General features: G+C 44.3%; 1 protein-coding gene across 8 annotated transcripts; it reads left to right on the top strand.

Annotated features, from left to right (window-relative positions):
• Positions 1 to 145,139: 145,139 nt before the first annotated feature.
• Positions 145,140 to 288,000, top strand: ADCY2 (adenylate cyclase 2). 8 transcript variants are annotated; one of them, XM_053397529.1, is made up of 25 exons: positions 145,140 to 145,401; positions 161,774 to 161,971; positions 178,820 to 178,981; positions 191,485 to 191,634; positions 203,420 to 203,568; positions 205,411 to 205,522; positions 208,283 to 208,410; positions 211,864 to 212,022; positions 213,166 to 213,298; positions 218,555 to 218,731; positions 219,482 to 219,525; positions 222,880 to 222,960; positions 232,138 to 232,207; positions 232,970 to 233,067; positions 234,944 to 235,028; positions 241,631 to 241,768; positions 242,686 to 242,808; positions 243,641 to 243,825; positions 245,650 to 245,734; positions 273,641 to 273,799; positions 275,498 to 275,644; positions 277,331 to 277,438; positions 279,276 to 279,390; positions 286,317 to 286,441; positions 287,227 to 288,000. In XM_053397529.1, the coding sequence occupies exons 1-25, from the start codon at positions 145,162 to 145,164 to the stop codon at positions 287,377 to 287,379; spliced, it is 3,324 nt and encodes a 1,107-aa protein (XP_053253504.1). In that variant the 5' UTR covers positions 145,140 to 145,161; the 3' UTR covers positions 287,380 to 288,000. The 8 variants fall into 8 exon arrangements, with proteins under 8 accessions (XP_053253504.1, XP_053253508.1, XP_053253506.1 ...); XM_053397533.1 differs by lacking the exon at positions 161,774 to 161,971; XM_053397531.1 differs by lacking the exon at positions 191,485 to 191,634.
• The last annotated feature ends 358 nt before the right edge of the window (positions 288,001 to 288,358 follow it).

Below are 288,358 nucleotides of genomic sequence, written 5' to 3'. Positions count from 1 at the left end.
ATATGAAATAGACAGGAGGTTGGGTCTTTAATGTTAAGACCAATATATGTTTTATTGTTTGCTAAGAAAATTATGTGGCTATGGTTATTCTTGTGTGTAATTTGGTATTTGTGGTTTTTTTCTTTTTTCTTGTTGTATCAATAATATTTTTTTTTTAAAAAGAACACATTGTTCTAGAATGTACTACTTAGTTGGGCTTTCTTTTAAATGCAAATTGAATTGAATTTCTCCCTCTCTATCTGCCCCTTTAAATTCCTTCCAGCTTCTAGCTAATAGGTACAGTTTGGGCACTCAGCAGGCCTGCTTGGCTGTTTAGGTGCTCAGTTGAGTTCAGTCAACTGTTGAAACAACATCAATCTCACCTTCAGGGCTCTCCAAGCTCCAGCACAATCTGCTTCTCGTTGCTGGATGACTCCTGTTCAAAGTAAGTTTTCCCCAGGCCTTGCTCCTCATCCTGTGAATTTATAGCTTGGTTAAGAACGGCAGACATAGAAAGGATGAGTTAAGCAAATGGGTTTCCCCCCCTTTGACAGCTCATCAGATTCTATGAGTTGAAACTTTCGCAGAAAAAAAGAATTGGGGAAAGAGGAGACAAGGGATGCTCAGCTACTAGTTCAGTAAATTCTAGCAAGGCCTTTCTAAATAACTGTTAGGCAACTTATACAAATCCTCTATTTCCCTATTCAACCAAGCTTGGTATCTTCAGACTATCTATATTGCTATTATCATTATCATCATTATTATTTTGATTACAGTACTTACCATAAGATCCCAGGGTGGGTTACAGCAATGTAAAATCCAATATTAAAAACAGTACAAAACAAATTACAATCACAGGATAGGTCTCAAATATCTGTGTGTGCGCGCGTGTGCACGCGTGCACATGCACATGCACATCTATCTATCTATCACCCAAGTGGGTCTGTAGGGAAGGAAGCCGTCTTTCAAATAGTTGAGGTTTAAGTCGTTTAAAAACTAAGGTGAGCACTATGTGTCTTAGTCGCCAGAAGCCTGCAAATACGTGTTGTTCCATCTTTAAAGGTGCTGGAGTCTGTAATGTGCCTGCTGCCTCTTCAGGCCTTGCACCAAAGCAGACTAACATGCCGTTTCTTTAAAGACATTGGGCCTGATCCAGCCAGAACCAAATTACAGCATTTTAAACACCGTTGCTTTCAGTGGAAGAGATTTAAGCTGTACTTCTTACCATAAATTGAAATTAATGGGACTTTAAGGATGGAACTGTATGCATTCTTAAATGGGAACTGAATCCCAGTGAACTCACAGGGGCTTGCTCTGAGTAAATATGCATATAATAGGCTGCACAATACTTTAAATTTGTTCGGGTCATGCCCATCCTTTATACAGGATGGTTTTGTGACGGTGGAATATTTTAATTGGTAGTACTATTTTATGCTTTGTTTCCTCTTGCTTTTTATGTTTTGAAGAAGAATTGGAATACATAACTTGCATTTGCCTTGACGCTTCCATTTGTCATCCCGTTTTTCTTCTCCTATTGTCACAATTGTTCATTTATCAATGTTGCTTCTCTGCCTACAACAAAGCAGAGAAGCTCTTTTTGAAGCTCCTTTCTTCCCACATTCCACAGCGTTATAAACTCCTTGACAGGTTAGCTTTAAAAGAAGAAAATAAAATATTTCCCTCCCCCATGCATAATTGCAAAAAGAACTGTGCTTAATGAAATCCCGCAAAGAGTGTGGCGAGGGCGCATCCAACCTCCCAGTGGCATGACGGTTTGCTTGACAGAGATAGCACATGCCACACCGCTATTTCGTCTCCTAAATCTTTTTGAACTTGTTAGGAAGAGAGTTTGTTGTGTCTGAAAGACAAACTGAGGAGAGGACCTAGTGAAGAATTAAAAAACTGAGAAGACAGCAAGCTGGGAAGTGAAGGGATGGGTTGATTTGGTTGTTTTGGACAAAGGACAATCTTTGAACTTGTCACTCATAACCAAACTAACAAAATGCTTTTCATTTTGGCAGAGGTGGTCCATCCAGTGCAGGCCTCCCTGGAGGACAACTTGTCTCTACGTTTTGTACATGGACACCTTGTGCCTTCCTTGGAGATGCTCTCCAACATCTGATGTTGCCCTTCCGGAAGAGTCGCACTTTTCTTTCTCCCATTGGAGTGAGCGGTGGTTATTTGTGTATATGGAAGAAACATAAAGTAAGTATATTTGGGGACACTGTTGGAACAGGAAGTAACTCTGCCTCATCCTGGCCCTGGTGGCAACAGCACCTTATCATAGAATCATGGAATTGTAGAGTTGGAAGGGACCACAAGGGTCATCTAGTCCAACCCCCTGCAGTGCAGGAATGTTTTGCCCAACATGGGGCTCGAACCCATGACCCTGTGATGAAGAGCCTCATGCTCTCTCTACTCTACTGAAGTAGTGTAGCTTCTCCCCCCCCCACCTCTCCAGCTGTGTCCACAAGACTGGAGTAAGAGGCATGAAAATGTGAGTTTCCCTGTTTCTGCATATTTCCAGCCCAGACTTTGTTTCTTGGGGTGATGGTAGAATATGACAGCACTCCAAACTAGCATCTGTATATGATTGATGAGTTGGATTATTGAATCACTCCTGTGCCATTCACTATGCCTAGTTTTATTTTATTGTCTCCTGCCTGCTTTTGAAAATCAGTATAACAAACAGTCCAGATGTTATATGCAACAAGGAATGGCATAGCTATCTTTTTGCTCTCACTGCACTGGTTTGAGTGTATACTTCACCTAATCACTTGTGATTATTCTTCCCCTGTGACTGAATGTAACATCCAAAGGAATATATGGTGTCAGCAATCGTGATGACTTATTTGTTGTGTTGGTGAAGCTAATCACAATACAGTGGTACCTCGGGTTAAGAACTTAATTCGTTCCGGAGGTCCGTTCTTAACCTGAAACTGTTCTTAACCTGAAGCACCACTTTAGCTAATGGGGCCTCCTGCTGCCGCTGTGCCGCCGAAGCACAATTTCTGTTCTCATCCTGAAGCAAAGTTCTTAACCTGAGGTACTATTTCTGGATTAGCAGAGTCTGTAACCTGAAGCGTCTGTAACCCAAGGTACCACTGCAATGAATGATGCTTTCATGAGTGAATTTGTCAACCAAGTGCTGCTACCACATGAGGCAAAAGACACAGCTGTGCATCCTTCTGTAATACTGAACAAATACTCATTATGAATCCAAGCAAACCGTGACACATGTTTAGGAAGCAAAGCAGGGCAGGTACGAATGGCAACCTGACATCTTCTGGAAAAAGTGCCAGGTCCAGTGCCGAGGGCCTTCTAGTGGTTCCCTCACTGTGAGAAGCCAAGTTACAGGGAACCAGGCAGAGGGACTTCTCGGGGGTGGCGCCCTCCCTGTAGAATGCCCTCCCACCAGATGTCAAAGAGAACAACAACTACCAGACTTTTAGAAGACATCTTAAGGCAGCCCTCCTTAGGGAAGCTTTTAATGTTTAACATACTGTATTTTAATACTTTGTTGGAAGCCGCCCAGATTGGCTGGGGAAACCCAGCCAGATGGGCGGGGTATAAATAATAAAATATTATTATTATTATTATTATTATTATTATTATTATTACTACTACTACTACTACTACTACTACTCATTACAGTGGTAACTCAGGTTACATACGCTTCAGGTTACATACGCTTCAGGTTACAGACTCTGCTAACCCAGAAATATTACCTCGGGTTAAGAACTTTGCTTCAGGATGAGAACAGAAATCGTGCTCCAGCGGCGCAGCAGCAGCAGGAGGCCCCATTAGCTAAAGTGGTGCTTCAGGTTAAGAACAGTTTCAGGTTAAGAACGGACCTCTGGAACGAATTAAGTACGTAACCAGAGGTACCACTGTATAGAGCTATGCTTTTCCTACTCCTGAACACTGAGAAGTTCCAGAAAGCAGCGCTGCAGTGGATTTAGCTTTCTTTGTATGACTTAAGGCATTTTTATTTATTTATTTACAAATATAAACACAGTATGTTAAGTGGAGGTGACCAGCAGATATCAGTGGTGGAGCTTCCAGCCCCAGCAAGGAATTCAGTGTCACACTAAGTGATTGTTCTGTCATTGCAAACATTTTCCACTGTGCACTTCTGTGGATTCTCCCGACTCTCCTGAGCCAGTTTGCACTGGCTTCTGCATGACCTCACTATTCTCCCAGGTTTTAAAAATGACCAGAGCTGCTTTTAATTATCTGGGATAGCTCAGTTGGTTGAGCATGAGACTCTTAATCTCAGGGTCGTGGATGTGAGCCCCACATTGAGCAAAAGATTCCTGCATTGCAGGGGGTTGGACTAGATGATCCTCATGGTCCCTTCCAACTCTACGATTCTACTATTGCTGTTGGTGTTGGTTCTTGTCTTCAAAATGAATGTTGGCGGTTCTTGGGGAGGGGGCGGCATTTCTTCTATTTGTCTATGGCCCTGAAAACTGACACTGGAGGGTAGGTAGATTTGTTTGTTTTTAATACCCCCAAATAAATTGTGTGTAGCTTATTATAGGCTCCTTACTGAATACTTCCAATCTCCGTAGGGGATTGCAAGAAGCTGGGTACCAAATGAAGTGTGTGGGGAGAGGTTGGAATTTCTGCTGTTGTGCTTCATTACAGCATTTGCTCTGCAGGACTTCAGCAGAATGAAATTGAAGCTGGTCATTGTTGTGATATGTTGGAAGCAATTCCATCAGCTATTACTCCAGAGGTGGCTCCTGCTGCTTTAGTTTCTAAGATGAGCTCAAAGAACAGAAATAAAGGTATGGGGGGGCTCTTTTTTTTTTAAAGGAAGCAGTCTTGCTTTAGTGAAATGAAATGAATTTGTGAATCTACCAGTGAGAGCAATCGCAATCTTTTTCTCCCCATAGAGCAGTGCCCCCCAAACCTGATGCCCAGGCAGGCTGAGGCCGAGGAGAGCTGTAGCGCAAAATATCTGTGTGGCACCAGGCTGGGGGAGGCTGCCAGAGGCAGACGGAACAAAACCATGGATTGCCCATTTCTCCATTCTCCCATTCCAGGACAGTACGCAGGCTGCAGATGTGATGAATGTATTCTAGGCCCTTATTGGTAGAGGACCTAAACCCTGAAGAAGTAGGGATTAGTTATTCTTTACCATATAACAGATGATAATGGAAAAAGAGTCTGCTGGTACCTTAAAAACTGCCAGATTTATTATGACATTATTATGGACTAGAACTCAGTTCCCCAGATAAACTTAATCAAGGCTCTAATTCATGAAGTCTCTTTCTACAGAAAAACTTTTGGTTTTTAAGATGCCACAAGACTTATTCATCTTCCTGCAACAGACTGCAGAATTTTATCGCTGGGATAAAACTAAACAAGCAAATTCAAGACATAAACTTAAGAGGGTGAGTGCGCGCTCTCTCTCTCTCTCACACACACACACAAACGACTGACTGTGATACAGCACTACCAATCAGTGTGGAGTGTGCAATGACATTTTTATAATTTTATTATAGAGATATTCAACACAAGCACTTAAGTATGTCTATTAACTTGCCAATAACAGCACTTGGTGATATCCTGTACAGAAGGCAGAATTCAATCATGTTCCTCTTCCCACAGCCATGAACAAGACACAGATAATGTGTGAGAACACTGGATGTAGCTAAGCAGGGGTGCCAACTTGCATAAAATATTGGGTGGGGGAGGCAGGTGAGCTCCACCACACAGAATCGATCACATGACATGGTGCACACACACCATTTGAAAGGCAATGCCCATCAACTTGAGGTGGGGCCCCCTCAAATATTTTAGGGGGGCCCAAAGCCCCCTCAGGCCCTAGGATCTGGTTCCTGTACAGCTAAGAATTTCACTGCAGCACCCCTTGATAATGCAGTTCTGTAATCCAATCGGGAATCAGCCACAGAAACGGAAAGACCAGCATTCTAGAGCCCTGGGCATTTGAAGAAAGAAATTTGAGATGTTAAAAAAAGAGTGATAGAGATGAAATTACATGTACTGAATTTTGTGTACTTTCTCTCTGTGTGTGTGTTTTGCAGCACAACATTTATTTTGAAGTTTGATATCCATATTTATAGCACAATTCTCTTTCATTGGTCCCTGCACCCATTTTCAAGAGGGCCAGAAAATAAAACACCCTGACCCAGTTCATACATAACACTATGCCCAACCATAGCTTAGTGTGAATGAGCAAACCCGTGGGTTCCTAGATTGTGGCTTTGATGCAACTGCACCACTTGGGACTAAGCAATGGTTTGGCTGAGTATTGTGTCCAAGCTTAGGTTCATGATTCCCCCCCCCCCCCGGCAAGCTACAGATGGCAATCCTGGAGGAAACTTTGGTTACAGCTCATGGTTTGCCTGGAGTGACACAAACCATGAACCCAGGTTCAGAAGTAATACCTAGAAACCATGGGTTAGCTCTGGCTAGAGTGGCAACAGCAGAGCTGTGATTTGTTAGTGTTGCCATACGTCTGTAATTTCCTGGACATACTTAGAATACTGCAGTTGGAAGAAGTGTCCAGGTGGAAATCAACAAAATCTCTGGGAAAATCTGGACGTATGGCAACTCATGTCAGCTCAACAACTTTGGCAAAAAACAAAAAAAACCCCAAGCCCCCATGTTTGTATTTTCAGCCTTGAGATTAATGGATATATCTCAGTGCAACTTGGCATGTATGATTCTGAAGCAATTATTTATATAAAGTTCAGATAAAATCAACATACCCATTTTCATGTGGGGAGCAATGAATGATGCAGAGATGAAAAATTATAATGTGAAATATGTGCTGTAATACAGCATCTGAAGCAAGGCCTCTTGGACCTGGTGCTTTGCTAGTTACATGAAACAACAACAACAACATCACCTCCTTTCTATCCCAAGTCTCAGGCTGGGTTTCAAAAGAAGAGGACAGAATTCCACTTCTTGGAAAGGTATAGAAAGCTTAATGTGAGCATTCTCCTGAATATAATGAAATCCTGCTTGGTGATATTGTGCTTTGCAGCCATGTGTGTTTGGTTGTCTTATCAGTATCCTACAGCTGTGCAGTTCAAGATGAAACTGACAGCATTTTGGAGTGACAGGTCTTGTGGGACATCATGTGCAGAGGCACTTAAGCTGCTTGATGGAATAGACTTCATAGCAAATAAACTGTGTAAACAGAAAAGTGGCACCTTTTAAAAATAGACTTTGGAATGCAGGTGTCCTATGCAACATTGGACCCACTTTGTGGAAGAGAAACCACAGTAGATTTCTGTATAGTAATGCTGTAACTAATTCAATATACAGTGGACGCTCAGGTTGCAAATGTGATCCGTGCGGAATACACGTCTGCAACCCATATCTGCGCATCTGCGCATGCGTAGTGTCAGGGAAATGACATCGTACAAGGGGGCGCTGTACGTACCGGGGGAGACCTTGAGGGGAAGGGTACTCAAACAACTCCACGACAACCCACTTTGGTCAACACAAAACCATGTTGCTTGTCACCAGGCAGTTCTGGTGGCCAAGGGTAAGGGAAGATGTACGGGAATATGTACGGGGGTGCGACCGCTGCCAGAGGGCAAAGGGGGAGAGGGCTGCCCCCGCAGGGTTACTGGAACCCTTACCCACGCCGGGAAGACCCTGGGAGGTGGTATCCATAGATTTTATGACAGATTTGCCCAAGTCAAGGGGGAAGACAGCAGTCATGGTAGTAGTCAATCTACTGACAAAAATGTGCCATTTCATAGCTTGCTCGCATGCGGTGACGGCAGAGGAAACAGCCAGGTTGTTTGTGGATCACATCTTCAGGCTGCATGGAGCTCCCTCGAGGGTCATCTCAGATCGCGGGAAACAATTTACTTCCCGGTTCTGGAGGAAGCTCATGAGCTTGCTGCAGGTCGAGGTGGGCTTCTCGACGGCGAGACACCCGGAAACCAACGGGCAAGCAGAAAGAGCGAACAGTATACTCCAGCAATACCTACGCTGCTACGTCAGCGAGAGACAGAACGATTGGGTAGAGAAACTAGCGCTGGCTGAATTTGCGTACAATAACGCTGAACATGTGTCCACGGGAATGAGCCTGTTCATGGCCAATTATGGGTGTCACCCCAGGGCCTTCCCGGGGAGGGGGGAGGAAGGGTGGAGCGTACCTGCAGCAGAGCAGTTTGTGGAAGAAATGGAGGCCTTGCACCAGCAACTTAAGATGAACTTGGAACGGGCCAAGGAAATTTACAAGAGGCAGGCAGACAAGCACCGTCGGGAAGGGGAGACCATACGGGTGGGAGACCGGGTGTGGTTGTCAACCCAAGGGTTACCATTTAAGGGAGGGTGCAAGAAGTTGCGGCCAAGGCGGCTGGGACCTTTTGAGGTAACACAGCAGGTAAACCCCGTGGCATTCAAGCTCAAGTTGCCTGACAGCATGAAGATACACCCGGTGTTCCATAGGTCCCTACTCTCACCGTACAGGGAGGGGCGGGAATTCCCGGGGCGAGAGGGAGAAGTCACCACACACCCGCAGGTAGAGGAGAGGGAACACCACAACCAAGCCACGGAAATACTCGATTGAAGGTGGCGAGGGCGCCAGGTGGAGTACTTGGTAGCTTGGGAGGGAGAACCCGGGTCAGAAAACACGTGGGTTCCCGTGGAGGCTATCAATGATGGGTATCTTGTGGAGGAGTTCCACAGCCTGTTCCCAGATAAACCTAAACCACTAGCGAGATTCTGGGAGGAGCAATTTGGAACCACAGGCGATGAAGAGGATTTTGTGGGTTTTCCTGCCTCCGAAGAGGAGGGAGGAGAGGCGTCAGAGGAAGAGGAATCAGACTGGGAGGCCCACCCCGCGGGAAGAGATCGGAGCGGGTGGGAAGCAGGTTTTGAATCCTCAGAGGATGGTGACAGCTCCTTCCGGGGATTCCCCGCATCGTCGGCCGAGGAAAGGGACGAAGTTGGGTTAAAAGGTCGGGCCGGGGGTGGAGGGGGTCCTGGGGTGGGTCCTGGGGTGGATGTCAGGGAAATGACATCAGAGTCAGAGGTGGAGGCAAGGCTCCCAAGGGATGCTGGAGAAGGGCCCAGCAGGGAGAGAGGGAGCTCATCGGCTGGGGAAGGAAATCAGCGTAACACCAGGGATAAAGGGGGGCAGATGGGGGAATCGGCGAGGGGGCTCCAGGACTCCTCGCCGGAGACCAGCGGGGAGAGCACAGGTCCTCCGCTACCCACACCCACCCTGCGCAGAAGACTTCCGCGCAGGGAAAGTAGGCGTAGACTTGGCGTCAAAGAACTTCTTTGCTGGAAGAAGTTCAAGAAACACCCACTGACGGATTCTGCTAGCGACTGAAACAGCCACGAAGTGAAGGGCTGTCCAGCTAGAAAAAGGTTTAACCAGGCAACCTAGCCAGGAGTGGCGGCAACTTACGCACGAGCAACCCCATATAACCAGTACACGTAGGTTGCGATTTGGCGCTTCTGCGCATGCGCGACCACTGAAACCCGGAAGTAGCGCATTCCGGTACTTCCGGGTTTCGGCGGTCCATAACCTGAAAAAACGCAACCTGAAGCATCTGTAACCTGAGGTATGACTGTATTTAAAAACTGATCAGAATCACTATACGTTCACACATACTATGTTTTTGTTTAAGCTTTTTATTTCTTCATTCAAATGTTTGTTTATTATTTACATTTTCCTGCCACCAGGTAACACAAGTCCTCTAGGTCAGTGTTTCCCAAACTTGGCTCCCCAGCTGTTTCTGAACTACAGTTCCCATCATCCTTGACCACTGGCCCTGCTAACTAGGGTTGATGGGAGTTGTAGTTCAACAACCATTGGGTGACCCAAGTTTGGGAACCACTGCTCTAGGCGACATCTCTTGTTTTGGACTTGGCCACGATGATCGTTCGACATTCAAGTACTTTATTACAGTCATAGACCAGCATAAGCAAAACATCTAAATAAATAGCATAACAGTATGAATCTAAGCGAATAATTATTAAATAAATAGGAGCAAGAACCAAACGTAGATGTAAACATATACATAGAATACTTAATTAAGCATAGATAATGGGTGAGTAAAAATTTATAAGAAAAATTAAAAGATCTGTTAACACAGCTATATGGAGTAGGCTTCAGAAGTGCAGATCTAACAATATGTGCCTTTAGTTTAGGATTGAATTGTAGCATAGACCATTCTTCGTTGAATATTTATCATGGCAGTGCAAAATCTGGCAACTGAATATGTGACTTCTGGGCTCCGTCCTGTAGTAATAGGAAGATGTTGTGGTGTTCTGAACACCCAGGAAACTTATATAAGGTGGGATGTATAAACCTAGTTCGAATGTCTATGTAATACTGGCAATGAAGAAGGGCACGCTCCGTTGTTTCCTGCTGCCCAGAGCCACATGGGCATTTCCTCTCCTCATAAGGTGTCTTCCTATAACGGCCTTCCTGAACTCCTGAAGGGAGGGCCTGACAACGGGCCAAAGTGAAAGCCCTTTGTTGTTTTGGTATTTCAAGATTAGCTATGTATAGCATTTGGGAAGTCAAGTATCTTCTAGTTTCGCTAATTAAATTTTTTGGCTAGGTCTACCTGTCATTCTGTGTCTACCACACGCTGTTTAATGTTGTTTTTTGCTTGTTCGTGCCCCATGTTGAGTAGGATCTGTGGAATGAATCCTAAATTTGGTATTATATTTTCCACTGCTCATTTCCATGTAGACTGAAATTCATCTATAATAGTCAGGGAAGCAAGGCCACTCAGAAGGAAGGCTAGTCTCAGCCAGTAATTAAGAGTGGCGAGTCACACTCTGGCCTCGATTATTATGAATCCAGTTTCGAGGTGTATAGTTGTGTTGGAGACATATTTAGGTACTTGTAGAACAGATCTTAGGAATTTAGATTGCACTAATGGAGCACAGTTGGCGAAGGGGCCTAATTGGGCACCGTATAACAATTGTGCAATCAATCTGGCCTCAGACAGTTTGAGGGCTGCTGGTATGTAGTGTCCCCCTTTGGACCTAAAGGTACCTAAGGATGGTATTAGCACTGCATTCCCTGCAACATAGTCGTCATGGGTTTTTCTGATTCCCGATGAATGAACCCAGGTATTTAAAGCAGGTGACCTGCTTGATCTTATGCCCATCAATGTACCACACACGTAATTTAGGCCTCTTAGCAAAGACCATGATTTTGGTGTTTTGGTAGTTGAGGTTCAATTGGTTCTCTTTGCAGTATGTAGTGAGTGTTTTGATAGCTCTTTTAAGGCCTATCGGTGTTCTGGAGAGGATTGCAGCAGCATCTATGTAAAGCAGCAATGAGATGTGATTTCCAGGAAGTTTTGGAGGATGGAAGTTTATATTGCGTAGGTAAGGGATCATATCATTTACAGCAGTACCTCGAGTTACAGACCCTTCAGGTTACAGACTCCGCTAACCCAGAAATAGTACCTCGGGTTAAGAACTTTGCTTCAGGATGAGGCCCCATTAGCTAAAGTGGTGCTTCAGGTTAAGAACAGTTTCAGGTTAAGAACGGACCTCCAGAACGACTTAAGTTCTTAACCCAAGGTACCACTGTATATAATAATTGAACAAGGATGGGGCCAGTATGCATCCTTGTTTGACTCCTTTCCAAGTTTCTATTGCATTGGATAAGTGGCCCTGGGAGGTACAACACACTTTTAGTGAGGTCCCTTCATGTAACATGCGTATTAGGTATAGGAAGCGTTTATCTAGTGTGGAGGTCTCTAGTTTTTCCCATAGTTTTTTTCTGGAAATAGAGTCAAAGGCTGCTCTGAAGTCAATGAAGGCCACATAAAGAGAAGCGATATTGTTGGATGAGTACAGTGGTACCTCGGTTTAAGAATTTAATTTGTTCTGGAGGTCCGTTCTTAACCTGAAACTGTTCTTAACCTGAAGCACCACTTTAGCTAATGGGACCTCCCACTGTCGCTGTGCCGCCGCCGCACGATTTTTGTTCTCATCCTGAAGCAAAGTTCTTAACCCGAGATACTATTTCTGGGTTAGTGGAGTCTGTAACCTGAAGCGTATGTAACCCGAGGTACCACTGTACTTCTCTATTAGATGTTGAAGAACTAAACATTGGTCAATGGTCTAACAGCCTTCTCAAAATCCCGCTTGCTCGTGTTTGACATTTGTTTACTTACTGTATTAGCCCCTAGGGTGCCTGCTGTATTTTGTTCTTAAATCTTTAGTTACCGTATATAGAACCATAGAATCATAGAATTGTAGAGTTGTAAGGGATCACGGGACGTGGGTGGTGCTGTGGTCTAAACCACAGAGCCTAGGGCTTGCCGATTGGAAGGTCAGTGGTTCGAATCCCGGCAGCTGTGGCCAATTTGCTCTGTCCTGCTGCAGCTGTGACCAACCCACACACAGAAAATTTACAATTTTTTAAAAGGCATGATGCCGTTAGCCCTGCTGGACCCAACATTTATATTGGTATTGGCTATTCTATCTTTGGCTCTTATTCTTGGTTCAGATTTCTGGTAAGGTATATATTAAGACTGGGGACGCGGGTGGCGCTGTGGGTTAAACCACAGAGCCTAGGACTTGCTGATCAGAAGATGGGCGGTTCGAATCCCCGCAATGACGGGGTGAGCTCCTGTTGCTCAGTCCCAGCTCCTGCCAACCTAGCAGTTCAAAAGCACGTCAAAGTGCAAGTAGATAAATAGGTACCTGAAATATACTCGGAGTCGCAAAGTGATTTCATGCTCTTTATTCAGCTCATAGTGGTGAGGAGGAATGAATGAAAGTCCCCTCAAAGTATCTGCTTTATATACATTATTTACACAATGGGCTGCACATGATTGGCTAATTCCGGAATTCTACTGTAAGCCAATCAGGTTGTGGATTCACTTCTATCTGGAGCATGATTGGGTAGTTCCTGCCAACCAATCATACTGCTGCATTGTTCTAGGACCAATCAGACTGCTGCATTCTGAATCCTATTGTTCTAGGACCAATCAGACTGCTGCCTTTTGGATCCTATTGTTCTAGGACCAATCAGACTGCTGCAGTTTGGATCCTATTCAACTCAGTACATAACACCCCTCCCCTCTAAGTTCCAGTCCTGCCCGGGAGGTCGCATTCATAGTCCTCGAGGTACGCTGGCGGCCTACGTGTGCGTTGCGGCCTGGGGTGTTCCCTGGTCCGGGGTTCAGGTTCTGGCTCGTGTTCCAAGGATGCTGGCTGTGATGGGGCTATTTGGTCTGGCGCAACCGGCTCGCTCAGTCGTGGTTCTGGTTCCGGTGCCCTTTTGGCCTCGCAGGTCCTCTCTGTATTTACTGATTCTGCCTCTCCTGCTGGCCCCTCGTGCTCTATGGGCCTCACTGCCCCTCTGTTCCCTTGGGACTCCTCTGACCTTTCCTCCTCCTGGTTTTCTCCCGGGAATCGTCGCCGTATCTGGTCGCAGTGGCGGCGCCAGCATTGCCCCCCATCTGTTAGCACCTCGTACGACACGGGGCCAGTGACCCTGGTGACTGTGGCGGGTACCCATGCTGGGCCTGCCCCAAAATTCTTTGCATACACTGGGTCCTGGGCCTCGAAGGTCCGGGGGTTCCTGCCTTCCCCCACCACTACCTCATCCTGAGCTCTATCGGGGTGAAGGCGGTCCAATCTGATTGCAAGGCGCCGACCCATTAGTAGTTCAGCGGGGCTCCGGCCAGTCGTTGAGCTGGGGGTGCTGTGCTGTGCTAGAAGGAATGTGGCAAGGCGGTACTCCCAATCCCCTTGCGTCATGCGGCGAAGGGTGTCCTTGGTGGTCTGCACCATGCGTTCTGCTTGGCCATTGGTGGCAGGATGGAATGGCGCCGAACGGATGTGGCGGATGGCGTTCTGCGCTGTGAAGGTTTGGAATTCTCCTGACGTAAATGCAGTCCCGTTGTCTGAGACGAGAGTGTCAGGGAGCCCGTGGGTTGCAAACAGCCTGCGTAGTACCCGGATGGCTGCGGACGTAGAAGTGGACGGTACCAGTGCGACTTCCAGCCATTTGGTGTAGGAGTCCACCACTATGAAGAATGTTTTCCCCTGAAAGGGGCCAGCGAAGTCCACATGCAGGCGTGACCATGGTGCTCGGGCGGACTCCCAGGACTGGACTGGGGCCCTTGGGGGATCTGGGTGGGATTCTTGGCAGGCCTGGCAGTGTTTGACCCAGGCCTCTATTTCTCCGTCGATCCCCAGCCACCACACATAACTCCTGGCAAGGGCCTTCATTCTTACTACCCCTGGGTGTGTCTCGTGTAGGGCTGTGAGGACCCTTTTGCGGAGGGGCTGGGGAACAACGACCCTGCTTCCCCATAACAGGCACCCCTTGTGGGCCGACAGTTCATGTTTGCGGGTTGTGTAGCCGGCGAATTCTGGCCCGGGGCTGCTGCTGGGCCATCCCCTCCACACCCAGTCCAGGACCCGGGAGATGACCCTATCTTTCTTGGAATGGTGTGCAACTTCTTGTGCCTGAATGGGGCGGTCGGGAAGCAGCTCCAGGCTCATAACCTCTTGTGCAGGTGCTGGGTCGGGGCCTGTTTCCGGTAGTGGTAGCCTGCTGAGGGCATCCGCATGGCCCATCGCCTTCCCCGGAGGGTGAATCAGTGCATACTGGTAGCTGGCAAGGAAAATTGACCACCTGAGGACGCGAGGAGACAGCACTTGGGGGGTCTGCTTTTCAGGGGCAAATAAGCCAAGCAACGGCTTGTGGTCAGTCACCACGGTGAAGGGCCGCCCGTACAAGAAATCATGGAATTTTTTTACTCCCTTCACAATTGCCAGACCCTCCTTGTCGATTTGCGAGTACTTCCGCTCGGTTACGTTGAGTGTCTGGGAAAAGTATGCCACCGGTACCTCTCTTCCATCCGGGAGTTGGTGTCCCAGGACAGCGCCAATTCCATAGGGCGAGGCATCGCATGCTAGCACCACCGGCAGCCTCTCGTCGAAGTGTGCCAAGACCGAGTTTGAGACAAGCAAGTCCTTGACTGCCTGGAATGCGGCCTCCTGGCGCTGGCCCCACACCCAAGGGGCCCGCTTGTCCAGGAGTCTGTGTAGGGGCTCTGCTACCGCCGCCTTGTGGGGAAGGAAGGAATGGTAAAAGTTCAATAGTCCCAAGAAGGCCTGAAGTTCAGTCTTGTTCTTGGGCGCTGGGGCATCACAAATGGCCCGTACCTTGTCCCCAGTCGGGTGGACCCCTTCTGCGTCCACCATAAATCCCAGAAAGTCCACCTGAGGCACTCCTACTAGACATTTTCCCCGCTTCACCTTGAGACCCGCCGTCTGGAAACGGTGCAGAACGGTGCGGAGGCGGTCCTCAAACTCCTCTGGTGTGGGCCCGGCAATCAACACATCATCGAAGAAGGGGGTGACGCCAGGAATCCCTTTAAGTAGAGAGTCCATTAGATTCTGGAATATGCCTGGTGCCACGCTGACACCGAATTGCAGCCGCTTTACCCTGAATGCTCCTCTGTGCGTCACAATCGTCTGTGCCTCTGCTGTGGCCTCATCTACTGGCAGCTGTTGATATGCTTGGGCCAAGTCCAGCTTGCCAAAAATTTTCGACCCAGCCAGGGTGGCAAGAACATGGCTGACCACTGGCACTGGGTATGCATGGGCCGTGAGGGCCTTGTTTATGGTACATTTGTAGTCTGCGCAGATGCGGACTGAACCATTAGGCTTGACGGGCGTGACGATTGGGGTTTCCCAGGGGGCATTAGGCACTGGCTCCAGCACTCCTTGCTCCACGAGCCGGTCCAATTCCTCGTCTATACGGGGTTTCAGGGCGAACGGGACCCGGCGGGCCTTGAGCCTGACCGGTCGTACTGCGGGGTCAAGCTGTAGAGCAATGGGGGGGCCCGTATACTGTCCCAATTTCCCATCGAAAACCCCCGGAAATTCCTTGCATATGGCGTCCACGTCCACTTGTAAGCTAGTGTGGTTCACCCCGGTGACGGCTAGCCCCAGTGGTCCAAACCATGCCAATCCCAGTAAGCTAATGTAGGGGCCCTTGACCACAAGCAAGTCCAGTTGCCGCGTCCGCCCTCGGTATTGCACCCTGAAGGTCCCCACCCCCATTGTGGGGACCTTACGTTTTTGGAAGTCCCGGAGGGTGAATGGGGCCGGCCTGAGTTTGGGACCCCCAGTAGGACACAGTTTCCTTAAGGTCCTTGCCGAGATTATGGATAGAGTTGAACCCGTGTCAAGCTCCATGCGGCATGGGGCCCCCTCTATCTGTACGTCAACATAAATTTTCTCTACGTTGGGGTGGGGCAACTGGTATACCTGGAAGTCCGTGAGCTCTGTCGAGTTGCCTTGGTGCGTTGGGCCCCGGGACCTGGGGCTCTTGGATTGGTCATCTGATGCCTGGCGTCGGGTGGGCCGAGCCCGACACACCCGGGCGATGTGTCCCAATTTTCTGCACTGCCTGCACTCTGCGTTGCGGAAACGGCAGGTCCTCCTCTCGTGACTTTCTCCACAGCTTGCGCAGCTCCCTCCTTCTTGTCGAGGCAGCTGTGGTATGTGGGCTGCTTGAGTGCGCTGCTGTACTCGGTGCACCTCCTCCCTGTCGGATCCTGAGTCGTCGGTGAGGTCTTCGTGGTGGACCCTCGGTTGGGACAGCTGGCTCGGCCGTGCCTCTTGCGTCGACCTCTCGGCAGCCTCCGTTGCCAGGGCCTCCTCCAGAGCGACCTGGAACGTTAGGTCCTTCTTAGCGTAGAGGCGTCGTTGCAGCTTCTCATCCTTCAGGCCACCGACGAGGCGGTCACGAAGCATGTTCTCCAGCTCTGAGAAGTTGCAGAACCGGGCGGCTTGGCGGAGAGAGGTCACAAACCCAGTTATGGTTTCCCCAGGGGCTTGCCGCTTTGCGTAGAAGGCATTTTGACGAGCCACCACTGAGGGCTGCGGTGAAAAGTGCCCCTTCAGCTGTCCCATTATTGTTTTGTATGGAACAGTAGCGACGTCTTCAGGCGCAAGGAGAGCCCGGGCGATTTCAAACGTCTCCTCTCCGCAGACGCTGAAGAATATCGCCCTCTTCTTGGCGTCTTCTTCGTCGGTGACCCCTTTGGCTTCTAGGAGGAAGGTGAAAGGGGAGGCATACGCTTCCCAGTCTCCCGATTCTGGGTTGAACGGCGAGAAGCTGTTGTCGGTTGCCATTCTGAGTTCCTTGTGTCCCGGAGCTGAAGCCTGGATACACGGTGCGAGGCAGCGGTGCGGCAGGTGGCGGTGCTGCGGTGCTGTGTGTGGCAGTCAGCTCAGCGGGATCCCATCCTCGTCGCCAGTGAAATATACTCGGAGTCGCAAAGTGATTTCATGCTCTTTATTCAGCTCATAGTGGTGAGGAGGAATGAATGAAAGTCCCCTCAAAGTATCTGCTTTATATACATTATTTACACAATGGGCTGCACATGATTGGCTAATTCCGGAATTCTACTGTAAGCCAATCAGGTTGTGGATTCACTTCTATCTGGAGCATGATTGGGTAGTTCCTGCCAACCAATCATACTGCTGCATTGTTCTAGGACCAATCAGACTGCTGCATTCTGAATCCTATTGTTCTAGGACCAATCAGACTGCTGCCTTTTGGATCCTATTGTTCTAGGGCCAATCAGACTGCTGCAGTTTGGATCCTATTCAACTCAGTACATAACAGTACCGCTCCGGCGGGAAGGTAAACGGCGTTTCCATGTGCTGCTCTGGTTCGCCAGAAGTGGCTTAGTCATGCTGGCCACATGACCCAGAAGCTGTCTGTGGAAAAACGTTGGCTCCCTCAGCCAGTAAAGCGAGATGAGCACCGCAACCCCAGAGTCGTTCACAACTGGACTTAACTGTCAGGGGTCCTTTACCTTTTTAAGGGATCACGAGGGTCATTTAGTCCAACTCCCTGCAATGCAGGAATCTTTTGCCCAATGTGGGTCTTGAACCCACAACCCTGAGATTAAGAGTCTCTTGTTCTCCCAACTGAGTTGCATCTCTTGCACCACTGACGTTCATTGTGCTTCCATCAACACGAGTCATGGCTCCTTGACAGAGCAGTAGAAGTGAAAGGGCAAGTTCCTTCCCAAATGAATCTGCAATTTAGTCTTTGGGGGGGGGGGCGACAATAGAAGGTATCTACCAGGAGTTCCTCTGCCAACAGGGGCATCTGTGGAAATGGAGGCAAGCGTGACACCATCTCACTCTAGCAAATCTGAGGAAATTGTTTCCCTCCTGTTCCATCCAGGAATGCCTTCAGTGAGCAGTGGGGAAGTGCTGGATACTACCCAGGGGCTGAGGTCCCTTTGACACCCCCCCATAAAATATTTGAGGAGGCTCCCCGTTCTCCAGTTGATGGGCATTGCCCTTCAAATGGTGTACATGTGCCATGTCATGCAATCGATTATGTCAGGTGGGGCTTACCTCCCCCCATATTTTAATCAGGTGTGCATCCATCAAAGCAAAAGAGGTGCAAAAAGCAAGGGATGAATGTGAAGAAATGTGGGGACATGGATTTGGACTCCCTCAGACGAGGGAGAGGGCTTGGATGAGATGTGATGTAACTGATTCTTATAGGGCATTACTGTTGCATTACAAAAGTTTTTTGTGTTAGCTGGTCTGATGCCTTCTTGTGCATTGTCACAGTCTTATTTTATAATTGCAATAATAATAAGTGGCCAGGATAATAAAAAGTGATCTGAGAACTTTCCTAGATACCTTTTCACACTATTTTGCTAGTGTGTCCTTTCCCAGGATGGGAAATAGTTTAATAAGTGAAACATAGTTCCTCATAGCTACTTGCTTTGTAAGCCAGAAATTTTGACTGCAAACCACCAAATCTTAAATACCCTCTTTCTTTTTTGTAATCAACAGTATAGGAAGGTTGATTTGTGTGATCATTTTAAATAAGGGTGGCTTCATACCAGAGAGGTTAAGCAACAACCATGAAATATGCCACTCAACAGACGATGCAGCACTGATGAGCACGCAAAGCGAACCATTGTGGTGCAGACCAGTAGCAAGAAAGAAGCCAGACATGTACTGTTAGAGGAGGTGAATTGCATAATAGTCAGATCTTCAGTCTTGTAGCAGGGTTTTTGGATGCTGTTGCATTCTGATATTTTGTATGGAATGCATTAGACATGGATTCCCGTAGTGCAGGGATGGGGGGCATATGGCCCTCCTGGTGTTATTGGGCTACAGCTCCCATCATCTCTGACCATTGGCCGTGGTGCCTGGGGTAGGTGGGGGTTTGGAAGACCATCCATATCTAGAGCATCCCAGATTTGGCCCCTGATTTCCCATTATTGCCGCCAGTACTTTTCTTCTAGAAAAAAAAGGTGCTGGTGCTGCGTACCCTTGAGTACCCACAGAAAAAAGTGTTGCTTGCCGCAATGTGAAAGTTCATATTGTATTGCCAAATCATCCACTGTTTCTGGAGAAGTCAAGTGTGGTGCCTGCTTTGCTTAGCTCAGCCCTGCTTTGTCCTCTGCAATTGCCAGTGCCAGCCTTCAGGGGACAGAGTGGGACGGCTGGGAACAGAGGCTTCCTTTTAACCCTTAGTAATCTGGGTTGGGAAAATGGTGAGGGAGGGAAATTAGGATTGCCTTCCTTTTTTGCTGGATAAATTATGGCCATCTGTTACTTAGGGCTTGTGCATGCTCCCGCCTGTCCCGTACCTACAAAGCACATGACCAAGAGATTTTCTGCTTGCCCACCTCCTTTTCCAGGGAAAACCCCACTTTTTAGCTCCAAATTTCAATCTGGAGAAAACCCAAATTGCTGTTTGCTCCCACTGAGAACTAAAGAGTGGTTTTCCCCAGGGGAGAGCAGTGAGACAAGTGGGGATAAGCCCTCAAATGGTAGGGGTTTTATCAAAACTTCAAAACACTTTTGAGCATCTAGTTACAAATGCATCAGTCTCCAGCTATAATAGTATAACATAAACTACCCTATGAGGTAAAATGTTAATGCAGGGGCATAACTTTTCTTAATCATCCATAATTCAGGAGGACGCCTCTCTTCCAGTTGGCAGGGCCTAGCAGAGCTTAATGCAAGAGGATCACAGTCCTTTCTTTCTCCCTTCAGAGCTTTCCCAGACCCCGCAAGTGTCCCAAATTATCAGGGACATCCCAAATTGGCAGAAGATGCCTCTGCTTCTCCTCCCAATCCCCAGTGTCCCAATTTTGCTCCCCCCCCCACTGGTTGTGCCAGAGTGAGGGACCAAAAGACAGGTGTTTTTTGGTTCTGCTGTGGTGAGAGTCCAGAAATGTAACCAAAAAACAGAAAGAAAACTTGCCTTGACCTGACCTCCTCTTCCAGAAGTTCATCTTAGGTGCCGGAGGAGGCGGAGGCGGGTCCAGTCTGTGCCACATCAGGAGATGCAGGCCAGGCCAAGGTGCCCTCCTGGCAAGCCATGGGGCACAGGCCCAACACAGCCTGCCGGAACATCAGCCCAGCCAGCGCCACATCTCCCGATGCTCCTGGAGGCTGCGGAGGAGGGCAAATGGAGAAAGGGGGGGAAGGGGTGTCGGCTGCAGGGAGGGGGCAGGGGACGGTGTCAGTGGGGTGGTGGTGGGGTGCCCCAAATTCCCTCCCAAAAGGGATATGCTTTCCTTCCAGCAGTGGTTGCTGTGCTTTCAACTTTCCCAGCCACAGGTGCCTTGAGTTTCCTTCTGTGGTTCTTCCTGTTCTGCCCAAAATGCCCACACAAGGCTCGCTCGCTGTGCCTTCACTTCTCCTCTAGAACTGCACTTTTCCCGCAAAGTCTTTGGCTTGACCTCATGGTTCTAACCCCCAGATAAAACACATCACAAGAGAGCAACCCTGGGCATGTCTACTCAGAAACAAGTTAGTCAATTCTATAAGCTCAGTGGGACTTACTCCCAAGTAAGAGTGTGTAGGATTGCAGCCTGAGTAAGTATCTCTTGCACTTGCTGCCATTTGTCCGTTGTTAACTTTGCACCAACATCTCCCCCCTTCGTTGGGCTCCTTCATTTTCAAAATGAATGTAAATTAGTTTTGGGATGTTTTGTGGGAAGTGATTCATAAATGAAATAAATAAATAAAAATATTGTACTGACCTTCCTAGAATGACTGAGGAGGGATATCAGCATGGCAGAAAAGTCAGTTGGTTATATCCTCCTAAAGTTGGGTTTTTAAGGAAATTCTTAATATTCCAAACAAAAATGTTAAGAATCCCTGCCACTTTGAAGGTCAGTATAATTCAAGATAAATTATAACTAAGACAGAATACTTACCTAAAGGGAGCCAGGGGTAGTGGAGAGCACAGTTTGCAGTTAATATCTGTGCACAAAGAGTAATGGCAGTTAATCTTGCTTTACACTTTTAATGTTCAACAAACTTTAACGAATATATCACTTTGAAGTGCATTTGTTTGGATCCACTTACGGATGGAAAACTTTAAAAGCATCAAGAAGCTTGATAGCATGTGGTAAAGGGGCACACAGAACAGAGACAATTAATAACTTGAAAATGAAAGGCCAGGCTCTGGGATTTTAAGTTTAATATCAAGGTAGCAGGCTAAAATTAGTCTGAAAACTTGTCAAGTTGTTGGTCTGAAAACATTCCTTCCTTTAGCTTACCAGCGGGTGGGGAGGGGCAGTATTCCATCAGACTCATTTTCCCCTCCAGCTGTTATGTGCAAATACGGATTTCCAGATCCAAGTTGCTTAAATAGAAAGATTGTTGAATTCTGGAGGTAATCCAAAAGTACTTACCGTACCAGTTTTCACAAACTTTTTCAGCAGTGTCAATCACACTTGTTTCTAACCATTATTATTTTATTTTACTTTTGGTACTTTTTATAAATAACATCCATCTGTCCATGTACCTTTGCTTGCTTTCACACTCAGTTGCCCTTGGTGATGAGATTGCATAGCCATAATATTCACTGTATGGCAGGGGCTACGATCACCCATGTGACTAATCCAGAAATAACTGGTAGTTGGATGGCAAATGGTGCAGAAGCAACAGCCCCCCCCAGCAGGTGAAACAGTGGCACTGAACAATATATTTTGCAAAAAGATTAATAGTCACTCTATCCGTGTTTTGAAGGGGAAATGCTGTCCTGTGGAAATGGATACATTTGACCCATGAATGAAAACATTGTGAATATTTCTCATAGTACTGAATCTTTGGGCAGACCAGCAAATTTCTATTTGGTATGCAAGAATCAACTTGAATTTCTTTGGTTTTGCAGACTTCCGGTGCTGGTCTGCCTTAATGGATGCTGCTCCCACGACAGTGGGAGATTGTTAGCAAAGGTAATAAGGATGTTTGAGGGTAATTGTCCTTGTAAGTTCCCCCCAGGGCCTGGGGGAACAGGCTTTACTCATAGATCGTCTCGATACCTGACTTTCGCTCCAGGAAGGAATATGGGAGCAGGGAAGTGCTGACTGCAAAAAGCACATCGCCTATCAGTAACCCTCCATTACGACACCATTAAGAAGCAGAGGCTCTTCTGTTCATTAAAAGATTAATTAGGATTAGAGCTGGCTGGAGGAGTCAGGACAAGATTACAAACTGTTGAAATGATACAGCTGCGAGGTCATTAAGATTTGAATCAGAAGGAAGACTTTATTCGGTATGAATATAGTATGTGGGGGGAGCCTAAGAATGGAGAGAGAGGGGGAAAAAAACTTCCCAGAAGTGGTAAACTTCCCAGAAGTCTATTTAATATTTTAAGAAAACAAGGGAAGATAAAAGTGGACTAAATTATATTATGGAGTACAAAAAAAGAAGAAAAAGAACTGTGTGTAAGGAAAATAAAACAAAGAAAATAATCTTAAATGGATGTGGAATTAACAAGCTGGTCTGGGCCAACTATTTGGTGAGAAGAAGAGAAGGTGTTATCTTAGAATGTAAGAGAAATTGGATTTTGGAGATTCGCCAAGACTTTGGCAGGGAACCATCTTTAGCTGTATGGACAAAGAAAGGGAAATGGAGACCCGCTAGAGCTCTGGTGGGCTTCCAGTTAACTCTTTCCCCAAGCTGAAGCACTTATATTGTAATCATAATTGAGAGGAGAATGACTGGATCAACACAGAACTTTTGATGAAGGAAAAAAATGGACAAATAATTATTATACGCAGGAAAAAGGGATATAGATCTTTACTTGTGGATTAATAAATTACTGAATATGTTAATATGAATGGAAGTCACAAACATCACAGCTGTTGAACAAGGGACTATGATTAAGATTGGCATACAACTGGAATAAATAAGACTTTGGAAGGAGGAAAAAATGAATATTTGATTAATTGTTATTTGATTGGTATTACGATGATATGCATATAATGAAGTTTATTTAGGATTTTTGTAATTGAAAACTAATAAAAATTATTGACAAAAAAAATTGTTTTTGCATCTAGTACTGCCACTTTCGATGTGTTTAGACAGGTGTCACTGGTAATCAGTTCTGCTGATGCTTCATAAGGAACAATTCCTTGTTCACTTGTTCACTGTTTGTTCTATAACACTTTGAATATTATGTCCAGCAGGTACCACACTGAATAAGTGGATATGTGCAGAATTGGATGTACAATATTTGCCTATCACTTTCCAGGGCTCAGTTCTCACTGTACAGGGCATGGAAATGTTGGTTGAACATTCAGACTAAATTGGTGTATTCAGCCATAAAATGCATAATAAAGGTCCTATAGAAAACCTTCTATCTTTGAGTGTTTTCCTACATCTCTTCTGTGAAAAATGATCTGTCCAGGCTTAAGCATGGGATGGATGCTTACAAAGCAAATTCTTTCTCAACCTGACAGTAAGTCTCAGTAACCACTCTGGACCAACTTCTGTTTGCTTTACCAAAGTTTGTACAACAGTAGTGACCAGACATTCTTGTGTTTGCGTGTTTATAAAGCCACTTTTCGAGAGAGCTTCTCCACAACACAGCTTACAGCAATATGGAAGGTGTGCCCCCACATGATTAAAAGCAAATGGGAAAGGCAAGTGGCTGCTAAGTGGGCCTTTTTCAAAGGTGGCACCACAAGTGTGCAATGCCCTTCTTACTCAAGATGTGGTCTTTCCAGTGCCACGTGAATATATTCTCTGAGGCCTTTTAGAAAGTGTGTTTGTGATGCTTTGTTATCATTGCACTGCTGTTTCATCTGTAAGAATTTTTTTCTGGTTCTATGCTGTGTTGTTTCTTTCTTTTTTTAAGATTTTATTTTTGTGGTTTAATTTTTTTGAGAACATCAGCTACTGGATAGTATGAAAATGCAGCAAAGAAGCATTTCCAGTGTCACTCTCCTGTCTTTCATCAACTTTCATCAACTCTTTCATCATTTCCGCCGTTCTCCTTTTGGAGGATTCTCATAATAAATCTTACAGGGAAGTCTGGTGGAATGGCACACACGCCAAGAGTCCCAGCTTCATAAACTGGAATCTTGTCTACAATGCACCTTCTCACCCTCATCAGAACAAACACAGATAGACTTCTTGCAGTCTGCTGAGGTCTTGAAGGGAGCTTTCCTGGTTCTTTGCCTTGCATCATGTGCCTTATGCAAGGTGGATGCCAGAAACCTGTGCAGCCATTCCCCAATTGCCTATCTAAACAGAGGGGAGTTTAAGAACTGGCACCACCAGACCAGAAACAATACCCTGTGCCCCCCAGCTGATTAAACTAGTGAACAAGATAATATTACCTATTGGGTCAGGTGAAACATCACCATTTTGAGAAACTGGATGCTCTCTGCCCCAAGGAGAATGTGGAAAAGCAGAAGGGACAGTATTTTTCCTAACCATTTCCACCATTTCCACATCACAAACAGGGATGCATAACTGAGACGGATTTTCAAAGGCAAGTCAGAATCCCATCTCTGACCATAATAGAACTCAAGGGAGAAGCCATTCTTGGATGACTTCCCAGAGTTAGCAGCTTCTGACAGATGGCATTATGTTGATGAATCAATTGTTAGTTTATTTTGCTAACTAGACACTATACGTAGAAAACACTGCAAGGAAAAATACCAAATATCAAAACAGCTTGAACCAAATTTTTTTAACAGGGGGCCGGTTCACTGTCCCTCAAACACTGTTGGGGGCCAGACTATAGTTTTTTTAAAATGCGTATTTACGTGGAAGTCGCTCCCCTATTTTTTTACTCAAGAGTAGACCCGTTGACATGTGGCCATGCCTAGCCCAGGTCCATTCATTCCAGTGGGCCTGCCCTCTGTGTAAAAGTTAAGTTGACATCACATCTCACCAGAGCGCAACAACTCCTGGGTAAGTGCGCACCATGCAATGGTCACAACAATATTGTGGCAAGGTCTCTCTGTGTGTGCGTAAATGCTGGCTCCGTGCAAACGCCACACAAATCTTCTTGCAACAATCATGCCCTCTGCTTTGCACGCTCCGCTTCGCCATGGGGAGGAGAGCAGCCCTCTGCCTGAGGCCCAAGCCAGCGAGGGGTCCGCAGCGCACGGGGACTGACCGAGCGGGCGGCAGGATCCGAGGGCTGGATTTGCGAGCCTGGGGGCTGCATCCGGCTACCGGGGCAAAGTTTGCTGACCCCATCAGGTCTTGCAAACCATAGACATTTGTAGAATCAAACTTCCAGATTTGATATTATTCAGTGTTTCCCCAGCCTCACAACTTCTGGTCTTCTGCCTCAGTCTTGTTATACATTTGCCAAGTTTACAGATTAAACACATGCTACATTTTAAAACAACATTTAAGCTTGTATCCTACTGGACTGTTTCTGAAACTAGTCCTATTCAGAGAAGACCCATTAAAATTAATGGACACAGCGAACTTAATTTCATTAATTTCACTGGGTCTACTCTGAGCAGAAATTAGTTGGAGATAACCTACCCTGAGGTGTGGATGTTTTTAAGGAAGTTCAGTCTTAAATGTTTTTGTATTGGATATTTTAATAAATTGAGGACCATGAAGGGATGTAAGTATTGTAATCTCACTTCTGCATATATATATTTTTGTCACCTGTGAATAGAAGAGATTGTTTTGATTATCTGCTGCTTTAAATGCATTTCCCCTTAGAGTGTACACCTTTGGGATTGGCTTTTTCATGCTCCATCCCTCTTCCTTGCACTGGGGTGGGTGGGTGTGCTTCGTTGGTTTCACCAGTCTAGGAACACTCCAGTTGTTCACCCCCTTTCCCCTCTCCACCTCCCCTTTACACAGGAAGAGATCATGCAGAACAAAGAAGAGGAACGCTCAGAATAGAATAATTTTTCAAGGGGGACTTCCGGTCGGCGCCAGCGATTAATGGCGGGTTCCCTCTGAGCTCCAGAGGGAACCGGCTCCGCGAAGCTTGGTTCTGGTCGCTGCGGCGAAGCGGAGACCCGAAGAAATCACAGGCTTGGAGACTTGGCGGGCTCCATTTGCGCCCCCCCGACTGCAAAGGAGCCTTTTTAAAGGCTTCTGAACAGAGCGGGGGTGAGCGGCGCAGAGCTGAGAGTCGTCTACCCTCTTCGCGGGGTGAAGCCGCAAGCCATTGTCGGAGAGCGCCGATTTCTTTCTGGACAATTGGAACTGAAAGCAACTACCCGTGAGTAGGAGCAAGAAGCCAAAATTTTAAAAAACGATTTAAATTTGGTACCGAAACAGGAGAAGTATAAACAGGAAGTCTGCTTCTCCCGGCTTGTAGATAGAGCAAAGCAAAGAGATTGTAAAGCAGTAACTTTGAAAGATGCTTTTTTAAAGACCTTAAATCCACCACCAAAAAAGAAGTATTCCCCTCCTCTTAGCAGGGGTGGAGGGGTGAATTTGGAGCATTAATTTCCTGCAAAGACAGTGAGAAGTAAAGTTTTATCTGCTGCCTCTAAAATCTGGGAACGGACTGCGTTTGACAGCTGTCTAAGTGCTAAGGGCAAAGAATATTGATACTCTGTGAAAGGATACAATTGCTTTCAGAACGGATTTGGACTTAAAAGTAACTTTTGATTGAAATTGTGTATTTCTAGAGAACAAAGGGGAGCTACTAGGACTTTATTTGTTGCAACTGAAATTGGAAGTGTGTCCCCCTAGAGGAGATTATGTTGTAGCAAGCACCAAGCTACTAAACAACTGAGCCTGGAAAATTCCTTTCCAAAACAAAGTGACTAGGCGTGAGACTGACCTTGGACTGTTTATGGGAGTGCTATGGCAGATGAGAAGGGCAAGATAGAACAGACGGAAGAAAAGACGCTCAGGTCTGGTAAACAATACAAAATAGATATTGCTCAGCAGAGAAGGGCCTCAACATCCGGAGCAGTAAGTTCAGTAGGAGCTGCGGCTTCACAACTAAGGCCAAAGGCTATGTCATCACAAGATCCATTGGCTCAGGCACTTAGTAAAATTAATGCATCTCTGGAAAATCTAGCCAAACAGGTTGCAGAGACAAATAAACAAGTAGCTGAGGCCTCAGCAAAAATTGATTTGAACACTACAAGTATAATTGAACTGGGAAAGAAGGTGAACTCTAATACACAGTTTATTGATAAGTTATTGGAGGAATCGGCCTCGACTCGGAAATTAGCTGAGGAAGCGAAGGAGATTGCAACTGCTGTCCAGGAGAAGATACCACCGGTATACAAGAAACTTGAGGACCATGACTTGACCTTGTCTATGATCGAATTGCAAGGGAAAGAGAGGAACTTAAGACTCAGGGCAGTACCGGAAAAGGAGAAGGACAATTTGGTGGACTATCTTACAAAGGAATTTACAGACTTCTGGCAAAAAGACCTGGGGAAGGAAGAATTCAAGATAGTGAGTGCATTTAGGATTGGCAGAAGACAAAGAAAGAATAGAGCAAGGGACTGTCTGATCACTTTAAGATCAAAAGAAGAAAGAGATAAAATTTTGAATCTACAGTATCAAAGAACCCTGGAAATTGAGGATTCTTTGGTGGAGATTTTCAGGGACACACCCAAACTTATACTGGATGTTAGGGCCCACTACAGAGATCTGGTGGACCTATTGAAAAGAAATAGAATTCTCTTTAGATGGGAATTCCCCCAAGGCCTATCTTTCAAATTTAAAGGAAGGAAAATAAGAATAAGGACAGTGGATGATAAAGACAAATTTCTGAACGACCACAAGGAGGATCTACAGAAGGGGGTGGAAACTGGAGAGGAGCCAACCGCATCAGAAGGAATTGGAGACATAGCAAACCTATCATTTGGACTTCCTGAACCGGGGAAAGATACACCACTGACAGAAGAAGAACAACAACTTGGTGCAGTTGGTGGGAGGAGTAAGTAATTCACTATGGCTCTGCAACTTCTAAGTTGGAATTGTAATGGACTGAATTCCCCTCGAAAGAGAAAAAGTGTTTTTCACATATTAAGAAAAGAACAATTGGATTTGATCTGTCTACAGGAAACACATGTAATGAGGCTACACAGGAAGATGCTTATTAATAAGAGATTGGGACAAGAATTTATTTCATCTGATAAGGTCAAAAAAAGAGGAGTTGTGATATATGCAAAGGAGAAACTTTCACCGAAACAAATTTTTAAGGATGAACAAGGAAGATATTTGGCTATTGAAATTCAACTTCAAGGAGAGACATTTCTGATTGTAGGGGTGTATGCACCGAACGAATGCAGATGACACAACCTTGATGGCAGAAAGTGAGGAGGAATTAAAGAACCTTTTAATGAGGGTGAAAGAGGAGAGCGCAAAATATGGTCTGAAGCTCAACATCAAAAAAACGAAGATCATGGCCACTGGTCCCATCACCTCCTGGCAAATAGAAGGGGAAGAAATGGAGGCAGTGAGAGATTTTACTTTCTTGGGCTCCATGATCACTGCAGATGGTGACAGCAGTCACGAAATTAAAAGACGCCTGCTTCTTGGGAGAAGGGCAATGACAGGCCTAGACAGCATCTTGAGAAGTAGAGACATCACCTTGCCAACAAAGGTTCGTATAGTTAAAGCTATGGTTTTCCCAGTAGTGATGTATGGAAGTGAGAGCTGGACCATAAAGAAGGCTGATCGCCGAAGAATTGATGCTTTTGAATTATGGTGCTGGAGGAGACTCTTGAGAGTCCCATGGACTGCAAGAAGATCAAAACTCTCCATTCTGAAGGAAATCAGCCCTGAGTGCTCACTGGAAGGACAGATTGTGAAGCTGAGGCTCCAGTACTTTGGCCACCTCATGAGAAGAGAAGACTCCCTGGAGAAGACCCTGATGTTGGGAAAGATGGAGGGCACAAGGAGAAGGGGGCGACAGAGGACGAGATGGTTGGATAGTGTTTTCGAGGTTACCAGCATGAGTTTGAGCAAACTGCGGGAGGCAGTGGAGGACAGAGGTGCCTGGCGTTCTCTGGTCCATGGGGTCACGAAGAGTCGGACACGACTAAATGACTAAACAACAACAACAACAACATGCACCGAACGAGGGGAAATCTGAATTTTTTAAGAAGTTGCATGAAGTTCTTCTGGGTTACATGGACTATAATATAATCTTAATGGGAGATATGAATGGAGTTGTTTCTACAAATATGGACAAGGCACAAAGACAGGTAATCACCAAAGATGGTAGACTACCAAAGACTTTTTTTGAATTGACTGACAATATGGACCTGATTGACATCTGGAGAACTAAGAACCCCTTAGGGAGAGAGGGAACTTTCTTCTCTGAAGCTAAAATGACCTGGACTAGAATTGACCAAATTTGGATTACTAGAGGAATGGCTCCAAAGATAAAAAAAAGTGGAAATCTGCCCTAAAACTTGCTCAGACCATAATGCAGTAAAGATGGAGATGAAGCAAATGACACCCGGCTCCTTTAGATGGAGGATGAATGACACTCTATTTAGAGATGAAGAAGTATATAAAAAGGCCCAAAAAACTTTGAGAGATTATTTTGAAATAAACATGACTACTAATGTTGAAAAAAGAGTAATCTGGGATGCCAGTAAAGCCGTGATGAGAGGGTTCCTGATTCAACAGAATGCAATACAGAAGAGAAGCCGAAATGAGAAAAAGGATAAAATTCTGGAGAAAATAAAAGAAGGAGAGAAAAAACTGAGAGTAAAGCCAAAGTCACAGGAGATCTTGAAAGAAATAAAGTTACTTGAGGTACAATACATGGAATTGATGAACCAGGAAATAGAATGGAAAATTAAACAAATGAGACAGAAGACATTTGAATCAGCAAACAAATGTGGGAAACTACTAGCTTGGCAACTGAAAAAAGACAAAAATTAAATACAATTACAAATCTGGAAGTGGAAGGAAAAGATATACATAACCCAACTGAGATTAGAAACTGCTTCCAGAAGTATTTTAAACAACTATATGCACAAGGGCCACAGAACGAAATGGACATAGATCGATTCTTGAAGATAAATGGATTACAAAAAATTTCACAAGAAAGTAAACTTATGTTGAACTGTAAAATATCTGACCAGGAGATAGAAGGTGCCATTCAAAATATGCAAGTAGGCAAGTCTCCAGGACCGGATGGGTTGACTTCCAGCTATTACAGACTCTTGAAAGAGTGGCTATTGTAACCATTGAAGGAAGTCTGTAATGAAATCTTGGAGGGGAAAAGGGCACCAGAATCGTGGAAAGAGGCCTATATTACACTAATACCAAAAACAGAGACTGAAAAGACTCAACTTAGGAACTACCGTCCCATATCCTTATTAAATGTGGATTACAAAATTTTTGCTGACATTTGGCTAAGAGATTGAAAAAAATACTGATTGAGGAGATTCATAAGGACCAAGCGGGCTTTCTTCCGGGTAGACATCTTTCTGATAACCTGAGGAATATAATTGACATTTTGGAAAAACTAGAAGTGAACATAAACACTAAGGCAGTTTTGATATTTGTGGACGCGGAGAAAGCCTTTGACAATATTACTTGGAGTTTTATGAAAAAGAACCTGCAGGGTATGGGGGTAGGCCATGGTTTTGAGAATGGTATAGGTGCAATATATTCAGAACAAACGGCCAAATTAATTGTAAATAATGTGGTTACGGAACAATTTAAGATAGAAAAAGGAACACGACAGGGATGCCCAATTTCCCCTCTGCTCTTTATATCGGTCCTGGAGGTTTTGCTGAATATGATTAGAAGGGACCGGATGGTTAAAGGCATACAGGTCGGAGCTAAACAGCTCAAATTGAGAGCATTTGCAGATGATCTAGTTTTGACATTACAGGAGCCAGAATCTAGTACCAAAAGAGTTTTACAATTAATTCAAGAATTTGGTCAGGTTGCTGGGTTTAAATTGAATAAGTTAAAAACTAAGGTTCTTGAGAAAAACTTAACACCGATTGAAAGAGAGAAGTTTCAGAATGAAACAGGACTGACTGTGGTTAAGAAAGTGAAATACTTGGGGATTAATATGACAGCCAAAAATGGGAATTTGTTTAAAGATAACTATGAAAAATGTTGGGCTGAAGTGAAAAAAGATTTAGAAATTTGGTCAAATTTGAAGCTTTCCTTGTTGGGTCGAATTGCAGTTATAAAGATGAATGTATTGCCTAGAATGTTGTTTTTGTTTCAAACATTGCAAATTTTGGACAAAATGGACTGTTTCAAGAAGTGGCAGAAAGACATTTCTAAATTTGTCTGGCAGGGCAAGAAGCCTAGAATAAAATTTAAGATATTAACTGATGTAAAGGAAAGGGGTGGATTTGCCCTGCCAGACTTTAAACTTTATTATGAGTCAGCAGCATTCTGCTGGTTGAAAGACTGGCTGCTTCTTGAGAATACAGACATTTTGGATCTTGAAGGTTTTAACAATGTATTTGGGTGGCATGCATATTTGTGGTACGACAAGGTTAAAGCACATAAAGCTTTCAAAAACCATATTGTCAGGAGAGCATTGTTTAATGTTTGGACTAGATATAAGGATCTATTGGAAAATAAAACTCCAAGGTGGTTGTCACCAATGGAGGCTAAGGCTCAGAGAAAACTTAACATGGAGGCCAAATGGCCAAAATACTGGGAAATTTTGGAACAAGAAGGGGACAGACTGAAATTGCAGAGTTTTGAGAAACTGAAAGATAAAGTACGAGATTGGCTTCATTATTACCAGATAATGGAGGTTTACAATACAGACAAGAAAGTTGGTTTCCAGGTGGAAAAATCTTAATTGGAAACAGAATTGTTAGAATCCAAAACTAAGACTTTGTCAAAAATGTATAACTTGCTGTTGAAATGGAATACTCAGGATGAAACGGTTAAATCTGTAATGATTAAATGGGCACAAGACGTTGGACATAATATTATGTTTGCTGACTGAGAACAGTTGTGGACCACCAGGATTAAATTTACGGCATGTAATGCCTTAAGAGAGAATATAATGAAAATGATATACAGGTGGTACATGACCCCAGTCAAGCTTGCAAAAATCTATCATTTGCCCGATAATAAATGTTGGAAATGTAAGGAAAATGAAGGTACATTCTTTCACCTTTGGTGGACGTGCCCCAGGATTAAGGCTTTCTGGGAAATGATATATAACAAATTGAAAAAGGTATTTAAATATACCTTCTTGAAGAAACCAGAGGCCTTTCTCTTGGGCATGGCCGGCCAAGTGGTGCCAAAGAAGGACAGAACTTTTTTCATGTATGCTACAACAGCAGCAAGAATACTCATCGCAAAGTATTGGAAGACGCAAGATCTACCCACTCTGGAAGAATGGCAGATGAAACTGATCGACTGTATGGGATTGGCAGAAATGACGAGCAGAATCCGTGACCAGGGAGAAGAGTCGGCAGAAGAAGACTGGAAAAAATTTAAGGACTATTTACAGAAATATTGTAAAATTAAGGAATGCTGAATGATGTTGGATTGAAATTGAGTGGTTTCTAGCTGTAATGATATAAAGGAACATGGATGAAAAAAAGGGTTTGGATAGAAAATAAGGTGATATTATAAGCTGTAATGCTTTAAGTTAAGGATTTGCTGAACAAATAATCTGAAATGGAATACAAGAAGGGGAGGTATGAGGAGGTCAGAGAAATTTGTTATTGAAAAGTATGTTTTATGAACTATATGTTTTTTTTAATCTTTTTGTTTGTTTTTTGTTTGTATAAAAAATTGAAAACTTTAATAAATATCTTTTTTTTTTAAAAAAAGAATATTTTTTCAAGATACTTTACGTAGCTTCCAGCCTACCCACAAAATCCAGTTCTTTCTACAACATCCTACCAAACAGAGGTTGAAAGCAGAAAATACTATGAAAATGGTATATAGATGGTATATAACACTGGTTAAGTTAGCAAAAATATTTAAAACATGTAATAAGTGTTGGAAATGTAAAGAAAAAGAAGGATCTTTTTATCATATGTGGTGGGAACGTAAAAAATTGAAGGGTTTCATAGGCCGCACCTAGTTTTTTTGGGGGGAAATAAAGGAATTTTTTTTTCCTTTAAAGGTAAAGGTAAAGGTACCCCTGCCCATACGGGCCAGTCTTGACAGACTCTGGGGTTGTGCGCCCATCTCACTTAAGAGGCCAGGGGCCAGCGCTGTCCGGAGACACTTCTGGGTCACGTGGCCAGCGTGACAAAGCTGCATCTGGTGAGCCAGCGCAGCACACGGAAACGCCGTTTCCCCCCCTTTATTTCCCCCCAAAAAAGCAGGTCGGAGAAACCAAACCAGGTCGAGGAACAGCGGGATGGCGGCGCTGCGCCTCCCTGCTGTCCCCCGAGCTTGTGGGGCTGGCCGATGTCTGCCCAGTGCGAGGGGTGCTCTGATTCAGGGCGCCCCGCCTGCCAGGCGGCAGGCTGCTATCCGCAGCATGGGGAGCCCTGCGGGGAACTCCTGCAGGGCTCCCCACGCTGCGGATGTATGCCCGGGACGAGGGGCGCTCTGCTTCAGGGTGCCCCGTGCGCCGGGCGACAGGCTGCTATCCGCAGCGTGGGGAGCCCTGTGGGGAACTCCTGCAGGGCTCCCCACGCTGCGGATGTATGCCCGGCATGAGGGGCGCTCTGCTTCAGGGTGCTTTGCGCGCCGGGCGGCAGGCTGCTATCCGCAGCGTGGGGAGCCTGCGGGGAACTCCTGCAGGGTTCCCCACGCTGTGGATGTGTTCCCGAAGCGCCGGGCGCCCTGAAAGCAGAGCGCCCGACGCTCCGGGAAGCAGGCTGCTATCCGCAGCGTAGACATCCCTGCGGGACCTCCCACAGGGCTGCCTAGGCTGTGGATGTCTTCCTGAAGCCTGGAGAGTGAGAAGGGTCGGTGCGCACCGACCCCTCTCACTCTCCAAGCTTCAGCGAAAGCCTGCATTCACCCCATAGAATGCACCCAGATTTCCCCTTCATTTTTGGAGGGGAAAAAGTGCGTCCTATAGGGCGAAAAATACGGTATAATGAATTGAAAAAGATGTTGAAATATACAACAAGAAGCCTTTCTGTTAGGAATAACAGGATGTGAGATAAATAGAAGGGACTTTAAGCTTTTTCAATACGCAGTGACAGCAGCAAGAATTTTAATGGCTCAGAAATGGAAACAGGAGGAACTACCGACCCTTGAAGAGTGGAGAATGAAGCTTATGGACTATGCAGAGTTGGACAAACTAACTGGGAAGATTAGATACCAACGGGATCACAAGTTCATTGAGGACTGGGGAAAATTTACAGAATATCTGGAAAGTATATGTGATGAACAAACAACGCTAGTGGGATTTAAAGAAGCTTTGAGAAAGTCAGAGAAATATTGTAAAAAAGAAGCAGGATAGTAAGGGTATGCTAAAAGGCAATACTATATATGGGAATGCGTAAAGTATGTAAAAAATATGGATGATTTGCAGAGAAGCTGATGGAAGTCCAAAAAGTTGAAATTTGTGGAAAAATTGTAATATGCTAAATTTGTATAATGGAAATTTGAATAAAAATTATTATAAAAAAAAAGAAATGCTGGTGGACTTTCTAAAAAAATCTGAAATTGATGTGGAAATGTGGAGAAGTGAATTTAATTTAAGAGTAGGGGAAAATGAAAACACTGAGAAGCCTGTATGTAGTTGTCACAAGCCCAAACCTGACCAAACAATTATCTGTCCATGACAAAAGAAACAGGTGCAACCTCTTCACTTCCACAGGAGTTTGAGCTGCATCAGTCAGCAGGCAAAGCTTTGCGCAGCATCTAGCTACAGCATCCATTTCAAAAGCTGGCAACCTGGCAGAGCAAGTAATGACATTGTGAAATTACTTTTCAGCTCTCTTAAAAAGGATGATCTGTCTACAGCCTCTGCATTTCCTACTCAGCCCCCCACTTGCCAAATCATTATTATCTCCCACCAGCGGGGGGGGGGGGCATTTTGAAAATGGTAGGTATTTGTTCCAAGCTACTTTACTAGGAATCAATAGGATACACTCTGTTCTTTGGGCTTATTCATGCAGCTGGGATTCCCCCCAGCATATTCTGAATACCACTTCAGCAAGAGCTAACTGTGGCATGTTTGTTTTTTTACAACCCGGACTATCCCTTCTGGGGAGCGCATGTCTCCTCCTAAAGCTCAGCCTGTGCCAAATACCTGCTGTACCATTTCAAACCTGAAAGTTGCAAGGGGATTGCAGAGAAGTGCATGGAAGCAGTTGAAGGAGCAAGGAAGACAGTGTGAGGCCTTTTGGTGCCAAATGGCAGCAGACAGACATGGAAGAGCCAGATGCAGCCGTGCTGTGCCACTCCCACCAGAGTGATGGGCCAGGATGCTAGACCAGTTTTCTGGGAAATGCTGCCACTTCTTGACTTTGGCATCGTTCAAAATACTAGGCAGATGGTCTGTGGGTGTATTTCACCACAGTTCCTTCCTTGCCCTGGCTTTCATAATATAATATAATATAATATAAATATGCTGTCTGGGACCACAGAGGTCTGCTCACTGGAATAGGGCTAAAGTCTGCCATGAAATGAGAGCATACCTTTATCTAACGTTTCCATTTTTTCCTGGTACCAAGTCTGGGCCTTTTTTTCCCTTCAATTTTTTTTATTAATTTTCACAAAATTATAAACAAATAAAGCACACAAACAAACAAACAAACATAAATTATAACCTTATTGAAATTACACTTATTAACATTGTTAAGTGACTTCCTTGCTTCCCCTTGGTTGAATTTCCATGCATATCCTTATAACGGCTTTCCAAGTCCTAATTCTTATAAACCTAACTTGGTTCATTAACATCCTTATATCTTTTCAATTCAAAATTGTACATGTTAAACATCACTTAACATATAAATTCCTAAGCCAATCTGTCACCTGCAAGCTATTTCCAATTAGTTTAACTTAACAAATTTAGCTAAATAATCATTAAATTTTCTCCATTCTTCCTGATACTCCTCCTCCTTCTGGTCGCGAACTCTTCCAGTAAGGTCGGCTAGCTCTGAAAACTCCATCATCTTCATCTGCCATTCCTCCACCGTTGGTAATTCTTGAGTTTTCCACTTTTTAGCTAGTAAAATACGAGCAGCAGTTGTGGCATACAAAAATAATTTAACGTCTTTCTTGGGCAATTCCAAACCTGTTAATCCAAGAAGAAAGGCCTCTGGTTTCTTTATGAATGTATATTTCAACATTTTCTTCAGTTCATTATAAATCTTTTCCCAGAGGTCTTTCACCATGGGGCAGGTCCACCACATGTGGTAAAAAGTTCCTTCCTTTTCTTTACATTTCCAACATAAATTATCACAGTTATGATATATCTTTGCTAATTTAACAGGAGTCAAATACCATCTGTACATCATTTTCATTATATTTTCCTTTAACACAGTACATGCAGTGAACTTTACCCCTTTCTTCCACAGTCTTTCCCAATCCTCAAACATTGTATTATGTCCTACATCTCTTGCCCAATCTATCATCACAGATTTAACGTTCATCTTTTGTATGCCACTCCAACAATAACATACATTTTCGACAAATTTTTACCTTTCACTGGTCAACAACAAATTTGTTGTCTGCGTTTTTTCAGTTGATTTAGGATGAATCTGATGCACTGAATCCAAAAATCACTTTGGTTTTGCTCAATCAGGTCAAGTTTTTGCGCAATGGCCACATGTCGTTTTTTTACGTTTTTCTTCACATGTACACTTGTGTGGAGCATTTTGGAATAAGTTGGTGGGGGTAAAATGCCATGTCGAATAATTGTTTTGATTGGAAATGATTATTTTAATGACAAGAAATATTCAGGTCCGATAGTTCTGGGTGATTATGTCAAAAAGGGATCAGTTTGAAGTCACAAAACCTCTAAATCTTCCATAAATTGGTGCGGCAAAGCATAAAGTTGGGGGATCAAAACTAAGTTAATGGGACAGACGCCCCACGAAGTGTATAGAAAACTCCACCCGCGCATGCGCCAACTTATGACTAATTTGTACCTAATTTTGTTTGGAATTCCCATGGTTTGGAGGGAGCCGACAAACCATGTCACTGACTGCTATTTCTGCGCTGTTGATGTGACTGGGATCAACAGAAAGAACCGGAGCAGCCTCAAGTATCCTGATCTTCAATCAGCACGTCGTCCTGTAGCTCATTGTGATGAAATTCCAGTGCCTATCTTCGGAGAACTTCCTGACATTAGTGACGAAGATGCCTCCAGTGTTGAAGGACATGAAGAAGAAGAAGAAGTGGTTCTTGAAGTTGATGCTCCACATCCATTTTCCCAAAAGGAGTTGAATCATCTAGTTCGCGACCTCAGCTTGTCAAAGGACTCTGCCGAACTGTTGGCATCCAGATTGAAGGAAAAATCCTCCTCTCTGACAGTGCTTGCATCAGCTTCTTCCGCAAGAGGCATCAAGAGTACCTCCGTTTTTTCTCGAAAGAGAAGGACTTGGTGTACTGTGCAGATATTGCGCAGCTTCTGCTCAAGCTTGGAGTGCCACAGTACAAACCCAAAGATTGGAGACTGTTCATTGACAGCAGCAAGCGATCACTGAAATGTGTTCTGCTAAACAACAGCAACCAGTTTGCCTCTATACCCCGGCTCACTCGACTACACTGAAGGAGAACTATGAAGCGGTGAAGTATGTGCTGTAAAAAATTGGTTATGATCAGCATAAGTGGTTTATTTGTGTTGACCTGAAGATGATGAACTTTTTGTTGGGACAACAGTCTGGCTTCACCAAGTACCCATGTTTTCTGTGCATGTGGGATAGTAGGGACCGTGCTCAGCATTACACGAAGGACTGGCCTGTGCGGGAGGAATTGGTGCCTTGCAGAAAAAGGAACGTCATCAACGACCCTCTGGTGGACAGAGATAGAATACTCTTCCCACCGCTGCACATCAAGCTTGGCTTAATCAAGCAGTTCACCAAGGCTCTGGACAAGGCTAACTGGGCGACCAACCAGATATCGTACTAAAGTCTGGGTCTTTAATGCTTGTGTGGCAGGCAGAAATTCAACAAGTTTGGTTTCCTCATCATGGAGATGAGGAATCCCTCTAATTTATTTTGAGGGATTTACCCACCCTGGAAGAATGGCAGATGAAGGTTATGGACTATATGGAACTGGCGGAAATGACTGGCAGAATCCGAGACCAGGGAGAAGAGTCGGTGGAAGAAGATTGGAAGAAATTTAAAGATTATCTACAGAAATATTGTAAAATTAATGAGTGTTAGAATGATGTTGGATTGAAATTAAGTGGTTTCCAGCTGTAATGCTTTAAGAGAATATGAAAAAAAGGATTATAAATAGGTGATAACACAATGGTAAGGATTTGCTGAACTAACAATTTGGGGTGGAATACAAAAAAGGGAGGTATGAGGAGGTCCGGGAAACAAGTTAAAAGAAAATAAGTAATTGGAAATGTATGTGTGTGTTTTTTCTTAAAAAGTTTCTTTATTCTGTATTTTTGTTATTCTGTTTTTTCTTTTTTCTTTTATTGTAATATTATAAATTTTTTTAATAAACATCTTATAAAAAAAAATAAAGTCTGGGTCTTTAATGCTTGTGTGGCAGGCAGAAATTCAACAAGTTTGGTTTCCTCATCATGGAGATGAGGAATCCCTCTAATTTATTTTGCTATGAGTAATGCAGTTTATGGTTAGGCAAAATCTTTTTTGCTGCCCTGCTTGCCATTTAGTTGTTCATTCATTCCTGAAAATTTTGCATAAATGAGGCTGATCAAATTCTTGTCCTAGATCAGGCTTCCTCAACCTCATCTCTCCAGATGTTTTGAGACTACAATTCCTATCATCCCTGAGCACTGGTCTGCTGTGGGAATGTTCAGGGGTGCAGGAGAGGATATATTGTGGGATTATATCCTAATCCAACTTGTGCTAACAAGTTTCCAAAATATCAGCAGAGTTTATAAACATTCCCTTTTAAAGTTCACAATGATAACATCTGCACAGGTTCACTAGAACCTCTATAATAATTACTCTGGTAATTTCCCCTTTTGTTCCCTCTTAAAATACAAGATATGACACAGTCTTTATAAAAGTATAAAAGAGTTTACTTACGTTCTGTTCACAATATGATCCCAGAAGGCAGACAGGCTTAAAAATGTAAAATACATTACTTATAGGAAGATAGTCCTTTCCTCCTCTCTTGGCTGAGAGCCAAGAGGGCATGTTGCTTCTTCGAAGGAAGATGGCAGAGAGAGAGAGATGGCTGCCTGCCCTGAGCTTTTATCATTTACCTGCACAGGTGAGGCCACACCCGCCTCTGGTCACATGCGGAGGAAGTCCGTCCCCAGGAAGTTTACCTGCTTGCTAGACAGACATCCCTCCCCATGTTCTAACATGTACACTCTAGGAATGTTGTCATTGACTGCTCCTGTGTTTACATCCCACATACCCCTTCTCAGGCAATACAACATACACAAAACATAAACAACTTTATTCAACCACCCAGAGTCCCAGCTTGACACGTAGATTCTGGAAACTCTCTCTTGGTAGGGGTTTCGTCAGGATGTCAGCAGTCATCTCTTGGGTGCTGCAGTAGGATAGTTCCACGTCCATCCTGGATCATCTGGCGTATGTAGTGGTATTTAACCCCAATGTGTTTTGTTCTGGCAAGGAACTCACTCTGCGTCAGCTTCAGGCAACTTTGATTGTCCTCTAGCAAGCTGACAGGCCCTTTTCTCACCAACCCAAAGTCCTTTATGAGTTGATCAAGCCAGGCGATCTCTCTGCAGGCTTCTGTTGCTGCAACGTATTCTGATTCTGTGGAAGATAATGCTACACAGCTCTGTTTATAACTGCCCCATGCAACAGGTCCATCCCCAAACATAAAAACATGACCATTTGTTGATTTATAGTCAGCATTATCCCCAGCCCAATCCGCATCAGTATACCCAACCAACTTAGGGTCTCTGACGGCTGGTAACCTTAATTTACAATTCATGGTACCCTTCAAATATCGCACCACCCTCTTTACACCTGCCCAATCATGCTCAGTGGGAGAATTCACTTTTCTGCTAAGAATCCCCACAGCATTAGCTAAGTCAGGTCTACATGTGGTAACTAAATACAAAAGTTTACCAATCGCCGACCTGTATTCACTGTTGTCTGGCAACTGCTTCGAATCCTGCTGATTCTTCAGGAAGTCAGTAGCCGTCGGTGTAGCAACTGGATGTGCGTCTTGCATCTGCATATGCTCAATTAGCTCGTGGATCTTCTGTCTTTGGCTGAGAAGAAATGAGCTGTCCTCTTCTCTTTCCACCTGGATCCCGAGGTGTTTTACTATCTGTGTATAGTCTTTCTCACTTGCTGTGGCAATAATCAGGTCATCAACAAAAGCTAAGATATATGAGAATTGTCCATTATTTGACTTACTGTACAAGCACTTGTCAACGTCGCCTTGCTTGTACCCAAGTTGCGTCAGCATTTTATGCAATTTCTGGTTCCAGGCTCTAGCAGCCTGTTTAAGTCCATAAAGTCCTTTCTGGAGTTTGCACACTAAATGTGCCTCATGTGGTTTTACAAAACCTTTGGGCTGTTTCACGTAAATTTCTTCAGAAATCTGCCCATGGAGAAAAGCAGTAGCAATGTCAATGTGTTTCACTCTCATTTTCTTGGAGGCTGCAATGCTTAAAAGCATTCTTACGCTGCTGTACCTCACCATTGGTGCAAAAACTTCATCATAGTCTTCACCAAAATGCTGTGAAAATCCCTGTGCTACAAGTCTAGCTTTGTAGCGCTGCACTTCTCCTTCTGACCCCTTCTTAACCTTGAAAACCCATTTACTGCCAGTGGCCTTCTTACCGGGAGGCAGCTCAGTGAGTGTCCAGATCTTGTTTTGATGCAGTGCATCCACCTCCTCCTGTGCGGCCTTCCTCCAGAGACTGGCTTCTGCAGCTGGCATCTCCTGTATCTCTTCCCAAGTGGAAGGTTCCTGTGGAAACACCGACCCTGCAAAGTAGGGCAACCGTAATGGTGGGACACCTCTGTTGGTTCTGGATGAGCGCCTGACCTCTGGTTCTGTGACCGCATCAGCTTCCTCATCCTCCTCCAACGCAGGCATGTCCCCATCTGAGTCCTCCTCTTCGTCTCTGGTGCCGCCAAGGTTCTAGTCCTCTGCGTCTTCTGGTGCGTCGCCTGTAGGGCGAAGTACTATAAAGTACTTGAAGGCAGATTAGTACTTTGTGGGGTCTCAAAAGGGAAATATACAAACTCTTGAGTCCTTTCTGACTCATCGGAAGAGTCCACAACAGTGTTCTTAGTGTCTACTTTTCCATACTCATCAAAATAAACCGCATGGTGTGCATTTGTCTTACCAGTTTGTAAAGTCCAAAATTCTGTATCCTTTGCCTCCAGAAGCATATCCCACAAGGATACCTGCTTTTGCCCTGGAGTCAAGCTTGTGTCTGTGTTCCTTGGGCACATGGAAGTAACACAGACTTCCAAACACACGTATGTGCGACAGATTGGGAGCTTTCCCATGCCAAAGTTCAAATGGTGTGCGCTCTGCTCCTTTAGTTGGCAGTCTATTCTGCAAATATACCGACGTGTATACTCCTTCAGCCCACAGCTTCTGTGGCAACCATGCATCCTTTAGCATGCACCTTGTCATGTCCATAATGGACCTAAACTTTCTCTCAGCTATGGCATTCTGCTGTGGTGTGTAAGGAATTGTGGTTACGTGTGCAATTCCTTCCTTGGCCAGGAGAGCCTGCATTTCATTTGAGCAGTACTCACCTCTATTGTCGCTCATTAACACAGCTGGAGCTCTTTGGAATTTATTCTTGACCATGGCAATGTATTCCTGGAGCTTGTCCACTGTCTCACTCTTCTCTTTGAGGAAATATACAACACAAAATCTTGAAAAGTCATCCAGAAATATTAAAATGTATCTATTCTTTCCCAGTGAGGGAACATTCATGGGTCCACATATGTCAGTGTGCACTATGTCAAGCACTTTGTTGCTTCTTTGTTCTGCACATGGAAACGAAGGTTTTACAGCCTTCTCAGTAATACAGCTTTGCTGGAGCTTTGTTGCTCTGCTTTACCTGCAAACCTCTTACAAGATCTCTTTTCTGTAGATCCAAAATGACGCTGGTATCTCTGTGTCCAAGCCTTCTGTGCCATAGGTCCAGATCTGCCTCATCCTTCTGGCTGGAATGTGCCACTTTTGCAGACTGGTTCTCTGAAAGATCACACCATTTATTAGCTTTGCTTGAGCAAACACTTTGCCATTTTTAGCCACTTTACATTCTCCATTTCCAAATGTGATCTGGAAACCTTTTTTTTATATAAGATATTTATTAAAGTTTTTTAAAAGTACAAAAAGAAACATCAAGAAAAACATCCTTTTAAACAAAAAAAAAAGATGAAATACAAAAAAGAAAAAAGAAAGATCAACAAGAAAAAACAAAGAATTAAAATCCATTAAACAAAAAGAAAAATCAAAGAAAAAATACAGCAACTCTTCCCATTTGTTTTCTTTCATTAGCTTATTTCCCTGACCTCCTCACACCTCCCTTTTTTGTATTCTAAGTCAGTTATCCATTTCAGCAAATCCTTTCCCTCTTTTCAAATTTTTGTCCTGTAAATTTATCTTGATATTAATATAAGTTTACTTTCCCTCCTTTCATCAATTAACAGTCTGTTTTTTCTAAATCTTTGTGACATTTCTGCTAAAATCACATAAATTCATTCCAACATCATTCATTAATCTTACAATGCTTCTGTAAATAAACTTTGAATTTCTTCCAATCTTCCTCCACCGACTCTTCTCCCTGGTCTCGGATTCTGCCAGGCATTTCCGCCAGTTCCATATAGTCCATCACCTTCATCTGCCATTCTTCCAGCGTGGGGTGATCTGGAAACCTTTCTTGTCCAAAGTGGACACGCTGATTAAATTGCAGCTCAGCTCTGGTATATACAAAACTCTAGAGATTGTGTTCTCAATGCATTCATTGTTTATATTGCATTTCAAGCTCATGGAACCTGCACCTTTTGCTTTAACAATGTTGCCATCTGCAATCTCAATTTCAGATCCTTCTTCATCATTTATCTCATTAAAATAGTCCCTTTTATGACAAAAGTGGGAAGATGCACCTGCATCCAAAATCCATTTATTACGTTTATTTTCCCGATTCTGGACAGTTAAATTCCTTTCTTGCAGCAACTATGTGCATTCACATTTCCCCTTCTTTTCCCCTTTTGGCTGAAAGGGGTGGAGTTTCTTTGCTTTAGGAGCTTTGCAGTTCTTTGCAATGTGTCCTTCTTTGTTACAATTGAAACAAATCAGTTTCCTAGGCATCTCTTTGGACTTTGTAAATTGCCTAGATACATAACTACTGTCCTTGCTTCTAGCATTTCTCACTGGAGATTCAGCTCTATCTTCATTCTTCTTTTAAATAACCAATCAAGTCTTTAAAAGTCATAGAATCATAGAGTTGGAAGAGACCACAAGGGCCATCGAGTCCAACCCCCTGCCAAGCAGGAAACACCATCAGAGCACTCCTGACATATGGTTGTCAAGCCTCTGCTTAAAGACCTCTAAAGAAGGCAGAAATGACTGGCAGAATCCGCGACCAGGGAGAAGAGTCGGCAGAAGAAGATTGGAAGAAATTTAAGGACTATTTAAAGAAATACTGTAATATTACTGAATTTTGAAGGGAGTTGGATTGAAATTAATGGTTTCTAGCTGTTATGGTAAAAGAATATGGAAGAAATATTTTTTCTTTTTTTCTTGTTTTAATAAGGTTTAAGTTACAATAATTTAAAAAGGTGAATAGAAAATAAAGGGTTAATTAATTGTGAAGTTAGGAGATTAGGATTTGCTGGATAAATAATTTGAACTAGAAAACAAGAAGGGGAGGTTCGAGGAAGTCAAAGGACGATGGTTTGGAAATTAGGTTTTGAAAATTATGTGCTTTTAATATTGTCTTTTTTCTTTGTGCTTTTTTTCTCTTTTTGTTTGTTTGTATAAAATGGAAAATCTTAATAAATATTTATTAAAAAAAAAAAGACCTCCAAAGAAGGAGACTCCACCACACTTCTTGGCAGCAAATTCCACTGTCGAACAGCTCTTACTGTCAGGAAGTTCTTCCTAATGTTTAGGTGGAATCTTCTTTCTTGTAGTTTGGATCCATTGCTCCGTGTCCGCTTCTCTGGAGCAGCAGAAAACAACCTTTCTCCCTCCTCTATGTGACATCCTTTTACATATTTGAACATGGCTATCATATCACCCCTTAACCTCCTCTTCTCCAGGCTAAACATGCCCAGCTCCCTTAGCCGTTCCTCATAAAGCATCGTTTCCAGGCCTTTGACCATTTTGGTTGCCCTCCTCTGGACACGTCCCAGTTTGTCAGTGTCCTTCTTGAACTGTGGTGCCCAGAACTGGACACAGTACTCCAGGTGAGGTCTGACCAGAGCAGAATACAGTGGCACTATTACTTCCCTTGATCTAGATGCTATACTCCTATTGATGCAGCCCAGAATTGCATTGGCTTTTTTAGCTGCCGCGTCACACTGTTGGCTCATGTCAAGTTTGTGGTCAATCAAGACTCCTAGATCCTTTTCACATGCACTGCTCTCAAGCCACGTGTCATCCATCTTGTATTTGTGCCTCTCAATTTTTTTGCCCAAGTGCAATACTTTACATTTCTCCCTGTTAAAATTCATCTTGTTTGTTTTGGCCCAGTTCTCTAATCTGTCAAGGTCGTTTTGAAGTGTGATCCTGTCCTCTGGGGTGTTAGCCACCCCTCCCAGTTTGGTGTCATCTGCAAATTTGATCAGGATGCCCTTGAGTCCATCATCCAAGTCATTGATAAAGATGTTGAATAAGACCGGGCCCAAGACAGAACCCTGTGGCACCCCACTAGTCACTCTTCTCCAGGATGAAGAGGAACCATTGATGAGCACCCTTTGGGTTCAGTCAGTCAGCCAGTTACAAATCCACTGAGTGGTAGCATAGTCAAGACCGCATTTTACCAGCTTCTTTACAAGAATATCATGGAGCACCTTGTCAAATGCCTTGCTGAAATCAAGGTAGGCTACATCCACTGCGTTCCCTTCATCTACCAGGCTTGTAATTCTGTCAAAAAACGAGATCAGGTTAGTCTGACATGACTTATTTTTCAGAAATCCATGGTGACTATTGGTGATCACAGCATTCCTTTCTAGGTGCTCACAGACAGTTTGCTTAATGATCTGCTCCAGAATCTTCCCTGGTATTGATGTCAGACTGACTGGGCGGTAATTATTTGGGTCTTCTCTTTTCCCCTTTTTGAAAATAGGGACAACATTTGCCCTCCTCCAGTCTGCCGGGACTTCGCCTGTTCTCCAGGAATTCTCAAAGATGACTGCCCGTGATTCTGAGATCACATCTGCCAGTTCTTTTAATACTCTTGGATGCAGGTCATCTGGCCCTGGAGACTTGAATACATCTAGACTAGCCAAGTATTCTTGTACTATCTCCTTAGTTATTCTGGGCTGTGTTTCCTCTGCTGAATCATTTGCTCCAAATTCTTCAGGTTGGGCATTGTTTTATTTATCGGAGAAGACTGAGGCAAAGAAGGCATTGAGGAGTTCAGCCCTTTCTGTGTCCCCTGTTTGCATTTCACCATCTTCTCCTCTGAGTGACCCCACTGTTTCTTTGTTCTTCCTTTTGCTACGAACATACCCATAAAAGCCTTTTTTGTTGTTTTTAACCTCTCTAGCAAGCCTGAGTTCATTCTGTGCTTTAGCTTTTCTGACTTTGTGTCTACACGTGCTGGCTATTTGTTTGAATTCCTCTTTGGTGGTTTCCCCCCTTTTCCATTTTTTGTACACATCCTTTTTTAATCTTAACTCAGTTAAAAGTTCTTTAGATAGCCACCCTGGCTTCTTTAGGCACCTTCCATGTTTCCGTCTCATTGGTATTGCCTGAAGTTGTGCTTTTACTATCTCCCTCTTAAGAAACTCCCAGCCATCATGAACTCCCTTTCCTTTTAGTATTACTGTCCATGGGATCTGACCCAGCACTTCCCTAAGTTTTATGAAGTCGGCTTTCTTAAAGTCAAGAAATTGAGTCCTAGTATGCTTGGCTGCTCCTTTCCGCTGTATAGTAAACTTCAGAAGAGCATGATCACTCGCGCCTAATGATCCTTCCACTTCTACCCCACTAACCAGGTCATCAACATTGGTTAGGACCAGATCTAAAATGGCTGTTCCTCTTGTTGCTTCTCCCACTTTCTGGACAATGAAGTTGTCTGCAAGGCCAGTGAGGAATCTGTTTGACCTTATGCTCTTGGCTGAGTTTGACATCCAGCAAATATCCGGGTAATTGAAGTCCCCCATTACTACTATCTCCCTTCCTTTTGCATGCTTGGCCATCTGTTCCAGGAAGGCATCATCTATGTCCTCCGTTTGGCTTGGGGATCTATAGTAAACTCCCACAATGAGGTCACTGTTATTCTTCTCTCCCTTAATTTTGACCCAAATGCTCTCACTTTGGCTTTGAAGTTCTAAATCTTGGATCTCTTCACAGGTATACACATCCCTGACATATAACGCCACTCCTCCTCCTTTCTTGTCTGGTCTGTTTCTCTGAAATAGATTGTATCCCTCCATTATTACATTCCAATCGTGGGACTTATCCCACCAGGTTTCAGTGATGCCTATTATGTCATATTTAGTTTGCTGTACCAAGAGCTCAAGCTCATCTTGTTTATTTCCCATGCTTTGCGCATTAGTGTACAGACATTGAAGTCCATTAATCATTCCCCCGTGTCTCTTATTTAAGGATTTTTTCCTCCCACCACTAGGTCTGCGTGCTGTTTGCTCCATTTGGTCTATGACATTTGGATGATCATCTTCATCAATTGATAGACTCCTACCTTCAGGAGCACTGTCTCCCTCCCCCACACTAGTCAGTTTAAAGCCCTCCTGATGAGGTTTCTGAGATTTTTTGCAAAAACATTCCTCCCAACCGTTGTGAGGTGCAGCCCATCGCTTGCCAGAAGTCCATCTTCAAGAAACTGCAGTCCGTGATCTAAGAATCCAAACCGTTCCTGTTTACACCATTTGCGAAGCCAGTTGTTCACTTCCACTATTTTCCCCTCTCTCCCTGGGCCACGTCGTTCGACTGGGAGGACAGATGAGATGACCATTTGTGCATTTAATTGCTTCAATTTCCTGCCCAGAGCCTCGTAGTCTCTTTTGATCTTCTGGAGGCTATTGCTTGCAGTGTCATTGGTTCCCACATGAACCAAGAGGAAGGGGTATTTGTCAGTGGGTTTTATGATTCCTTGCAGTCGTTCAGTTACATCTTGGATCTTAGCCCCAGGGAGACAGCACACTTCCCGAGACATCTTGTCAGGCCCACAGATCACTGCTTCTGTTCCCCTCAGTAGGGAATCCCCTATCACCACTACACGCCTCCTCTTAGGTCTGGTCGGGGTTCTTCCGTGAGCTGTCCGTTCCAAGGTCGCCTGCACATTCCCTGAGGACTGACTTTGCTGCTCGTCTTCATATACCTGATCGACTGTAATGAGGGAGAGATCCTCAAATGGAGTCTGCTCTTCATCTTCCATGCTAGGGGAGAGGACCTCAAAGCGATTGTGTATTTCTAAACAATCAGAGCGAACCCTGGGCTTCTTTGAGTCACGTTTCTCCATATATCTGGCTCCTGTGTTGGTGAACTAGCCTCCTTCTCAGGGGAGTCCCCTGTCTCCTCCTTGGTGGAGACGGTGTGCTCTGTTGCTTCCAAGAAGAGCTCCAGCTCTCTAATTCTTTGGAGCGTAGCTACACGTTCCTCCAGTTGCTGGACTTTGTCTTTTAAGAGGGCAATCAACATGCAATTGCTGCAGGTAAAGCTGCCTGCAACCTTTGGCAAGATGGCAAACATTGCGCAGGAACCGCAGGCGACTGCAGCTGTTCCCTCACCCTCCATCTTGAGAACGTGTCGTTGGGGGTGGCTACAGCGGTCCTCCATCATAAAAAGCGTGAAGACAGGACAAATAAACCCCCCAAAAAACCTAGGTCTTCCCCAACAAACTTTTGAGACTAGCTCCCCTAAATCTAAAAGATGGATCAAACCGCTGCCCTGCAAGCTCTGATAAGCTCCTCCCACAGCTAATCACCTACCTCAACAGAAACCCTGCCCCCTCTGACCTTTGCACAGGGAGAGCAGCTAATCAGCCACAAGAAACACACACAAGAAAACCCTTTGTGCTCCTTCTTCAGCTGCTGCCCTGCAAGCTCTCAATGTCTGTCATCACTTGGTTTCCTATTCTACCAGTGGGGAACATTCATGTGTGAGCCAGCTCTTTAAATCAAAACTGCAAAGTGTGTAAAAGTCCACAGGAGAGAAAAAAATGAGGAGCCACAGAGATGTTTGGAGCATGGCTTTTGCCTGCCAAATCACAACCGATAGCCACAAGTGAAGAACACTTCTGCAAAGCAAATGATACACATTAAATGCACATTTGTTCCTATCATCTAGGGCTGCATCTTGTGCCTGGAATTAATTGGAAGGTCTGTATTTATTCCTAGACCTTCATTATTCCACCCAGCTCAATGATTTAGAAAAGTGCCATGTGACACCAATTTAGTCGCTGGCAGGGTTCAACTGTGGCAAACTCACATGAAAGAGCATTAATTTCAGCAAATGAATTGTCAGGTAAAAATAAAACAAGAAATAGATGGTTTCGTCTCCCCATCCTGCAGTCCTGATCATTTAATAATTATGGGACAAAGAAAGATGCCCTTATCTCAAACTAATAAAATTAACCATGTATACGGCTAAATTTGGTCAACATCGAACATTCATTTCAAAAATACACTAAACCTGCACTATATTAGTCTTAATTATGTAGTGCAATATTAGTAAAAAAAATAGTGTACTTTTTGTTCTTGCTGCATGGCTGCTGCCTTGTATATTTGCATTGTAGTAGCCTTCTTTAGAATGGAAAGGGTGCTGTGGCTCACCAGATATTGCCTCTCATAAGCCTCTGGTCAAGGATGATGGGACTTGCAATGCAGAAACACCTGGAGAGCCACAGGTTCCCTTTCCCTGGTTTAAAGAAATGGGAAGCTCTGGATTCTAGTTTATCAGGTGGTGTTAGTCATACTGCTATTCTGTCAAGCTCCAGTCCCACAACTACAATATAGGCCAGAACGGCATAAATTACAGGGTTGTTGTACTGATACAACATTAACATACAACTGCCCACCTTGGCATGGGGCCTCTGGTAGATTGCCCAGAGTGGAATGTAGCCATTGAACTGAAAATGGTTCCACACTCATGGTTAATGGCATTACTAAACTTGCCCTTTCTGTATCTATTCACTTTTGTCACTAAAAGAAGAAAAAAGGTCATTATTGAGTTGTGGGTGTGGTTCAGCTGTAGAATGAACCATGACTCTAAACCCTCAAATTATGGCTGAAGAGGCAGATCTTTTTTAACCACCCCATCTTCTTAATAACAGGCAGGTTCTAGGGCCAGCCTGAGTTCAGATCCGCATTATAATGCCCTAAAGGAGGGTCCCACTGCCACCCCCAGCTCAGACTGGGACCCACTGATGGTCACTTCAAGGCTGCCACCCCACTCAAAAAGAATCAGGTGAACAAAATTACTCAACTGGTTCCTTTCCCAGTTTTGTACCTTCCTCCAGGAACCCAAGAGCAGAGTCAGCAAAAAGCCTGAGATCCAAATGCAAGTGCACATCTAGTGTGTGCAACCTGCCACCAGCTCTGGAACAGGAGCCAGCTGGTGCTCCAAGAAGGGATGGGGAAGCTGAAAAACTACTCTGTTGCAGTCTGGCTGGTGCTGGTGCTCCTTGTGAACTTGGACTGACTCATTGGCTGCACAGGTAAAAAGGTAAAGGACTCCTGGACGGTTAAGTCCAGTCAAATGAGACTATGGGGTGTGGCACTCATCTCACTTTCAGGCTGAGGGAGCCAGCGTTTGTCCACAGATGGATTTCCGGGACATGTGGCCAGCAGGACTAAACTGCTTCCTTCTGGTGCAACAGGATCGTCTGAGGAAGCTTTAGCCAAGATAAGTGCTTGGAAGCGCATGAACAGCGAAGCTAGACACATAATTTTGACTGGACTTCGTGATGAGCATCTATCATTAGTAAATAGTACAGATGATGCATCTCAAATCTTAAAAAGATATTGAGCGCGTATATGGAGAATCTAGCATAAACTGCTACAGAAACTTGATGTGTAAATTAACCAGATTGAGGATGAATTCAAAAGAGGAATTCACAGAGCACATCAACAAGTTTACTGAGATTAGAGGATTGATCTGACTCCCAAAGCTTTTGATGATGATACAAAGATAGCATTTTTGTTATCATCACTTGGGCCACGTTTTAGCGCTTTTGTAAGCTTGATGGACCATAGAGAAGGTCTGACTTACATGTCAGGGATGTGTATACCTGTGAAAAGATCCAAGATTTAGAACCTCAAAGCCAAAGTGAGAGCATTTGGGTCAAAATTAAGGGAGAGAAGAATAACAGTGACCTCATTGTGGGAGTTTACTATAGATCCCCAAGCCAAACGGAGGACATAGATGATGCCTTCCTAGAACAGATGGCCAAGCATGCAAAAGGAAGGGAGATAGTAGTAATGGGGGACTTCAATTACCCAGATATTTGTTGGATGTCAAACTCAGCCAAGAGCATAAGGTCAAACAGATTCCTCACTGGCCTTGCAGACAACTTCATTGTCCAGAAAGTGGGAGAAGCAACAAGAGGAACAGCCATTTTAGATCTGGTCCTAACCAATGTTGATGACCTGGTTAGTGGGGTAGAAGTGGAAGGATCATTAGGCGCGAGTGATCATGCTCTTCTGAAGTTTACTATACAGCGGAAAGGAGCAGCCAAGCATACTAGGACTCAATTTCTTGACTTTAAGAAAGCCGACTTCATAAAACTTCATAAAGCCTTCATAAAAAAGGCTTTTATGGGTATGTTCGTAGCAAAAGGAAGAACAAAGAAACAGTGGGGTCACTCAGAGGAGAAGATGGTGAAATGCAAACAGGGAACACAGAAAGGGCTGAACTCCTCAATGCCTTCTTTGCCTCAGTCTTCTCCGATAAAGAAAACAATGCCCAACCTGAAGAATTTGGAGCAAATGATTCAGCAGAGGAAATACAGCCCAGAATAACTAAGGAGATAGTACAAGAATACTTGGCTAGTCTAGATGTATTCAAGTCTCCAGGGCCAGATGAACTGCATCCAAGAGTATTAAAAGAACTGGCAGATGTGATCTCAGAACCACTGGCAGTCATCTTTGAGAATTCCTGGAGAACAGGCGAAGTCCCGGCAGACTGGAGGAGGGCAAATGTTGTCCCTATTTTCAAAAAGGGGAAAAGAGAAGACCCAAATAATTACCGCCCAGTCAGTCTGACATCAATACCAGGGAAGATTCTGGAGCAGATCATTAAGCAAACAGTCTGTGAGGGGAGAGCTTTTAAGCTCTCTGTCTTGCTTAGTGGACTCTTGGAGGCAATAATTTTGTGAGGCTGTCCAAGATCTAACAAGAGCCTCCCAGAGCCTGGCAAGCAAGTCTGAGAGCTTAAAATCTATTTCCATGCTTGGAGAGCCCTGCACAAAAAAAGCTTTGAAGCTCTCTGCCTTCTGTGCATTTAATTTCTGTTATTTCAACTGGCCAGCCTTTCAACTGTGTAAAGTTGATATCACGCGTGTTCAATGTGTGCAAGATGTGATATTGCATGGTTAAATTGCACGTGCCATCCCCTCCACAAATTCTGCACTGCTGGCAAGACCTTTGGTGTCACTTTTCCTTTTAGTTAATGCATGCCATTATTTTTGTCAGCAAACAGAAAACTATTTTTGGTTTTCCTCTGGGGCATGGAAATCTTAGTAACTTTTAAACTGCTACTCAGAGGTTCACCAAATCAGTAAGAGGGCAGGCTCTGCAACAATTCTAAATAAAAAAACAGCAGTAAGTTTTTTCAAAGAATTATGTAAAGAATTATGTGATATGGTTTGTTTTGTGGTAGATTTGTATTTGTGGCAATTTTTATCAGGTAAGTTTTTAATTTGGCTGCTGGGTAGACCTCATTAGGTCAGTCATATACATCAAGCCTTAAGTTATTAGCCTCCGAGATCCTATTTTTATAAACTGCTATATAGAATTTTGAGGCTATAACAATGAAACTTTTTTTCTGATACTTGCCTTAACTATAGGAGCACTCCTGTGCTCCTATAATACAACCTTTGCTTGTGTTATCAAATCCTAAGTGATTTCTTTGGATCAATTCTCATATTCTTAAGTATTATACAGATTCAATCTGTGACAGAAACATATTGCTTCTTTGTCAAATCAGAAATTGTTTGTCTATTCCCTGCAGCACTTACCATTTAAGTACCTAAATCTGGATTTATCTCAATAACCTGAGGCAGAGTTTTTAAATCTTTGACTTACTTAATTAGAAATTATCTCATTTTTATAAGGCAATTCTGCTTTATACTCTATTTGCCTGGATTTACATTCAGACCTGAATTAATTTAATCAGAACAGTTATTTCCAAATGTTCAGTGTCAATGCTAACGCAGAAGCATCACAGAACTTACTTTTTTACCAGCTTTCAGTGCTTTTGGAGGACATTTTATTTATAAGTAACAAAATGGTGAGCAGAAGAAATGGGAGCAAGGTGCCTTGGGAGGGCCACATAATCTGTGAACCCAGTTCTTTCAGCATTTATCTTCTTTCAACGCCGTGGCAAAGCCAGCATGCGTGCTCCTGAAGCCTTGCTACCTGTTAGCAATCTGTCCCCTGGTGAGTTTTCCTGGGCTCTGTGCTAGATAACACCCAGCATTCTGTGTCTTTGGGATTATATGGCTTTCAACAATTCTGAAAAATGTCTTGAAGTAAATTCCTAAGCAATGTGATGGTCCGCTGTAAACAAAATTAGTAGAGAAGAAGCTTAATGCTATATATCAGTTACAAAAAAATAAAAAAAATAAAAAAAATTAGTTAAGTCACAAATAATCTTACAAAGAAAGAATCCACACAGGAAGGGTTGTCTGGTTGTATTTACACAGTTCCACTTGGCTTATGATGATGAAATAGCTTGCCTAATGATGGGAACTGGTGTTCATACAAGACATCCTGTTGTCAAGCTTGGTTCTCCTCAGCCTGTTCTCAATTATGAATAGTTTGCTCAGTGAATTGTCTTCTTGTAATTGTGAAAGTTATTAAGGTTCGGTGCATAAGAACAAAGTTGGGAGAATGGTTGCATCTGTATTGTCAGACACACGGCAAGCATCAGATTTCAGTGGAGACCTCAGCATGATTGATTGATTGAGTTCTTATATCACATTACCCCCTGGGCCTGAGGTTCACCAGCCCTGGCCTAAAATAAATATGAGTGCCCTTAACATACATTTTCACCATTAAAACCCTCTCAGCTGATTTTAACTAACTTAATCAACAGATCAATTAACTAACTTTTTAATTATTTAGGATTAGTTGAATCAGTTGATTCAGAGTTTTCTTGTTAATAATGGCATTAGATTAAAATGCACAAATAGAAGCAAAGTCCTATATTGGACATATATCTCTGTTTGTTTGGGGAACATAATTCTAGTATATTCTCTCTGTATGCCATATTCTTTTCTTCTCATCTCCATCAAAATGCTCTAGGACTAAGTGCCATTGCCGCTTTGAAGCTCACGAAGGCCAACATGAAAAACAAATCCATTAGCAAAAGCAATCGAGCATCACTTGATAATCACACAGCAACTACATGTAATTATCAAATGGCTATCGAGCTGTAGAGTCACTGGCACTCTAAATTAAGAGGCTGGTAATGAACCCAAGCAAGCCATGAACTCTTTGGAACATGAGAGCAAGAGGCAATGCAGATGGCTGCAAAACAATGGTGGGCAGCTTGCAGTGAGTGCTGCGTGTATAACGCTGAAGTCTGTTCATTTTGCAAAACCAGAACAGAAAGGAATGGTGCTTTTAAGGCTGCAGTCTCTACCCAGTCCTGACCTACTCTTGGGAAAACAATCAGCTAAAATATATATCTATATTATGCTCTTATATAGAGAACGGTGAGTAAGCTTGTTGAGCCTTGGCAAAAAGACTTTTGTTTGGTTTGGTTTTGTAAAAAAATCCTCTATAAAAGTTTGACCTACCTTCTTGCAAATCCTGTTCATATTCTGCAATATTTTGCATATCACACTCCTCTTCCTCTGGCCACAGGAAGGAGCAAGGAAGTGTATATCCATCTTCTCTGACCACTGGTCTTAGTGGGCAATTACAGTGGTACCTCAGGTTAAGAACTTAATTCATTCTGGAGGTCTGTTCTTAACCTGAAACTCTTCTTAACCTGAGGTACCACTTTAACTAATGGGGCCTCCCGCTGCTGCTGCGCCGCCACCAGGCGATTTCTCATCCTGAAGCAAAGTTCTTAACCCGAGGTACTATTTCTGGGTTAGCAGAGTCTGTAACCTGAAGCGTCTGTAACCCAAGGTACCACTGTACTCTGGCTTTTGATATTTCACGGGACGTGACCCACAGAACATTGCAATAATATTTTCATGCCCGTAAAGGTTAGAAATTTGAGCACAAATACTGCAACATCTCATTGATGACAAAGGGACAGAGTGTTTCATTACTCTTTCTTTTATCCATTCAAATTGCTACCCAGGTCTGAATCCTGCAGTCTGTTCAGATGACACCTGCTAGAAATATAGAAAACTTAGTCTGCCATCCTCTACTGACATAGCTGGGAGTAAGCCCCATTTAACTTAATGGGACTTACGTTCGAGTAGATATATATGGGGTTGTGCAGTTGGAAAATGAAATGCGTAGTTCAGTATGTGAACTAGAATTCCTCAGTTCTGCAGCAACTTGCCAGGTGCAAGTCTCCTTGCTGCCCATTTTCTCTCCTAAGTTCCCCCTTGGATTTCTTCCTCTGGTCTTCACTCCTCTCCCCATGTTCAGGTGGGCCCAGCACTCTTCCAACACAGGGATGCTTCCAATCTCTCCCTCTATTTTCAAGCCACTGCATTTCTGTTGCTCTGTTTGTTTTTCTTTCAAAACCTTATATCGTGCCTGTGCATCTTGTGGTAGATTTGAGTCCCTTCAGTACCTCTCCACCCCCGCCCTGCCCTAATACCATTCCATACATTTCAATAATAATACTGCAAAAAGCAATATTTATGTGTGATCATACATATGGCCTTTTTTCTTTGGTGTGTTACCATCTTGATACAGAATCGCATGTGTGCATGTCAATGAAGCACCACACAAAAATAATTGCATCTAGATCACTTTCTCTCTCTCTTTGGCACAATTTGAACAGTACATATGTGTGCATTGACAGCATGGGGAGGGAACATGCAAATGAACTGAAGGAACAGAAAGCTGTGGCAAACCGCACAATTCTGGAATTGATTTTAAAAATTAATTAAGAATTAAGAAGGAGAGGAATGCGAAAGGAATGGAATCTGGGAGGGAGGCAATTCTCTTGTCCCTGTTCTATCAGTGTTCTATCACTCAGTGTCAACTGACCTACTGTGTGTTTGTGCCCCTGCCTCCTTTCCTAGACCACCCCCTTCCTCTCCTGGGAGTCTTCTTTTTAAACCTGTGCCTCACAAAGGCCTGAGCAACTCAGCCAATCACTGCCAGAGCTTTTAGCACCAGCACAAATTCCTTTAGTGAAAGAATACTGGGAATGGCGGAATATCTCGATTTTGGTTTCTCTTGGTTTCTCCTTTTCCCCATTTTAAGTTCAGTTCTATGCATTTCTCCATCAGTTTGTAAACTGGGGTTGTTTTTTTTAAGTCCTTATGAAAATTCACTAGCATTTTAGTGCAAATTTTGAACCATTATGCACATTTTATATGGAATTCTACCTAATACATATGGTTTTGCAAAGCAATTTCACTTAATGTAAGTGAAATTTATGTGTTTATTTTCACCACCATATTTTCATCCCTGAAAACAACGTAGCTTTTGCACATTGACCAAGTGCCACCACCTTGCTATATCTATGTTTGATTACACTGTGACTGGTATTATATTTCCTAGTACATATAGGCTTGGGGTTAGGGACATAGATTGCAGGAAACGTCATCTTTGCTGTTGGCATCCATCTGTCTCGAGACAATGGAGTGCGCCTCTGGGGGTGAAGTCAAACTGCTGCATTAGCAGCACCGGAATGACCTCCCCAGGGAGCAAGCCTGAGCAGTGTGTATGGAGGTCCTGGGCTGCCCAGATGACAAGACCCCTCTCTCAGCCTTGCTGAGCAAGACGTTTGGCCCCAGCTTGGCTGCAGGAGTTGTCAGGAGGAGGTGTACAAGGCGCCATCCAACAATCTTAGGGACCACTCAGGATTTGTGCTGGGTTTCCTCCTTAGACTTTTCTTCTCCTGAAGATGTCCCTCAAGGCAATGGTTTAGGATTCGAGTTGTCTTCTCCTTGATGGACTCCCCTCCCAGGTGGACGAGCCCCATCGGCCCCTCACTTCCCTCTACAGCACATGTAGAAACTTGACCATTGGACCCACAATTGGCTTCATCCACTCAATCCTCCAGAGCCTGTCTTTGCATACAGGGGAAGTCCCTAGTTCACTGTGGATTTGAGACCCGTTGGCTACCCTCACCTGGTTTAGCAAGCCAGTCAAAGCAGCTCCCAGGATTGTGGCCACTGTCACCTGCTGACAGCTTCTAGGAGCCACAGGTGAGAGCAGGGTGCACGGTGGGGACCAAAGGTGGACAATGTATCCAAGAAGAAGCACAAGGTGTCCCCCACCAGAGGAACTACCCCTCCTCTAACTCCCCATACATCCCAGGGAGCATCATCAGCCTTGCAAATATGTTGGTTCCTTCTATATTCCCATCAAAGCCACTTTTTCTGTTGCCAACTTGTTATTTTAAATTTGTCTGGAGTGTTTTACAGCCAAAGAATATTTTGAGCACATTCAATTTTAATATTTACCAGTGTGAATCCTGAGGAGTGTTTCTGAGGCTTTGTAAGAAAATCTATTTTATTTTATTGGTTTCAAAGCTTAGATTTGAAGAAAACTTTTGCAACTTTTCAAACTAGTTCATCCCTCCTCCCAACCTATTAACTACTATTTTTTCTCCTATTCCTGCTGCTTCGGGACAATTTTGTATCTAAACCTGTTTTCTTCTTGAATTAGTGACATAGGTGATGCCAACCAATTGGGGATTATGTAGTAAATATATTGAGATCACAGTGCTTCATAGCCAGTCATCTTTGGCTATGAGCTGATGCCAATGAAGTTGAGCAGAGTCAAGTCAATGCTTCTAGTGAACACTTCTGAAAGACTGGCTGAGAAATGGCCACAAGAGTGAGTACTTTTCAACCTGACAAAATATTCATGAAAAGCAGTTGGTAGTACTTTTGGCTAAGTCATAAACGCAGAAAGAATCCACAGCAACTTTGCTGCATCAATATTTTATGTGGGCCCCAGGAAAGTGTTGTGTATTCAGTGGTCTGTGTTTGCCTGAGCTTGGACTAAGGATTCTGAGTTCCTGTGTTCTGATTTGATACATGATGTCCAATCACAGAACACAGGGTTTGGGCCTCTGCCATTGGCTCTTGAATGCTGAGTCATGATTCGCAGCTTGGAAGTTTAGCCAATCACGTTGGAAGTGGGAGTGGCCCAGGCTTTCAGAAATGTATATAAGCAGTTGCTTTGCCCCTGTTCTCAGTTATGTAGTTCAGTAAAGGTTCTTGCCGTTATCACTATGTTTTGCCTCGTGGGAACCAACCTACACTTCAGAAAGGGTGGGAGATGTTAGCAATTTCACTCCTCCGATGCTGCAGATGAGATTGTTGTAAATCACATGCCTGTCTGGGACGACTTTCCGCTGTGGGTACTATTACACTGTACTTTCGCTTTTATTTCATTCTGTTTGTTCTCTTGGAGCTGGAGAGAACGGATGCCATTATGCTTTTGTCTGTACATAGTGTGTAAATAAATAGTAGATTAGATCTACGATGTCTTGCTCTTTTTGCTGTGTTTTGCCAGAAGTTTAGTATGCCTTTTCCAGTGCTGTGCATACCAGAGGATGCTCAGAGTTTTGGGGGCTTGCAGCCACCCCCAGGGTGTTTTTCCGATAGGAGAAACTTCCCTAAAAAATGATATAAATTTAAAGCTTTTCTTGCCTCCTGCAAAATTTCTTGGATTCTTCCCCCAAGCTGGAATGTTTTCATATTTGCCTTATTATTTCTGAAGTGGCAATTCTATTCCCTGTTCTTGTCTGACTTTTTTTGTTTGTTTGATAGGGGGGAAAGGGGAAGAAGACGAAATAATGAGCAGACATTATGTAATCTCATGGTTTGCCTTCCTCTAGATTTTCTAATAACAACTAACCTCTCAGTGTATTTTTGGCTTTCATTTAACATAATCTCTGAAAGTCTTTAAACTGGCAATTTCCATTTCTCATAGTGTTTCATTTTCAAGTTGAAAGTACAGTGGTACCTCGGGTTACAAACACCTCAGGTTACAAACACTTTGGGTTACAGACTCCACTAACCCAGAAGTAGTACCTCGGGTTGAGAACTTTGCTTCAGGATGAGAACAGAAATTGCATGGCGGCGGTGCAACAGCAGCGGGAGGCCTCATTAGCTAAAGTTGGTACCTCAGGTTAAGAATGGTTTCAGGTTAAGAACGGACCCCCAGAACGAATTAAGTTCATAACCAGAGGTACTGTAGTGCTTTTGGAGGGGATGGGATTTAAACATACACACGATTGTAGGAGTGTTTGTTGAGGCTGAACTTCCAAGTTGGCATTGCCAGTTAGCATTGGTTAATGCAGATGAAGTCCATATATTGCAGAAAGTATATCAAATTTGAAAAATGGACTGTAACTCTACACACTCAATTTGCCAGTGGTAATTGACTTGTCTTTATAAGCTGCTGAAATGTATGCTTCCTAATGCAATACAGAGCAGGCATGAGGGAGCTGAAGAATGACAAATTATATATTATACATATTTCTTTTGCATATTTGTGCAGAAAGTTGATACACTTGAATGAAACCTGTCTGGAACTTTCCAACATACGAAAGCTTTTTAAAAGAACATTTAAAAGAACATTCTGAAAGCAATGGTAAAAGTGTGGGTGAGGTACATATTTTGTAATAATACACTAATGACACAATGCACACCCAGTCACAGGGTCCAGTGTGCAAGCTTGTGCACAGAGGATAATACATAAAGCAACTTGTTATGTTTTAATGCATGTATTAGTAGATATTAATGCTGAGAAATTATCACAAGGCCACAGGCCATCTCCTGGTCATATACCCGATTCCTGTCTGCCCCATTTTCTCCCTCTTCCAGGCCTCCTCACCATTTCCTACCATTTCTCGGTTTGTGTGTGTTACTTCTTCTGCTTTCTTGTGGCATGGCTAAGTCTTTCCTCCTACCTTGAGTGAATGAAATCTGCATTGTGACCTTTTGAATTCACAGCTACTTCTTGGTGACTGAAATGCTGTGTAGAAAAGCCTCTCGCAGTTTCCGTAGCCAGTGAAGCCTCTGGCACCTATTCTTCAATTTGCCAGATGAAATGTGCTGCCTGGCAGATTAAGTTCAATTACCGTAGTTTATATTGACACACTGCTGAGCTCAGATGCCACACACTGAGCATAATCTCAAATAAGATTAAATTTGAGAGGAGTGTAGAAAGAGAGCATCATCTACACTTTAATCTACTTTAATGACACAGACTGAGGAAGAAAATGTAACTTTGTTTCAGTTGCACCTTGTAATTAGACTAAGGTGCAGTCATCAGGTGCAGGAGCTGATGTTTAATGATTAAAGAGAACTACTACTCTCCAGGTTATCTTTTTAAGGAAAGAAACTTCCACAAATTTAGGGTATTCTTTCAGATGGTGTCTCAAAATACTCATCACAAAGTTAAATCAACACCAAAACCATCAAATGCATTATCTGTGCATTCATAGGACAGTTCTTCACACTGACATTCAGTAGACTTACATTTCATAGAATCATAGAATCATAGAATCATAGAGTTGGAAGATACCACAAGGGCCATCGAGTCCAACCCCCTGCCAAGAAGGAAACACCATCAGAGCACTCCTGACATATGGTTGTCAAGCCTCTGCTTAAAGACCTCCAAAGAAGGAGACTCCACCACACTCCTTGGCAGCAAATTCCACTGTCAAACAGCTCTTACTGTCAGGAAGTTCTTCCTAATGCTTAGGTGGAATCTTCTTTCTTGTAGTTTGGATCCATTGCTCTGTGTCCGCTTCTCTGGAGCAGCAGAAAACAACCTTTCTCCCTCCTCTATGTGACATCCTTTTATATATTTGAACATGGCTATCATATCACCCCTTAACCTCCTCTTCTCCAGGCTAAACATGCCCAGCTCCCTTAGCCGTTCCTCATAAGGCATCGTTTCCAGGCCTTTGACCATTTTGGTTGCCCTCCTCTGGACATGTTCCAGTTTGTCAGTGTCCTTCTTGAACTGTGGTGCCCAGAACTGGACACAGTACTCCAGGTGAGGTCTGACCAGAGCAGAATACAGTGGCACTATTACTTCCCTTGATCTAGATGCTATACACCTATTGATGCAGCCCAGAATTGCATTGGCTTTTTTAGCTGCCGCGTCACACTGTTGCCCCGGGTGTCTTTGCTGAGGGGGGGTGACATTTGGTAGTCGCGGGCAGGTGGTGTGCTGAATGTCCGCCACTGCAGCCAGGGCGGAGTGAGCCGCTGATGGCGGACATTCAGCACACCACCTGCCCGCGACTACCAAATGTCACCCCCCCTCAGCAAAGACACCCGGGGCGGTCTACCCCACCGCACCCCTATTCCTCCACCCCTGGACATAACTTGACTTCACTGAGCTCTATGTACTTCCTCTACAAGCACCAAGTACCCAAGATAGCATGCTAGATGAGGTCTGATGCCACAAGGAGATGTTGCCAGGCCATGTTAGGCCTCCCCCTTTATTTTGTTCCTGGATCAGATATCAATCCTACCAGAACTTGGTAGAGGTAAAGTACCCCTGGGTGGTTGTCCAGTCAAAAGTGACCATGAGGTTGTGGCGCTCATCTCACTTTCAGTCCGAGGGAGCAGCCATTTGTCCACAGACAACTTTCTGGGTCATGTGGCCAGCAGGACTAAACCACTTCTGGCACAACGGAACACCGTGACAGAAACCAGAGTGCACGGAAACGCCGTTTACCTTCCTGCCACAGCGGTCCCTATTTATCTTCTTGCACTGGCGTACTTTTGAACTGCTAGGTTGGCAGGAACTGAGAGCTCACCCTCAGCGGGGAGCTCACCCTGTCGCGGGGATTCAAACCGCCGACCTTCTGATCATCATCATCAACCTTTATTACGGTCCACGGATTCTGGAATCCATGACCAAGGAAAAGAGACGGTGGAAGAAGATTGGAAGAAATTTAAATTTTATCTCAAGAACTGTTGTAAAATTATTGAGTGCTAAAATGTCATGGGTAAGGCAAAGCAGATTTGCAGCGATAAATGATTGGGTAAGAGAAAAAGGTTAAAGAAAGTGAGTTATAAGTAATTGAGATTAGGGGTTGCTGAAAAATTTTAAAATGGGGATGCAGAAAAGGGAGGCATGGGGAAGTCGTTGAAATTGGGTTTATGAAAATAAGGTTATGAAATTATACATGTTTATATGTTTGTTTGTCTTTGTATTGTAAGTTGTAATGTGTTATAATTTATGTTGGAAAATCAATAAAAATTTATAAAAAAAACCAAAAACCTTTATTACGGTCCAGAGACCCAACAAATCGTTACAAAGTAATACATAATTCATACAGCCTACCTCCAGGTTAAACAAGCATTTTGTTCAGAATATAGGGATCATTGGTTCTTGCAACCACCTATAAAAACTTGGCCACTGCTAATGTTCTAGCATTTGTCCGGTCTTCCAATAGGAACCTGACATAGTGAGCCTCTGGTTTCCCTGGGAAAGGTACCAGCAAGGGTAATATCAGTTCAGCCCTGGCTTGCTCATATTTTGCACAGTGCAACAAAATATGTTTTATGGAATCAATGTCTTGAGCACACGAGCAAAGCCTTTCCTGGTAGGGAACTCCTCTCAATCTGCCATCCAACACTGCAGAAGGAAAGATGTTTAGTCTGGCTTTGGTGAAAAGCCTTTGATAATTTGGTACTGTCAGGTTTTTAATGTAAGATGTTAACTTAAAGACATGCCCATATTGTACTCCTACTGCCAGTGGACTACAGACTGCGTGTGATCGAGATCGCAAGTCACTGTGTGCATTATCCCATAATCTTTGCTTTAACGTCTTTAGGGCGCCTTCATAACCCAGGTAATACAGTTGGGGGGGTGACAGACCAATAGAGGTGGCTTTTTTAGCCATGGTTTTCTGCCACTTGCTGACAAATTCCTCATTGGTCAGGTGTTGGTACAAACCCTTCCCTAGATCAAACATTGAAATCCTGAGCCAGTGTTTTAGGGCAGCCCACCACTCTTTAGTTGAAATTGGGCGTTCACCAGCTTCTAACAGAAGTATGGAGTTGGGGACACAGTTGGGTACCTGCAGCAGAGATCGTAGAAATTTTGCCTGAAAGCCATCTAGCTTTGGCAGGTCCCCATTATGCCAGACATTTGCAGCGTACAGGAGTTGGGAAACGGGTTTTGCATTGAAAACCCTTCAGGCTGCTGGAACATATTTGCCGCCCTTTGTGAAAAAGAATCTAAGTATGGCTAGCTTTGTGATCTCCACCTTTTGAAGGGAGGTTTGCCAGTGGTGCTTCCAAGATCCTGTATGATGGAATGTGAGTCCTAGATAACTGAAGTATTTGATCTGTTCAAGGTTATGGCCATCCAGCACCCATTTAGACCGGGAGAAGCTTCTTTCAAAAACTAAAATTTTAGATTTTTCATAATTAATGGATAAACCATTTAGAGAACAGTAATCAGAAAATTTCCTCAGCAGATAATTCAAACCCGGTCTGGAACGTGAGATGATGGCCGCGTCATCCGCATATAACAACAAGGGGGTCCTTCTCATTCCTATTTTTGGAATGTGTCCATCTGGGTCCATTAAGCTCTCTTCTAGGTCATTTAAGAATAGACAAAACAATGTGGGGGCCAAAATGCATCCCTGTCTCACCCCCCTAGTCATCTCAATACTGTTCGATAACTGTCCCTGCCGACCTCATCAGACCTGCAGTTTGGTTCCATTGTATAGGGCTTTTATAAGCAAGAGGAGTCGTTTATCCTGCAAAATCAGATTTAATTTGGACCATAGCTGGGATCTGGGGATGGAGTCAAACGCTGATTTCAGATCCATGAAGGCCACGAAGAGTTTACCCTGTAGAGGCCTGGTATACTTCTCGGCTAGGAAGGACAGCATTAGACAGTGATGTTGAATGGTTCTCACGAAAGGCTGCCTGGGCTTCAGATAGTATATTATGTTTATTTAGAAAAGTTGTCAGTTTGCTGCTGAGGAATCGGGCATACAGCTTCCCAATTATTGAGAGCAGGCTAATTGGCCTATAATTGGAAGGTACATTTGGGTGGCCTCTCTTAAAGATTGGGACTACTATAGCATGTTTCCAACTATATGGTACTTTACCCGAGTTATTTACTACCATAAAAAGTGCTGCCAGAAGCGGAGCCCACCAGTGCTGGTTTGATGTAATCAATTCCGCTGGGATAAAGTCTTTCCCCGGAGCCTTTCCGCTCTTCAGATTCCCAATTAATATATGGACTTCACAGTAACCGGCCTCCAATGAGGGAGCAGTGACAATTCTGCCCTGTCATCATCCTGGAAGCTGGAAGGGAGGTTTGGATTTTCCATAAATATATTTCTGAAGTGGTTCTCCCAAACCTGAGCTGGAATGGCACAGCTGGGGGCTGAAGAACTATTTTTCATCAGTTGCCAAAAGAGTTTGGTTTCATTGTTTAGTGAGGCATTCAATAGCAGGGACCAGGAATTTTGTTCGGACTGCCTTTTTTTTTGAGGCCAAAAGGGCTTTATACTCTTTTTTGATTTTGAGATAAGATGGAGGTAAGTAATTTACTCCAGCGTTTCTATAGGCCAAATAAGTGTTCCTTAAGGCTTCCTTCTTTGTGCGGCACTCTTTGTCAAACCAACAGCGCCCTTTAGCAGTGTGTGGCTTGCTGGCTGAGTTTATGTTGACAGAGACCACATCCTGCAAGGACTCAATGAGATTTTCATAAGCCGTCAGGGAGGAATCTATTGATAAATTGTTTATTATAATTGATCTTAACTTAATTGCAGTTTGTGAATTCAATCTATTCTCAACTGCAATTGCTATCTCAGGTGTCCATTTTTTTCTACGCAATGCTAGATCATTTGCTTTATCTATTTCCTCATGTTCTATGTAAGAGCGCTGAATTGAATTTTGGCCAGTAGTGGAGACGATTAGAGTTAGGTGGTTGCTTTCAGTCCTATTATCTATGTTGAAATTTTTAATTGATTTGAAGGCCTCCCTGTTAGTGAGACAGTAGTCTATTGTGCTGGCTCCATTTGTATTTATGAATGTGTACTCTCCTTCCCTGTCCCCGGGGAACGCCCCATTAGCAATGATAAGGTCAAGACTTATTTGTTAAAAAGCCAGGCAGAAGCCAGCATAGTTGATTTGACAATCTTTCGAATATCTGCGAGGGGGTGGGTTTAGAAAGAGGGAGCTATTTTCCTTTAGATCTCTTAATATTGGGAATTTTATTTCCAGGCTATCATCATTTGAGCCTATTCTGGCATTCATATCTCCTATTAGGTAAAATGGCGATCCGGGGTACTTACTTTGTAGGGAATAAAGGAAACTATGGAATTTACGCCATGTGCTCTCGATCTGTGTTTGCACTGTATATGGTGGGATATAAGCTGAAACAAGAATGATACTCTTGGATTCCAGATGCAAAGTGATCCCCAGTGCCAGCTGCTCGAAAACTGAGCACCCAGTAACTTGTGATGCCAATTGAGTGGAAACCAGAGTTACTATGCCCCCCTCGGTTGTCCCCTTCTGATCAGCAAGCCCAAGAGGCTCAGTGGTTTAGACCACAGTGTCCTGACCGTTTTACCTTTACCTTTAGAATGTGGTGGAGCAGAGCTCTGAAAAGATGTCAGATTAGGAGCAGTATTGTCAGAGCAGCAGGTTATTTGACAGATTCTCCTTGTTACTGCAAATGAGTGAACCAAAGATTCCTACTGTGTGACAAATTAGCATAAAGAAAGTTAGACACTGAAGGTGTCTTGCTCTTCTATGACTGTCTGATGATTCTAATAATTGGGTATTTCTGTTGTGTCCTGCTGCTCTTGGTTTGTGTGTGGTGGATCAGCAGAACTGCCAGAATTTGGAGGCTCTTCTTCATGGCTGTCAAGATGAACTCTCACACTTCAAAAATCAACTCTCCAAGACTGGAAATACAGAAATTGCTCTGTCACAACTATAGCAGGTCAGTTCTGTGTCCAGGGCAGCTGTTTACCAGCTCCATCTGGTACACAGGCTGAGATCCTACCTGCCCGCAGACTGTCTCGCCAGAGTGGTGCATGCTCTGGTTATCTCTCACTTGGACTACTGCAATGCGCTCTATGTGGGGCTACCTTTGAAGGTGACCTGGAAACTACAACTAATCCAGAATGCGGCAGCCAGACTGGTGACTGGGAGCGGCCGCCGAGACCATATAACACCGGTGTCTTGAAAGACCTACACTGGCTCCCAGTACGTTTCCGAGCACAATTCAAAATGTTGGTGCTGACCTTGAAAGCCCTAAATGGCCTCGGTCCAGTATACCTGAAGGAGCGTCTCCACCTCCATCGTTCTGCCCGGACACTGAGGTCCAGCGCCGAGGGCCTTCTGGCAGTTCCCTCACTATGAGAAGCCAAGTCACAGGGAACCAGGCAGAGGGCCTTCTTGGTAGTGGCACCCACCCTGTGGAACTCCCTCCCATCAGATGTCAAAGAGAAAAATAACTACCAAACTTTTAGAAGACATCTGAAGGCAGCCCTCTTTAGGGAAGCTTTTAATAGGTTATAGTATTTTAGTGTTTAATTGGAAGCCTCCCAGAGTGGCAGGGAAACCCAGCCAGATGGGCGGGGTATAAATAATAAATTATTATTATTATTATTATTATTATTATTATTATTATTACTATTATTATTAACAGGGATTTTCAACCAAAGCTCTGCTCTGGGTAGAATTTTACACTTTGCCTGTGTCTCTGAAATGAGTGATTTTGCCAAGCACACTTTATACTGCACCTAAGTACAAAGTAACACAAGAAATAGCCTTGCCTGCAGAATGTGAACTATGTGGAGTAGTGGGAGATGCTGGGAGATGTTCTGGAAATGTTTGGTTCTCATTAAATAATGTATTCAGTAGCCATAGCTCGAGGGGGAAAAGAGTAGGTGGAAGCCTGACTGAATTATGAATGTTAAGGATAAGCAAGCGGGTATTTGATTGACGGGGCTTGGCAAACATGAGGATTCATTGCAAAAGGTAGTTCACAAAAAAGGAGGCTATTCCTAACATGTCGGTTGCGAGTCATTGGATTAATGCCACCCTGGATATGAAGGCTGCAAATATCAATGTTATGCAATATCAAACATAACAAGATTTGGTTCCACTATTCCCAATGATTTATGGCTTGGCAAATCTAAAGGTCTTTTCTCAAACGTTGCCTTGCCTGCTACCTCTGGCACTGTCAATCACACCCTGGCCCTAGACGGAGCTTCCATGATGCTGTCCCTTTCTGGACAGCCCATAATCCCTTAGCCTTCTCTGATGTCCTTCTGTATCCCCCATGCTCTCTGTGGAAGACCTGCTGTCCCACACTTCCCTGGTTTTCCCCATCACCTTTCATTATCTTGTCCTTAACGTTGCTGTTTCTCTTGCTTTCCAGAAGTCTGTTTACTCCCATATAACAAAGTGCCTTTTGGACATTTTTTCCTTGATATGCCACCAACGATTCGGTTTCACCCCAATCCAAAATCCCTTTTACTGTTAGGGATACAGGTGTCCTCCCTTCTCAGACACACTTTACACATTACAAGAAGAAATGAAGACCCAATGTACAATTCCACTTTTGTACTACTCCAACTTAAGAGGGACGGCTTGTCTCTCCTTGGTCCTTTTGCTCAGGAGCACAAAAGCAGATATTCAGAGACCCATTTCAAGCCCATAGGATGTGAAGTTACTCTCACTAATATGAAACTAGCCTGGCAATTCAGACATTCCTGAGATTTGGCCAGTTTTTCCTCCTTGTCATCTCCATGATTGGTCTTTTGCTTGCTGTACCTATTGCTAAAAACCTTGTGTGGATTTTATAGAAAATAGGCTTGCCTTTCCCCCTCCCCCCTTTTTTTGCCAAGTTGAGCATTTTGCTGATTTCCACCCGGATGCTTCTGCCAGATGCAGTATTCTGAACGTATGGCAACCCTATGAACATTACAAAATTTTTAGTCGCATAACACCTGCCTAAATTGCCTGATTTTTTTTGAGCCAGGCTTGCAATTTGATGTTCAACCATTCATGGACATGTCATGTCATTTTGCCAGTAAAAGGGAATGTGTGTGGCATCTTCATTCAATGATAGTTTAACTCATCCAGCTCAATTTAGATAACTGGGAAGGATGCCCCCAAAGCCAGTTCCCTTCTCTTGTGTGTAAGGGTTATTCTCCTCTGGTTTACCACTTACCTTCTCTGTCCTGCGATGAGATACTACAAGATTTTATCATGCATTATCTGTTCTAGAGGTGCACTAGGCCATGACCTTGCTGAATCTATGCAGAACTGGATCTAGACGCGTCAAAGAAGTGTTCCAGTTAAACACATTGTAAACGTTGTATGAGAAAGCTGGCAAAAACAGAACTGCACAGTGACATCTGGTGTCACAGTGTTATAGTGCATATTCAATGCATATAAAGCGCTTTTTCTTTGCCGATGTAGCTGAGTTCTAGGAGTCCAAGAGCCATCACAACTCGGAGTGTCCAGAGTCCCCAGCAAAGAAGCTGAACCAGGTTCAGGACTCTGTGGCTGCTGCTGGAGATTAAGAGACCAGGGAGACTCAGGCTGACAGAGATTGAAGTCCTCAGAATAACCTCAGATGGACCCAGGGCCCATAGAGTCAGAGCTGGGAAACTTCCCTGAAGCCAGTGGAACCAAATGCCTGCCATAGCACCTCAGCAGCCAGAGGTACAAGCAGACCAGGCAGGAAGCCATGGAGCATAGCTGGAATACCTGTGGTCAGGACGGGGGGGGGGGCATATCAGGGTGTCCACCACTTCCAAGCAGCTTTGATGCCTCAGTTTTCCCCAAAACAACCCCCCCTTATTTTTTTTTATTTTTTTTAAGAAATGAAAATCAAACTGACTGGGGAAACACCCAGTACTTGAAAAGGGAGGGAGGGGAGAGTTGGGGAGTGATCTTTCATTTTGGTGGACAGGTCTATATTTTCATTTCAGTGAACTATTTTTAGAGGCCCCTCCAGTTACAGGTAGTTTGGGGAGTGATGCTGAACTAAATAAACAGAGTTCTTCTTCACGTAATTTGCGTGGACAGGCGGAGTCCCCAGATCCCCCGCGGTCCCCCCGTCATGCGGAATAACGACTCGAGACAACGTGCTATGGGATTAAATTGGCCACAACTTTATTGAATTTTAAATGTGGGTAGACCTTGGCTCAGGCATTGGGCGTTCTCCCTCCCCAGCCGGGGACCTAGGGAGCATCAGGGTTATCCAGTGTGTGTGGGGGGGATGGGCCGGCTCTGGAGAACATATGTTCAAGCAGCCGCCCCCGTTACGCCGCCGCCGCAGGGGAGAGCAATGACAACCTTTCGGCGCACGGCCAAAGCCTCCCTTCAGAAACCCCTTTAACGGGGAACCCTGGTATCGCCGCCGCAAAGAGGAAGATGGACTAAAGGATTCCGCCCAAGGCCTGATACCGCCAAAGTTGTGACGTTTTGCTACGGGAAAGGCGAAACCTGCCAATGCAGGGAAATTCCTTTCCGGCCCTTTAACAGCGACCTTACGTAGCAGCGCCCGCATACCTGTGAAGAAAAGTTAACCTGCGAAACCTGTGAAGAAAAGTTAACCTTCAAAATAAGACATTAACTGAGGGTGGGTAGGGTGGGAGAAGCTCTGGAGCCAAGTGAGGATTCCCAGGTAAGATCCTCCCTCTATTGTGTGGGCAGGTAATCCCTCCCCTACCTGGACTGGTCTCCTTGGCAACGCTTCCCCCAGGTGGGATTGGGCAAATGACTGAGGTAGGCGGAGACCCCACGTATCCCACCTGAGGGAAGGCAAGGCCAAGCCTAAGTTATTGGAGCCGCTCCAGATCCAGGGGCTGCACGCGTCCACGCAAAGGGCGCCCCCCGTTTTTAAGCGGGGAGCGGTCATTATCATTCTTCAAGTCTGAGCTGTGAGACAAGGGCGTAAGTAGCAGACTACCGAGTGGTCTCCTTTCCCATTCCTCCTTTTTCTTATCTGCCTGAAATCTGGCAGGCTTAATCCACTCTAATTTGGCTGCAAATTTCATCTGCTTCTGTGTAAAAAAAATGTTATAACTGTTTTTATATTCCCCAATATAGTCAACGGGGGTGAAACAGAGCTTAAGATTTATCCGATCACATTGGGATCAAAATAACTAACCTAATCAGAACAACATGGAATGGATCTGAAACAGAATCACCTGTTTCTAAATGCTACAGATGCAAGGCAAATCTTGTTGCACACCCCTATTTTATATTCTCCAGCTGCTGGAAAGTCAAGGGTGTAGAAGACAAAGCACTTCTCAAATAATAATTTTCCATCCTAAATTTAGGACACTTCAATTGTGTCTGAGCTGCCAACAATTTTATATCAGTTCCAGAAGCTGGATGAGTTTCTGATAAGTTGTAAGTTATAATTGATTTTTGCAGCTTCTATTTTTCACTCCCGAAGGATCACATAGCGCTCATTTCCAGACTTTGGGTGTGGATGTGCTACAATTGTCATGATTTCCAAGTTATTTATTTCTGACAGATTCAGAATCCCTGTGGAGCTTTCTTTTCTCTCTTTTTTATTTTTGGTTGGTAGCATGTGCATATTTGAGGGGTGATGGTTTTTTTGTGATTTCATGCCTGAATATTTTCTCTAACGTAGTCCAGGACCAATACTTGTCGGAGTCATTAGTGTGCTCCAGGGATGAGAGTCCTCTGAGGAGACTCCAGCCAGTTGGATGAGATCAAACTGGCCCTGACTGATTCTGCTGAACCATCCAATAGATTTTTGCTTCGGTTGTGACCTATTGTACTTACTGAGCAGACACTAGCCTTGGAATCTCTATGTGCCTGATTCCACAGGCACCCAGGTCACTGGTCTGAATAAAGTTAGGATCAGGTCTAGTGTGACATCAACACCACTGTCAGATGATAGCTCAAAAGCCTCATGTAGATCATGCTACATAAAAAGAGAACATCATGTGCAAACAGAAATAACTTGTGGATGGACAAATGGGTCCCTTCTGCAGAATGCTATCCTCAAAGTCCTATTATTGCCACTTTGGAAACAGCATCACTTCATTTTTGTCAGAGCAGTGGACCAAGGCAAAAGTTAAAACACTTTGACAACGAAGAGCAACAACAACTTTGCTAGCATATGTTTCTTGGTCTTCATCATTGATTGTTCAAATTCAGTCATTTCTCTTATATGTTTGTTAGATCTAAGATATTAGAGCTGCCATACATCCAGATTCCCCTGGGATTTCAAAGGCGGAATTGGAGTCCGGTGGTAATTTCCAAAAGGTGGCTGTCCTTTGTCAATCAAAAAATAGTGATTTTTTGGCATACTTTGGGGTTTGTCTAAAAAAATCCCAACAACTTTTGGGTATTCCTTTAAAAAGTTCAACAACTTTTGGGGCTTCCTGGTTTTTACTTTTTGAAATATGGCAACCAAAAAGATATTCCCAACACAGGACTGAACTAGGAAGGGCTCACACCAAAGAGGATTTCTTACTTGCAATTTACAGTGCCTATGGTTAGCTGAACCCAATTATGCCAAACACAGCAGTCTGCTTAACATCTGATTTTTTTACACCGCCCCTTGCCCCCTCCTCTAGAGTAGAAGTGAGAGTTGCCCATAGGGGCTTGGACTAGATGACCCTCATGCAGTGGTGTAGCAAGGTCCGGTGGTACCCAGTGCAAAAAAATTCTTGTCACACCACATTGAAATTATTAAAAGAAGGAAAAATAAGATACTTACTCAGTGATGTAGCTAAGGCTTTTGCTGCCCAGGGTGGTCACTGAGTTTGCCGCCCCTCTTGCTGTTGGAGTCCTGTCAATTTGCCATGGTCCTCCCCTCCGACTGTCCTTCCCTTGTCTCCCCCAAGGGGTGGAAAGGAACTCAGTTCCTGTCACCTCAGACTCCACCTCTTCTTTGCTTTACTTAGTGCTTCATCATGTTCTTTGTTTCTCTTGCTTCAACCACAGACAGAGCTCAAGCACCTATTCCTGCCAGGCAAAAGCACCCAAGAAGAGTGCAAAGCAGGAGCAATAAGGGAGGATGTAATCTCTCATGGCTGCATGCTGCTTCTGTGAACAGCCACAAGTACAGTGCTCAAGTACAGTGGATTTAGGTGGTGTCACAGGTGCCCTCATGCCTGCAACAAGCCCCAGTGGGCCTTTTCGCAGCCCACCACAGGCGTGGGAAAGCCCAATGGGGCTCGCCGCAGGTGTGGGAAGGCCTGGCGAGGCCCCCCCACAGCAAGGTCTGGCCCCTCAAGGTGGGTGGGTGGGCTTAGCCCCATCTCAATTTTGCAAGGGGTGGGGAGGTCCCCTCAGCCATAGGGAGTTGGTGTCTATGGGTGGTGTGGTCAGATGAGGACTGCCTTCTTAAACCTTCCCTAATAGAGGTAAGTGCTTAAAAAAATTCCATGCTTTAAAAAATCCCCAAATTCAGCAAGTGACGCTGGAGCCCATTAGAAGGGATTTCCCTTTCTGTTCTTCTACGTCCCACCAGTCCCTTTAAGCCTGAAAGGTTCTACACTTAGGCAGGAATAACCGGCTGCACCAATATAAGATGGGGGACACTTTGCTTATGAAATATACTCAGTCGAGTTTGAATTTCATGCTCTTTATTCAGCTCATAGTAGCAATGAATGAAACTTTCCCCAAAACATCTAGCCCGTGTGATTGGCTAATTCCGGGCTGCTCTTGTAGGCCAATAAGGTTGCGGATTCACTTCCTCCAGAAGCCTGATTGGCTGCTCCTGCAGGCCAATCAGGTCACTGATTCACTTCCATCTGGAGCTGGATTGGGTGGCTCCTGCGGACCAATCAGACTGCTGCATTCTGGATCCTATTGTTCTGGGATTCAGCTCAGTACATAACAGTTTACCAGCAGTATGTTAACAGGATCTAGGTGTCTTAGTAGACCACAATATGATTCAACAATGTGATGCTGCAGCAAAAGAAGCTAATGCTATTCTAGGCTGCATCAACAAAAGTCCCATCTCTTGATCAAGAACCACTCTATACTGCCTTGGTCAGACCACACATGGAGTACTGTGTCCAGTTCTGGGCACCACAATATAAGAAGGACATTGACAAGCTGGAACGTGTGCAGAGGAGGGCAACCAAGATGATCAAGGGTCTGGAAAGCAAGCCTTATGAGGAGTGCTTGAAGGAGCTGGGTATGTTTAGCCTGGGAAAGAGGAGACTAAGAGGAGATATGACAGGCATCTTCAAATATTTGAAGGGCTGTTACATGGAAGGTGGAGCAAGTTTGTTGTCTCCTGCTCTGGAGGTAGGACACAAAACAATGGCTTCAAGTTAAATGAAAGGAGATTCAGACGAAACATCAGGAAGAACTTTTCTGACAGCACAAGCCCTTCAACAGTGCAACAGACTCCCTTGGGAGGTTTTGCACTCCCCTTTCTTGGAGGTTTGTATTCGGAGGTTGGATGGCCGTCTGTCATGGATGCTTTAGTTGAGGTTCCTGCCTTGCAGAGGGTTGAACTAGATGACCCTTGGGGTCCCTTCCAACTGTACAATTTTAAGATTTTATGAAAGGTCCTTACAACATAATGCAATTTAGTCCCATATGATTAAGCAATTATAAATAAATGAGTCCCCCCACCCTGAGAATAATACACTCAGATAAACTGGTTTCATAGAATCATAGAATCATAGAATCATAGAGTTGGAAGAGACCACAAGGGCCATCGAGTCCAACCCCCTGCCAAGCAGGAAACACCATCAGAGCACTCCTGACATATGGTTGTCAAGCCTCTGCTTAAAGACCTCCAAAGAAGGAGACTCCACCACACTCCTTGGCAGCAAATTCCACTGTCGAACAGCTCTTACTGTCAGGAAGTTCTTCCTAATGTTTAGGTGGAATCTTCTTTCTTGTAGTTTGGATCCATTGCTCCGTGTCCGCTTCTCTGGAGCAGCAGAAAACAACCTTTCTCCCTCCTCTATGTGACATCCTTTTATATATTTGAACATGGCTATCATATCACCCCTTAACCTCCTCTTCTCCAGGCTAAACATGCCCAGCTCCCTTAGCCGTTCCTCATAAGGCATCGTTTCCAGGCCTTTGACCATTTTGGTTGCCCTCCTCTGGACACGTTCCAGTTTGTCAGTGTCCTTCTTGAACTGTGGTGCCCAGAACTGGACACAGTACTCCAGGTGAGGTCTGACCAGAGCAGAATACAGTGGCACTATTACTTCCCTTGATCTAGATGCTATACTCCTATTGATGCAGCCCAGAATTGCATTGGCTTTTTTAGCTGCCGCGTCACACTGTTGGCTCATGTCAAGTTTGTGGTCAACCAAGACTCCTAGATCCTTTTCACATGTAGTGCTCTCAAGCCAGGTGTCACCCATCTTGTATTTGTGTCTCTCATTTTTTTTGCCCAAGTGCAATACTTTACATTTCTCCCTGTTAAAATTCATCTTGTTTGTTTTGGCCCAGTTCTCTAATCTGTCAAGGTCGTTTTGAAGTATGATCCTGTCCTCTGGGGTGTTAGCCACCCCTCCCAGTTTGGTGTCATCTGCAAATTTGATCAGGATGCCCTTGAGTCCATCATCCAAGTCGTTGATAAAGATGTTGGTTTGTGCAGATCTTTTTGGGTAAGATACTTTGGTCATAATAACAGGCTGCAGTAGTACCTTGGTTGTAACCTAAGGTGCGCTTTTGCCAAAGGGGCCTCCCCCCCAAAATGGGTTGTAATAAAAAAAAGGGGGTTGTAATCCAAAACACTTCCGGGTTTGACGTGGTTGTAATCCAAAACAGTTGTAACCCAAAGTGATTGCAAACCAAGGCACCACTCCACACCCAACTAAATCCTACTTAGGGCAGACCCTTTGAAATTAATGTTTGGATTTTTAATTCATTTTAGTGTGCCTACTCTAAGTAGGAGTAGCATCTGAGGCAACCATGTGTGTGTGTGTGTGTGTGTGTGTGTGTAGAGAAAGGGGGGATATGTAATTTTTTGGGGGGGGTTCTGAAAACTCATTTTGAATCTGACTGGACACGGGTTAAAGCTCAAAGTCGAGCCTACCAAGTGGCGATAGCGATGGCGAAGAGGACTTTCTTCACCACCTCTATTGCATCTGCAGAAAACAGCAGCAGGAGACTCTTTCGGGTGGTTCGCAATTTAATGGAATCACCTGTGCCATCGGGGCTCAGGAAGGGCCCCAAGATCTCCTGCAATGATTTTGCCAAGTTTTTTGCAGATAAAGTTGCTCAGATTCAGAAAGAGGTAGACTCCACCGTGGGAGCAGGACCGGGGCTGGAGAGTGCTAGAATCCTGTCTAGTCAAGTTGCATGGGATCAATTGCAATCTGTTACCTCCGAGGATGTGGACAGGCTGCTTGGACGAGTGAAACCGACCACCTGTCTTCTGGATCCTTGCCCATCCTGGCTTATAAAAGTGAGCCGGGAAGGGCTGGGTGATGGGCTCCGTGGGGTGGTGAATGCTTCTCTCTGTGAGGGAACCTTCCCAGACCCGCTGTAGTGAAGTTAGGAAATTTCAATAGACAAAGAACAAATAATTCTGAATGTGTCTCTTTATAAAAGAAAGAAAAACACAGTCCGGTTGATTCATGAAGAGATGAGCAAGCCTGGAATCCGATCTAACATTTGAGCTTCTGCTAAGTAGTTTTGGAGTGCAAGCTGTGATGCTACGGGAGAAGAATTGACACTGGCGCCTCCTTAAATATTGCATCTCACTTCAACTGAAAACTTCATGAGAAGATGTGAAAGGAAGGCTATAACAAATCCAATAGCCCAAATCTCGAATGTAACAGGAACTCTGAAGGACAACTCTCCCATTCCACATTCTGAATTCCTTCTTGAGATTTACCCCTCACAGAGCTACAATTCCCAGCACCCTTAACAAACTACATTTCCCACAATTATTAGAGGGGAGGGAGAGAGGAATGTGCTTTAAAGGTGTGGTGTGTACTGCTTAGCTCAGCCTCTGACAGATAATTACACCCTTTTTCTGAATCCATTTGCTCCATTGGTGAAAAATGAATAGACTCAGGAACCAAGCTTCCTTTGGAAGGGTTGACACACACTCACACCTCATCCAGTGCTGCAGCCCTGATATAAATCAGGACTCATCCAGAAGTCTAGCTGTTATTTCTTACCACTTTTGGTCATTGGTTTAAATAATAACTTTACTCAACCTTTCAAACATATATTGTGATTTTATGTCGTGAATTGTCCTGAGATCTTTGGGTGTAGGGCAGTATGCAAATTTAATAAATAATCATAATACGCATTACTCAAGGACGTTCATTGTGCTTCAAAGCACAACATCATAATAAAATAATATCAAACAAGACACAACAGAAAAGAAAAGAAAAGAAAAGGAAGAAATAACAGAAAAGCGCAATCTTCAGATAAAGCATTACCCACCTTCCAGACTAAAAGCCAGCTGGAATAAAAAGGTATTTACTAACTGGTGGAATATTTGGGTTCCCCCCCCCCAATATCTGTGTATATTCTTGTGCATTTTTAGGCTTGCATATTGTTGTTGTTTGCAATGCCCATTCCTTCTGCCGAGATAGCAGAAGGTCTTGCTTAAGGCAGTTATTTCTATTTCCTACAAAATTCCATTCAGCTCAGTTGCAGGGCTAGATTTAGGTTTGATGAGGCCCTAAGCTACTGAAGGTAATGGGGCCCTTTATATAGCAGGTGGGGCCCATGACTTACATCATAGGAGCCTACACAGCACAAAACACTTTTGCTGTATGTAGGTTTTATTTTATTTGTTTTTTATCTTATATTTTGGAAATGTACATCCAGTTTTTTCCCCCTTAAAATTTTTTTTGCCCCCCCCCAAGAGAGTGGGCCCCTAAGCTATAGCTTGTTTAGCTTATACGTAAATCCGGCACTACCCAGTTGTCAAGGGTTTGGTTGTGTGTTCAGACCTTTAAACCTCCCCCTCAAATAAATTCAGACAAGACTCAAATTTTGCTTTGGTTTTTGGCAGAATTTAGGCCACAATTTATTGATTACAGCAAGTGAGTGGTTGCATAGGCTCTGGTTTGACTAGCAGGTAGCGCTTGTCAGTGTTTGAAAAAGAAAAGGTTCTGACCTCCTTTTTACTCCTTTGCCTAGTCCTCAGACCTTAGTTGGCACAAAGAGTCCTTAAGAAAGAATACTTTGCAGAATGCTGCTTTTATTCTTAACTCATCTTCTCCAACCACGACCACCAGCTTTATACATATCAAACGCAACCAGCTTTCTACCATCCAACCAACCCACACCTAACACTAACATTGACCACTCTATATATACAGGTACAATTTGGTGAAAGGTTGCATGAGTCATTGTAGGCTGCTGACTCATGCTGACTTCTTTTAGCATTAAAGAAACAGCGGCCAATTTTTAGCCGTGACAGCGCTGACCCAGGACACCAGCATAGTTCAGCCTAGGGTGAACACCTGGATAGGTGGAAAGCCAGGAACAGGCTATGTCCACCACCCACATGTCCCCCTGGAGTCAGGCACGGGCACAACTCCCTCACAAGGTTGACCAAACCATCGAGTCCCTGGATTCCTTTAACGGAATACACTTCACATAGGGATGGCAAGAGTGTTCCCCCATCCCTATCACCTGAACCAGAGTCTATCCACCACACGAGCACCTGCACTCACCACCAACCACTCACACCTGTAACCAATCCCTTAACCCCGCTGACACGGCAGTCAGCCACAAATCATTCCCAATCACAGACAGATGAACCCAATCAAGCCTGTAAAGGGACGCATCTTGGAAGGTAATGTCCGGGTGACAGATCACCAGAACCTTCTTGGCCACTGCGCTCTGCACGCACCTCCTGGCCCTCTCAGTGGCAGCTGGGCAACGACTTCCTCTCCATTCACGTCGCTGCAGCAGTTGCAACCAGAATATTTTGAGTCCAGGAAGAGCTGCCTTCAACTCTTCCAAGTCCTCCTGCATGCGGGTCCGCAGGCTTAAGTCGGGAGCTTCTGGCAGGTCATTCTCGCCTAGCTGCACCACCATTGCCACAGGTGTGCCTTCAGCTGACACCTTCGCCAGCACCGTTGGAAGAAGCTCCTCCCAACGCATTCCTCGTCTAGACACCCAGGAGACGCTCATGTGGCCGGTGAGCCTGAGCCTGTGTCCGAATCCAGACTCCTCCGCCTCTTGCCAGCCCAGTGGACAATGCTGTGCCCAACTATCCAAACGTGCAAGGTGGGCAGACCTAGGAATGAACAGAACAACATTAGCAACTGCACCTCAGCACTGCTTCCGAACATAACCCTTGCATGCTTCAGATTTCCAGTGGCCCAGATCCTTAATCCTGTCAACGGACAGGCCCCAATGCGCAGCAGTGGTGGCTGCCCCAATACGAAAGGAATGAGGTGCAAACTCACTGGCCGACAGGCCGCACGCTGCCAATGCCTTGCGCATTACTGCAGCAAATTGATGGCTCCTTAACAGGGACCCATCCTCATGAACCAGGAAGGGACCATCCCCAGAAGGGCGAAGGAACAAATATTTCTTGGCCTCCTTAACTGGACAAGGGCCAGGCTTACCAGTGGCAGGCAACCTCATCAAGGCGCCCCTGCCCAACTGGTCAGTTTTTGAGTTGCAAATGGTGAGCACCATCTCAGCAGTGGACAGCTGGACATCCTGCAAAAGCAAGCCCATGGGAGCCCTTTCCTGTGTTGGCTCCTGCAGCACTTTGCCACACGCAGTGCACCAAGAAAGGCAATTGAAAACGCTGCCGAAAAGAGTCTCGCCTCATAAGTAGACCAGCAAATTAGTCTCAGCTTACTGCACATAGCGTAAAGAATGTCAAATGTGACCGACCTCCTGCCTGGCGCCCTAGATGGCTGCAATCTAGTCCAGCCCTCAAGAGCCTTGTGCCCCACAAACTTTGCACAAGGGTCTCTGGAATAAAGGACTTACAGAAAAACAAAATGGCAGACGACTGAATTCGGATGGACTTCACCACACAACCCATAAAATGCAGGTGGACCAAATACTGCAACACCTGCTGCATAGATGGTGACTCTGTGCTAAGGCTGGTCATGAGCTGCACTCTGAAAGGCTTTTTATAAGACCTCAGGGTGGAAGGAGAAATAGAAGCTCCCACTCCCTGCAAAACTAGCTGCTGCCAAGGTTCCAAAGTTGAACCGGTAAATATTCCAGAAGCTGCTGTGCCTCTGGAGCCAGGGATCTGAAGTGCTCCATCTGAAAACAGGATAGGGCATCAGTGATATCATTATTGGCACCAGGAATAAAATGGGCGGAAAACACAATATTAGGGCTTCCGGTCGATCGTGGAGAGAAAATGCAAGCGGGAATTTTCTCTTGGGAGAGATTCTGAGCTTTAGGAGGAAAAATGGGGCACTGCAAGGGCGCAGCAGCCCCCATATCCCCCCTGGAGGGAAATCCAAGGGGTCAGGTTCCTGGTGAAGCCTTTTTGCGGACCACCTGGCCCTCAGGTAGCCCCCTAAAGGGGTGAAGGGTACGGCGGAGTGAAGAAGCAGGCTACGGGAAGCCATTTTCTATCCTCCAAAAGCACAGCCCCAGGCTTGCACGGAGAAGCGATCGATTCTCAATCAATAAAAAATTCGGACCTAAACTGAGGTATTTATTGAAATTTATTGAAATTTATAATTGGGAAAGGATTTGGACGGATGAAGTGGTAAAAAGGAGGTCAGCTTCATCTGAAATCTGAGCTATACGCAGGAGGTATTCACAGAATGCAAGGGAGTGGAGTGTGATTTACTGCAAGCGGTTTTAATGCGATTGGACATCTACTTAGAAAATAAGGATTGAGAGATTAAAAAGAGGAACAAAAAGATATTAATTAATAAGTTTTGAGGTTTTTCGGTGGAACTGGTGGGACCGTGGGAAAAGGATCGTTAAGAGTTTTTTAGTTTCGGTTTTAAAAGTAACTGCGCAACAGATATAAAAGACTTTTGTCTCTATTTTTTCTGTGACAATTTTTCTTTTTCTGGCAGCAACTGAGGGTAAGGAGAAGTTAAAGAAAGACAGACTGGACTATTTTCTCTACTATATATAGTTTAAAGGGTATTTGCTGAAGATATAAGAATTTTAAAAAGGCTACCCCCCCCTTTCTACCTGTAAGGTACCACGGGATATGAAAGGACTGTTTATTTTGTTTGGTAGTTGCTGCTTTTCTGGTGTGGCCTCTGTGTTTTTTATGTTCAGTTGATATATGCCTTGGGCACGATAATTTAAAAGGTTTAAAAGGTTGCACTTGGATCTGTTTTTATGCGAGACATACTTTTTCCACTCCCTGTAACTACTTGATGGATTAGCCAAATAAGTGGCAAGAAGACTAATTACAGACCTTTAAGCTTTAAACTTTTTGATGAAAATTTGGCTTGATTTGGATTGACTAGCCATCCAAGAGGGAAGAAGATATTTTTCTTTTTTTTCAAAGGGGGCGGTTTTGAATTTATAATACTCTACTTTGTTTTTATTTTTTATTTTTGGTTTTACTTCGGGTCTTGTTTTAAGAGTGGAAATAGCCAAGCAAGTGGCAAGGAGATTTATTTGAACTGATTGACTTGGGATTTAATTTAAAAATGTCTCACTCACAGAAAAAAACAAGTGAGGGAGTGACACCAGGGGACAGGAAGGGCTCAAGACAGGAGTCAGAACTTAAAGGGGATATATTGAAAATGTTTGCTGAGATTTAAAAGGACATAAAACAAAGTGAAAAAAATATAGAATCTAAATTAGAACAGGTGGACAAAAAAATAGGACAAATGGATAAAAAAATAGAAGTGACGGTGAATGAATTGAAGGGAGAAATAAAGGAGGTTACTAAAAGGACACAAAGCTTGGAAGAAGTGATGAACAGAACAAAGTTAGAAGTGAAAGAGGTTAAGAGAGAGGAGGAAAGGATTAAAGCGGGGATGTCAGAAATTAATAAATCGCAAGAGGAGGTTTGGGATGCAATTGCTATGAATGAACTGAGGCAGAGGGAAGTTAATTTAAGGTTGAGGGCGGTGCCAGAATTGCAAGGTGAAAATATTAAAGAGAAATTGATCATAGAGATAGCACAATGGTTAGAGATGGAAACGGAGCAGGTGGCAAAAACGGTGCAAAATGCATTCCGAATAAAGACTGGAACGACTAAAGCAAGGAAATTCCCAGGAGATTGTTTGATGATATTCAAAGATAGATATATGAGAAATCTGATATTACGGAAGAATAGAGAAAAGAGACTGAGTATAGATGGAAATTACATAATTATTTTTAAAGACATTCCACTTCGTTTGTTGAAAAGGAGAGACCCGTTTAAACCATTGGTGCAAATATTGAAGAAAAATCAGATTGAATTTAAGTGGGAATTCCCACAAGGGATTTCCTTTTTTTATAAAGGCAAGAAGCATAGACATACAAGTCCAGAGGAGACAAGCAAATTTTTGAGAAGATACAAGGAGTTAGGAACAGGAGAAGAAGAAGCAAGAGGTGCGGAGGCAGGAGCAGCAGCAGGAGTTGGAGATCAAGCGGAACCTGAAGAGGAGGAAGGGGATGATCAGGGAAAGAGCAAAGAGGAAGAAGAAGAAGAAAAATAGGAAGAGGAAGAAAGGTTATAAAATTTTAATATATTAAAATTATTAAAAGGAGGACAAAATGGCGCTGAAATTATGGACATGGAATATTAAAGGGATGAACGAGAGGAAAAAACGCAATAAAGTTGAACAATTTTTAAAGAAGAAAAATTTGGACATTATATGTTTACAAGAGACACATGTGGCAAGAAGACACAGAAAAGTTTTAATTAATAAAAGATTAGGAAATGAATTTATATCATCCGATAGAAATAAGAAGAGAGGGGTAGCACTGTATATAAAGAATAAGATTGAAGCTCAGCAAATCTTTAAAGACGAAGAAGGGAGAATCATAGCAGTCCAGATCAACAGGCAAGGAGAGAAATTAATAATAGTCGGGATTTATGCACCAAATCCCCTTCATGGATCACTGCCTTGCCGTGACGAAGGAGCTTGAATAACTCAAAGAAACTATGAGCTATGCCCTGCAGGGCCACCCAAGATGGACAGGTCATAGTGGAGAGTTTTGACCAAACGTGATCCACCTGGAGCAGGAACCGGCAAGCCACTCCAGTATCCCTGCCAAGAAAACTCCATGGACAAAGACAACAGGCATATAAAAGTTATGACGCTGGAAGATGAGCCCCTCAGGTCGGAAGGCGTCCAACATGCTACTGAGGAAGAGCGGAGGACAAGTACAAGTAAATCCAGAGCTGATGAAGCGGCTGGGCCAAAGCCGAAAGGACGCGGATATGCCTGGAAGCGAAAGTCCAATGCTGTAAAGAAAAATATTGCATAGGAACCTGGAATGTAAGAACCATGAACCTTGGTAAGTTGGATGTGGTCAAAAATGAGATGGCAAGAATATTGACATCCTGGGCATCAGTGAACTAAAATGGACAGGAATGGGCGAATTCAGTTCAGATGACCATCATATCTACTACTGTGGGCAAGAAACCCGGAAAAGAAATGGAGTGGCCCTCATAGTCAACAAAAGAGTGGCGAAAGCAGTACTGGGATGCAATCTCAAAAATGATAGAATGATCTCGATACGAATCCAAGGCAGACCTTTTAACATCACAGCAATCCAAGTTTATGCACCAACCACTGGTGCTGCAGAAACTGAAATTGACCAATTCTATGAAGACTTACAACACCTTATAGAAATGACACCAAAGAAGGCTGTTCTTCTCATTATAGGGGATTGGAATGCTAAAGTAGGGAGTAAAAGGAACAACTGGCAAGTTTGGCCTTGGAGTTCAAAACGAAGCAGGGCAAAGGCTAATAGAGTTCTGCCAAGAGAACAAGCTGTTCATCACAAACACTCTTTTCCAACAACACAAGAGACGACTCTACACATGGACATCACCAGATGGGCAGCATCGAAATCGAATTGATTATATTCTCTGCAGCCAAAGATGGAGAAGCTCAATACAGTCAGCAAAAACAAGACCTGGAGCTGACTGTGGCTCAGATCATCAGCTTCTTATAGCAAAATTCAAGCTTAAACTGAAGAAAGTAGGAAAAACCACTGGGCCAGTAAGATACAATCTAAGTCAAATCCCTTATGAATACACAGTGGAAGTGAGGAACAGGTTTAAGGATTTAGATTTGCTAGACAGAGTGCCTGAAGAACTATGGATGGAGGCTCGTAACATTATACAGGAGGCAGCAACTAAAACCATCCCAATGAAAAGGAAATGCAAGAAAGCAAAGTGGCTGTCCAACGAGGCCTTACAAATATCGGGGGAGAGAAGGCAAGCAAAATGCGAGGGAGATAGTGAAAGATACAGGAAATTGAATGCAGATTTCCAAAAAGTAGCAAGGAGAGACAAGAAGGCCTTCTTAAACGAGCAATGCAAAGAAATAGAGGAAAACAATAGAATGGAAAAAACCAGAGATCTGTTCAAGAAAATTGGAGATATGAAAGGAACATTTCGTACAAAGATTACAATAATAAAAGACAAAAGTGGAAAGGACCTAACAGAAGCAGAAGACATCAAAAAGAGGTGGCAAGAATACACAGAGGAACTATACCAGAAAGAAATTGATGCCTCGTATACCCCAGGTAGTGTGGTTGCTGACCTTGAGCCTGACATCCTGGAGAGTGAAATCAAATGGGCCTTAGAAAGCACTGCAAATAACAAGGCCAGTGGAAGTGATGGTATTCCAGCTGAACTATTTAAAATTTTAAAAGATGATGCTGTTAAGATGCTACACTCAATATGCCAGCAAGTTTGGAAAACTCAGCAGTGGCCAGAGGATTGGAGAAGATCAGTCTACATCCCAATCCCAAAGAAGGGCGGTGCCAAAGAATGCTCCAACTACCGCACAGTTGCACTCATTTCACACGCTAGCAAGGTTATGCTTAAAATTCTACAAGGCAGGCTTAAGGAGTATGTGGACCGAGAACTCCCAGAAGTGCAAGCTGGATTTCGAAGGGGCAGAGGAACCAGAGACCAAATTGCAAACTTGCGCTGGATTATGGAGAAAGCCAGAGAGTTCCAGAAAGACATCTACTTCTGCTTCATTGACTATGCAAAAGCTTTTGACTGTGTCGACCACAGCAAACTATGGCAAGTTCTTAAAGAAATGGGAGCGCCTGATCACCTCATCTGTCTCCTGAGAAATCTCTATGTGGGACAAGAAGCTACAGTTAGAACTGGATATGGAACAACTGATTGGTTCAAAATTGGGAAAGGAGTACAGCAAGGCTGTATATTGTCTCCCTGCTTATTTAACTTATATGCAGAATTCATCATGCGAAAGGCTGGGCTGGATGAATCCCTAGCCGGAATTAAGATCGCCGGAAGAAATATCAACAACCTCAGATATGCAGATGACACAACCTTGATGGCAGAAAGTGAGGAGGAATAAAAGAACCTTTTAATGAGGGTGAAAGAGGAGAGTGCAAAATATGGTCTGAAGCTCAACATCAAAAAAACGAAGATCATGGCCACTGGGCCCATCACCTCCTGGCAAATAGAAGGGGAAGAAATGGAGGCAGTGAGAGATTTTACTTTCTTGGGCTCCATGATCACTGCAAATGGTGACAGCAGTCACAAAATTAAAAGACGCCTGCTCCTTGGGAGAAAGGCGATGGCAAACCTAGACAGCGTCTTAAAAAGCAGAGACATCACCTTGCCAACAAAGGTCCGTATAGTTAAAGCCATGGTTTTCCCAGTAGTGATGTATGGAAGTGAGAGCTGGACCATAAAGAAGGCTGATCGCCGAAGAATTGATGCTTTTGAATTATGGTGCTGAAGGAGACTCTTGAGAGTCCCATGGACTGCAAGAAGATCAAATGTATCCATTCTTAAGGAAATCAGCCCTGAGTGCTCAGTGGAAGAACATATCGTGAAGCTGAGGCTCCAATACTTTGGCCACCTCATGAGAAGAGAAGACTCCTTGGAAAAGACTCTGATGTTGGGAAAGATGGAGGGCACAAGAAGAAGGGGACGACAGAGGACAAGATGGTTGGACAGTGTTCTCGAAGCTACAAACATGAGTCTGACCAAACTGCAGGAGGCAGTGGAAGACAGGAGTGCCTGGCATGCTCTGGTCCATGGGGTCATGAAGAGTCGGACACGACTAAACGACTAAACAACAAAGGCACCAAATGAAAATAAGACTGATTTTTAAAAAAATTTGGAAGAAAAACTGTTTGATTTTATGGATCAAAAGATGATAATAATGGGAGATATGAATGGAGTGATTTCAGTGGAGATGGACAGATTGAGGGCAACGGGGAAGACTAGAGATGGGAAACTTCCAAAGACCTTTTTTTATATGATTGAGAATTGTAACCTAATAGTCATTTGGAGATTAAGACTCCCGTTAGAAAAACAGTTCACATTGCATTCTGAACCAAATCAGTCAATGTCAAGAATCGATCAAGTATGGATCTCCAATGAATTAACACCAAGAATTCTAGAAATTGAAATTCAACCAAAGGTAATCTCAGACCATAATGCAATAAAATTGGAAATAATGGGATTTGAGGAAAAAACGTTTAGATGGAGAATAAATGAGATCCTTTTCGATGATCAAGAATTTTTAATGAAAGCACAAAAAAATTGACTATTTTGTAAATAATTGTAATAAAGAAACAAAAATGAATATAGGATGGGATGGCAGCAAAGCCGTGATGAGAGGTTTCTTTATTCAGCGGAATTCGATTAAAAATAAATTTAAAGAGAAAGGGAAAAAAGAGATTTTGAAACAAATAATGGAAAATGAGAAAAAACTAATCAAAAGACCAAACAATTTGAAAATAAAACAAAATATAAAGATTTTACAAACACAATTTGCAATGATAATAAACAAAGAAGTGGAATGGAATATTAAAAGAATGAAACAAAGAAATTTCAAATTTGCTAATAAATCAGGGAAATGGTTGGCTTGGCAGATTAAGAAAAGAAAGGAACAGAATACAATTAATAAAATCATCGTTGAGGGAACTGAAATAGATAACCCGAAAGGAATTAGAAAAGGATTCTTGGATTTTTATAGACATTTATATAAAAGAAGAAAGAAGAGTAATATGAAAAAAATAGAAAAAATTTTAAAGGAAAAAGAGGTGCAGAAAATCCCAACTGATAAAAGAGACAGACTGAATGACCCAATAGAAACTGAAGAGATAAAAGAGGCTATAAAGGAATTAAAAAAAGGAAAGACACCAGGACCAGATGGATTTACGGCAAGGTATTACAAAGATATGAAACACATCCTACTAGTACCATTGAAAGAAGTTATGAATAACATTTTAAAGAAAAAGGAAATTCCTGAAACCTGGAAAGAAGCTTTTATCACGTTTATTCCAAAACAAGACTCTGAAGCTCTGGAGCCAAGTGAGGATTCCCAGGTAAGTTCCTCCCTCTATTGTGTGGGCAGGTAATCCCTCCCCTACCTGGCCTGATCTCCTTGGCAACGCTTCCCCCAGGTGGGATTGGACAACTGACTGGGGTAGGCGGAGACCTCCAGGTATCCCACCTGAGGGAAGGCAAAGCCAAGCCTATGCTGATGGAGCCGCTCCAGATCCAGGGGCTGCGCGCATTAACGCAAAAGTTGCCCCCCGTTTTATGCGGGGAGCGGTCATTATCACGTTTATTCCAAAACAAGACTCTGATCTAACACAAGTTAAAAACTACAGGCCTATTTTGTTGCTAAACAATGATTACAAATTATTTGCAAATATTTTAGCTAAGAGGATGAAAAAGTTACTACAAGAAGTTATTCATAAAGATCAAGCTGGTTTTCTACCTGGCAGACAGATGAAAGATAATATAAGAAATATATTTAATATTTTGGAATATCTGACAGACAGAAATGAAAAACAAGCTATGTTGATATTTGTGGATGCAGAAAAGGCCTTTGACAATATATCTTGGGACTTTATGTTGAAAAAATTAGAAGCTATGGATGTAGGTCAAGAGTTCTTTAATGGTATAAAAGCTATATATACGGAACAAAGAGCAAAATTGTTTGTAAATAATGTGACGACAGAAGATATAAAAATAACTAAAGGTACAAGACAGGGATCTCCTCTTTCGCCATTATTATTCATCTTGGTGTTGGAAATCTTTCTGAGATCTATAAGGAAAAATAAATTAATAAGAGGGGTAACAGTCGCTCATAATGAGTATAAAGTTAAAGCCTTTGCCGATGATCTGGTATTAACTGTGGAAGAACCGTCAAGAAGTGTTAAAGAGGTATTAGAGGAGATAGAACAGTTTGGTCAAGTAGCAGGATTTATACTAAATAAGAAAAAAACTAAAATAATTGCCAAAAACATGGAACAAGGTTTGATAGAAACAATGCAACAACAAATAGGAATAGAAGTGGTTAAGAAGGTTAAATATTTGGGAATTTGGTTAACCCCCCCAAATATTGATCTGTTTTAAAATAATTATACGCCAATGTGGAATGGAATTAAAAGGGACCTGGAGGTGTGGGGGAGGATGAAGTTATCATTTTGGGGAAGAATCTCAATGATAAAGATGAGCGTGTTACCAAAGATGCTATTTTTATTTCAGACAATCCCAATAATCAAAGGGGCAGTAATATTTAAAGAATGGCAAAGAACAATTTCAAGGTATACCTGGCAGGGTAAGAAGCCAAGAATACAGTTTAAGTTGCTAACAGATGCGAAAAAAAAAGGAGGCTTCGCTCTGCCAGACCTGAAATTCTATTATGAAGCATCATGCCTCTGTTGGTTGAAGGAGTGGATGAGATTAGAAAATGGAGAATTGTTAGACTTGGAAGGATTTGATAACAGATTTGGTTGGCACGCATATTTATGGTGTGATAAGAAAAAAATTCATAAAGGTTTTGAAAACCACATCTTCAGAAGATCTCTTATAGAAGTTTGGGATAGGTATAAAAACCTACTAGAACCAAGGATACCACACTGGTTGTCTCCATTAGAGGTGACGAGTGTAAAGAAGATCAATATGAGGGGGAATTGGGTAACATATGGGAATCTGATTGTTAAAGAAGGAGGTAAATGGAAATTGAAACCCTATGAGGAAGTTAAAGAATAATGATTGGTTGTATTATTATCAGGTTAACGAAATGTTTAAAAAAGAACTAAAAGAAAAAGGTTCTATCTAAGATGTATAAATTCTATCTAAGATGTATAAATTGCTGCTACCAAAGATGAAGAAATTAAATCGGTTATGATCCATTGGGCTAGAGATTTTGGATATAATATACAGTTATGTGAATGGATAAAACTATGGAATGAAAGGTTAAAATTCATGGCCTGTACTGCGTTAAAAGAAAATGTTATGAAAATGGTATATAGATGGTATATAACACCAGTGAAGCTAGCAAGAATATACAAAATGTGTAATAAATGTTGGAAATGTAAAGAAAAAGAAGGGACTTTTTATCATATGTGGTGGGAATGTAAGAAGGTGAAAGGCTTCTGGGAAATGATATATAATGAATTGAAAAAAATGTTGAAATATACATTTGTTAAGAAACCAGAGGCATTTTTGTTAGGAATGGTAGGAAATGAAATAAACAGAAAAGATTATAAGCTTTTTTTTATACGCAGTAACAGCGGCAAGAATACTTCTAGCCCAAAAATGGAAACAAGAAGAACTACCGTCGATGGAAGAATGGAGAATGAAGTTAATGGAATACGCAGAACTTGATGAATTAACAGGAAGGATCCGAGGCCTACGAGACCACAGATTCACTGAAGATTGGAGTAAATTTGTAGACTATTTGAAAAGTATATGCTATGAACAAATAACGTTTGTAGGTTTGCAAGAGGCTCTGTGAAAAAAAATATTAGAAATATTGTAAAAAAGGGAATAAGAGGGAGGAGGTTTTTAATAAAAGGCAATATTAAATTAAGAAATGCGGAAGAAGGATTAAAACGGAGGATTTGCAGAAGAGCTGAGGGAAGTCCAAAAAATGTATTTGTGAAAAACTTTGTTATGTGTTTTTATATTTTTGTATTGTAAAATGAATAAAATAAAATGGCGACACTAGGGCTCTCCCAGTTTGTTTCGGGCCCCACACATCAAGCAGGCCACACGCTGGATTTGATCTTTGATGTAGGTATAGATGTGATCATGTCTCCTTCGATGAAGGTGCCATGGTCTGATCACTACACTCTGAAAGCCAGGATTGACTTTCCACCCCCACCCTGCTTAGGTGCCGAGCCGATTTGGGCTCGCCCGCAGAGGCTGATGGACCCTGATAGATTCCGCCAAGCCTTGCGGGACCTTGCTCCCCCTGGCGACTCATTGACTGAGCTTGTTGAGGGCTGGAATATCCAGCTCCTGGCAGCCATCGATGAGATCGCACCGAAGCGCCCTCTGCGACCCCGCAGAAACCGGGCTCCCTGGTTTACCGAGGAGCTCCGGAAAATGAAGCGGGACCTCAGACGGCTAGAGCGAGTATGGCGGGGTGCCCGTGACGGAGCCTCAAGAAGGGCTTTTATGAAAACCTACGAGATGGCGGTGAAGGCTGCTAAGAAGTCTTACTTCTCGGCCTCCATTGCATCCGCTAGCTCTCGCCCGGCGCAATTATTTAGTATAATCAGGTCTTTAACGTCCCTTGAAGGACAGCCAAATTTAAATAACAATTTGACACACGGCTGTGAGGCATTTGCGAGCTTTTTTGCAGAGAAGGTCTTGTTGCTCCGCCATGACCTCCCTGCCAATTTGGATACAATAAAGGAACTGGAGGCCCCTCGACTGTCCTCGGGTCCAGTATTGGACCATTTTGACCGGATATCCCCAGCCGATGTGGACAGACTTCTCCGAGCTGGAAAGCCCACCACCTGTCCTCTCGACCCGTGCCCATCTTGGCTGATTAGAGCGTGTCCAGACGAGGTGCGGGCCCTCCTGGGGGATATCATCAATTTGTCCCTTGGCACGGGGACATTCCCAGGGGAACTGAAGGAGGCAGTGGTGCGCCTGCTCTTAAAGAAAACATCATTAGATCCTTTAGATCTATCCAATTACTGCCCGGTTTCGAATCTTCCGTTCCTGGGTAAGGTGATTGAGAGAGCGGTTGCTGAACAGCTTGGTGGGTTTCTGGATGAAACATCGGCTCTGGATCCATTCCAGTCTGGCTTCCGCGCTGGTCATGGGACCGAGACAGCTCTGGTTGCCCTAACAGATGATCTTCGTAGACAGCTGGATCGAGGCGGGTCGGGGCTGCTGATTCTTCTAGATCTGTCAGCAGCTTTCGACATGGTCAATCACGAACTTCTGGACCACCGCCTTGCCGATGTGGGGATCCAGGGCACAGTCCTTCAATGGCTGCGCTCGCTTCTCTCTGGTCGGGGACAGAGGGTAGCGCTTGGGGGGGAATTGTCATCGCGCCACTCCTTGGTGTGTGGAGTACCTCAGGGTGCGATACTCTCCCCAATGCTTTTCAACATCTTTATGCGCCCCCTCGCCCAGCTTGTCCGGAGTTTTGGGCTGGGTTGCCATCAGTATGCCGATGACACCCAACTCTATCTGTTGATGGATGGCCATCCTGACTCGGCCCCAGACACACTGACCAGATGTCTGGAAGCTGTGGCTGGATGGTTACGTGGGAGCCGGTTGAAGCTAAATCCTTCGAAGACAGAGGTCCTGTGGCTGGGACGGGACGATATTGGATTGGGGGGGCAACTCCCATCTCTTGCGGGGGCGCAGTTAGTGCCAGCACCGTCCGTTAAGAGTTTGGGTGTAATCTTCGACACCTCCCTTTCCATGGAGGCGCAGATTGCAGTTATAACAAAGGCGGCATTTTTCCATCTCCGCCAAGCTAAGCAGTTGGCTCCTTACCTCTCTCGCCCTGACCTAGCCACTGTGATCCACGCGACGGTCACCTCCAGACTGGATTATTGTAACTCGCTCTACGTGGGGCTGCCCTTGAGACTGATCCAGAAACTCCAGAGGGTGCAGAATGCCGCAGCGAGACTCCTTACGGGGTCTTCGCTGCGAGATCACATTCATCCGGTGCTATATCAACTGCACTGGCTCCCGGTGGAGTACAGGATCAGGTTTAAGGTGCTGGTTTTAACCTTTAAAGCCCTATACGGCCTAGGACCCTCGTACCTACGGGACCGCCTCTCCTGGTATGCCCCACAGAGAAACTTACAGTCTTCAAATAAAAACATCTTGAAGGTCCCAGGCCACAGAGAAGTTAGGCTGGCCTCAACTAGAGCCAGGGCTTTTTCGGCTGTGGCTCTGACCTGGTGGAACACTCTGTCACAAGAGACTAGGGCCCTGCGGGACTTGACATCTTTCCGCAGGGCCTGCAAGACAGAGCTGTTCCGCCAGGCCTTTGGCCAGGGCACAGCCTGACTCCCTCCTTCGGCAATCTTCGCGGAGCTCTGGCCCAATGGTGGCCAGTGGCTTGAATTTAATTAATTTTATAATGAATGATTTTAGAGTGTTGTTTGTGTTGTACTTTTGTATTGTTTTATTGTTGTTAGCTGCCCTGAGCCCGACTTCGGCTGGGGAGGGCAGGATATAAATAAAATTTATTATTATTATTATTATTAATAATTTATTAAAATATTGAGAAGGAAAACACAATAGTAAATTTGAGGCACCGCAGCACAAACGTGTGCAACAAGGCAGAGACTCTGCTGGAGCGGGATGACTGCTTTGCCAAAACGCTTGCCACAGCCTGGTTATCGGACCAGAAACAGACCCGCTGGTCCTTGAACTCCTTGGTCCAGATGTGCACTGCTACTACAATGGGGAAAAACTCAAGAAAGGTTAAATCGTGGGTGCTCAGGCCACATCTGAGCGCACCAACAGCCACGGAAATAGAGCCCAAAGCCCAATTAGCCAGCAGCATCCGAATGGACCTGAAAATCAAATTGCAGATTCAAAGTATTCTGCCGCAAGGATATGCCATTGAACTCCCTCAGGAATTCCAACCACATCTGGAGGTCTGCCTTGACCTTACTGGGCAAACGCACCCAATGATGGGGTGAACGCAAGCCTGCGGAAAGCCTGGCCAAACGTGCACAAAAGGGGCTACCACTCTACAGGCGAAATTCAAGTGACCTAGGAGGGACTGAGTCTGCCTCAAAGTAACCTTTTCTCGTGGCAAAAACTGCATAATAAATTCATGCAAAGCCGCCAATTTTAATTCAGGCAAAGCAGAATTCTGTGCCACAGTATCCAGCTGAATTCCGAGGTAAGACAACCTCAAGACTGGGCCTTCAGTTTTATCAGCCGCCCATGGAACACCTAACTCTACCGTTAGGTCATAAAAAGCTTGCAATAAAAGCAAGCATTCATCCAAATCGGCTGCAGAAATTAATAAAAAATCATCAAGGTAATGGGTCGTCCCCTAAAACCTGTTTTAGTGTGTAAGGCCCAGTCCAAAAATGTACTGAAGGCTTCAAATGCTGCACAAGATATAGAGCAGCCCATAGGCATAGCCTTATCCACATAGTAGGTTCCATCAAACTGGAACCTAAGCAACTTAAAGTCATGTGGATGCACAGGAAGTAGGCGGAAGGCAACTTCCACATTGCACTTCGCCAAAAGAGCACCTTTCCCAAAGCTCCTAATTACTGGTAGCTTGACCGCCCGGTCAAAAGTTGCATATTTAACAGAAGACAGCTCAGCAGGGATAGCATCATCTACCGATGAACCCCAAGGGTAAGATAAATTATGAATCAGGCAAAATTCACCGGGGGCCTTTTTAGGCACCACGCTCAAAGGGGAAAGGTGCAAATCAGGGTAAGGGAGGCTGTCAAATGGACCAGGATTCCTTCCTGATCTTATGCCTTGCAACCTCAGGCAATTTTCTGACAGATTTCTGATTTTCTACTTTTGACACCCTTGGCGGGAACACCACTAGAATACAAAAGCCCTCAGAAAATCCAAGCCACAAATATGAGGCAGCCACCGAGTCAGGGTACCTATTAAGCCACACCTTCAAGGCGGGCAACTTAATGGGAGTACGTGCCAGGGTCAATAAGACCTCACTTAACATCTCGGGCTGATTGAGGAGAGGCTTCCTTCTGTTCTTGCTGAGAGCCCCTCCTCGTCCCTCAAAAGGGCCACTCCATACCACAAGATGTAGCAGGGTGACTTCCGGAACATTTATTGCAGGTGTGGGAATACCTACAACCCTGCCGCTGGCAAGAACCCTATTATATTCCCAGAAAATAAGACACCTTGCTGGCTTCTTAATCTCTTGCTTGGATTTCTGATGCTCAGTGGACTTGCTCTTGAAATTAGGGGAAATGTAAGTAGTCCACACATCAAGATCCTTATGATCCCATCAAGCTGAAGGGATCTTGGCGGCTCAACAATAAAAACTCTCATTGTAGCCTATGGCTGCCACCTCACTGGCTAACGTAAAGGCCTTACATACCAGAGAGAGATAAATCCACAGGTGCAAGCTTCTCTTGGGATAACCTGCAGAAATAACCCCAGCAAATACTAGAAAGGCATCCAGCCACCTCTCAAAGGTCTTCTCTACTTTACTAGAGCTGGCCTTTCCCTTGCCTGAAGCAGCCTGCTTATCTTTATCTGGGCATTCGTTAGGGGGAAGGAGTTTGAAAATATACAGATAGCATCTGTTGAGTATCCTATTCCATAGTCTAGAAGGCAGATGCACACCAGGATAATATCCCTCACAGTATTGGTTGAAACTTTAACGTCTTTGACTGGTGTGCCATCAATGCATTCCAAAGGTAGGCCATACCTAGCCCTGTGGGTATTGGCTCTGCGCTGCCACCCCCACCTAGGAAGGCCCAAAGCCCCCTCACTGTGACTTCAATACAATCCAAGGGCCACATCAGATTCATCCTCAGAGGTCTCAGAAGATGTACCAGTAGAAGAAGAGGAAAGATCATCTCAGTGCCTCTTAGCCCTGCATTTGGAGCGACAACTCTTCTGCTGCTTGCCACCTGAGGAAGGGACTCTAGGCACCAGGAGATCCTTTTCTGAAGACTGGATGCTGAACACCTCCCTTGAAGGAGCCGATCGAACCTGCACAGAAACATAAGCATGCAAGGAGTTAGGCTGGGAAGAAGAGAGGAGTGTAGAAAGAGAGCATCATCTACACTTTAATCTACTTTAATGACACAGACTGAGGAAGAAAATGTAACTTTGTTTCAGTTGCACCTTGTAATTAGACTAAGGTGCAGTCATCAGGTGCAGGAGCTGATGTTTAATGATTAAAGAGAACTACTACTCTCCAGGTTATCTTTTTAAGGAAAGAAACTTCCACAAATTTAGGGTATTCTTTCAGATGGTGTCTCAAAATACTCATCACAAAGTTAAATCAACACCAAAACCATCAAATGCATTATCTGTGCATTCATAGGACAGTTCTTCACACTGACATTCAGTAGACTTACATTTCATAGAATCATAGAATCATAGAGTTGGAAGATACCACAAGGGCCATCGAGTCCAACCCCCTGCCAAGCAGGAAACACCATCAGAGCACTCCTGACATATGGTTGTCAAGCCTCTGCTTAAAGACCTCCAAAGAAGGAGACTCCACCACACTCCTTGGCAGCAAATTCCACTGTCAAACAGCTCTTACTGTCAGGAAGTTCTTCCTAATGTTTAGGTGGAATCTTCTTTCTTGTAGTTTGGATCCATTGCTCCGTGTCCGCTTCTCTGGAGCAGCAGAAAACAACCTTTCTCCCTCCTCTATGTGACATCCTTTTATATATTTGAACATGGCTATCATATCACCACTTAACCTCCTCTTCTCCAGGCTAAACATGCCCAGCTCCCTTAGCCATTCCTCATAAGGCATCGTTTCCAGCCCTTTGACCATTTTGGTTGCCCTCCTCTGGACACGTTCCAGTTTGTCAGTGTCCTTCTTGAACTGTGGTGCCCAGAACTGGACACAGTACTCCAGGTGAGGTCTGACCAGAGCAGAATACAGTGGCACTATTACTTCCCTTGATCTAGATGCTATACTCCTATTGATGCAGCCCAGAATTGCATTGGCTTTTTTAGCTGCCGCGTCACACTGTTGGCTCATGTCAAGTTTGTGGTCAACCAAGACTCCTAGATCCTTTTCACATGCACTGCTCTCAAGCCACGTGTCACCCATCTTGTATTTGTGCCTCTCATTTTTTTTGCCCAAGTGCAATACTTTACATTTCTCCCTGTTAAAATTCATCTTGGTTGTTTTGGCCCAGTTCTCTAATCTGTCAAGGTCGTTTTGAAGTGTGATCCTGTCCTCTGGGGTGTTAGCCACCCCTCCCAGTTTGGTGTCATCTGCAAATTTGATCAGGATGCCCTTGAGTCCATCATCCAAGTCGTTGATAAAGATGTTGAATAAGACCAGGCCCAAGACAGAACCCTGTGGCACCCCACTAGTCACTCTTCTCCAGGATGAAGAGGAACCATTGATGAGCACCCTTTGGGTTCGGTCAGTCAGCCAGTTACAAATCCACTGAGTGGTAGCATAGTCAAGACCGCATTTTACCAGCTTCTTTACAAGAATATCATGGGGCACCTTGTCAAATGCCTTGCTGAAATCAAGGTAGGCTACATCCACTCCGTTCCCTTTACTTGCCATAACCAGCGATAGTGTGCTCCCAAGGGGGGCAGGGCGTGGAGGGTGCCCTCCCAGGTGAGAGATAGCCACGGGTGCACAAAGCCTAAGTTCCTGTGAAGCAGAACTCAATGCCCTGTCATTTTCACTCATGGATTGTGAATGGTTGATGCAACTGTTTCAGGACATCAAGATTTCTGTGAAATGTCCTATACAGGTGTATCAAGACAATAGATCCTGTTTGGCTTTGCTGAACTCAGAGAGTTGCAAGCAAAGAACCAAATACTTGCAGATTACGTTACATTGTGCAAGAGAATGTATTCAGAAAGGACTCATTCAGGTGTCCTACATGCCAGGAAACGAAATTCCTGCAGATCTGTTGTCTAAGGTTGTTAACAGAGAACAACTTAAGGTTTATGTACAGAGGCTGCAATTGGGTTGAACCACAGGTACTACAGGTTACACAGAAAGGGGGAGGATGTTAGGATATAGTTCCTTTCCACCTTAAAAGGGGCAGGCATGACTGTTGTGTGTCACATGCCTGTTTACTTCCAGCGCAGTCTGCTGGGAACTTCTGTCTATATATTGCTTTTGTGTTACTGCTGTTTTGCTGGACACGAAGGGAAGCAGACATGTTTTTTCCTTTGTTCCTGAACTATGCTGAATAAATGCTGTAAATATGCTTACACATGACTCTGTCCGCTACTTCTGTTGCGAGAAGATTTATTCACTCTGCTAATAGAGCGTGCACAGCTTCTAAACGTATCTGAGGCTTGTGTCGCTGTTTGATGCTGTTCCAAAGGAGACCGGTGATTGCCCAGCTGCCGGCCTGCCTGATGCCCCCGTCTCCCGGCAGTATCCCAACACATATTGTATTTTGTTTAGGATAAGAAATAACAGGGGAAAGAGAGAGGAAGAGATTGCTGGAGACTTCTTGATGAGTGGTGCCTGGAATAACACTATAGAAAATTAACAGTGGGTCCACTTCCTTTTCCTGCCCAGTGAGAAGTCCAAAGACAACCCTGAACGGGTTTAGAGTGTGTGTGCATTAGAGAGAGAGAGAGAGAACTAAAGAATTATGTTGTATCTTTGTAGTATCCGTTTTCTTTGCATAGAGCCAAGTAGCACATAATGGAAGCAAGCAGACTCTCCTTCAACAATCAGCAAAACGGCTCCACACGTGTCCATTTCCAGAGCCTGCCTCCCGGAAGGTTCTTCCCCTTCAGACCTCGACTCCAAACTTCCTTTCAGTTTCTCAATCACCAGACGCAAAGTGCTTTTCCTCTGCTGCCACCATCGTGCTAGCCAGAGTTAACTTCCCAAGTTCTTACAACTATTACCTCAAGATTAGAGACTGATTTTCAGCCCTGAGGATGACATCTTGCACTAATACTTACTATTGGAAATATCAGTTAGTGAATGTTAATTCTAACAAGGTAAATTAACCACATGGTGATATTTTTACTACATCAATTTCATGTGGCAAAGACGTTGTTTCAGTATGTTCTCACTTGGTAGAAGCTGACTAATGGTTAGGTTCCTCCGCCCACATATGTATTCAAACAACATATTTATTATATGAAAATGATAATGGTCAAATGCACATTTTGATAATTTAATTTTGATAACCTTGTGGTGTTTTACATATAGTATCTCAGTAATCCTTGCAACAACCCTTTTAAGGTGGCAGCATGGTTATGATTGCTAGTGAATCCATGAGGTAAGTGCATTTTTAAATGAGTATTTCTGGCCCATAGCTTCAAGTCACTAAATTTGTGCTGAAAAGTAGTTTGCATATCGTACCTGCTAATTTTGGCAGCCCTGTAGATTCTAGATTTGCTTAGAATTTGCACCCCTCTTGGACCTGAATTCAGTGGCCACAAATACTAGTTTCTATAAAGGCTTCATGGATCACTTTCTACAAAGGCCCCTTCATGGATCACTGCCTTGCCGTGGCGAAGGGGCTTGAAGAACTCAGAGAAGCTATGAACTATGCCGAGCAGGGCACCCAAGATGAACAGGTCATAGTGGAGAGTTTTGACCAAACGTGATCCACCTGGAGGAGGAACCGGCAAGCCACTCCAGTATCCCTGCCAAGAAAACTCCATGGACAAAGACAACAGGCATATAAAAGTTATGACGCTGGAAGATGAGCCCCTCAGGTCGGAAGGCGTCCAACATGCTACTGAGGAAGAGCGGAGGACAAGTACAAGTAGATCCAGAGCTGATGAAGCAGCTGGGCCAAAGCTGAAAGGACGTTCAGTTGCGGATATGCCTGGAAGCGAAAGGAAAGTCCAATGCTGTAAAGAAAAATATTGCATAGGAACCTGGAATGTAAGAACCATGAACCTGGGTAAGTTGGATGTGGTCAAAAATGAGATGGCAAGAATAAATATTGACATCCTGGGCATCAGTGAACTAAAATGGACAGGAATGGGCGAATTCAGTTTGGATGACCATCATATCTACTGCTGTGGGCAAGAAACCCGGAAAAGAAATGGAGTGGCCCTCATAGTCAACAAAAGAGTGGCGAAAGCAGTACTGGGATGCAATCTCAAAAATGATAGAATGATCTCGATACGAATCCAAGGCAGACCTTTTAACATCACAGCAATCCAAGTTTATGCACCAACCACTGGTGCTGCAGAAACTGAAATTGACCAATTCTACGAAGACTTACAACACCTTATAGAAGCGACACCAAAGAAGGATGTTCTTCTCATTATATGGGATTGGAATGCTAAAGTAGGGAATCAAGAGATAAAAGGAACAATGGGCAAGTTTGGCCTTGGAGAGCAAAATGAAGCAGGGCAAAGGCTAATAGAGTTCTGTCAAGAGAACAAGCTGGTCATCACAAACACGCTTTTCCAACAACACAAGAGACGACTCTACACGTGGACATCACCAGATGGGCAGCATCGAAATCAGATTGATTATATTCTCTGCAGCCAAAGATGGAGAAGCTCAATACAGTCAGCAAAAACAAGACCTGGAGCTGACTATGGCTCAGATCATCAGCTTCTTATAGCAAAATTCAAGCTTAAACTGAAGAAAGTAGGAAAAACCACTGGGCTGGTAAGATACAATCTAAATCAAATCCCTTATGAATACACAGTGGAAGTGAGGAACAGGTTTAAGGATTTAGATTTGCTAGACGGAGTGTCTGAAGAACTATGGATGGAGGCTCGCAACATGAATTCCTATGCCCCACAAATAACCCAGAGATGCATTTTAAATAAAAGGACACATTCTACTCATGTAAAAACATGCTGATTCCTGGACCGTCCACAGGCTGGATTGCGAAGGCGATTGGGCCGGATCCAGCTCCTGGGCCTTAGGTTGCCTACCCCTGATCTAGCACATGACAGCTGGTTTCTGGGAAGCAATATAAATTTGGTTTGAGGTGTTTTAGAAATAATGAAGAACATTTAGTTTGAATTTTTTTTGTGACACACCATACTGTATTTGCCATTCATAACCAGACCTAAAATGGTTTTATTGTATGATTGCCATCTTTGTGATGAACCAAAACAAATAATGCTAAGAGCTGAGTTAATTAAGCTGGCATGCCAAGTGCCCAGAGTGGAATCTCTTAGCATAAAATAAATATAGCATTCTGAGTTGTCTTGGGTTTCTAAACATTTATTCTTGTTTGAAAAGCATGTGCCATTCTGTTTATAGTCAGAGTTTCTGGTCATAGGAAACTGTTTCTGAATGCTGGGCTGCAGGCATGCAAGATATTGCCAGACTAGAGTATTTGGTGAATTAGGGGGCAATATTGACAGAGATTTTAAGGAGCTGCTGATCTGAGATCCAAACGTTGCCTATTGTCCACCACAGCAGAGCTGTTCACTGGAAGGCAAAGTTGAGGAATTTGTCCAGACAAAGCAAGAAGTGAGAGCAAGTGTTATCATCGGTGCATGCAGAGGATGGGGTAGTACCAGGAGGAAGAGCTTGAGAAAGTTTTTGCCCAGGCAGAGGATGGGCCATCGACTGTGAGAAAGGGGGCTTGTAGGGCATGGGTCTGTAACAGTGGGATGGAGAGCGAGAGGGAGGCTTTGCAGGGGCCTGGTCTGGTGCGGGAGAGAGAGGTTTCACGCAGGCAGAGGCAGGTGGTTGGAGAAGGAGACTTGGAGTCAGAGAGCGTGAGAGAGTAATGGATTGCTTTGAAGTAATTTCTGCACCAGGTAATTTTTAGCCCCTCAGTCTGCTGCCTCCAACTGTCCCGTATTTTGCCCAACCTGTCCTTTATTTGCCCAACTAAACATGGCAGCCCTAACTATGACTACTGTCATCCCTGACCATTGTCCAAGCTGGCTGGGACTGATGCAACCCAGCGACATTTGGAGGGCCCCCAGTTGCCTACTCCTAGGCAGGCCCAAGCCAGGCGAGGGAGAACCAGGGATCTGTCTTGGACGGGTGGGAAGATGGAACCTGAAGTCGGCAGTACTGTACTTACGCTCTCCTCTGAGCCCTTTTGCTTTCCACTCTGCAGCTTTGAGTAATTCATGATACACAGCACTAGTGATGTTACCAGAGGTTAAGAATGCACCAACCTGAGGTGAGCGGGAGAAATACCCTGACTTCCTCACTTTACAACCCAGCCACTTAATCTGAAGCACTTGACTTCACCCCAAAATGGATGAAATTCACCTGGTAATTTCAGAACAAACAGTGTTGGGAAATCATCCCATCCCCAACTTTCTTCCAGTGTATCAATTCACTTACAGTATTCCTCAGCGTGCTTCCTTGGAGTAAGTTTTGTTGAACTCATAAGGTGAGTCTTATGCAGGCCAATGACCCATCTAGATGCGCAAAGCATTTGATTAATAATAAGCAAAATTTCTTGCTCTCTGCTCTGCTCTCCCTGTCCTCCCACCCAGAGCAGCTCTGTCCTCGGCCTGCCCCTCAGAGCCTGTGCTTCATGTGGGGCTGGGCCTCAGCTGTGACAGCCTCTCCCCCATGGAGAAGCTATGGAATGGTGCCTTGCAGCCGCCAGGCTGATCAGCTCAAGTGTCAGCTCCTCCTCCTCCCCCCCCAAGCTCAGGAAAATAGGGACATTTGGGGATCTAATCAGAAGCCAGGATGTTGCTTGGGCTGGAAAGGGAGCTCAGTCAGATGCCCGCCTCGTGAGAAGTAAGACATACTGAATTCAGTGGCGCTTACTCCCAGGTAAGTGTGCAAAGGATTGCAGCCTACAAAACAGATGGCTCTTATAGATCTGTCATGGTAATCTACAATAAGTTCTTCAGCAAGTTTAATGTTGTTCCACTTACGTTTTCTAAAACATCTTATGAATATGCATATTCAGTTTCACAAGAACATCTGAATAACATTTGTGCATAGCTTTCTTTAGTAATGCTGATTGTATAGCAACAGTGTTTGCCATTTATATACAAGCACTTTGAAATCTGCATGCTAACAGGAAATTTCTGAAGGCAATTAAATGTATTTGAATGTATTAACAGGCAGAAGGTTTAAAATAAAATATGGGCTTCCCACCCCCACAGTGCATAAATAACTTGAAAAATCATTCCTGTGTGTTGTTGGGAAGGTGAGTAATTTTAATTGGGGTTTCGTTTAAGATAAATTCATGAGGGATTCTTTGTATTTCTCTTTGCTATTAAGGAAGCAAAAATCTCCAAGGACAGTTTGGGGATTTTTTGTTGGCATCTGTGTGTCTCGAGAAGCAATGGAGTGCACGTCTGGGGGTGAAGCCAAACCACTCCAGGGCGCAAGTCTAGGCAGTGTGTATGAAGCTTCTAGGAGCCACAAGTGAGAGCTGAGTACAGGGTAGGGACCAATTATTTTATTTATTTAACTAATTTATAAAGTACAGTGGTACCTCAGGTTAAGTACTTAATTTGTTCCAGAGGTCCGTACTTAACCTGCAACTGTTCTTAACCTGAAGCACCACTTCAGCTAATGGGGCCTCCCGCTGCCGCCGCACCACTGGAGTCCGATTTCTATTCTTATCCTGAAGCAAAGTTCTTAACCTGAAGCACTATTTCTGGGTTAGCGGAGTGTGTAACCTGAAGTGTATGTAACCTGAAGCGTATGTAACCTGAGGTACCACTGTACTTTATGAAGGCAATTAAAGTCATCAAAATGGTGTGCCACAAGTTTTTTTAAATAAATAAATAAATAAATACAAAATCCACAAATTCTAAATGCAATAAAACCATTCCTACAGAGAGCAATATTATAATATTTTACTAGTGTCTGCAGAATGAGCAAGAGGGAAATGATCACATTCTGTTCCATTTCCTGTAACCTGGAAAACTCATTTTAATCATTCTGCAAGTTTAGCTTGTTCAGCTCCTGCTGAAACTTAGCCCTGTAGGAGATAGTTTTTAGGCAGAAATCATAATCAGAGGTCAAATGGCAGGTGAGCTGAAAGCTGGAGTGATGTGATCTTTACCATTCTATTTATAAAACAAGCCTTTAGCTCAGCTCCCTTTTTAAAGTATAAGTTACAATTATAATTTCATGATTTTGACACTGGCATCCTCAAAGTCACGCTGAGATAATCAAGTTTTCTGGAGCATTCCTATTGAGAGAATCGGTTGAATGTGCATTACAGAAGCATTACAGAATGTTATTTCCATTATTTGCTGGTTTGATGGGGTGGGCCAGATGTTTAGTATAACATACAGAAGTTAGTCATGCTGCTTTGAATAGCATTGGTGGGGAGTCATATGGCTCTATTCTGACATGCTGCATTGAAAGCATATCTCCCCCGTAATTAAATCCAAGCAACTAACTGAACAGTCTACCTCCTTTGAAATTAGTACCCACATTTTAGCTGTGCATGGTTGTGGGCTAGTAAGTTTATACTTCTTGGTTTGGAAGTTAGCACAATGTGAGAGGCTGCTGAGCATATTTACTGCTTACCTGGTGCTAGTGCTGTGAAGAAAATGTCTCCTGAATTTTTCTTTTTCTTTTACCACTCTCCATCAATTAAAGGAGAAAATTATCAAAAGAGAGAGAAACATGCCAGTGAAATGCTCCTGGATGGAGTTCTGTCAGGGACTGGCTGGACACTGAGGAGGGGGCACGGGGAGAAGAGAAGGGCTTGGAAGAAGGGAGCAGAGATCTGGGAGAACCTGCACCATCCAGGAGACAAGAGGCAGAGGCAGGAGAAGCTGCAGGATTGGCGAGTGGGAAAAGGTGCCGGAGGAGGGAGAGAGAGGTCAGGCTGGGGCAGAGCCAAGGGCTCCCATCACCCTGGAGATGCATGCCATTGTCTCTCAAGACAGACAGATGCCAACAACAGCAGAGAATGGGGCATCAAGGGAAGAGATAGCCACTCTGTTGCTTACTTCAGTGGCCACATTGATGATGGTGGCAGCCAGTGCTTTTTCTCCAGGGGGTACTCAAGGGTACGCAGTACTGGCACACCTTTTTGTTGTTGTTTAAAAGTGTGGCATTTACTGTAACAACTTCATGGTGAGTACCAGAACCTATGTTTCGGGGTGGGGGAGCACTGGCTACAGGGATTTGTGTTACGTCCACACAAACCCTGTTTGGGTGCAGAGAAGAAAGAAGTTGTTTGAGAGCTGAGATGGTGACGGCCCTTGCACCATCAGCAATTCCTGGTCGTGTATAATAGACCTGTGTGGTGCAGCAAATTCTGGGCAGGAGCCATCAGTGTAGACCCCCTCACCACCCCCACCCCCAGCTTACGTGAGGAAAGAACAAATGGAAGGGGCTTCCGAATACCTCAAACTGGCAGAAGAAACATTCTTTCGTCTCTGAGCATCCTTGAGGGGGTTATGAAATTTCTTAAGAACTGGGGATTTAGGGAAGGAGAACATTTTAACCAAGCTTTTATCTTTTAGGTGCTGGATATTTTCCAAAGGGCAGCATTTTCTGTGATGACAGGGAAGTCAGCAGAGATGCCGTTTACTTCTGCCTTCTTGGGCTTGCTTTTATCTTAAGTATTATAGATTCATAGAGCTTCAAAGCACTTTGCAAATGCTCCAGTAGCTGCCAGATGTGAATGTTGGCCCTGTCTCCAGCATTTGGGGCAGAAGCAGAGAGCACTTTAATAGGCTCCTGCATCTGAGCACAGTTGCAAAGCCTCGCCTAAATGCAAGCGTGTTCAGAAGCCAGCGCAGAGGAAATTCAATACAGAGTGTGAAAGTCATTCAGTGGCAATGCCAGCTGGCAAACACAAAGCTACTTTATAAAAAGCTCCTATTAAGGCTAAAACTCTGTAATTTCCCATGGTGTCTGTACTTACATCTGCTGGGTGACAGCAGCCATAACACACATTTCATGCTCAATTTGCTCTCACTTTCCCCTTTGAGTTATAAATATTGTTAGAAATCATCCTTGTTCTAATAAAAAATACCTCATTTCACAAGACTTTCACATTGGATGAGAGTTATTCCCACAAATGTTATCTGCACCTTTTAATATATAAGGTAAAGGTAAAGGGACCCCTGACCATTAGGTCCAGTCGTGACCGACTCTGGGGTTGCGGTGCTCATCTCGCTTTATTGGCTGAGGGAGCTGGCGTACAGCTTCCGGGTCATGTGGCCAGCATGACTAAGCCGCTTCTGACGAACCAGAGCAGTGCACGGAAACACCGTTTACCTTCCCGCCGGAGCGGTACCTGTTTATCTACTTGCACTTTGACGTGCTTTCAAACTGCTAGGTTGGCAGGAGGAGGGACCAAGCAACGGGAGCTCACCCCATCGCGGGGATTCAAACCGCCAACCTTCTGATCAGCAAGTCCTAGGCTCTGTGGTTTAACCCACAGCACCACCCGCGTCCCCATTTTTAATATATACCTTACCAGAAATCTGAACCAAGAATAAGAGCCAAAGATAGAATAGGCAATACCAATATACATGTTGGGTCCAGCAGGGCTAACGGTGTCATACCTTTTAAAAAAATGGAATGAAATTTTGTACATTTTCTGTGTGTTGGTTGGTGACAGCTGCAGCAGGACAGAGAAGTGCTGAGCAAATTGGCCACAGCTGCTGCCATCATTACTACCCCAGGAGGCCTCTGAGTCCCAACGGATGCTCTCTTGGAGCTCAGGAGCATTCTCAGGTCATGTCAGGAATGGTGGGAGGAACCAGCCAGGGCAGACGGCTGGGGGTGGGATGAGGGGCCAGAGGGAGAAGATGGGGAAGAGGAGGGGTCAGAAGCTGAAGAGGGAACAAGGCTTAGTGGGTGAGGAGAGTCAGAATCCAGGGCAGACGCTGAAGCAGGAGAGTGCGAGGAAGGGGGCCAAGAGGCAGAGAGGGGCCAGGCTGGGGAAGAGTCACAGATGTCTCCCTCTCCCCTCTTCTCCCAGAACCAGAAGAGCCATGAAAAGGGCAGAGGAGAGGTTGGCTGCACATAGGTGCAATCTCTGATTGCTTGGAAAAATCCCTGGAGAGGAGGGGACTGTGGGGAGGAAGGGGCTTTTGGCAGCTGACTTTCATGGAGTAAGACCACCGAGAATGAGCTGCTGTGCTCATTTGGCCTGACTCTCAGCCAAGTCTGTGGAGATCATGCTTTAGCTAATCATGAGTTAACTCCAACTTTGAATTGTGTGATTCCTGAATGGACCCCTCCTGTGAGAGGCCAGAGAAATGGGTGCTTTGGATACTTCCCTCAGTGCTTGGTCTGACATATCTGCTTCTGCTGACCACGGCCCCACAGGCTTATGGTGGGGGGCAGAGGGGCTGTGGGAAGCAGCAGCGGGCATTGGCCGGGGGGGGGCTGGCTGATCAGATGAACACCAACTGAATCAGCCTCCATTTCCCTGGGGAGGAGAGCCGTTTCCCACTTCTTTCATTCACTGAGGCAGAGGATCCAACATGGCGACGAAGGTAGTTACCAAGTTATTTCGCTTACCCTTATCAAAGTCTTAAGTGGTTTTAAGCGGCTTTTATCCTCCCTTGTTTTTATCCGAGAGTTTTAATGATCTGCTGGCTGTGCTGGCTGTCTTTTAATATCTCTCCACTTGTGTTATCTTTGTTTTTTATCTGGGTTGCTCCGACGCCCCGGACTCGCCGCCATGGCTGCCGCCGCCTCCCTAATTGGGAGAGATAAGTGAAAGGTTCTCCTGGGCATAAATCCTCTGCCCTGTCAACCAGCTCTTTCCTTTTAGCTTTTAGCTTACTGCATAGTGCGAAGTGAAGTTTGCCCAACTGCTGGAACTGGGCTGTCTCAAAAATCCTAGGAACAAGGAAGAGGGGAAGGAAGAGGCTTGAACTGGCTGCCTTACTGTGAGTAATTTTATGGCATCGCTCTCCTGGAAGTGGTAGTATTCTTGTGAGGAAGACTAAAGGATTTAAGGAGCTCCCCAGCACAGTGCCCACGATGGTTCCCCTGCAAAATTGATTTATGGGCCATGGAAAACGCCCAAGAAACTCTGACGAGGCATTATCCTCTCCAAGGCCTAAGCAATCAAGGAAGGGTTCACCTAAAGGAGGGAGAGGCCCTGAGGAATGTACCTACTCAATAGCAATTCAAAATCGTTTCGATCCTCTAACTGCCCTTGAAACAACATCAAAAGATGAGGCCCCTGAGACGCTACAAATTGGAAACGCTAATGGTAACACAAATGGGGATGGTCCCTATCCGAAGGAGGTGTTGGTAGCCGAATCTGCGGACTGCACAGGATGCGAGCAACTCCATCTAATAATTAGAACGCTAAACTGTATATTTAAGAGAATTGACGGCCTATCCTCTCAGCTGCATAGCCTTCAGCAAAAACTGGATGACCAGCCGGTACAGACAGCCCAAGATGGGGCAGTAGATGTTCCATTGTGCCGGCAGAAAGCTCCACCAAACACTGATCGTATGAAGAACTGCAAATACAATCTCAACCCTTCACTGAATCGCCAATCCCTGACTCTACATCCAAGGAAGATTTCCCTAACCTTCCGGGAAAGGGACCCAAGTTGGGCAACGCTACATGGGGCTAAAGAGCACCTCAGATGGCTTCTAAAACTCGAGACATCACAAATAGATCTTTGTGCTGTGCTTCCCTTAGTCCGCCAGAACAGATATCAGAGAATGATGCTGGCTTTCCACTCTGCAAAAATCCCCTCTCTTATTATGAAGCAAAAAGTGTTTTTGAATAGTCTTGGCCTTTTTCCAACGAGAGTTTTCATGGATTCCATAATTAGACCCCTCCTATCGGAGGGATTAATCAAGGAGACGGTACAACCTTCCCGTCCTGAACCACAAAAGAGGGCTGAGCTGTGCACCCCATGTCTGGGCCAGTCCCATAGTACCTCCACTCCTACAACTAAACACTACGATTGTGCCAGTAACTCTTTGACACCCCAGGAGGAAAGAGAGCTTATCGCCTCCTTTGGAGAGTTACCAGCGATGGAACAACAAGAAATTATAAATAGGCTGGACTTACTTAAACTTCAGCTCCTAAGTATCGCCTGCAACGGAGTTCCTACGAATAATACTCACTCTAATTTAGCAGTGCCATGCCCCATGGAGGTGGAAACAACAATTCCCCAATACCCAGCATATAAGGTGCCTTCTGCATTGGATGGGAAGGTCTCACTGCTGGAGGCAGACTCTTCTCCTCCCCTTCACGCTGGTAATTCATCCCTGCTTCTAATAGACTTATCTGTTCCCTCCGTGATTAACCGATCAAAGAATGGAACTCAGGATAACACCCCCCCTGGATAAATCGTTGTCCCTTCACCCCACTTGGAATCAACATACATTGAAGACCATCCACGACCTGAGACGGTAGTGGCCACTCCAAGTCAGGCTTCTCCACCAAAAATCCAACAATTACGTGAGGAAGACACTACAGTGTCGAGAGTCACCACAGAGTGGATTGAAGACCCAGCAGGACATATAAATCAAATGATCACAAGTGTATCGGTTAGATCCCCAAAGAGGACGGCTCCAGCGGACTTGGCAGGAGCCTCTTCAGAGCCTAGTTGGGCCCGACAGCTAAAAACGCCAAATATTATCTCTACTCACCAGGATGCTAACTCTCTTCTGCCCCCAAAAAATTCTGGCCCTCACGATTTGATCGTGCCACAACCGGCTCGCACTAGAGCAAAAGACTCACCACAACCGGCGCGCACCAGAGCAAAAGACTCACCACCCCAGGACGACAACTTTCAGCGAAGGAAAATAACGGACTTCTTTAAGGGAGCGTCCTTGCCGCATAAGAGCCCCCCACAAGAATTTAAATGACGGTTAGCCGGACAACCCAGAAAACCACCAATATCGATCCTCTGTTGGAACATCGCTGGCTGGTGTAGGAAAAAATGTGACCCAGAATTCCAGTCGTATATCAACTCGTTTCATATCATTCTATTGCAAGAAACTTGGGAGGAGGGTGAAATTGTCATAAACGGATTCGACCTACTATCCCTTCCAGCCTGCCCCTCCCAGAAAGGAGGACGGCCGAAAGGTGGTTTAGTAATTGGTATCTCACTGAAGCTGCATTTCAAATTTTCATTAGTTTTGACTGCTGCCCCTTATGCTTTATCCGGGTCGGGGGGGAAAGTATCACTGTTAATCTCCAATGTCTACCTCCCGCCAGGGGGTTCGTCCCTTGAACTGCATGATAGATGGGAAATATTAGAAGATCATCTAGTATCATGCCGAGTCAAATATTCCAATAGCCAATCCTTAATTGGTGGTGACTTTAACGCACATATAGCAGCAAATTGGGTCCATTTAACTAAAGCTAAATGGTGGACTGCTCCATGCCTCGACAATTATGATTTGAGACATGCCTTAGGGAGAGCCTCAAAAGACTCTAAAGTAAACGAGGCTGGAGTACTTCTTTACCAAATGGCTATTTGCTTAAACCTAGTACCCCTGAATGGTTACTGCCCTCCTGATATACCGGGGGAGTATACCCACCTAGGTATAAAATCAAACAGTGTACTAGATTACCTTTTAGCCTCGAGTGACCTGATTTCGAAAGCTCTCTCTTTTAAGATTGGCAATATTCAGTTCAGTGACCACCTTCCACTTGCTGCTATGTTTGACCTAGACTGGCATGGGGACGAGCACAGTCATCCAACTCAATTAGATACTAACGCAGAAAACCCGGTAGAGGGTATTAATACGGCATTACGAGTGATGGGTATAAAGTGGTCTGTAACGCAGGCTCAAAAATATTCCGAATTTTTTCAGCAGGAGATCATACAAACCTATTCAGCCCTTGGCATAACCTCATATGAACACGATCAAACTATTAATCTATTTGCCAATCTGTTGAATGACCTCACGTCATTCTTTACTGTCCCAACCCACCAGGCAAATTGGGCCCACTTCAAGACAGGTGCACTGTGGTTTAACCGTAATTGCAAACAAGCCAAACAACATCTCTGTGCTATTTATAATGATTACAAATCCTCAGGGGCGACTACGCTTCCCAAGGAGTACTATCAGGCAAAATCAGCTTACAAATATGTGCAAAAAAAGGCCAAACAGGAATGGCAACTGAACCGCTGGCAAGCACTTATAGCGGCCTCAAGTACCCGTAATTCCCGAAAATTCTGGCTGTTGGTTAACAGAAAATTGAAAAGATACCCCTTAACAGTTATTCCGGCCCCAGTTTGGGAATCCTTTCTAAGGAACTATTTTGCTTTACCAGACCTTAATATTAATACAATCAATGGATTCTATGAGCAGCTCCCTCTTTGGCCACCCACTGACCCGGAAGAAATCCACAGACTCATTTCTAATCTTAAAATCGGAAAAGCCCCCGGTCCTGACCTAGTCCCTGCGGAAGCTATAAAACTTCATGCAGACTGGTGGGCGAAAATCCTGGCCGCTACTTTTGATGCCGTAAACAACAGTGGGAAGGTACCAAGAATATGGAAGGATGCGATTATTGTTCCAATTCATAAAAAGGGCTCGACAGATGATCCGGGAAATTACAGGAATATCAGTTTATTGTCATTAATTGGGAAAATATATGCACGGTTCTTGTTAACTAAGCTTACTAAGTGGGCCGAAGAGAACAACCTGATTGGGCCTGAACAGGCTGGTTTTAGACCGAATCAGTCAGCGGTTGATCATGTCTTAGTTTTATACCACCTTGCCCGGAAATATTCCTCCCCAAATAGAGGCCAACTTTGTGCGGCCTTTATTGATTTAAAGGCCGCTTTTGACAGCATCCCCAGAGGATTACTTTGGGGAAAATTAGCCCGATGGGGAATAGACAAAAGACTTTTGTGGCTAATAACTAAATTGCACGACGGATCGGCCGCTAGGGTGAGAATCACTCCAGCCGGCGACCTCTCAAATTCAGTAACTATCAATAGAGGTGTTCGTCAAGGATGTATCCTTGCTCCGACCCTTTTTAATCTATTTATAAGTGATATGATGGCGCCTCTGATAGATTCTCAAGAAACGATCCACGCCCCCCGTCTTTCCCAATATCGTTGCCCCCTTCTACTCTACGCAGACGACGCAGTGATCCTATCCTTCTCAAGAGTCGGCCTTAGGAGGGCATTAAAAATTTTCGATGTTTACTGCAAATCAAATTTTCTTACAATTAACCATGTTAAGTCCAAAGTCCTAATTTTCACCAAGAGTCGAAAAACCTATAATTGGAGAATAGACGGAAAAGCTATTGACCAAGTCTTTAAATTTCAGTACTTGGGAGTCCTTCTCCAACACAACATGGGCTGGAAGGTCCATCTTGCATATGTATTAAACAGAGCTAAAGCCCTTTCCTTTGCGCTACTGCGTTTTTTCTTTTCAGATGGGGCTTTCCATATTCCATCAGTGTTAAAAGTTTTCAAGGCAAAGGTGATTGCAACAATAGCATATGCAATCCCAATATGGGGGTCCTTTGTTAATCTAACCCATTTGGAGGTAATCCAAAACCAGCTTCTAAGAAGGTTGCTAAAATTACCCAGGTGTGTAAGCAATACTGCTATACGACTGGAACTAAATGTTACATCTCTAGAAACCACATTATGGAAATGCATCCTCTGTTACTGGTTGGCATTATGGCATAAACTTCCAAATCTCCACTTGATACAGTGTCTCTGGAGAGATGACTTCCCTAGCCCCTGGGCAAAAATAATACATGGGAAACTTGTGTCCCTAGGACTATCTCCATCTGAACTATTAAAATTGGATTTAATTTCTGCCAAGAGAATTATAACTCACAAATTAGAGGAGATGGATTTACAATTTAATATTGTGACAGGTGGTGGCACCTGTTCGCCAATAAACCTTGGCTTAACACCACCAACGAAACTTCCATCTTATTTAACTACCTTATCTGTGGTGACGCACAGGTATGCCTTTATAAAGGCTAGATTCAATGCTTTCCCATCAAACGTGTTGGGTAACAGACTCTCCAACGGACAGATCTCACTCCTCTGTGACTGTAAAAGTGGATCTATAGAATCGTTATATCATATAATCTTCTGTTGTCCATTACATTCGGCTTCACGGTCCAAGTTTCTGGCCCCATATTTATCGAGAATTGTTGACGGTCCTCAGGAAGCCCAAATAATATACTTATTAAATGACGAAGATACAAGTAGATCCCTTGCAGTCGCTAGATACCTGATTAATGTTTTATTTCAAAAGAGGAGAAATGGATCACTGTATGACTCTGACAGCTTAGCTAAACTTAAGAACCATCAATAAGTGCCAGAACTAAGACGCATACCCCCCAAAATCTGATGGATTTGAATTGCGGTTTACATAGAGGGAGCTTATTGTGTATAGTGTTTACTTAACTGAAGTAAAATTGGTTTTATATGGGTGTTTTAACTTGGAACTGTTTAAATTGTATTGTTTATGGATAAATTTTGATGTATTGTTTTCGATATGGGCCAATGGCCGCAATAAATAAATCTATCTAATCCTGGGGAGGACCCACCAAGGTGGCGCTGGGGGTGCCCAGAGAACAGCTTGACCAGGGCTGCTTCAAACATGGTGCTTGGCCTGCTAATAGCAAATGTAACCCCCTTCCCACAGAGCTGACATGCTAAATCCAGTTTTATCCAGCTGCTCAGATAGTAATAATGCAAACTGTGTGCCATTTACAAATTTAGCTGGCTACTTCACAGCCCAATTTACCATGCAGAAGCACCTTAGTTTATCTGATTATCTAAAGGGCAATAGCAGCCATGTTCCGATGCATGCCAATAAAACATTAGAATCACACACAGGAACAGCAAAAGCAAGCCATCACAACAACATTAATCAGTCAAGCTGATGCTTTCCTGAATCAGAAGATTTTAAATTATGTGTAGGCAAACTAAGGGCCAGGGGCCGGATCCGGCCCAATCACCTTCTAAATCCAGCCCATGGACTATCCGGGAATCAGAGTCTGTAATCTGGTCAAAGGACCCTCTCCTGATAGAGAGCTGCTCAGTGAAGGGGCCATTGCAGAAAAGGGTCTGCTTTTCATGCCCATAAGCCTTTCTTAATTCAGGAGGCAGTGGATCAAAGTCCCATCGGAAGAGCTCCGAATTCAGGATATGGTCATCATACAGGTGTTTGCTCCTTCAGGTTCCTGCCGTGCAAAAACCTACTCAACCAATCTTCATCCCTAATTACCGGTTTGTTTTAGAATCATAGAATCATAGAGTTGGAAGAGACCACAAGGGCCATCGAGTCCAACCCCCTGCCAAGCAGGAAACACCATCAGAGCACTCCTGACATATGGTTGTCAAGCCTCTGCTTAAAGACCTCCAAAGAAGGAGACTCCACCACACTCCTTGGCAGCAAATTCCACTGTCAAACAGCTCTTACTGTCAGGAAGTTCTTCCTAATGTTTAGGTGGAATCTTCTTTCTTGTAGTTTGGATCCATTGCTCCGTGTCCGCTTCTCTGGAGCAGCAGAAAACAACCTTTCTCCCTCCTCTATGTGACATCCTTTTATATATTTGAACATGGCTATCATATCACCACTTAACCTCCTCTTCTCCAGGCTAAACATGCCCAGCTCCCTTAGCCATTCCTCATAAGGCATCGTTTCCAGGCCTTTGACCATTTTGGTTGCCCTCCTCTGGACACGTTCCAGTTTGTCAGTGTCCTTCTTGAACTGTGGTACCCAGAACTGGACACAGTACTCCAGGTGAGGTCTGACCAGAGCAGAATACAGTGGCACTATTACTTCCCTTGATCTAGATGCTATACTCCTATTGATGCAGCCCAGAATTGCATTGGCTTTTTTAGCTGCCGCATCACACTGTTGGCTCATGTCAAGTTTGTGGTCAACCAAGACTCCTAGATCCTTTTCACATGTACTGCTCTCAAGCCAGGTGTCACCCATCTTGTATTTGTGCCTCTCATTTTTTTTGCCCAAGTGCAATACTTTACATTTCTCCCTGTTAAAATTCATCTTGTTTGTTTTGGCCCAGTTCTCTAATCTGTCAAGGTCGTTTTGATGTTGGGAAAGATGGAGGGCACAAGGAGAAGGGGACGACAGAGGACGAGATGGTTGGACAGTGTTCTCGAAGCTACAAACATGAGTCTGACCAAACTGCAGGAGGCAGTGGAAGACAGGAGTGCCTGGCGTGCTCTGGTCCAGGGGGTCATGAAGAGTCAAACACGACTAAACGACTAAACAACAACAAGTCAATACAAATAATGACAAATCAAAAGGCATAAAATACCACAAAACCATACAAAACCATGCAATAGGATCAAACTGAGAAACAAGAACACACAACTTATACAATTTTTTAGAAAAATATATCCCTGAACTCTTCCCAGCTGCTTTTGCTGTTCTCAAAGTCATGGTCTGGGAAAGGATGTGAGGGCTGGAGGGGGGCCATGGCAGGTGGAAGAAGCCATTGCCTGCAGAAAGTCTCTCTCCCCTCGGTTCATCGGCACTCCAGCTGGATTTTTTTAACGCTGGCTTGACAGTGTGTGTTGTTGGGGGGTACGCTCTGGGGGGGGGGTAGTCTGTGCACCACTTCTGTACCACGTTTACTTCTTAACTCAGACCCAGGCCTCTTATCTCCTGTGTCGCTTGTTCCAGATCCAGCATCTGCTGCTTTCAAATCAATTTTTCAAATCAATTTTTAGTTTTAAAACAACACACAAATCTGCAAAACCTGTTGATCGCTGGCAAAAGCGGGGTGAGTGTAAGTTCACTTTGCTTTAAAAAAATCAGTTTATTGATGTCGTTCTTTGTGTGCATGTTCTTATTTTAATTTTATTAATATTACATTGTAACAATATGTGGCAAAACCCATTATACCTCAAAACTCTTGCTTCTCATGCAAAAGGGGGGAGGGAATAAGTGAAACAAAAAAGAAAAGAGAAAGCAAGGAAATGACATGTGAAGAGGGAAATAATGTTGAATGTTGTACTTCGTTAGCTGCCTTAAGGCTACGGGCAAAAGATGAATTTACATAGGATGTCCAAATTTCACTGCATCATTGAGGCCACCCTCAATAAAAGGTACTCTGTAAGTTGTTGTTCTTTAAGTTTTGCTTCCAAATGTCCATTTGACTCCCTCCACTGCCAGCCCCCCCCCAGTGGATATTCAGTATAAATTTGCCAGGCAGGCATGCAAATAGCCCTCAATGCTGATTTCATGGCTTCATTAGAATTCTTTGTTGTCGTAAGGGTGTTGTGCATGGCAGTACAAGCTCAGCCCATGTGCAGGAGTATTCGAATACACAAATTGGAGACCAACAAGACAGCTTAATTACGGTAGCCCTGGAACTACAGGGAAATCACCTGGCTGGAACTCTGCCTGGGCCTCAGTCCCACCTTCAGCAGCCAGAGCAGTCTCAGACACACCACCGCGAAGCCGCTCCCCCGGGCTCCTCTTTCTTCCTTTTCCATGGTTCTCTGCAAAGGCTGATGACCCCAAACCATCAAAATGTGATTGTCTTGGAATGTGCGGTAGCCTTTTTTGTTTCCAGTTCACTCAATTCTCTGGCTTCGTTTAAAAACAAAGCAAAACAAACACAAATAAAGCACACCATTATTGGAAATGGGGTTTTTTGGGGGGGAGGGGATATAAAATTTGTTAAAAGGTTAAAATAGGAGTTTTAATATCACAACTGATTAATCATTTAGTTTTACAATTATTTTCCAATGAAAGCAATGGAACTTTCATTAGTTATGACTACATTTTCACAGTGAGTTCACGCAAAGACTCTCCTCCCTGAAAGAGAGGGGAGTGGTTGTGGGCGGGAGCCCGAGCACCGCCCAGCAGGGGGCGTTGCCCCCTGCCTCCAGCTCACCTGGCTGGCGCTCACGCCCCCCCCCATGGCAACCCAACCAGGTGCCGTGGAGGGGGCGTGTTCAGCAGCCTTTTGCTGCAGTGCCAGCCTCTCCCTGGCCTCATTCCTCATCGTCGTCCCATCGCAAGTCATCAGCTAGGAGAGTCATCACAGAGAAGAGCCATGAGGTTTGGAGTCGGAGGGGGGGTCTGGTTCCTTGCATGCCTTTTAACTTTAAGAGGCTTGCGTGCGCTCATTGCTTTACTGCTTTTAAAAACCCAGGCATCCAGGTTGGCCTTGCTGTGTCCTCTTTTCCATGTAAAAACCTACATTTAACCTTCTATTTCCCCCCACTCCTGGTGCTTTTAATTTTTGGCCAGGATGCTTGTATGTTTTCCCCTCTATTGCCCTTGCCTGTCCAACTGCATGGCTGGTCTGGGTGACTGAGAGGGTTTGCCTTACATTTAATTTGTGGGCCAGGGTGCTTATGTGTTTTCCCCCTCCATTGTCCTTGAGAGCCTGTATAGGACAGTTAAATATTTCTGCATTGCTGGGGTTGGACTAGATGATCCCCAGGGCTCCTCTCCAATTTTAAGTCGTGTGTGTGTGTGTGCTTGCAGCGTGTGTTTGTGCCTGCCGTTTATTGATTATTACTCTTCTAGCGTGGGTTTAATTTAACCTGCCACCCCTTCCATTGGTACCACTTAAATCGGGAGCCCACTGTAAAATTTAAAGGCTGCTGGGGCTTGGAATACATTGTGCACTTAAAGCTCACCCCTCTTGGTTTCTCTAAGCCACAACTGATTAATCATTTAGTTTTACAATTATTTTCCAATGAAAGCAATGGAACTTTCATTAGTTATGACTACATTTTCACAGTGAGTTCACGCAACCTATGGAATAATTTGGTCCAGATCCAACCCAAAGGATTCTTTTTCAGATATAAAGTGCTTTTTATATGTGAGTAGTTTGTTTCCCCAACTGCCTATTATTGGCTACTTTGGTAGCATTCAAATTTTAGAAACGAACTCATTGTCACGTGGTTTGGTTTTTTAATTCTACTTATAGTGACTGGAATCCATAGAAGCTTATATATAAATTAAGCATGTTTGGAGCAAGCGTTGATCTGTACTGCAGAAACTATGCTTGGCATGGTCTAATGAACACCCAAACCCAAGGCTATGTGCAGAGAGCTACACTGATGAACAGTCCTTGCAATTTGACAGAAGGTTGTTACATAAGGAACACTAGATTACTGGAATATGTGTGTACACACACACACATATACATATACATGCACACACAAATGGGTATGGGATATGTTCGCATGGTATGTTAAGTTATAAATCATGACTTACCGTACATAAGTGAGTCACACACACTTTGCTCCTCCTGCCACACTTCCTGGCTTAATGTATAGTCAAATCAGGAACTGTGGTTTGTTTCACCCCAAACAAACCATGATCTCTAACCAAGCTTTGCTCTTCCCTTACTGATTTTGGTCTGTTTTAATGAAATCAACTATGGTCCCGGCTTCAAGGATTATAGTTTGTTTTCCTCCAGTGCAGTGCAGGGTCTCAAGAATACTTTACCTCTATGGATGTGAGATGATGAGCTGAAGTTCTATTAAGAAAACTTTATTGTTGCATATATTGGGCATCTTTTCAGTTTACAGGCAACTCCCCACTTACATGGAGGTTACGTTCTGGTGCCCCCCCCCTACATAAATGAAAATCAAGGAAGTGGGGAGCACCCTCTAAGCACACTCTCTGCTGCTCTCTCTCCAATCCATACCAAAAATACTGTAGCCAAAAATATCCGCAACTGGAATTGAAGTTCTGGGGTCAGCCGGAGACTGGAGGGTGCATCAGCTGATAGGCGGGAAGGCTGAGCAGCATAACAAAGCCCTGCTGTGCCCCCACTCTCTTCCCTGCCCTCACTGATGTCCTCTTTGGGAACCGGGGAAGGTACTCTTCTCGAGCCACAAGCTGTCTCCCTCCATTTCCTGGTGTGTATTAAATTATTTAATTATTCCCTGGCACCACATGTATACACAGTCACATGCAAGCAGAGGGATGGCCATATAATACTACTGAGATGCTTTTCTGCTGCTAGAACAGGGGTCAGCAAACTTACCACACTTCGGGCCGGTGTCTCCAGTGCCGATCAAGTGGCGGGCCGGAGGGCAGGGGAGCGCGTGCCCATACGCGTGCACACACCCTATTTCCTGCACACTTCTGGGTCGGGGGAGCACCGGAAATAGCTTGTGCGCATGTGCACGGGCCTCCTCCGACCTGGATGTGCGCTGGAAATAACGCTTGCGCAAAAGCTATTTCCGGTGCTCCTCTGACCCAGAAGTGGGCAGCCACACAGCGCAGCACCAGTAAGAGCGCCTTATCCGGCCCACGGGCCTTAGTTTGGGGACCCCAGTGCTAGAATCTGGTCATATTTCCTGGGTAAAGGTAAAGGTACCCCTGCCCGTATGGGCCAGTCATGACTGACTCTGGGGTTGCGCGCCCATCTCGCTTAAGAGGCCGGGGGCCAGCGCTGTCCGAGGACACTTACGGGTCACGTGGCCAGCATGACGAAGCTGCTCTGGCGAGCCTGCACCAGCGCAGCACATGGAAACGCCGTTTACCTTCCCGCTATAAAGCGGTACCTATTTATCTACTTGCACTTAGGGGTGCTTTCGAACTGCTAGGTGGGCAGGAGCTGGGACCGAACGACGGGAGCTCACCCCGCCGCGGGGATTCAAACCGCCGACCTAGGCACTGAGGTTTTACCCACAGCGCCACCCGCGTCCCACTATTTCCTGGTTACTTAATCCTATATTGGATTAACAAGTGAAAATGCAGGTTTATTATCTCAATATGCCTCCCAATTTGGCAGACATCTTAGGCTCTGCAGTGTCCAACATTCATGGCTGGGAGAAAACAGTTACTGAAAAATCCTGCCAATGAACTCCAAACAGAAGCCATTGATTTGTCTGTTATGACTATTTTGTGCCTCAGTAGCTTCCTCTATGACCTTTTGTGTTGCAGTTAATTAAAAACTGGATTCATTCATGCCTTACCCTTCTTTGCACACAAAGAATATATTGTAATCAATTACAACAATCAATTTATCTATTTCTTTCAGCACCACACAATTTATTTTAAATCAATTAACAAATCCATTTCCCCCTGACAATAAAAAGGGGTTATTTAAAATAATCAAAAACAACAAATCAGTACAGTGGTACTTCAGGTTAAGAACGTAATTCGTTCTGGAGGTCCGTTCTTAACCTGAAACTGTTCTTAACCTGAAGCACCACTTTAGCTAATGGGGCCTTCCGCTGCTGCCACGTAATTTCTGTTCTCATCCTGAAGCAAAGTTCTTAACCCGAAGTAATATTTCTGGGCTAGTGGAGTCTGTAACCTGAAGTGTCTGTAACCTGAAGCGTCTGTAACCCGAGGTACCACTGTACTCCCATTTCCACAACACACACAAAAAGCGTATTAACTCTGCATTCTGTAGTGGGAGTTAGTTGGTATCTGTCTGCCTCGGGAGACAATGGATGAGTACACCTTTGGGAGAGAAGGTTGCAGCGCCTGCTGTGGCTGTAGAGATCAATGTAGGAGAGACGTGTATTGCTGCATATGGGAGTGGGCGTTGAGACCATATAACACTGGTCCGTACGTTTCTGAGCACAACTCAAAGTGTTGGTGCTGACCTTTAAAGCCCGAAACGTCCTTGGCCCAGCATACTTGAAGGAGCATCTCCACCCCCATTGTTCAGCCTGGACCTAGCGCCAAGGGCCTTCTGGCAGTTCCCTCCCTGCGAAAAGTAAGGTTACAAGGAACCAGGCAGAGGGCCTTCTCAGTAGTGGCGCCTGCCCTGTGGAACGCCCTCCCACCAGATGTCAAGGAAATAAACAACCATCTGACTTTTAGACGACCTCTGAAGGCAGCCTTGTTCAGGGAAGTTTTTAACGTTTGATGTTTTCTTGTGTTTTTAATATTCTGTTGGGAGCCGCCCAGAGTGGCTGGAGAAATCCAGCCAGATGGGCGGGGTATAAATTATTATTATTATTATTATTATTATTATTATTATTATTATTATTCCTGACACAGTGCCCGTGACAATTGTAAGTTGCCCACATGCAAGCCTGGTAGACTTCCATCTTGGTATTGGAATAAGTCCTCTTGAATACAGTGGAGATGTATTGCAAATCTCTCCACTTGTAAACTGATCCAGTGCCTCAGCGAGTTAAGGCACCGGAGTCTTTATTCCTCGACTGGAGCCCACTGTGACTTTAAAATATCAGTAATATTTTTGTTTTTGAGGCTTTTTTGGTTAATTTGTTTTTGTGACTGTGTGGAACCCAGTTCAGCTACTGATTGATTGATTGTGTTACTGCGAAAATGGATAAAAAAAACCCCCATCCAAACAATGACTATTATCAGTGCAGGGAAGAAAAAATAATTAATTTTAATTTTTATCATCCACAATATTGTCTTATTTATTTTATAGTACATTGATTATTGCTTTCATTTTATGGATCAATGGTCTTGTTTGATAGTAAAATTCATATTAAATTGCTGTTTTTGGGGTTGTTTTTAAAAGTCTGGAACGAATTAATCCACTTTGCATTACTTTCTATGGGATAGTGCCTTAGTTTTGGAACGTTTTGGTTCTGGAACGGACTTCTGGAACTGATTAAGTTTGAGAACTTTGGTTCTCAAACTTCTCAAACTTTGGTACCACTGCAATATGTTTAACACACCATAAGTTTGGGCCAGTGGGCAGGGACAAGGAGGTGCAGAGCAACGCTGCACACACTGAAAGCACTTGTCCCTGTAAGAGATCACAGTTGCATTCAGATGAATAAATCCAAATAAAGACCAGCAGAATGTGTCACAGCAGCCTCAGGGCAGGTCAGATTGCTTCTGTTCATCATTCCATTGATTTGTTGCATTTGATGTAGCTGCTCCCGAGAGAGCATTTGTTATCCTGCCATCTGTGATTTGACTGGTTCTGTCTTAGAATTTCATCCTGCATTCAAATGCAATGGGGCTATTTGGGCCATGCCTGCATGGAATTCTGCCTCCCCATCAGCCTGACAAAGACACCCTGGGTCAGGACATGACCAGCACTGCACACATCAGCGTGGATGGCCATACACTTGAGGTGGTAGACGACATTGTCCGCCTGAGCAAGCGTATTGGTGAGGCAGCAATGACAATGGCTCACCTCCCCAAAAGGGTCTGGGAGAATGTGATGCTCCTGGAGGTGGGGGTGCCTGGCTCACACAATACAAGCACTAAACGGAAGACATGTGAAGCATGTTGCAACAACAACAACAACAACAACAATTTATTATTTATACCCCGCCCATCTGGCTGGGCTTCCCCAGCCACTCTGGGCGGCTTCCAAAAAAATATTAAAATACTGTAATACATCAAACATTAAAAGCTTCCCTAAACAGGGCTGCCTTCAGATGTCTTCTGAAAGTTGTTATTCTCTTTGGCAGCTGGTGGGAGGGCGTTCCACAGGGAGGGCTTCACTACCGAGAAGGCCTCTGCCTGGTTCCCTGTGACCTGGCTTCTCGCAGTGAGGGAACTGCCAGAAGGCCCTCGGTGCTGGACCTCAGTGTCCGGGTAGAACAATGGGGGTGGAGACATTCCTTCAGATATACTGGACTGAGGCCGTTTAGGGCTTTAAAGGTCAGCACCAACACTTTGAATTGTGCTTGGAAACGTACTGGGAGCCAATGTAGGTCTTTCAAGACCGGTGTTATATGGTCTCAGCGGCCGCTCCCAGTCACCAGTCTGGCTGCCGTGTTCTGGATTAGTTGTGGTTTCCGGGTCACCTTCAAAGGTAGCCCCACATAGAGCGCATTGCAGTAGTCCAAGCGGGAGATAACCAGAGCATGCACCACTCTGGCGAAGCAGTCCGCAGGCAGATAGGGTCTCAGCCTGCGTACCAGATGGAGCTGGTAAACAGCTGCCCTGGACACGGATTTGACCTGTGCCTCCATGGACAGCTGTGAGTCCAAAATGACTCCCAGGCTGCGCACCTGGTCCTTCAGGGGCACAGTTACTCCATTCAGGACCAGGGAATCCTCCACACCTGCCCACCTCCTGTCCCCCAAAAACAGTACTTCTGTCTTGTCAGGATTCAATCTCAATCTGTTAGCCGCCATCCATCCTCCAACCGCCTCCAGACACTCACACAGGACCTTCACTGCTTTCACTGGTTCTGATCTGAAAGAGAGGTAGAGCTGGGTATCATCCGCATACTGATGAACACCCAGCCCAAACCCCCTGATGATCTCTCCCAGCGGCTGCATGTAGATGTTGAAAAGCATGGGGGAGAGGACAGAACCCTGAGGCACCCCACAAGTGAGAGTCCAGGGGTCTGAACACCCATCCCCCCCCACTTTCTGAACACGGCCCAGGAGGGAGGAGCGGAACCACCGTATAACAGTGCCCCCAGCTCCCAGGCCCTCTAAATGGTCGAAAAGGATGTTATGGTCGATGGTATCGAACGCCGCTGAGAGATCCAGCAGAACTAGGAAACAACTCTCACCTTTGTCCCTAGCCCGCCGGAGATAATCAACCAGTGCGACCAAGCCAGTTTCAGTCCCATGATGAGGCCTGAATCCCGACTGGAAGGGATCCAAATGCTTAAGCAATCACTGCTTAGGGTAGAGATTCCCAGACTGTGGTCTGTGGATCACCAGTGGTCCATGAGTTTTAGTCAGGTGCTCTGTGGCATGCCTGTGGACTTTTGTTTGACAGAAGACGGCACCTCCACCATATTAGCTATTCATATTGGTTTTTAATTGCATATTTATTGCTTGTTTTATTTCTTATACTGCAGGTTACAGTATTTCAATTCTATGGAGTTCAGATTGCAGCACAATAAAGTGTGTCTCAAAATAGATGAAATAAAAGATGCAAATAAAATATAGTTAAAAATCATGCAGCATCTAGCACAGCACATTACAATTGCTACAACAGGCAGGAAAATCATTAAGCAGTACACCAAGACCCTCAACTGTTTTCAAGTGGTCCATGCAAAAAACAGTTCAAGAACCACTAGCTTAAGGGATAATAAAAAGTAATAAATATATCACGCCTCTAATATTTTCCCTCCAGTCCAGAGTGAAAGCAAACAATAGTGTTTCACTATATTATAAATGCACACTAAAACAATATAGAAAAAGTTACGTACTTAAGATTTAAAATACAGTAGATGAGATGCTGGATATTTATTTCATTAGGACTGGGATAGACTTAGGAGCTTTGGGGAATAATGAGTAAAAAAGATTAGTATTTTCCCAACTAACAATCAAAAGAGCTACAGTATATATATGCCTGTCATTTTTGTCCATGGTCTGAAGCTCAACATCAAAAAAACGAAGATCATGGCCACTGGGCCCATCACCTCCTGGCAAATAGAAGGGGAAGAAATGGAGGCAGTGAGAGATTTTACTTTCTTGGGTTCCATGATCACTGCAGATGGTGACAGCAGTCACGAAATTAAAAGACGCCTGCTTCTTGGGAGAAAAGCAATGACAAACCTAGACAGCATCTTAAAAAGCAGAGACATCACCTTGCCAACAAAGGTTTGTATAGTTAAAGCTATGGTTTCCCCAGTAGTGATGTATGGAAGTGAGAGCTGGACCATAAAGAAGGCTGATGGCCGAAGAATGGATGCTTTTGAATTATGGTGCTGGAGGAGACTCTTGAGAGTCCCATGGACTGCAAGAAGATGAAACCTATTCTTCATTCTGAAGGAAATCAGCCCTGAGTGCTCAGTGGAAGGACAGATTGTGAAGCTGAGGCTCCAATACTTTGGCCACCTCATGAGAAGAGAAGACTCCCTGGAAAAGACCCTGAGGTTGGGAAAGATGGAGGGCGCAAGGAGAAGGGGACGACAGAGGACAAGATGGTTGGACAATGTTCTCGAAGCTACTAGCATGAGCTTGACCAAACTGCAGGAGGCAGTGGAAGACAGGAGTGCCTGGCATGCTCTGGTCCAGGGGGTCACGAAGAGTCGGACACAACTAAATGACTAAACAACAACAATGCAGTATATATACCAAGCATGTTATCGTGAGGTCTACTAGTTCCCATTGGAGGAATCTGAAGGAAAAATAATCCATGAGGAAAAGGAAGAAAACAAAAAAATAGAATGAAAAAGGAAACCCTAAGAAAGAGCTGACCTGTGTGATGCCTATCCCAAAAGGAGTGTAGGTCTCCTCTTGGCAAACAGATAAGCTTGCCCAACAAAAACACAAAAAACAGACCAATTCTCCATCTCACAACAACACTAGCATGCCTTCAGCGAAGATGGTGTTGGAAGGGAGGAATAGATCCAGGAAGGCAAGCCAATGCAAGCTAAAAATTGTAAGAGAAATTGACTGACAATATGGACTTGATCGACATTTGGAGAACTAAGAACCCCCTAGGGAGAGAGGGAACTTTCTTCTCCGAAGCTAAGATGACTTGGACTAGAATTGACCAAATCTGGATTACTAGAGGAATGGCACCAAAGATAAAAAAAGTGGAAATCTGCCCTAAAACTTGCTCAGACCATAATTCTGTAAAGATGGAGATGAAGCAAATAACACCCGGTTCCTTTAGATGGAGGATGAATGACACTCTATTTAGAGATGAAGAAGTATACAAAAAGGCCCAAAAAACTTTGAGAGATTACTTTGAAATAAATATGACTACCAATGTGGAAAAAAGAGTAATCTGGGATGCAAGTAAAGCTGTGATGAGAGGGTTCCTGATTCAACAGAATGCAATAAAGAAGAGAAGCCGAAATGAGAAAAAGGATAAAATTCTGGAGAAAATAAAAGAAGGAGAGAAAAAACTGAGAGTAAAGCCAAAGTCACAGGAGATTTTGAAAGAAATAAAGTTATTTCAAGTACAATACATGGAATTGATGAATCAGGAAATAGAATGGAAAATTAAACAAATGAGACAGAAGACATTTGAATCAGCGAATAAATGTGGGAAACTACTAGCTTGGCAACTGAAAAAAAGACAAAAATTAAACACTATTACAAATTTAGAAGTAGAAGGAAAAGATATACATAACCCAATTGAGATTAGAAACTGCTTCCAGAAGTATTTTAAACAATTATATGCACAAGGGCCACAGAACGAAATGGACATAGACCAATTTTTGAAGATAAATGGATTACAAAAAATTTCACAAGAAAGTAAATTAATGTTGAATTGTAAAATATCTGACCAGGAGATAGAAGGTGCCATTCAAAATATGCAAGTAGGCAAGTCTCCAGGACCAGATGGGTTGACTTCCAGTTATTACAGATCCCTGAAAGAGTGGCTATCACAACCATTGAAGGAAGTCTGCAATGAAATTTTGGAAGGGAAAAGGGCACCAGAATCATGGAAAGAAGCTTATATTACACTAATACCAAAAACAGAGACTGAAAAGACTCAACTTAGGAACTACCGTCCCATATCCTTATTAAATGTGGATTATAAAATCTTTGCTGATATTTTGGCTAAGAGACTGAAAAAAGTACTGATTGAGGAGATTCATAAGGACCAAGCGGGCTTTCTTCCGGGAAGACATCTTTCTGACAACTTGAGGAATATAATTGACATTTTGGAAAAGCTAGAAGTGAACATAAATACTAAAGCAGTTTTGATATTTGTGGATGCGGAGAAAGCCTTTGACAATATTTCTTGGAGTTTTATGAAAAAGAACCTACAGGGTATGGGGGTAGGCCATGGTTTTGAGAATGGTATAGGTGCAATATATTCAGAACAAAAGGCCAAATTAATTGTAAATAATGTGGTTACAGAACAATTCAAGATAGAAAAAGGGACACGACAGGGATGCCCAATTTCCCCTTTGCTCTTTATATCGGTCCTGGAGGTTTTGCTGAACATGATTAGAAGGGACCGGATGGTTAAAGGTATACAGGTCGGAGCTAAACAGTATAAATTGAGAGCATTTGCAGATGACCTAGTTTTGACACTACAGGAGCCAGAATCTAGTACTAAAAGACTTTTAGAATTAATTCAAGAATTTGGTCAGGTGGCAGGGTTCAAATTGAACAAGCTAAAAACCAAGGTTCTTGAGAAAAATTTAACACCGATTGAAAGGGAGAAGTTTCAGAATGAAACAGGACTGACTGTGGTTAAGAAAGTGAAATACCTGGGGATAAATATGACAACTAAAAATGGGAATTTGTTTAAAGATAATTATGAAAAATGTTGGGCTGAAGTGAAAAAAGATTTAGAAATTTGGTCAAACTTGAAGCTTTCCTTGTTGGGTCGAATTGCAGCTATAAAGATGAATGTATTGCCTAGAATGTTGTTTTTGTTTCAAACACTGCAAATTTTGGACAAAATGGACTGTTTCAAGAAGTGGCAGAAAGACATTTCTAAATTTGTCTGGCAGGGCAAGAAGCCTAGAATAAAATTTAAGATATTAACTGATGTAAAGGAAAGAGGTGGATTTGCCCTGCCAGACTTCAAACTTTATTATGAATCAGCAGCATTCTGCTGGTTGAAAGACTGGCTGCTTCTTGAGAATACAGACATTTTGGATCTTGAAGGTTTTAACAATGTATTTGGGTGGCATGCATATTTGTGGTACGACAAGGTTAAAGCACACAAAGCTTTCAAAAACCATATTGTCAGGAGAGCACTGTTTAATGTTTGGATTAGATATAAGGATCTATTGGAAAATAAAACTCCAAGGTGGTTGTCACCAATGGAGGCTAAGGCTCAGAGAAAACTTAACATGGAGGCCAAATGGCCAAAATATTGGGAAATTTTGGAGCAAGAAGGGGACAGACTGAAATTGCAGAGTTTTGAGAAATTAAAAGACAAAGTGCGAGATTGGCTTCATTATTATCAGATAATGGAGGTTTACAATTCGGATAAGAAAGTTGGTTTCCAGGTGGAAAAATCTAAATTGGAAACAGAATTGTTAGAACCCAAAACTAAGACTTTGTCAAAAATGTATAACTTGCTGCTGAAATGGAATACTCAGGATGAGACGTTTAAATCTGTAATGATTAAATGGGCACAAGACGTTGGACATAATATTATGTTTGCTGACTGGGAACAGTTGTGGACCACCGGGATTAAATTTACGGCATGTAATGCCTTAAGAGAGAATATTATGAAAATGATGTATAGGTGGTACATTACCCCAGTCAAGCTTGCAAAAATCTATCATTTGCCCGATAACAAATGTTGGAAATGTAAAGAAAATGAAGGTACATTCTTTCACCTTTGGTGGACGTGCCCTAGGATTAAGGCTTTCTGGGAAATGATATACAATGAGTTGAAAAAGGTATTTAAATATACCTTCTTGAAGAAACCAGAGGCCTTTCTCCTGGGCATGGTCGGCCAGTTGGTGTCAAAGAAGGATAGAACGTTTTTTATGTATGCTACAACAGCAGCAAGAATACTCATCGCAAAGTATTGGAAGACGCAAGATCTACCCACCCTGGAAGAATGGCAGATGAAACTGATTGACTGTATGGGATTGGCAGAAATGACTGGCAGAATCCGTGACCAGGGAGAAGAGTCGGCAGAAGAAGATTGGAAAAAATTTAAGGACTACTTACAGAAATATTGTAAAATTAAGGAATGTTGAATGATGCTGGATTGAAATTGAGTGGTTTCTAGCTGTAATGATATAAAGGAATATGAAAAAAAAGGATTGGATAGAAAACAAGGTGTTATTATAAGCTGTAATGCTTTAAGTTAAGGATTTGCTGAACAAATAATTTGAAATGGAATACAAGAAGGGGAGGTATGAGGAGGTCAGAGAAATATGTTATTGAAAAGTATGTATTATGAACTATATGTTTTTTAATTTTTTTGTTTGTTTTTCGTTTGCATAAAAAATTGAAAACTTTAATAAATATCTTTTTAAAAAAAAATTGTAAGAGAAAGATCAGAAGAGGAAAACTCAATTCCAAAATGTTCTACCCTTTTGTGTGTTTGTCCAAAATGTTCTACCCTTTTGTGTGTTTGCCTAACACAAAACTCTTTCCTTTTCAGATCTCCAGCTACACACTGATTTGTTCTCTCTCGCTACACCCCTGGATACTTGATTTTACTCATTAACAATTAGTGCTCTGTTGATTTATGGCTTGCTCAAGCTTTCGAGTCTTCTTTAATCCTCTTCCTATAGTTGCATCCCCTGATCTTACCAAAACTTTGCTATAGCTATTGCCCAAGCCAGGAAGATGAACCTTGAAACCATTTGGTTTCTAGCTGAGAGAGTCTGTGCTTCCTTTCTCAAATAATTGCCGAAATCAAATATGTTGTTTAAAATAAAAATGGTTGTCATGAATACCACAGCCCCTTGTGTGAATAACTGGAAAGGAGGTTCACCACCTTCTGCCTGTCCAACAGAGCAGGAGCTTTATGGGGCGGGGGAGGGGCAAAGAGATCATTGACTGCTGGCTGGGGATGACTAAGCGGAGGTATCAGAGGCTTAGAGAAGCAAAGCACACAGCCTTGTCACTGAGGACCAGGCACTGCCTCTATAGATGGAAACAGAGCCACCCAGATGGGGTGCACGTATACAAGTTTGGCATTCTCGCATGATGAGAAAGTATCACAAGTAAGCACCCTTCCCCTTCCCACCAGACAAAATAATCTGGACTTATATTAGTTAACTTTTGACAATGTATTAATTAAAAGTGATCTGCTCTGTCTCATGACCAACAAGGACATTCTAAGAGATGACTCACCATCCTTGAGTTTATCATAAAGGCACACACTTACGTAATTATGAGACAGCAAAAAAATACATTATTCACCTCAACCTTGAGGTGTCCAGTTGATATTTTACACCGCCTCATTCACTCCATCTCCTAGAGTTTATAATTGCGTTGCTTCTTGGTTTGATATAAAAGAAACATGGGTAATTATTATTCTATATATTTTTTATTAAATTTGTATACCACCCTTCATCCATAGATCACAGGATGGTTCACAGCATAAAATAAAAGGAAAACCAAAAGATACTCAACGATATCAGTGGATTGAAGTAATAAGACTTTTAATTCCCAATAAAACAATAGTTCTGTGTTGTTTCATCACAGACTTAAATCAGCCACGAAGATAAATTCTCTACTTTGTCTTGCTTTTCCTTGGAATATGGTCAACCAGGTTTCTCTTGTCTAGGGGTCCTTCTGGTGCAGCTATCATAGAGAGATGCCAACTATCAAGACAGCCATCTTCAAAGGAAGGAATAGTCACTGTGTTTATCTCAAAGTTCATGTGGTAGCAAACATGGCCCATGTAGCCAGCATCTTTTCTGCTTCTACAGTCTTCAATCTAGGCATAATGACCATCATGGCTTCTCAAAACCAAACTTTGGTTCACACAATAATTGGATCTGGTCCTTCTGCACAGTGCCCCAGAAACCAAATCTGAAAGGGAGGTAAATGATGGATGTACTGTGAAGGTACGTTCAAGCATGTACTAAGGAAGGTAATGTGGATGTGAGATTGGAAGGCTATATCTTATCACTGCAAAAATCAGGGAGAGCCAGGGTAGCTTGCCACTCTCTAAACAGTCCCTTGATAATGCCTTTCTAGATGCAAGGTTCTTTGGCTCATTGTGGGCTGTAGCCTATCCTCTAATTCTACAGACACGGCTGCTGTTCTTCTGCCAGTCCATTTGTCCTGGACAACTTTCCTGACATCACTAGCACGTTAGCTCTGCTTCTTTCTAACTTGCTGTTCATCTGGCAATTCTGGCTTCCTATTCCTGGCTGCCTCTTTTCTGCAGTATCTCCTTTGAGAAAGAGGATTCTAATCTTCATCATTTATGGGGGGGGGGTGGATGGATGACTCCACTCAAAAGATTTTTAGGGATACTCTAGCAAAGGGTCCAGAAATCATTCTGAGGTAGGAGAAAAGAGCTTGTAAGATAATTTCACAATTGAATGCTGACATTTATAGAGCATCTACAGGCTCAGTGCAAAGGATAAGAAGAAAACAGAAAACAGAAAACAACCTTTCTCCCTCCTCTATGTGACATCCTTTTATATATTTGAACATGGCTATCATATCACCCCTTAACCTCTTCTTCTCCAGGCTAAACATGCCCAGCTCCCTTAGCCGTTCCTCATAAGGCATCGTTTCCAGGCCTTTGACCATTTTGGTTGCCCTCCTCTGGACACGTTCCAGTTTGTCAGTGTCCTTCTTGAACTGTGGTGCCCAGAACTGGACACAGTACTCCAGGTGAGGTCTGACCAGGGCAGAATACAGTGGCACTATTACTTCCCTTGATCTAGATGCTATACTCCTATTGATGCAGCCCAGAATTGCATTGGCTTTTTTAGCTGCCGCGTTTTTTTGTAGATGAACTCTAATATAAAACAGAGTATGTTGTTACTTGTAAAACTAAACAGTCAACTTTTTGAAAATGACAATTTCTATAGCATTGAGCTTCTCAAATTATTATCCATTAAAGTACAGGTTTTTCATAACCTGTTGGGAGAGGTGTTTAAATATGAATTCAGGATTGTGTTTGCCCGTACCAATTTACTGATAATGACCAGTTTACTCCTATACTCCTATTGATGCAGCCCAGAATTGCATTGGCTTTTTTAGCTGCCGCGTCACACTGTTGGCTCATGTCAAGTTTGTGGTCAACCAAGACTCCTAGATCCTTTTCACAGGTACTGCTCTCAAGCCAGGTGTCACCCATCTTGTATTTGTGCCTCTCATTTTTTTTGCCCAAGTGCAATACTTTACATTTCTCCCTGTTAAAATTCATCTTGTTTGTTTTGGCCCAGTTCTCTAATCTGTCAAGGTCGTTTTGAAGTGTGATCCTGTCCTCTGGGGTGTTAGCCACTCCTCCCAGTTTGGTGTCATCTGCAAATTTGATCAGGATGCCCTTGAGTCCATCATCCAAGTCGTTGATAAAGATGTTGAATAAGACCGGGCCCAAGACAGAACCCTGTGGCACCCCACTAGTCACTCTTCTCCAGGATGAAGAGGAACCATTGATGAGCACCCTTTGGGTTCAGTCAGTCAGCCAGTTACAAATCCACTGAGTGGTAGCATAGTCAAGACCGCATTTTACCAGCTTCTTTACAAGAATATCATGGGGCACATTGTCAAATGCCTTGCTGAAATCAAGGTAGGCTACATCTGCTGCATTCCCTTCATCTACCAGGCTTGTAATTCTGTCAAAAAACAAGATCAGGTTAGTCTGACATGACTTATTTTTCAGAAATCCATGCTGACTATTGGTGATCGCAGCATTCCTTTCTAGGTGCTCACAGACAGTTTGCTTAATGATCTGCTCCAGAATCTTCCCTGGTATTGATGTCAGACTGACTGGGCGGTAATTATTTGGGTCCTCTCTTTCCCCCTTTTTGAAAATAGGGACAACATTTGCCCTCCTCCAGCCTGCTGGGACTTCGCCTGTTCTCCAGGAATTCTCAAAGATGACTGCCAATGATTCTGAGATCACATCTGCCAGTTCTTTTAATACTCTTGGATGCAGTTCATCTGGCCCTGGAGACTTGAATACATCTAGACTAGCCAAGTATTCTTGTACTATCTCCTTAGTTATTCTGGGCTGTGTTTCCTCTGCTGAATCATTTGCTCCAAATTCTTCAGGTCAGGCATTGTTTTCTTTATTGGAGAAGACTGAGGCAAAGAAGGCATTGAGGAGTTCAGCCCTTTCTGTGTCCCCTGTTTGCATTTCACCATCATCTCCTCCGAGTGACCCCACTGTTTCTTTGTTCTTCCTTTTGCTACGAACATACCCATAAAAGCCTTTTTTGTTGCTTTTAACCTCTCTAGCAAGCCTGAGTTCATTCTGTGCTTTAGCTTTTCTGACTTTGTGTCTACACGTGCTGGCTATTTGTTTGAATTCCTCTTTGGTGGCTCCCCCCCTTTTCCATTTTTTGTACACATCCTTTTTTAATCTTAACTCAGTTAAAAGTTCTTTAGATAGCCACCCTGGCTTCTTTAGGCACCTTCCATGTTTCCGTCTCATTGGTATTGCCTGAAGTTGTGCTTTTACTATCTCCCTCTTAACAAACTCCCAGCCATCATGAACTCCCTTTCCTTTTAGTATTACTGTCCATGGGATCTCACCCAGCACTTCCCTAAGTTTTATGAAGTCGGCTTTCTTAAAGTCAAGAAATTGAGTCCTAGTATGCTTGGCTGCTCCTTTCCGCTGTATAGTAAACTTCAGAAGAGCATGATCACTCGCGCCTAATGATCCTTCCACTTCTACCCCACTAACCAGGTCATCAACATTGGTTAGGTCCAGATCTAAAATGGCTGTTCCTCTTGTTGCTTCTCCCACTTTCTGGACAATGAAGTTGTCTGCAAGGATTGTGAAAGATTGTGAATTTTGCTTAATCAGGTGAGGAGTCAGGTTCCATTGAAATTGGAAAAGAAATTCTTTTGAAATATCCCAACTGTGAAAATTAAGTGAAAATCTTAAACATCCAATCCCAGTCTGTTTGTAAGATGGTGAAATTAAATTTTGACAGATCCCTTTCCCTCTTATATGATGGGTGTAAACATTCTCTTGTCAACTGGTACTGAGAAAGCTTTTGCAATTGCTTTTATCAGTTTTTTAACAGAAGCTTCTCAAATGCCATAAAAGGATGATGTATACCATATTTTGTTTTCAATTTTCCCACTGTGTGATTTCATTGACAAAAATTGAAATAGTGGTGTGTTTGTTACTTTTTTGGCTTGTTCATAGGAAATTGTAAAACCATAGTGAAGGACATTATCCCAAGTAGACAAATCAATAGTCAGTTTGTGTTATACAATCATTTTTTTTAGAACTGACATTAAGGGGGATAAACTTGGAGTTATTTTTTGTGAGCTGCTGCTCCAAACTTTTAATATTGCTTTTGCTTAAGTGAGTAGAATGTGGTGATTTATGTTCTTCTTTGGTTTATAGAAAAGTAATTCCCATAGTCGTATCTTGTATAGGTCCTGCTCCCCAAGTAAAAATTTATCATGATTATCTCTGAACCACTCAAGAACTTTTGCTATTTTTGAGACTTGGGAATATATTGTATTAGGTACTCCCAACCAAAGTAGATAAATTTTACAGGGGTTTACACAAAACATTGTGGTTTATTGGTGTTAGGGGAGTGGTGGTACCTCTGGTGGGGGGCATGTTGTGCTTCTTCTGGGATACATTGTCCACCTTCGGTCTCCACCCTGCACTCAGCTCTCACCTGTGGCTCCTGGAAGCTGTCAGCATGGGGCAGCAGCCACATCCCAGGAAGAGCTTTGACTGGCTGGCTAAACTGGGTGAGGGGAGCCAACGTGTCTCAAACCCTTGGTGAGTTAGGGACTTCCACACCATGCAAAGACAGGCTCCAGCGGATTGGGCAGATGAGACGAATGCAATTTTCCTAGAAAAAGAAGTGTGTGAACTCACCATGAACACCTCCCTTGTTCTCTTATAATGGCAATGGCACCCATATGAGAGGTGCTAGAACTGAGTTCCGGCGAGTTCCGGCTGCAAAAGCCCTGAGTGGGTCCAGTGGTCAAGAAGGCGTTTTCTGCAGGTGCTGTAGAGGGAAATGAGGGGCAGATGGGACTTGTCAGCCTGTGAGGAGAAGGACAACTCCGCTGCCTTGTGGCTACACTCAATTATGAGAAAGGCTTCAGAAATAGCTGGAGATGGCAGGAGAGCCCTGGGACAGCCGGAGGGCAGCGTATTTTATCAGGCAAGAAGAAATGCTTGCACAGAGATGGAGCAAACTGCTTAACACTACATTGAATGCCGCTCATCAAACCCACTGCTGCCACATCAGTTTTCTGGAGTGGGGCCACCCCTCCAAGATCCCCTGACATGTTTTTCCTACAAGCTTTCTGTTAAGTTGTGGGCGAACATAGCAGATGACACAGCGATTCTTCAAACAGCTCTTCTTTATTCCAGTGTCAGAACAGAACTAAACTGAGGGGCTCAGTCAGCCTGCTTATATAGAGCTCCAGTACCTTGTTACTGTAACAACATTCTAAAACTATCAAATCACAGAACGTCACTTTTCGATCCTTCATTTGCCTACAAAACTATCCAATCACAGAACGTCACTTTTCGATCCTTTATTTGCATAACTATCTACAGTATCCCCCTGCTGGCCCAGGGTGATAACTTCAGTACATAACACCCCTCCCCACCGAGATAAGGCGTTAGTTACAATCGTAATGGTTTCCTTATATACAGCACTACACGTAATGGTTCAATTAGGCACAAAAGCATATCAGTTACATTTCACATACTTAGACCAACAGTGATACATGTCCGACAACATAGTCCTGTAAATAAGTTGGGCGCTTGGAAACTCGGACAGCCCGCCGGGGACTGGTAGCCAAGTCCGGGGGGGGCCACCCAATTCTTGCTGAGGCTGTGGTGTGACCCTAGGTGGCGTTGAAACCAAGCCCCCTGGATCCACTGCTGTGGGTGGAACCTCCGCAAGTGGAGTTGGCGGAATGTCAGGCACAGCAGTGGTCTGAGTCTGTGGTATGTCTGGCAGACCCTCTGAAGCAGCTTGGTTCGGCTCCACGCCGGCAGTTTGCGAGAGAGATGTAGGTGGAGCCACACCAGTGTCTGTTCCGGAGCCACGAGTGCAGTTGGGGGCATCATGGTAGTGTCCAAGTCCCCAACCCTGCGCCTAAGCTGGTCAATGTGCCGGCGCCACAAACGTCCGTCTTCGAGTGCCACCTGTTACGAGCGAGGTCCAGTGACTCCCACTACTGTGGCTGGCACCCAAGGAATGTCCCCCACATAGTTCCGGGCAAAGACATGGTTTCCTGGAACAAATGACTGTGGCGCGTTGGCACAGCCTGGGAGTTCAGCCACGGCAAAGTCCGGGTGCGGCCGGTCGAGCGGTGACCTGAGGCGGCGGCCCATAAGCAGTTCAGCAGGACTCCGCCCTGTGGCCGCATGAGGGGTGATGTGTTGCACAAACAAGTATTCGGCGACCCGCTCGTGCCAGTTTCCCCGGTCCAGGCGCGCCAGTGCCTCTTTTGCTGAGCGCACCATTCTCTCCGCTTGCCCGTTGCTGGATGGATGAAATGGTGCTGTTAGGGCATGGCAGATGCCCAGTCCCAAAAGATACCGCTCAAAAGTGCCTGACGTGAACGGCGGTCCATTGTCGGAGACAAGGACATCAGGACACCCATGCGTCGCAAAGAGGCCTCGCAGCACCCGGATGACGGCCTCGGTAGTGGTGGAGGGCATCAGGGCCACCTCCAGCCATTTGGAATAGGCGTCCACCACTACCATAAAGGTCCGGCCGTGAAAGGGGCCAGTCAGATCGATGTGCACCCTTGACCAGGGTGTCTTTGGCGTCTCCCAGGTATGTCCCTTAGCTGGTGGTGGTGCAGGCCTCGATTCTTGGCACGCTTGACAGGCGGACACCCAGGCAGTGATGGCATCGTCCATGTTAGGCCACCAGACGTAACACCGAGCCAACGCCTTCATTTTGACGATTCCCAGGTGGCCAACGTACAGAGCCTCCAGGACACGTTGACGGAGTCTTTGGGGAATCACGACGCAGTCTCCCCACAGCAGACAGCCGTGATGAGATGAGAGTTCATGTTGTCTGGTTGCGAACGGTTGGAACTCCGATGCAAAAGGCCCTTGTGGCCACCCCCTCCACACCCAGTTGAGCACACGGCTGATGGTGCGATCCTGGGCAGATGCGGAGGCCACAGTGGCAGCCGATACAGGCGCTGCCGGAAGATCCTCAATCAGGAGGAGCGATGAAGCTGGAGCTGGGTCTTCCACAAACGCTGAAAGAGGGCAACGGCTGAGGGCGTCGGCATGGCCCATCGATTTCCCCGGGCGATAGACAAGCCAGTAGTGGTAGGTAGCCAGGAAAACAGTCTATCGCAGCATGCGCGGCGAGAGGACCGGTGGAGTTGGACGATCACCGGTGAGGAGGCCCAGGAGCGGCTTGTGGTCAGTGATGAGGTCAAAAGTCCTGCCATAGAGGTATTCATGGAACCTCTTCACTCCAGCCACAAGTGCCAGTGCCTCCTTGTCGAGCTGGCTGTAAGTCCGTTCAGTCAGAGATAGCGTCCTGGAAAAGTAGGCGAGCGGTGCTTCTCTTCCGTCTGGAAAACGGTGACTAAGGACAGCACCGATGCCAAAAGGTGAGGCGTCGCAGGCAAGGACCAGCGGCCTGGCTTCACTGTACTGTACCAGCATACTGTCCGATGAAAGGAGAGCCTTGACCGCGTTGAGGGCCGCCCCCTCCCGATGACCCCAGGACCAAGGCGTCTTTGTGCTGAGGAGTCGGTGAAGAGGCTCAGCCACTGTGGCTTTGTGGGGCAGGAACATGTTATAAAAGTTCAGCAGCCCCAGGATCGCCTGCAACTCTGTCTTGTTCTTTGGGATGGGGGCCTGCTGGATAGCGCGGATCTTGGATGTGGTCGGGTGAAGGCCGGAGGCGTCGATAAGATAGCCCAGGAACTCCACCTGTGGAACAGTGATCTGGCACTTCTCCCTCTTTACCTTGAGCCCAGCCTCTTGGAACCTGGTCAGCACGGCACGGAGGTGCTCGAACAGCTGCTGGTGTGAGTCTGCGGACACCAAGACGTCATCAAAATACGGTACCACGCCCGGAAGCCCTTGCAGGAGACGCTCCATAAGGCTTTGGAAGATGCCAGGAGCCACACTCACCCCGAACTGCAACCGGCGGCAACGGAATGCCCCTCGGTGGGTGACGATCGTCTGGGCTTCAGCAGTGGCATCATCGATGGGCAGTTGTTGCTAGGCTTGGGCAAGGTCCAGCTTAGCGAAGACCTTACCCTCACCCAGGGAATGCAGCAGGTGTTGGACAACAGGAACCGGATAAGCGTGCTGCTGAAGTGCCTTGTTGATCGTGCACTTGTAGTCAGCGCAAATTCTCACCGACCCGTCTGGCTTGACAGGTGTGGCGATGGGGGTTTCCCACTTGGCGTGGTCAACTGGCTCCAAAACTCCTTGGGCGATCAGCTTGTCCAGTTGTTCGTCCACCTTAGCCTTGAGAGCAAAGGGAACCCGGCGTGGCTTTAGCTTGATGGGGGCAACTTGTGGATCAAGGCTAAAGGAGATGGGCGTACCTGTATATTGCCCCAAAGTGCCATCAAAAACCTCGGCAAAGTCGTTGACCAGACCCTCAGTCTCTGCGTTAGAGATGCAGTTGATGCCGGTGACTTCCAGGCCGAGGGCATCAAACCAGTCTAGCCCTAGGAGGCTTGGCCGCTGACCTTCGACCACCACCAGTCAGAGCAGGCCCGAAAAATCCTTGAAGGCGATCCGGAACTGGCCAACGCCTACCACGGGAATGTCGTTTCCCTGGTAGTCTCTCAGGTGTACGCGGTGAGAGTCGAGTTGCCTTTTGGACACTCTGGGTACCAGTCTTTTGATGGTGCTCCAAGACATGATGGACAGGGCAGACCTGGTGTCGATCTCCATGTCACATGGAGCTCCTTCAATGAGCACCGTGACGTTCAGCTTGCGTCACGTAGGCGAGTCGGTTTGGCCAGTCGTGGTTCCAGACGGGCAGCGGCAGTTGGTGAGAGCGAAACAGCTTTCCTTGGCAGACTGGAGTGAAGACTTGGGCTTGCGAGTCGGTGAAGGGGGGGTGTCAGACGGAGCCGATCGGCAGACCTTAGCGATGTGGCCCCTTCTGGAACACGTCCGACAGATGGCGTCTCTGAATCGACACTTGGCACGGGAATGGTTGCCTCCACAGCCGACACATTCCGTTTGGCCCTTGGACTTTTGTTGGAACTTCCTGCGCTCCCGCTTTGTCTGGTGCACGTCATCGTCTTCACTGGAGGATGCCTCATCACTGCTGGCCTCTTCGTGATGTACTGGAACTGGCTTCCTAGCAAGACGTGGGCTGCTGGACTTGCGGATCTCCTGGGCGGAGCGTTCAGCAGCTTCTGAGGCCACAGCCTCCTCAATGGCTTTCTGTAGCGTGAGGTCTGGCTTGGCGAGGAGACGCCGTTGCAGATGGATGACCATCGATCCATCAGGGCATCGTCTAAGTCTCTGAACTCGCAGTGCATTGCAGCCTGTTGCAGGGCGGTGGTGTAGTTGTTGATTGACTCCCCCTCTGCCTGGTTCCGGTGGTAGAATGCATGGTGGGCAGCAATCTTGGATGGCTTTGGCGCGTAGTGGTTGCGGAGCTTCTCTTGGATCGTGTCCCATGGTGTTGCCTGGACTGCTTCAGGCGCAACCAATGCTCGGGCCGTCTCAAACACCTCAGGCCCACAGTGGCTGAGGAATAGGCCCCGCTTCCGTTCCTTTGATACTGCTGTCAGCTCGTTGGCTTGGAGGTAGCAGTCGAACCGAGCGAGGTAGGAGTCCCATGATTCAGAGGCTGGCGCAAACGGCGGTAGAGGCACAAGTGAAGCTATGATTCCGATGCCGGCGTGGAGGGCAATGGATGAAACACCGTGCTCTAGCCAGAACAGTCAGCTCTGAATTGGTTCTGTTCAGTGATTTCGCTCAGTGATTCAGCTCAGTGATTCAGCTCAGCTCAGAGGGTGGCTGCATCTGGCTGTGCTCTGATGTCCATCGATCCCACCTTCGTCGCCAGTGTTAAGTTGTGGGCGAACATAGCAGACGACACAGCGATTCTTCAAACAGCTCTTCTTTATTCCGATGTCAGAACAGAACTAAACTGAGGGGCTCAGTCAGCCTGCTTATATAGAGCTCCAGTACCTTGTTACTGTAACAACATTCTAAAACTATCCAATCACAGAACGTCACTTTTCGATCCTTCATTTGCCTAAAAAACTATCCAATCACAGAACGTCACTTTTCGATCCTTCATTTGCATAACTATCTACAGTATCCCCCTGCTGGCCCAGGGTGATAACTTTAGTACATAACACTTTCATGTTCACTTTCTCAGCTTTTCACTCCAAAAAGCCACAGTCTCAATCCGCACGCACACCTCACCACTGTTTCTGTTCTTTTCCACACAGAGAGACTTACATAATCCCTAGCAGTGAAAGGAAAGAACAGGAAAAGCCTGCCTGCTTCACCTAACCGCTCTTCTCACATCCCAGGATTCCAGAGTGGTTTGTGCACCAAAGAACCATTCCCTGGATGTGATGGGTCCTGTAGCAAGCAATTTATTTGACAAATGATATGGCCAGGGCAGCATGGCTAGCATTCGCAAAAGTGTATGAACTTATTATAGCTACCAAATTTCACCTACAGCAGCATATATATTTTTTGCAGCTGGAGAGGTTATGTCCAAACAAAATAAGAAGGGAACAAACTGGGGAGAGGGTTCGGGCATGATCTGTGCAGCTAGAATGAAAGGGTGGATTCTGCCTCCTCTACGTTTTGGCTCTGCATGAGGCCCAGCAGCAGCTGTGAGAGCTTCTTGCTGCCAGAATACAGAGTGGGAGCAGAAGCATGGCTCAGCCTAGCAGAAAAAGGAGCACGTACCCCGTGCCAAGGAAACTTTAAAAAATCTCCAGCTGTAATCCTGCCAATCAAGCTGGATCTCTTCTTTTCCCAGGTTATCAATTAATGCAGAACTTTCTTGGTGAGACCTGAGCAATGGGGGGGAAAAACTCTAAAGGGATAGAAAAAGGGCAGCAGTCATGAAGAAGAGACAAGGAGTGATTCGTGACTTTTTCAAAGCTTTGGAAGCTCTCCTGCACAACCTCTGGAGGTTTTGCAGCTGAACTTCTGTTGCACCAGGAAGTTCTTCTGGCACAAGCCCTTTGAAATACAGGTCCAATATAAGAACCCAGTTCAGTTGTCAGAAGAACTGTCTTGAGGTAGCATCTTAGGTTATCTCAGATAATTAACAACATCCCTGAGAATCACAGGGCTTGTAGATGCAGGAATCACTCTCAAAAAACATGTGATCTCTGAAGAAGCTGTATTCTCAGACATGGGAGAGCCCTCAATATGGGTAGTGAATTGCACTTCTTCAGATATTATGTTGTGGGCCACTTTTGAATGCCTCCCTGTTTTGTTTTGAAGCCCTCCCTATAGGTATAAAGGCTGCAGTCACCTCCTTGCTCTACTAGTTTTCTATATACAGAAAGTATGACTGTGTGTGTGTGTGTGTGTGTGTGTGTGTGTGTATAGGCGCGCGCACACACACATACACAGACTATACCTTCCAGACTCTTATCACTTCATTTCCTTGCATGTATAGCTCCAGCCTGAATGTACTTTATAGAGAGAATGTACTAATTTGCATCAAGGACAAAATTGCTTTTCATTTATGAAAGAAGAAAAATGGGGAACGGGCTTAGTGAAAGCTTGCAATTTATGCTAACAGTTGAACAGCACGGGCAGTTGAGAATGGGCACAGATTTAAAACTGTACAGGCAAAAGTATTGTTATTGAGTCTGTGGGCTCTGCCTAGGTCCCTCTATTAGCAACACTTTCCATTTCAACATCTGTCAAGAGTTTCTCCTGCCCAATTTCCTGCACCTTCTATGCCACAACTAACAAAAGCATATGGATGGGGAATTCCTCTCTTTGCCCCCCCCCCACTGCTTGACATAGGTAAATGGAGGAGAAATTCCATTTAAAGGTGAAATGTAAAGGTGAAATTACCTAATCCACACTTTCTGAAATAATATGGAGAGTCACACATCTTGAAATTATGCAATGCAGTTCTTTAGCCAAGGAATGTGTAGAAAGATACATATACTTAACTGTGCATATAAATGAATATGCTATTGAAAGTAACATATAAAAATGCATTACCTTTGGCAAAGCTGCTTTATAAAACTGTGTATATTAGGCAAAACTGCACACAAAAATATGCATATTGAGAGAAATTTGCTGTAAAAGGCTGATAAATTTCACGATTTTTTTCCAATTGCACACTGATGAGGAAGTGGGGAGAACTGAAGCGAATAGTGGAAAAAAGAGAAAATGAAATGGACACCCTCGCCCATCCCTGATTTGTCTTTATCTTGGGTCCCAATGTGTCTTTCTGCCTCCAGCTGTCCTCTGCTAATGGATGTTTTAAAGGGTGAACAGCTGGCTTCCCTCCTGCTGCGTTTCTGCTGCCGGCTGGGATGGAGAGGTGCTACTGACGGGGCTCACGCATGCTGGTGCCTGTCTCATCCCTTCACGGAAGTGCTGCCTTGGATACTTTGATCATGGTTTACTTAAACCACATGTAGCTCACCACCATCCCTATATTTGCAGGAGGAATGGGCAAATTCAGCCTCTCTCGACACTCCCTCTTAGCTCTGCTACTGCAGATCATTGTTGCTGGAAATGCCAGAGACCAAAGATGGGAATATGTGAGGTCCCAGGTTTGCGTGTCTTTCCACTGAGCTGTAGCCCTTCCTGTACCTGTTGTTCAGGTTTCCTTTTATCCCAGAAACTTATCTCAGGAGAGACTGAAGAAGGGAGCTGCATGCTCTTCTGCCGGGAGATGTTGGTTCAATAAATGATGTCACCTAACCTATATTTTCTCTCCCTTTTCCTCCTGATTACATGCCTGGCTGGTCTGCATTTTAGCAAGCACAATAATGGGGCGACACAGTGTTTCTTGTCTCTCTTCTCCTGCTGCCTTTTATCGCTCTCTCCTTTTGTTTTCCTAATAGCCTTTTTCAATATGGAGAAATACATGATTAGAGCTCATTAGGCTCACTTTTGTCTACACCTCATGGTTTGGAAGGATAAATCCTGAACTTGATCATGTGCTGATGTATTCACATGTAAGCATGATGGAAGCTTTTCTTTTCTTCACCCTTTCCTTCCACCCTTTCCTTCCACCAGACTGCATCTCTCTCGGCTGCTATAGGGAAGGAATGCTAGCTAGCCATCAGAGTTCATTCCATGTTTGGTGCCAACAATGTAGGTGCCTAAAGGAGAAAAGTTCATGCTGCTGCAGGTAGTCCCTTAGTATTTTTTATTCCGGTACATGGAATAATGCTTTATATGACAGACTGCACAGAACCAAAAACTTTATTTCACACTCTCGACTTTTCTGAGTGACGGCTTTAGGGGTTAAATTTCATTCTACAAAGACCTTTCCACTATTCACATATAATACAAGGGGAACAAGCAGACCAGTGGAGACTAAGAAACCCCCTCCCAGGAACAACAACGCAACACACCTTCCCAACTCTCTGACACTGTCTCCGAAAGGATTTGAGAATTCTGATTCTATTTTCTTTTCTCTGGCCAGATTAAAAACACTGGGATTTGCCAGCACAAGATGTAGTAACAGTTACAAATTTGAGACAGTTTGAAAGGAGTGACTTCAGACAAATTCATGGAAGAGAAAGCTGTCAATGCCTACTTGCCATTATTAATATATATACAGTGATACCTTGGGTTAAGTACTTAATTCGTTCTGGAGGTCCGTACTTAACCTGAAACTGTTCTTAACCTGAAGCACCACTTTAGCTAATGGGGCCTCCTGCTGCTGCCGCACCGCTGGAACATGATTTCTGTTCTCATCCTGAAGCAAAGTTCTTAACCCGAGGAAATATTTCTGGGTTAGTGGAGTCTGTAACCTGAAGCGTCTGTAACCTGAAGCATATGTAACCCGAGGTACCATTGTATTACCTTTGGTATTGGAGTTGGTATCTGTATCTGGGAACAGAATTTGTGGACGCCAGGATCCAAGTACAGAGCAAACAGGGGCGTAGGAATGGAGGTGCGGGAAGTGCAGTCTGCCCCAGGTATCATCCTTTGGGGGGGGGGGGACGAAATGGCACACCACGGGGGATGGCACTTACCACAGGGCCTGGCCTGCAGCGCGCCTGAGCCACATGTCTCTCCTGGGAGTGACGCGGTGGCTCAGGGCCCCGCGCTGCCCAAAATGGCAGCGTGGGGCTTGCGTCTGCCAAGCGGACTCAGTGGGCAGCTCACCGCAGTGCCCCTATGGGTGGGTCGCCCCGCCCTGGCCGCTCCGGGTGTTGGAGCAGCTAGCTACGCTCCTGAGAGCAAAGCAAGTACTCTTTCGTCAAAGAACCCCAGTAGATTTAAAATGTTTAAAAAGGCAGCAAAGTAAAATGTGGAAATATAGGCTGTAAAACCTTTAAGGCATGGGTAGGCAAATTAAGGCTCGGGGGCCGGATCCGGCCCAATCGCCTTCTAAATCTGGCCCGTGGATGGTCTGGGAATCAGCGTGTTTTTACATGAGTAGAATGTGTCCTTTTATTTAAAATGCATCTCTGGGTTATTTGTGGGGCATAGGAATTCATTCATTCCCCCCCCCCAAAATACAGTCCGGCCCCTCACAAGGTCTGAGGGACAGTGGACCGTCCCCTGCTGAAAAAGTTTGCTGACCCCTGCTTTAAGGCCTTTCCAGATGAGTTCCAAAATTGTCCCCTTTAAAAGTTCCTTCCAAGTTTCCTTCTTCCCCCAGCATAGGAAAAGACCACGTTTGGTAAGTTAGAAAATGGTTTACTTAGAAACTCTCCAAAGGTCAAATTCATGTGATTTTCCACACGTCAAGTCATAAAAGTTGCATATGTCAGTCAGAAAAGTTGCACCCTCCGCCCACTGGAGCTAAATAGGGCAGCACTGCACCACCTGCTTGGCCGCACAATGGGGAGCCTGCCCAGGCAACGACACCCTACTTTGAGGGGTGCACTCAGGGTGCCCTGTGAGCCCAGTGCTGTTTCGTGAGACTTGCAAAAATGGCAGTTGGGTGGCAGAGCACCGTGAGCTGTTGCATCCTTCTCAAGGTGCCCTCCAGTGTGAGAAGGACGCAACAGCTCACAACACAGCAGGGCATTGTGAGGAATACACCCCCAAAAAACTGTGCCCCTCCCGTCCTCTCACACTATGCCACCGCTATGAAGCCCTACATAGCTTTGGTCCAGGCTATCTGAAAGACTGTATTCCCTCATCCAAAACTGCCCAGGTTCTGAGATCTTCCATGGAGGCCTTTCTCCATGCACACTTGGTGGGGATGCAGGACAGGGCCTTTTCAGTGGCTACTCCCAGACTCCCAGGAACTCTCTCTGGGGAAGCCAAACTGACTCCCTCCTTGTTGTTCTGCCCGGAGGTGAAGAACAGCAGGCTCTGGGGGACAGGTGGCTTTTACTGAAAGGGCTGGTGCCATGCTGTTTTTATTGTAATTATCTGTAAGTTTATTGTTGTTGTTGTTTAGTCATTTAGTCATGTCCGACTCTTCGTGACCCCATGGACCAGAGCACGCCAGGCACTCCTGTCTTCCACTGCCTCCCGCAGTTTGGTCAAACTCATGCTAGTAGCTTCGAGAACAGTGTCCAACCATCTCGTCCTCTGTCGTCCCCTTCTCCTTGTGCCCTCCATCTTTCCCAACATCAGGGTCTTTTCCAGGGAGTCTTCTCTTCTCATGAGGTGGCCAAAGTATTGGAGCCTCAGCTTCACGATCTGTCCTTCCAGTGAGCACTCAGGGCTGATTTCCTTAAGAATGGATACGTTTGATCTTCTTGCAGTCCATGGGACTCTCAAGAGTCTCCTCCAGCACCATAATTCAAAAGCATCAATTCTTCGGCCATCAGCCTTCTTTATGGTCCAGCTCTCACTTCCATACATCACTACTGGGAAAACCATGGCTTTTACTATACTTTTACTATACAGACCTTTATTGGCAAGGTGATGTCTCTGCTTTTTAAGATATGTTGTCTAGGTTTCTCCCAAGGACAGGCGTCTTTTAATTTTGTGACTGCTGTCACCATCTGCAGTGATCATGGAGCCCAAGAAAGTAAAATCTCTCACTGCCTCCATTTCTTCCCCTTCTATTTGCCAGGAGGTGATGGGACCAGTGGACATGATCTTCGTTTTTTTGATGTTGAGCTTCAGACCATATTTTGCGCTCTCCTCTTTCACCCTCATTAAAAGGTTCTTTTATTCCTCCTCACTTTCTGCCATCAAGGTTGTGTCATCTGCATATCTGAGGTTGTTGATATTTCTTCCGGCGATCTTAATTCCGGCTTGGGATTCATCCAGCCCAGCCTTTCGCATGATGAATTCTGCATATAAGTTAAATAAGCAGGGAGACAATATACAGCCTTGTCGTACTCCTTTCCCAATTTTGAACCAATCAGTTGTTCCATATCCAGTTCTAACTGTAGCTTCTTGTCCCACATAGAGATTCCTCAGGAGACAGATGAGGTGATCAGGCACTCCCATTTCTTTAAGAACTTGCCATAGTTTTCTGTGGTCGACACAGTCAAAGGCTTTTGCATAGTCAATGAAGCAGAAGTAGATGTCTTTCTGGAACTCTCTAGCTTTCTCCATAATCCAGCGCATGTTTGCAATTTGGTCTCTGGTTCCTCTGACCCTTCGAAATCCAGCTTGCACTTCTGGGAGTTCTCAATCCACATACTGCTTAAGCCTGTAAGTTTATACACAATGATAACTCTATCAGTGTTTATTTTTTATGACTGTTATTTTCAATGTTTTTAGCTGTTCTTATTTTTATCTGTAAGCTGCGGAGTTCCCAAACAAACACCCCCACCTATGCATTTCAGGCGCCACCACTGGGGCTCCAGGATGGGACCAAGTCTTTCTTTCTGCTTTGCTGCTCGTTCACCAGGAGCCAACTCGGCAGCCTTGCTGCGCTTGCACACCCGGCTACTAGCTGTTTGCATGAGCGCTGCTCGAGACAGAGGACAGCAGAGCCCTTGGGACAGGCGTCTCTCAGCCGTCGGAGGAAATCTCTTGAAAGCTGCTCCCCTGGACATTGGGGAGTAAGCGCCCCTGAATCCAGCGAGGCTTCCTCCTGGTCCGGAGCCAACACGCGCCTGCAGAGGTTGCGATCCATCCCATGCAACTGTCACCCAAGCAAGTGGCACTTGGGCTGCACGCCTGTACTCACTTACTCTGGAGTAAGCCCCAGGGACTGTCTTGCGATTGCCCAGGGTTGTCCTGCTTGGGGCGTGGATCTAGTTGCGGGAAGCCCGGCGCCTTGCCCCACTTCCGACCCGTGCGCTCCGAGGCGCCGCCGAGGAAGCTTCGGCACTGATGGTTTCGGCGCAAGGCGACCCATTTCACGCGTCGCAGCTGAAGGAGAGCTCAGTCAGTAAAGCATGAGCCCCACGTTGGGCAAAAGATTTTTGCGTTCCGGCGGGTTGGACTAGATGTCCCCCGGGATCCCTTTCCACTCTCTCCCGTTTCTATAACACATCGAACCCGCGAAGTCCTTGTCCTGGCTGGCGGCGTCCGGAATGGATCCACTTGCGCCCACCGCCCAGCTGCCCTCTGCACACGCTCAGATCCCCCGTCGCCAAGTGCAGCGCCCACCTCAGAGAACCGTGGCCTTGGAAGGGTCCCCCGGGGTCATCTAGTCCAACCCCGGCAGTGCCGCGCGGCCTTCCCGGCGGCGGAGCGCGCGCTCCCGCGCCCAAGGCGGCTGCCGGCGGGGAGGGGGGCGGGCAGGGGGCGGGCGGCGGAGCCGGAGCCGGAGCCCGCCTTCTCCTCGCGCGTCGCCACCGCCGCCGCCACTCGGGGACTGGCTGGGGCGCCTTCGGCCGCTCGCCTCTCCGCCGGGACGCCGCCAGCAGCAGCCGCAGCAGCAGCAGCAGCAGGCGAGCGCCCTCCGGCTCCCGGCGCGGCATGCGGAGGCGGCCGGGGCGCTGCGCCGTCGGGGGCGGCCGGGGGGCGGCTGCGGCGTCCTGAGGAGCGGGGCGGCCCCTGGCGACGCCTGGCCGGGCAGATCGGCGGCGCCCGCGCGCCATGAGGAGGCACCGGGAGCCGGCGGAGCGCGGCGAGGGCTGCGGGGCCCCGGAGGGCTCCGAGGGGCCCCGCCGGCTGCGCCTGTGCTGCCGCCGCCCGCGCGCCCCTGGCCGCGACTGGCTCTACGAGTCGTACTACTGCCTGAGCCAGCAGCACCCGCTGCTCGTCTTCCTGCTGCTCATCGTGCTGGGCGCCTGCCTGGCGCTGCTGGCCGTCTTCTTCTTCTTCGCCGCCGGGATGGTGAGTCTGGAGGGAGGGCCGAGGCGCTTCTCCCCCGCCGCCCCGGGGAGCCGAGAGCAGGCTGGGCTGCGGCCCCCTCAACTTCCCAAAAGAGAAAGGAAGGCTTCCAACATAGGCAGAGCTTATGTTCCTTCCCTATACATATGTGTGTATGTGAATAGTTTCATCGATGATTTTTTTTTAAATCGTCTCGTTTTATTGTCACATGAATGGGCTGGATTTTAATTTGGAGCTTTATTGATTTTTTAAAAAATATGTTGGTATGATTATTCAGTTTCACACATAACGGTACACATTTTTGTAGCTTTGAGTTTCTAATGAATGGGAAGCCTCAATTCTGGACAATTTTGGTGCAAGTGGCTTACAGATTTGGCAGCTCTCAAACTTGCCGGAATACCACGACCCAGAGGTTATGGGCCGATGGAGAAATGTTTTGTAAAAAAGCATTTCATGTGATTAGAAATTCAAACGTAGCCCTGCCTGTATTGCTTTGAAACACAAGTGACATTATGATCATGTTTAATTTCTGCATTTTGCGACCTACCACAGTTGATTAGCCGGGCAGCCGGATCCCACTCAGATCCACCCCAAGGAAGTCCCACTTTATACGGTGGCATTTACTCCAAGGAAAGTTTGTGAGGGATTGTAGCCTTACTTCCATCTCAGCTTTTTCAGGTTGCTTTTTAAAAAGGATTGTTCTACTCTGCTGTAATCCCGTTGTACAGCTATTTGGAATGTTCTGGTCTGGATTTATCCCTTCTTTTCTGTACTCCAGAGCCTCTGCTGCGTTTTTCCTTTTACATTTTTTATACTGGCAGATAACTTCATAACCCATTTCTGCTCAGGAGATGCAGTTAATTTCAGATAAGCCGCTGCAATTGTTACCTCATGGTGTGTCTGGCAAAGCAGAGACTCTCCTTGGCCTCCCCAACCCCGGCACTTTCTAGCAGTTTCGTGTTTTCAAGGCAGGTTTGAATTGTGACTGCCTTCGGATCTGTTTCAGCACAAAATTACTTTGTGCAATCTCTTGGGCAACTTGCATGTATTCATGTAAATAGCAGAGGACACGCCTGCTTGGGAAGGCTGCTGGGTCCTTTTAGTTAAATATTCTGTTCATGGATCACAAGTGGAATAAAACTGCCAGGCCTCTAGTCCTCAACATAGCTACTTGGAAACATCCCGCAGATTTCAGCAGAGTTTCTGGCCGAGTAAGTGTGCTTAGGCTTGCAGTCCAAATTTAATACCTCTAATTCATTTGCTTGCTTTCCTTCCTGCTGACAGATTAACCTTATTGGTATTTGTTGTTCAGGTGAAGGTTTTAAAGCTACAAAAGAGCTTTAACTAACACTTAAATGTTTTCACCTCAAAACAGGAGTTGAAGGAGCCACCTCCCTCCATTTTTGATGTTTGGGCATGAGTGCCATTGCTAATGTAGCAAAAAGGACAGCACCCACAGTCAGGAGGAAGTTTGGGCAGGCTGGGGAAAACCCCAAGGTTTGCAGAAGTGAGAAAAATATTCAGGAAAAGATGGTGTGGGGCGGGGGGGGGGAAGAGGAGGAGGAGGAGGGAGGACTGGGGGGGCGCCATGGGACAGAATGCTGACTGATGGTGGGGGTGGGCAGGAACAGGATGGAATGGAGGATTCTAGAGAAAAGGTCTGACTGGCTGAGTGGAACAGTGAATAAGGAGCCCCGCACACGGGAACAGCTTCTTACAGGTCCCACTCGCTATCCACGTTTTTCATTTGCTTCAAACAGTTAAAAGGTAGTCTGTTGCTCACATCATTTGCTACACATGCAAGATTGACTGTAGTTAACAACCCTCTAATTTTCAGCAGAGGAAAACTTTGTGCCATTTGTCGAATTCCTTATTAGCTTGTTCCTAGGGCTCCAGTTCTTCTCCACTAAAATCAATGGGAGTTTTTGCTCTTGACTTCTGTATAGGAGCCGGATTGCACCCTCAGTCTAAAGTTCAGGGAAATAAACCGTAATCAGGTGTAGCCCATACACTCAGCCAAAATGCTCCTTTTTTCCTCCTGATTGCCGCAATTAGTCAAAGAGATTTCCATTCTTGTGAAGTATTTCCATGTTCAGAATGTAAGGATGTGAACCACTGTGAGCTGCAATCTTGCTTATCAATGAACGTCACACGGAAGAGCTGCACTTACACCTTATTAATTTCTTCCTGAATCGAGAGTTGGAATAAATGAGGATTTTCCTACCCATTCTCTGCGCGCACAAAGAAACTCTCACACACTCCTTTTTTGCCTATCCTTCTCCACATCCCTGGCATATTCCCCTGCTTTGGAGGAGAGTAGGCAAACCAATTGTGGAAACTGGGTGGGAGAAGACATGGCTGCCTCATCACTGACTGCCTGATTCAGTGGGGAATTTAAAGGCACAGAGCAGATTTCCAGGTTGCAACTCTCAGGGTGACTCGCTCAGGCTAGCAGCTTCTGTATTGAAACCATGTGCTCTGCCACTAAGCTATGTCCTATCCTTAGCCTTAGAACTGTTTATCATTTGGTAACTTCAAAAGTGACCTCCTGTTTTATACATTTCTATTCTGATTTATTGAACTCTGGAAGCAGATAAGTTTTGGCTGATTTAAGCATGGATGTCAGCTTTGGTTTCTATCAGTTTTTCACATTTTCCACCTTTTTGCAACAATTTGGGAATTTTGTTTTTTAAATCCCCATGAAAATTTCTCTGCATTTTATTGTTATTTTTTCCTAATGAACACCTTTTGGTATGCAGTTTTGACTAATACAGTATACACATTTTTGCAAGCAATTTTCTGTAATACAATACATGCATTTATGTTTTTTTCAATCACATATATGTATTCTCATGCAATCACTCCCCCCTAATTTATGCATTTTTGTACACATTGCAAAATTTGGAGAAGTGCTAATTTCTGAAGGATGCCTTCAGTTTTGGTTCACATATTGTTTCCAGAAGTACAAGTTAAATAGTTTCTCACTAATATGCAAATAAAATCTGATTCTTCCCCATGCCACCCTCATTCTATAAAATAAGATTATTGCATACTTGATGATTTGGACAGCCCTGTTTAGGGACGTTTTTAGTGTTTGATGTTTTATTGTGTTTTAAATCCCCTGTTGGAAGCCGCCCAGAGTGGCTGGGGAGGCATGGCCAGATGGGCAGGGTATAAGTAATAAATAATAAAAAAAAAAATTGAATGTATGAGCGGACTCTGTTCAAAAACATTGCATTTGAAGGCATATGTAATATAAATAAAAACCACTTTACATCAGTTTGATAGCAGGACAATGTACAAAAGGCAATTATGTTCATGTAAACGTAAAATCCACAATAATATGTCAGGCATAAAATGCCATTGAAACAACATTAAATAGGCAGTGAAAACAAAATACAAGAAGACTAGGTGCTAGAGGATAATAGAAATGTGATTCTATGACACTCAAAGGTGATGTGAGAATTGTACTGTTGGTATGAAGTCTAAGATGACTCTTCACACCTCCAAAGCAGTATTTTCTGTTGCAACGAGGATGCATTTGTAAACCGGAAGGGTGCTTGATTTTTACCATAGTGGTTAGTCAGTTGGGAATCTGAGTGCTTCACATTTGCAGCAGACTGTTATGGAGGAACTGCCTAGAAACTTCCTCTGCACCCGTCTCCCATTTTATGAAGGTTTAGCAGAGGTGTTAAATTGGAAGGTGGGGGGATGCATTCTGGTCAAGGAGGTTTCTGCTGGAGAAGTGGGTCACCTGGGTCAGGAATGGTCATGAGCCATTGGAAGTTACTTTCTGAGTTTTAATAGACCTTCAAAGTTTATAAACGTTTCTGAAGTATACAGAGCTATGTCAATTTCAGAGCAGATATAAATCAAAAACACTGAAGCCAGTGAAATAGCTAGAGGTAAGCTAGAGCAGTAGTATTTCTGTTCAGATTAGACTGATGGTCTTCTCCCATCACCCTGCTCTAAATATTCTGTGATATGTTCAAGTCCAGTGCATAAAATAATTAGAGGGAGGGTGTTGCCTACAAAGCTTCCATTGTGGACGTCATAGAACTGAAATGCATTTAAAGAGCCTGTGTTGAAAATGCACAATGCTCTTGATCCTGATTTTGTTATGCATCTGAAACATTCTTAGGCTAGTTTAAACATTTTCCTCGCTGTAAGTGTGTCATCATGGCTGCAGCTCTGAACTGAGGGGCTCTTGAGCGGCATGGAAGCCACGGTTTGCATTGGCAGAGGCTGGGCAGGCTGAGAGAGAGGCTGTGAATCACAGAAAAATAGAATAGTGCAACCCGCTGCAATGCAGGAATTGCAGCTAAAGCATCCTGACAGATGGCCACCCAACCTCTGCTTAAAAACCTCCTAGAAAGCAGGGGCTGCCTCCTTCCAAGGCGGTCCTTTCCACTGTTGAACTACTCTCACCACCAGAAAGAATGTTATAGTTTAGTTTGTCTTTGGCATTCCAGGCATGCCATAGGAAGGGGGAGAAAGCTCATTTATAATGTATTTAGGAGGCTTTATTTCCCAATGGCTAGCAGTGAAAAATGGGATCTAGAGAGGGAGAAAGAACTAGCCACTTACTGTTTTATCCATGAAGTTTGCTTTATGACATAATATTTGTCCTTGTGTTCATCTTCCATTGGTTGCTGAACCAGAACCTTTGGGTCACTGGACGATTTATACTTCAAAGCTCCCCCCCCCCCTTCTAGTCTCTCTTACCCTAGATCAGGGGTGTCAAACTCAAATTCATCGGGGGGCCGCATCAGCAGTTTGGTCACCCTCAAAGGGCCGGTTGTTCAGGCAGCCGTTGGATCTGTCACATCACAGGATGGCATGCGCTCAATATAAAAACAAGTGGAGGTTTCCTGAATGCATGTAAAGTGGAGGTTTCCTGTGTAGAACGGCCGGCGCCGCTAGAGGGCAGACGTTCTCTGGCTTGTAGGCTGCCGCGCATGCGCTGAAGAGGCGGCTTTCTTGTGTCAAAAAAAAAAAAGCGAGAATCATAGAATCATAGAATCATAGAATCATAGAGTTGGAAGAGACCACAAGGGCCATCGAGTCCAACCCCCTGCCAAGCAGGAAACACCATCAGAGCACTCCTGACATATGGTTGTCAAGCCTCTGCTTAAAGACCTCCAAAGAAGGAGACTCCACCACACTCCTTGGCAGCAAATTCCACTGTCGAACAGCTCTTACTGTCAGGAAGTTCTTCCTAATGTTTAGGTGGAATCTTCTTTCTTGTAGTTTGGATCCATTGCTCCGTGTCCGCTTCTCTGGAGCAGCAGAAAACAACCTTTCTCCCTCCTCTATGTGACATCCTTTTATATATTTGAACATGGCTATCATATCACCCCTTAACCTCCTCTTCTCCAGGCTAAACATGCCCAGCTCCCTTAGCCGTTCCTCATAAGGCATCGTTTCCAGGCCTTTGACCATTTTGGTTGCCCTCCTCTGGACACGTTCCAGTTTGTCAATGTCCTTCTTGAACTGTGGTGCCCAGAACTGGACACAGTACTCCAGGTGAGGTCTGACCAGAGCAGAATACAGTGGCACTATTACTTCCCTTGATCTAGATGCTATACTCCTATTGATGCAGCCCAGAATTGCATTGGCTTTTTTAGCTGCCGCGTCACACTGTTGGCTCATGTCAAGTTTGTGGTCAACCAAGACTCCTAGATCCTTTTCACATGTAGTGCTCTCAAGCCAGGTGTCACCCATCTTGTATTTGTGCCTCTCATTTTTTTTGCCCAAGTGCAATACTTTACATTTCTCCCTGTTAAAATTCATCTTCATCAATTGATATACTCCTACCTTCAGGAGCACTGTCTCCCTCCCCCACATTAGTCAGTTTAAAGCCCTCCTGATGAGGTTTCTGAGATTTTTTGCAAAAACATTCCTACCAACCGTTGTGAGGTGCAGCCCATCGCTTGCCAGAAGTCCATCTTCAAGAAACTGCATTCCGTGATCTAAGAATCCAAACCGTTTCTGTTTACACCATTTGCGAAGCCAGTTGTTCACTTCCACACACCATTTGCGAAGCCAGAATAAAAGGTGAAAGCTGGCGGCAGCCGGCGGCTACACGGCCACATGACAAGGCCTTGTGTTTGACACCCGTGCCCTAGATACTATCAAGGGTCAAGTATTTTATCAGGTATAATTTTCCTTTTATTGTTTACAATGTACTGTGCTGCATCTTTGCTGTGTCTGAGAATTCATAATTACTAAGTGGTAATCAGAAAGATGAAAGAGAACGGCTGATTATCTATAAATTGTAAGACTATGCAAACTACATTTTCATTCACTGACTGACCATAGGTGTTACATAGTAATAAAAGATAAAAAGTTATGATAATAATGCTAATTTTCATATCATAATTTGCAAAATTATTTGCAATGTAAATCCTGCAATTACATCTGTTGCATAAATTGAAACATATTATTCAGCATTTTCATATTCCTATATAATGAGACTATTCTTCTGCGTTGCTTTTGAAATTTGCAGTAAATGGTCTACTGTAATAATATCATTCCTGATTTGTGTCTGTGAGTGCATTAATTTTTCTGAGAAATGTAACACTGGCAGTTCCAAAGGAAATAAAACATTCTTGTCTCAGAAATAAGATGCAGCTTACAAATAGCAAGGACACTCCAGCTGGCAATGGATTTGGGCATTTAGGCCTGGGTTTAAGCTCAAACCTCCTGATTAAAATCAGAACGGCTTTAATTTTAGTTGGATTGCCTCAAATAAATGTGCAGATTATAAATATCAACACAAATATCACAAAATGCTCCACAATATATAACAGGCCATTAAAAATAAATATTTATTCAATATGTCCTTCTAGAATGCCAGGTATGGTGATGCAGACTAGGTAAAGGTAAAGGGACCCCTGACCATTAGGTCCACTTGTGACCAACTTGCGGCGCTCATCTCGCTTTATTGGCCGCGGGAGCCGGCGTACAGCTTCCGGGTCATGTGGCCAGCATGACTAAGCCGCTTCTGGCGATCCAGAGCAGCACACGGAAACGCTGTTTACCTTCCCGCCGGAGCGGTATCTATTTATCTGCTTGCACTTTCGGTACCTATTTATCTACTTGCTTTCGAACTGCTAGGTTGGCAGGAGCAGGGACCGAGCAACGGGAGCGCACCCCGTAGCGGGGATTCGAACCACCGACCTTCTGACCGCGTTAAGTATAAACTATGCGGACTAGTTTATACTTAAAAGTCTATCATAACTCTAGAGAAACAGCATTTAAAAGAGGAAGTAAGCCACCGAGTTCAGTGGGACTTACTGGTAGGTATGTGTGTATAGGATTTCAGCCTACCTCTTTAAAATATCAGTGTGCAGCTTTGGCAAATCCAGAATGGTTTGAAAATTTACTAATCAATTTCGCTTCTAAGAATGTAACACTTTTCTATATACAGTTTCTTAAATATAACATTTCCTGAGGCAACTTTGGAAATGAACATTCAAGGTTAGGAGTGCCATGCATTCAAATGACATTCTTTTGAACCATCATATTACTTTCTCTGTGACCAAGTACCTGCATTGCCTCTTTATTACTGATTTACAGTAGAATAATAAAGTGCACACTGAGGAAATCAGGCTTCAGGTTTTTACATATTTTTTAAGTGAAAGCAAGCACCATTTCCCTCTGAGCCTCTTCAGAAGCTCATTACAGTGCTACCTCGGGTTAAGAACCTAATTTCTTCCGGAGGTCCGTTCTTAGCCTGAAACTGTTCTTAACCTGAAGCAGCACCACGTTGGCTAATGGGGCCTCCCGCTGTCACTGTCCTGCCGCTGCAAGATTTCTGTTCTCATCCTGAAGCAAAGTTCTTAACCCGAGGTACTATTTCTGGGTTAGCGGAGTCTATAACCTGAAGTGTTTGTAACTCGAGGTACCACTGTACAGTACTAACAAAGAAGTGTACTTTTATTTTCTGCTTATGTATGGCCAAGGGCTACTCTGTTTATAACCCATGATTTCCTCCTGACTTTTTTTTAAAAGAACTTTGTTGTTGTTTAGTCGTTTAGTCGTGTCCGCCTCTTTGTGACCCCCTGGACCAGAGCACGCCAGGCACTTCTGTCTTCCACTGCCTCCCGCAGTTTGGTCAAACTCATGCTGGTAGCTTCAAGAACACTATCCAACCATCTCGTCCTCTGTCGCCCCCTTCTCCTTGTGCCCTCCATCTTTCCCAACATCAGGGTCTTTTCCAGGGAGTCTTCTCTTCTCAGGAGGTGGCCAAAGTATTGGAGCCTCAGCTTCACAATCTGTCCTTCCAGTGAGCACTCAGGGCTGATTTCCTTCAGAATGGATAGATCTTCTTGCAGTCCATGGGACTCTCAAGAGTCTCCTCCAGCACCAGAATTCAAAAGCATCCATTCTTTGGCGATCAGCCTTCTTTACGGTCCAGCTCTCACTTCCATACATCACTCCTGGGAAAACCAGAGCTTTAACTATACCGACCTTTGTTGCAAGGTCTGTATTTAAAGAACTACTTACTATAAATAAGCAATAAAAGTGTCTTGCTTTCCATCTGGGCAGGTTGTTTATAATCTTGATTTTTTTATGAATAAATAAGAATTCACTGATTTCCTGATTTTCTTAATTCCCCTGTAAATTCAAGTGGACATTTCAAGGCAGTATAACAGAACCAGAGTTGCTTTTCTCCATATGTGCTTTATGTTGCTGAGAGCATAATCTGCCTTTCCATAACAATGATCAAGAAAAATATGAGGCCAGTTTAGTATATTCTCAGCAGGATGCTGGATGTGGACTTCTCAAATGGAAGTGTCCCTGTTGCAGAACAATCAGGCAAGAGTTTCAGAAAGTAACTTGATCAACAATATAATGTAATAATGTCCTCCCATTAATGTCCTCCCATTAATTTTACCTCTCCGCTCTCCAATATCTTTCATTTCTTGTTCTTACCAATTCTCTAAAGGATGGACTGGGTAATAATAATAATAATGTTTGTTTGTTTATACCCTGCCCATCTGGCTGGGTTCCCCCAGCTACTCTGGGTGGCTCCAAACAGAATATTAAACACACGATAAAACATCAGACATTAAAGCTTCCCTAAACAGGGCTGCCTTCAGATGTCTTCTAAAAGATAGTTGTTTATTTCCTTGACATCTGGCGTTCCGCAGGGCGGGCGCCACCACCAAGAAGGCCCAAGAGGGAGCTTGGGCTGAGACTTCTGGGCCCTTCTCAATAACTGATAGCTGCTGCTCAGTCTGATGCTGGGAGGTATTCTTTGGGTGGCTTAGGTGTTTACACATACATGACATATTCTTGGATTGCAATTCCATTATTTACAGGAGTACAACTAGAATTTTTCATGTGCTTGTCTTAACTCTAGTCGCTAAAGAATTTGCACAGATATTTCGTGGGAAAGGGAGGTCATTAACGAGGTTCAATCCTGCGGATTGTCTCACCTTTACTTTGAGTCTATGACGTACAATCAAGCTAGAGCTGTGATCTCCCGGAGACTGAGTGACATTGCCAGACGAGAGGACATAGCCCTGGTCAAACCAGGGATGTTCCTAGGGGACCAGATTTATCGGACCATACCAGCCCCCTACCTTGCAGAAATCCACTATGTTGAATACCGCAGACTTCTTACAGCGGCTAGATTAAATGTCCTTGACTCTGCGATATTGTGGGGAAGGTACAGGGGAGTACCATACGCCCAGAGAACCTGTCATTGTGCCATGGGTGTGGTTGAGTCCACCGAACACATTCTCTTGACTTGCCCTTCTTATGCAGAGCTTAGACAAAACTTTATAGACCCACACCTATGTCAATTTAGCTTCCTAACCGGAGAAAACCAGGTTTTACACTTGCTGAATAATGTCACTAGAGCTATACCTTCCTTGGTGGCCAAATTTCTTTTTTTAGCTTTTAAGCGTCGCAAGACTATAATTGACTGTATTGATATGGGGCTATCTGTTTAGCCCATTTTAGTGTTGGCTAAGTTCTAAAATCTTCCTGGATGTTTTAACTGTGTATTGACAAATGTACTTTTCTGACTGACGGTCGAATAAAAGGTTGATGATGATGCACAGATATTTTGAGTGACATGAGAAAGGCACTTTTGGCATTGGTGGTTTTCAGTAACCTGAAGAGCAGATAAAATAAGAGTATGGAATCTTACAAATTAGGAAGAAAGAGTTTAACTGGCTAGGGCAGTAGCACTTGTGAGACATATTCTGTACAGGGCTTGTTGTCAATCAGTTAAACATGAGTCAGCAGCATGTTTTATTAAAATATTTCAGTCCCACCTTACTTTCCCATAACAGGTTCGTAAAGGTTCATAAAGAACATAATCTCAATAAAGCAACAGGAGAACAAAGAAACAAGCACCAAAGCAACACTAACGGTACATCAGCGGAGAAAGCAAATAAAGAATGCCAGGCTCCTTCATGTTGGGGGAGCACACTGAAACAAGGGCACATCGGGACCCTGCTGTGTTTACCTGTTGCCTAAAGATGCAGAGGGAAGTGTCAGCTGGGTTTCCCAAAGGAGTTTCCCGGTGTGAGTGGCTAGTTTCTGCCATTGGTAGGAGATGCATGGCAGCCTGTACAGTGGTACCTCAGGTTACAAACGCTTCGGGTTACAAACACTTTGGCTAACCCGGAAGTAGTACCTCGGGTTGAGAACTTTACCTCAGGATGAGAACAGAAATCGTGCGGCGGCAGCGGGAGGCCCCATTAGCGAAAGCACGCCTCAGGTTAAGAATGGTTTTGGGTTAAGAACGGACCTCCGGAATGAATTAAGTTTGAATTAAGAATACCACTGTATTCTCTTCATTGCAAAGTAAGGCCCCCAGCATTATTTAGTAGGCAGACTTTGTTTGGGAAGCCTTTGGGTTAAATCCCTGCTCAAGCACAAAGTTGACTTTTTGACCTTGGGCTGCTAAGCTGCTTTGCGTGGCTGTGGTGGGAATGAAGTGGGAGAACTTGAAAGAATGGGATACAGCTGCAATAAAATGAGAAAGCTAACTTGATGGGGGTTATTTCAGGCGGGTTTGGAAGAGCAGAAGCAGTTGCTCACACTAAGAACAGGACAAGATGCAGGAATGTGGGCCTGTGATTTTGCAACAACTTCAGGGACCCCTTTCAGTATTGGCACCTGTGTGTGGCACACAAAATTCCAAGGCAGGTTGTAGGTGCACCTTCAGTTCCATGCTGAGCTGTGGCCATTTGTGTCCACTTGGCTAGAGTGAGAAGCACCTGCCTTATCCTGAGTTAGACCATTGCTCCATCTTGCACAATATGGTCTATGCTGCCAGAAGGAGCTCTCCACAATATCCAGCCCTACCTGAATGTGTTGGGGATTAGAACCTGGTAGCTTCTGCATGTGAAACAAGGGCTCTGCCACAACAAATGCCTTTCCCAGTCTTATCCTTCTGAAAGCCTTTATTAGATTGCATCTAGCGAATGTGTTTGGGTTTGATAAGTGATTTGCATACATTTTGGTCTGTAGTAAGAGAATTAGGAAAATAAAGCAGAACTTTGCAATCATTTTCCTCTCCCTTTTTTCTGCCTCTTCTTCATCTTGTTGAAACTGGTGCACGGAGAAGCTTCCCTGGAGAGAGAAAAACACAATTTGTAAACCTCCCAAGTGTGACACTTTTGCAGCGATTAGCTTTGCGTATTCCGTTTCTCTGTAATGTTGATATTAAACAAAATAGTATGAAAACACATAGTCATCCATCATTTAAAAATAATTTATTTGTATCTGCTTGTCACCTCCTTGGTATGGAGTTGAAACTGAGCACACATATCTGAAAGGGGATGCTGACAGACAGGCAAAGGAGGGAGGTATCTTTTGCCTCAGAAACTCAACAGCCAGTCTGTGGGGCAATGCAGCTGCCACCCTGTCCAAAGAGGAAGGAGGATCTTCCTGCAGGATCTTGGGGGGCCTGGCACCTCACCTTTAAGGAGACAGGCCTCCATATTCTCCAGCCTCCTCCTTCCTCTCCTCCCCTCCTGTAGGGGAAACTTCCTCAGCCTTCTCTGTTTAGGGGCTCCCACTGCAAATAGGGGCTCCCACGTGCTTGCAGTGGCTACTAGTGAACAGTGCTGGAAAAGAGTTTTACTCCCAACTGCAACTGGCCCTGGGTTCAAAGGTTTTTCGCCTTTCTGTGGGTGGGTAGCTGCAGTTTTGTTAGATGTCTTATCTTCATTATCACAACTTGGTGGAAGTAGCATTGGGTAGGTTTTTTTTGTTGGCATCCATCTGTCTTGAGAGACTATGGCAGGCGCCTCTGGGGGTTAAGTCAAACCACAGCATCAGCAGCACCAAAGTGACCTCTCTGGGGTGCAAGCCTGGGCAGTGTGTATGGGGGTTCTGGGCTGGCCAGATGACAAGAGTACACACAAGACCCCCATCTTGGTCTCACTGATGTGGTCCAAAGGAAAGCAGGGTGATATGTTTGGCACCAGCTTGGCTGCAGGTGTTGCTGGAAGGAGGCGTACAAGGCGCCATCCAACCATCTTAGGGACTCCGCTGCGGATTTGGGTTCCTAAATACAGAATTATAGAGAAATATTTTTAATGGATATTGTTTTATTTTGCTGTGGTATAAGATGAAACCTCATGCATTTTTGTCTTCTTTTTTATAATATTCTTTGACATATTTATTGCTCCCATTAAATTTATTGAATAATGCATAGATTTAGTAACACTTGCTCAAATATACAGTAATTCTAATTAGGATTTTTAAAATACTTGCTTAATAGCTGGAGGGCATGGTTTCTTGGCATGATGAAACAGTAAAATAAAGGCTGTTTTTTTCCTGGAAGCAGAGGTGTGCAAGTGTGCCAGTACTTAGACTTTGCCTAATACTGACAGTTATTATTTTAGATGTGAGGAGGCATGAACATTGTGATGGCCACTGTTTCAGCGGGGAAGTTAAAGTAAGCATATCTGTCTCCCACTGAAATCAGTGGTGCTTTAAACAGCTTCACTAACTCATTTGTATGCCATATTTCTAATACAATTGCCAAGTTGAGTAACAGCCAGCTTCGTTTTTTGAAGCAGCCCAGGCTGAGTGGCTTCACGTTCAGGGGGATATCCTAGTAACTTTTTGGAAGGAATGGATAGAAGGCTTGCTGTTAAGATGAGAGTGCATAGGGGTTTTAAGTTCTCTTTTTTACCACGTAGCAGTGGAGCTTATTCAGCCCCGTAAAGTGGGAACGTTCCCCTGCTGGCAGGACAAGCAGAGGCTGCCTAGTAAGCAAGCCAAGTCAACATTTGTAAGAGCCTTCCTAGATCAGATGGAAGGTCTGCCTCATTCAGCCTGGTCTTTCTGAGAGTGGTCGGCCGGATGCTTTGATGCCCATAGACAGGTATGCGCAGGACAGTCTTCCCCTTCAATGGTTGCAGTGGACGTGCTTATTCTGCCACAGATCCCTGGCTTAAGAGTATTGCCCAAGTCAGGGTCTGCTTGTAATTGGAGCAAGGAAATATAAAACTGAGCCATTCTTGCCCCCAGTGCTTTGCATGACATCCTTTACTCAGGAGGTTGCAAAGCAAACTGAGGTGTCTTTCACTGGTCCCACAAGCTATCTGTGTATAAGATTCATAAACAAATAAATTAAATATGATGCAAAAGTATATGATCTCTCTTCAGTGTTTTCACCATGAAACATGAATTGCATGAAGTTTGGCTGAATTAGGCCGCTGTCATAGACACAAATTCCTCGAAACACGCCCTATTAGTGGGACTTGCCCTTTCTAAGTAAGCAGCACAGACTTACAGTAATAGAGTCCTAGAATTGTAGCATTGGAAGGGATCCCAAGGGTCATCTAGTTCAACCCCCTTGCAATGCAGACATCTCAACTAAAGCATCCATGACAGATAGCCACCCTACCTCTGCTGAACTTGCCCTGTAGTTCTCAATCTCTTGTGCTCTGCCATGCTTAACCTATTCTGTTATTTAAGAGAGGATGCAGGGTCTGCTAACTTCTGAAACAGTTTTCCCCAATCCAGTGCCCTCCAGCTATTGTGCCCTACACTTCCCATCATCCCAAACTAGCACGGCCATGCTGTGTGTATGCTGGCGTATGCTGACTGGTGTTGATGGGAGTTGTAGTCTACAACATCAGGAGTAGGAAAGGCTGTTCTAGAAAGTGGAAAGATTGAGGACGCTTGCTTCCTATCTGGAATCTTCATTTATTACGTTATAAGTCTTTGTATGCAAAAATTATACTATCTGGTAAGATAATAGAAATAAACAGTTACAATGCAATCCTATGTATGTCAACTCCCAGAGTATATAATTGCAGCCCTAAGCACAATGAAATAAGCATTTCGGGGGGGGGGGTGTTAGTGCAAACAATATTTGGTGAATATTGGATGTTAAAGATCCCTACTTAGTTTGCAGAAATATACTGTACATTAAATTAAAGTACTTTTGAAAGCAGAGGGAGCTCAAGAAAACTACCGTATTTTTTGTGCCATAGCACTCACTTTTTTCCTCCTAGAAAGTAAGGGGAAATGTCTGTGCGTGTTATGGAGGGAATGCCTATGGGTGGCATGCCTACGGATTTTCCTCCTCTAAAAATTATGTGCGTGTTATGGTCGGGTGCGTGTTATAGAGCGAAAAATACAGTACTTGCCTCTAAATGAGCAAATCAATAAATAAAAATACGGAAGATTGGATGTGACTGTAAAAAGATTATTCTAGACAAAGAACTGTAGAGGAATTTGATTATTGAGAATCATTATATATTCATAAAAGACAGAGAGTTATATTAATAATTTCCTAAATGGATTATATTAATTCCACATTCAAGTGATGGTCAATGAATTTATGGATTAGTTTATCAGAAGAAGTGGTTAACTCAATTGAAACACTAAGGTTCTGGGTTCAGATGGTTTAAGAGCTGGTATTTTAAAAACCTCTGACAGAAACAGTGCAGGTAATACATATGGAAGAAATGGCTTAGATCAAAAGCAGTGCATCTCTTTCACCACAGCAGCTTCCAGAAAACTGACTCCAGGAGGGATCAGTGGGAAATTAGCGAACCCATATGAAACTATCAAACATTGATGAGTTAGTCTGCTTTTCTGTGATTTCCTATACACAGAAAAATCTAAGGCTGTCATCACGCAGCCCCCATGTGAGGGTTTGTAGTGCCTCATCACAATCCTGGATTTGCATGAAGTCGGGGTGGGGGAGGGAGCAAAAATGAAGGCAGGTTTTAAAATGGCAGTTTTAAACAATGGCAGAGATTTGAGTGAATTTGGGGCAGAGAAGCAGGTTGTTCCGTTAAAGCTGATTTGGTGTTCCTGTGCAACAAGCACATCCCCCCTTCTGCTACTTTTTGTGGTAAATCAAGCAATAATGGGAGAAAATGCCGGCAAGTGTGAGATAACAATTGCTTGATGTTGTATAACCTCTCTGCAAACAAACCAGGATGAGTGCTTAATAAATAGCTGGCACAATTCGACCTTCCTGCAAAATTTTTGGGAAACAAAATCAGGATGATTGTTAAATAAAGAAGTTGTATAGAAATGGCCTGGGAGTAACATGTGTTGAACATAGTAGGACTTGCTTCTGAGCATGCAAATACAGGATTGCACTATTACGTAGCTGTCAATCTTCCCTTTTTTTGCGGGAAATTCCCTTATTCTAGCGCTGTTTCCCGCTGCTTCCCGCTGCTATCTCGGATTGTTAGATATCCTGTAGACTGTCCCCGGGAGAGGTGAGGCTGCTGATCCCTTATTTTCAAGGCTGCTGATCCCTTATTTTCAAATCTGAAAGTTGACAGCTATGCACTATTAGTTGCAAACTGATATGTTTTTAATTGTTCAAGCAACCAGGAAATAATTACAAGTTTTTCTATGAATTACAAAATTGCTCCTCCCTCCTCAGTGACTTAAATTGCTCTCACCAAATCAGTACACCTTGTCATTCTCCACCTCTTGATTTAATCAGAGAATAGTTTGTTCTTGAAAACTTAATTCCAGGTTTTGTAAGTCTCGCACTTAATTAGGCAATTGATATGAATTGGCAAATCTGGTGGTTCCTTGATTCATAATACAGTGGTACCTTGAGTTACAAACGCCTCAGGTTACAAATTCTTCAGGTTAAAAACACCGCTGACCTGGAAGAGTTACCTCAAGTTGAGAACTTGCCCCAGGATGAGAATGGAAATTGTGTGCCAGCGGCACAGCAGCAGCAAGAGGCCCCATTAGCGAAAGCATACCTCTAGTTAAGAAACAGTTTCAGGTTAAGAATGGACCTCCGGAACGAATTAAGTTCGTAACTAGAGGTACCACTGTAATGAAAGCAAAATGTTGGTTTTCTGTTGCATGGGTTAAGTAGTAAGCTTTCCTTTCTTCTTGTTTTCAGGAAACGGAGGACCATGTGGCCTTCTTAGTAACTGTTCCAACAGCCCTGGCAATTTTCTTCACCATATTTATCCTTGCCTGTATAGAGCCATTATTCAAGAAGTTCCTTCGTGTTTTCTCTTTGGTCGTTTGGGTGTGTCTGGTTGCCATGGGATATCTCTTCATGTGTTTTGGTGGAATAATCTGTCCATGGGACCAGGTAAGTTTTTGTATGAAATTGATTCTTGCTGTTTTTGAGAGGGCCATATTATTTTGCCAGGAATGCGAAGGAGGGGGAAAAAAGGTCACGGGTTTCAAGAATTGACACTTAAGACTCCTTGATCCAGTTGGGAAAACATCCAGTGCAAAGGCTGCAGATCTCTACTTGAAAATCCAACATTCCCAAAGAACATTTTTAGAGAACATAGATAGAAATAATTATGTATTTTAAGTAGGGCACAATCATATGGGAAAGTCTTCTGCACAAACCCTATTGAAACAAATGGGTACTGGACAAGGGCATGCCAGTCTGATGACTGCCCTTTAAAACATCCCATGTGATGTCTCTAACATTATAAAGAGCTAATTATTAGAATTTTGGTCAAGTGATAGAAGAATTCTCCTTTTGGGTCAGCAGATCAGCTAGCTGAGTCATAGAATAATCTGAAGGGGGGCTGCTCACAGCATAGTCTGCTTTGTTTTCTACATCCCTCTTTAATTTCAAATAGTATTTTAAAGCAAGGCAATGGCTAATATGCAGAAAGTCCTAAAGAGATGTAGAGTGGATGTATTTGACATTTTTTTCACAGGGAAATATTGTCATAAATTGATAAATCCCTTTAATTTATTCTATGGTTACCTAGAATAAACACAGCCTGTAAAGGTGTAATAGCCGTAGGTCATAGTCTTCCACTGATAACTAAGCAGGTATCAAATATAATTACGCTGCGCATTTTTCCTCCATGAATTTCTGAAAGATTGCAGAAGTATGGTAAAAGACAAAGACAAATATTAATGGTCAGCTGCAGCAATGCATTGATTTTCATTCGTTTCTTTTTCTGTTACTTTATTGTGTATGCAAATACACTCACAAACATACAGTGTTCCATTTGTTTCAATGGGCTTTGTTTAGAGGCATTTACTGTAACTTGTATTCTTGCACAAACGCAATTGAAATGAATGGGCAGCTGGCCTTCTGACTTTGCCTGTTAAACAGAGCAGCGCTTTCTGGGTGCTGCAGCTCAGGCTTCAGCTTCTGCAGCTTCAGTCAGTGACCTGAGGGACCCTGGACTGGAGGAGATTCTGTCCATCTCTAGATTTGGGCAAACCACCTTCAGCCCTAACACAGGCAGAGATTTGAAGCAGGGACACAACCGGATGCTTACCGTTTACATGCCTTGTTGCTACACCAGCCATTAAGAAGACGGTTACATTACGTTGACCACGGTGGAGGGAGTTGGGGATGCGTAGCCTGGAGAAGAGGAGGCTGCGAGGAGATAGGAGAGTCATCTTCAAATATCAAAAGGACCGCCAAATGGAGGGTGGAACATGCTTGTTTTCTCCTGTTCTGGAGGCCAGGACCCGAACCCATGGCTTGAAGTTACCAAAAAGGAGATTCGGACTAAATACCAGAAAGGACTTTGGGATGGTGTGAGCTGTTTGGCAGCAAAACAGCCTCCCTTGGAAGATGGTAGACTCGCCTTCCTGGGAGGTTTTAAAGCAGAGGTTGGATGGTCATCTGCCATGGATGTTTTAGTTGAGATCCCTGCATTGCAGAGATTGGATAACCCTCAGGGTCAGCGCTACAGTTCTATGACTATGTTCTGCAGTGTTTTTGGATGCATTTAAATGACATTTGTAAGACGATGTGTAAAGTTTTAGGAAAACTTTATTTCAGTTGTAATTTATCTGGCTTGGTTTTTAAATTTGTAGATCTCATTGCCCTCTTCTTCATGTTATCCCTTTGTCATCACATGTTCCCCTGGTGTATGAGCACATCCTTGAGTTCGTTCTAGTCTAGTTGGTGTGAGGACAGAGTGTCCCATGTGCAGATTAGGGTCTTGCTGATGTCAGCATGGAGGTGCAACTGCCCCAGCCTGTTTGCAGAGCTGGAGAAACGCTTCTTTGTTTTGGTTTTTTAAATTTTGTTTACATTAGTTTGTTTTTTCATTATGAAAAGCCTAAGCAAATTCATTCAGATGAGACTCTGGGAGAGTGGCAGTTTCAGGAGGCTGGGAGAGGGCTGGTCCCTTGATGCCACCCTCCTCCAGCCATGGGTCGTGCCCACTTCTGCTGTATTTAGGAGGGGCTTGGGTGGCTAGAGCGCCCTCTTTGCTGGCTGGTGTGGGATTTACCACCCACCCACTCAGTGGGGGAGCAGGCAAGTTGTTGCAAGGACTTTGCTATGGTTTACTTGGTCGCCATATTCAGGGCCAGGGAGGAATTTTGTCCTGCAAGCAAATGGGCTGGTTTTCAAGTTTTTGCCTCCTAATGAGAACCGTCACAACTCTGGCAGATAAGGCATTGGGCTGGATAATGCGGGTACCCTGTTAAAGTGGCCCGGGTGTGTGACTCTTATCTGGGAGTCTACTGGTTGACCAAAGCACCTGTGCGGGGTCGTGGCACCTGATCCATGTCGGCAGTGACTCGTCAGCACAGGATTAACCCTGCTGGGTTCCTATCAGGCAGCTTGCTGGATGCCGGATGCATGTCTGGTGCCTCAACCAAACATACTCTTACCTTTAATCACTAAAGTTGTGGCCTAATTCAACTCAGTTCCAGTCTCCTGTGTTCATTTCTTTAGTCTTCCCAGTGCTGGCCACAGACATCATGAGCCAGTGGTGGCAAATATTTTGTTTAGTGTTGAGATTTCTAAGGAGATTCAGGATTATATGGGAAATGGCACAGGTTGGAGATGGAAAGAAGCACAAGTGCTTCAACATTTGGTATCCGAAGATCTGATGGAGGCCTATCAGGTTGCTGAAATCAAGCTGTGATTCTCATTTAACTGTCAGAAGATTTTGCAGGCCAAGAAGATGGAATGCATTGCAAAGTATCTCTGCTTGAAGTATCGTTTTTGGAATTCAGTTGAATGTCTTAAAAGTGCCTTTTAGGCAACCATCAAGGAATTTCTTGCCAGCTGCAGGAGTGCGTTGCAGCCAGCCGGACAGCAGGAATCGTCTCCCTCATTGCTTTCCAATGACTCACTGAAATGAACAAACATTAGTGGATTAAAAATGAAATGTGTCCAGGTTTAAAGAAGGGAAGTCAAAACTGAAAGGGGCTCATAAATGAGGGAAGGCAATTCCCCCCCCCCTCAGTAAGGTGGGTCTCCTGGCATTTGTCAAAGGCTAATGCAAAAACCCCCAAAGCTGAAACTAGCCAGTGATTGTACTAACCCTATCCTTAAACTTTATACATTTGAATTAAGAGGGATTAGGAAAGTCAAACATATTACCTTATGGAACTTGAGATGTCTTTCGTCTTCCAGCGAGGGTATATTTTTCTGGTTTTGTATGTGATATTATTAACAATATTTTTCTTTAATTTACATTACCTTCTCATCCACCCAAAGGGCAAGATTACAACACATCTTCTGCTCTTTATACCTCTGTAAAAACTTTGAGAAAGATTAGCATGTAGCAGACTTGCCAAGACCACCCAGACTGCTGGGTCTCCCGCGTTCAAACCCAAGCCACACCATTTGAGGTGGGGTGGGTGGTGACCCGGAAAGCAATCCTTTCAGTAATGGTACCCCATTAATGCTGTTCCTTCCCTAGAGAGGCATGCCCTGCTGCGTTTTGGATGCCAGGCAAAGACCTTTTTATTCTCCCAGAACTTTTAAGTTCTGAATTTTGCTGTAAACTTCTGTCTAAATTGCTGCTCTTATTAATTGCTTTGTGATTTAAAAATTGATTGTGTGATTCCCCCCCCCAATACGGCTTTGATTTTATTCTGTTTTGTTGTAAATCACCCCCTGGCAACCATCAGGCTGTATACATATACAAAATTAAGTGTTCATGCTTACATGTTCAAAATCAGTGATTCATGCTACAGCGATGGTGTGCAGAATAGCACAAAACCAAGTTACCTGGAAATAGCCTTGATATGCAGATATTCTTCATGTGTGGAAGTTTAGAATGTCAGTGAGAACATTAGGTTAGGACCCTTTCCCCTGACCCTTGGGGGGTCACTTTTGTTTGGAGGGGCATTCAGTTATAAGAACCCCCATTTGATGTAGGAAATGTGGCAGCCCATACACAGATTTACCACCTCAGCGAGCATTAAGTCTGAATCATAATCCATAAGTATTATAAATCATGTATGAAATAAAACATAACATTTTTGCATTTGCACTAGTTAACATAGTTGATTGCTTCCTTAACCCTTCAGTCATGAAGCATGTGCCCTGCCTGCTTCATTCAAACCCTTTAAGACAGCAGAAGTATGAACAAATAGTGTATATATTTAATTTGACTGAATGTTATCAGGATGGATTGTTGAAAAGAGGCGTTTATATTTATACATTAAAAGGAAGGGCAGTATAGATGAGGCAGCTGACTTTTTCAGTCTCTGGCCATTGCAGAGCCTGCAAATTCAATTTGTTATAAGAATGGGATGGCTTGTCTTTGACAAGGAGAATCCACTTGGTGAAAGGTATAATCTGGCCTAAATTCAGAACAGTCCAGTGAAGAATGGCTGGATTGCAGCAGTTTTAAATTTTTGCTTTGAGGTTCAGGGCATCTTCTGATTGTGGCCATTATAGTAACCACCTTCAATTTCTCCTTCCATTGCTTTGGGCTTTGTCAAACATTCACAAATATTGCAGTGGCGTGCGCTCCACTGATCTGTTGAAAATCTGTTGTGTCTTCGTAATGTTCTGAGGTTTCAAAAATCCCATTTTAATCAACCATTTAATTAAGGGCAAGTTATGAGCACATATCTGTTTGTTGAGTTTCCTTCCCAAGGGAAAAATGGTCACTGCTGAACTGAGCTGGCAGATACTCACAGAAGTCTGTAGGCGGGGGGGGGGGTGCTTTTGTGTTGTGTGGTGTTTGCTTCTGGGGCTGCTTCTCTATCTGTGTGTGTGTGTGTGTGTAAGAGAAACTCACATTGATCCTGCCATTTCTATCCTGTGTCTAATGTAAGTAAAATGTGACTGCATGGGAGGCTGGGTTGTAATACGTGAGATTCTAGACTGTTTTCCAGTTAGCACATTTTAGAGCTGAAGGTTGGTCCTATGCTTTTTAGTACACAAGTGGGTTTTTTTTAAAGAGTCTTTATTTTTCACATAAACCAAAGGTGTTCTGAACGTGGAATATAAATGAATGTTTCTCCAGCTTGAAGAACTTGACTCTGCTGGAGGTTTTCATGGGGCATTAGAGACTGATATTTTTGCAAACATGTTGGAAATGATTAGATGAAATGAAATATAGTGAGTTTGTACTGGCTACTCGAAGATTCAAAGGACATATTAAGGGAACTATTCTAGCTTTGAAAGGCATCTCATGGGAATTTCATTGCATTTCATAGCCCAGCATGTTTTGAAAAGATACCCGAAAGGCTATAACTCTCAAGTCTGCAGGATTTGTAGCAAACGGATATTCTACAAATGCAGCAACAGAGATAAATGTTTACAACCCATACATAACTTTTGCTCAGTCTGACAACATCTTTATGGACATAAACACCCACAAATCTCTTTTTCTCCAGTCTCTGTACATCTTGTTATATATGATGCTATTGAGTGGAGGAAGTCTCGGGGTGATATCTGATTGTGCTGCTGCATAATTGCAAGAGCTGTTGAGCCAGTAGGAAGTGTCTGCTCACAGAAGAGGAAGGGAGATGACTTTCCCTTATTTCCCCAAATCATCCAAAGCAGATTATTGGGGGGGAGGGTTGTTAAAGGAGAAAGGGGAATTGACAAAAATCTTATCACATCCTCTTCTGTGAACAAGGATGCCTGCTGGCTTGATGCTGTCATGATTCATCATTCAACGGTACGAGCAGTTGTAAGTACAGTGGTACCTCAGGATGCGAACGGAATCCGTTCTGGAGCCCTGTTCACATCCTGAAGTGAACGCAACCCGCGTCTGTGCGTACGTGAGTTGAGATTCGCCGCTTCCGCTCATGCACATGACGTCATTTTGTCCGTCTGCGCATGCGCGGGCAGCAAAACCCGGAAGTAATGCGTTCCGTTACTTCCAGGTCGCCGCGGAGCGCAACCCGAAAGTGCTCAACCTGAAGCGTATTCAACCCGAAGTATGACTGTAGAAGGCCAGCTTCCTGCAGCTCTTCTAGTCCAACCTGACTCCTGATGTAATGGGAATCCCTTTCTGTGGATGCAAAGGGAATAGCAGCTGAGTGACTGAAGGGGAACACCTGAGGATGTTCATCGGTGTTGCTGCTGTTATGCCAAGCAAATAAGGGCCAGAAACTGCACTATATTGGGCTCAGACAGCTTGTTTAGCTATAGCTTTCCATTTTGTATTGCTGTTTAAGCAGAAGGCAACTTGGGCACATGGCTGAAGTCTGCCTTGTGTTGCTTGCAATTGTTAGTACAACTTTTATTGCGTAGCTCTTGAATTACTTTATGTCAAGCGATTTAACAAGAGTAGCAATACTTTTCCAGTGGTTTTTTTTTTTTTTTTTTACGGAGTACACAATTGAGGTTGCTGTCCTCCAGGAGTGAGTCATCTTCTCTAGCCTGAGGGCAATTTTCTGGGGGCCACATGTGACTGATGAGGTAGACCAGAGGCAAAAGGGAGCAGAGCAGCATGTGCACTCTACCTCCCACAAAAGTCAGTGGCTTCTCTGCGCATGCACACCAACACACATCTTTCCATGGTCCATCCACTTACTGTAGTTCAAGGATCATGCCCAGCAGGTGAAATCACTCAAGGAGTGTGCGGATTATTCACTCCCATTTGCTCTCGCTGCTCTGTCTTCCCTACCCTGAAGCCTTCCACAAATCCAAATGTAGATTCTCGAGGTAGAGAACTGTATCTTTGTTGTTCCACATTAGCTGTGTGCATAGGCCATCAATTAACCAATCTCCCCTTTGGTAGGTTGCCCACCCTGAAACCTAAGTCCTTCTTTAATTATTTCAGAATCTCACCTACCAACTTCCCAATCAAACTTCCTTTCCAAGCCTTCTGTGCAATGGGGACGTGAGCTAAGAATGTCAAATTCAGAAATCCATGCAGATTCTGTGATGGATATATTTGCGGCTTGCTGTCTTGGGACTCTTATTAGATGGTGTAAAGGCTTTGTTTGGTGAAGTGTTTCATGAGACGGGAAACGGCAGAGCAGGAAAGGTGGGGGGAAGGGACAAGAGCAGAGTAGTTTAAAAACTGTAGTTCTATTATTGGTTTACTCCATCTGCTTTGTGTTATCTAAGAATCCAAATATCTCTCTCAAATAAATCTCATTTAAAGTTTCAGATAGATTGTTATAAGTCACCAGGGATTTTTCATTGAAAGACCACCTTTGGAATACAGAAGTGAAAGAAAGGCTTGCTTAGCCCATTCCAACCTGATTGTGTGGCTCTTTATAGGTGTGGTGATGGGGACATGCCATGCCAACCCACATCCCTTGGATTAGGTTGCAGGAAAAAGCTGGCAAAGTCTTGTGCTGTATTCTTGGTGTCTAAAAGGCCCATAAGACCTCCCATACTAGGGGTTGTCCAGCGCTCTACCTTCTTCTGTTTGGGAGTACAGGCAGCTCTCCATTTGCATGTGTTTGGCATGTGTGCAACCACTGATACACAGACACACACACACACCATTTCATTATTCCATAACATCCTTTTACGAATTCATATCAGGCTGAAATGTGAACTCACATCCCCATAAAAATCTGTTAAAATGTATGTAAGTAGCAAATGAAAAATGTTAGTGCCAGAGTCAAAACACAGTGCTGAAGGTTGTATCTTTTTGTCATCACTTTTTTTAGTGATGTAAAGAACTGTTTGTAGCTGTGATTGCTTTATGTACACTTTTCCGTACACTTTTCCGTGTATAAGACTATGTTTTTTTATTCAAAAATCATTTTCAAAATTAGGGGTTGTCTTATACATGGGTAGAGCAGGTGGGCAACTCTTGGCATCCCCCCTAAAAAGCTCAACAACTGCGGGTAATCCTCCCCCAAAAAAGCGCAACAACTTCAGGGAATCTCCCCCCCCCCTTTTGTTAAGTTTGAGTCCCCCAAAATAGGGGCCGTGTTGTACACGGAAAAGTATGGTAGTTTTAATCAACCTTGGAGCTGCTTGTTGTTCTTCAGCTAGACTCAGTGTCTAAGAGACGCTACTCATAGTTTGTCAATCTGCTCGGAGTTGTTCTTGAAAATGAAACATAGCTTGAAGGCTGTAGCTTGCAGCAATCGCCTTCAGCTGTTTTCAATATGAGCATAATACCTTGCTTAGGATACTGCTTTGTGCCAGAAATTGCTGCTAGGTGTCATTTTCCTCCAGGTGTTGGATTAATGCACATCTTCATTAATCTGAACAGTCCGGATAAAGTTGAAAACTGAGGAGCCAAAGCTATTGCAGTTTTTTCTAGCTTTTGTGTCTGTCTTAGGAGAAGACTATTAAGCCTTCAGACCACAATAAAAGTATACGAAGAAGTGGCATTTATTGACTGCTCCTCTTTATGCTTTTGTCACATAGCCAGCACATTTTGCCATGGAACCATTTTAATCTAAGCTGCTTGGAAAAATTAGTGAAGAAATAATGAAGTGGCAGGTCAAAATTTTCATTACTGCTTTTTGCTGTGACTTCTGCGCCAGGTATGGAAATCATGGTTCCAGAAGCTCAGGTCAACCCTTTTGCATAGCTAACATTAATTTTCCATAAATCTTTTTTAGGAAAAGATCTCAAGGTGGCCAGTGTGAGAGCAGCGGGGATAACCTTGAAGCAACAGGGTAACAGTGGAGTCTCACAGTCCAGAGTTGGAAGCAACTGCCTCAAGAATGAAAGTTCTGGAGCCAGTTGTCAACTGAGCCCGATGAGGCAAGCTTTTTAGGGCTAAGAGAGCTCCCTTGATAATGGATGAGGGAAAGTGTTTCCAAATCTGAAGGCAGGCAGCGAGAGAGGTCAAATTCCAGTCAGTGTCATTTGCACATGCGTTCCTTTCATAATTCCATTTGCCTCCTGTTTTCATATCAATGGGATTTTTGCTTTAAAAATTGAAACAAAAATAATAAATATTTAAATATTACATATTTTCTTATTCTAATTCCTAAATTGTCCTAAATGAACGCATTCCTGTGTAGCTTGGTGCAAGCTTTGAGCTGAGAATTACATTGCAGTATTTTGCAAAACTCCACAATCTGTAGGATATCTGTGGTTCTAGTCTGCACAGTAGTCTGGGAGGTGTGTGGGTCAGGTCTGTTCATTGTGGAGGTTCTGAATTCTGCAAGCATCCCAATAAGAAGGTTGAAATATCAAAACCAGCAATGTGGGTTAGGACAAGGCAAAGCAGACAAACCAAGGAGCAGGCACAGGTCTTGCTGGCATGGTGGATCAGTCCTATTGCTCTCCATCCTGATTTAACCTGGTCTTCAGATTGTTATGCAACAGCAGGCTCTGGAGGTGGTGGAAGTGAGAGGGGGCTGGTTCCTCATGGCCACTTCACCACAGCTACAATGGCTTTATTTATTTATTTATTTATTTAATGCTTTATTTTATGTAACAAGATTAACAAAACATTCCAACAATGGGAAGGAAGGAAGAAGAAAAACAATTATTATTTAATTTATATAACACCAAAATGCCTAATAAGTTTTTTACAAATAGAAAATTATTTATCAAGTGTCCACATGCAATAAAAATACGCCATAAAGAAAGCCTGCCAGATGTCAAAAAGAACAACAACTACCAGACTTTTAGGAGACATCTGAAGGCAGCCCTGTTTAGGGAAGCTTTTAATGTTTGATGCATTACTGTATTTTAATATTTTGTTGAAAGCTGCCCAGAGTGGCTGGGGAAGCCCAGCCAGATGGGCGGGGTATGAATAAATAAATAAATAAATAAATAAATAAATAAATAAATATTATTACATTCAACCTCCAAGGTACAACTGTATACTGGAAAAAATTCCACTGAGGATACTCCGTAAAACAAAAGACTAATCCTTTATAACAAATAAAATTAAGCAGAAAAGATTGGACATACTGGACGGAGTGATTTTACCTTTAATTAGAAAGATTTTGACTTGATTTGGTACAAAAAACAAGAGACTATGGAAAAATTCAAGCAAATGGATGAGACTGAAGAAACAGAATGGGGAGCTGGGGATAGGTTAACATTCAACTGAAGCCAGAACTTTTCCTTCTAGGAATAAAGGATATACAGTTAGAAAAGAACCATAGAACATTATTTCAGTATATCATCACATTGGATTTTATATGCACAAAGATGGAAAGATACATTATCTGCCTTGGAGGAATGGTGGCTAAAGTTAATGGATTTGGCTGAGATGACAAAGTGAATGTGTTTAAGTAGTGAAAAATCATTGTTGATATTTACAGAAGATTGGAAACCCCTTATAGACTTTTTGCATGAAAAAGAAAATGAACTTGTGATATCTGGATTTCAGCATTGAAGAAAATACTGGTTTTTACAAAAAGTGGAGTAGTGTTACCGTGCAGAGTGGGACAATGTTGGGTGGCAGAGAACAGAGCAATCTGTGCCATGTGGCCTGTCTTGTGCCCCCTAAGCTATCTGTTGTTCTCAAATGCAGTGGAGGATGCTGTCACATTGCCAGTGTTGGAGTAAGAGTCAGCTACCCATCTTGTCCTTTGCCTCAGGCAGCAAAATGTCTTGGGCTGGCCCTGAGCAGGGTGTGACTGCAACTTTTTAATGTGATGGCAAAGCAACCTTTGCTTACTCCCACTGCCTCCCTGCCTTTGGAGGAGCAAAGGGCTTGAAGTCTTCATGAGATCTGGGAGGGTTTCCTTAAATTATTATCTAAACAGAAGCAGTAGCATAATACCTTTTTTTTAGTGGTATTATTTTTTAGTGCTATGAATTTCCCAGAACTCTCCTTTAACTGGATGTTTAACAACAACAAAAAAGACAGCAGATTAGAGGGTATTGTTTGGGACTAAGAAAAGCCAAGCTGCAGTAAGTAATAGTCTTTAAAATGGGATGGAAGAGGTATTATTCAGACAGTGCAATCCTATGCACTTATACTTGGAATTTCAGTAGGACCTGCTCCCAGTTAAGTGGGCATAGGGTTTTAGCCTTAATTAGGTTAGGTGAGCAGTAGCAAACATGGGGTCCTGCAAATTTAATAAATAAAATGTACCCCTTTTAAATGTGTTTGTGGGAGGAGGGAGTTAATTTTATTTTGTTGTTTATGTATTTTGTGTTTTTATAATGTGTTTCTATCTACGGATGGAGGGTGGCATATAAATTTAATAAACAAATAATATTTTGGACTATAACCCCTATCAGTCCCTGCCAGTTGGACCAGTGGTCGGGGTGAGGGGACCTGCAGATCAAAACATAGGGAGGCCCCCACTTTGGCTATTTGCCAGGTTAGGGCTGAGGGTTATGGGATAAAAATATATTGGGTGGTAGCTAGGCATGCTGCACTGAAGAAACAAAGGTGGCAGCTTTATTTAGTAGCTCTACATTTCATGCAGACATCAATGAGAGCTAGTACTTCTGATTCTATTCGTGTTTACTCCACATTGAGTTCCTGTAAGAAGGCAGTGGCCCAGTAGTTCACAGAGAGCTTCAAAGCAGACCAGTTAATCTTTCCACACCAAGATGTTCTACCTGTTTCTGTGTAGCATATGAAACCAAATACATTCCTATTTCATGTGCTATTTTTGGCAGTGGCAGTACCCTTCTGCCTGGGAGAAGGGGGGAAGCAGTTGTTGTTTTGCTGGTGCTGAAAGCTGGCCCTTTTGAAGGAGGAAATCGGGTACATCTCATAATTTTTGTTTTAAAACCCAGATCTCTAACATCTGCCTAATCATTTGGGTTAATCTGACTCGCTGATGTAAAGAGCAGGCAAGTGTGTGTGTCAGTTGGGCAACAGCACCAGTGAAGTAACATTTCTGTAAAATATCTTGGTCCAGGCTGCTTTTTTTTACTGTCTGCTTGATGTATTGAAAACAGTTTAAATTTCAGAATTAAGTTATCTCAGTCTCTGAGCAACAGACAACACAATATTTTATGGCCAAAACTGTCAGTGAGAAGGGAAAGACACTTTAAAATAAATAAATTAGAGATGTACTGTATTACAGGGTCATTTTCCATCTCTTCTCATCCTCTTTTGCAATCCAATTCTTTCCACCTTAAAATATTTTGTTGTCAGTTGATATCACTTTGGGAGACCTGTAGTTTACAAACACTCCTGCATCCTTATCTTACCCTTCTAAAGCCTCTGAAAATCTTGAATAGGGAAAAGCAGCATTTGAGGGCAGGGACTAACCTGCCTCAAATGATGCAAGCAAAAATATGAAATATGAATTCAGTTGTTATTTAAGCAAGTAATGGTACAAGTTCAGCAGCAGACAAAGGACTCAGGAGTCATGGTTCAGGTATTCCAGAGCAGAGCGAGAAGTTAAGAACAGGGCGGAAATGACATAGATCTCCCAACAAGTTTCCACATCCTGTCCAACAAGCTTTTATATATGAGGTGGGGTGCGCTAGCTCAGAAGACTTGCTCACCTTGCAGGAATGTTGAGATGGTGCGTGTGCATGCACGCACAAACACACATTCAGTCGGGATAGGTGGGTCTGCTCCATTCTGCGAAGGCAGTGCCCTGTTCTGGTGACAGGACTGCACTCTCCAGTTCTGGCTTCTGTTTGGTTGCCGCCTCCTTTTCCGCCCCCCACTTCTGCTTCCAGAAACCCTCCTTAGGCTACACTGAGGCTTTGCACTCCACAGGAAGGCTGCTGGGGGGGGGGAGAGTGCCGGCATCCTTGCACCTCCTTCTGAAGCAGCTGGCATTGAGTCAGGGAGGGGAGATCCCTCCTCCTCCTGCATCAGAACCTGCCTCTCCAAGCACAATCCTGACAGCACTGTGAGGCTGGTGATAGGAGCACGGAGAGAGCTGTGGGGGGGGGGATGAGGAGCTCCCTGCCATTTCTGCCCATTATTTCTGCTCATACTTGCCCCAAAGTTCTTCACTTGGAGACTCCAAATAGGTCTACTGAATGGCAAATGCACATTTGGTACCCTATGTGGGGGATGGCTTGGGTGCTGGTGGTTTGGAGTGGATAGGGAAAGAGTTAGGTACACACACACACACACACACACACACGCCAAACACATAACTGTGCACCACTTCTAAATCCCTTTCCCTAGACTGCCTTCATTTAATCTGTTTGCAGGTGTATATGTATGTATATATGTGACATGTAATTATATCCTTTAGTGAAGTCTTGTACGCTGCACAATCTCTTGGAAAGCTGCAGCATTGTTCTGATGTCTGTTTGCAGAGCTGAAATTAATTGGTGTCAAAATATTATCCGGAGAATTGGTGAATACTCCCTGGTGAATATTCAGTTGGACAGCCAATAGCATTTTCCTGTCCCTGTTTTCTCCATGGGCTCTTCCAGCCATACCTTTTATAGTTCTATTTGTCCTGTTCGTTTATAGAATTCACAGGAGTGGCAGTCATTTGTATTGCTGTTCTGGTCGATTTCTCTTATCATCCCTTTGTTGCAGCTACCATACACTTATTTGGAGGCCATGTGGCTTGATTTTCAAACTGTCTCCCATAGCTTTTAAAAAATTGTAAAATGCGGTATAATGCTTGCTATTGGGACAAAAATCACCGTCATATTTGTCTGTAGCCCTGAAACGCATCTAGCTTTTAACCTTTTGGATTTGGATCAAACCTGGTCAGCCATCCATTTGTATCCAAATGTGGCCAGCTGCTTTGCAACCTATCTAAAAACAGAAGCAACAAGAAGAGGAGTTCTTGCTATAAATCTTTCTGCTGTTCCTATTTCCATTAGCAGCAAAAGCAGCTGCCAAACCTCCTCAGTTCTACAATAAGATCCTTTTTGTAAGCAGACTGCCTGTCCGGATCTTAGATTTGCCTTGATTACACACCAGGGGCCTCTATTGGAATTACAGGCAGTCCCAGTTTCTTGCTTACTCCCCTGAACCTTCACTCGGAAAGAACGTACAGAGCCTCTTTGCTGAGCACTCCTCCCATAACGTATTGTTCTAGCAGGTTTGAAAATAAAAATATTTACTATGTATTTAAAATTCTAAACACATTTACAGCAGTCAGCATGACTTCAATAAAGCAAGCTATACATTTGCAGACAAAAGCCAGACAAGTGTACACTTTCCCTCATGGGCTTATGAATTGTCATTTGGCTGGTCTTCTATGCCATAAGGAGGCAGTGCCACATCCTAAGGAATAATCCCATTATCAGCTAATGTTAGTTAGTTAGGCTCTTAGTTTCACCCATGTTACACAGCCCCACTCATGAGGTGACCTATTATTGTCAGTTGGAGCAATAATAGGGAAGTAGCACCTGCCAACAATCTGTATTATTGAAACACCTATCAAAAGAAAGGGGAAAATGAAGGGGGAAACCATGAAAGTGGGAGAAATGGAATATCATTTTTTCAGGGTTCAGTATGACCAAGACACACGGTGTGTGTGTGTGTGTGTGTGTGTGTGAGAGAGAGAGAGAGAGAGAGAGAGAGAGAGAGAGAGAGATTGCACGAATACACTCAATTTGCAACTACTTTACGGTAGTCCTCCAACTTCAGAGTGGAGTGCAGCAGCAGACAGGGCTCTGTAGTGAAGCACATGCCAAGGCCTATCTCGTCCACAGTGAATTTCCAAAGGCCAAACTTCAGTGCAACTTAACCATATCACTTGAGCACAGAGAACCACCACACAGCAAAAGCAGCATGCTTCACAGCAGATACTAGTTCCCTCATCATCATTTTCTGTCCCTGGAGATGTGGCCAAGGGATTTTAGCAATCTTGAAGAGAGTAGCTCTGGAAATTCTAAAACGGAAAATCCAGTGGACATCATCCCAAATATTTAGAACAGCATTCTCCCTCTAACCGTGATTGTTGGTTTCAACTCAACATGTTCTGGGGGACTGTTTCACTTATAAAGAGAGTAAGAGTGGGTCCAAAGTGGTAATAATTAAATGGCTGGCAGTTCTCTAATCCTCCTCAAATTCATGCACTGGTTTCTACTCAGCCTAAAGAATATGCTGGCATCTCCTCTGATGGCTCCTTCTCAGTTTGGAGAAGAAGACCTTAATATTGCCTAATCATCAAGCCAGCAAGTCAAGGGAGATAGGATACTACACCAGCCTGCCAGGCTGTATGCCTGCTGAATTAAAATAATGCTGATTCAGATGGTGCCTCAATGGCTCAAACGGATTTGCAAGTGGAGAAGCTGGAGCAAAGAATTCTAGAGAGCAAGGTTTGTCATGGGAAATAAACTGTCCTATATCCCGACCAAGGAAAGGGAGTGATCAGGCTGCTTCACGTGGCTGGTGTTGGTGCAGGGAGACAGCTCTTCTAGTTTGAGAGGGCCTAGGCCAGTAGAATGCAAACATGTACACTCTTCTCTGGAACGGAGTCCTGTTGAACCCAATGGGGTGATTTTTCTGATCATACATATATCAAATTGCACTGTAAAACACTTGAGCTTGTGGTGAGAGCTTTGCTCCATACCCGTATTACAAGCTGGACACTGATAGCCAGAAACTCTAGGCTAAATTTAGAATTTTAATCATTAGAATTTGCACAGCCTTCTAATATAGCACGGTCTGAGACAGATGGAAATAGAAATCCTATGTATTTCTGTCCAGTGCTGTTTGTGAATCACCTTTAATTCTGCAGAATGTGTTAACTCTGAATAAGTATGCCACCTGGATAATTATAGGCCATTGGCGATGTGCAAAGTGTCATTTTCTTACTCCTTCCCCCAATGGTGTGAAGGGGGCAGCATTCCAATAAACGTGTTTTTGTTTTGTTTTTCATTCTGGAACAGAAGGATGGAGTAAATATTCTACATTCTCTTTAAGACTTGACATGGTATTAGAGAAAGTTCACATATGAAATCCCATTTTCATTTCCGAATCTCCCCAAATGAAGCTGAATGCTGGGGATGAAAAGTACGGTAATTCTAGCACACAGTGGCATTTCTTATTGAAAAGTATAATGTTCCCCATATCTCATATCCACATTTTTGGGTGGCTATTCAATATTTGAAGAGGATATTGTCTTTCTTGCTGCATATTTCTTGCTTGTCAAATATTTGACACATCAAAGCTAAATCTTCTAAACTTACAGTGACTAATTCCAGTTTTGCAAACTGGTTGCTGACGTTTTAATTTATATGTATATGATTATGGGTGCATCGTACAACATTCCGTGTTTCTAAATGTCACATACTTCTTCAACAATGTGCATCGCTTTAAAACTAAAAGTAGAATGTGGGCTATTGGTGAACCACTGGAAAATTTGTGATGGACCACAAGCAGATTGGTTGCTGGGAGTTTTGCAATGAAAGTCGGACTCTGTTGACCATTGTTTGATTCAGCAAGGGATTGCTTATAGTCTTAAGTAGCAGGACCACTTACCACAGAGCCTCTTGTTCACACAGATTAGTTATTATGGCTCAACTGCAAAGAAATCCTGAATAAATTTGTAAACTTAAAGCACATCAGCAGACTATGCAGACTGCAGTAAAAACAAATCCCCAAACACATGTAAGCCAGAAAACCTGGCAAACATACCCCTGTTTTAAAACCTGTTCCTGAATTTATGCACAACAAGATTATTGATGCTGAAGCAGTGCAGCTAGTTCTGTGTGGCCGAGAGGGCTTATGGGTCTTGAACCATACCCTATAGCAATTTGCTTTTGAAACAAACAGGACTTTTAAAAAAAGCTGGTGGTGATAGGGCCGTGTAAGTTTATCTGTTGATCACATTAAAAAATCCTTTTAAGAAAGTATCCTGTGCATACTTAAAATAGCTCTTTTGTAATTTTAGATAACATGTACTTGAAATATTTTTAGAATTACTTTTGACAAGTATTGTCTTTGTCTTTTCTGCACAGGTGTCATTTTTCTTATTCATCATTTTTGTGGTCTATACCATGTTGCCCTTCAACATGCAGGATGCTATAATCGCCAGCGTTTTCACCTCTGCATCACATACCATTGTGCTAAGTATCTGCCTGTCATCAACAGACATAATCAAGGAACACTTGGTTTGGCAGGTATGTTTCCAGTGATGTGGGTCATTATGTGCTGTGAATGACTTGATGATCATCCTTACCATCAAGCATAAGTGGTCTGTGATTAGAAGCATAATTGTCTCCTTGCACTGTACATGGCTTACTTGCCCATTTTTCATTGGGACAGTCAGCTCCTAAACTCTGTAGAAGCTCTTTGTATGCCCTGGGATTGCCATTTGCATGCAAGGAGATGCTGCACTGGGGCAATTGCAGTTTAATATTTCCAACTTTAAAAGGATGCAGAATGCTTAAGAATATTACATAAATGGGCCTGTGCACATTTCATAGCATTTATGTCATGCAAAACTTCTCATGGTTACCAAGGATAATATACGATCCTTTAAAAAGCACACAGATCAAGGCTTGCTACTGACGATGATACATTCCACAACACAGAGGCAAACTGGGCCTCTAGTGACAAAGCTGGATCACAGAGAACCCCTAAGCTGTGGTCCTATTGATTTAGAGAGTGTCTGGTCCTTCTTAGAACTACTTGAATACCAGTTCTCCGACTGTGGGAACTCTGCATCCATAGCACATCCATTGTTAGCTGTCTGCTTCAGTTTATTGGTCCTTGTCTAGCCCATTTACTGAATCCAGGTTTTGACTCAGCATTTCCACAGTCTCATCTGAGTTAGTTTTATGACTTCTACTCTAAAGGCAAATAATGCACACTATCAAGCACCATATGGATGTTGCTTTGACAGTCAGGTTCTCCCCTAATAATAATAATAATAATAATAATAATAATAATAATAATAATTTTATATACCACTAAGTTGACTGGGTTGCTCCAGCCATTCCGGGTGGCTTCCAACAAATTAAAACATCAAACACAGTAAAACATCAAGCATTAAAAACTCCTCTGTACCTCCAGATGTCTTCTAAAAGGCATAGTTTATTTCCTTGACATCTGACGGGAGGGCATTCCACAGGGTGGGCACCACTACTGAGAAGGCCCTTTGCCTGATTTCTGTAGCCTCATTTCTCTCAGTGAGGGAACTGCCAGAAGGCCCTTGGCACTAGATCTCAGTGTCTGGGCTGGACGACAAAGAAGATGCTTCTTCAGGTATACAGGGATCAGAAACGTACTGGGAGCCGGTGTTGACTTTTTAGAACTGGTGTTATATGGTCCCTGTGGCCACTCCCAGTCATCAATCTGGCAGCCGCATTCTGGATTAGTTGTAGGTTCTGAGTTACCTTCAAAGGTAGCCCCACATGGAGTGCATTGCAGTAGCCCAAGTGGGAGATAACCAGAGCATGTACCACTCTGACAAGACAGTGGCGGAGGCAGGGAGGGTCTCAGCTGGCATACCAGATGGAGCTGACCTGTACCAGACAGCTGCCCTGGACACAGAATTGACCTGTGCCTCCATGGACAGCTGTGAGTCCAAAGTGACTCCCAGGCTGCGCACCTGGTCCTTTATGGGCATATTTACCCCACTCAGGACCAGGGAATTCCCCACACCATCCCATTCCCTGTCCCCAGAAACAGTATGGAATTCAACCTTAGTCTGTTGACCACCATCCACCCCCACAACCACCTCCAGACACCCACACAGGATGTTCACCTCCTTCACTAGTTCTGATTTAAAAGAGAGGTAGAGCTGGGTATCATCCAAATATTGGTGAACACCTGGCCCACTGGGATGATCTCTCTCAATGGTTTCATATTGATGTTTAAAAGCAAGGGGGAGAGGATGGAGCCCTGAGGCACCCCACAAGTGAGAGCCCAGGGGTCTGACCACTCATCCCTTACCACTGCTTTCTGGACACAATCCCTTACCACTACTTTCTGGAGGAAGGAGTGCAACCACTGTATAACAGTGCCCCCAGCTCCCAGCACTTCTAGTTGGTCCAGGAGGATACAATGGGTGACAGTACTGAAAGCTGCTGAGAGATCCAGCACAGTCAGAAAACAGCTTTCACCTCTGTCCCTAGCCTGCCAGAGATCATCAACTAGTGTGACCAAGGCAGTTTCAGTCCCATGATGAGGCCTCAAACCCAACTGGGAGGGGTCCAAATAGTTTGCATCCTGCAGGTGTGTCTGGTGTTGTTCCATGACCTTCTCAATCACCTTGCCCAGGAATGGAAGATTTGAGATGGAGCGATAATTGGCCATAGTGGCTGGGTCCAAAGATGGTTTTTTAAAGAAGTGGTTTGATAGCTGTTTATATACCTGAGGAGCGGACCTGAGTGAAGCCTGCAAGTTCAGTCAGCTCCACCGCTTGAGGGATGCCTGCCCCTAAGCCTTCCTGCCATTGGCCAGTTTGGTAGGCAGACTAGATTCAAGCCGAGCGAGCTGTTCTAGCCGTCCAATGGCTAGAGATTCCCTGGCAGAGGCAGCCTTGTCTGGCATGCATTGGGGAAGTGTCACCTGCTGCAGCGCTGCCACATCTCGAAAGATGTGAGCAGAGCTGTGGCTTGCCCAGATGACAGCTTTTTCCACAGTCGACTTTTCGTCATCATTTTTTTTTCAACTGCAGCACAAAAGCAACAGTGAGGAAGGAAGGACTGCCCACAATATCATCAGAGAGTGTGGAGTTTTTGCTCTTTAATTCCATGTCAAAAGTTTGCTTCTTGGGCCAGCAGCAGTCAGCACAGAGCTTGTGCCAATCTCTGTGTGGACATGCTGAAATGGCATCTCTGCCACTTGAGAAACTTTGTTGGGAAGAATCTGTGCTGCCTACTAAGCACAGTACTTTTCTAAATTGCTGGGATCATATTCATTTCATTTAATTTTTGAAATGTATACATGCTACTAACCACATGACCCCCAACAAGTGAGTACATGAGTAGCTTACTGCATGTCAAACAGAGAGCCAAGGCTGAATCAGTAGCTTCCTCCAATACAAAGGTGATGAAACTATGAGACAATGATGATGACAACGATTAATTGAATTTCTTAGCAGCCTTTTATGCCCAGGTCCCAGAGCAGGTTAAAATTTAGAAATATAATATTAGAGCAAATTACAATGAAGAGAATAGGGTTGGTGGCCTAGGTCAGCGTCAAGAGGACTTTCTTTGCATACATTGGAGCTTTTAAAAGAAATGGCCCAGGGCAGCTGGGCCGCTTGCATTTCACAGCCTTTCAAGCCCTATTGAATGCCGTTGTTCCTCTGCCTTATAATCTGCCAGCTAAGGATAACACTCCTCACAGCCAGTCCATGAATGCTGATAGCACAATAAATCTTGGAGTCTTTAAGGTGTCACAAAGTTCGTGGTTGTAATTGGGAACCAGTGCAGCTATTTCAGGACAGGTGTAGAACTGGATGACATTTCCTGTGAATTTCTCACTACAAAGGACACACAAGAGAATGGCCCAAGCCGGGGCAAAGCACAGCCTCTGAAATGAACCTCTAAAGCTATGAGTTCACAACATCTTTCCTCACTTGCCCAAGGCTTTAAAAACTTCCCTGCCTTGTGGTTTTATTCCCTGCCAGCAACCAGGCAAGCAGCTCTTTACAAGTCTGCACAAAATCACATTGGTATTTGTCAATGAATTTCAATCTAATCAAGACCCTCCCCCAAAAAGAATTAATTAAAAGCAATGTGTCTAATTTTAAAGGTTAAAATTTAGCCTTTAAGCCACTTTGAGCATTTGTCTTTAAACCTCTGCTCTGTTTTCCATGCCTCAGTAATTAGAGGGCTGTGTGTTTTTCCCAGCGTGTCTTGTTTGCTACAGATTGCAGTTTGGTGACTCTCCTTAATTTTTCCCATTTCATTTCAGGGAGGTTATATAACATTGCATCAAGGAAGTGTCCTGCCACTCTGCAACAGAGTTTCCTATCACTTTGTAGTTCATAAAGTCCAATTTTAGGGTGTATATATGTGTATAGGCTGTATAGGGTGTATTTATGCACACACACACACACACACACACACACACACAAGTGGTCTGTGCAAGTTTCCTAACTACGGAGCAGTTTGGTAAAATGCCCCTCTCTGCTCTCCTCTGTATCATTTCCATATGGGAAAGGGCTTAGGATATTCTGGAGAAGCCCTGCTCCCCTCCAGTGTCTTAATCCAGCTAGGGGCCATGGATCCTGACATGTGTGGTGATTTCCCAGACTTGCCTTGCAGACTGGGGGTTACATATCATAGAATCATAGATTTGTGGACTTGGAAGGTACCCCTGGGGTCATCTAGTCCAACCCCCTGTAATGCAGGAATCTCCGCTCAAGCATCCATGACAGATGGCCACCCGACCTCTGCTTAAAAGCTTCCAGTGAAGGAGAGTTTGTGCAAAAAGCTGGAATCTTGCTGCGCTGCTGTTTAGGCAGGGTGTGTGTGCTGGATTAAAGCTCCTCTAGCCTCCCCTTTCCTGCTCATGATGCCCGTGTTCTGCCTGCGCTGTTGGAGGCAGCGGGAATTGCAAGTGGGGAGAGCGCTGTTCTCGTTCTGCTTGTGAGCTTCCCAGAGGAATCTAGGTGGCCACTTTGAGAGCAGGATGCCCAAACCTGCCTGGCCAAATCCAGCAGGACTCTTCCTGCTCTACCATGTGCTTGCAGCCCTGGCTCTCTCCATACACTGCCGCACTGAAACCTGCCTCTGTGGCACGGACAGAGATGTTTCTCTGTGAGTTAAGGAGGTTGTGTTCTCTCATGACTCAGAGCACTTGGACCTTGTTTGTTTGTTTCATCTATGCCACCTTTCATCCAAGGATCACAGGGGGGTTTACAATGTAAAACGCAGAAATGCATGACATAGTAACCAACAAAAACAATAATCCCACAACACATTTAAACACCTTTCACTCTGTCCAGTTATGACATCCAGGCATGACCAAGAGTGCCGACTTAACAATGCTAACCTTGCACCTAGTGCAAAGACCACTGAAGACTAACTCCTCTTACCGTTTCTGGACTGGAGAACCACTGAGTCTCGGAATCTGCAAATGGTCACAGGCTGAAGGAGACAGGCACCGGGTGCTTTGGGTGAACATTTTCTTCCCCTCTGAAAAGTGTCCCCCCAGCTGTTTTGAGGGGGTGTGAATGAGGTTAAGAGTTTTTCTGAAGCTGCAGAATGATCCTGAGGCAACTGCTGACCAAGGCTGCTTTGAATGTCCTGAATGAATATTTTTCACACGAAGTATGTTCGGCTCTAAACTTTTGCCACAGCCTCAACCATCGATTTCAAAGATATACAGAAGAATGGCAATGACTGTGCCTTATTTTGACTTGTTCCAAAGACTTCTGTATCTCTAGGGTGTTTGATCTATGGGTACATACTGGTATGACAGTATAGCACTGCTTTCCAAAGAGAGGCAATGGTTGTTTTTTTAAAGAATAATAATACTCTGAATCATAAATAATCTGGTAGAAGTTAATTTATTTAAAAGTTCAATGCCTAATTTGCTCTAAATTCTCCTGTATGCTAAACTATTTAATCTATTTTCCTTCTGCACTTTACAAACAAAGTGGAAAAAGATAATTTGCGAATAGAAAACCAATTAATTTTACTAAATGGCCATGTTTTATCTTTTAAGAGTTCTACATGGAGGAAAGATATTGGGCCTAATTTTTGCCTTGCTGTTAAATGGGGAAGAGCAAATTGGTGATGCATTCGGAGACAGACTTCTCCATCAGTTAGCATGATTTGAGGGTGGCCCAGCAAGTTGAGAAGCAGGAGATTGTTTTCCAAGCGTTGCTTTAATGGGTGGCCTGGGAAAGTTCAGTTCACTGGTCTCCCACCGTAACAGCTTTAATCACTGGTCAACAATAAATTTGTTGTCTGCATTTTTTCAGATGATTTAGGACGAATCTGATGCGCTGAATCCAAAAATCACATTGGTTTTGCTCAATCAGGTCAAGTTTTTGAGCTATGGCCACATGTCGTTTTTTTACGTTTTTGTTCACATGTACGCTTGTGTGGAGCATTTTAGAAGAAGTTGGTGGGGGTAAAATGCCATGTCGAATAATTGTTTTGATTGGAAATGATTATTTTAATGACAAGAAGTATTCAGGTCCGATAGTTCTGGGTGATTATGTCGAAAAGGGATCAGTTTAAAGTCATAAAACCTCAAAATCTTCCATAAATTGGTGTGGCAAAGCATAAAGTTATTTTAGTATTAAACTTTGTGACCAGGATAAAGCTTGGGCACCACACATGGTGTGCAAGGCATGCACCGAGACTCTACGTGGGTGGACCAATGGCAAGAGGAGTCTGAACTTTGAAATTCCCATGGTTTGGAGGGAGCCGACAAACCATGTCACTGACTGCTACTTCTGCGCTGTTGATGTGACTGGGGTCAACAGAAAGAACCGGAGCAGCCTCAAGTATCCTGATCTTCAATCAGCACGTCGTCCTGTAGCTCATTGTGATGAAATTCCAGTGCCTATCTTCAGAGAACTTCCTGACATTAGTGACAAAGATGCCTCCAGTGTTGAAGGACATGAAGAAGAAGTGGTTCTTGAAGATGATGCTCCACATCCATTTTCCCAAAAGGAGTTGAATGATCTAGTTCGCGACCTCAGCTTGTCAAAGGACTCTGCCGAACTGTTGGCATCCAGATTGAAGGGAAAAAACCTCCTCTCTGACAGTGCTTGCATCAGCTTCTTCCGCAAGAGGCATCAAGAGTACCTCCGCTTTTGCTCGAAGAGAAGGACTTGGTGTACTGTGCAGATATTGCGCAGCTTCTGCTCAAGCTTGGAGTGCCACAGTACAAACCCAAAGATTGGAGACTGTTCATTGACAGCAGCAAGCGATCACTGAAATGTGTTCTGCTACACAATGGCAACCAGTTTGCCTCTATACCCCTGGTTCACTCGACTACACTGAAGGAGAACTATGAAGCGGTGAAGTATGTGCTGGAGAAAATTGGTTATGATCAGCATAAGTGGTTTATTTGTGTTGACCTGAAGATGGTGAACTTTTTGTTGGGACAACAGTCTGGCTTCACCAAGTACCCATGTTTTCTGTGCATGTGGGATAGTAGGGACCGTGCTCAGCATTACACGAAGAAGGACTGGCCTGTGCGGGAGGAATTGGTGCCTTGCAGAAAAAGAAATGTCATCAATGACCCTCTGGTGGACAGAGACAGAATACTCTTTCCACCGCTGCACATCAAGCTCAGCTTAATCAAGCAGTTCACCAAGGCTCTGGAGAAGGATGGTGACTGCTTCACTAACTTGTGCCAGGCTTTTCCAGGATTGACCATGGAGAAGTTGAAAGCTGGCATCTTTGACGGTCCTCAGATCCGTCAGCTCATCAGAGATCCAGAGTTCGGAAACTCAATGAACGAAGTGGAACTGGAAGCGTGGAAAGCATTTGTTCTGGTAGTGAAGAACTTTCTGGGCAACAATAAGGCCAGAAACTACGCAGAACTTGTCAACAACATGCTGACTGCTTTCAGAAACCTGGGCTGCAACATGAGCGTCAAGATGCACTACTGTTTTCACTTATGGACCGGTTTCCTGAGAACGTGGGTTCAATGAGTGACAAGTAGGGGGAGAGATTCCATCAGGACATGAAAGAGATGGAGACCAGGTATCAGGGTCGCTGGGATGCAGTCATGATGGCTGACTACTGTTGGACTCTGAAGAGAGACCTTCCTGCCGCTGAGCATTCCAGGAGTTCCAAGAAACGGAAGTTCAAGCCCTGAAGTTTGAAAAATGGTGAAGCAACATGCAATTTACGTGTACTTACCTTTATCAATGCCCACCATTCAGTTTACAGTAATCGATGTTTCTATCAGGTAATCAATATATGTGGTTGGAAAAACATTTTTTTCTCTTAAAAACATATTTAGGATGATATGTGTTGACAAAAATCAGCTGATAATGCCACAAAAATGTAATCGATTTTGTCACAAGATCTGATTTTTTTCAAATCAACATAACACAAAAACCTGACCTGATGGAGAGAAACGGATGCCATTTCCTGATTCAGCAGTGCAAAAATACCCTAAATCAGTTGTAGAAATCTAGACCACTATCAAAAAGTAAAAAATTGTTGCCCAGTGTCAGGTTGCATTTTTTTTTTTAGGTGACATATTATTCTTGTCTTGGAATAGCTATCTAGCATTCTGTGAAATCTGAAAGAGAAACTCGTAGCTACCATTTACCAGAGAATTGAGATTCTGAAATATCTGCATACTGGTGTGAAAAACATGGTGACCTTAACCCAAGAATGGAAAAATAAGAAACTGAGAGAAACTGAAATGGACAGATCTGTCCATCGCTATTTGGGGGTGACAGAGGAAGATTCAACATAAACTTAGGCAGTGTAGCTTGGGGGTCTTCCTGGATCCTTTGCTGTCGCTTGAGGCTCAGGTGGCCTCAGTGGCTTGGAGTGCCTTCCATCAGCTTTGGCTGGTGGCCCAGCTATGCCCCTATATTCCCTGGACAGGAATAGCCTACCTACTGTCAGTGGTGGAGGAAGCCGCTTGGGCGCCTGGGGCGGCATGCTTAGGGGCAGGGTGAGGGCGGGGCAAGCCACCCATAGGGGCGGGGCACACCCAGGGGCCTCCAGAGTTTGCCTGCCTCCTCCCACTCAGCCGCCCTACAGCTGGGGGGAGGCAGTGAGTGGACCGTTTGGGCAGCACGGAGCCTGCATGCGCCGAAGCCACTGTGTCTCTCCCAGGAGAGACATGTGGCTCAGGAGCACTGCAGGCCCTGCGGTGAGTGCCAGCCAGCATTTTGTCACCCCCCTCAGTGGTGACACCCGGGGCGGCACACCCCCACTGTGACCCCCCCCTTCCTCCGCTCATGACCACTGTTGTCTATTCTCTGGTAACCTCAAGGTTAAATTACTGCAATGTGTAATATGTAGGGCTGCCTCTGAAGATGGTTCAGAGGTGCAGAATTCAGCGGTCAGGTTGCTCACCGGGACAAGATGGTTTGAGCATATTACACCAATCCTGGTCCGACTGCACTGGCTACCAGTTAGTTTCCGGGCCCAATTCAAAGTGCAGGTTTTGACTTACAAAGCCTGAAATGACTCAGGACCGCAATACCTCAAGGACTGCCTCTCTCCATGTGAACCAACCCAGACCCTGAGATCATCTTCTGAGGCCCTTCTTCGTGTGCCTCCTCCTCAAGAGGTCCGGAGGGTGGCAACACAAGAACGGGCCTTCTCTACAGTGGCTCCCTGTCTATGGAATGCTCTCCCCAGGGAAGTTCGCCTGGCGCCTTCATTATACCGTACTTTTCGCACCATTACACTCAGTTTTTTTCGCCTAAAAGGTAAAGGGAAATGTGTGTGCGTGTTATGGAGCGAATGCAGGCAGGAGGAACCGCTCTTGCTGGCTGTTCGGCAGCCTCTCTTCCTCCGCTTGGCTGGCTGAGAAGCCGGCAACAGCTGAGCAACAGCTGAGTGTCGGGAGACAGCCTCTCTTCCTCCTGTCTGCCTGCTCTATGGCTTTTTGGCGAGGTGGGAGAAGGGAGGCAGCTCGGAAGCCAGCAAGAGCTGCACGCAGTGTGTAAAAGCCAAGGTGGGGAAAGGGAGACTGCCTCTTTCTCAGTGTCTGCCTGCTCTATGGCTCTCCCTTACACAAATGTAAGCGGCTCTTACTCTGCTTTCTTTACAATGAGCCGGAAGGAGGGAGAAAGAGGGCATCCCCTTCCGTCCCTCCCCCAGCACCTCACCGGTAAATTCAAACAAAGCGGCTTACAAGGCTCGTGTCCCTGAGTCTCCTCCTCCTCTTTTTGCTCCGGTTTGAGGCAAGGCAGCTCCACAAATGTGAGTTCCCCCTCTCTCTTCCTTCCCTCCCTCCCTCCCTCTTCCAACTTCAAAAAATATTGGGGGGACAGCCAGGTAAGCCCCACTCACATACCACAATGGGGGATGGGGGATGACTCCCTCAAATATTTAATGGGGGGGGTGAAGGCACCTAGGCCTATAGGAGTTGGCTGCTTTGCCTAGGACAAGTGTGAGCTCCCCCCCCCTTCCTTCATCACTGTATTGGAGATATCATACATTACTGACAGTTTCTTCATTCACGTGGTTACAAAACACGGATCCACATGGATCCTCAGGATTTTTGCACTGGGTCACCCCAAATTCACCATCAGATCACATAGCATGGCCATGGCTACAGCATGCACCAAAAAAATCACGCACCCACTGTTGCCTGGGGCCGCAGTGGTGCAAAAACGTGGTTACAAAGTACGGATCCACGTGGATCCTCAGGATTTTTGCATTGGGCTACTCCAAACTCACCGTCAGATCACATGGCTGTGGCCACAGCATGAACCACAAAAATCATACATCCACTGTTTCGTTTAGAATATTTTTTTTCTTGTTTTCCTCCTCTAAAAACTATGTGCGTGTTATGGTTGGGAGCGTGTTATAGAGCGAAAAATACGGTACACCTTTAGGCACCAGGCAAAAGCGTTCCTTTTTAAGCAGGCCTTTGGTTGATCTGATTTACATCCTATACCCTTTAAAATGTGTGTTTTTTAAAGGGGGGGCAATTGGGTTGTTATTGTTTTTATTTCGATTATGCATTTGTGGTTTTATATTTTGATTTTATTCGGTGAACCTCCCTGAGACCTCTGGGTATAGGGTGGTATATAAATTCAATAAATAAATAAATAAATAATAAAAATACACACTCCGGTTTACCCTGCATCCCGGCTGCTCCTGCTGCTGGTTTTGGAAGTGGTGCACATGCATTGTTGTTCCTACTGAAATAATTCAGTTATTGAGTATATATCCTACCCTTCCTCCAAAGATGCCCAGAGTGACAAACACAGAGACATTTCAGAAACAAAAAACAAAACAGCTAAATAGTTAAAACATTTTAAAAACAATTAAAAATACCTAAAAACAATTTCAGTTAAAAACTTTCTAAAAGCAGTTGCATTAAAAACATCATTAACAATATTATTTCATCCAGGACGCTCAGATTTGCCTGAAATACTGTGTGCCCCCCCCCGACTCCAGCTTCAACCTGAATTGAGGGGGGAAAGGACCTAGATTCATTTTAAACTGATAGTGTGTACACAGCCCTAATCTCAGCAGGGATCTGCTTCATTAGCTCGGAACTATTTTTTCCTCAGTTTCCAAAGAAGCGATTTCTTGCTCCTCCACCTGCAGCTGCTGGGTGACCTTGGGCCAGTCACACTTCTCTGAAGTCTCTCAGCCCCACTCACCTCACAGAGTGTTTGTTGTGGGGGAGGAAGGGAAAGGAGATTGTTAGCTGCTTTGAGACTCCTTCGGGTAGTGAAAAATCCAAACTCCTCTTCTTCTTCTTTTGTTACCTTCTTATCCCTCTGTGTGCTGCAGTTGTCCTTTCATGGGTGAGAGAGACTATCATTATAATTTCAGATGATATATATATATTGGTGTTTTAAAATATGACATTAAAAACAATTTTTTAAAAATTGCAATCACAAAACATAGTGGGTCCTAAAATGTACATCATACCTGTCAAAGGCCAAGATAAAGAACTGTATCTTGTAAATCTATTTTAATAAAAACTATTCTAAGCCTATTAATATATCTATTATTTATCTTTATGCCCACCCAGAACTCCATACACCAGGCATGTCCGAGTTCCGTTTTGGGGGCCCAATCTGGCCCGCCGGTTGGTTTAATCCGATCCCTGCGGCAGTTTAATTCCTATGGTAAAATCCCCAAAAGAGCTCAAGATCTTCAATCCTCAAGAAAGCTCAAGAACTTCAGTTGGCCCTCACGCATCTTCACTTCATCAAATCTGGCTCTCTTTGAAAAAAGTTTGGGCACCCCTGCCATACCCCAAATAGGCCTCAGTGCAAAAAGCCAGTTACAAAGGAGAGATTGAGGGAAACAACTCTCTTGTGCAGATAAATGACAGGTGTACATTATCCAATGCATTGTCAGAGGGAGCACATGATGGCAGACTTAACGGTGTCAGAAGCTTCAGACTGAGCCACCTCAGGTGAAATCTCACTTGTATGTGAGATGGGGGGGTATATTTTTTTAACTCTCCTGTGCTGAAAAATAAACCTGTCTGCCTAGAAAAGGGAAGGTCATGGCAAAATACCAAATATTGTTTGATAGCTTTTGCGACAAGGACTGTGAGCAGTGCTATTTCAAGAACAGCTCCCTCGTTCTCTTAGAATGGCAACGGCCCCACCTGAGAGGGGCTGGGACTGAGTTCCAACAAGTTCCAGCTGAAAAAAAGCCCAGGCGGTGAGGATGCAGGAAACTAAAATCTTCACAAATAAACCAAGTACAGTTGTACCTTGGTTTTTGAACAGCTTAGTGCTCAAACATTTTGGCTTCTGAACGCCACAACCCGGTTCCGGTTTCTTCCGGTTTGTGAACTATTTTTGGAAGCCGAACATCCGACAGGGCTTCCGTGGCTTCTGATTGGCTGCAGGAGCTTCCTACAGCCAATGAGAAGCCGTGCTTTCGTTTCCGAATGTTTTGGAAGTCGAACAGACTTCTGAAACGGATTCTGTTCAACTTCCAAGGTATGTCTGTACTGTCTGACAGTGACATCGGACTGTTTCATTGCTCTTTTCTTTGTGTGTCTGTATATGTGTCTGTGTGCTTAGATCCTGGCCAATGTTATCATCTTTATCTGTGGGAACCTGGCAGGAGCATATCACAAACAATTAATGGAACTTGCTCTGCAGCAAACATATCAGGACACCTGTAACTGCATCAAGTCCCGGATCAAGCTTGAGTTTGAGAAGCGGCAGCAGGTAAAGCTCTTCTCAGGATTTCATTTACCCTTCCATTTTGTCCAGTTCTTTGTTTTCCTTTGTTGGGTGTGTGAAAATGATTATTGATTAGGCAGGAGAGGCAAGAAGCTCTTCAGAAATCCATTTACGACTTGCAGTTTCCACCCAGGCGTAGAGATGTAATTGCTGCTGCTGCTGTCCTTGTGTTTTTTCCCCTCCTTCACTTGTAATCCAAAATAAGTGAAGAAGAAAAAACAGTAAAAAGAGAAAGTGTGAGATAAAAGGAATATTAGGCTGATATCATCAAAGTTCTTATTTTGGTATGGTCTTTTGCTGTGGAACATCAATGACCATTCATCCTTTATGCTGAAGAGCAATTTCAAGGAGCATCATCCAGACTAATGGACATAGCTTGTTAATGGATGAGTCTTCTCTTTAGGTGGAAGGATCATGTGATTTACAGAAGTCTTGGGGAAATGCAAGAAGATTCTGTTTTGTAATAAGAGAAAATAGAAGCTCTTATTCAGATAAATTCAGGGCTATAGAAACTATAGAAACTTGCAACAATTCATAAAACCACAGTCAAACATTAAAAACTTCCCAGTACCACAGGAAGTACCATATTTTTCGCTCTATAGGACGCACTGGACCATAGGACGCACGTTGTTTTAGAGGGGGGAGAACAAGAAAAAAAAAATCTCCCCCTCTCTGCTCAGCGCCCCTTCAGCGGAGCGGCAGGAGGCGCTGCGCAGAGAGGGGGAGAATTCCCCCCCTTGTTTTCCCCCTCTAAAACAAGGTGCTGTTCAAGGTGCGTTCAGCCGCCTCCAGGCGGCTACCTTGGAAGCCTGGAGAGCGAGAGGGGTCGGTGCGCACCGAACCCCCCTTGCTCTCCAGGCTTCAGGTTCCTTTCGACCTGCTCTTTGGGGCTGGCGGGGGGAAGCCTCCCTCCAGCCCCAAAGAACAGGTCAGGGAGCAGCGGAAAGGCACGCAACCTTCCGCTGCTCCCCGAGCTTGTGGGGTTGGCGGTGGGGAGAAGCGCTGCTTTTCCCCACTGCCCGCCCCAAAGAGCAGGTCGGGGAGCAGCGGAAAGGCGCGCAGCCTTCCCGTTGCTCCGCGAGCATCTCGGGGCTGCCGGGGAAGCCCAGGGCTATGGCTTCTATAGCCCCTCGCACCCTCTCCCGGCTGGTGAGGTGGCACGCGGCTATGGCAATACTCCCACCTCCCGCAAAAGCACCCTTTAAGGAGCGCACGGCTCCTGTGGGCTTTTCTACGAGGAGGGAGAAGGGACTGACTGGCCGCGTCAGTCCCTTGTCCCTCCTGAGGAAAAGCCCGCAAGAGCGACGGGGAGCTTGTGTGCGGCTTTTGGAGGCTTTTCCTGCCTGCCTCCCCCCCCCTTGCATTCGCTCCATAGGACGCACACACATTTCCCCTTCATTTTTGGAGGGGGGAAAGTGCGTCCTATAGAGCGAAAAATACGGTACCTTATACCATTACTCTGTCTGTTTTTCCTTAGACTTTTAGCATATGCACAACCCTGGCTTTTGTGTCAAGTGTTAGTGCATGTGATAGATTAATAATTTAATAATCAAAGTAGAAGCCCGAATTCATAACTTTCTGATGAATTTAAAGGCAGATTTTAAAAAGGCAATGAAAAATGTCATAATGCATTCTTAAAATCCTTACTGATAAAGAATTTTGCCTGAAAGATGAGCTAGTGAGCATTGCATCAACCCAGATGCAATATGAAAGAGTTGCTTCCTCAAGCAGAAGAATTCGCAGGACTCTTCAGTGGTTGTCCCAGAGCAGCTTGGGTTTCCTTTGGTCTAGTTAGTATATCGGTTTTAAAATGATTAAGGGTGATAATCAGAACAGAATAGCTTGTCATATATCTCAGGGGATTGTTGCCCCCATGAGTGTCCTGCTATCCAAGCAAAATGGGACCACCTGACTTTCAAACAAACAAACGGCAAGGGCAAAACTTGGCTTGCTCTTAGCTTTTCCCTAATCCCTCAGATGCTGCCCGTATCCTGGCTTTCTCCTGACACTTTGCTAGAATTTTGTATTTTTATGCTGTGAACTGTCCTGTATACAGATTTAATAAAAAATATTTAAAAAGTAAAATGAGCATATGTCTATATATCTTTTTGTCTCATTTATTGCTTTTATGACAAATATAAAATAGATGCATGCTCTGTATGTGTATATGTGTGTCTAAATATATATGCATGTAAGCTCTTTTAGCACATATATTTCAGCTACCCTATAAAATTGTTTGCCCCATTGATAAATTGTTGCAGAAAATAAACTAAGGCACTTTCAAAGCTTTCATGCCTGGTTTTGACATTGACAAGTAGTTAGCATAATTAGCCTTGTTCATTTCAGGTGTTTTGCATCTTATGACTTATAAGATGTTTTGAAAGACTCTAGCAGGAGGCGGCAGAGGTCTCTCAGAGAGAGCTAACTGAATGTCACTCTCAGGGAGGAGGCAGGATCCAAATAATAATAATAATAATAATAATAATAATAATAATGGGATTAGAAACTGGAGTCAGGAGCTGTGACAGGTTTAAATGAACAAGGTAACCGAGTGGTTAAACTAGATGTGTAACTGAAGCAATGCCTTTCTTTACTGTGGTGAAAAGCATTTTCCAGCTTGCGAGAGAAAATGAATCCAGTAGGAAAGATCTTCATTCTAAATAAACTGGGATGGAGGAAGAAAGCTTGTTAATTGCTAGTGAAGCATTATTGTATTGAACTTGTACATCCGATTAATTCATAGTTGTAGAAGTGGCATGCTGTCCATTTCTGAGCAGCAGGAAGTCCAGGGGCAGGGCTATAGGATTTGGAACGGAAGATTTATTAGGTATTTACTTTATTTGCCAATATTGAAGCAGAACATAACTGGAGGCCAAAACAGGCACGCCCAGTGCAGGTAGAAGATCCTTTTGGGAGTCTGTGTGCCTGTAGTTTTGTGCTAATGGGGCAGAGAGTTTTCATCAGGAAGAAGGCAAGCATGGCTGCTGTTTGAATGAAATGTATTCCTCTGAAATGTCAGAGATGTATTCCACTTGAATGTGATTTAGCTTTAACTTAACTGTATCATGTGCTTATCAGGCCTTGATCTCTGCCCTACCTGAGCATTCAAGAAGCCCCCACAGCCATTAAGAAACATTAACGTTGTTAAATGGGCTCTGAGCAGTCATTCATAGTTAGTAGGTCACTCAAACTTGCAATGCTGTAAACGTTAATGCCTACATAAAACAATGCACTAATTTCACATTTCAGGAAAAAATAGCTCCCCTGGAGTGTTAGTGTATATTGGCTTATTCTTTTTTAAATGACTTAATTTCACTCATATCTGGAGAGGAAAAGCTATTTCAGTCAGGTTAATGCTCAGGACATCAGAAATAGATTTTCTTTTCAGTTCTATGGTTGCAGGGGAAGGAGGAGGAGAACTAATATGGTTTGGCCAGGCTGATAGGGTGTTGGCTTAGGAGAGTCCTTTTCATTTCAGATTGCCAGTTGAGGGACCTTTCTTGTTTGTCTCAGAACTCTCTTTTGCTGGGAATACTGGGGTTGAGATGTAAGACATTCAATTCATATGGAAACATTGGACAGGTCTTTTGGGCTGTAGTTGTGTACCAAGAAGTTGAAAATGTATTGATAATATTTCCAACATCCAGAAAAAAGGTGCCGGCACTCACCACGCAAGGACATTCTGGCCCCACAACCCAGACTCCAGCCACAAAAGTGGAGGCCTGCTTGAGAGGCCAGAGATCACCTTATCTCAGAGTCCTTCAAGATCTGCGTCTTGGGGTGCCTGCAGACTCTAAGGATGGGGTGTTGCTTAGGAGTCTTTTCATTGGGGTGAAGATTTCATTTCGGAGACATTAATTTTGCTGTTATTGCCATTGGCTTTTTGTATTTTTATTTTTAGATCTCATTATGGCTTATGTTGGGGTGGTTTAATTTTGTCACATACGTTCTGGTATGTTTTTATTTCTTGCTTAAGTCTGCTTTCATTATATTTTTGCAATTGCCCAAATCTCTTCTTGCTGTACGCTGCCTTGAGCAGGGTTTTAATTGTGGAGAGATTTCACAAGAGGAGCAAAAGTCTCCAGCCAAGGAAGGCACCGCTTGGCACAGAGGCTCTTGTGGCCAGAAGCAGCAAGGTGTCCTCCTGTTCTGTACAGGCTGATCCCAACCCTGCCTGCAGTGCTCCTGCTGACACCCCCCATGGGCACCACGATGTCCTCCCACAATGCCCTTTGAACCTGCCCTTGAGTCTGGGAGGAGCATCTCATGCCTTTTCAAGATGAATGGAATCTGGGCCAGAAAACTCCAACACCCCATCCCAAAGTAAAATAAACCCCAAAACAATAAAGTAAGACTGTGTGTGTGTAAATATCTCTCTATCTATCTCTCCATCATCATCTCCATAGTCTGCATAGTTCTTGTCCTTTGCTAGTCCAAATCTTTTAAAAGACCAATGGCACAGGTTTAGCAGCATCTTTCAGAACTGGTGTACATAATGAAAGGCTACCAAGCTACTTCCGGGGTCGGTGCCATCGGTAATGGCGGATTCCCTCTAACTTTGAGGGATTCAGCTCTGCGGAAATCGGGTCTTGCCGCTACGGTGAAGCGGGGACCCTTCCAAAAACCACAGGCGGGTGAAGCCTGTGATCATGGGACTCAGCGGGCACCTTCAGCGCCCCCCCCCCCAATTTGCAAAGGAACCCGGCTCCGGGCTCCGGAGCGAAACGGGGTGAGCGGCGCGGTGCTGAGAGTCAATTGCTTCTTCCGTGGAGTGAAGCCGCACAGCTGTTGCTGGAGAGCGCTGACTTTTTTCCTGTGACAATTCGGCTATCAAAACAACTACCCGTGAGTAGGTTAAAGCTAAAGATTTGAAAATAAGGGAAGAAAAAGTTCTAATTTGGCATGGAAGCGGGAAGGCTTAAACAGGAAATCCGCCTTCCGTTTCTTGTAAACAGATTAAAGCAAAGAACTCCTAAGCTAAGACTTGGAAAATCGTTTGAAAAGGACTTAAATCCTTACATCAATACAAGAGATCTCCCTCCCTGAGCTGCAGGAGAGGGGAGGGGAAAAGGAGAAGTATTTTTTCCTGCAAAAAGAGAGGAAAGGAAACAAAGACCACCGCTTAATGCCTGGGAACGGGCTGTCAATGGGCAATAAGATTGCTGCATTGTGAATCACGCTGTTTATGGACAATGTAACTTTTTGACAGCTAACTCTGCAAGAGAGATACTTTGTTTTTGACTGGTTTCTCCGGACTTTAAGGTAACTGTAAATTAACTGAAATTGAAGCTGTTGCTTATTTAGTTAAATGGGGGACTTGGAAGAGGTATTTTAATGCAACAAGTATTGACTGTTACTGTGTCCCCCTAGAGGAACTTTGAAATTGTTACAACTGGCCAGGGAATTTTCCACTTTAAACTGGCCAGGGGAATTTTCCATTTCAAAACAAACTCCGGCCGTGGGATCGACCTTGAGCTTCAGATAAAGTGTTATGGCAGACTCGCTTCAAGAAAATACAACAAGGTCTGATAAATCGTGGCAGCAGCGAAGAGCATCAGCATCTGGCCCTTCTGTACCACCAGGGGCAGCATCTGTTCAAGCTAAGTCAAAAGGAAATGAATGTATTGCCAAGAATGTTGTTTTTGTTTCAATCATTGCAAATTTTGGACAAAATGGACTGCTTCAAGAAGTGGCAGAGAGATATTTCTAGATTTGTCTGGCAGGGCAAGAAGCCCAGAATAAAATATTAACCGATGCAAAGGAAAGAGGTGGATTTGCCCTGCCAGACCTTAAACTTTATTATGAATCAGCAGCATTTTGCTGGCTGAAAGAATGGCTGCTTCTTGAGAACACAGACATTTTGGATTTAGAAGGTTTTAATAATGTTTTTGGGTGGCATGCATATCTGTGGTATGACAAGGTTAAAGCACATAAAGCATTTAAAAACCATATTGTCAGGAAAGCATTGTTTAATGTCTGGATAAGATATAAAGACTTACTTGAAAATAAAACCCCAAGGTGGTTATCATCGATGGAAGCGAAGGCTCAGAAAAAGCTCAACATGGAGGCCAAATGGCCGAAATATTGGGAGATTTTGGAACAAGAAGGAGAAAAACTGAAATTGCAGAGTTTTGAGAAACTTAAAGATAAAGTGCGAAATTGGCTTCATTATTATCAAATAAGGGAGGCCTACAATCTGGACAAGAAAATTGGCTTCCAGGTGGAAAAATCAAAATTGGAAACAGAACTGTTAGATCCCAAAACTAAGATACTATCAAGAATGTATAACTTGCTGTTGAAATGGAATACTCAGGATGAAACGGTAAAATCTGTGTAGATAAGATGGCGTCCGGCACGTTTCTGCTGCGCCACTGCGCTTCTGTGCCGAGCTCTCTTTAGCTCTCTTAGCATAGTCCTAGCAGAGTTCAGCAGTGGGAGAAACTGTTGCCGTGTGTGGGTAATAAATCAGACTGAAAGCAGGCTTCTTGCTTATCTCTAACAGTCTTTAATGTGAAAGAAAACATCATAAATTAGCCCGGCGAGAGAGCAGACATCCTTTCGCTCTCTCAGCCAAAAACGAAAGAGAACTCACACACAGAGAAAGATTCCCGTATGTGAACATAACCACGCCTCAGAATGTGAGACGTCACACAGAACTGTTTAACCCTGTAAGTTCTGATTCTCCTCACAAAATCTGCTATGATAAAATAGGCACAAGATGTTGGACATAACATTATGTTTGCTGACTGGGAACGGTCCACAGGTATGAAATTTACGGCATATAATGCCTTAAGAGAGAATATTATGAAAATGATATACAGGTGGTACATGACACCAGTCAAGCTTGCAAAAATCTATCATTTGCCCGACAATAAATGTTGGAAATGTAAAGAAAATGAAGGTACATTCTTTCACCTTTGGTGAACGTGCCCAAGGATTAATGCTTTCTGGGAGATGATTTATAATGAAATGAAAAAGGTATTTAAATATACCTTCCTGAAGAAACCAGAGGCCTTTCTCCTGGGCATGGTCGGCCAATTGGTGTTAAAGAAGGATAGAACTTTCTTTATGTATGCAACAACAGCAGCAAGAATACTCATTGCAAAGTATTGGAAGACACAATATCTACCCACCCTGGAAGAATGGCAGATGAAAGTGATAGACTATATGGAATTGGCAGAAATGACTGGCAGAATCCGAGACCAGGGAGAAGAGTCGGTGGAAGAAGATTGGAAGAAATTTAAAGATTATTTACAGAAACATTGTAAAATTAATGAATGTTAAAATGATGTCGGAATGAAATTAAGTGGTTTTAGCAGCAATGTTATAAAGGAGTATGTAAAAATGGATTGTTAACAGGTGAAAATGTAAAGCTATAATATATTAAGATAAAGAATTAAGATAAAAACAAAGAGGGAAAGGATTTGCTGAATTAACCATTTGAACTGGAATACAAAAAAGGGAGGTGTGAGGAGGTCAGGAAAATAAGTAAATGAAAGGAAATGGAAAGATGGATTTATTTTTAATTGTTTTTATTTTTTCTGTATTTTGTATTTTTTGCTTCTTTTTCTATTTCTTTTTTACTTTTGTAACTCTTTCTGAAATTCTAATAAATATCATTTTTTTAAAAAAAGAAAGAAAGAAAGGCTACCAAGCTGTCAAGAATGTCTCTCTCTTTCTCTTTCTTTTTTTACCCCTGGCCTAACATAACCTTTGTGTGACTTTCTCAGTAAAAGTGTCTTCCCAAGCTCCTCCCCCTTTCCATCTAAGATCTTATGAATCCCCCATGCTCCTATTAAAGCCCAGGCAGAAATAGATGGCTCACCTGTAACTGAGCCGGACACCTGTGCAGTCATTCATACAGGCTTTAGTGCCTGCACAGACCACGCTCTGGGATCTTTTAAAGCTGCTGCTTCTGCCTTGAGCCCTCAAGGAGATCAAGGGGTCGGGCCAAGTGTCTTTCTAGTCACCTAGTTCCTCATGGACAGCCAAAGGAAAGGCCACCCCCTCAAGACAACCTGAAAAACACCAGCAAACTGTTTTGGTCTGCATTTTACAAGGCAGGGCAAGGAAGGAGCATTTTCTTGTACAAATAGGATCAGGCCCCTGCAGAGTCACTACTGCCCAAAAGTGTCAGGGCCAAGGACTCTGTCTTCCCAGTGGGATAAGTTTAGCCAACACTCTTTTTAATTGCATTTCTGGTGCAACCTGAGTTACTACTCTGAGGAGCTTATCTTTCACTGAACATGCTCAGGATTGCACTGAAATATTTAGGTATGAAAAACTGGTGGTAGAACTCTTTATTCTATATAACTTGATCAATATTTTTGTAGAGTAGCAAAAGCAAGAAAAGGCATGTTCTTTCCCCTTGAGGAGCTTAGTGTCAATTTTGAAAGCAAGAGGGGAGATGGGGGAGACGGAGGCAAGGATAGTGGGGACAGAATCCACAAAAACACTTAAGGTGCTTCGTTTTTGTGGTCATGAGGAGTAAAAAGGTAAACCAAAGACAGCACTTGAAAACATGGGTTTTAAGAGAAGAGAGAGGTAGCACCACGCAAACGTTCTGGGAGGGAATTCCCGGCATGAGCGGCAGTGAGGGAGAATGAGCAGAGTAGTTTGAGCAAGAAGGAAACTTGTTTGACTGTGGTAATATACCGTAGTGGACAGCTTGGTGGGGTGGAGACGCTTACCTACCCTCCCAGCAGTGAGGAGGAGGGTCAGGGTGGCAGTGAGGGGAGCACAAGGCAAAGACACTAACAGAGCTCATTTGGCACTCCTGCCAGTGCTTTTCTGCTGTTTCTGCTGCTTTGCCACTCCCCTTCCCAGTAAACAACAGTGACTTAATGGCGGGAAGGTCAGCTATAAGTGCCTCTGCCCCACCTTGCCATCTGCTACTGGTAGGAGAGATGGAGGATCAAAGCAGGAAGGGATATATCAGGATCTGGGGGCAGAGAGATTATAGTGGGAGTGATTAAAACCTGTGTATAAAGGAATATGTTTCACTTCTCCCTGCTGTAATGCTTTGTTAGGAGAGTCAGTACCAAGCCAGCCAACCTGTTTCCCCAACTCTGTGATTTATCCAGTGATGTTAAATGAATTAGCATTGATATATGGAAATTTGTTGGCCTCCATATCAGAGCTGTGCTTTGGTTCCAAGAAAGTGGTGTGCGGGTTAAAAGATTGTGGGTTTTTGTTTTGCCTAGTATGGTATGGAGAATAAATAGGCACATCAAGGTCTTGTCATGTATCTGTCGGAAATGCAGCCTGTTTTGTGTTGCCCACATTAGAGCTGACACAGAACTATTGTGCTGAAAAGAACCTCAAGGGTTGGAAAACAAAGTCAACTCAGACAGAACGACTACAGCTAACTCCCATTTTTGCTGCACCTCTTCCTGTTTTAAAGCATCAGGAACCATCAGGATGGTTTCTGAGGAAGGAAGATGTGATAGAGTAAACGATGCCTTATGAGGAACGGCTAAGGGAGCTGGGCATGTTTAGCTTGGAGAAGAGGAGGTTAAGGGGTGATATGATAGCCATGTTCAAATATATAAAAGGATGTCACATAGAGGAGGGAGAAAGGTTGTTTTCTGCTGCTCCAGAGAAGCGGACACGGAGCAATGGATCCAAACTACAAGAAAGAAGATTCCACCTAAACATTAGGAAGAACTTCCTGACAGTAAGAGCTGTTTGACAGTGGAATTTGCTGCCAAGGAGTGTGGTGGAGTCTCCTTCTTTGGAGGTCTTTAAGCAGAGGCTTGACAACCATATGTCAGGAGTGCTCTGATGGTGTTTCCTGCTTGGCAGGGGGTTGGACTCGATGGCCCTTGTGATCTCTTCCAACTCTATGATTCTGTGAGTCTATGAGTATGGTGGATAGCTCTGAAAGGCTTCAGGGTGGCACATAGACACCAGGTCAATGGCTGATTTTTTACAAGGGAAAACCTGATGAGTGCTGAAAGGCCAGCACCATTGGTTGTTTCCACTGACTCCTATACAACTGAAACCAGCTTTTCTCCAGAGCAAGCATAGCTTTGACAGAGGCCTCTCAGGTGAGCTCTTCCTTATCTTCTTCCTTGTGACCAACAGCAGCTATGAGTAAAAGGAAAGAAGATTCCACCTAAACATAGGAAGAACTTCCTGACCGTAGGAGCTGTTCGACAGTGGAATTTGCTGCCAAGGAGTGTGGTGGAGTCTCCTTCTTTGGAGGTCTTTAAGCAGAGGCTTGACAACCATATGTCAGGAGTGCTCTGATGGTGTTTCCTGCTTGGCAGGGGGTTGGACTCGATGGCCCTTGTGGTCTCTTCCAACTCTATGATTCTATGATTCTATGAGTATCTGCTGTTAGAACAGCTAGCTCCCTTCTGACACAGCAGATGACAAACTTCTGGCTTGCAGGACCTACGTTTTTGTTTTGCTGGAAACCTCGTGATCCACCGGTTGGAGCCAGGAGCAAATGACATCTTCATAGAATTAAGGAACTTGGTGCTTTTGAGCAGTTGCTGACCTGTTTTGAGTGCCAGAACTGAGCTGGGCTCACAGTCCTGCTAAAAAAAACAACACCCAACCCAACCCCATTCTTCATCACCTCTAGCTTTCTTCATTGCTGCAGATTTGTCTTGGGGGGGGGGGAGTCATTTTGTTGTTGCTATTGTTAAACAATTGGAAGTCAGAAATCCTTTCCAATCTACTTGTAGACCCGTCTTCCTTCTGTTCTGTCCCTGAAATAAGTTGCAAGCAGAGAGAAGTCAGACAAGAGGACTCTGTCGAAACCTCTTAGGTTTTTACGTTGTGTGTGGAAGAAGCTAACAGAGCCCTTTGGTTCCTTCTTGACATGAATGATAAAAGCGGCCAAGGTGTGGACATCAAAGCTGCACCCTTGGGATCAGTAACTTTGTTGGGGGCAGGCTCTGCCACCAGATCCATGGAGTCATTAGCAAGCACGAGTTTTGTTATGGGAATTTACCTGATTAAATATATTCTTGATGTCCCTCACAATCTCCTTCAGTTGAAATATGAAGCTGGTCCATCTGCCTATAAGTAGATCTGTTTGTGCGTTAATGCCCAGTCTGCCTCCTGCAGGTACATTGTGCAGGGATGCCACAACTCTCTAGTTTGTGAACTGATGCACTTGTACGGTGGATTCTCAGCCCTTTATCCTGTTGGTCCCTTTATCCTGTTGGTTTCCTGTCCTGATCTATGCATGCGTGTTCTTCATGCGCACAGAGAGCAACTGACAAACAAGAAAGACAATTGGTGGATAATAAGGGCCAAGGAGGAAGTAAGAGGAGACCCTGCCAAAGGCATTCAGAGTCCTGGAGGCAAGTGCTTGTAGAGTCATTAGGACATGAAATAATTTTTCTTTTGTAAGAGCTAACTTTGAGCAGATTGTGTGTATTGATGCAGGTTTGTGTGTTTCCCATTCCCCTCCCCTCCCATTTTTAAATTTTTAATTTTGTTTAAAGCCCTGGAGGAGAAAGGACGCTGCAGCCATTCATGCTCCTCTTCATATAACCCCACCCCCACCTCCGGTCAGCTTTCCACAGAAGAGTTAATCTTTTGCAGCTGCATTTCATAAAGAAAAGAAAACTTGAAGTGGAGGTGGGGACCACAAATGATAGTGCATCGTGTGCAGTTTCCTCCCAATCCTTGAAATAAATTCCATCCCACTGTTGCTCATAGAAAATGTGTTCGTAATAACTACTTAGCAGACTTTCCTGCTTGAAGCTCAGTTGAAGCTTGGGCCATTTTGTCTTTCCTCTCTCCAACCTAGGAGCGTCTCCTCCTTTCCTTACTTCCTGCTCACATAGCCATGGAGATGAAAGCTGAGATCATCCAGAGGTTACAAGGACCCAAAGCAGGCCAGCTGGAAAATACAAACAACTTTCATAATTTATATGTCAAAAGGCACACCAATGTAAGGTATTGTTTGGAACAGACACTTGCCCATTCTCAGTGCTGAAGTCCATTAGTTACCATTACTAGCAAAATGCTTTAATCACAGCTATACATTGTTTAGAGGGAGGTGGTTGCCTTGTTCTTTCCTTTTTCTTTTCTTTCATTGGATGCAGGTGTTCAGGCACACAGATATTGCAGGTTGATTCCATAGAACTATGACTATAGATAACCTCTGTGGACCTTGTGACATGTTTATTTTGGGAAGGCAGCTGAATTTAATTAGGCATATCAAATTTAAAAGCAATCCAGAGGCTGAAATATTATTGCTTGAACAAATGGCCTTAAATTTTTCGTGGTAAATATCGAAAGCAAAAAAAAAAGCGAGAACGCTTTGCACTTGATACAAGCTAACTTGTTGTATGGCTGCCATCAGCACTGATTAACGCAGTCATTTGGGGGCAATTTTCAGTGTGGCAAAGCTGGAATGTGTTTCAGTCTCAAGGACAGGTAAGTGGGAGATGAGAAATGTGGTGGAAGTCATGTTGGCCTGTTTCGTTCAGGCTCTGGTCCCCTCCTGCACCCTTGAGGCCTTTCATGCCCTATACTGCCCTTCAGCTAAAGTCACAGAAGAGTAGGGGGCAGGTTCCATACATTGGTGCCCAGAGTACAAGTTTTGGCCTGGCAGGGCTGCCTCAGACTCCGAAGGACCTGAGAGAGTCACCAGTGGATGATCTAGGAAAGGCAGATGTTACTGAGCTTTAACTGTGGCATCTCCAGAAGGGATTTTGAATTGATGTGATTTATTATACTTTTTTATCCCAAAGCACCTTACAAACAAATGACAGTAGCTTGACAGAACATAATAGAATGTCACAAATACAGCCTAAGTCATATGGAATAATTAACAAATCATCAGTGAAACAATTGCAATCTATAAAACATGGTTAACAAAGCACAATTAAAGCAAAAGTCATATTGTATGGTTAACAAATCAATACAACATATATAATCTATAAAACAATATTAACAAAATAGCAAGGAAAAATAAACAAAGCACTATGGGAACAGGGAATCTTTCCCCCCTCGAGGTGCTGCATCCCCTGGGGATAAAAGGCTGTGGGTTGCATGCCAATGATGTGTCAGGCAGAGCCCAAATAAGATGGGGCTTCCCATTTCTCCCACCCCCAATGAACTGCTGCATGAGGGGCAGCGCACCCTTGCCAGGCCCTTGCGGAAGACTCCCCTGCTTTGCCTTTTCTCCTGTCTCACCTTCCTTCTCTCCTTGTAGGCCCACCCTCCTGCGTGAAATTAATACTGTAATTGGTTAAGCCCCCAACCCGTGCCTGACATAAGCAGAGTTGCAGTACGCTTTAAGGGTTGTCTTCTGGCTTTATGTCTCACACTGTGGAGCAGTTGAATGACCTCTGGCTGTCTCCTCTGCCTTTTCCGGTGGAAACTCTAGAACGATCTTGCCTGGTGGGTGGCTCAGTTTAGGCACCAGAAGATATTAGCAGCTCCTCTTTGCAGACTGGTAACCTGCCCTTCTCTTCAAAGAGGTCTGCTGGGAGTTCAGCTTCCGACCGCAGTGCGGCAAACTGCGGGGTGAGGCACAATCCTTTATAGGCAAGCGGTCCTGGCAGGGTCATAGCCTGAGTGGACACAATGGAAGGGGAGTCAGACCACAACAGCAGGCCATCCAAAAAGGATGTATGAGCTCAGCATCCAAACATATGGTTTTGGACAAGTTGTATCTGCTCCTGGTGAGGTATTTAGTGCATTCCCTTTTCTCTTGTTTGTTTTCTCCAAGAAACTCTAGTGATAGTTTTAAGCTAAGCAAAATGGTAAAACCCCCTTTTTCACTTGTAGCATTTTATACGCTGATATTGTGGGATTCACTCGCTTGGCTAGTGATTGCTCTCCTGGAGAACTGGTGCACATGCTGAATGAGCTCTTTGGCAAGTTTGACCAAATTGCAAAAGTAAGTACCCCTGAGGGCTTCAGTAATGACTGTTAGGTTATCATTGTCTTTGATGTTAAGATTTATAGCTGTGGCGTGAGAGTGGCATGCCAGGTTGTTGACCTGGGGTCTGCTGCGAATGCAGTTTTCACAACCACCAGGCCACCCTCACATCCTGGGCCAATGCTGAGTGCCATGGGAAATTGGGGAGCCAGCCCGCAGTTCTCAGGTTGACCCTGGGGCTTTCAGTTCCTGATCTATAATTTGCACTGTCCTTTGGTCACAAGCTAATACAAATGTGGTGGGGGGAAGGGCACAAAGAAAGAGGATAAAAACAGCAATTCTGTGTGTATCTGCTATGGGTCCCAGCCAACAAAATGGCTAGGGCAGGTTTCACAGGGGGGAGGGGGGATGCACTGGGACAACCGATTTCAGTGATCACGAGTAGGAGGAGGAGTTACACTAAGACCAGACCATGTCATTACTGAGGAGGCAGGTTTAGTCGTTGTTTGAGGGGTCTGGTCTTGACCAGACGGATACTAGAATCAGCAAGGGATACCCACATGACCTGAAGGTGCTGCTGTGCAATGCCAGGTCAATGATTCATAAGACCACTGCCATCCATGACTTGATCATGGATGGAGGACTTGACCTGGCATGTGTAACAGAGACTTGGTTGGATGAAGCAGATGGGCCTGTCCTTGCCGCTGCTTGCCCACCAGGTTTCTCTTACGCACAGCAACCCAGGTCATGTGGGCAGGGAGGGGGGGGTTGCAGTGATATTTAGGAAGTCATTAGTTTGCACCAGGCGTCTTATTGGGAAGACCCAGTTCTCTGAGTGCATGTTCCGGAAGTGGGCAATAGGGGCAGTACAGGATTCCTTTTGGTGTACTGACCTCCCCGCTGCACCAAGGATTCCCTGCCCGAGCTGCTTCAGGTCGTGGCGGATGTTCTTCTGGAGACACCTAGTTTGGTTGTCCTAGGGGATCTTAACATCCATGCCGACACAACCTTACAAGGGGCTGCTCGGAACTTCGTGGAAAGCATGGCCTCCATGGGGCTGTCCCTGAATAAGTCTGGCCCAACCCATAGCCGCGGACATGCCTTGGACCTGGTGTTTACCTCTATGGATGTTGGTGATCTGACACTAAGTAAAAGCGAAACTAAAGAAGTGCCATGGTCAACTTGACTTTTCCGCGACCCTTCCCCTCTGCAGGGAGGTGGGACCGATTCGGATAGTCCACCTCCGCCACTTAATTGATCCAAATGGTTTCCAGAGAGTGGTAGGGGATGTTTTATCCCATGTTGATGGCCTTTCAGCTGATTCCCTGGTGGCCCACTGGAATGTGGAGTTAACCAGGGCTATTGACTGTCTGGCTCCAAAGCGCCCTCTCCGATTGCATGAGCCCGGACAGCCCCATGATTTTCTGTGGATCTGAGGGCAATGAAACAATCGCTGAGACGGCTAGAGCGCCAGTGGCGGATAACTCATTCTGAAGCTGACTGGACACGGGCTAGAGCTCAATGTTGAGCCTACCAAGTGGCGGTAGCTACGGTGAAGAAGACTTTCTTCACCGCCTCCATTGCATCTGCAGAAAACAGCAGCAAGAGACTCTTTCATGTAGTTTGCAATTTAGCGGAACCACCTGCTCCAGCAGGGCCCAGTATGGGCCGCATGATCTCCTGCAATGCTTTTGCAAAGTTTTTTGCAGATAAAGTCGCTCTGCACCTGAGACTTGCCTGTCTGTGAGCATTGCTGAGGAAGATCAGCACTGGTGGGGAAGCTGCCTTTGGGACAGCTTGCCCATAGCACTGATCTCACCAAGAAAACCCTGAGGAACCTCTGAGGAACCCTAGAGTTTTATGATAAATGGTTTGCAAATCACTAACATCTAATGGAACAGTATTTGCTTTTGAACGGATTAAAAATAACGCTGGTGGGCATAATTTAAAAGACTAATCATGCTGTCGTGAAGGAGCACGGCAAAGTGGCAATATAAATCTGAAGACTAAGCCTAGGAAGTGGTGTTGCTCTTCCTGCAAGTGCTGGAATAGGGATGACGACAAATATCCCGTGCTCCCAACAGAGATACCTATTTTTGTACCAGGCAGGAGGAGTTTTCATTTAATTTCCTAGGTCTCTGGATACTGCATAGCTTGTGTGTGCTTCTGATTTCACATTTCAGGAAAAGTAGGTCAGTGGAAATGGAATGCACATAGCTCTCGGCAGAGCATCTCATCCTGCATGTCCAGCCCAGCTATCTTCCTCCCCATCGTTATGTGAAATACATTTGATGGCACCAAGAATATTGTGCTTCTGCAGCACTCCATGCATGGTCTTTCTTTCTTTAGTGATCACTCGCAGCTGAGTAAGATTCTCTTCCATAAACACAGTCTTAACAGTTAGTCTGTAAGTGACTGTGGAGCCCAATTCTGGATCCACACGTCCTTCCACAGTGGGGACATTGGTTTCCAGGCGGGAGTTAATCACGGTGTGGATTTGCCAAGCGTGCTTTCCTCTTAGCACATTTCTCCCTTGCGTCCTGAGTTCGAGTGTCTTCAAAGTCCATGACACCTTTGGTAAAGGCTGCTCTCCAATGGGAGCGCTCGCAGGCAACTGTTTCCCAATTGTTGGTGTTTATACTACATTTTTAAAAATTTGCCTTGAGACTTTAAGCCTCTTTTGTTGACCACCAGCATTACGCTTTCCATTTTTAAGTTCGGAATAGAGTAGTTGCTGTGCTGGCCATCTCCTAACTGAACCTTCTTTCCCCCTCTCAGGAAAATGAATGCATGAGAATTAAAATTTTGGGAGATTGCTACTACTGTGTGTCCGGCCTCCCTATATCTCTCCAAAACCATGCCAAGAACTGTGTGAAAATGGGATTGGACATGTGTGAAGCCATAAAGTAGGTAGAGGCGTTTTGTAACTTGTCCTTGTCCTTACCTTGAACCTCCCCAGTAAGCCTCACACGGTTGCCTTAAATCTGAAGCTTTTGCTCTGGTTTGTGCTTCAGTATGTTTAACATTTTCAGCTCCATATCAAATGAGATGATGTTGTTTCTCTCCATAGCTACAACAGTGAGGGATGGTATGGATTTGGGGGTATACCACATGAAACAGCATTGCAGCGCAGTAAGATAATACACAGAAGAGGTAAAAGGCAATCTTTCCCTCACGATGTAGTGCCCACTAGAGATGGCAAAGAATTCTGTTCAGTTTGCATTTAAAGACTAGCCTGCCAAAGTCATGCTTTCCCAAACAATGCAAGAAATGAAGTACACCCATCCTTGGGAATTTGTACTTCTCTGAATTTTGCAACCCAGTTGTCCAGCTAGGTAATGTGTGCAATAATGCATGTAGATAAAGCATCCATAAAATGTCCATACTGGTGAACATAACATACAAAAAGCATCATTTTAGAGGGAAATGCTTTGCAAATGTGTATGTTAGGAGAAATTAACATTAAATGCTGGGGTGTTTGCAGGAGGACTTTTTTTTAAAAAGCAAACTGATGTAAGCCAATGCAATTCTGGGCTGCATCAATAGGAGCATAGCATCTAGATCAAGGGAAGTAATAGTGCCACTGTATTCTGCTCTGGTCAGACCTCACCTGGAGTACTGTGTCCAGTTCTGGGCGCCACAGTTCAAGAAGGACACTGACAAACTGGAACGTGTCCAGAGGAGGCCAACCAAAATGGTCAAAGGCCTGGAAACGATGCCTTATGAGGAACAGCTAAGGGAGCTGGGCATGTTTAGCCTGGAGAAGAGGAGGTTAAGGGGTGATATGATAGCCATGTTCAAATATATAAAAGGATGTCACATAGAGGAGGGAGAAAGGTTGTTTTCTGCTGCTCCAGAGAAGCGGACACGGAGCAATGGATCCAAACTGCAGGAAAGAAGATTCCACCTAAACATTAGGAAGAACTTCCTGACAGTAAGAGCTGTTTGACAGTGGAATTTGCTGCCAAGGAGTGTGGTGGAGTCTCCTTCTTTGGAGGTCTTTAAGCAGAGGCTTGACAACCATATGTCAGGAGTGCTCTGATGGTGTTTCCTGCTTGGCAGGGGGTTGGACCCGATGGCCCTTGTGGTCTCTTCCAACTCTATGATTCTATGATTCTATGGAAATGTAGAGAACTAAACTTTTCTTGGGAGAAGGGCAATGACAGGCCTAGACAGCATCTTGAGAAGTAGAGACGTCACCTTGCCAACAAAGGTCCGTATAGTTAAAGCCATGGTCTTCCCAGTAGTGATGTATGGAAGTGAGAGCTGGACCATAAAGAAGGCTGATCGCCGAAGAATTGATGCTTTTGAATTATGGTGCTGGAGAAGACTCTTGAGAGTCCCATGGACTGCAAGAAGATCAAACGCATCCATTCTTAAGGAAATCAGCCCTGAGTGCTCCCTGGAAGGACAGATCATGAAGCTGAGGCTCCAGTACTTTGGCCACCTCATGAGAAGAGAAGACTCCCTGGAGAAGACCCTGATGTTGGGAAAGATGGAGGGCACAAGGAGAAGGGGGCGACAGAGGACGAGATGGTTGGATAGTGTTTTCGAGGTTACCAGCATGAGTTTGACCAAACTGCAGGAGGTAGTGGAGTACAGAGGTGCCTGGCGTGCTCTGGTCCATGGGGTCACGAAGAGTCGGACACGACTAAACGACTAAACAACAACAACAACAAACTTTTGATTGCAAAAGCGAGAAACTGATTTGCCCATTTTTTTGTGTCCACTCCCTGCCCGTTATGGATCTAGATCAGTGATGGCCAAACTTGGCCCTCCAGCTGTTTTGGGACTACAATTTCCATCATCCCTGACCACTGGTCCTGTTAGCTAGGGATGATGGGAGTTGTAGTCCCAAAATATCTGGAGGGCCAAGTTTGGCCATCACTGATCTATATTATCTGACCATGTTGGAAGATCTAGATCTGCTAAGACCTTTTTAATGACAGCATCGACTTTCCCAGGTTTTCCGAAGATATTCTAAAAGTGGGCTAACTGCCCCCATCTTGGAGCAGAGGCTGGCTGATGTGCAAATTACAGGGCCCAATGTTGGAGTGTATACAATAATTTTGAGCAGCTACAAATTTGTCTAGCATCATCAATGTAAATAGTGCTTTATGGCAGAAGTAGCCAAGGTGGTGTTCTCTAGATGTTGAGAACTACAGTTCCCACCATCCTTGACCATTGGCTGAGGGCTGAGTATCTGGAGGGCACCATGTCGTCTAGATCTAGTTTACAGAGTAACACAAAACAAGGCCCTGATCCAATAAGCTTAGAATCTAAATTTTGATGGTGGAGAAGACCATGGACAATAGCAAGGGGAATAGGATGATGACTTGCAGCAGGAACAAGAAACCTTATATACCGGAGTGGTATCCACAAATATGGACAAGGCACAGAGACAGGTAGTTACTAAGGATGGCAGACTACCAAAAACTTTTTTTGAGATGACTGATAATATGGATTTAATTGACATTTGGAGAACAAAGAATCCCTTGGGTAGAGAGGGAACTTTCTTCTCTGAAGCCAAAATGACATGGACAAGAATTGACCAATTCTGGATAACTAGAGGACTGGCTCCTAAGACTCGAAAAGTGGAAATTTGCCCTAAAACTTGCTCCGACCATAATGCTGTGAAAATGGAGATGAAACTAACAAGAAACCTTATATACCATAGCCTCCTAAATCACATCCTAACCACAGCTACCAGCAGTGAAGGAGAATCAGGGATTGCTTACTGACAACTAAACCCCCTTTTCATGAGTAGACCAATGACTCTGGGTCCACAGCTCTACTGTGTTGTCACTCTTTGGCCTGAACCCAAAGACTTGGGCACCAGCACTCAAAGGCTGGAGGATGGCTCCACCTGCTCCTCTGACCATTCCAGGGGTTCCTTGTCAGCTATTAACGCAAAGGGCCCCTCAAAGAGGATCTTCAACACTGTATTTAGCTGGCCTTGACTGCTCCTCAAGGTCCTTGGCCTGTGGGGTGTTTGGTTTGTCCTCCCAAGGACTCAGCATCTGATTCCAGATCAGGCTAGGTTTGACAACTGCCACTTCGTCTCAAAAAATAAAAGGCACGTTCCAATTTTATTTAGAATCAGTTCTTTGTAAATAATACTTGTGAGCTTGAATTGAATTTGTGGCCATTTTTTTAGCTTGTTTACTTTTATATTGATGTTAACATGGCTGTGCTTTAACCAGCAAATATCTTAATTATAAAAGTATAAATACCACTTTTTAATTAAGACATGAACAGTAGCACATGAAAAAGTCATTGTGTGGTAATGGTAGCACTGTGCGCTTTTTTCAAAGTCCAGAAAATAACAGCTGCGATTGATAATAATTTCTCATCAATAGGAAGGTCAGAGATGCAACTGGAGTTGATATTAATATGCGAGTAGGAGTGCACTCTGGGAATGTCCTTTGTGGCGTGATTGGACTGCAGAAATGGCAGTATGATGTATGGTCACATGATGTTACACTAGCCAATCACATGGAAGCCGGAGGAGTTCCTGGGTAAGACTAGTCTCTATTTAAGATGGGTGTGGATACATTTCCCCAAATAAATTGGTGCCTACAAGGTCACCCAAAACGCCTACTGTGCAGTTAAGAGGGCCCTGTAGTCCTCAGCCAAGGGGATGGCCTTGCCTCGCCCACTGGAATGTTCTATATTTAAATAGGCCTGATTACCTTTAATAAGCATTGGATGTGATCCCACCAAAGTTAAGTCCTTTTAAGCCATGTGTTTAACTCTGCAATTGAAAGTAGTAGGCCTGCAGGTGTGGCTAGATTGTGCCCACTCCCCTATTAAAATTCATGCATTTTACCCTGTTTATTTGCTCTGATCCTGAGCAAACAGAGATTTTTCCCTTTTACTGAAATGCAATAGTCTTGGAAGGCACACAATACTGTTCAACTGCTGAGCATATAGGTTTGGCTCCCATAAGTTGATGAGAAAGCAGACCCCCTAGAAACCAAATAGAAGCTGCTCTGATCTATCTTGAGGAAGAGAAACATTTAAGTGGGTAGGGAACAGCTCCATACCTTTCAAATGTATTAGTTGAATGGAGAAGCCACTTGCCTTGGGGCTTCTTGTGTTCCTTGGATCCTTTTCACCCACAAGGGATAACTTGATTGGAACAAATGAGAATGTTAAAGACTGGCTGTTTTTCTGGAGCTCAATTGAATGATGGGCCTAGTTCTCACTGAGGTGGCCATCTGGAATCAGGGTTTTACTGTTCTGTTCTACAGGTTCAAGTGACTGAATCCACTCCACATAAAAAGTCTAGAGAAGGATGGTGGAAGAGGTTCTAATGTAGTCCTTGGACATGCTCGTATTCTGTGTACAGATGTATTTCTCTATTTTTGAATGCAGGAATCATGTGAGCTCCTGCTGAAGTTTGAAATAATACAGACAAGTTTAGGCTGACTACGTCAGTGTGAATGAGGGCAGAGTTTGCATTTGTTTTTGTGCACAGCAATCCAGTTTCGTTGCCTGCAAATATATATATGTTCATTTACAATGTGTTGTTTAGTTCACAAGTATTTCATTTTGTATAGCTGTTGGGAATATTTCCCAATAGTAAAAGAAAAGAAAAAAAGCAGTGTTACATTCTTAATGTTGTATAATGGTCATTTTAAAATAAACCATAATTTCAGCCGTGTTCACATTACTTCAGTCACCTTGGCCCACTTGAATGGAGCTTACCAGGTGGAGGATGGGGATGGAGATGCAAGAGACCCGTATCTCAAGGAGCATAAGGTGAAAACCTACTTCATTATCAACCCCAAGGTTAGTAATGCTTCATTTGTTTTCTCCACATTGTATTTGAAACTGCTATAACCAGACAAGAGCCATGATTTTGCTTCTGTGGCTTCTAGGGTTTACATTGGGCTTGTTCAGACATGAAAATGAGTTTAGGCAATCATAGTTAAGTACAACCACAGTTTAGGGTTTGGGGCTAATCTGTGCCTGATCTAAAAGTGGAAGCTTTTGCTTTCTTCTTCTGGCACAGCCATAAGATGGGGGCGGGGGGGGGAGTGCACCAGGTGGGGGCTTACTGCTGCTTGCCTTCACAGCTCTGCTTCACAGCTGTCCAGACCTGGCTTGGCCAGTGGGGCAGAGCCACAGCGGCCGCCTCTTGGTAGGTATGTCATGCGTGCTTCCCAGAAGAGGGAGGGTCGAGATGACTGGGAGGAGGGGTGACCCATCTGAGGTGAACCCCTCACCAAAGCCTCGCTTACCAGGGTTGTGTTGCTGCAGCGGCTTCCGACGAGATATAGCGAGATCTTGCAGAAATTTTGTGCGATCTTGCTGGAAGCCATCACTTCAGGGGACGGGGGATGTGCATGGGGGGGGGACCACCTACTGCATTTCACCTCCTGAGGTGGCTGCTTCAGTCTGCCTCGTGGGCGGGCCGGCGTAGACAGGGAGACAGGTACAGCACAGGTGCAGTGGTGTGAGCCCTGCAGTGGCTCACCTCCTCCCGGCAGCAGCAGTGGCATCCCTGCCGAGAAGCTGCTGTTGTGGCTCCATCCCATCAGGTGAACCACTTCTGGATTGTGCTTTGTCAGGACAATAAGAAAAGCAACACTGAGCATTCACTTACCTAGATCTTTATGTTACGTGGCTGCGTGGTATTGTTGTCTTCCTGAGGATCTTGGTTTGTTTGATTTTAAGGAACAAGTCCCTTGCCCTTATTTATCTGTCCACAACGCTAGCTATAATCTCAAAAGTCAGGAGGCGGCTAAATAAGATTTTCAGTAGTTTGTTTTTTAAAAAAATAATATTTATTACTTTTAAAAGTTACAAAAAAGGAGAAGAAAGAAAAAGAAAGAAAAAAAGAAAAGAGAATAAAAGCAAAAACAATACGATACAATATATAAACAATACAAAACCCAACCTGAACCCATTAAACTAAACACATAAATAAAGCAAAACAAAAACAATTTAAAAACATCCCTCCTTTTCCATACTCTGTCCTTCATTCCCTTGTTTCCTCGACTTCCTCACACCTCCCTTTTTGTATCCCACTTCTAGTACTTGTTTCAGCAAATCCTTTCCATCTTTCTCTATTTTCTATCATATTATAAATAACATATTTTTAACCTTATTTCCCTTTAAGACTAAATTACTTATATGTACTTAACTTCTTATATCATTTCTGCTAAATCCATAAAATATCATTCCACCATTTTTCTAGCAGTCATTACTTTTACAATATTTCTAAATATACACTTTATATTTTCCAGTCTTCTTCCACCATCTCCTCTCCCTGGTTTCGGATTCTGCCAGTCCTTTCCGTCAGTTCCATATAGTCCATCAACCTGGAGATCTTATGTCCGAGGCTCTTAAATCTTTTCCAAGTCCCTTCTGCAGATCTTCTTCATATTCTTTAATGCTCAGGAGCAAATCTCGGGAAAGCTCCAACCTAGCAGTACTTTTATTCCTTCTGGACAGTTCAGCCAAATTTCCGTGGTTAAAACTAAAGTCCATAAAGAGTTTCAGGACGTATTTCAGGATTCCTCCAAATCTAGAGGCCCCCAAAACTTCAGGCTCCTCCAAACCCAAGCCCATGTCCCAAAAGTCAGTCAATCCCTGGATAGAGGGATCTTTCCAACTTTCCTTCTTCAGTCCAAGCCGGGATCCAATCTTCAAAATCTGACTTTTGCTAGATTCAATCATAGAAGACCTCAATTTATAATCCTCAATTTGCTTCTGTTTTTTTTTAATGTTTATTAAAGTTTACAAAACATACACCACATATAACAAAACAAGAACAAAAACAACAGACAAAAAATACACACTTAACAAGAAAAAGAAAAAAAGAAAGAAAAATTCCACTTTTAAGTTTCAAAATTCCATATCCCTCTTTCCTGACCTCCTCACATCTCCCTTTTTTGTATTCCTCTTTATTCCGTCAAATTCAGCAAATTCTAACCCTTTTTCCAACCTCGTTTATAATTATATATTTCCACTTATTATGTCTCTAATTTCCCTTATCTTGATCCTTTACTCCACCTTATATACTTTGACATAATATTGTTCTAGTCATACCCTCTCCTTTTTAGAATTCTTCTTTTCATAGCTCTCTTAACCATATCCCAAATGCCATGTTACCTTCACATCCCACATCATTTTAACACTCAAACATTTTACAATATTTTTGTAGATAGTTCTTGAACTTTTTCCAATCCTCTTCCATCAATTCTTCTCCCTGGTCACGGATTCTGCCAGTCATTTCTTATAATCCTCAATTTGCTTCTGAAAAACTAAGGATCCCGCTTGTACTACTTTAGGTTTCACAACAACAGCTTTCTCCTTTTCCTCCACCATTTGTCCTGCCAAAGTATATTCCTGTGCCAAGTCCTGAATTGTTTCTGTGTTGGTACTCGCTTTTTGACTCAAATTAGTCACTTTCTGTTCCAAGTTATCAATCTTAAAGATCGTATCATCTGTCTTTTTATGAAGCTGTTCCAGCGAGTAGTTTATCTTATATAATACAGTCACAATAGCTTCTCCTATCAACATTTTGAATAGTCCAAGGTCAATCTCTGGTTCTCAGAATCCTTATCTTGCAGCTGGAAATCTCCCTGTTACACTCCTGTAACAGTTTCACATGCTCCCTCTAGAGGGAAACAGTCTCCACTTATATCAATTCTTTCAAGCATGACTCGAGCAAATATAAATAGTTTCGATTTTCAGTTACTTTTTCCTCCTTTTTTGAACGCAGAAGAGGACAATGGAAACAGTATCTTTCTTATTTTAGCTAGCTGTCAAATCCGTTCTGTCAATGAACATTCCCCAAACGTCATCTGGCAGCCCTTTTCCAGGTTCAGAGCAGTGGTAATAATTTGATTTTCACTCTCTCCTGCAGGCTCACTAGGTCCAAAACTTCCCCCCTCTTCTCCTGCTTCCAAGGGGGGTTTTGTATTTTTGACCGATGGAAATTTAATCCTTTCAGAGACTTTAGCTTGTAGCGTCTTTGCTTCAATCTATTTACAAAAGCGGAAGGCGGACTTCCTTTTTAGAACCTTCCCACTTCGGTGCCAAATTAAAGTATTTCAAGATCCAATTTTCCGTTCTACTCACGGGTAGTTGTTTAAAATCCAATTGTCCACAGGAAAAAGTCAGCGCTCTCCGGCAGCAGCAATGCGGCTTCACTCCGTGAAAAAAGCGGTCGATTCAAAGCACCGCACCACTCACCCCACGTCGCTCCGGATCCCCAAAATAGTGTTTCCCCGTGAGTAGGGGAGGCGCAAGGAGTGCCAGCTGAATCCCAAGTTCACAGGCTTCTCCTGCCTGTGATTTCAATGGGTCTCTACCTTCGCCGTGGCGGTCAGACCCTGCTTTTCACGGAGCAAGTTCCTCCCGATCGGAGGAGCTCCGCCATTGCTGGAGGCGCCAACCCGGAAGTCCTCAAGATTTTCAGTAGTTTGTGTTTTATTGCTCTCCGTGGCTTCACCCCATGATGAGCAAAATAATAATAGTAGTAATAATAATAATAATAATAAATTTTATTTATATCCCGCCCTCCCCAGTCGAAGCCGGGCTCAGGGCGGCTAACAAAAATAAAACAGTACAAAAGTGCAGCACAAACAACACTCTAAAACCATTCATTATAAAATTAATTCAAATCAAGCCACTGGCAACCATTGGGCCAGAGCTCCGCGAAGATTGCCGAGGGAGGGAATCAGGCTGTGCTCTGGCCAAAGGCCTGGTGGAACAGCTCTGTCTTGCAGGCCCTGCGGAAAGATGTCAAGTCCCGCAGGGCCTTAGTCTCTTGTGACAGTGTTCCACCAGATCGGAGCCACAGCCGAAAAAGCCCTGGCTCTAGTTGAGGCCAGCCTAACTTCTCTGTGGCCTGGGACCTTCAAGATGTTTTTATTTGAAGACTGTAAGTTTCTCTGTGGGGCATACCAGGAGAGGTGGTCCCATAGGTACGAGGGTCCTAGGCCGTATAGGGCTTTAAAGGTTAAAACCAGCACCTTAAACCTGATCCTGTACTCCACCGGGAGCCAGTGCAGCTGGTATAGTACCGGATGAATATGATCTCGCAGCGAAGACCCCGTAAGGAGTCTCGCTGCAGCATTCTGCACCCGCTGGAGTTTCTGGGTCAGTCTCAAGGGCAGCCCCACGTAGAGCGAGTTACAATAATCCAGTCTGGAGGTGACCGTCGCGTGGATCACAGTGGCTAGGTCAGGGCGAGAGAGATAAGGAGCCAACTGCTTAGCTTGGCGGAGATGGAAAAATGGCGCCTTTGTTATAGCTGCAATCTGCGCCTCCATGGAAAGGGAGGTGTCGAAGATTACACCCAAACTCTTAACGGACGGTGCTGGCACTAATTGCGTCCCCGCAAGAGATGGGAGTTGCCCCCCCCCAATCCCATATCGTCCCGTCCCAGCCACAGGACCTCTGTCTTCGAAGGATTTAACTTCAACCGGCTCCCACGTAACCATCCAGCCACAGCTTCCAAACATCTGGTCAGTGTGTCTGGGGCCGAGTCAGGATGGCCATCCATCAACAGATAGAGTTGGGTGTCATCGGCATACTGATGGCAACCCAGCCCAAAACTCCGGACAAGCTGGGCGAGGGGGCGCATAAAGATGTTGAAAAGCATCGGGGAGAGTATCGCACCCTGAGGCACTCCACACACCAAGGAGTGGCGCAATGACAATTTCCCCCCAAGCGCCACCCTCTGTCCCCGACCAGAGAGAAACGAGCGCAGCCATTGAAGGACTGTGCCCTGGATCCCCACGTCGGTAACGCGGTGGTCCAGGAGTTCGTGATCGACCATGTCGAAGGCTGCTGACAGGTCTAGAAGAATCAGCAGCCCCGACCCGCCTCGATCCAGCTGCCTGCGGAGATCATCTGTTAGGGCGACCAGAGCCGTCTCGGCCCCATGACCAGCGCGGAAGCCGAACTGGAATGGATCTAGAGCCGATGTTTCATCCAAAACTAGAATAAATTGGTCAAAATAGGAAACAATAGAAATCGTGCAAGCTTTATGCTATCTGTACCTCTTGGGTTTATTTATTCCCTAACCAGGAAGAAAAACGAAGTCCGCAGCATCATTTCCGACCCCGGAATACTCTAGATGGAGCTAAAATGAGAGCATCTGTTCGTATGACCCGGTACTTGGAGTCATGGGGAGCAGCCAAGCCATTTGCTCACTTGCACCATCGGGACAGCATGATTACAGAAAATGGCAAGATCAGCACCATGGTATGAGTTTTCTGCATCGTTATATATCAGCGCTAGCACAGTGGAGGAGAGGGAAAACTATGCCCTTCCCTCCTCTCCAGATTTCTCTCCTTCCCCCACCCCCAGACAACAATTCAGTTCTCAGATTTGAGACTGGCAACCAGCCCTGAACCAGAGCCCTTTAGCACTGTGCAGTGTAGGAAAGGGGAGATAAGGGAAATGGACAAACTCCACCAGCCTCCATAGAGTGCTACAAGACTCTGAAGCCCTGGAATCTCCTAATTCCAGGTTGGGACACTTCTGAAGACCAGCTGGGAAAATAAACTAGGGACTGGTGTTGCTTTCATGGCTGTCAGGCGGGCTTCCTGCAAGTGTCTGACTGAGAAAGAGGATGCTGATCAGCCTGTGTTCTGCTCTGTCAGAGCTTGGCCTGTATTAATAGGATCCTGAAATCATTAGTCTCTCATGCTTAATTTAGCTGGGTGTGTTGCCGCCGTTTGGCTTGCACCACTCAGGCTACACACATTGACCAGGGAGTAAGTCATATTCAGCTCAGTAGGACTTTACTTATGAGTTGACATACAAGGAATTGCACTGATGCAATTCTGGCCCATTAAAATTAATAAGGATTTTATCATATACTTCACTGGGATTTTTGAGCTGGAGAAAATGTTCTCTGACACAACATTTGCGTTACAATACAATATATACTGAGAATCAAGATTTTTTTTAAATAATACTATGTGGACATTTTCTCTCAATTTCTCTTAGGACATGCCTATGGGTCAGTATAATTTCCAGCGTTGTAGAGAAAGGTATGTGTTGATTTTTCAGACATTGATTCTATGAGAAAAATACATTACAGTGGTATCTCGGGTTAGGTACTTAATTCGTTCTGGAGGTCTGTTCTTAACCTGAAACTGTTCTTAACCTGAAGCACCACTTTAGCTAATGGGGCCTCGCCGCCGCTGCACAATTTCTGTTCTCATCCTGAAGCAAAGTTCTCAACCCGAGGTACTATTTCTGGGTTAGCGGAGTCTGTAACCTGAAGCATATGTAACCTGAAGCGTATGTAACCCGAGGTACTACTGTACTCTCTTTAACCAGCAATTCTAATCTATATAAGCATTCACTTTGTTAGCTAGGGTAATTTTGAACAGCAGTTAGGATTAAGCTGAAATAATATAATTCTGCTACAATTTGACTCAGGCAAGCTGATGCTACAGTACATTTGCTCTTGTATTGGCCTGGATTTGTTGAAGTACTTACAGTATTGGAGGGTGACTTAAGCATTTTGTTGCTGCCGCAGTCCTGATTAGAACTGGACCCCCACCCCCCCCACCCCTGCAAACGCTGGCTATTCACAATGGGAGGGGAGTTCCCAATAAAAGCTTTCCTTCCATTATGAATAACAAGCGTGGAAGGAAGTCTAGTTTGGGGACCTTGGTGAGGACAAAGCCCCCCTTTCCTATTCAGTGGTCGTGATCTGCCCCACCATTGAGGGGAAACTCCACTATACAATGTCAAGTCATATGACAGATGCCATGTCTATTTCAGCCCTGAGACTTGAAATCAGCCGACTGCTTAGTAATTGTAAGAATGCCATTTCTGGGCTGGGATAGTCTGGCCACAGGACTTCATGCCCTAGTAACCTCACAGTTAGATTTCTGTAATGCGCTCTACATAGGGCAACCTTTGAAGGTGGTCTGGGAACTTCAGCTAGTGCAGAGTTCTGTTGGATGTTACCTGGTAAAGGGACCCCTGACCATTAGGTCCAGTTGTGGATGACTCTGAGGTTGCGGCGCTCATCTCGCTTTATTGGCCAAGGGAGCCGGTGTACAGCTTCTGGGTCATGTGGCCAGCATGACTAAGCCGCTTCTGGCAAACCAGAGCAGCGCATGGAAACGCCGTTTACCTTCCTGCCGGAGCGGTACCAATTAATCTACTTGCGCTTTAACGTGCTTTCGAACTGCTAGGTTGGCAGGAGCAGGGACCGAGCAACAGGAGCTCACCCCATTGAGGGGATTCGAACCACCAACCTTCTGATTGGCAAGTCCTAGGCTCTGCGGTTTGACCCACAGCGCCACCCGCGTCCCTGTTACCTGGTACACCCACATAAAACCCAACTGCCTGGGATCTGTTCTGACATCCTATGTGCTACTTCTCATGATGTCATTATATAAAGCCATAACTGACTTGGGACCCACTTGCTTGAAGACATGTCCCTCCCAATACCAGCCAGCCCAGGCCTTTCCTGTGGCCTGATGGGTGGCAACGCAGGAGAAGGCTTTCTCTGCAGTGATGTCCCAACTGTGAAATTCCTTTCTCCTGGAGTCATGGATGGCCGTTATGTTATTGGGTTTCCAGTTCCAGGTAAAAACTCACTTGCTTAGCCAGGCATTTGAAGATACATGATGGTTCAAAGTCTTACTGTGGTTGCTGATTGCTCAAACTCTTATGGTCTGACTCAGTGTAGGGCAGCTTCCTGTGTTCCAATTGTTAATATCTTATTTAACTTGTTAATTTTTTATTGGACATGGTAATTGTTTAAAATATTATTTGTGGGTCCCTCCAGGCATCGTTTATTGTCCATTCCTGAAGATTTGTGCTCATTTATGCATGATCTTACTTTCAATAATGTTTGCACCTGCAAAAGTTTTGGGGCAGACATTTTGCTCTGTTTCCAATCATTTCATGTCCCATAGCTTCCTGCTGAAATTCTGTAACTTTTCATACCACAAGGGCTCTGGGGGATGGGTTGGTACCACTTTTGTCACACTATACTGCTTTTCCAGATGGCAATAATGTGGCTTTAGGGAACGACTAATAAAACTGAGTTATATATGGTGCTCCACTATAAATCCAAACACTAATGTACTATTATTGTACCAATGCAGAATACACTTGCAAAAAAATCCAGTCTGGTAGGACCCCATATACCATCTTGAAATCTGGAATGGATGAAGAGCAGTCAAAGCTCAATAAATAGATAAAAATGTTTGTGACCTACTGTGATAGCTCGTGTGTGCTCTTCGCAATAAGCACCTCTGCTCATTCAGAGATATTTACAGTTCTTTATTTTACATATGTACAGGCAGCACATTACAATCATGCATCTGAATCCTCCAGTTCAGATTCTGGGAGTGGCTTTTGCCAGCTTCTCCTCCAACAGAAAAGGCGAGGAAGTTTCCTGTGACGCCTCTCGCCCGTCCTCTTTAACTCTCTCCTCTCCTGGGCAGACAGAATAGGCACCGCCTCACCATCAGTACCAGAACTTCCTGTGCATGCTGGGGCTCTGCTTCTGCATCTAAGAGCCTTTCCGCCTCCTGGCTCTCTCCCCCTTCCCCATCCGTCACTTCCTGTCTACCTCCCTCTGAATGTTCCTCCTCCTCCCCGGCATTCTCTGGCAGCCCCATGACACCTACCTGCCAGGTGACTTGCATACCACCCTCTTTTGTAGTTTCAGGCAAGACAGAAAAGCAGAAGAGTTATTCTCTTAGTGAGCTACCTACCACATGTAGCTGTGAACTATGTTCAGCTTGGTGGGTGCTCTGAGTTGTGTCAGAAAGGAAGGCTCTCCTCTTAGGGCTTTTAGGCTACCTTAGGCTTGTGAAAGGAAGAATATGCCCATGCAGGCATATAGTCAGAGACTTCAGGTGGTGCAGATAAACTTGGTTCATTCATTCAGAGGCTTCATCGTGAAGAGGGAAGAGATAAAATAAGCCAATTCTTGCAAACTTCTAAATGTCACGATACCACAGAATCACATAAGGTAACTGGTCAAGTTTATAGGTAACAAAATGTGTAACTTTACCAGTCCACTTGAGGGCAACCATATCAGACCTAGTTATTCTAAGAGAATTCCTAAATTCTAGTTTCCTGCAGTTTTGGGATGACCTGAAGTTAAACTGTTGGTTATGTTGTTCTAAAGTCATCTCAGCAACAAGTCAACTTCATATTGCAAAACGAATGGCTGATGTTAAATGCAGGTCCAAATATGGCAAATTGTGTAGACTCTGTTTTATATACTGCTGCAGGAAAACAGGAATACAAAGAGCTGGCTTCCTTTTTGTTCTCTGTTCTCTTTGTTCTCTCTAATCGTTGCCATGCCTTATTTGGGTATTTTCCCCAAGGCTACTAACTCCTATTTGCCCTTTTGTCCTCCACAGAACAAAATCTCAGAAGAAGAAGTTTGAAGAAGAACTGAATGAAAGGATGATTCGAGCAATTGATGGAATAAACGCTCAAAAGTATGTTTGCACACAAGGTTGCCCTGATACTGATACCACCAGTAGCGCTCTGTGCAGTGGTGTAGCTGAGGCACTGCTGCTCTCCTGGCTTCCGAAAACAACATGTCACTGGGGCTAACCAATGTGGGGAGGGGCAAGGCACCGAGACCTTGGCACTGTGCAAGCACACAGAAACACAGAAGGGATAACAAGGGCCATCTAGTCCAACCCCCTGCAAAAACTTGCCCAATGTGACCCTGAGAAGAATTGTCTCATGTTCTGCCAACATAATGGCAAGAGTGCCTCATTGGCTGTGCCACTCCGCACTGAGCTCCCTTCACCCTGTCCTCCCCCCACCCCTCTCTCTGGTAAGTCCAGTGATTCACTGTGTTTGGAAGTCAGGAGTTCAAAGGACCAAAACACTCCACTGCTGAATTTCCTATAGATGAGGAATAAGTATTTTAGTAACCTGGGGTGTCTGGTTTATTGGAAGCAAATGAGAACTGAGCAAAGACTATGCTAAATGACTCAGAGACCTATTTAGAACACCATATGAGATGAGGCTCTTTGGTCCTCTTCATTGTTGGGGAATGTGCTATAGGTTGTGGTGGTGGTGGTGGTGGTTGTTACTTTATTAAAAGAATTTCATTTACTGAAAACAAAGTGATGAAAGAAAAAAATTAAGAGAGAGAAAATTATCAAAAATCCAAGAAAAATCATTCCAACTTGGACCAGTTAATATTCTGATATTTTACCAAAGGTATCTATTGTTTGGCTCAACACAGGAATGCGAGTATGAGTGTCAGAGGCTCAGGAGCAGAAGAGCAGGGGAGAGAGCAAATAGAGAGCGGAGGAGAGGAATCAGAGGGGAGCGTAGGGGAATATGACAGTGGCCCGAGAGATTCCATGAGCTTCTCCAGCGAATCAGAAGATTCCCAGGAGGGGGCGCCTATGGTAAGGGCGAGGCGAGTCCCAGGGGGGACGATCCATAAACAAGGAACCAGAGGGGAGTCCCAAAGGAGTAGCGGAGGATTAGGACCAGTTCCCCCACCAGAGCACAGTGGGGGGGAAGAGTCACATGAGTCAGGACCAGCTTCTCCTCCATCGGGGAGTGGGGAAACGGAGGGAAGGCCAGGTCCAGCTAGCCTCCCCGAAAGAGGGAGCAGTGACACAAGTGTAACGGTCAGAAGGAAAGTGGGAGGCTGCGCGCGCGCGCCAAGTTCAAATGTGGAGGAGCGCGGGACAGCAGAAAACCCGGATTGGGAGCCAGGTCCTAAGGCCCGAAGGAGGGGGGGAGAAGAGTCGGCGGACTCAGCGTCAGAAGAATCTCGGAGGGCTGAGACTCCGACTAGCAGGAGGACCCAGAGAAAGAAGGAACAGAGGAAGAGGTGGAGTAAGGCTAGAATCTTAAGCTGGTGTCAGGGGGGAGGAGATTCAGATGGGACTTCTACGGTCTGAGGCATAGACGTAGCGTTGCGCGCTGCGCGTCTGGAAATGAAACTGAACTTCAATAAAGACTTTTTAACTTGAGGAAGAAGCAGCGTTGGTCTTGTGTGAGCTGGGACCTTGGGCAGCGCTGACAGTAAGTCCCATCTCAATAAAACTCTGCAAGCTCACGAAGATAGGCAAAGATGACTACAGAGGAGAAAGTCAAGCAACTGCAGGAGGCGGTCTCAACGCTCTACGCAGAATTGGCTGCGTCTAAGAAAAAGGAAGGAGAAACAGCTGCGCTCTGCCAGGATCTGCAAGCCAGGTGGGACAGATGGGGAAAGGAGGGGCAGCTGGGAGCCAAGCCGGAGGGAGTTGGCCTCGGGAAAAGGGGGGCGAGTATTGTGACCCATTTTGACGGGAACCTGCAGCAGTACCCTAACTTCAGAGCAGAAGTAGTTTTCGCGCTCAAATTGCTTCGGAAAGACTTTAGGGATGAGGAGGAGAAAGTGGGTTTCATAATCACTCATCTGCATGGGGAAGCTAAGTCGTGGCTGCGAACCTTGTTATGCGAAAATGACCCCGCCCTCAAAGATTCAAGCACCTTTATTGAAGCCATGGACGCTTGCTTTAAATCAACGGTGGATGTGGATGTCGCTAGAAGGGAAATGCATGGATTGCGGCAAGGAAAAGCGACGGTGCGCCAGTACCATTCCCGCTTTTTTGGGTTAGTAAATGTGCTGGGCTGGCAGAAGGACTCAGCTGCCGTCAGGGATTTGTTCTGGGAGGGGCTGAATGGAGCCGTGAAAGATGAGCTGGTGAGGGGGGAGAGACCCCAAAATACCACAGAAGTAGTCCAAAGGGCACTCGCAATTGGGGTGCGCCTGGAAGAACGCCCGTGGAGCAGGGAGGAGGGACGAAGAGCACACACGTCAGTTAGAACAACTCCCTTCCTACCCAGAGAGACAGAGCACGCTCAATCAACGCTTCCGCTGGGGAGGGGAGAGGAGCCGATGGAGATTGGAGGTGCAAGGGCTCAGACAGCAAGCAGAGCCCAAACACCAGGAGCAGTCAAGGCGAAGGCTCCTAGAGGGAGCAGGAAGTGTTACATCTGCGACAGTGCACTGCACATGGCCAAAGAGTGTCCCCAGAGGCTCCAGAAGCACACTGCAGCCTCAGCAACTGTAAAAGGAGCAATTCAGCAGGGGGAACAGCAGCAGGGAAACGACGAAGCCTGGTTGGAGACGGAGGCACTGGGGCTCAACCAGGCGAGTCAGTGAAGCAGTCCCCAGAGATTTTGCAGCCCACAGACCCCCTCCCACCCAAACCAGTGGTGCAACTCACTGCATCGCTCCAGCTGCCCGATGGGTTCACCCTGGAGGTCCCTATTACCATTGACTCTGGTAGCAACGCAGACTTTGTAGGGTTGGACTTCGTCAAGCAGCATCGCATAGCACTCCTGCCAGCCACGACGCCCCTAAATGTTGTCACGGTAGATGGCAGGAAGATACTGGGAGGAGAGGTGGTACAGCAGACACCGCCTCTGGTGATGCAAATTGGGAACCACCGTGAAGTCATCAGTTTCAACGTCACCCACCTGTCGGACACGCCCATAGTGTTGGGCATGAGTTGGCTGGATAGGCACAGCCCGGCATTAGCGTGGTACCAGCGGCAATTGACCTTCTGCTCTTCCTACTGCGCAGCGCACTGCATCCAGACCTGCCAGGAAGAAGAGGGGCAAGAGGATGCACCGCAGCTACACCTAGGCATGGTGCAAGCGGTGCCCAACAAGTACAAGGCCTTTTTGGAAGTCTTCTGCGAGAAGGAAGCAGACAAGCTGCCTCCCCACAGACCCTATGACTGCAAGATTGACCTCCTGCCGGGGGCGACGCTGCCGACTGGGAGACTGTACTCCATGTCTGAAGACGAAATGCAAGAACTCAGGGAGTTCATAGATCGCAATTTGAAGCGGGGATTCATCCGGGAATCCAAAGCAGTGGGGGGCAGTCCCGTGTTTTTCGTGAAGAAGAGAGACACGCCCGAACGGAGGCTCATAGTGGATTATAGAATCATCAATTCCAGGACAAAGCCCACAGCATTCCCCATGCCCAAAATTGACGACCTGCTCGCGACGGTGAGGAAGGGACGGATCTTCACCAAGTTGGATCTACGAGGGGCCTACAACCTTATACGCATGCGGGAGGGAGACGAGTGGAAGACAGCCATGTTTACGCCTTTAGGAACCTATGAATACAGAGTCATGCTGTTTGGTCTCCAAAATGGCTCCCATTGTTTCCAAGCTTTCATGCACCACGTGCTAGCGGGACTCCTCTACAAGAAGTGCGTCTGCTTCTTAGATGACATCCTGATCTTTTCGGAATCGCAGGAGGCGCACGAGGAGGACGTCAAGGAGGTCCTGCAGAGACTACGGGAGCACAGACTTTACGCCAAACTGGAGAAGTGCCAGTTCGACACGACAGAGGTGGATTTCCTGGGCTACAAGCTGTCCGACAAGGGAGTTGCCATGGACAGCGCCAAGGTCCGCTCAGTGTTGGACTGGAAGAGCCCGCGCAACCGGAAGGAGGTCCAGAAGTTCGTCGGTTTCGCCAACTTTTATCGCAAGTTCATCAAGGGGTTCGCGAAGGAGACGGCGGCCATCACGGACACCCTCAGCTCCAAGAAGAAGAAGTTCACCTGGACGGACCAGGCGGAGCAGTCCTTTCGGAGGCTCAAGCGTCTCTTCGCGTCCGAAGAACAGCTGCTACACGTAAACCCCAGCAAACCGATGAGGGTTGAAACGGACGCCTCGGACAGAGCGGTGGGGGCGGTCCTGTTGCAGCAAGATCCACAAGGGGACTGGAGACCGTGCGCATTCTACTCCAGGAAGCTCAGCACGTCGGAGCAGAACTACACCATCTGGGACAGGGAGTTGCTGGCCATTCATGCAGCCTTCAAGGCGTGGCAGCACTTCCTCGTCGGAGCCAGACACACAGTGCAGGTCCGCACGGACCATAAGAACCTGGAGTACTGGCGCACGGCGAAGTTCCTGAACCAGAGACACATCCGCTGGGCGGAGTTCTTTGCAGATTTTGATTTCCGGATAGAATACATCCCGGGAGACAACAACGTCATGGCGGATGCGCTATCCAGGAAGCCGCAGTATCTCGAGGAAGCGGCACCGGCAGCGGCCAAACACATTTTCGCACCAGAGGTGTGGGCGTGCGCTTCAGCCGCAGTGGACCTGGACGCAGTCCGTCGCGCACTACAGGCGGATTCGTTTGCGCAATCCAAGATGGAGGAGGTGCGAAACGGCACAGCGAGGGACGACGAGTTCCAGATACGCGACGGACTACTCCTCCGTAAAGGGGCTCTCTACGTACCGGGAGACGACCTTCGCGCGAGAGTCTTGCAGCAGCTGCACGACGCGCCCAGCGCTGGGCACTTTGGCAAGGACAAGACGGCGGAATTAGTCACCAGGGACTTTTGGTGGCCCAAGGTGCGGGGAGAAGTCGCGGATTACGTTTCCAGGTGTGACGCCTGCCAAAGGGCCAAGCCAGTACACAGGAAGCCGGCGGGCCTGCTGGAACCGCTGCAGACGCCGCTCGAACCATGGGAGAAAGTGGCCCTGGACTTTGTTACAGATCTGCCCAGTTCGCGCGGCAAAACAGCGGTACTCGTGGTCGTAGACCTCTTCACCAAGATGGCGCATTTCATTCCGTGCGCGAAGGTGGCCACAGCGGAACAGACCGCCAAGCTGTTCATAGACCACGTGTTCAAAGCTCACGGCTTGCCGCGGTCCATCCTGTCCGACCGGGGCCGCCAATTCATCTCGAACTTCTGGCAGAAGCTGCTGGGCATCCTGAATGTCAAGATCAACTTAGCGTCGGCACGACACCCGCAGACCAACGGACAAGCGGAGAGGGTCAACGCCATCATGCAGCAGTACCTGCGATGCTACGCCAATCAACAGCCCTCGACCTGGGTGGACTACCTACCGCTAGCCGAGTTTGCCTACAACAACACGAAGCACGGGTCTACAGGGGTGACACCGTTCTTCGCCAACAATGGGCGCCACCCCAGAACCTTCCCGGGGTTGGAGACCGAGGCAGAGGGGGAGCCACGGGGGGGCAGAGCACTTAGCCGCAGAGTTACAGGAGGTCCATGAGCAACTCCGAAGGCACTTGGAACTCGCGAAACACGCTTACAAGGTGCAGGCAGACAGGCACAGGAGGGTTGGGGAAGACATACAGGTAGGGGACTGGGTCTGGTTAGCAGCTTAGGCAGTGCCGGCCAGAACGCTAGCTAAGAAGAAGCTCGGGCACAAGCAGCTGGGACCTTACCAGGTCGCGGCACAAATCAATCCAGTGGCCTACCGGTTGACACTCCCGGAGGGCTCCAGAATGCACCCAGTCTTTCACAGGTCAGTGCTCACACCTTACAAGGCACCCCACAGGTTTCAGGCGCCAGGGACCGCACCAGCCCCACGTAGCCCATCGCCAACAGGGGAGGGACCACAGAGGGCGACCCCACTCAACGAGGTCACGGAGATTTTGGACTCCAGATGGGGGGAAGAGGGAGTTGAATATCTCCTCGCCAGGGAGGGTACTCCGGCCAGCGCCAACGAGTGGGTGCCGTGCTATGCCGTAGAGGAGCACTACCTCAAAAACGAGTTCCATTCGATCTTCCCACACAGACCCATGCCGGCGGAGTATTTCGACGACTGGCTTTTCACACCCACACTGTCAGCCAGCACGTTCCAGGGTTTCTCCTCAGATGAGGAGCCGACGCCTGGGATGAGCTCCCAGGAGGAGTCGCTCTCGGGGTTTGTCACGGACCGCTCCTATTGGTGGGACACTCAACCAGAAGTGGGGTGGAGCAGGGAACTGCTGAGGGGGCCCTTGCACACAGCCTCACCCGAGGGACCGGGTGGAGAGGAGGACATGGACGTGTGGGGGGAGGATCTTGGTTTTGAGCACGACAGCAGAGAAATGGAAGCAGAGGAAGTCGACGTCGACGAACCCATCGTGGGGGGGCCTGATCCCGCTGGCCGGTTGCACACCAGGGGGAGAGAACGGAAGCCAGCACTCACACCCCCAGCGCTGGAGCACCTGGAACCCACACCCGAAGAGGGGGAGGGGGGAAGGGGGGACTTCGAGGGGGGGATGGATGTCAGAGGCTCAGGAGCAGAAGAGCAGGGGAGAGAGCAAATAGAGAGCGGAGGAGAGGAATCAGAGGGGAGCGTAGGGGAATATGACAGTGGCCCGAGAGATTCCATGAGCTTCTCCAGCGAATCAGAAGATTCCCAGGAGGGGGCGCCTATGGTAAGGGCGAGGCGAGTCCCAGGGGGGACGATCCATAAACAAGGAACCAGAGGGGAGTCCCAAAGGAGTAGCGGAGGATTAGGACCAGTTCCCCCACCAGAGCACAGTGGGGGGGAAGAGTCACATGAGTCAGGACCAGCTTCTCCTCCATCGGGGAGTGGGGAAACGGAGGGAAGGCCAGGTCCAGCTAGCCTCCCCGAAAGAGGGAGCAGTGACACAAGTGTAACGGTCAGAAGGAAAGTGGGAGGCTGCGCACGCGCGCCAAGTTCAAATGTGGAGGAGCGCGGGACAGCAGAAAACCCGGATTGGGAGCCAGGTCCTAAGGCCCGAAGGAGGGGGGGAGAAGAGTCGGCGGACTCAGCGTCAGAAGAATCTCGGAGGGCTGAGACTCCGACTAGCAGGAGGACCCAGAGAAAGAAGGAACAGAGGAAGAGGTGGAGTAAGGCTAGAATCTTAAGCTGGTGTCAGGGGGGAGGAGATTCAGATGGGACTTCTACGGTCTGAGGCATAGACGTAGCGTTGCGCGCTGCGCGTCTGGAAATGAAACTGAACTTCAATAAAGACTTTTTAACTTGAGGAAGAAGCAGCGTTGGTCTTGTGTGAGCTGGGACCTTGGGCGGCGCTGACAATGAGGCTTCAAAATAAACAAAAGAATATCATCTGCAGATAAAACCAATTTATATTCAACTGAATTGTGAACTGCCCTGTAATAGCACAAGCCGGGGGGGGGGGGGCGGTTTCTAAGGTGAATGTAGACATTCTTGCCCAATTCCTCGGGATAGTGGAAAAGTAGCAGACTTTTGCCATTCACTTTAACTCTAGATGTAGGCGAGTCATACAATATTTTAATCCATTTTATACAACACAAAGGAAAACGAAATTTAGTTAGAGCTACCTCTGTACGCAGGTGGCGCTGTGGTCTAAACACGCTGTGGCTTGCCGATCAGAAGTTCGGCGGTTTGAATCCCCTTGATGGGGTGAGCTCCTGTTGCTCGGTCCCTGCTCCTGCCAACCTAGCAGTTCGAAAGCATGCCAATGCAAGTAGATAAATAGGTACCGCTCCGGCGGGAAGGTAAATGGTGTTTCCATGTGCTGCTCTGGTTCGCCAGAAGCGGCTTAGTCAAGCTGTCTGCAGGCAAATGCCGGCTCCCTTGCCCAGTAAAGTAAGATGAGCGCCGCAACCCCAGAGTCGTCCGCGACTGGACCTAACAGGAGTTCCTTTACCTTTACCTCTGTTTATAAATTTTGTCAAAAGCCTTTTTAGCATCTAGTCATAAAATTAGAAATTGGTCTTTATTTTTGTTTAAATCTACCAAATTCATCACTTCTCTAATATTATCTGCTGCTTGTCTTGTTTTATAAAACTGGTCGGGTCATTCTTAATAACAGATACTATCACTTGCTGGATTCTGTTTGCTAAGGTTGCTGATACATATGCAAACTTTTTTATTTATGTGCATTGTTTTGCATGCTTAAGCCTCAGCTACTTAAACTGAATTTAAGTGTGAAATTTGATCTGCAGTTGTTCCTCTTGCCTTCTGGTTCAGTGGACTGCCTAGAGCATGTGTAGCAGAGCTCCAGAATCCTCACTGGCTGTTTATAATTTGGGGACATAATTCAAGGTCTGGGTTTGACCTATAATTGCTTAAATGAGTTGAATGTCAAGAAGCTGCTCTCTCAAATATTATTTTGGGACCAGATCAACTAAGAGCACCAACACATGATCATATAGTGTTGTTTACTCAGAAGGTTTGAAATCAGAAGGTCTCATTGCCAGTATGGACCGTGGTTATTTGATGCGCCAGTGCCAGAGGAAGAGAAAAAACTTAAACATGTAGCAGAGATTCCCAAAAATAGACCAGAGGCAATTGTACTTCATCCAGCAGAGCTTTACTTGCTACTGAAGGCAAATAAACATAATGGTCACAGATCCAGTACATTCAGGATTGGTACAGTCCATAAAAATCCAGTTGCAGCACTTACAAAACTTATAAACCTATAGCAAGACACTTAACACTAGGCATACTATGTACAGAATACCACACCAAAAGGAAGAGAGATAGAAAGTAAAACCCAGGCTCCTTCTGGTCTATATTTATAGTCAGCATGACCTTAATTGGAAGAGATAAGAGAACCAGTTCAAACCAGCTTCCCAGAAGGTATAACCCAAACAATCATGAAGCTTCTTTCATACAGAGTAGCTTCCAGAACCTTCTTGAAATAATCAGAATAGGAAAAATCTCTACACATCAGATCAATACTTTCTGCACTAAGAAACGCAAACTCCCTATATTAAAAATTGAAATTGGTTGTATTCCCTCACAGGGCTATAGTTTCTTTTCTCAGGCTTCCCTGTGCCTCTTACTTAAACTTTTCAGAAAAATATAATAAGCAAATAATTATCCAGCTTTATGTATAATATTCTGTATGTTCTTTCTTCCTCTTCTAGGCAGTGGCTTAAGTCTGAGGATATTCAAAGGATATCATTGCTCTTCTATAACAAAGAACTGGAAAAAGAAGTAAGTAACACTTAGCATAGAAGGGATGTGGGTGGCGCTGTGGGTTAAACCACAGAGCCTAGGACTTGCCAGAGCGGTACCTATTGATCTACTTGCACTTTGACGTGCTTTCGAACTGCTAGGTTGGCAGGAGCAGGGACCGAGCAACGGGAGCTCACCCCGTCGTGGGGATTCAAACCACCGACCTTCTGATCGGCAAGTCCTAGGCTCTGGTTTAACCCACAGTGCCACCCGCGTCCCTATAATTATAGTTACATACCCCAAATAGTCGCAGTTTTTGAGCCCCTTGTTTATGTAAAACATTTTTTAAACAAATGGTCAAGAGAGGCACAACTGTTAGTGGCAGTGCCTCCTCTTGCTGTTTTCTTTCTGGAAAACCATTGAAGAGGTACAATATAACAATATAAAATCTGTGATGTCCAAGAGTCCATCTAGTTTGGTGCCCCCTGACCAAAGAGATGCTTCCAGGAAGCCTATCAGCTGGGCATGAAAGCAAGACCCATTTCCCATAATTGGTCCCTCTGCCACTAGTGGGCAGAGGTGCATCGCCGTGGTACATGGAGGTTCTGTTTAGCTACTATAGCTAAGAGCAGCTGATAAACCTGCTCTCCGTGATTTTTTCCAGTTCTTTTCTTTAAAGTCTTTGAGTTAATGGTCAGCTCAGGAAGCATAAGCCTGTGCTCTAGTAACTGAGTTAATTTTACCAACTGTTTTAAAATTATGCTAGGTTTTTTTTGTAATCTCTTTCTAATTTTGTTTTAGTATAGAGCAACAACGCTTCCTGCGTTCAAGTACTATGTGACCTGTGCTTGTCTTATATTCTTCTGCATTTTTCTTGTGCAGATCCTAGTACTACCCAAGTAAGTAAGAAATTTGCGCAGCTCTTTGTTTATCTCCATTCATGTTGTTGTCACCCTTTTCAGTTCTGGGAATGTTGTGCCATTAATCCCAAATGCAATAAGGGACTGGCTGATTAAATAAATAAATAAATCCTGGCGTGTAATTCTGCTTCTATTTCTGGCTGGTTTTGCCCTCCTACATCTTTCTGACCCATCAGTGCCCATTGGGACAGAGCTACAGAGCTGGCCTTCCAACACTGGTATTGCTGCAGCATGTCTGGATGGGACTGGGATGGGACACTGTGTTGTGACACACAGACAAATGACTGGTTTCTGGGAAAGAGCCTCTGGGTGGGAGCAGTTCAAGTCATACAAAACTGCTCAAAAGCCTTCTGCAATGCAAACCGCTGTTGAATTTCATGCATTTATAAATAGGAAACTTTCAGAATATTGGGATGGGAGCAGTAGAACAGTATGTACAGTACACTTGAATTTCCAAAAAAACAAACCACTTGTACCATCGATTGTCAGGAAGCAATTGACAAAAAAAGAAAGAAAGAAAGAAAGAAAGAAAGAAAGAAAGAAAGAAGAAGTTCAAAAAACCCACTTGTGTTTATAAGGGCTTTCTTTCTCCTGCACCTGGTAAAAGAAAAGGGAGGGCTGCCATGGATTTTTATATTCAAAAGATGTTTTAACAATGAAGCTCTTATGCAGTCCAAGCCTCTGCACTGACTGAAATCTGTTGAAAGCTTCATGAATGTACAAAAAAAAAAAACCACCCAACCCCACAGAGTGAAAGATACTGAAATTATCAAACTCAAGTCAAAGCTCTTGAAGATAAAAATTAGCTCCCTGCAGGAATCTGTCAATGAACATCTTTCCCATACATATATTGAAATCTTAAAAACAGGGATAGACAGAAGGTGCCATTGGTTAATGACAGACTAGTTTGTAGTAGCCTACTTAATACCTCCTTGTTTCTGGGATTCTTGCAAAGAATGCTGGACTGCTTAGCTAGCTCCAATTTTGGGAGTCCCTGGGCAATACACTAGCATTGGCCCCTCAGATCTATTTTGTTCCTACCCATGTAAAAAAGAAAACGACAGCAGCCTTGAGAAGGTACATTGCGTTTCTCCAAACCCAGTACATAAGCACATCTAGTCTTAAAGCATGTTTGTTTTGGCAAAAGGGCTTCCAGGAAAGATTGCTGCCACATGGAATGAGAGGTGTTGCCTGGAAGGAGTAAACGTCCTTGCTGCTCACATGTTGGATAGATCATAGTCCATGTCAGAATCCACATGGGTACTCTAATAGGAAAGTTTGCAGGAGGGGTTAGTGGTGGGCCTCCAGCATTCTGACTCTCATCTGTGGCTAAATGGAGATCGATGATAGATATAATTTTTAGCTTGCTTTTCTGGGCAAATGCCCATGCAAAGCAGCTTGCAATCAAAAACAAAGAAAGATGAAAAGAGCAGGAATATAAAAGTTGATGTTATTCAGCAAGCCACTTCTTAGTTCCTCAACAAGTGCAAATATTCATTTAGATTACTTATACCTAAAACTAATCTAACCTACAATTATTAAAAGATCCATTCCTTAGTATTCACTCTTGTTTTGAAAATTTAAAACATACCAGAATGTACCATTGGGATTTCAATACAACCAAAGTAGACCAATCAAGACTGAATTCATTCTGCCTATTCTTTAAGATACAATAATATATGATGCATTTTCTTTCTTCCTTTTAAGCAATTTTCAAAGGAGGCAGACCCACATGGCTGTTGCAGTCACATTAAGTGACTGCAAACGTGCTTGAACAATCCATCAACCAGAATTCCTTCTGTGTCTTTTATTTGTACATTGGTTTCTCTAACAGGCCTTTCTTCCTGTCTTGTAGAAAGTCTGCCCTTGGGATCTCCTTTGGAGCTGCCTTCCTTGTGCTCTCCTTCATTCTTTTTATCTGTTTTGCTGGACAGCTTTTGGTAGGTATTAAGAGAATGCCCTAGCAACACAATTCGTTCTGCATAAGCAATGAGGCCTTAACGCCCATGCAATACAGCCAAGGTTACTTTCCCTTCCTGTTAGTTGTCTGGGTGAGAAATAAACCTTTTGAGAACTTCCTTTCTTGGAGTTAATTTGCTTAACACTTTTCTCAATGATGTGAAATGCAGAAGCTTTTTCATATAGGCATTGCTATGTACTGACCTTTACTGGAGATGAAAAACGGAGAGACTTGCATTGTAGCTTGTCTGACCTGTCATAGCCAATGACTTTTGCTGACAAGCATGAATAATTTTTAATTAAGTCCCCCCCCTCCAAAAAAAATGTGTAACCAATCAAGAATTTAAACTAATATACAACATCCTGAGATAAAAGGTTCTAAACCCCGCACATCTCAGGTCACAAGTGGCTCTTGAAATTGAACAGTTTACTGTGTGGGATGGAGGGGATGCTGTTTCAGGATCAAGCTGCACAGTTCTGCTCTGGAGTGCAGGTTTCTACCCCCACACAAATGGACAGCACGGGGCCTCCAGTTCAGTTTGGGATTATAGCATGGAAGGGTAAGGGGACTTGTTTACAGTGCAAGTTGCAAGTAGGAGGCCCCTAATACACTTGAGTCTTCACTCACTACAGTAAGGGCCCATCCACACAGCTGTTTGTCCTGTGATTTCTAGCCTTTTGTATCTATCTATTATCACGGGTCCAGTAGGGTTTTTTTTTGTCCCATTGCCTTTCCTAGGAAAACGCGCTGTTTCCTGCTGAATCAGGACAAACATTAGTCTACAGAAAACTGGAAGAAATATTTGTCCCTCTTCTAATCCTAAAATAGATCTTGAAGGGGAATAAGCATGCTTTCCTGGGAGCTATGTTTGGGGCAATCTGTTCTTCCCTCCTTTCCTTCTTTCCCCCCCATCACCTACAGAATAATATCTCTGGTTGCAGTGCACTTCCAGTTTTCTCTGAGTGCTTAATTTTTTATTACTCTTCCCTGTTTAGCGCTAATAAAAACTGTGGTCAAATGATACATGTGCAAAATGTGTGTGTTCCTGCTCGTTTTCTTTGATTTGTTGTGATGATTCCAATCACAGCTTTATTTTCTGTCTTTAAAAATAAGTGTTAATTAATAGGTATTGGAAGGGTCGCAGCTCCTTTTGTATATGTCAAATGATGGTTTGATTCTCTGGTTTTCTGATTCTCTGACTCTCTGCCACGGGTGGGGGGAGCTGAAGGTGAAGACAACATGAAAAGCAGACTATTGGTTATACGAAGAATGAAGGGGGAAACACTGGGTTTTGGGGGTCTTTCCCAAGTAAAATCCAAGGCAAAAATCACAAGTGGGAACACCCAGCCCTGGACCAAACTGAAAATGGCACGAAGAGTTCTGGATTTAAGGGGAAACATGGCTGGGCCCTAAGCGTGCGTAGAAATTGTACTCAAGGCCAGAACTAAGGCGACATATAGTTATGCACTGAGAAAAAGAAATCTGAAGTCTTTATGGGAACACAGAACTTGTTCTACCGGATCCTGACCCCAGGAGTTCCATTGCAGCACAACCACCACCACTGGTAACTCGGCTTATCAAAACTTTGGGTCAGCGTTCTCAGGACAATGAATCAGAATGAAGAAACTGCTTTAAAGAGATCCAGGCTCTGAATGATGCTCTTTGTTACTTATCCCAGCAAGAGGAAAATGAGATTGTCCTGCAGTTGCAGGGAATCCAGTTAACACTGACCAGATATAGGTATCACTGGGTGCTGACTACATTGCAGTAACATACTTTGTCTCCTGTTTTCCCCAAATGTTTCAGAAGAAGAGAGCAGCTGAAGAAGCCTGCATCTCAGCTAGGAAGAAGAACTTGACTGGGGGTTTAGTAGGGATTTGAGACTTTGGGGCTTTGGACAACTAGGACAACGTCCCTCATTGTTAGTGGCATTATATGCTAGCCTGCTCTCAAGCATTTTACTTGCACTTTTGTGCATCTGTTTGGAGCTTGAAGCTGGCAAGTCAGTGCACCTACTTGCAAATGCAAATGGATGGATTTGTCCCTTGTGGAGTGCACTTGCACCACAAGTAGGTAAAGAGCACCCAGGAACAAATGAGAAAGAGAAAAGACAAAATCAGATCAAATGAAGCCATGATGGAGGTGCTGCAGCGGAGGCTGCTCTCAAAGTGTGCTAGACAAAAAGTGCCTTAAGACAAAAGTTGTGCTCAGAATGAAAGGATGGCTTTTGATTGTTTTCTTTCTCTGAAGAGGTAATTACATTACTGCAAAGGTGCTTTGTGTTCTAAGGAACATACACATTTCCTTCCTGTACAGTTATCATCATATTATTACAAAAAGGAGATATTTTAAGGGAGGCCTGGCATTTTTTATATTAATTCCAGTCTCCTTTGCAGCTGCCTGTCTTTTGCTTTCAGTAATACTTTTTATCTGTTTTGCTGAATAGCTCAGTAGGTGCTGGGAGCATGTTGCTTTTCTTAGAACCTCAATTCCAGTAATGAGGCCATAATATCTCAACATTATTGAAGACCACCTTATAAAGAAAAGTTCCTTCAGCATAATATCCTTCTTCGTAGCTTGGGTAAGGAAACAGATCGCTGAGGACTTTCTTCCCTGGAGTTAATTTACTTTTACTTACCAACCTGTGATGATTTCTAGAGTTCACATCACTCAGTGTTGTCAAGACTGCAAGCAATTTCTTTCTCGCCCATTGTGTTTTCTGTTAAATGAAACTGTCTTACTAGCTGGACAGTTTTTCCAAAGCGACTTGGTTTTTGATGTATAGGAGAAAAAAAGCAAAAAGGGTATGTGACCTGATGTGTCCCTGATTGTTACTTAACAGGTGGATGCCAAATATCTCTTGAGCTTGAAATGTACAGATAGTTTTCAGGTCGGAGCTGTTCCTACTCCAAGTAATGCCAAATAAAAGAACAGGAGGAACCTGGAAAAAATAAAGCATTCATTCTAGTGAAAGGCACAAAGATCACCCCCCCCTTTCTTAATGCAGTACCTTTATTGAATGTTGCAGCTCTCTTCAAACATAAACCTTTTTGGTTAAAAGTAGCTTTTATCAATGCTGATAAAAGGTTCCATGAAAGTGTTTAGGTAAGTGGTGTTAGTGTAATAAAACTGGTATGTAGACATTTAGGGTATGTTGTTAAAGCAGCCATGCTACCGAAGGCAGAGATTTATTTCATACGCTTTTCAATGTCTTAACAATGTGGAGCGTTGTTGGGTGGAATATCAAACATTTTCAGGGATGCACCCTTGAAATAGTTCAGTGTAAGGTGTGGCAGACATCCTGAGCCAGACATCCTGGAGAGCCAGATATCCTGGAGAGTGAAGTCAAATGGGCCTTAGAAAGCACTGCAAATAACAAGGCCAGTGGAAGTGATGGTATTCCAGCTGAACTATTTGAAATTTTAAAAGATGATGCTGTTAAGGTGCTACACTCAATATGCCAGCAAGTTTGGAAAACTCAGCAGTGGCCAGAGGATTGGAGAAGATCAGTCTACATCCCAATCCCAAAGAAGGGCAGTGCCAAAGAATGCTCTAACTACCGCACAATTTCACACGCTAGCAAGGTTATGCTTAAAATTCTACAAGGTAGGCTCAAGCAGTATGTGGACCGAGAACTCCCAGAAGTGCAAGCTGGATTTAGAAGAGGCAGAGGAACCAGAGACCAAATTGCAAACATACGCTGGATTATGGAGAAAGCTAGAGAGTTCCAGAAAGACATCTACAGTGGTACCCCGCAAGACGAACGCCTCGGAAGACGAAAAACTCGCTAGACGAAGGAGTTTTTCGTTTTCTTAGCCGCTTCGCAAGACGCATTTCCCTATGGACTTGCTTCGCAAAACGAAGCTTGCCCCGCATGCTCCGGGGATAGTGGGGAAGCGCAGCGCGTCTTCCCCGCTGTCCCCGGACCTCTTTTGAAGCAAGGGGCGGCGGGGAGAAGATCGCTTCTCCCCGTTGCCAGCCCCGCAATCTCTGGGGACAGAGGGGAAGGCGCGCGCGCCTTCCCCTCTCTCCCCGGACCCCTTTTGAACCAAGGGGCGGCAACGGGGAGAAGCGATTCTCCCCGCTGCCCCTTCCCTTGCTTTAAAACAGGTCCGGGGACAGAGGGGAAGGTGCACATGCCTTCCCCTCTGTCCCCGGAGATTGCGGGGCAGGCAACAGGGAGAAGCAATCTTCTCCCTGCCGCCCCTTGCTTTAAACAGGTCCGGGGACAGAGGGGAAGGCGCGCGGCGCTTCCCCTCTGTCCCCGGACGGTCTCCATAGGAACATATTGATTGATTTTCAATGCATTCCTATGGGAAACCGTGCTTCGCAAGACGAAAAACTCGCAAGAAGAAAAAACTTGCGGAATGAATTAATTTCGTCTTGCGAGGCACCACTGTACTTCTGCTTCATTGACTATGCAAAAGCCTTTGACTGTGTGGACCACAGCAAACTATGGCAAGTTCTTAAAGAAATGGGAGTGCCTGATCACATCATCTGTCTCCTGAGAAATCTCTATGTGGGACAAGAAGCTACAGTTAGAACTGGATATGGAACAACTGATTGGTTCAAAATTGGGAAAGGAGTACGTCAAGGCTGTATATTGTCTCCCTGCTTATTTAACTTATATGCAGAATTCATCATGCGAAAGGCTGGGCTGGATGAATCCCTAGCCGGAATTAAGATTGCCGGAAGAAATAACAACCTCAGATATGCAGATGACACAACCTTGATGGCAGAAAGTGAGGAGGAATTAAAGAAACTTTTATTGAGGGTGAAAGAGGAGAGTGCAAAATATGGTCTGAAGCTCAACATCAAAAAAACGAAGATCATGGCCACTGGTCCCATCACCTCCTGGCAAATAGAAGGGGAAGAAATGGAGGCAGTGAGAGATTTTACTTTTTTGGGCTCCATGATCACTGCAGATGGTGACAGCAGCCACGAAATTAAGAGACGCCTGCTTCTTGGGAGGAAAGCAATGACCAACCTAGACAGCATCTTAAAAAGCAGAGACATCACCTTGCCAACAAAGGTCCGTATAGTAAAAGTTATGGTTTTCCCAGTAGTGATGTATGGAAGTGAGAGCTGGACCATAAAGAAGGCTGATCGCCAAATAATTGATGCTTTTGAATTATTGTGCTGGAGGAGACTCTTGAGAGTCCCATGGACTGCAAGAAAATTAAACCTAGTCTTCATTCTTAAGGAAATCAGCCCTGAGTGCTCACTGGAAGGACAGATCGTGAAGCTGAGCCTCCAATACTTTGGCCACCTCCTGAGAAGAGAAGACTCCCTGGAAAAGACCCTGGTGTTGGGAAAGATGGAGGGCACAAGGAGAAGGGGGCGACAGAGGACGAGATGGTTGGACAGTGTTCTCAAAGCTACCAGCATGAGTATGACCAAACTGTGGGAGGCAGTGGAAGACAGAAGTCCCTGGCGTGCTCTGGTCCATGGGGTCACAAAGAGTCGGACACAACTAAACAACAACAAGGTGTGGCAGAAGGACCCGGACAAAACTTTTGGTGCTACTCATGTGCCCTGTGACAAACGGAAGAAAACGTGGAACAAGCCGAAGGGTGGATAGGCCCTCTGTCACATGTTCAGTTGCCTTTGTTCGTTGCTTTTTAAATAAAAGTTAAAGGGATGGAGAGAAATGTCCCCCATGGGAATTTTGCAATGTGTGTTCATGGCAAGTAATCTAAGCAGAAACTGAGAGAGAATAAAATGAAGTAGGTTATGGATAAATGGCTGGTGCTCCTTCTGGGCTGATCATGTCATAATAATTGTAGTTTATTTTAGCAGTTTTTAAATTTAATTGTAGCTGAGTTTTACTTACGTGAAAGTGGAAAGCAGTTATGGTAACTTCAGTTTTAAATGTTTTTATAGAATCCGTTCACATGTATCTGAAATAAAAGTGCTCAAGACTGAGATGTTGATAGTGGGGACTTTTGTAGTACAGAAAGCTTTTAGGGTTTAATTTTTTTATGATGTCATACTCTTCCCAGGGAGGTCTGCCTGGTTAGATTTATTGTAGTCCTTACACAGCAAATGAAATAACTTTTCATGCTGCTTGGCTTTAGGGCTCTGTGAGTCGAATGGTTTTTAATACTGCGTTTATCATTCTGCTATTAATGTTTAGTATTGTTAATGGGTTTTTAACGTGTCTGGATCCTTTCTTTAATATACTGCGAATTTTAAAATTATGCTATACTTGCTAGCTACTCTGAAGTCTCTGCATTTGCCAAAAAATGAAATAAGAACTGTCTGATCCCCGGATCCTACATAAGACTCAGTTGATCAGTGACCTTTGCGCTTAATTCCCTTTTTATCTACTGTTGTGGTTAGCCAGTCATTTCCTACCTTACAGCTCCAATATGGAAATAGTTGCAATTCAGTGCACATTTTAATCCACTCGAGAACAATTCATCAATGTGTTTGAGCAATGCTTGAGACCCTCTCCTCAGCTGCTCTCTGTGCATCGCCTGCATGTTCTTGCCGTTTAAAATTGTGAGAATTATTGCTTGAAGTTAACGTGGAAGAAACAGATTATTCATAGAGATGCATTTTCCTGTATTCCGTGTACAGCAGTGCAACAAGAAAGTCTCGGCCTCACTGATGTGGATCTTGAAGTCCTCCGGAGTCATCGCAAACCACCCCTGGCCACGTATCCTGCTCACTTTGATAACAACAGCTATAATATTAACAATGGCTGTATTCAATATGGTAAGTTGAACGGGATTTTGTTTCCATTGCTATTTTTCTATCTTTCTGACGTGTTTCTGTGATGCTTGTTACATGCAGCAGTTGCACTCGGGTTTGGGGTTGACTCAACCTGCCCCCAAAGTTGCACACTCTGGTTAGCCTTGCTCCTGGTGTCCACACATACGGTGATAACATCTGCAAGGAAAGAGCTGTACATGCAGAGCCCTCTCTGTGCAGATGTTTGCAGTGGGGCCAGGGCTTATCAAAGAGCCTGGTGTTGGGGCTGGCTTGTTGACAGAGCTCCACTTGTGGATTGATGCACTTTGGGGTCAGATCACCTGAATAGAGCTAGTATAAATAAAGAAATGGGGCAAAGCCAGTGTCTGAGGAAACAAAGGAGTTGAAGAAAGGAGGCGCTGAGGAAGAATAGCCCTAGAGAAAAATCTTACAAGGGTCTATACACCATTGGCAAGAAGGAACTAGACCAGCAAGGGAGATTTGAGAACTGTGGACCATAGCCTGGGTGGCAAAGTGGGTATATGGTTGCTAGGTCAATGATCTTGACCTCAACTAGTCTGCTGTACCTTTGACAATTTCCAGAGGGGTACCGTGTCACTCTCGTTGCATAAAAACCAACAAGAATTCTGCGGCACCCTAAAGACTATAAATTTATTATGGTATCAGCTTTTATGGACTACCACCCACCTCGTCAGATACAACAAATCTTTCTTGCTAAGCACTGTTGCACATTTCAGGTCTCCAGAACCTGAAGGTTCATAGTCCTGGGCCAAAGCAAGATAGACTGAGGTAGTTGTTGTCCCACCCCCATGGGGGCATTAAAGGCTGTTTGAAGATGAATTATTGTCCCTTTTGCCTCTAAAGGTGGTAGGTTCATGTCTCGTTTTTCCAGATCCTAAGAGATTTCATGTTTGTTCTAGTTTTTCTTGGACGATGATGGTGTGCTTGAATTCCTCTCCATGCTAAATACATCAAATGCAAGTTCTCTGAATGCAAGCAGTCATATCCTCTCATATATGCAAAACAACTATTTTTTCCTTCCAGTAAGTTCATATTATATTTCTTATTTGTATAAGCTTGTTCCGGTACCGTCAATAGAGCCAGAAAGACTAAGGTCCACTTTGGAGGCACCTCTTAACGTTCCCTCCATAGTTGCTACTGCTATGCAAAGGTTTCCATTCCAAGGAAATGTCACACCTTCGCAGGAGCTGTTAGACATTCTAGCAAAGGGCCTTGGGGAAAGAAGTTCTGCTGGGTTCACTGGGACAAACTCCCAAGTGAGTGTACATAGGATTGGAGTCTTTTAGTCCAGTCCTAACTACATTTGCATGAAAGTCCATGCTCCTTCAGGTTCTTCAATTAAGGAGACTAAGGAGCAGGAAACCAGCAGGCAGTGCCAGCCTTTGGTTGGTTGTAAATGTGGGGGCAGGTTGAGTGTGGTGGGGCACTGCCCTGTTGGCCTTAATGGAGCAACCTCCACTGTCCTGAACCAAGAGGGAGGGGCTATTGTGTAGGTCCTTCTCATCCAGTTGTCTCCTGGTTGCGAAGCAAGTACAACAATTACGCAGGATGGACCTGGGGAATTGATTATGAGGTTCCAGCGTTTTAAATGTCACCACAGTGGCATGGGATGAAACCACAGAAACCATTGTGATAATGCCCCCTCCGATCTCATGGAGCATGTGAAAATAGGCTCTTGTTCATGGAAAACTCACTTGTCATGGAGAAGACTTGGATTCTTCACCCTGACACACACACTGTATGTGTGAATTTATTTTTATTTATTTTCTACTTGAGGGCACAACCCAACCACAGATTAGTGAGAACTAGGCCTTAGCTGCAAACTAAATCCAAATATTTGCTTTCCTTTTCCAGTACTTCATCTATAGTTGCATCCTGGGCTTGATTTCCTGTTCTGTTTTCCTCCGGATAAATCATGAGCTGAAAATGGCAATCATGCTGCTTGCTCTGGTGGCCTATAATGTCATTCTTCTGCACACACATGGTTCTGTGCTGGACAGCTACAGCAAATCCCTCTATACAATGGCGCCTCTGAAAAGGTAGGCCAGCGAATCTGAGCCTCGGGGAAGGAGCTGCTGAGGTGTTGTTAGAGCCACAGAGCTGCCTGCACTGCGCTCCTCCTCTGGTAATGTGTAGTAGTCGAACAAATGTGGCATGACATCAACATACTTTGTGGGCTCATCCACACTCCTGATTGTCCTGTGCCTAGAAATCACAGGGCCGAGAGGTTTTCTGCTTCTCCTGTGCTTTCTATGCACGGATCCAAGCCGTTTCCCTTTTGCCCTAGAGCTTTCCCCAGGGAAACCTGCTCTTTAGCACTGATGGGACAGGTGGGGCTTGTCAAGCTGGGAAGGGAGCCCATCAGGGAGAAGGAAAACTGATTCTATACCTCCACTGCCTTGTGGGATGTCTTTGGGAAAAGAAAAGGCTAAGGAGTGAATTCTACACAAATCCAGAATGGAGTTGGATGGTGCCTTGTGTGCCTCCTTCTGGTAAATCCAGCAGCCAAGCTGGTGTGAAACGTATTGCCCTGCTTTCCTTTGGACCACATCAGTGAAGCTGAGAGGTGGGTCTTGTCCTCTTGGCAGCTCATGACCTCCATATACACTGTCCAGTGAGTGTGGGGAGGTCACTTCAGTACTGCTACCGGAGCAAAAAGGAACGCAGGAGGCAGAAGTTACAAGGTGCCGGTTTCTGCTGCCACAGCAGGCACTGTGATCCTTCAGCGGTTTGACTTCACCCCTGGAGATGCACTCCATTGCTTCATGAGACAGATGGATGCCAACAACAGTGCTGAATTGGATCAGACATCACTCCATGGAAAACCCAATGGATGTTTTCTCTACCGGAGCTCTAAAGAGCAGGTTTCCCCAGGGGAAAGCAGGGGGACCAGCAGAAGTGTGGACAAGCCCTGTGTTAGCCTGCTGGTTATGTGGGGTGTGGAGATCCACAGTATGGCGATGTCACGTCACACATGGGCTCAGCCGTGGCAGCTCTGTCTCCCTTTAAAACCTAGTTTGGCCCCTGCTTCCTGGAGGAGGGAGGAAAAAACAATTGCGTTCAGTTCAGCTGTTTGGTTTAGGTTTTATAAGTAGCATGACAAAATAATAATAATGCAAATATCGCCAAGCAGGCAAGGGCAATAACAAGCAGGGCAGGCGTTAATTTTCAGGATTGCAGAATTGACCCACCTGTCTCCAGATTTGTCAGGCTAGCAAGAGATAATGTTCTCTAGCATTAGTGATTATATGTGCAATTACTGTGGCATTATTCATAGGAAACTAATATGTTCCACAAATGAGGTATTTAATTTTCTTTACCGTGACCAAAATTTCATTCTCTCAATACAAATTTCTTCAAAGGAAATGTGATTCATAAATGAAATAAATAAACAAAAATAAAGATCATAACTCTAGTTATCTGATCTCTTTATGAAAAGGGGCATGGAAACAAATAACAGTCTGAAAGCTTTGCGCGCCTGGTGTGACCCTACTAGAGCGTAAATTGTTCCTCGTATCCTATATAGTTCCTCTTTACAGCAGATGTATGTGTTGTCTGGAATCTTGCTGCAATTAAACTAATGGCAAGGGGGAGATCCCAAAATACATTGGAAACTAGTCAGTCAGAGAGAAAACTTGACTTATTTTCATTGAACCCTGCTCATGAATTTCTTATATGGAGAAACATTTGCTCACATCAGATAGCAGCCTAAAGTGTTATAGTGCAAGAAATGCTTTACAGCTTGTATTTCATAGTATAATCTGGTCCTCCATTGCAGCAACTCAAAGGAAAGTGGACAGGCTCAGAATATGAATAGCATTTTTGTTTTCCTGCCAATTCTACTTACGCATTTGCTTTCACAGACCAGGGATACTGAAAGATCTCAAGACAATGGGCTCGGTGTCCCTCTTCATTTTCTTCATCACTCTGCTGGTACTCAGCAGGCAGGTAGGAACCTCCATCTTTTCCCACCTTTTCATACCACTTGAAAGGTTCGCTCTGCGTTTGTTTAGGAGGCTCCCACTGTTTCTCGCTTACTGCATTGTCACAGTTACCTCTCGCATTGAACAGCTGGATCGCCTTATGCTTGTTAGACAAAATGTTGTGGCGTGAAACAATCACCAGAGAACCCAATTGAACATCGTATTGGTTCTGAGGTGTGAAATAATTAAATCATCTTTGAAATTGTCATTTTTTACACCTTTAAACCCTAGAAGCTTGCCTTGAGATTTTTGCTCAGATTCCATTTGTTTGTGTACAACTTGCCTCCCCGCCCCGTTTAGATCCATAGAGGTAAGCAGCAAGGCAGGTTTATTTGTTTTATTGTTTACAGCATCTTGATCATACAGTGTTGTTCAGAAAAACTTGTTCTGGAAACCTCTATTCATAGTATCAAGAATTTTGTTTGCATGCTGCTTTGTATTTAGTGTAGGTTGCAAGACCAAGAAAAGTTGTTTATTTATTATTACGTTTATATCCTGCCTTCCCTTCAAGGATCTCAAGGTTTTGTGAACATTTTACCCCCAGCCACAAGGTCACCAAATGAGCTTCATGGTGGAGTGGAGATTTAAAACTGGGGTTTCCTAGTCCATCCCTCTAACCACTACCCCACACTGGCACCATAAGAAATGCTGTGATGATATGCTTGTCAGTTGTTGGTGAAAGCTAGTCAGCTATAGGTACAAAGAGCAGGGCCTTTTCTGTGGTGCCCCCTCTCAATTGGTGGAACTTAATTCTAGGCTAAATGAGGCAAGCTGACGTCTTTAAACAAGCTCTCTAGACACTTCTTTAGGATTGTCTTCGTGCTGTGCTGTGCATTGGGCTCTTTTTAGATCCCTGCTTTGTAGGGGGTTAGACCTTGGGGTCCCTTCCAACTCTACAATTCTGTGAGTCTGTGATTGAAATATAAGGTTGATCGTTGGGCTAGACTAGTTGGGCCTTATGGCCAAGGCTCATTGTAGTCCTACATTTATTTGTCATCAGAATCAGAGTTGTTTATTGTTGTATTTTAAATCTTGTTAAACTGCTGTGTGAGATTATTGTTCTGAAAAGTAGCACATAAACCTTTTCAATTAATACATGAATACATTCTTGTTTTTTTGTAGATGAACTCTAATATAAAACAGAGTATGTTGTTACTTGTAAAACTAAACAGTCAACTTTTTGAAAATGACAATTTCTATAGCATTGAGCTTCTCACATTATTATCCATTAAAGTACAGGTTTTTCATAACCTGTTGGGAGAGGTGTTTAAATATGAATTCAGGATTGTGTTTGCCCGTACCAATTTACTGATAATGACCAGTTTACTGCAGTAATTTCGGCAGTTTGGTTTTCTAAGAGGTCTATTTTTGTGTTACAACGGCTGGTGCTCTTTCACTTTATGAGCTCTGCTAGCAAGAGCTGAGAGCGACATTATTTGTTTTGCTCAGTAAATTAGCCTAGGATAGTAATGAGGCATTGAAAGGCCACAGTTCTAATTCTCATGATAAATATGCACTTGAACAAAGCATCTCTTGGCTATATTTTGCATTATAAGGTCAGTTTGGAAAATGGTTCATCATCTGAGTTTGCCTCATGGCACTATCTGTAAATGCTTTTGAGTAGAAACTGAAGTCAGTTCCTTGATTCTCACATAGATAATCAATTCTGAGGGCTTTTATTAAAAATATAGGGCCTGCCTTAGTGACTCAGTTCTGAAGTCCACCTGGATCCAATTGAAGAGGGTGTAAATAGGACGTGCCCTGCCAAGCAACTTCCCCACCTTCTTGTTTTTACTAAAGGTCGACTTGCTCTTCACATGGAGGTTTCACTCAGCTGTCACGGCTGACAGCACTCATTGCCAAAGTTCATGCGCTGGATACTTCAGGGCTGGATTACTGCAAGGCACTCTGTGTGGGGCTTCCCTCACACTTGATCCAGAGGCTACTTTTGGTGCAGGATGCTGCAGCACAATTGCTGACGGGAGTGAGGCCCTTTCAGGATACAGCACCTGTCATAGCTGACAACTTACAGATTTGAAAATAAGGGACCAGCAGCCTCAAAAATAAGGGATCAGCAGCCAAAATAAGGGATTTTGGCTTAGTTTATACAGGAATCCATCCAGCACTCATGGAGCCATGCTGCTTTGGCTGCGACTGACTGGGTTTTGCAGGGGGTTGGACTAGATGATCCTAAGGGTCTACAACCCCCACCAAAGAAGAGGGGCAGACAAAACTGATGAACGACGTAGAGATGGCAAAGCTTACAGGCAGAATTAGAAACCAGGAAGAGGATCTCTTTAATAAAGAATGGGGAAAGTTTATAATTTAGTTGAAAAGCTATTGTAAACACACATTGGTAGATTGACAGTAAACTTGTAGTAAAAATTTGAACTATGGATGGACAAATGATTTATAAAAATAGGGTTATGAAAGGGATGCAGAGGGGGAAATCACTACATTAAGATGCTGCACTGGTTGGAGGGGATGCTAAGCAGCATGTCGGGGCTGCCGTCATCCTGGCGCCAGGAGTTCCATCGGCTCTTGCCCACGCCGCCTGCGAGCCTGGCATGAGGCGGTTGTGGCGCAGCCGTGGCCGCTGACGCACCGCCCTTCTGCGTCCCTCCCCATCCCCTCCTCTTCCTCCTCCCTCAGGCCGCCTCCTCAGCCGCTGCCGCTGCCCCCTCCGACTTCCCCTGGCAGCGTGGCAGAAGTCTCGCAAGAGAGGGGCTGCCTGCCCACCCACCGCCACCCGTCTCCTCACGACGTGCCCCTGAGGGGGAAAAGGGAGAGATGGAGACACGGCAGCTTGTGCGCGTGCTCTCTCGAGGCGGAGGACCCCAAGCCGCTGCTTCCCTCCTGAGCCGGGGGAGCATGAAACCTGGGAAATTTAAGGGACATCATCAATCCAGGACAGCAGCGGGAAATGGCGCAGGGATAAGGGAGTTTCCCGCCAAAAAGGGACAGTTGACATTGATGTATTTTTATTTTGTTCCGTTTTATTTTGGTTTGGGGTTGGATATTGAGTGGGGTGGGGATTTGTTTTGTTTGGTACAATTGTTTTTGGTTTGATTTGTTTTTCTATTTTGTAAATGGAGGTTGGTTTGAGGCTTGGGATTACTACCATAGTGGGGCGAGGGAGGTATGGCGGTGGGGGCAGATGTCATAGGCGAAGGGGATCGAGATACGGATATGCTCGTACCCCTTCCAATCTGCACCCCATCCCGAGAGACGAGGGTAGGGTGAGCAAGGATTACTCACCTCCGTCACTGGTGTTGTGCAATGCCAGGTCTATAGGCAACAAAACCGCCACCCTGCGAGATTTCTTCACCTCGCAGGGGGTTGACCTGGCTTGTGTGACGGAGACCTGGGTGCGCGAAGGGTAAACTGCTACCTTACGAGAGATGGCGCCCCCGGGTTTCTCTCGCGGACTGTGGGCCGGGGGGGAGGGGTGGCATTATTAATCCAGGAAGATTGTTCTTTCAGGGCTCTACCATCGCCATCGATCCCCGGCATTGAATGTGTTGGCCTAGTGTGGGGCTCCGAGGAGAGCTTGGCTGTCTGGCTGGTGTACCGGCCACCTAGCGCACCAGCAGCCACCCTGTCAGGCCTGCTGGAGGCGGGGGCCGGCTGGGCCTTGGAGTTCCCTAACCTATTGGTATTGGGGGACTTCAACATCCATGCTGATGCCACTCCCTCCTCACAGGCTCTGGACCTGGTGTCTTCCATGGCGACACTAGGGCTCTCCCAGTTTGTTTCGGGCCCCACACATCAAGCAGGCCACACGCTGGATTTGATCTTTGGCGTCGGTATAGATGTGATCATGTCTCCTTCGATGAAGGTGCCATGGTCTGATCACTACGCTCTGAAAGCCAGGATTGATTTTCCACCCCCACCCTGCTTAGGTGGCGAGCCAATTTGGGCTCACCCGCAGAGGCTGATGGACCCTGATAGATTCCGTCAGGCCTTGCGGGACCTTGCTCCCCCTGGCGACTCATTGACTGAGCTTGTTGAGGGCTGGAATATCCAGCTCCTAGCAGCCATCGATGAGATCGCACCTAGGCGCCCTCTGCGACCCCGCAGAAACCGGGCTCCCTGGTTTACCGAGGAGCTTTGGAAAATGAAGCGGGACCTCAGACGGCTAGAGCGAGTATGGCGGGGTGCCCGTGACGGAGCCTCAAGAACATCTTATAGGGTTTTTATGAAAACGTACGAGATGGCAGTGAAGGCCGCTAAGAAGTCCTACTTCTCAGCCTCCATTGCCTCCGCTATCTCTCACCCGGTGCAATTATTTAGTATAATTAGGTCTTTAACGTCCCTTAAAGGACAGCCAAATTTAAATAACAATTTGACACACAGCTGTGAGGCATTTGCGAGCTTTTTTTGCGGAGCAGGTCCTGTTGCTCCGACATGGCCTCCCTGCCAATTTGGATACAATAAAGGAACTGGAGGCCCCTCGACTGGAGACTTCCGGTCAGTGCCAGCGACCGAAATGGCGGATTGCCTCTGAGCTCCGGAGGCAATCGGCTTCTGCGGAGCTGGGAACCACCGCTACGGCGAAGCGGGGGCCCGAAAAAGTCACAGGCGGGGAAGCCTGTGAACCGGAGGCTCGGCGGGCTCCTTTTGCACCCCCCCCCACTGCGAAGGAGTCTTTTTAAAGGCTCCTGAACAGGTCGGAGAGAGGCGCGGGGCTGAGAGCTGCAACCGTCTCCGCGAAGCGAAGCCGCACAGCCAGGGTCGGAGAGCGCTGATTTCTTCGCTGGAAAATTGGACATTAAAAAAGAACTACCCGTGAGTAGGATTTGAGAGCTAATTTGGAATAAATTTTCCAAGAATTTGGCACCGAAACGGGAAAGGTAAAAACAGGAAGTCGGCCTTCCCGGACTGTTAAAAGAGCAAAGCAAAGAGACTTCAAAGCTTTAACCGAGAAAGATGTTTCTGAAAGGGTTAAAATTCAACACCTAAAAGGAAATTCCCCCCTCTGTTTGCAGGGATAGGAGGGAGTGATTTAAGAGACATTTGCCCTGCCAAAAAAAAAAAAAGGGATTAAAAGTATATTTGCCGACTTTAAAACCTGGAAACGGACTGTCTCTGACAGGGAAGTCGATCAGTGGGAAGAACTGTCAAACTGCAAGGGTAAAAGTAAAAAAGTTTTGATTCAACTCTGTAAAGGATACTTTGTTTAGAATCATATTGAAAGTAACTTTTTAAGACTTGGAAAAATTGGACTTTTATTATTGGGGACCTATTAGGACTTTAGTTGTTTTAAAGTTGCAATATGAAGCTGGAATGTGTCCCCTAGAGGTATTATGTTGCAATAACATCTGAGTCAAGTAACCAAGCAGTGGAAAATTCCTTCTTAAAACAAACTTCCTTGGCGTGGGACTGACCTTGGGTTTTGAATGAGAGTGTTATGGCAGATGGAAAAGGGAAGATAGAGCTGTCACAGGAAAAAACCACCAGGTCTGGTAGACAATACAAGACTGATACTACACATCAGAGAAGGGCCTCAACAGCTGGTGTAGCGGGTACAGCAGGAGTTGCTGCCTCACAGGCAAAAACAAAAGCTATGTCATCTGAAGAGTTATTGGCGCAAGCACTGGGCAAGATAGATGCATCTTTGGAGAAATTAGCCAACCAGGTTGCAGAGACAAACAGACAAGTGGCTGAGGCCTCAGCAAAAATTGACTTGAACACTTCAAGTATCAATGAATTGGGGAAAAAGGTGAATTCCAATACACAGTCTATTGATAAATTATTGGAGGAATCGGCCTCAACTAGAAAGTTAGCCGAGGAAGCCAAAAACATTGCAACTGAGACCCAAGAGAAGATACCACCGGTATATAAGAAATTAGAAGAGCACGACCTGACATTGTCTATGATAGAGTTACAAAGGAAGGAGAGGAATTTAAGACTAAGGGGCGTACCAGAAAGTGAGAAAGATAATTTGGCAGACTTTCTCACAAAGGAACTGTTACAATTTTGGCAGCAAGGCCTGGGTGAAGAAGAATTCAAGGTAGTGAGTGCATTTAGACTTGGTAGAAGTCAAGGAAAGAATAAAGCAAGAGACTGTTTGATTACCTTAAGAACAAAGGACGAAAGGGATAAAATTTTGAACCTGCATTACCAAAGGACCTTAGAAATTGAAGAAGCATTTGTGGAAATTTTCAAGGACATACCTAAACATATTTTGGACGTAAGGGCCTACTACAGAGACTTGGTTGGCTTGTTGAGGAGAAATAAAATACTTTTCAGGTGGGAATTTCCCCAGGGTCTGTCTTTTAAGTTCAGAGGGGAAAAAATAAGAATAAGGACAGTAAATGACAAGGACAAATTTCTGAAAGACTACGAAGAGGATCTACAGAAGGAAGTGGAATCTGGAGAGGACACATCAGCGTTAGGAAAAGGAATTTTGGACATAGCAAACTTATCATTTGGATTCCCTGGTTCAGGGAAAGACAAGCCACCGACAGAAGAAGAACAACAACTTGGTGCTGTGGTAGGGAAACCTAAATAACCAATCATGTCTCTGCAACTCTTAAGCTGGAATTGTAATGGACTGAATTCCCCTAGAAAGAGAAAAGCTGTCTTTCACATATTGAAAAAAGAGCAATTGGATTTGATTTGCTTACAGGAAACACATGTAATGAGGCTACACAGGAAAATTCTTATTAATAAAAGATTAGGACAAGAGTTTATTTCGTCTGACAAAGTTAAAAAGAGAGGAGTGGTGATATACGCTAAGGAGAAACTTTTACCGAAATTTATTTTTAAAGATGAGCAAGGAAGATATTTGGCAATTGAAATTCAGTTTCAAGGAGAAAAATTTTTGATAGTAGGGGTGTATGCACCGAATGAGGGGAAATCGGAATTTTTTAAGAAGTTGCATGAGACTCTTATGGACTTTATGGATTACAATATAATTTTGATGAGAGACATGAATGGAGTTGTATCTACCTTTATGGACAAGGCGCAAAAACAGGTAGTCACTAAAGATGGTAGACTACCAAAAACTTTTTTTGAAATGACTGACAACATGGATTTGACTGATATTTGGAGAATTAAGAACCCCCTGGGGAGAGAGGGAACTTTTTTCTCTGAAGCCAAGATGACATGGACCAGAATTGACCAAATTTGGATTACTAGAGGAATGGCACCGAAGATTTAAAAAAAGTGGAGATCTGCCCTAAAACCTGCTCTGACCATAATGCTGTAAAGATGGAGATGAAACAAACAACAACCGGCACCTTTAGATGGAGGATGAATGACACCTTATTTAGAGATGAAGAAGTGTACAATAAGGCCCAAAAGACCTTAAGAGACTATTTTGAAATAAACTTGGCAACAAATGTGGAAAAAAGAGTAATCTGGGACGCAAGTAAAGCCGTGATGAGAGGGTTTTTGATACAACAGAATGCATTAAAAAAGAGAAGGCAAAATGAGAAAAAAGATAAAATTTTGGAGAAAATAAAAGAAGGTGAGAAAAAATTGAGAGCCAAGCCAAAGTCACAGGAGATTTTAAGAGAAATAAAGGTCCACCAAATTCAATATATGGAACTTATGAACCAGGAAATAGAATGGAAAATTAAACAGATGAGACAGAAGACATTTGAATCAGCGGATAAATGTGGGAAATTACTGGCTTGGCAACTGAAGAAAAGACAAAAACTAAACACCATTACAAATTTGGAAGTAGAAGGAAAAGATATACATAATCCAAATGAGATTAGAAACTGTTTCCAGAAGTACTTTAAACAATTATATGCACAAGGGCCACAGAATGAGAGGGGTATCGAAGAATTTTTAAAAACAAATGGATTACAAAAAAATTCACAAGAAAGTAAAGTATTGTTGAACTGTAAAATTTGTGACCAAGAGATAGAAGGGGCCATTCTAAATATGCAGCGGGGCAAATCTCCGGGACCAGATGGGCTGACTTCCAGATATTACAGATCTTTGAAGGACTGGTTAATTCAACCTTTGAAGGAGGTCTGCAATGAAATTTTGGAAGGGAAAAGGGCACCAGAAACGTGGAAAGAGGCTTATATCACACTTATACCGAAAACAGAGACTGAAAAGACTCAACTTAAGAACTACCGCCCCATATCCTTATTAAATGTGGATTACAAAATTTTTGCTGATATTTTGGCTAAGAGACTGAAAAGAGTATTGATTGAAGAGATTCATAAGGACCAAGCGGGCTTTCTGCCGGGAAGACACCTATCTGACAATTTGAGGAATGTAATTGACATTCTGGAAAAGTTAGAAGTGAACATAAACACTAAAGCTGTTCTGATATTTGTGGACGCGGAGAAAGCCTTTGACAACATTTCTTGGAGTTTTATGAAAAAGAATCTACAGGGTATGGGGGTAGGCCAAGGTTTTGAAAATGGTATAGGTGCAATATATTCTGAACAAAAGGCTAAATTAATTGTAAATAATATGGTTACGGAGCAATTTAAGATAGAAAAAGGGACACGACAAGGGTGCCCAATTTCCCCTTTACTTTTTATATCGGTCCTGGAGGTTTTGCTGAACATGATTAGAAAGGACCGGTTGGTTAAAGGTATACAGGTCGGAGCCAAACAGTATAAATTGAGAGCATTTGCAGATGACTTAGTTTTGACATTACAGGAGCCAGAATCTAGTACTAAAAGAGTTTTAGAATTAATTCAAGAATTTGGTCAAGTGGCAGGATTTAAACTGAATAAGTCAAAAACTAAGGTTTTAGAGAAAAACTTAATATTGTTTGAAAGAGAGAAGTTTCAGAATGAAACAGGCTTAACTGTTGTGAAGAAAGTGAAATACCTGGGGATCAATATGACATCTAAAAATGGGAATTTGTTTAGGGATAACTATGAAAAATGTTGGTCGGAAGTGAAAAAGGATTTAGAAATTTGGTCTAATCTGAAGCTTTCCTTGTTGGGTCGAATTGCAGCTATAAAGATGAATGTATTGCCTAGAATGTTGTTTTGGTTTCAAACATTGCAAATTGTGGACAAGATGGACTGTTTCAAGAAGTGGCAGAAAGATATTTCTAAATTTGTCTGGCAGGGCAAGAAGCCTAGAATAAAATTTAAGATTTTAACTGATGCAAAAGAAAGGGGTGGATTTGCCCTGCCAGACTTTAAACTTTATTACGAGTCAGCAGCGTTTTGCTGGCTGAAAGAGTGGTTGCTTCTTGAGAATACAGACATTTTGGACTTAGAAGGTTTTAATAATGTTTTTGGGTGGCATGCATATTTGTGGTATGACAAGGTTAAAGCACACAAAGCATTTAAAAATCATATTGTTAGGAGATCTCTGTTTAATGTCTGGATTAGATATAAGGATTTATTGGAAAACAAAACCCCAAGGTGGTTGTCGCCAATGGAAGCGAAAGCTCAGAAAAAGCTCAATATGGAGGCCAATTGGCCAAAATATTGGGAAATTTTAGGAGACAGGTTGAAACTACAGAGTTTTGAGAAGCTAAAAAATAAAGTGCAGGACTGGCTACATTATTATCAGATAATGGAGGCGTACAATCTAGACAAGAAAATTGGCTTCCAGGTGGAAAAATCTAAATTAGAAACAGAAGTGCTAGAACCTAAAACTAAGATTCTGTCAAAAATGTATAACTTGCTGTTGCAGTGGAATACGCAGGATGAAACGGTTAAATCTGCAATGATTAAATGGGCACAGGACATTGGTCATAACATTATGTTTGCTGACTGGGAACAGTTGTGGACCACCGGTATGAAATTTACAGCATGTAATGCCTTAAGAGAGAATATTATGAAAATGATATACAAGTGGTACATGACACCAGTCAAGCTTGCTAAAATTTATCATTTGCCCGATAATAAATGTTGGAAATGTAAACAAAATGAAGGTACATTCTTTCACCTTTGGTGGACGTACCCAAAGATTAAGGCTTTCTGGGAGATGATTTATAATGAAATGAAAAAGGTATTTAAATATACCTTCCTGAAGAAACCAGAGGCCTTCCTCTTGGGCATAGTCGGCCAATTGGTGCCAAAGAAGGATAGAACTTTTTTAATGTATGCAACAACAGCAGCAAGAATACTTGTAGCAAAGCACTGGAAGACGCAAGACCTACCCACTCTGGAAGAATGGCAGACGAAGCTGATTGACTGTATGGGATTGGCAGAAATGACTGGCAGAATCCGCGACCAGGGAGAAGAGTCGGCAGAAGAAGATTGGAAGAAATTTAAGGACTATTTAAAGAAATACTGTAACATTACTGAATCTTGAAGGGAGTTGGATTGAAACTAATGGTTTCTAGCTGCTATGGTAAAAGAATATGGAAGAAATGTTTTTCTTTTTTCTTTTGTTTCAATAAGGTTTAAGTTATAATAATTTAAGAAGCTGAATAGAAAATAAGGTGTTAATTAATTGCGAAGTTAGGAGATTAGGATTTGCTGGATAAATAATTTGAACTAGAAAACAAGAAGGGGAGGTATGAGGAAGTCAAGGGACGATGGTTTGGAAATCAGGTTTTGAAAATTATGTGTTTTTAATATTGTCTTTTTTCTTTGTGCTTTTTTTTCCTTCTTTTTGTTTGTGTAAAACGGAAAATTTTAATAAATATTATATATATATATATATATATATATATATATATATATATATATATATATATAAATATATAAATAAAATGGAGGCCCCTCGTCTGTCCTCGGGTCCAGTATACGAGGTGCGGGCCCCCCTGGGTGATATCATCAATTTGTCCCTTGGCACGGGGATATTCCCAGGGGAACTGAAGGAGGCAGTGGTGCGTCCGCTCTTAAAGAAAACATCATTAGATCCCTTAGATCTATCCAATTACCACCCGGTTTCGAATCTTCCATTCCTGGGTAAGGTGATTGAGAGAGCGGTTGCTGAACAGCTTGGTAGGTTTCTGGATGAAACATCGGCTCTCGGTCCATTCCAGTCCGGCTTCCGCGCTGGTCATGGGACCGAGACGGCTCTGGTCGCCCTAACAGATGATCTCCGCAGGCAGCTGGATCGAGGCGGGTCGGGGCTGCTGATTCTTCTAGACCTGTCAGCAGCCTTCGACATGGTCGATCACGAACTCCTGGACCACCGCGTTGCCGACGTGGGGATCCAGGGCACAGTCCTTCAATGGCTGCGCTCGTTTCTCTCTGGTCGGGGACAGAGGGTGGCACTTGGGGGGAATTGTCATCGTGCCACTCCTTGGTGTGTGGAGTGCCTCAGGGTGCGATACTCTCCCCGATGCTTTTCAACATCTTTATGCGCCCCCTCGCCCAGCTTGTCCGGAGTTTTGGGCTGGGTTGCCATCAGTATGCCGATGACACCCAACTCTATCTGTTGATGGATGGCCATCCTGACTCGGCCCCAGACACACTGACCAGATGTCTGGAAGCTGTGGCTGGATGGTTACGTGGGAGCCGGTTGAAGCTAAATCCTTCGAAGACAGAGGTCCTCTGGCTGGGACGGGACAATATGGGATTGAGGGGGAAACTCCCATCTCTTGCGGGGACGCAATTAGTGCCAGCACCGTCCGTTAAGTGTTTGGGTGTAATCTTCGATACCTCCCTCTCTATGGAGGCACAGATTACAGCTATAACAAAGGCGGCATTTTTTCATCTCCGCCAAGCTAAGCAGTTGGCTCCTTATCTCTCTCGCCCTGACCTAGCCACTGTGATCCACGCGACGGTCACCTCCAGATTGGAACTCGCTCTACGTGGGGCTGCCCTTGAGACTGACCCAGAAACTCCAGCGGGGTCTTCGCTGCGAGATCATATTCATCCGGTACTATACCAGCTGCACTGGCTCCTGGTGGAGTACAGGATCAGGTTTAAGGTGCTGGTTTTAACCTTTAAAGCCCTATACGGCCTAGGACCCTCGTACCTACGGGACCGCCTCTCCTGGTATGTCCCACAGAGAAATTTACGGTCTGCAAATAAAAACATCCTGAAGATCCCAGGCCACAGAGAGGTTAGGCTGGCCTCAACTAGAGCCAGGGCTTTCTCGGCCGCAGCTCCAATCTGGTGGAATGCTCTGTCACAAGAGACTAGGGCCCTGCGGGACCTGACATCTTTCCGCAGGGCCTGCAAGACAGAGCTGTTCCACCAGGCCTTTGGTCAGGGCGCAGCCTGACCCCCTCCTCTGGCAATCTGCACAGAATTTTGCTTAATGGTTGCCATCAGTTTGATTTTAATTAATTTTATAATGAATGTTTTTAGAATGCTGGATTATTTTGATTGTTGTTAGCCGCCCTGAGCCCAGCTTCGGCTGGGGAGGGCGGGATATAAATAAAATTAATTATTATTATTATTAATTTACACCGCGCGTCATACAAAGCCATTAACAACTTGGGCCAGTTTACCTACGAGATCCTCTGACCCTGCCTGTGCCCTCTCAGCTGCCTCGGTCTGTGGATTTGGCACTATTACAGACGCCTTCGTAAGAAATTTGCTGTTTTGTGTGGCTGCACCTAGACTTTGGAACTCCCTGCCTCTTGAGATCAAGCAAGCGCCTTCACTGTACTTTTTTTGGCACATGCTGATAACATTCCTGTTTAAACAAGCCCTACTCAGATGCTTAGAAAGTTGAGGTAATTCTAATCTGCTTTAGTATTTTAACTTTTGTACGTTTTAAAGCAGAACTATTACTTGATTTTACTGTTTCATCTTTTTGTAAACCGCTCTGAGGTTTTTTATAATCAAGCGGGGTATAAAGTTTATGAAATAAGTAAGTAATGTTGTCCCTCACCACATTTTGTGTCAGTGTTGTCTGGTGAAGCACTTTGAGTTTCCCAGTCCTGAACCAGTTTCACCAGTCCATCCCCTCTAGAAATATGTCACCCAAAGATTAATAAAGCAGATCTGTTTTATGTCAGCTAAAACGAGAACAAAAAAGGAGCAGCATTGCTGTTGTTTTTCTTTGCCTCTTTGCCTGACTCTCCTTAGCGCTGCCTCAGCAGGACTGCAGATTTGTTGCCTTGCCTAGCTCTGTGTTTTTGCCCTGCCGTGCCAGTGGGGCTTAGCTGGGCCAGCAGGAACCAGCCCAAGACTGAGGCTGTTTAATTCCATCCAGATATTGTTCTCCTGTGGGCTGTGTCAGTATTGTGCTTGTGGAATGCAATTTAATTGAAACTCTCCTTACCACTGTGGAATATTAATACTGTGATAAAGTACCTTATTAAGCTTTGAGTAGACTTTAACTCTTATTTGGTGGCTAGTGCTGAGCAAGAGGAGTATTTTAATTTGCTGCTGAGTTGCAGTTAAAGGTCAGATCTTGTGAATCTTTTGCCAGCCCCACAACCTCAACCTCTCCAGCCGTTGAGCTTCTGGCGTGTAACATGGTTCATAGGCAACTAGTGCTTGAATCATAGAATTGTAGGGTTGTAAGGGACTGCAAGGGTCATCTAGTCCAACCCCCTGCAGTGCAGGAATCTTTTGCCCAACGTGGAACTCGAACCCATGACCCTGAGATGAAGAGTCTCCTGCTCTACTGACTGAGCTATCCCAGTTAGCTGCTGGATTGCACGGTGTGCACACACACATCTATTCCAGTGCAATCTTTGTTCTTTCAAAAAAATGTTTTATTTAGATTATTTTAAAAATCTGTATACAATATTTTGCCATCTTTTATTATAATTTCTTTTTGTTAAATATATTTTTATTGAACAGTTTTAACAGACAAATTATCAATCAATATAACCAATTACATTCCCCCCTTTTATTCCCTCCCATTCCTTCCTCTCCCACCCTCCAGAGACTTCCCTCAGCTCCACACTCTGATTTGTTTGCACATATTATTCTCTGCATGTTAAAAAGTTATACATATCATTACCTTATCTATCCTATGTTCCACTAATAAATTTGTGGATGTTTATTCAAAACCTGCCAAGGAATGCAAGTCTTTTTAAATACCGTATTTTTTGCTCTATAAGACTCACTTTCCCCCCCCCTAAAAAGTAAGGGGAAATGTGTGTGCGTCTTATGGAGCGAATGCAGGTTGTGCAGCTATCCCAGAAGCCAGAACAGCAAGAGGGATTGCTGCTTTCACTGCACAGCGATCCCTCTTGCTGTTCTGGCTTCTGAGATTCAGAATATTTTTTTTCTTGTTTTCCTCCTCCAAAAACTAGGTGCGTCTTGTGGTCTGGTGCGTCTTATAGAGTGAAAAATACGGTGGTTTGTAAAAAGTTCCCATTCTTCCTTGAAGTCACGGTTGTCCTCTCGTAGTTTATATGTTAATTTGTCCTAAAATCCCTAACAAAAATGCTTCTGGTTCTTTTACAAATGTCATTTTGAACATTTTTTTCAGTTCATTATATTTCATCTCCCAATTTTTTTAAACTTCTCTACATTCCCACCACATATGATACAAAGTACCTTCTTTTTCCTTACATTTCCAACATATATTTGACACAGTTTTATACATTTTTGCCATTTTTACTGGTGTGATATACCATCTATACATCTTTTTCATATAGTTTTCCTTCAGAAGAGAACAGTCTGTAAATTTCAAATCTACTTTCCACAATTTTTCCCAGTTCTCAAATTGTATATTATGTCCTATATGTTGCACCCATTTAATCATAACCGATTTGACCTCCTCGTCTTTCGTTTCCCATTCTAGCAGTATACTATATTCTTTCTTCAATAACTTTGTGTCTTCTTCTATAACCTCTTTTTGGAATCTAGAGATTGTATAACTAAACCCTTTTTTGCTATCTTCCTTATAAATTTCATTTAATTGTCTGTAATGCAACCAACTCTGAAAATGGTCTTTAATTTCATCATAATCTTTTCGTTTCCATTTCCATTTTCCTTCTTGATTTCTCAATAAGTCTCTGTATGTAGGCTGTTATGTACTGAAGTTCTCACCCTGGGCCAGCAGGGGGATACTGTAGATATGCAAATGAAGGATCGAAAATTACGTTCAGTGATTGGATAGTTTTAGAAAGTTGTCACAGTAACGTGGTACTGGAGCTCTATATAAGCAGGCTGACTGAGCCCTTCAGTTCAGTTCTGTCCTGGCCTGTGAATAAACAAGAGCTGTTTGAAGAATTGCTTAACACAGGCCATTTCCCCTTTTTACCGAGCGGTATGAGTAATGAAGCTTCAATTGGTGAGAGCCACCAAGGTGTTTTTTGTTCTATTAAATCTTTATATCTCTTCCATACTCATTAATGATTTCCTAATGAAGTGATTGCAAAATCCTTTATGTACTTTCCCTTTTCCATAGCATAAATATGCATGGCATCCATATCTGTTATCATGACCTTCTAAATCTAATGCTTCTTCCTTTTCCAGTTTTATCCAGTCCCTAATCCAAACCAAGCATGCAGCCTCATAGTACAGTTTAAGGTCTGGGAGGGCGAGGGCCTCCTCTTTCTCTTGTGTCTATAAGTAAGGTAAAGGTAAAGGGACCCCTGACCATTAGGGCCAGTCGTGACCGGCTCTGGGGTTGCGGCGCTCATCTCGCTTTATTGGCCGAGGGAGCCGGCGTACAGCTTCCAGGTCATGTGGCCAGCATAACTAAGCCGCTTCTGGCGAACCAGAGCAGCGCACGGAAACGCCGTTTACCTTCCCGCCAGAGCGGTATCTGTTGATCTACTTGCACTTTGATGTGCTTTCGAACTGCAGTTTCTGCAGTTCAGGTTCTCTCCCCTCTCCACACTTTTGCACAAGAGAAGCCTTCCTCACCTGCAGAACATTGAGGTGGGAGGTGATGGGAGGGTGGAGCAAACCTCTGATGAAGGAGGACTTGTCCACTCATTAAACAGGAAGTATGACAAAGCTGTTTGAACGAGTGTTAGGAATAGTGTTTTCATATTTCCCAGGAGGCCATCTTTAAAGGATTTATTAAATATAAAAGTGATAAGAGAGTTGTTGTTGTTGTTGTTGTTGTTTAGTCGTGTCCGACTCTTCGTGACCCCATGGACCAGAGCACGCCAGGCACTTCTGTCTTCCACTGTCTCCCGCAGTTTGGTCAGACTCATGTTTGTAGCTTCGAGAACACTGTCCCACCATCTCGTCCTCTGTCGTCCCCTTCTCCTTGTGCCCTCAATCTTTCCCAACATCAGGGTCTTTTCCAGGGAAAAGACTACCTTTTTTCACCCCACATTTCCAGCAATTCTTGTTTCCTGTTTTATACATCCTTGTCAGTTTAATTGGAGTGAGGTACCATCTATACATCATTTTTAACAGCTTTTCTTTCAACCATGTACATGCTGTAAATTTTAGCCCAGTGTTCCATAATTTTGACCAATTCTTATACTCAGTGTTATGGCCAACATCCATTACCCATTTAATCATAATTTACTGGAGTGGCTTGCCGGTTCCTGCTCCAGGTGGATCACGTTTGGTCAAAACTCTCCACTATGACCTGTCCATCTTGGGTGGCCCTGCACGGCATAGCTCATAGCTTCTCCGAGTTATTCAAGCCCCTTCGCCACGGCAAGGCAGTGATCCATGAAGGGGGATAAGAGAGGAGCATCCAGTAATTTAATATGCATCACGAGTACATTGATAATGCTAGACTGATATTTCCTATTTGGTGATGAATAGGTTTTTATTCTTTGGCTCTGCATAGGAATGTCATCAGCTTCAGTGTTTAAGTCATCCATTTGGCATTCCAATAATTTTTTAATAACAGTACAGTGGTACCTCGGGTTAAGTACTTAATTCGTTCCGGAGGTCCATACTTAACCTGAAACTGTTCTTAACCTGAAGCACCACTTTAGCTAATGGGGCCTCCTGCTTCCGCCGCGTGATTTCTGTTCTCATCCTGAAGCAAAGTTCTTAACCCAAGGTACTATTTCTGGGTTAGCGGAGTCTGTAACCTGAAGCGTATGTAACCCGAGGTACCACTGTAATAACTGATGATCTGCAAGATAGTGAAGTGAAATGTGATGCGTGTATTTAGGGCTCAATTCTGAATTTCAGATTTAAAGACCAGGTCAACCCCCACGGCTGCTTTTAGAGGGATAAGGAAATGGCAAAGAGGGAGGGAGGGAGAAAGAACACAGTTGTGGTTTCTGCACTGAAGATTGAGACATCAGAATGAAAGTTGGTACAGGCACTTTTATTTTGTGTCTTTCAAGTGTCAACTCCTCCTTGGTCCCTGCACCTGTTCTCCAGGGAAACAGGAAAGATGTAAAACTTAATACAGTACAATATCTCTTTTGAAGACTGCTGAAGTTTGAAGACCAGTATGACTCTCCACACCTCTTTTGAAGCAGGGGGAATTCAAAGAAAATTGTAATTTGCCTTTGGAAGGAAAGCCTTCTGAATACTGTGACTTCCTAGTTTCTTGCAGTACAGTGCTTTAAGCACAACCTTGGCTTCCATTTTGCAAACAAAGAAAACTCTCCAATTCAGATTTCCTTCTCTCTTCCCCAATCCTTTAAATCCAACAGAAAATGTCATTGTAAATTAATTCAACTGCAGGTTTATGGTTCTTTAGCATTTCCTTTACTATCTTAGAACAACCTGTATATTAAGTAGGGCTTTCCCCATATTTGCCCTGTCTTCTGCTGCATTTTGGATCTGCCCTGCTTTGAAAATCTCCCTTCTCTGAGGTGAGTTAAATAGGAGCCATGAAGCAGAGCTACTATTCCCAAGGTTTTCTTCTTTTTGTTATAATTTTCAATTCTTTGCTTCCCCCCACCCCCGCCTTACTAGAGCTTGTTCTGTTTAAACATTGTTCATGCTGTCGCTGCAGAATTGAGGCTGGTATAAAGGTACGCCTGGAAGGCAGGCTGCCCCATCCATTCCCAAATATATTGTTGGCCACTATCATTTGCTTCCTTCAGCTCCACTGCTCTAAAAAGGTGATTCGGAGGTGTCAGGGAACTGCCATCAGCTCAGAGGCGAGAGGTGGAAGGGTAGCTGGGTTACAGGGAGCCTCCAAAGATCGTGAGAAGCAGCACTTCCTCCGCGGAGGAGGGAAGCCCCGCCTCTAGTGGGGAAGAGATGCAGGGCTCGGAACATGCAAGAGAGAGCCAAAGAACCGTGCTTGAGCAAAGCGGGGGGGAGGCAGGTCCCCCTTTGGCCACGCCCTCTCTGCACAGTAGGTTTACGCGCAGAGAGGGGAGGCGTCGGCTGGGGGTCAAGAGACTACCCTGCTGGGGAAAGTTTAAGGACCCCCCACTCTCAGATTCTGCTAGTGACTGAGCAAGACATGGAATTGAGACGTTCTTCACTGTAAACGTTTTTGCACCAATAATAAAGCCTTTGAAAAGACCAGTGGGGATCTTGCCTGTTCGCTCTTGAGCAACCACGCCGGTAGGCGTAACAGGAGGCTTTGGACACCTGTGGCCTCTGAGACTTCCCATCCTCGGCTGTTATCCCAAACCACCATGAGTGATTCGTCTGCAGACTCCAGATTAGACCCAGACATGGGCTCGCCCTCAAGTCCTTCATGACTCGCTGTTTCCGCTGGGGCAAATAGAAAGGGACCATTCCACTGGGCTGGAAGCCCTCTTTCAAAAAACTGTTTTGTAACTTCTCCTTTTATGGGTATGTTCGTAGCAAAAGGAAGAACAAAGAAACAGTGGGGTCACTCAGAGGAGAAGATGGTGAAATGCAAACAGGGGACACAGAAAGGGCTGAACTCCTCAATGCCTTCTTTGCCTCAGTCTTCTCCGATAAAGAAAACAATGCCCGACCTGAAGAATTTGGAGCAAATGATTCAGCAGAGGAAACACAGCCCAGAATAACTAAGGAGATAGTACAAGAATACTTGGCTAGTCTAGATGTATTCAAGTCTCCAGGGCCAGACGAACTGCATCCAAGAGTATTAAAAGAACTGGCAGATGTGATCTCAGAACCACTGGCAGTCATCTTTGAGAATTCCTGGAGAACAGGCGAAGTCCCGGCAGACTGGAGGAGGGCAAATGTTGTCCCTATTTTCAAAAAGGGGAAAAGAGAGGACCCAAATAATTACCGCCCAGTCAGTCTGACATCAATACCAGGGAAGATTCTGGAGCAGATCATTAAGCAAACAGTCTGTGAGCACCTGGAAAGGAATGCTGTGATCACCAATAGTCAGCATGGATTTCTGAAAAATAAGTCATGTCAGACTAACCTGATCTCGTTTTTTGACAGAATTACAAGCCTGGTAGATGAAGGGAACGCAGTGGATGTAGCCTACCTTGATTTCAGCAAGGCATTTGACAAGGTGCCCCATGATATTCTTGTAAAGAAGCTGGTAAAATGCGGTCTTGACTATGCTACCACTCAGTGGATTTGTAACTGGCTGATTGACCGAACTCAAAGGGTGCTCATCAATGGTTCCTCTTCATCCTGGAGAAGAGTGACTAGTGGGGTGCCACAGGGTTCTGTCTTGGGCCCGGTCTTATTCAACATCTTTATCAACGACTTGGGTGATGGACTCAAGGGCATCCTGATCAAATTTGCAGATGACACCAAACTGGGAGGGGTGGCTAACACCCCAGAGGACAGGATCACACTTCAAAACGACCTTGACAGATTAGAGAACTGGGCCAAAACAAACAAGATGAATTTTAACAGGGAGAAATGTAAAGTATTGCACTTGGGCAAAAAAAATGAGAGGCACAAATACAAGATGGGTGACACCTGGCTTGAGAGCACTACATGTGAAAAGGATCTAGGAGTCTTGGTTGACCACAAACTTGACATGAGCCAACAGTGTGACGCGGCAGCTAAAAAAGCCAATGCAATTCTGGGCTGCATCAATAGGAGTATAGCATCTAGATCAAGGGAAGTAATAGTGCCACTGTATTCTGCTCTGGTCAGACCTCACCTGGAGTACTGTGTCCAGTTCTGGGCACCACAGTTCAAGAAGGACACTGACAAACTGGAACGTGTCCAGAGGAGGGCAACCAAAATGGTCAAAGGCCTGGAAACGATGCCTTATGAGGAACGGCTAAGGGAGCTGGGCATGTTTAGCCTGGAGAAGAGGAGGTTAAGGCCATGTTCAAATATATAAAAGGATGTCACATAGAGGAGGGAGAAAGGTTGTTTTCTGCTGCTCCAGAGAAGCGGACACGGAGCAATGGATCCAAGCTACAAGAAAGAAGATTCCACCTAAACATTAGGAAGAACTTCCTGACAGTAAGAGCTGTTCGACAGTGGAATTTGCTGCCAAGGAGTGTGGTGGAGTCTCCTTCTTTGGAGGTCTTTAAGCAAAGGCTTGACAACCATATGTCAGGAGTGCTCTGATGGTGTTTCCTGCTTGGCAGGGGGTTGGACTCGATGGCCCTTGTGGTCTCTTCCAACTCTATGATTCTATGATTCTATGATTCTATTCCTGTGTAATAAATAGGATGGGCTCATTCACACCTCCGTTGGCTCTGCCCCCTTCACTCGGGGAAACCCTCTCTTTGCCGCTGGATTGAAAGAAACAGCAGTTGGGTTTTCCATGGACTCCCGTTTGTTCTGATTCATCACTAAGGAGCAGGTGCTGTGGGGCAAGCTGTGGGGCAAACGCAAAACCACTCAGCCCCCTGTTGAGAGGGTCCGGCTCCTGCCGTTTTCCACCAGGCCGAGGGAGGGGCCTGACAGACTAGAAAAGGACTGCTGCTGCCAAGCAGAGAGGACTGTTTTCATTCTTTTAAACTGCTTTTCAATTGTCTTTTAAAAATATTTTATTTATAATAATTTTTTATTGCAGATTTTTATAACAACACAAACATATAACAAATACATAAACAAACAAAAAACACAATCAAAACAAAAAACATGTACCATTTCATATCTTAGTTTCTTACACCTTTCTTCCCCGACTTCCTCATGCCTCCCTTCTCTGTATTCCAAGTTCTTATCAATTACTCAGCAAATCTTCCCTTATTTTAATAAAAATTCAGGCTAATCTTCCTTATTCTCCTTGTCTTAACCATTACTAATAGTAACCATTTACTTTCCAATCCAACATCATTCTAACTCTCATTAATTTTGTAGTATTTCTTTAAATAGTCCTTAAACTTTTTCCAATCTTCTTGCGCTGCTTCTCTTCCCTGGTTTCGGATTCTGCCCGTCATTTCTGCCAAGCCCATGTAGTCTATCACCTTCATCTGCCATTCTTCCAGTGTGGGTAGATCTTGCGTCTTCCAGTACTTCGCAATGAGTATTCTAGCTGCTGTTGTAGCATACATGAAGAAAGTTGTATCTGTCTTTAACACCCCTTGGCCGACAATACCCAAGAGAAAGGCCTCTGGTTTCTTGGTGAAAGTATATTTAAATACCTTTTTAAGTTCATTATAGATCATTTCCCAGAATGCCTTAATCTTCGGGCACGTCCACCAAAGGTGAAAGAATGTACCTTCCTTTTCTTTACATTTCCAACATTTATTGTCAGGCAAATGGTAAATCTTTGCAAGCTTGACTGGGGTTAGGTACCACCTATAGATCATTTTCATAATATTTTCTCTTAAGGCATTACATGCCGTAAATTTCATCCCGGTGGTCCACAACTTTTCCCAGTCAGCAAACATGATATTATGACCAATGTCCTGAGCCCATTTAATCATACTTGATTTAACCGTTTCATCCTGTGTATTCCATTTCAGCAGCAAATTATACATTTTTGACAAATTTCTAGTACTGGGTTCTAACAGTTCTGTCTCCAATTTTGATTTTTCCACCTGGAAGCCAATTTTACTGTCCATTTTAAACACTTCATTTATTTGATGATAATGCAACCAATCTCTCACCTTCCCTTTTAATTTCTCAAAACTCTGCAATCTCCATTTGTCCCCTTCCTTTTCCAAGATTTCCCAGTATCTTGGCCACTTTGACTCCATATTAGACTTTTTAACAGCCTTTGCTTCCATTGGCGATAGCCACCTTGGAGTTTTGTTTTCCAGCAAGTCTTTATATCTGACCCAGACATTTAATAGTGCTTTTCTGACAATATGGTTTTTAAAACTTTTATGTGCTTTAACCTTGTCATACCACAGATATGCATGCCACCCAAAAATATTGTTGAAACCTTCCAAATCCAAAATGTCTGTGTTTTCAAGAAGCAGCCATTCTTTCAGCCAGCAGAAAGCTGCCGCTTCATAGTACAGTTTGAAGTCTGGCAGGGCAAACCCCCCTCTTTCCTTTGAATCCGTTAATATCTTAAATTTAATTCTGGGCTTTTTGCCCTGCCAGACAAATTTAGATATGTCTTTTTGCCACTTCTTGAAACAGTCCATTTTATCCATTATTTGCAATGCTTGAAACAAAAACAACATTCTTGGCAATACATTCATCTTTATGACTGCAATTCGACCTAACAAGGAAAGCTTTAAATTTGACCAAATCTCCAAGTCTTTTTTCACTTCTGTCCAAGTTTTTTCATAATTATCTTTAAATAAATTCACATTCTTGGCTGTCATGTTTATACCCAAGTATTTCACTTTTTTAACCACAGTCAACCCTGTCTCATTCTGAAACCTTTCTTTTTCAACCTGTGTTAGATTTTTCTCCAATACCTTTGTTTTTGACTTATTCAATTTAAATCCTGCCAATTGACCAAACTCTTGGATTATTTCCAAAACTCTTTTCGTACTAGCTTCTGGCTCTTGCAATGTAAGTACTAGGTCATCTGCAAATGCTCTCAGTTTGTATTGTTTAGCTCCGACCTGAATCCCTTTAACCAACTGGTCCCTCCTAATCATATTAAGCAAAACCTCCAGGACCGATATAAAAAGTAATGGGGAGATAGGGCACCCCTGTCGTGTCCCTTTTTCAATCTTGAACTCTTCTGTAACCACATTATTTACAATTAATTTTGCTTTCTGTTCAGAATAAATTGCACCTATACCATTCTCAAACCCTTGGCCTACCCCCATCCCCCGGAGGTTCTTCAACATAAAGCTCCAAGAAATGTTGTCAAAGGCTTTCTCGGCGTCCACAAATATCAAAACAGCCTTAGTATTTATGTTCACTTCCAACTTCTCCAAAATGTCAATTATATTCCTTACATTGTCCGACAAATGCCTTTTCGGGAGAAAGCCCGCTTGGTCCCCATGAATCTCCTCCATCAAAACTCTTTTCAGTCTCTTTGCTAAAACATCAGCAAAGATTTTGTAATCCACATTTAGTAACGAGATGGGTCGGTAGTTCTTAAGTTGGGTCTTTTCAGTCTCTGTCTTTGGTATAAGTGTAATATAGGCCTCTCTCCACGTATCGGGTGCCTTCCTCCCCTCCATAATCTCGTTGCAGACTTCCTTCAAAGGTTGTATAAGCCCTTCCTTCAAAACTTTGTAATATTTGGAAGTCAGTCCATCCGGTCCAGGTGATTTGCCCAACGTCATGTTTTGAATGGCATCTTCTATTTCCTGTGCTGATATCTCCTGGTTCAAAATTGTCTTACTTTCCTGCGAAATCTTTTTCAGCCCATTTTTCTCGAGGAATTGTTGTATATCTGTTTCTTTTTGCGGCCCTTGTGTGTAAAGTTGTCTAAAGTAGTTCTGAAAACAGTTCCTGATTTCAGCTGGGTTACTTATATTCTTTCCTTCCACTTCTATGTTTGTTACCGTGTTGAGTTTTTGTCTCTTCTTTATTTGCCAAGCCAATAGCTTGCCACATTTGTCAGCAGATTCAAAAGTCTTTTGTCTCATTTGCTTAATTTTCCACTCTAATTCTTGATTCGTCAGTTCCATATATTGTGTTTGATAAAATTTGATTTCTCTTAAAATCTCTTGTGATTTTGGCTTCAATCTTAGTTTCTTTCCCCCTTCTTTTATCTTTTCCAGAATTTTTTCCTTCCTCTCATTTTGTTTTCTTTTCTTTAATGTATTTTGTTGTATCAGAAACCCTCTCATCACGGCTTTGCTTGCGTCCCATACTATTCTTTTTTCTACTTTAGTCCTTAGATTAATTTCAAAATAGTCTTTCAAAGTTTTTTGGGCCTTCTTGCAAATCTCCTCATCTCTAAGTAAGGTGTCATTCATTCTCCATCTGAAGGAGCCAGTTGTTGTTTGCCTCATCACCATCTTTACTGCATTATGGTCGGAGAAAGTTTTTGGGCAGATTTCCACTCTCTTTATGTTCTACGCCATACTGCTAGTCACCCAAATTTGGTCGATCCTTGTCCATGTCATTTTGGCTTCAGAAAAGAAGGTTCCCTCTCTTTCTAATGGGTGTTTTGTTCTCCAGATGTCTATCAAATCCATATTGTCAGTCATTTCAAAAAAGGTCTTTGGTAGTCTTCCATCTTTTGTTACTACCTGTCTTTGTGCTTTGTCCATATTTGTTGAAACCACTCCATTCATGTCTCCCATCATAATTAGATTATAATCCATGTAGTCCATCAAAGTCTCATGCAACTTCTTGAAGAATTCAGCTTTCCCTTCATTTGGCGCATAAACTCCCACTATCAGATACTTTTCTCCTTGAAATTGGATTTCAATTGCCAGATATCTTCCTTGGTCGTCTTTGAAGATTTGTTTCGGTTGCAGCTTTTCCTTTGCATAAATCACTACTCCTCTCTTTTTTACTCTGTCTGAAGATATAAATTCTTGTCCCAGTCTTTTATTTATTAATAATTTCCTATGTGCTCTTGTCACATGGGTCTCTTGTAAGCAAATCAAGTCCAATTGGTCTTTCTTTAGAGCATGAAATATATTTTTCCTTTTTCTGGGAATGTTCAAACCGTTACAATTCCAGGTTAGAAGTTGCAGAGCCATGATGGGGTTATTTACTCTTTCCTCCTACAGCTCCCAATTTTTGTTCCTCGTTTGTCGGTGGTTCCGTGTCCGTATCTAGTGAAGGATGCCCTTGCCCTGGAAACGTCTCTTTCTGTAGGTCTTCTTCGTGTTCTCCTAAGAACTTGTCTTTGTCACTCACTGTCTTTATTCTTCTTTTCTTCCCCTTGTATTTAAAAGACAAGCCTTGGGGAAACTCCCACCTGAATTGAATGTAGTTCCTTTTCAGCAGTATCACCAGGTCCTTGTAGTGTCCTCTTGCATCCAAAATGCTTTTGGGAATATCTTTAAAAATCTCAATGTGAAAATCTTCAATTCGAAGGGTTGTTTGGTAATGCAGGTTCAGTATTTTGTCCCGTTCCTCCTTTGATCTCAGAGTTATTAAACAGTCTCTGGGTCTGTTCTTCCTCTGCCTTGCTCCCAGTCTAAATGCACTTTCTATCTTAAATTCTTCTTTGTCCAGCTCCTGCTTCCAAAAGTCAGAAAATTCTTTTGTCAAATAGTCCACCAGGTTGTCTTCTTCCTTTTCCGGCACAAGTCTGATCCTTAAATTCCTCTCCTTGCGTTGCATATCCTGCATAGAAAGTGCCAGTTCATATTCATCTAGTTTCTTGAACACTGGTGGAAACTTTCCCTCAGCAGCAGTTGCAATTTCTTTAGCTTCCTCAGCTATCTTTCTTGTTGTAGATGATTCTTCCAATAATTTCCCAATTGCTTCTGCATTTGAGTTCACTTTATTCCCAAGGTCAGTTATACTTTTTGTATTTGAATCAATTTTCCCAGAGATTTCTTCAATTTTCTTATTTGTTTCAGCAACTTGTACTTTGGTTTCTGCTCCTTGCTTTTTTAATTCCTCTAAAGAGTCATTTATCTTCTCCAATACCTTAGCAAAGGATTCTTCTGAAGACATTATTTTCGCTTTTGCCTTTGGAATAACTGTAGTTCCAGGGGCTCCTGATACAGAAGCCCTTCTTTGCATAAAAGATTCAACTTTATATTGTCTGCCAGATCTCAAGGTTGTTTCTTGTAAATCCTCTTTCTTGTGAGATTTCTCTTTACCATCTGCCATAACAAAGTCTTTTACTCAAGGTCATTCCCACACTCTTGAGCTGTCAGACAAAAGTTCTCAGATTTTAAATTCCACTTGTTGCTGAAACAATGTATAAGTCCTCTAGAGGGCGTACAGTCAGTTCTTTACTTTCAAATTAGTCCCCCACTCTCCAGAAAATAAACCAAGTTCTTTTCTATTGTTCTTTCTCTTTCTAAAGAATCCAAGTCAATAATGTCCTGCAAGTAGCTTTTCTGTGCAACAAAATAAATGTTTCAGGTTGAGAGTAGCCAAAGTCAGTTAAAGATACTTTTTTGCCTTCTTATATCAACAATCCTTAACCGGTGCCTTTTCTCCGGCAGTCCGATCCCCTGGTACAGGAGCAGCGATGAATAGCTCAATTTCTTTTAAAATGGCAGGGAAACACTTTAAAATCTTCTCCCCCCCCCCTCCTGCCTTCGGGGAGGGAGTTCTTTACTTGGTGATGGATTTATTAGTTCCCACCACTCTCCTTTCAGACAGTTACAGCTGAAATGCCTTTCGCTTTGATCTTGCTACAGAACGGAAAGCAGACTTCCTTTTTGGTGCTTGTCCGTCTCGGTATCCAATTTCTTTAATTTTAGTGCCCAATTAGGTCTTAGCAGTCAATCCTACTCACGGATAGATGTTCCTTTTAGTCCAAATTCACTGGAAGAAGTCAGCGCTCTCCGCTAATGGCGACGCGGCTTCGCTTCGCAGGCTGGGTGAAGACGACTCTCAGCACCGCTCCACACACCCTCCGCTGATCCGCAGCCTTTAAAAAGGCTATTTCACAGCGTCGGGGGGGCGCAAAGGTGCCCGCCGAGTCTCCAGTTCACAGGCTACGCGCCTGTGATTTTTGGGGGTCCCCGCTCCGCCGTAGCTGACGGGACCCGAACCTACGAAGCAGATCTCTCCCGGAGCTCCGGGAGAAATCCGCCATTAAGCGCTGGCGCTAACCGGAAGTCCTGTCTTTTAAAAATATTTTAATTGTTTTTAACTTTTTAGAGGGGTTTTTTTTGGGGGGGGTATTATTCCGCTGCTTCTGTTTATATTTTGATTATGTATTCTGTGTTTTTATATTGTAATTTTATCCTGTGCCCTGATACCTACAGGTGATATATTATTATTATTATTATTATTATTATTATTATTATTATTATTATCTAGAAAGTATGGGGCAAGTGGATAACCACTCTGACAGCTTTCTAGGCAAGGGACAAGTGGGTGTGTGGGCCGGCTATGGGGCCTCCTCTGAGTAGCACCACTTGATGGTTCAGCTGTTATCTGTTCACACAGTGGACCATCTGTCATCGTCCCTCTGGCCCTATAAACTCAGCCCATCCTCACTCCCCATCAGATGATCACTAGTTAAGTTTGTGAAAAGTGACAAATAGTTGTTGTCATCCATCTGTCTCAGGAGACGATGGAGTGTGCCTCCGGGGGTGAAGTCAAACCTGCTGTGACTTCTTAGACTGATAACTTGTAACTGCTGCCTCCTGCGTTGTTGTTTTCTGCATTAGGAGCACCAAAGTGATCTCCCTGGGGTGCAAGGCTGTGTAGTGTGTATGGGAGATCCTGGGCTGCCCAGGTGACAAGACCCGCCCCCCTCTTGACCTTGCTTATGTGGTCCAAAGGAAAGCAGAGCAAGACGTTTGGGCACCAGCTTGGCTACATGACACCATCCAACTCACAAATAAATTAAATAAATAATAATGAGGATGCTGACCTGAAGGGTTTCTCTCTCTCTCTCTCTCTCTCTCACACACACACACACACACACACACACACACACAAACACACACACTGTCATATTTGCTGGATCAAGCTGGGTAATAATATGCATGCACAGAATCTGCCTGTTTAACATTGGCAGATTTTGGGCTGTCAGATTTCAGCAGCGTCCTATGTGACGCTGAAGTTTGGCATCCCCTCCTGCTTCTCTCGTGCTGTTCTACAGGATTGTTGCAGCTGCCTTGGTTGCACTGCCCTAAAACCGCCTCTGTCTTTGGGCCCCAGCTGGAGTGGAATGAATACCTTAACCTACTGCTTCATTGTTTTGGGGGAGGGGTGTGTTTTTCTCTCTCTCTTAAAACCATCTGATAGGACAAGATGCCTATTGTTTCTTTACTTCTGTGTCCTCTTTGTAACAGAATGAATATTACTGTAGGTTAGATTTCCTGTGGAAGAACAAGTTCAAAAAAGAGCGTGAGGAGATTGAGACCATGGAGAATTTGAACCGGCTGCTGCTGGAGAACGTGCTGCCTGCTCACGTGGCCGAACATTTCTTGGCAAGGAACCTGAAGAATGAGGTCAGTCCTCACCACCTTTAGTCTTCTTCGCTGTTCTGAAATAAAACTGACAACCTTCAAGAACACCTGCACACCTTCAGGAACAAATCTGGTCCAGTGTGCACACAGCATACTATAGACTGCCCCCTCACTGAAAGTGAGAATTGGCATACCAGCTTGCCTCCATTTCTAGTTTGTTTCCAAGAATAAAACAGGAGAGAGATAGACTGTGACAGATTATTTCTGGTGTGCACTGTGGGTTTTACACACTCCCCAGTTGCCCAGTGATAATTTCAAGGGCAAGGCTACTGGGCTTTGCTTTCTTTTGCAGAGTGGATCACACAGGCCTTACTTTGCCTTTTATAATAACTGTTTGCTTGCAAATAACTTCAAAACATGAGAAAACAGGCAGGCAATGCAAGCCTTTGAGAAGCTGCCGCAGGTCCACCCTTTCCAAAGAGATCAATGTGTCTTTGGAGTCCTCCAATTCTGTGGTTGCTTTTTGCAAGCCGACTGCAAAAATCAGACCTCTGCCTCTCCTGAGGTCTATGTACCAACTCCAAATATTTTTTTCTAGTCCCTCAAACACACTGGAAAGGCACTTCCCTAGCCCCACTTGGACATAGGTTGCCCCTTAAGAAAGCAGACATTGCAAACACTTTTGTAAAACAAGAAAATCTTTGATAAAAAAGGGAGGGGAGAAAGCCTGTTGAGAAAACATCCCCAGCTATTATGTCATGAGCGATAGCAAATGATGACCTTTGCAGTGATGACCAATATGAGAGAAACATCAGTGAAGATTTTGGTGACAAACTGTGTAAAGAGACCAAACATACTCAGTCCAAAAAGCACTATTTGTGTTCTAGAGTCTGTTGATATTTAACGATGTTAGGAGATTACTGCTTTCTCAATGATACCTTCTTGCATTATGTCTGCTCTGAACAAGCAGTTTTTATCTGTGAGTTGCCAGTTGCTGGGGGACAACTATGGAAGAGTTTGCATTTGTGTTCTGCTTGTGGGCATCAGCATATGGTTGGCACTTTTGGAAACAGGATGCTGGAAGGGTCTTTGGCTTGATCTGGCAGCTCTCTTCTTTTGTGCATTGGAGCAAATGGGCCTCTGGAACAGTATTCATTTCCATTTTTCTTGCCTAGAAGTGATGAAGAACTTTGATGATGATGATAAGTAACTTTGACTTCCTTTTGCTGTAGCATTTTTCAAGCACTTCCAACTTAATTAAAAAGATTGAGAAAACAGTGTCATAGTTGCCAGGCTTCCAAATGACAGAAATCTCTCAGTTTCACTAGAACAATGTTCTGGTCCTTTTGCACTGCGCTAGAAATGGGATCAAGGCAGGTGCAAGGCTTCAGGGCTTTTGTCACCTGCTTGGTAAACCTGTTCCTTGAATGTCACTGAGCTGTTTCCAATATATCCACTGGTGTAAAATGTGTAGCCAGTTATATAGAGAGGTACTTTAACTGAATAAAACAGGTTAATTAGGTAGTGTAACTTGATGAAATTATTCATGGATGGGCATGGCTTATTATAAAGCAAAAAGTAGTAAAACATCAGCAAATTATCTTTGTACTAAATAGGTGCAAGCACACCTTACACAAACTTTTCATCCATCCTTTTTCTTTCCAATCTGTACTTCATTTTATGAACGCCTTCTACTGAGAACATTTTGTGACTGGTTTCTCATTCTTCTCTCTTGAACAGGATTTATACCATCAATCATATGACTGTGTTTGCGTCATGTTTGCCTCCATTCCAGATTTCAAAGAATTTTATACAGAATCTGATGTCAACAAAGAGGGCTTAGAATGCCTCCGGCTTCTAAATGAGATCATTGCTGACTTTGATGATGTAAGTACATCATGTCTGTGTTTGGCTAAAGGACAAGCAAGAAATTATTTCGTTACAGAAGAGTTTCCCACATTGTGGCCCCAATTCAAAACAGATTTAAGTGCATTTTATTCCATTTAAATCAGTTAACTTAAACACATTTAACTCTACGCTGGACTATGGCCTCCATGTTTTGTTTGTTAACCTAAAACTTGCTTATCCTTCTAAGGCAGAAGAAGCTGTTGCCTCCATGTCTCTTGGAATTGTGTGATAGATATTTTTACACCAACCTTTGAGTCATCTCTTATAAGTATAGCCCATACAAGACCCTCCGGTGTCTCGTAAGATTATGTAGGAAGGGCTTATAAATCTGACCAGTGCCTAGGAAGACTCAAGCGAGAATCAGCAATGTTTATGGTTTGACACACAGGATAGTGACTTGTAGAGCAATTCTGTGACAGGTAAAGGAATGTAAAAATGTGATTTAATCTGTTTTAGTATTTTAACTTTTGTATATTTTAAGCTTTGGGTTGTAAACTTCCATTGATTTTACTTTTTATCTTTTGTAAACCACTTTGAGGGTTTTTTCTATAATCAAATAATAAAATACAATAGAATAAATATATTTTTCTTATACTGTAAATCACTATCACTTTGAGATGCTTTGTGGGAAGCAATTCATAAAGGAAAGAAATAATAATAATAATAATAATAATAATAATAATAATAATAATAATTCCTAGCCAGCACAGCCAATACTGGCAGAGGCTTGTACTGGCAGAAGCTGCACTTTGAATTTGAGAGGCACCAGCTGCTGTAGAAATGTAGAGTTACACACCAATGCAGTCTTTATAGGCACTTCTGCATAAAATGGCATAATTTTCCATGCAGCATTTAAGGGGCACATGGATGACTTTTGTGTTCCTAAATGGCCAGTAGTGGTTTTTTATGTTTACCAGAATTCTAGGTTATCATTCATTCTAGATTCCTTTGCATTGAGATGAATGTCCTTGGCATTATTGAAATGAATGGTGTGGAAATAATTGCATCATTAATTACATTTAAGTTCTTAATTTACATGAATAACTATGTAAATCACATTGACTAGTGGACAGGGAGATGAATTTGGTGGAGGCCAAACTGCAGCAGAGGGGAAACAGCAGAGGTTGTGACAAAGGCAGGTCAGATGAGAAGTCATTGCCTTCTTGCTTCTGCTGCTCAGAAGTGCAGTTGATTCCCCTCCCCCACCACAAAAGCAGCACTCTACCTTATCAAAATGCCTAAGGCAGTTTATATAAGCCACCACTGAAGAGAACAGCACCGCAAATCCAGATGTCGCAGTAACGCTGACTGCAGAAAATGAATTGCCAGAGCTCCTTTTGCAAAATGTTAAAATAGTTTCTCAGTGAAACCAAGAGTTGCATTAAGGCTCAGAATGTGTTGGGTTTCAGGGAGCTATTCTCACCTGCAGGCACCTTTTGCTGTAAAATATGATCCCCTACCCGTGTCCTATGTGAGATTGGGCCAAACTTAAATAAAAGGCTTTACTACTGTCTCAACTAGTTTGGCTGCTTCTGGATCTGCTAAATGGGCTTGAAAGATGCTCCTAACAAGTGCAGCCCGGAGGCAGCCCTGGGAAGCGTGTGTATTAACAATGCTGATGCATTATTTGGCTATCAGACACCTGAGTGCCTTATTTCTTCACAGCTATTGTCAAAACCCAAATTTAGCGGCGTTGAAAAGATCAAGACCATTGGGAGCACTTACATGGCAGCCACAGGGCTAAGTGCAATGCCCAGCCAGGAACATAGTCAGGTACGTCAAAGTTACTGTGTCCACTTTGTAGGGACCATATTTTGTCTGGGGTGCAAAAGGCCACATCTGGGAATGCAGTGAAGCTTCTAAGTCATCTCCCCACCAAGCCAGTTCAAAGGCTCTGAAAAGCTGCTCCCAAAACTTGGGAGGAATATTAGGAGCATCCCAAATGAGGCTTGCCAACTTCAGCTATGCCAGTGTTCCCAGAAGCATTTGCATGCACCTGTGCAACTTTTGGCTCCTGATCTCAGGAAATACAGTTAAGACAGTTCCCCTCCAATGAAACACAACACTCAAGCACTTGGATTTTCTAACTCTGAATATGCTTTTCATTCCCTGCATAAACACCCTGCTATTACAGGACAGTGTTTTATTTCTTTATTGCTGTTACAGCATTATATAGCAATGGGTGGGTGGGTAGGCAAAATGATATTCCTGCATAATTTCCCTGGTGTTCCAATATTTGAAGAATCTCATCTACATTTTGTGAAGTGGTGCTAAACTTTACCCCCCCCCCCAAAAAAAACCCATCCACACTTCAACCCCACCCTTTATTTCTTTCTCCTTCGCTTCCCACTCAGCTCCTGAGTGAGAATTTATGCCTATAGAGAAAGTAGGATATTTTTGAAGAATCATGCTTCATATTCACAGAACATTAAAACAGCTCAGTCCTATTCTCCTACAGTCCATGGTTGCAGCTCAGAGGGTCCTGTGCACTGGTGTACATTAAGTATGTGTGAAGACCTGGCACACAAAAAACAGCTGGGCCCTCCCCTCTCACAAATGAACAGATATGAGCCTCTCAGGTGGGATGGCTCCCTCTATCTGTACGGTATGAAATGGGCAGTGCCACCTGGAACTGAGAGCGTGCACAGGTGACCCATTTGGCCGTTGTCTTAAGGCCCGAGACTTGAAGGGCCTGTTGCATCAAGCTAGGGCTGGCCCACCCAGGAGGCAAAGCGAGGCCACCGCCTTGGGTGGCCTGACCCAGAGAGACAGGAAATCCAGTCTCCAAGGAATGTGTTGCCCATGGTGATGGCAGCAGCTCTGCCACCTCCCTGGCAGCCTCCCCCCTGCCACTTGTACAGCAGCCTCTAAGCAAATAGGAGGCACTGCTGGGCCCTCCCACCCTAGTTCCCAATGAAGCTCTTTATCCTCTCCCCTTCCCACCCGCTTGTTCCCAGTGTAGATGTTCACTCACCCCTTCTTCCCTCACAGGAGGATGCACCATTTTGTGGTTCGCCTCAGGTGCCAAAATGTCTAGGGCCAACATGGCGTCCAGCTTTAGACCCAGCACAATTCCTTATCCTCTTTCCTGCATCATTCAGGGGAGCAAAGAGGGAAAGGATCATAGAAGGGAGGGAGTGACCTGTTCTTGCAAGGGGAGCTGTGAGTCTGTTACTTACTGGGAACCAAAAGCAGATCTCTTACCCAGGGGCCAACAAGCACTCGGAGCTATTCCAGGACCCATTGTGACCAGGCACATTGATTTTCCACAAGAACATAGCTGATACAAAACTGAGCTGTGCGCAGGCGTAAATAGCATACAGCCCAATCCTATGCATGTTTACTCAGAAACAAATCACAATGAGCTCAATTTAATTAATTAAATTTTTATATTTGTTAGTTTATATCCCACTTTGATCAGGAATAAATCCAAAGTACTGTGATTCTGTTGGAACAAGTAAAAGTATATAGGGTTGTAACTCTAGAATTAAAACACTGACTTCTTGTAAGTTTTCAGTAAATTGCAACATTTACAGAGAGCAAATCTCTATTGAGGATTCTTTGATAATTGCAGTGGCATTACAGGATATGTCTATGTGTTTACATTCAGGAGCCTGACAGACAATACATGCATATTGGGACTATGGTGGAGTTTGCATTTGCCCTGGGAGCAAAACTGGATGTCATAAACAAGCATTCCTTCAATGACTTCAAGCTACGCGTAGGTAAGCAGCATAAATATTTTGTCTCGTCTCCAAGTACAGCAATAATATCCTTTTTTAATACAGTGCTAACAGTTCAAGTTCCTCCACTTTGTTATTCCAGCATTGTGTTTGCAGAACTTCCCCCCTCATTGCTAATTTCAGCACATCACTGCATTGAATATTGTGAGGCTGTGGCCGTGATCACTAGGGTTATAACTTTTTGATTTTCAAAAAAATGGATTTTTCCCCTGTCAGAGGCTCAGGAGCAGAAGAGCAGGGGAGAGAGCAGATAGAGAGCGGAGGAGAGGAATCAGAGGGGAGCGTAGGGGAATATGACAGTGGACCGAGAGATTCCATGAGCTTCTCCAGCGAATCAGAAGATTCCCAGGAGGGGGCGCCCATGGTAAGGGCGAGGCGAATCCCAGAGGGGACGATCCATAAACAAGGAACCAGAGGGGAGTCCCAAAGGAGTAGCGGAGGAGTAGGGCCAGTTCCCCCACCAGAGCACAGTGGGGGGGAAGAGTCACGTGAGTCAGGACCAGCTCCTCCTCCATCGGGGAGTGGGGAGACGGAGGGAAGGCCAGGTCCAGCTAGCCTCCCCGAAAGGGGGAGCAGTGACACAAGTGTAACGGTCAGAAGGAAAGTGGGAGGCTGCGCGCGCGCGCCAAGTTCAAATGTGGAGGAGCGCGGGACAGCAGAAAACCCGGATTGGGAGCCAGGTCCTAAAGCCCGAAAGAGGGGGGGGGAGGAGTCGGGAGAATCAGCGTCAGAAGAATCTCGGAGGGCTGAGACTCCGACTAGCAGAAGGACCCAGAGAAAGAAGGAACAGAGGAAGAGGTGGAGTAAGGCTAGAATCTTAAGCTGGTGTCAGGGGGGAGGAGATTCAGATGGGACTTCTACGGTCTGATGGATAGATGTAGCGTTGCGCGCTGCGCGTCTGGAAATCTGACTGAACTTCAATAAAGACTTTTAAACTTGAGCAAGAAGCAGCGTTGGTCTTGTGTGAGCTGGGACCTTGGGCAGCGCTGACATCCCCGTTTTTAAAAATGGACTTTATTTCAAAAAAAATTAGTCCCTTTTCAGTATTTGCTTAGAAACACTGAAAAGGGACTATTTCTTCTGAGCTGTGAAAAAAGGTCACCCCAAAATGAAAAGTGGGAATCACCATATATGCAACATCACCACTCATTGAAAACGACTTCAAGAACTTGTCAGAAATATTGAAACCTTTTTTTGAAAAAAAGCATTGTGGGTATTGGAGACTGACTGGAAGCAGGGGCCACCCATCCTCCAGATACCAAGAAGAAAGCAGTGTGCAGAAGGCGCAATCAAAGTGATGTGGGAACTTTATGGCGCTTGCAGCAGAAACAAAGAAGAATTGCAACCAGGCAGAGGGCCTTCTCAGTGGAACACCCTCCCATCAGATGTCAAGGAAAGAAACAACTATCTGACTTTTAGAAGACATTTGAAGGCAGCCCTGTTTAGGGAAGTTTTTAATGTTTGATTCTATTTTTAATATTTTGTTGGGAGCTGCCCAGAGTGGCTGGGGAAACCCAGCCCGAGTGGCGGGGTATAAATGATGATGATGATGATTCTAAGCAATAAGAATTGATATACAATGTACAGAACATTGTACAAGTATTAGAAAATTTGCAAGCTATTTTCCTGTATTATAATGCATAATTATTATGTATAATGGCACAATAATGACACAATACATTAGACAGTTACATATACTAAAATCGATTTATTGATTTTGGGGTAAGCTTTTTTCAAATGACAGTTCATTGCTTTGTTTTTAGGCAAAAGTTAATCTAACTAAGCTACAGCACATGAGGTTGTAAAAAAGTTATAACCCTACTAATCACACATCAAAATAAGCCATAAACAATTGTTTACTGTGTACAAGCAAATCATGCTTTCTTTGCTCTGGGAGGGAACAAACAATGGTTCCTAGCTTAGCCTGTTGTACTCCAACAAACCATGGTCAATAGGTCAAGAGCACATCTTGTGCTTTTGGGGAGCAAAGCAGTCCACGATTGCTGCTTCAAATTTAACACAAGTTGGGGGTCATGGCTTGTTTCCTCACAGAACAAACAAATAACTCACTTCTGTACATTATGGCTTACCAAAACGTGTGACGGCAGCCAGTCTCTGAAGAACAATGGCTCATAATGAGTTAAATCAAGGATATACAGTGGTACCTCGGTCTACGAACAGCCCTGTTAACGAAAACTTCGGACAACGAACTCCGCAAAACTGGAAGTAGGTGTTCCGGTTAGCGAACTTTGCCCCGGAAGAACGGAAGCTGAACACCAGTGGCGGGAGGCCTCATTAGGGAAAGGGTGCCTTGGTTTAAGAACGCTTTGGTTTAAGAATGGACCTCCAGAATGGATTAAGTTAGTAAACTGAGGTACCACTGTATCTATATCTGCCGGTTTCCCTGATAGGGACTCAAAGTGGCTTACAGATAAAATAAAAACAGCTAAAAACAGGGTGAAGGATGTCACTAAAAAAGTTAAACATTGTTAAAGAACAATTAAACATTATAAACAGAGATTCTAGAAAGCAAATATGATTGTAATTTGGCCTTTTATATATTTTTCATCAGTGTTCCTTTTTATGGCTTGCCGATCAGAAGGTCGGCGGTTCAAATCCCCGCGACGGGGTGAGCTCCTGTTGTTCAGTCCCAGCTCCTGCCAACCTAGCTGTTCGAAAGCACATCAAAGTGCAAGTAGATAAATAGGTACCACTCTGCTGGGAAGGTAAACGGCATTTCTGTGTGCTGCTCTGGTTCACCAGAAGCGGTTTAGTCATGCTGGCCACATGACCCAGAAAAACTGTTTGCGGACAAACGCTGGCTTCTTCGGCCTGTAAAGCGAGATGAGCACCGCAACCCCAGAGTGTTTGCGACTGGACTTAACTGTCAGGGGTCCTTTACCTTTACCCTTTTTTTAATGTTTCATGACGTTGCTTTCATACTTGATCTGTTGAACACCATCTTCGTGGCTTTCAAAAAGGCAGTGCAAAAATATTAAAAGTAAATAAAATTATATTAATAGAGAAAGCTGCTGTTATCACTGTTCTCAAGTTCCTAAACTGGAAAATTAAGGCAGGCAGGGAAAGGCAAAAACAGCTTGTCAGTTTTATTTTCTTTGGGAAGTTGCCTGGAAGAAATTTTTTTTAAAAGACCTGCTTGTACAGTTTCTCTCACTCTCTTATACTCGGACCCAGGGTCTTCCAATGAAGCTGAAAGGCAGATGATTCAGGACAGACCATAGGAGGCAGTTCTTCACACAGTGCATAGTTAAAATGATGAGATTTCCTACCTCAAGACATAGAGATAGGTGCCAACTTGACACAATTTTTAAAAAGATGGTTAGATTCTTGGAGGATAAGGCTAAAGCAATGGCTGGTATTCCTGATGGTTAGATGAACGCCTTAGCATCAGAGAGAATATGCCTCTGAATGCTGATATCTGGGAAATGTGACTGGGAGAGTTCTGCTGTGCTCATGTGCTGCTCATAGGCATCTTGGTGGAAATTGTGGAAACAACTCTGGAACTAGATGGGGGGATCCAGCAGAGCTCTGCAAGTTCCTATATTGTAACATCCAAGGGAAACACTGATTTGAGTTGCTTCTTTTTGTGTGTGTGAAATTAACCAGACTGCTTTGACAGCATAAATATTGTTATAAATAAGAGGAATTCAATACATATTGCGAGATTTTTTTCTTTTTTGGACACACTCTAAAAGTTTGAGCATGTAGAATCATGCTATGTAATACACTCTTTAATATATTGTACTTTTTCTTGAAAGTTAGAATCATAGAATCTTAGTCCCACCCCCTGCAATGCAGGAATTTCAGCTAAAGCATCCATGAGAGATGGCCACTCTGCTTAAAAACCTCCAAGGAAGGAGAATCCATCACCTCTCGTGGGAGTCTGTTCCACTGCTGAACAGCTCTTACTGTCAGAAAGTTTTTTCGAATGTTTAGTTGGAATCTCCTTTCTTGCAACTTGAAGCCATTGGTTCGAGTCCTACCCTCCAGAGCAGGAGAAAACAAGTTTGTTCCACCCTCCACGTGACGGCCTTTGAGATATTTGAAGATGGCTATCATATCTCCTGTGTTATAGAGCGAAAAATACGGTAGCTTGCGCCCAGTTCTCCAGCCATTTTGAATTCTGATTCTTTCTTCTGAGGCATTAGCTACCCCTCCCAAATTGGTGTCATCTGCAAATTTGATGAGCATCCCCTCAATTCCTTCATCCAAGTCATTTATAAAGACATTGACAAACAATGGGCCTAGGACAGAACCCTGCGGCACCCCACTTGTCACTTTTTTCCAAGATGACAAGGAACCATTAATGATTACTCTTTGAGTTCGGTCAGTCAACCAGCTACAAATCCATCTCGCAGTTACCTCATCTCCACAAGAAAGCCTTACTGAAATCAAGATATACTATGTCCACAGCATTTCCTTGATCCACCAAGTTTGTAATTCCATCAAAAAAAGAAATCAGATTGGTCTGGTATGACTTATTTTTGAGAAAACCATGCTGGGTCTTATTAATCACAGCATCCTCTTCTAAATGCTCACAGACCGACTGTTGAATTATCTGTTCTAGGACCTTTCCTGGTATTGATGTCAAGCTCAACAGTTGGTAGTTACCTGGGTCTTCCTTTCCTCCCTTTTTGAAGATGGGGACAACATTTGCCCACTGTCAGGCTTTGGGGAATCAGATCCCTTCTCCAGTGGCAGTAAATAAGCAGATCAAACAAAAGTAGCGTTCTTATCAGTTAGTTTCTTTAATAATCACAGTGAGAGACAAAGGAATGCATTTCTCTCTAGGAATGGTGTTGCTCCCAGTTAAGGTTCACCCCCTCCGTCCCCCTTAATCTACGTCACTCCTACGTCAGTTAATCTGAGCTTGTTGCCATTGTGCTTTCTGTTCTATCACTCTCAAAGCCCGTCTAGTCTTAGGCGAAGGGGGAGTCAGGAATGCTGTCCAAGGACAATGAATCTGCCAGCTCTCTCCTGGCGTTTCCTCTTCTAGCTGTTCCTCATCCAGTATTTCCCAGCTTTTCCCCTCTGGACTGTGCTCTTCTGCAAACCACTGTTCGAAATCAATAGTGTCCTCCTGCCCTTGGGAAGGTTCAGGAGAAGGAGTGGGGTCTCCCACCATTCCTCCTCAGTCCAGCCCCTGACACCTGCCTCCAGTCTGTAGGGACCTCACCTGTTCTCCAAGAATTCTCAAAGATAATAGACAAAGGCTCTGAAATTACATCCGTAAGCTCCCTTTAGTTCCCTTGGATGCAGCTCATCAGACCCTGGAGATTTGAATTCATTTAAAGTAGCCTGGTGTTCCCTTACTACCTCTTTTCCTACCTTGGTAATTCCTTTTTAAAAGGAACATAAAAACGAGATAATAAATCCATTTCCAAGCAAGAGGGTGTCATATCACCTTAGAGGTGTGGGCAGAATCCCATCTAATGGAGGTTCGAGCTCTTCTCTCCTGCTTGCTTGCTTTCACTCAGAAGTCTTAAACCTTTTTTTTAAAAAAAAAAACAACAAACCACACAATTGTCTGTTCTACTTAACTGCATTTTTTCATTCTCTTATTTTCATTTAAATACTTATGCAGCAAATTCACATAAATTCAAATACTGCCGTCTTCCCAAAATATCCAGGGTTTGTAGAATGCAACAGCAGAAAATTAAATTCCTGACTGACTGACTGACTGACTGACAGAGGGGTCATTCCAGGATTTTAATATCCTTTTAGTAATGCCATTTATTTTTGCAGGCTTCAGAAGTTTTAAATGTATGCAAGAAAATGGAACCAACCTATAAATAAATATGAAATATTTCATGTTTAATGTAACAGTATTTTTCTTTCTGGGGTTCTCGCCGCCCACCCCCACCCCAGTTTGTATAATTCTAGTTTTGCTCACTGGCTGATTCTGTTCATTTTAGCTTATAGTGTCACCTAGTGGCAGAAGCAGGTTGTGGAAGAATGCTTTGAAACTAAGAGACACAGCACTGAATCGAAACAAAAAGCAGTTGGCTTTCCTGTAGATTGCCTTTTGTTCCAATTTAATGCTAAAGAGCGGATTTTCTGGGGGAAGTGGCAGGCCAAAGGCAGAACTACTATGAGCCATGCATAGAAAGCAGGAGACAAATGGAAAACTGCTTGGACCCAGCCTTTCTAGTGTGGATGAGCCCCAAGTTGCCCTCGGCCACCCACTACTTTTGGAGTACACTTGCGAACACTTTCCTTCAGAAACCTGTAATGTAGAGCTTCTAAATAAAATCAAGGAAAACCTTTTTTTAAGGCACAAAGGATACTTTCCCTCAGAAAAAAGATGGGGCAACTTGTAAAAAGAAAGCTGTTACACTTCTAACAAATATTTTGATTTTATATATAGCGCTTCCTAGTCATTCATTAGCAGAGCAGTGTTCAGTGTGTTCCAATTATATGACCTATTCCTAGGAAACAAAAAGTAGGTAATACAAATCAATAACAAAGCGATACTCATTTCCACAGCAAATGCTTTACAACTCTGCCATAGAAAGATAACCATCAGCCTCATACAAATCTGTGCTGGCATCTTAACACATTCCCTAGTATTGCCTATGTTGTTCCGTCAATGCATTAATACTTCTCAATTTTCCCATTATAATTGTTCAATGCTTATTTGATGGAATTTTGCACTTCTTAAATGAACAATACTATTATTAATAAATTAAATATTAATTTGATCTGAATCCCAGCCATAGGAATAAATTCTGCATAACTCCAGACCCCAAATTTGACAGCAAAGCCACCAGATGTGCATATGTGTTTCAAAACATTTATGTTTCCTCCAGGGAGCTCTGCAATTTGTAGCATTTAAAAATATATATTTGGTGAGGGGGACCACCCTTAATTTGCCATCTTCTTTACAGGAATTAACCATGGACCTGTAATTGCGGGTGTCATTGGAGCACAGAAGCCACAGTACGATATCTGGGGCAACACTGTAAATGTGGCCAGCAGAATGGATAGCACCGGTGTCTTGGATAAAATTCAGGTTTGGCTTCTATTTGTGTTTTTACTCAAGTGCCCCTGCACAGCAGGGGAATCTCCCCACTAAAGTCCCTCGCAGGCAAAGATACAGGCTGTGACACACATGGGGGAAGCTCATCAAGTGAAGACAGCAGCAGCACAGCTGGGGGGGGGGACTTGTAGGTTAGTTGAAGGTTCATTGGTTAAAATCTGATCCAAAATCATACTTCAACATTTTTTATTAGGTGGGTATCCAACAGGGTTGCTCAGCTGACAAGGAATCTACCATCGGCAGAATGGGGAGGAAAGCAATTTTCAGTAATTCCAACTCCATCCACTCGCCATCTCTTCTTTTGAGGGGCCCATAATTCTCTGGAGCAAATTTTGGGGCTGTGATGGTGGTGGCGGCTGCAGGGTGGTGATGGAGGAACTGATTCCAAGAGATGACAGCATTGTCTGTTGTTGTTGCTGCTGCTGCTGTTTTTTCCTGTGAATAGATAGAAGTTGTAGATATGCTTGGGGGTGGGTTACATTTTTATTTATATATTTCAAAGTTTTTTAGAATCTGTTCAGTTCAAGGTGCTGTTTTTATCCTGTTGTGTAAATTATTTGTGGTGGATCTTGTGATTGTATTCACTCACCTGTCCATTAAGATTAGCAAAAACGAGGCCCTGTGTGAAGTAAAACAGTCCAATGAAGGGTTTTCCTCACTGCTATGTCACTTAGGGCAAAGAGGGGGAGGGAGGGAGGCAGGCTTTGAGATTTCCTTTTCTTAAAGTATGGTGTGCTTGTCTGTCTCTTGCATTGCAGGTCACAGAAGAGACCAGTAACATTTTACAAACATTGGGCTACATTTGCACCTGCCGAGGCATAATTAACGTCAAAGGAAAAGGGGAGTTGCAGACCTATTTTGTACATACAGAAATGACAAAATCCCTCTCACAAGGGAACGTGGTGTCCTGAAACAGGCTCTCGGCTGCAGGCAGTGCCGCATTTTAAAAGAAGCATTGCCCATTTTCTCTTAAGTCTCTTTCAGCCCATACCATGAACATGTGTGTAATTTTCTGGTACATAGAAATGTTGCTGTAGTCATATTTACGGTCTCCTCCCACCATTCTGTATCCAGAGACCTTAATAGTCTTAATGTTCCAGGATGGCCGAAACAAGGTATGCTCTGGGCTGGGAAGACTGAGCTTGCACTGTCAACTCTTCAGTGGAAAAGAGAAACTTTCGACAGGAGTTGGAGATATTAAAGGTCTGAGACCTTGGGGAAGACGGTTTTAAGAAAGAAAAATACAAAAAAAATCTTATGGCAATAAAACTGGAGCTGCATGGAAAGTTGTGGGAAGTATGGTAGCTCCCCAATATTACCTTCTAGTCCTGAATTTGTAACCTCTAATTCTGTCCCTTCATCTACTACAACTAAGGTGTGTTCACTAGATGCCAGGGACAGGAAACGGAGCCCCTGACTAACCACCTTCTCAAAAGAACTATAGATGAGCAGGACCAGTTTTGTACAAAATGTGTCAAATGTTTTGATGCCATTGTCTTTTGTAAGTTTAACTCATTAAAACTTTATATGTACTTTTGTCTTGCAATGTGAGGTTATTGCGACTCTTGCATGAATACATACAGCACCATCAAAGTATGTGATGTTTTACAGCCTAAAAAAAGGCAGACCCAATAAGTTCACAATTTACTTCTGACAGGAAGGGAGAGGAGGCAGGGGAGAGACGGGGCAGGCAAGCCAGGATGGATGTGAGGCCATGCAGCAATTTATACTTTACCTCTCTTATGGATACCAACTTCACTTATTTCATATGGGTTACTTTCACCCTATAGCCTCCCTAGAGAACCAGTTCACTCTTTAAAAAATAGTAATGAAAGGAAATCAGTACTTAAAATCTCCTCCACACTGGGAACAGAATCAAGCAAATCGGGG

Source organism: Podarcis raffonei, chromosome 7 (genome assembly GCF_027172205.1).
Source record: "Podarcis raffonei isolate rPodRaf1 chromosome 7, rPodRaf1.pri, whole genome shotgun sequence".
NCBI classification, from domain to species: domain Eukaryota; kingdom Metazoa; phylum Chordata; class Lepidosauria; order Squamata; family Lacertidae; genus Podarcis; species Podarcis raffonei.
Note: the sequence above shows the minus strand (reverse complement) of the source record. Positions and strands in the feature narration are given on the sequence as shown.

Excerpts from the sequence above, each read along its gene's own strand:
- ADCY2 (XM_053397529.1), top strand. The coding sequence starts at position 145,162 with ATGAGGAGGCACCGGGAGCCGGCGGAGCGCGGCGAGGGCTGCGGGGCC. Across the intron at positions 212,023-213,165 it reads GAAGCCGGAGGAGTTCCTGG|CCGTGTTCACATTACTTCAG; the intron begins GTAAGACTAGTC and ends CCATAATTTCAG. Across the intron at positions 286,442-287,226 it reads GTGTCTTGGATAAAATTCAG|GTCACAGAAGAGACCAGTAA; the intron begins GTTTGGCTTCTA and ends CTTGCATTGCAG.